The sequence below is a fragment of the Apostichopus japonicus genome, chromosome 4 (genome assembly GCF_037975245.1).
Source record: "Apostichopus japonicus isolate 1M-3 chromosome 4, ASM3797524v1, whole genome shotgun sequence".
NCBI classification, from domain to species: domain Eukaryota; kingdom Metazoa; phylum Echinodermata; class Holothuroidea; order Aspidochirotida; family Stichopodidae; genus Apostichopus; species Apostichopus japonicus.
The window spans coordinates 14,635,984-14,869,320 of NC_092564.1; the positions used below are offsets into that span (position 1 = coordinate 14,635,984).

The 233,337-nt window shown below is 37.1% G+C and overlaps 4 protein-coding genes across 37 annotated transcripts; all 4 read right to left on the reverse strand.

The window, feature by feature from the left end:
- Positions 1–15,550: 15,550 nt before the first annotated feature.
- Positions 15,551–35,606, reverse strand: LOC139966537 (protein disulfide-isomerase A5-like). 2 transcript variants are annotated; one of them, XM_071969658.1, is made up of 9 exons: positions 35,387–35,606; positions 34,151–34,333; positions 32,870–33,008; positions 31,921–31,983; positions 29,616–29,711; positions 27,615–27,740; positions 26,467–26,503; positions 24,598–24,639; positions 15,551–18,394 (listed from the first exon to the last, which is right to left on the reverse strand). In XM_071969658.1, the coding sequence occupies exons 1-9, from the start codon at positions 35,547–35,549 to the stop codon at positions 18,227–18,229; spliced, it is 1,017 nt and encodes a 338-aa protein (XP_071825759.1). In that variant the 5' UTR covers positions 35,550–35,606; the 3' UTR covers positions 15,551–18,226. The 2 variants fall into 2 exon arrangements, 1 of the variants encoding a protein (XP_071825759.1); XR_011792689.1 differs by lacking the exon at positions 24,598–24,639 and adding an exon at positions 24,200–24,477 and having other exon boundaries at positions 18,257–18,394; positions 35,387–35,605.
- A 2,433-nt stretch (positions 35,607–38,039) lies between these two features.
- LOC139966536 (uncharacterized) lies at positions 38,040–54,341 on the reverse strand. Its single transcript, XM_071969657.1, has 11 exons — positions 54,171–54,341; positions 51,585–51,660; positions 49,051–49,165; positions 48,485–48,645; positions 47,879–48,039; positions 46,479–46,653; positions 45,089–45,177; positions 44,034–44,160; positions 43,544–43,648; positions 42,795–42,922; positions 38,040–41,220 (listed from the first exon to the last, which is right to left on the reverse strand). The coding sequence occupies exons 1-11, from the start codon at positions 54,198–54,200 to the stop codon at positions 40,492–40,494; spliced, it is 1,896 nt and encodes a 631-aa protein (XP_071825758.1). The 5' UTR covers positions 54,201–54,341; the 3' UTR covers positions 38,040–40,491.
- Positions 54,342–72,271: 17,930 nt separating this feature from the next.
- On the reverse strand, positions 72,272–93,177 carry LOC139966543 (pyruvate dehydrogenase (acetyl-transferring) kinase isozyme 2, mitochondrial-like). Its single transcript, XM_071969692.1, has 11 exons — positions 92,476–93,177; positions 87,015–87,156; positions 85,919–85,990; positions 85,282–85,345; positions 84,211–84,331; positions 83,753–83,839; positions 81,584–81,738; positions 77,484–77,585; positions 76,323–76,436; positions 75,696–75,809; positions 72,272–73,950 (listed from the first exon to the last, which is right to left on the reverse strand). The coding sequence occupies exons 1-11, from the start codon at positions 92,597–92,599 to the stop codon at positions 73,804–73,806; spliced, it is 1,242 nt and encodes a 413-aa protein (XP_071825793.1). The 5' UTR covers positions 92,600–93,177; the 3' UTR covers positions 72,272–73,803.
- Positions 93,178–97,945: 4,768 nt separating this feature from the next.
- Positions 97,946–215,727, reverse strand: LOC139966539 (neogenin-like). Of its 33 annotated transcripts, none has more exons than XM_071969670.1 (36): positions 215,394–215,727; positions 172,726–173,016; positions 156,529–156,631; positions 149,994–150,187; positions 148,574–148,721; positions 146,488–146,630; positions 139,965–140,240; positions 136,304–136,463; positions 135,452–135,600; positions 134,634–134,927; positions 133,914–134,108; positions 132,957–133,070; positions 131,834–132,118; positions 129,603–129,771; positions 127,637–127,782; positions 125,478–125,582; positions 124,609–124,803; positions 123,866–123,892; positions 121,399–121,675; positions 120,881–120,964; positions 119,923–120,020; positions 118,887–118,928; positions 118,288–118,356; positions 117,565–117,612; positions 116,928–116,978; positions 116,123–116,200; positions 114,464–114,550; positions 112,834–112,893; positions 111,379–111,846; positions 110,019–110,948; positions 108,630–108,941; positions 107,844–108,083; positions 104,146–104,247; positions 102,289–102,441; positions 100,788–100,936; positions 97,946–100,386 (listed from the first exon to the last, which is right to left on the reverse strand). In XM_071969670.1, exons 1-36 carry the CDS (start codon positions 215,473–215,475, stop codon positions 100,276–100,278), a joined length of 6,435 nt encoding a protein of 2,144 aa, XP_071825771.1. In that variant the 5' UTR covers positions 215,476–215,727; the 3' UTR covers positions 97,946–100,275. The 33 variants fall into 33 exon arrangements, 30 of the variants coding, with proteins under 30 accessions (XP_071825771.1, XP_071825778.1, XP_071825777.1 ...); XM_071969677.1 differs by having other exon boundaries at positions 102,289–102,438; positions 108,030–108,083; positions 136,304–136,577; XM_071969676.1 differs by having other exon boundaries at positions 108,030–108,083; positions 136,304–136,577.
- Positions 215,728–233,337: the final 17,610 nt, after the last annotated feature.

Sequence of the window (233,337 nt, forward strand, 5' to 3'; positions counted from 1 at the left end):
TTTTCTTGAAAATGTTAATCAGTCAAAAGAAGTGACGAGAAATTGCTTTAATATAAACTAATCAATAGTGTCCAAGGCTTAAATCAAACTGGGGTAGGTATAGGGTTGATGCAGCGAATTGAAACTATACAAGAATTATGTATAACGTTTCAACCCTATATGATGTAAAAAGGCTGTGCTAACAACTAGTGAGTCGACTTGAAAAGTAACGGACGAATTTAGAGATCGTTTAACGGCAGGTTTGTGTCACATGAAACGGTAAAAAAAAGGGGGGGGGGGTTGTCTAGTTATTCTTAGTATATGCAACATAAATATGACGTCACGTAATATCCGCCTTATCAGAGGAGTACGGTAAAATCAGTCATCTACGCCCTGTACTTACAAACTAACAAAAGTGTAACTTTCTTATTTAACCGCGCACACCCCAGCTTAATAACTTTTCTCCTAGATTAAAAATTCATTTTGAGAGTTGTAGACCTAAGCGATATGCTATTGCTCAATTTACGGAGAAGACGATTTAACCCTTTGAAAAGTAACGGACGAATTTAGAGATCGACTAACGGCAGGTTTGTGTCACATGAAACGGTAAAAAGGAGGATGGGGGGGGGGGGGTTGTCTACACTGTCATCAACACTTGTTCTTTCCACTTACCCACTTTCATCAACACTTGTTCTTTCCACTTACCCACTTTCATCAACACTTGTTCTTTCTACTTACCCACTTTCATCAACACTTGTTCTTTCCACTTACCCACTTTCATCAATACTTGTTCTTTCTTCTTACCCACTTCCATCAACACTTGTTCTTTCCACCTACCCACTTTCATCAACAATTGTTATTTGTACTTACCCACTTTCATCAACAAGTGTTCTTTCTACTTACCCACTTTCATCAACACTTGTTCTTTCCACTTACCCACTTTCATCAACACTTGTTCTTTCTACTTACCCACTCTCATCAACACTTGTTCCTTCTACTTACCCACTTTCATCAACACTTGTTCTTTCCACTTACCCACTTTCATCAATACTTGTTCTTTCTTCTTACCCACTTCCATCAACACTTGTTCTTTCCACCTACCCACTTTCATCAACAATTGTTATTTGTACTTACCCACTTTCATCAACAAGTGTTCTTTCTACTTACCCACTTTCATCAACACTTGTTCTTTCCACTTACCCACTTTCATCAACACTTGTTCTTTCTTCTTACCCACTTTCATCAACACTTGTTCTTTCCACCTACCCACTTTCATCAACACTTGTTATTTGTACTTACCCACTTTCATCAACATTTGTTCTTTCCACTTACCCACTTCCATCAACACTTGTTCTTTCTTCTTACCCAATTCCATCAACACTTGTTCTTTCCACTTACCCACTTTCATCAACAATTGTTATTTGCACTTACCCACTTTCATCAACAATTGTTATTTGTACTTACCCACTTTCATCAAGCCTCCTCAAATCAAGTCATTGGTATGATTAGAATACGTAATATATCAAAAGAAATACCCTTCAACTATCCATTTTACGATAATTAAACTGTGAAATATGTCAATGTTACAGCGATGGAAGCAACAAACAGACACCAATGTGTCTACCAATGTATCAAGTTCTCATACAAATGTCCAATACCTGCTTCAGTATTCTGATTGATCAGAAAGAATAAGGTTAATGTTCATATAAAATATATCTTAAGGCAAAGGACTAAGAATGCATGACCTAATTTGAACATATCAAAAACAGAAAGTTCACAAAAATTCGGAAAATAAGCAGACAGTTGCAATACATTATTTTTTGCAAAACATCTTACAAGGTATCACGCAGTCAATAGGCCTACATATTGAAACATGCTGAACTCGATCTAAATGACAACAAATCACTTAGGCCTATATAAATAAGACTTGTTCAAGCAATTATGATTTAAATGTAGTTTTTCCAGCGCGAAGAACAAAGTAAATATTATTTACTAAAATGTTGAGTCGACTATAGACTGCCAGGTTTAAATGAAACATTTCCTCTCAATTTGAATTCAAGCTGACTGATTTCTTCAGCTCTAGGCCTGACTATACCTAATGCTTACTTTTAGCTTTAAACCAATTATAATTAAACTATGTCAAGAGGAAGGCACATGCATGGCTAGATATTTAAGGACTAAGGTGTCATTTGTTACACCCTGATTCACAGAATTCCCATCACGTTATACAACAAATAAATTAGGACGGGCTGGCGGGCGGGTTGTTGTTCACATTGTCGTGAAGCTAAGACGTTCATTATAGGTAAACAATGTTGTTGAAGCAGACGACTATCACAGACAAATGTTCCACAATTCACTTTTGCATAACAAGTCAGTTACAAGATTGGAAAGGTTAGGCCTATAGGCGTAAAGGCAACTTTTATTGGAAGAGTCACAGGTTGCAGCCATGAACAAACATGATTTTATATATATATATATATATATATATATATATATATATATATATATATATATATATATATATATATATATATATATATATATATATATATATATATATATATATATATATATATATATATATATATATATATATATATATGACAAATGATATCACAAATGATTTTCGAGTTGGTTAGCATCATGTTTGATCTCTAGAGTAAGGCAAAGTATGTCACCAAAAACAGAACTAGTATTGTTCGATACAGGTGACAAACGCCTACAGTGGAATTACGATCTTCCTTTCCGGTTTCGAACCTCTGGACATACAATCAGCGTCCATAGCCTAGTGGTTAGGGTGTCCGCGTACAGAGCGGGAGGCCCGTGGTTCGAATCCCGGTGGAGGCTGAAAGTTTTTTCACTGTTCTTGATTTTCCAACTCATTACGATTTTCATTTATATATATATATATATATATATATATATATATATATATATAAACTTATTGACCCATTTTTAGTAAGCAGTTTATATGTATAATATGGCAATAAATAATCAACCAGTGCATAGAAGGATTGCGAGGATATTTCTTTGCAATCAAAACTGACGATATATATATTTCATTCAAACATCACGGGCATGGCTAGATTTAATTTCTAGGGCGGGGGGGGGGCAAAGCATTTCCAGCGGGCAGCCAGAATCCATTTCTAAGAAACGAAGCATTATTTTTTTGGGAGGGGCACGCAGACATATATTATCGTGTGGGTGGCTTGTGTCGCCCCCCCCCCATCCCCCACCCGTGGATACGCCCTGAATCACAAACCAACATGGATTCCCTAAACATCTAGCTCTGTGTCAACTAACACTACAAAGAAACAGTTCAATAGTCAGAAGTTGCAAAGGGGACTGATTCCTCCGTTCACCTATATTCTCAATTAGACTAATAATAGACTAGTTACAGGCTTTGTCTCTCTTGTGGTTTATCTTTTTCTTGGAGCATATAGACGATTAGTTAGATTAAATTTTTACCTCATGGTTCCTTCTCAGGACTCAAGTTTCTTTTATCTGCCGACATTTCTCAGAGTTGGACGGTGGGTTCGTATATATTATCTGGGAGGGGGCGTTTTTCTTTAATGAATGTATACGGATTTCGCCCACTCCGGATGTACAATGCCCGACGAAATCACCTCTTATAGATTGCTTCTCTCTCAAGTGGTATTGTTTTCCAGTTATTTCATTCATTTTCTTTTTGATATAACTCCGTCTTAATATTGGTAGAAAAATTGTCACTCAGTCAATTCAGCGGTCCAACTTCTTAAGTTGCTGTGTCTACTTAACAGCTATAGTCGGTGCATAAAAGGACATTCTTGTAACATCATTTGGTTGGATGTATCGTTCATTTTTTGCGATTTCTCCACAGTTTTGTTCACTAAGCATGCTCTCGGTTGCAATATCTGACGCAAAGATTTATTAGAACGGAGATAACTATTCTAAGAACAACTACGGAGTTAATAGTCCAGCGATGCGCAAGCATTTGTCAACCACGATCCTGTTTGGATTCTCTATCGATACTTAATGCATCTCTATGCATTTTCCACCTTGACTTTATTCAAGATATCGCTGGAAGCAGTTTCACCTCTTTGAAATCAAATAAACTGCAGAGTTAGTTTTTCTTGTCTTAAACATTATTTCGCGCCAATAGTTTTCAGTAGATTTAAAAGCAGAAGGAAGAGCTGAGTTTTGTCGAACGGCAAGGTTATTACGACTAGATCCAGATGGTTGAGAAATTAATAACATGACGGACGATATCAGATAATTCCTTATGAAAGATCGAGCTAAATATGGTCAAATATAAATTCAATCGATAACATTTGGCGTGCTATAGAAACATTTACTTTAAGAGAGGAAACTGTATACAGCATTTGTAAAGTCATGTTGTGTTATTGTTTTACCCACCATTCTATAAGGTTAAAGGTTCGCCTTATTACACAAAAAGCAGAATCATTGAAGCAAAATCAAACCCAAACAATTATTATTGAATACCACTGTACTTTTGACTGAAACCTTCAAATTTAAAAGGTTGAAAATAAGATATTAACATTCGTATGATGTGTGACATGTTAAGGGAATATAGTTTAGTCTAGTATTAAAAATGCCACCATAAGCTGATTGGAAACCCGATGTATGTTATTTGTCGTACATATGAAATGCAGACGTAATAGGTTAACGAAGATGTTTGAAAAAAAAGAAACACTGAAAACCACATAAGCAAACCCCATTAGCAAACCAGAAATACCTTATTCACGGAGTTTCCGCACAACAACACTGAAAAGCAGAAGTTTTGAATAGGTAAAGAGAATTTGGTTCCTGCTCTTGGACCAGGGAACCAGAGATTGTGGTATATTTTAACCGCTACATCACAACTTCTGCACCATTAAGTTATACTCCCCCCTTCCCCCAATAATGACAGTTGTACCACATTTTCACTGAAATTACTATGTTTAGACAGGAGAGGTAGGGGTGGGGTGGGATGGGGTAGGGGTGACCATAAAATGAGATTGCAATTATCCAAATTAAAATATTCTTAAAGATATTTTGTTACCAAGTGAATGTTACCAAGAGAATGCTACCAAGTGAATGCTAACAAGTGAATGCAACCAAGTAAATGCTACCAAGAGAATGCTACCAACTGAATGCTACCAAGTGAGTGCTACCAAGTGAGTGTTACCAAGTGAATGCTACCAAATGAATTATACCAAATGAATGATATACCAAATGAGTGCAACCAAGTGAATGCTGCAAAGTGACGTGAATGCTATCAAGTTAAAGCTATCAAGGGAATGCTACAAAGTGAATGATATGCTATCAAGTGAATACTAACAAGTGAATGCTGCCAAGTGAATGCTGCCAAGTGAATACTACCAAGTGAATACTACCAAGTGAATACTACCAAGTGAATACTATACCAAGTGAATGCTACCAAGTGAATGAGACCAAGTGAATGCTGCAAAGTGAATGCTACCAAGTGAGCAAGTAATGAATTTGATTCAATCCTCAACATTTCGTCGAACGGACACTTTTCAAAGCAATATAAAAGTCATGTAAACAGGTTTGGACTTTGCTTCACTACTTGAAGTGGAACTTGACTAAATAAACAAATGGGGTATACTTTGTTATGGGATATTAATATGGACTATAACATTGAAATATTTAGCAATTTCAACTCAAAACCTGCTCGTAGCAAACTATAATGAGAAAGTGCCTTTCTGTTGAAACACAAAAAAATTATTAAACGGTGTCGTGTAGTTGAAAACAGATATTCCAATACTGGAATTTGTGAAAACAGAATACACAAGCAATTCTACTTTTCTGGTAATTCTGAAGAAGCGATTTTGTGGTTCGCATCCTCAAATTAAAGTAGTATGTCCAACTGCCATTCGTAATTTGTGGTAGCCTATACCTCCCCCCCCCCTACCCCACCCTTCCCAGTCCATCCGATTGCACCCTCTTCTGAATAAGGTTGAACGAAGTCTATGAAGGGGCAGATCTATCGTACTTTTTTTTTTATAATACTTTATAGTTTCTCAAGCATTTTATATCAGTGCAACATATCTTACCGTGAGAGATATTATGCTGTCACATTAAACTGCTACAAATAGTTGTCAGGTGAACAAATAAGCATTATATGTCTCATAAATATACCGTATAAATTACACGACAATCAGAGGAGTCGAGGCTCAGGTCGGGTCCAGAGGAAAGTTTGTCACCGGAACCCCATTTTAAAGCCTTCGTATATCCCATGTTTTTTCGGGCCGTCACCCTCAGTAATTTTCCAGGACCCACAAATTGACTCCGGGTTGTACTTACTTGATCTTCCTCCACCTCCACCTCCATCTCCACCCCCCCCCAACCGCCCCCCCATCCCCAAACACCACCTCTCGGCAAGCCTGGTTACACTTTAATATTACATCGTCTAAAACCACGTACCTGGTTATCTCCCAAAAAATAGAAACATTTACAAACGAAATTCCAACAAGATGTCGCTTTTGGAGACTACTTAGTGGAGAGAGCTTTATTCTGATTAAAAAGCAATGGTCATCAAATTTTGCTCTTTGCTCTAAACCATTGTTATTTATCAATGAAAAATGAATTTCAGTGTCTGAAAATGTGAATAAATTCCCTGTTTGAGAAGAGTTTGACCATTTTCGTCTTTCTCAGATTGCGAATTCTGGCTGTTTTGGAGATGTTTTTTGATCCTAGGCTACAGCTAGCCGTCTCCATGACTTGTCTATTAAGTCTTCGAGATACTACAGAAAAAAAGCAACAGTGTTTATTTTATTTTATTTATTTTTATCACAAGAGACTCACATCTTTAGGGTTTTAAACTAAATCTCAATTCTGTCATCCATCATGAATAAGTTTGATGCCTACATTAAAATATATAATAATACTAATGTTTGTTACCTATATAAGCTCGATTCATTTTCACCGGGCTACATAAAATATCACACGTTTTTATTCTTAGTGACTTGCGTTGCTTATATGCTTTACCATTATGATAAATACTAAAACCTAAATATTAAAGAACCCATAAAAATGTCAACACATCTCTCGGTTCAAGCCCCCCCCCCCCACCTTCCCACCCCACCTCCACTTCATTCGCAATGCATAGATCACATAGTCGTCACCCTTAATTGCAGTGTTTTTAATTCTTTGTGTTTTTTTTTTGGCAATATGCGCTTTATAATAACGCAATATTAACTTCGTGACAAGAAATTATATTTCAATTGAAACAGCAAACATGAATTAAATTTCATAAGCCGATTACTTCTATATAAATTCAGGTTATTGCGTGCATGCATTATTCGCTTCGAAGTTGATGGGCCTGATGTTACTTTGAATTAAAGAATACTTAGTATAATACTTTGCAGCACTTTTTAATAAGGAGGAAGGGAGCTTGATTGACTCGGTCTTAGTTTTCCAAAGTACAATCTATAATGAATCAGACATTAATGTATTGTAATGTATCAGAATTATTGAGTAGGAGACCATTAGCCAGACTTTCAGTAACTGATAAACGTGACCATCACATCCACAAGAATGTTGAACGACATCCACAAGTCTGTCACATTAAATTTGTTTGTATCTGTATACGTGTTTGTATTTCGCTATTGGCTAATACTTAACAGTTATTGGTGAAGCTATAGGTGCAAATGTTGTCCTGTATTGATCGTAATGGTGAAGCTATAGGTGCAAATGTTGCCCTTTATTGATCGTAATGGTGAAGCTATAGGTGCAAATGTTGTCCTGTATTGTTCGTAATGGTGAAGCTATAGGTGCAAATGTTGTCCTGTATTGTTCGTAATGGTGAAGCTATAGGTGCAAATGTTGTCCTGTATTGTTCGTAATGGTGAAGCTATAGGTGCAAATGTTGTCCTGTATTGTTCGTAATGGTGAAGCTATAGGTGCAAATGTTGTCCTGTATTGAATGTAATGTTGAAGCTATAGGTGCAAATGTTGTCCTGTATTGATCGTAATGATGAAGCTATAGGTGCAAATGTTGTCATGTATTGATTGTAATGTTGAAGCTATAGGTGCAAATGTTTTCATGTATTGATCGTAATGATGAAGCTATAGGTGCAAATGTTGTCCTGTATTGATCGTAATGGTGAAGCTATAGGTGCAAATGTTGTCCTGTATTGTTCGTAATGGTGAAGCTATAGGTGCAAATGTTGTCATGTATTGATTGTATTGTGGGAAATGATGAGAAACGAATAAAAGACCAACAACAGAAAGGGAAAAAATAGTGGTAGCGAATGTATCTTCCATCTTTCTTTTCCAAATCAATTTCATGTCTCTTTGTGTAAACAACGCGCTCGGATTTTGTTTCGACTTTAGATCGACTTATTAGTAATACAAGGACTACTGCCCATACTTTCGTTTTCCTGTGTGACTAAGAAATTAATTAAAAGATGTTACAGTCAAATAACTATGGAATGTGAGCAAAGCGTGAGCATATTGTTATAGCTTCGTCCATAGCAAATACCAACGAAAAAGCATTTTCCATCTTTCTTATCAGAACGTTACGCTAACGTTATTATGAAGTCAGTCGTTCTAACTTGAACATGTGCATCCCAAGGGGAGGGCAAGGGAGAGCGGATGCAATCCCACCCCCCCCCCCCCGGAGAATCAAGGAAGTAAATGCTAAGCTTCTTCCTTTAAGAATATTCCAAACCCTTAAATATTTACTGATCGAAGCATGTAATTCATGCAATAATGGCCAGTTATTTTGACGGTATCGATCCTATAGTATCGTAAACCAATTAATCGGTTTATACTTTGGACCTTTGACTGATAATGGCATACACGAAGATTAATTCCCACACTTCTCAATCATTCTGCATGTTTTTCTAAGGACGCCCATGAACTTGTATAATCATAGTGAATAGTGCAAACAGAAATTTGTCAGTAACAGTGGATTACTTTTCAATATGCCAAAATTTCGAATTTTTCACCAATAAATACATAGATAACGTGTCGGGTATAGCCGCTATAGATCAACAAGAAAACCTTTTAAAACTACGTCAGCAGAAATTACTGATTGTTGACGAAACAAACTGCACTGTGGAAATATCAATTGGAATTAACCTTTTTTGGTATGTTTGTGAACCCATTATCTGCATATGAAGAAGAATAACTAAGAACCGTCTGTGACAAGAAGAAAAGATTTTTTTATTTCCAATAACAGAATAATAAAACAAGGATTATAGAATCTCAGTGTTATTAATTGGTATTTTTAATAGATATATAATAGTGCGCGCTTTCATTATAAAAGTGCAATAGTACTATATCTATATATTCCTCCACCTATGAGAAAATCTCTTCATATATAACAAAGTGAAGGAGCTGATTTTTCTTTAACTGCCACACTCCTTCACTATCAAAGGCAGAAAATGCTGTGCATTGATGGATATTACGCAAATGATAAAATTGACGAGATTTAAGATGAAATGAGACGATTTGATAGTTCAACGCAAGATGATTGATGACAAGGTATCGGTATTAGCGACAGTACTCCCATCTTCGGGTGTCTCGACTGTCAATATTACTCGCTGAAATTTGTAAAAAGACTCAAAGCTATTTTAAATGAGGCACAACGTCCCAACTTGCACAGGACGGAGATGATAGTCGGTGGCGGCGACGGCGATAAGGGTAAAGTCTAAATCAAATCAACGAAAATGGAAGCGAATGAAGGGAAAAAGAAAGTCTGTCAAATTCACTCGGAAATGAATTTACAATGAAGACCAATCAGAAGCACACTCGTTGGTGAAGATAAAGGGTCAATAGTGCTACGTCAAAAGTAAGGAGTATCAAGCTAAGGATACTCATGTACAATCATGAAGAAGTAATTAATCCTCTTAACGTATCAGATGGACGTTATATAGTACTTTGCTTGGAGCGTCTATACAGAAGTTGTATAAAACAATAAAAGAGGATTTTGTTTTTTTCCTTTAAAAGGGCAGAGAGGATGGTCGGCCTTGATGAGAATTCATTTTACGATACACTGTTATTACTTTAGTTCAAAGAAACGTGTAGGCTAAAATATACTTGCGAACAACTGCGTGTACTAATTAACGTTGATAGTTATACGGCTTTCGCGATAGTAGGAATAAAAGCCGGCACGATGGGATGATTATAAGTTGTTGCTTGAATGTAACACAGGTAAAAACCATGATTAAAAACCGCGGAAAGGCAACAATTATGTCTGTTGCTTGCACTGTACTGTTCGATTCTTGTTTATGCCTTCTCAGTGGTCAACGTGCAACAACTATATATCTATTGCTTATACTTTACTGTTCGGTTCTATACGATACTGCAATCAGAGATCAACGTGCAACAATTATATGTCTGTTGCTTATACTTTACTGTTCGATTCTTGTTTAAGCCTTCTACGCTACTGCAATCAGTGATCAACGTGCAACAATTATATGTCTGTTGCTTATATTTACTTTAATGTTCGATTCTTGTTTATGCTTTCTACGATACTGGTATATCAGTTATATACAGGCGCGTATCCAGGATTTTCTAACCCGGGGGGCGCGAATTACTATCTAAGCGGAGCGCCACCATCGGTTGGCGCGGAGCGTATAAGAAAAGTTCTGGTTTTGATACCCCCCAGATCACCGGAAATGGCACTTCTCGGGCTTGAAAATGAGCAACCAGATGTACACTTTTGCCTGAGAACCAAGTATTTCCCAAAAGTTTTCTTTTTCCATCCATAACCTTTTTGAAGATTGTCACCAGTCACACATCATGTTCGACCTCATTGCATGTCCTATGGATCATTGCTTTTGTAGGTTATTCTACGTCACGGCCCACAATATCCGAAAGCCCCACTTTTCAAGGTTTTAAGCCCAGTACTTGTTGAGAATTTGAAAATTCACTTTTCTCGTGAATAAAATCACTTCAAAACATACCCATAATCAGTGGCGTAGGAAGTTACTTTTGAGTGGGGGGGGGGCTGAAGACTGATGGCCGGCCTGGGGGAGGGGTCTAAGGGGAGGGGGTGTCCCCCTCCCCTTTGGATTTTTTTGCATTTCCAGGTGGCCTCAGATGCAATTTGGTGCAATATAGCACACTTCAACACCCACTCCATTTTGTAAACTTAATTTTGTATTTTCACCTGGCCTTAGATGCAATTTGGTGCTCCAAATGAGATTTTTTTCTCATTTGGAAATGAAAAAGGGGTTTTTTGACTTGCGAAGTGGGGGGCGGAATGATACTTCCGCCCCTCCACATTTGTCACTGGGGGGGCTGGCGCCCCCCCCCCCAGCCCCCCCGGTTCCTACGCCCTTGCCCATAATGTTGCAGAAAATTCAATCTATAGACAACCAATATAGAAAAACCTCCTTGAACCCCTAACAGACAGGTCAAAATTGAACGAGTAGAGGAAAGTAGGATGACGAATGTTGGTGAGGAAATTTTCGAAAATCCCGACACAGTTAATTTATTGGTGTAGAAATATTGCAACCTCTTATAATGGCTTTTACAAAACTTGGTTGAAGGAACAGAAAAATAGGAGATATTTCCGATATCATGTATATCGAAACCGAACACTTCACTCATAGACGTAGGTCCCGTAGGAGGCGGGGGCTGCAGCCCCCCCCCCCAATTGTTTTCCCATTTTTTTCTGGCACCTACTGAAAGAAAAATAAATAGCAATGAATAGCTTAAAATGATCTCCTTGGTAATTGAAATAAAGTTGTAAGCTTGGCCGACATTACTACTGTAAAAGAGAGTTTTGACATAAATGGATCTGTATGGTTTTTCTCCATCTACATAAGACATTTGGTTGTTTACATTAGCATCCGGCGGTATACTGTGCAACTTTGACGGACCGTGCGGTAGACGATGCCATACAATGTAATGACCGATCTTGCCTATATGATATTGGTATCGACACGTTGAATGCGCGCTTTGCGCGCGAAAAATTTTGGCTTTTTTTTCGGGCAAGTCATTACAGCCCCCAAATCCAATCTGGCTCCTACGCCTTTGACTACACACATTGACAGTTTTTGAGGCTGTTCATCGTGGAACATGCATTTCAATGCTCATTGATATGATGTTATATCTGCTCTTTGCTTTACAAATTCGAACAGGCGTGTAGCGAGTAATTGCCAAGGGAGGGCGAAGCCTGTAGGCAAACTATCTAAGCGAAGCGCCACCATGAGTTGGCGCGAAGCGTACAAGAAAAATTTTGGCCGAAAATGCCTCCCAGATCGCTGGAAATGACACTTCCCAGGCCTTGTAAGTTGCATCTAAGCATTGTCTATCTTGAAATTACTAGCGATGTCATAAAGAAAATTTGCTCGGGGGGGGGGGGGCGGTCGCCACCTTCCCGAAATGCGTTATGTTCCCCGACGACTCGGTCGAGTTCAAGTACATTGGTGAGAGAGGAAAAACGGAAACGTCAAAAATGGAGTTGTCGAAGTAAGGGGTAGAGTGAGGCGCACACCCCCTCCGTAATCCTTGATCTGTCACTGGCTACCCTGTGTATATTATAGGGATCAGCGCTGTAATTATGACTGTTCCTCTTTCTCTTCCCGAGGTCTTGGCTATCTTCTACTCCCTCCTTTTCTCCTTTTTCTCTCTTTTTTTCTTTTTCTTTTCCCTTCCTTCCTCTCCTCCTTTTCTTTTTTCCCCTCCTTTTCCCTTTTTCTTCTCTTTTTTTTTCTCTCCTCTTTTCCTTACCCGGGGGGCGCGCGCCCCCAACGCCCCCCCTGGATACGCACCTGATATACAACATCATAATGTGCATTTCCAATCGCTTCTGGACTTTTGCGCGTTTTACTCCACAGCATATATACCTGTATCTTTCTCTGATAGGAGCTAGAATATTACATCCATTTCAAATATAAATAGGTCGCAGGGGGTATCGCGTAGAATCAACGGTATGATTACAAACAAGAAAGGTCAGTAACTACAAAAGAAAAACAAAGAATCAGCCCGGGCCGGGTAAAAGCTTAATCTTTCTATGATTTTGTCAAGAAGAAATATTTTCCTGTCTTAACAACAATAAAGATATACTCTCTGTAATACTAATATTAAAGTAATATAGAATGGTGCGTATTCAGCCCCCGTAACCAGAGAATTTCTTTTGTGGGAAGGAGGGGAGGGGGCACAACATTTGGCTGACCATCGTTCTGGGGAAGAATCTGAGGGGAGGGGAAATTGTGTACCGGTAAAGGGGGTTAGATACAAAAGGGTGCTATCGTTTTAGGAACATTTGTGTAGTTCAACTTTAAAGGTTGCCTGTGCTGCATACGACTTTGGGTGCGTGTATTATCAAATGTTAGCCATTTGAAACAAAGTTTGGAATGAATGTGAAAAGACTGAGAGGTTGGCGGATGCCCCACCTCCACTCTACAGCGGTCACGGTCTTTAATGTATTAACGCGGTCAAACATTTTCAAATGCATAGCAGAATATGTGTATAGTAACACTTTGACTAAAGTGTCACTCACTGCCCAAAAAATAATAATAGAAATAATCTTTTGCTTTTTTTATGGCCGTCCCCGTTTCGCCAACGAAAATTTCTGTGGGGACACTTGCCCCCCCCTCCCCCTCCCGATGGCTACGCCACTGTACATATACCGTCAGAAAATATACGTCGAGTATTATTGATTTCACCGGCTAAAGTTCCTCTGTTGTGGATGGGTGTTCCTCAAGAAATACTCCAATCGGTACTAATGTCATTTCACGTGTCTCTATAACATTTCGAGTTGAGTATACTTTGCTGTGCTCAGTAATCATCGCGGACCGCCGTTCATACAGAAACTAGGTCAGGTAATCATTAGATAACGTGTCATCCAGTTACTGAGTATTAATGCTATAAGTATAGATAGGCTGCTAGAAACTAGGGCTACTTTCGGGCTCATTTATTGCGATCAGTAGAAAGTTACCGTCTATACTAAATCATGCATTTTAGAACTGAAATTGATTGATCACACTCGTTAGATAAAATACAGAATTACACACTAAAGCGTTCAAAAGGCACCTGTCTTTTTACACGGTCGTAGTAGGTGCATATATGAAACCGAGTCTGTGTTTAAGCTCACCGAATATAAACATAGTGTACATAGTTCTCACGGTGTATGTGCAGTCGGCTGATATAGATGAGCGGACAGTGACCTAAAGAATGAAGATTAGGCTGTGATGATGCATTTGGAAAATCAATGTAAACCCCTTCTTTTCGCCCCATTTTCTTGTATCTTTTATTAAATTATATGTTTCCGACGTCGATTTCGTCGGCTTCAAACTTTGGCTACTGATACATCAATTAACCCGGCGCGAAGAAACGTGTAACGTTGTGAAAACTCATGCTATGACATTAAGTGGAAGTTGTCTCCATGTTACTTTCGACCTATGTCCTTTTGACCCAACAAGGGGCCCTGAAAGGGCAAAGAATAATGTGTTCCGTCACGATCGAATGTTTTTTGAACATCATATTTTCCTATCTAGTGGTTTTCATATACTAACCTTTAATTCTGTAAAAAAAAAATTAAAAAAAAAAAAAACTATGTTTGTCCTAAGCCGTCGGTAAATGGTCGCGTCAGGAAAATTGCACGGTATTCAGTTTTGGCCATAAATAACTGATCAATTGTACCTTGGTTTGTATAATCATATCAAGTATAGGCATAAATCATCAACATTCGGACCGTACTTGAAAACCTCCTGATCAAATCCACTGCCGCGGATAAAAACAACACCAAGGCCCGCCCCGCCATCTCAAAATGATAACGCAATATATTATGTATCACTAACACCGCAAACATGGAACCATCATAAAGTGCCTATATCATTACCATTCTCGCACAGCAGTGGCCGCTCTCAATTCGGCCCCCGTGGAGGGAAAAGTTTACAACCGGCCCGGGAAGCAAAAGACATCACTTGCACTGTGGATCCTTATACCGTGCACGGGCACTCCTGCACATTGTTAAGCCTATGCGTTATATGAGATTTTGGTTCTTTGCGGACCTCTGATCCATTCGTGAGAAGCGTACGTTATACAGTCACACAGTATACCATAATGCAAGACAGATCTTTTTCTCTTTTTAATGTCGACACCTGGAGCTAGCATTTTGGGGCCCACCATTTTCCAGCGGAAAGTTACTGGTTCTGTACACCGCCATACAGGTGAAGATTCTTCTGAAGAACTGGACATAATTTGGGTGCTGCAGGGTCATACTATAAGTGTCCCGCAAACATGTTTCTATCCCTTTTGAAAGGATAATCAATCATCCATCTTACCATGTTTTGTGTACTCCAGAGAAGTGCATTTATATTGCTAACTTTCGGTCTTTCAAATTTCTTTAGGGCAAACATTTCACTCTCTCCTTTTTTCCCTTTCGAATTAAATCTTATCTAGATCTGAAATGACGTAAAACCATCTGACGTAGACTGGGTAATCTCGAACAATCATTACGCCTTTTGGAACGGAACAAGAAAAGGAAAGGGGAGGGGGGGGGGATAATAAGCTTACTACTTGGAACAATGCCTTTATGGCAGAGTAAATGACGTCACGGGTACAAAACAGCAACATGGGATACGAAGAGAATAACTATACTCAAAAATAGATTTGAAAGAATTGAATTTATTTCCGTATATAGCTATAAATCATTGCGGTATCTTATATATCGGATGCAAATACATGAGTCAGAAAACGTAGTTTGAACATTCGTCGATTTTTAAAAGATGCAGGACATAGCAAGACAAATTTGATATGAAGTAGGTTAGATGGATACAACCCTACATAAATCGAACATTTTACCGGATATTGCACTAGGTTCGGATCAATAGATACGGTTCCTACGTCAGTAATGTTAATTACACTTAACCAAATCTGAGAGATGACCCACGTGACACTCATTGAATATCTGAGACTACATAGAATCGACCAATGAACAATGAGTATATATTTGCCCACCAGGCTAAATATTGAGTCGAACGGAAGAAAACAATTTGCTCGATAATGAAAGCTGCAAAGAGCTATTTTTTTATGAATATTCATTGTTGTTCTGATATGAACATTTTAGATAAAGTTTAATAAAAGGGCAAATATACGTTTCCCAACATAATGGAGACAATTTAAGCTTTACAAGAGCTGTTGGTTAATTAAACAGTATAAAGGTCATCTTAAAATCTCGATGAAATCTCCTCGCCGAATATCACATGTATGTTCACAAACATTCGGTTTGTCAGACTAAAACAGTTCGTTGTGTGTTTCACTGTAAACACTGCAAATTCTTACTTCCCTTACTAGCTTCACTACACTTATTGCAATTGTATGTAGGCTACGCATCGCCCCCAAAAGGTTGCAACCAAACTGTTAGTAAATATAGTTTGCTATATAATTTGGTGTAACTATTGTTATGCACCGATTTTTAGTCAAAATTAAACCATGTAAGCCAGTTGAAATAATTCACTATGAAATTTCTGTAGACGCAGCTTTACCCGTGCTGCATTTTTTTTTTCTTTTTCTTTTTTGAAATGGTACAAGCTATCATTTTTTCTCGAATTTTGACGCCTCATATGTGACATAAATGCAAACTTACAATTTATATGTGCATAAATGTAAATTGTTCTTCTTAACGGGAGGAAACTGCGTGACTTGAAATCAAATCATACAAAACCTATACTGCTGCAAACTTAACGTACTGTTCAATATGCCTACTATACGATAAGTTTACGTCCCGCATGTCCACATTTCCACGTGATTTTGAGTGTCCAATGATACAACTTTTAATGTTAACCCAAGATGAAGCCTTGCATGGGCAGGAAAACGTGACCAAGGGTGGTTATACAAGCAATACAATAGTACCTTATTTAGATACTTTAAAACCGACAATCGAAAACAATGGCAAAAAATATGATTGCATGCACATGAATATTGATGATAATAATTCAAAAAGAGCGAATTCATACAAAAACGCAATTTGGAAAAAAACACTATTCATTCTTTCAATGCGTTCGTAGTGGTAAACAAATATGGCAGTATATTCGCTCTTGCGTATCATTTGTTTTCGTCAAACATCACACACACGCTCACAAACATACACACATACTCACGGATACAGTAACACCAAGACAAGAGAGGGATAAAGTTTACACATAAATAATGACATGATTTTTAAAGTGATAAAAATGTCTCGCCAACACCTGTCATGACATCACGAGGTAAGCTCTTAGTATGCGTTTCATCCTGTTGTCATTCTACTGATTTTCCTCTTGGTCAGTATTAATTTACGGAACGATAAATCTAGGAAGGTCTCTGTCGCCCTCTACATTCTGAGTAGATAGTTGGAACGATAGGACAAAATATAAGAGAGTGAAACAAAATGCGACTACTACTACCGTCTGAATCAAGAAGAAATGATGGAAATGAGAAAACTAAATGTTGAAGGTCATCGTGACAGTAGTAATATATATACTGATTAAAGGTAAAATGATTTACAGAGTAACTAACTCACAAGCCTTTCTTTCGTGATACAGTAGAGAGTGTGTAGCAAGCAATGCGCGCCAACTTGGCATGCATACACTGGATTGTCTAAATCTGTATTGAGGGGCACGTTTAAGGCTGATGAAACAGCCCGTTTCATTCAATATCTCGTCACGTTAGTGTCGAAAAAACCTGACCACAAAAATAATGTGCATTGTGATCTGGTTGAACATTGTACAATCAACTTTAATTTATCTTCATCTAGTTCAAACGGGAGAACGTGGTTGACTGATAGCTGACATTTGACTTTAACAAACAGGTATATTATCACTATGGTGATTAATGTACACAACCGTTTCAAAAGGAAGAACAGTAGGAATGGGAAGCATGGTCTTAATGGCAAAGATGCCTCCACAGCATATTATGGACGAAGAACAGTACAACTCCCCCCTCCCCTCCCAGCTCCCCCTCCTTGTTTTTATAACTCATATTACGGTCCTGTTAGGATTACGTGCTGCTCATAAACGTGCCACTGTGTCGGGGGACAATACAACTGTACACACTGGACCCCATAGCGATTTGGCTATCGTGACGTCAGTTCTGTAATTATTACAACCATTGTTAACCTAACATTCCACCCTGTCAGGTCAGTGAGGTCACCAACCTTCCAGCAGAGAATAAAAAAAAAGTAAAACTTCTTGAAAGACAAAATTTTGAAAACATATTTTTTGTAAACAAATGGAAGTTAAAACAGAATAAATAAAGACGCGATAAGTTTTCTATAACGTTGAAGAAGGAAAAAAACAATCCTTTAAACTCCTTTCTTCATTTGCCGTCCTCCACTACTACGTCCAAAGAACAAAAAGAATAATAGCGCTAATACTACGCTCACACAGACTCCCGCAATTAGAAAGAATGGAGTCTGAGGTCCATCCTGTTCAACTTTAACTTCCAAATTTTCTTCTTTTTCTTCTCTTTCCTGTAAATGGATCGAAATGTGCAAAGTAAAAAAATCAATTGCAACTCCAGTGATGCGTTGTTTAAATTACACAAAAATGATAAATATAAAGTTGTAAAATATATATATATATATATATATATATATATATATATATACTTTCATGATTCATGTCAACATAATTGTGTAGCTCTATTCAAAATAATTACATCCAAATCTTAAATAATATCCATGCATTCCAGTTTTACCTCAATTATCGTCTTAACATTTTTTTTAAATATTCGACTCACTTGACTGAGAACCAGGGGCGCAACCGCCACTATTTGAACTGGAGGGGGGTGGGGCTAAGATATACGTCGTCCATGGGAGGGGCTAAGGAATTGGTGGCTCCTCCCAGTTTTAGAAATTTGGTAAAAGTAGAGACTGCTGTGATGCCAAATGGAGCTATATTTTGCAACTTTTGAAACAATTTTGAAGAATTTTCGACTGCTTAAGTCGTATACCGCACATACATGTTATATATTTATGAATTGTACGCCAGGATGTGTTTGTTGTTTGGGGGGGGGGGGGGCTAAGCCCTCTGATTCTATATCCCTCCCACGAAAGATACGCGGCTGCGTCACCTGTGGACAGCATCCTGATCGGATAAACAATGAAAATGGAACCCTTTCATACACAGTACATTACAAGTGTTAACACCCCAAACGAAAGAGAAAATTAAATCTAGACAGGAAATTAGCATACTACTTGAATGTTTTCAAGAGTCAAATTAGGCTGCACCCTTAATATTACATTTTGTGTGATAAGATGAAGTTAATTCAGTTTTAGGTACACGGTATTCAGTTGGAGGCGGACTATGGGGAGCATCCAGTTAGTATTCATGAGCCCATATTGTGAGCATGTATATACACATGGTAATTGGCCAAGGCTGGGCCAGTTAGAAAAGACGGGGGGGGGAGGGGGGAGCTCGAATAAAATACTTTTTTTCAAAAAGACCAATACTTTATAATAAATATCTGGATAAGTTGTGTTCAAGTCGAAGTGGCTCCTTTACATGTGCCCGTTTGTTTGTCACTAAAGACACTGCATTTTAGAGCAAGTTTCCTCGTTCTCTTATTTGATATCGTTAATCAGTTTTCTTGCTTTTTGACATCGCAGATTCTTTTGAAATGTTTTCATGTCACTTCTTTCAAAACATCAATCTGTAGGTATATATCCCATACAAGCCAAGTCAGTATACGTGTATAATTCGACTAATGGTAGACACTACGCCTGTTATTAACTGAACAATAACATGACGGAGGTGGGGGGGGGGGGTAGAAATTAAACTATAAGTTTAAAGAGAGTTCGCGTCGGAAATATTTAGTGACACTGTACCTTGTATATCAGATGTCAAGGTTAGACAGTGCAGATATACACATTGATTATTTAATTGATACAAAATCGAAAAAAACAAAAGCCCTTTTCTAATGAAAGAATTTGTCACAATTTGTGTTGCTTTCTTTTCTTTTAGCCAGGCCCAGGACATATCTTGAAGCAGTTAAAAATCCAAAGCAATTGTAACACTGTATAATGACAATCACTGTCGGGAAGCTGACATGAAATTCAACCCAGTTTATAAATTGACTGCATCTCCCTTCACGATGAGTTAAAAAAGAGAAACTTGCATCGGTAATATGCAAAAGAGGGTGATAGCTATCTGGAAAACCTACAACCCACTGTCTATGTCGAGTTATATAAATGGCCTACATTCAATGTGATTAGATCTATAGAAGTAAAAAAAAAGACAGACCAAACTTGATCAGAATTGGCTTTTAACACTTATTACATTGAGCCTCCGGTTTATTTGGTTAGTCTTTTTTTTTGGGCTTTCTTCCATGAAGGGCTCTTGATTTGCTATCTCAGCATGTCATCAACATTAAAGCTTTTGCAAAGTCAGACTGGTATGTGGGAGGCTTTCTACCTTGCTACAGGGACTTGGGGCAAAGAAAATATACTGAATCAGTAACAACCTACACCTAAACATGCCAGAATTTCCATAATAAACTGGACGAATGAAGTGAGAGAGAGGTGGAGTGAGAGAAGAAATTGAGGGACGTTTAAGGGTGTTGCTTCTATATTTGGGGGGGGTGGGGGGTAGGGGGACTTGATCTCTTTCTCTGATTTCTGGTATTGATAAGTAACAGGGGCAACCCCCAACATTATGCAACTCTCCTGTCAACTTCTTACTGACATAACATATAAGCACATAGCACGGCTTGTATTGCATCTATATATACGATCATCATACATGGAGTTATGAGAATTGCAGTTTCAGAAAGAAAAAAAAAGCCAACACCAAACCTGGTACTTGTGTACACACAGATTTCCATTGTCAAGAAACAAAACAAGAAGATTTACAAGTCATTTTACAACAGTTTCATCAGAAATAAGAAAGAACAGTTTGAGTTCATGTTTACTACACCACAAGACCAAGTGACTATTAAGAAACATTCTCCCAATAACTAGCCTATTAACCCCCCCCCCAAAAAAAAGGGGGTTTCTAGCAGGAAGGAAAAGAAAATTTTAGTAAAAATGCTATTAAGGGGGTGTGCACAGACAAAACAGCAAGTCGTACAAAAAGAGTTGGGTTGTATAATCGACTATGATTTAAGAGTGAGCATTAACAATGTGCACTATCTGAAATGTTTTGCAAACAAAATTTACTTTTAGAATGAGAGATATAATGTTAGTATGAATGAAAAATCATAGTAGCTGTGAGTTAAATCTCAATGAAGATAGCTGAGCCCCTAAAAATGTCATAAAAAAAGTCATCATGATAATAGCTAGGAATCCACAAAAGTGGGTAAAATGAGAAAAGATTGTTTGTAAAGATAAAGCAAAGATAAGTAAACAATAAACCATTTGACCCAACATCAGTCCAATTTATAATATCAAAAAAAACTTTCATTGATGGGACTTTTGAAAAATAGTTGCACCAAACCATAAAGAAAAATGGTTCTCTACTGTACTTTTTTAATATTTAGAAACCTGATTTTCTTTGTGTTTCTGTTGTTGGTAGTAAGCTATGCTAACCTTAAAAATCATCTTTTATATCCACATTGATCTAGTTTGAAAACGAAAGAGTTCAATATTAGGTAATTATCATAGTACAGTTTGGGTATATGAAATGAAGTTAAATAACAAAAGCAGTATTTGGTACATAAAACGCCATAGACCACTTTAACAATGCACAACCTGACGCCTAATCTCTAGCAACAATTACTTAGAAGAGTCTAAGGAGAACCCCTCTTACATTTAACATTATAGCACACAAAATAGGACATGTCATATTTGTAACTACGACAGAAGACAGGCTGAAATAAGATTGCTAGCACTCATCGGAAGGATGGAGTCTTTGTTGCGCATTTGAAGGTAAAGATATATATATTTAGAAAAGCCTAAAATACTTATAGGGCTAATTCTCTGAAAAACTGGTCACAGAAAAGGAAATCAAAACAAGATCTGTTTAAGATAGCATACAATGTCCTCCCCATTTGTCTCTATGCCCGGTGGATATTATTCTGTTGATGTCAGATGCAAGGCTTTCCTTCTCACATGAATGATGCACTTAAGAAGCTACAAATTATCTCATCATCATGATCGTCGTCATCATCATCATCGTCATCATCATCATCGTCATCACAAATGAGCTAGGATACCTGACAATCTATTGATTTACAGCTGATGTTACCTCTCATTTATCATATATGATACACTTGTTTCTTTGATTCAAGTATCTCATACCATCAGAGATACTGCGTTATTTGTCAGAGAAGATACCTCAAACACCGAAGGGAAATAGGACAATGACACAGTTCAATTTCCAAAAAAAAATTATGATGAAGAGCAAGCAATGCCAAAGAAATAAGAAAAAGAAAAAATAGAATAAGAAAAGAGCCATAAAGAGTGAGAATTGAAAACTGGAAATGAATGAGCGGCCCACTTACAAAGAGAGAAACGAACGAAACTCAATAATTATGACAACAGATCTGAGGCTTTCGCCTGTCTTTCAGTTCTGCAAGAATTATTCAAATGGGCTTCATAGTTTTGTGATGATTTATCCAATTATTGAGATATGAAATGGTAACATTTGTGGACAAAACAAAAACCAAATATGAAATCCTTCTCTGAAAGCCAGCAGCCCGGCTTTGAGGGCTCGTACGGTCCAACAAGTTATGAAACAAACACTTTCTCCCGACTTCATTTTGTATGACTTTGTACAGGATTTTAATGCTGAAGTCACTGGTTTTAATCCGGTCCTTGGCGTATATATATGTAATTCATACCTTTGCATTTGGGGGCGGGGAATGTGTCCCAATGTGTTTTAAAGTGAGACAAGTTGAGGAGGGCAGGCTGTTTACTGTAATTTCAAACCACCACCATGTGATGCTTCTGTTTACATCATTATGTACACCACCCCCACCCCCCTCCCCCACCCTGCAAGAGATTATACAAAACTGATTAAAGCTACAGATCTATGTACAGATTTTTATGTAGGGATCAAAACACTTTAATAGTTGATCCTTAACATTAACAACTTAGCAATTTCAAAAGTTTTGGAATAATAAATATATGAATATTTATATACATTTAATTTACAAAAGGAAAAATTTGAAGATTATCTCACTTTCTTTTGAGAGAAATAAAATACAAGAAAAAAACTCCCTTACATACTGATTAAAAATGATGATGGACATTTACAAAAATCATGGGCGGGGGGAATGGGTTTCACATGAAAAGTGACACAGAAGATATGGCAGACCAAATACAATACTGTAGGTCAACTTTCTGGGACCAAAAAAACTGATAATTGATACAATTATTAAGGTCAACCAACAACTATTCTTCATTTGCCAATAAAAACCAAAACTTGATGTCCTGTAATTATAACTTTTCCCTACACTTTCCACTACATCTCACTATTCATTGCAAGAAACCGCGCTTGCATATTAAAGTCATTAGTTAAGAAAACGGCTCAGATGAGGAATTTTTTCCTTTCCTTGTTTCCAAGACCACTCTTTAAACTTCCAAGAACTTTCAAGACCTGGAAAAGAGGTTTTTCTACTTCCCTTACTCTCTTCCACGAGTTATTCCAGTTTTTCCATGTTGATTGGTCGGTTCTTATGAAGAACAAAGTGACTCGCTGATAAGGAACGCGAATGCTCAGCGAAACTTTACTCCAAATTGTGCTGCCAAATAATACATTCATTCCTAACTGACACCAATCCTTCAATTGAGCCACACATATTCAATTCAGTAAAATGGAATATTTAGAACATTTCTATAAGCAGCTACATTATGTATGTGTAAGAAGCCAATTGGCAACTTACAATTCATATCAGGTGGCTACTCAGTTAACAGTCATAGCTCATTTTTACATGTACTGACTTTTGCAAGACCAATTTCAGATGAGTTAAACCGTGCATTTCTCTTCGATGACAAAACTCACCTTACTTTTATCCATCCAGGGCTCAAACACACAACAAAGCATCCATGTGCCTTTATTAACAATTGCCCCGCATTTTATCCCCTCGACCATAGCAATATGCGATAGGGCAAGTGCCCTGCACCTACACATGTACAACTGTCGCTCTTTCTTCTGACAAGAATTTATCTTTGAAACCAGCAATTTTCCAAATTAGATACTTCTTTAAGGAAACACAAAAATCTGCACTCAACAAAACGGATGTAACTAGACAGAGAGCTTTTTTTAAGAACGATACTCGTTAATATGTTTTTTTTTTCTTTCTTTCTAGATAGAATGGAAGTTTTAAAGTCACCCACCTTATGACTGACTCTTCAGCTTTGCCTTTTGGTCAGAGTTATGAAAGGAAGACAGATGAAAACAAGGCGAGAATGGGAATGTAGATAGAACGGTACGGTAGGTAGGTAGTCTTCTAAAAAAGTTGATGAAATAAAATGAATCAATTGGCTTTCTTTGATGATGATTTGCTGCCTCTTAGAAAGAACAGGAGGAGAAGAAGGACAACGATGAGGAAAAAAGCAGCCAAGCCGAGAATTGTCAGAGGCAGACCAGAGGAGGATGCTCGGTTAACGAACAGCTGACAGAAGAAAAGAGAGAGAAGGAAGAATGCGATAAATAAAATGATAAAATTATGAAAGTGTAAGAATACTTGGATGACAAATAAAAAAAAATTTAAAAAAAAATTAAAATGAGTTACCACTGGCTCATCCCTGGGAAGTTCCTGATTATTCTCAATAGGCTAAAACAATAGAAAAGAAACACCACATGACCACCGTTTTACTATAAGCTGTGATAAAGGGTTAAAATTAATTTTGCTACATATGAACAAAACAGGAAACTCAGGACAGGAGTTTAGAAGACAAGCTAAGAAACGGTAAAATAAACTCACAGACATGACATTTTGTTTTTCTGTTGAAATAAAAACTCTGTAAAGCTATTCCGTGTGTGTAATTAATGCAGTTTGAAATGGGAGCTTCTATTAAACTACAGGAATGAAATACAAAGTGATTGATCCTTGAATTTATTCAACACAATATTACAATATTACTATCTTTGTATCTCTTGTGAAAGTTTTCTTTTTGCATGCTGGCCTTCAAATTCAGCTCTATCTTTGAAAGTGGATTGCTTTACTAAATGTTCAACAAAAAAATCTTGTTGCACATATGTAAGAGATCAAAAAATAAAAATAAACAATTTGACATGGTAATTTGTGAGAATCAAAGAAGGTTTTTAAAAAAATATTTGGAATTGTACAAATGAATAAACTTCTTTATTTAGGGAAGCCAAAGGCTTTATCACCTGTCTGCAGGATAAAACAGTCAACTTCAGAGAAGAACATTTCTTCCATCTCTTTATGTATTGCCCTCCTTTTAATCAGCATGCACTTCTCTAAATCTCCTGAACGAATGCCATGCAAATAAAGCCGAGACTTCCCATAAATATATATTCCATCTGTTAAAACTGTGTTCAAGTGAGCTTGAATGTGTTAAAACTGTGTTCAATAAAGCTTGAATGTGTTTAAGAATGATGTTGGCAAAAGCATCAATAGCACATTGCCAGAGCATGATATGAAAATATTTACTATTCATTCCCTAGCTGTCTTTACACACTTCTTGAGTGTAAAGTAAAAAATCTGGAGGTTGACTAGAATTTGATAATCCCATCAACAAAAATTTGGTTCTAACGGATTCACTTTTTGTTTCCAAAACTGTCTATTTTAAGCACCATGAAGAGGGTTTATATGAAATGTGATGTACCTACAGGTGCAAACAAAGTAGCCTACAAAACACTATGTAAGAGAATTCAACCACATTCAAAAATATTTTTGGCCACTTTCATGATAATCAAATGACATTTCCTCTGAGCCTGTAAAAATATGCGCTTTGGTGTAATTTGACTTTGTATTTCTTACGGGAGCAAAAACTGGGTCAGTCCATGCAACAGTTCATCGAAGGAAAGAAACTTCCATTTAATACGATGTGGATGAATGCACAGCATGAGAGTAAATTTCATCACACAAACCTTTTCTCTAATGTAGTGACTCTAAAGTAGTGACTCAAAACAGAATTTCGTTCAATGCATTGCGAGCAATTTCCACGCAATGTGGTTGATCGAAGACGACATTAATTCAATGTGGTTCAAGCAAAAACAATGGTCTTTAAATGTTGGTCCAACAAACAAAACTAACAATGACCAACATGTAGACTGTAGGAGAGATGTGTAAGTGTGATGGTGAATAGAAAACTAACTACAGTGGAATCACACCAATTTATCCTTTTACCTAATTGGCCGTATTTAGTTACAATGCAATATAGATTTGATCTAAACCGCTAGTCGTCCGGCCAGACAACCTCCTGGTTATGGTTGTCCGACCACAGAAATTTGGTAAACTCGGAGGACCATTAAAAACTTGGCCCATGTGTGGCAACAGATACAGTAGATGTTTGATGTTAAAGTTTCAAAATAGATTCGTGGTGTTCCTCTGAGCCATGCTTTATCTCAGCGGAAAAATAATTTAACAAAAATTCAAACAAAGAAACAAAAGCAATAAATCTACGCAAGTTACCTTAATTTCTTCTGCAATCTGCTCTGTAACCTTGTCACTGCAACAGTAAAGGGATAGAGAGAGAAATATTGTATTTTCAGTTATTTTTGTTTTCAACATTTTTTTTTCGTACCTCTGATATATGTCAGGAGGCCACAAAACAAGGTATGGGGAGGTAAACTTATTCAGTACCACTTGTGAGAGATCAAAAATTGAAGCATCATTGTGAATGATAGTTATATGTTTGCAATATAATACACAGTAGCATGTTACACATTATATTTCAAGGAAACTATGTAACATTTTGCCAAGGAAAGTTGCAAAACTTGGTAATTTAGGTCAAGATAAAACCTCCCAGGAGATGGTAACGTATAATTTTGTGGGAGCGAATGACAGTTGTGAAGATGATGACAACAATGGGCATCCCAGAGGAATACTAATAGCACTCTTGGAATGGCAATTGGATATCCAAAACCTAAAAAGAGACTATGTGGAGGTGGGGGGGGGGGGGGGAATCATGAACTAGCCTAAATTCAACGGCATGTTACCCCTAATGATAATGGAATTTCCAGCTTTTCATCAAATAATTCGGTGGAGTGATATTTCGATGACATAAATCTGTCTTGCTGGCGGCAATGTACTCAGTTAGCTTGATCAAAGAGGAAGTGATGTTAAAAATGGTTAGGTGTGAAAGAAAGAAAAAAATTCTGTGTTTGGATGTGAGAACTTGCCAAAAGGCGATGCTATCATGACACGGATGCTGTATATGTGTGGCTACGCATGTATATTACACGTGTGTTACGTGTATGTTACGTATATATGTGTATTTATTAACATAATTATGTGTATATTACATATATATTACGTGCATATAGTCTGTGTATATAATTTCTTCTATGTTACATTATGTGTGGATATATGTGTAGATATTATGTATATATTACGTGTATATTGCGTGTATATATTATGTGTAGATATTACGTATATATTATGTGTATATTGCGTGTATATAGTACGTGTAGATATTACGTATATATTACATGTGTATATTACGTGTATATATTATGTGTATATTACATGTGTATATTACATGTTTATATTACATGTTTATATTATGTGCATATCACCTGTGTATATATTTCGTGTATATTACGGGTTAATTGACTTACAATGGCGTCTTGGGAGGCTCCACCGGATCTGCTCGCGAGTGTTGATAAGCGCCAGATGCAAAAGCCAACAAGTTTGAAAACTCGGTGTCAGGCAGGTGGTAATCGTACTTGTTTCCGTGCCTAAAGCTGATGGAAATGCAATTGGAAAATTGTGAAAACTTCAATCGTCTGCATCTGATAACAGTGCAGCTGTATAGAAGAGAATCGAAATTGGTTCCTCGGATCATGAAAGAACTCGTTACGACAGAATTGGTAATATAAAAAAAATAAAAATTCACTGCACCTGACAGTGCTATTTGTTTACATTATAAACTTAATTATCTGTAACATAAGGATATAAATACTGAGAATAAAGACACTTTTTTTTTTACTTTTTGAAAGAAAATTGTGCCAAAATCTTTCGCCTTGACTAATCATATTCTTTTACATAAAAGTCAAAAGAGTGGTACGAAAAAGTCTGATAGTGATTGTCAAGAATGTTTCAAATGACTCAGCCATCTCTTTATTCTAAGTTAACCACCCTGTAACATCCTGGGTCCATCACTTCAGAGAAGACAACAAACAGTAGAGAAAATGTTAGGATCCATCGCAAAAGCGCATACGCCAGCCCAGCCAGTAACAAAAGCACATATGCTAGCCCCACCAGAAACAAATTTAATGATACAGCAAATGAGACGAATAGTTTGAAGATTCAAATATAAATTACTAAGGGCGTTGAGGCAAAGTCAAAAGCAGACGAGGCTATTTTTAGGGATCAAACCTTTTCTTTGCATAGAAAAAGTTGGTCAATTTCCTCGACTTTATAACACGCTTGATCTGTTTTGATTCAGATTTCAAAAACAAGTCTAGCCTTCCTCTGGAGCCGACTTAGCTTTAGCTAATCAATTAGTATTTATAGTCATCATTAGTATGGTAATGGTCTGAAAAATGCATTGACAAAAAAAGTACTACTTCCTAACCCTTTTCACCAATGTTTACTGAAGCATACACACTCAATGAGGACACCTACAGTATAACAGCCCTGTATGACAGTGTATGCTGTAACCCCTATAGTTAAATTCTGGTGAGGGGAGGCAGGGGGTGAGGGGATGCCAAATGGCAATGCGACCCAAGATGGCATGCTGTAGCCATAAGTTTCCACCACAGTCTGATTTATATCGTAAAGTTTATCTCAAACTTCCTATGACACAGCTTCTTGGGTACTGAACTTCTTATCGCAGTGGACCCGGTACCTCTAGGCTTACCTGTAATATATCCCCACATATGGTCTGAATGCAAGGTGAAAAGACCGGAAATCTACTGTCAAGAAATTTCTAGACGTTTTGCTATAACTTCCTCAAAGGAAAGAACTCAATACTGGACAGCTTTACGCTTTGTATTGCAAATAATTGATCATTGATTCTTACCGATAAACAGATATTTAGTTGCTTTTTCCAACTAACAGTGTTGTAAACCTATTGTAAACTTAACTACCTCGACCAATTAACTGTGACACAGTTATGAGAACAAGACTAAAATGCTGCAAATTTTTATCTACTGTACTGTAGGTTGTTGCTACTCAGATCTTCTGATCACTAATGAGGGTGATGTTTCATAAAAGTTATTTCCCTCTGTATTTTTCGTTGGGTTTTCTACTTCAATCTATTTAAAGATCTCTAGCAATTGCAAACATCATACTGTATATTCTTGTTTTGCGACATGAAGGATCATTGTGCTACAAAACTTATGTAATTCATGTATGTGGCAAACTCTTGACAGAGAAATGTCATACTCTTGACAGAGATACGTCATACTCTTGACAGAGATACTGATACGTCATACTTTTGACAGAGATACGTCATACTCTTGACAGAGGTATGACTTTCCCTCCCCCCCTCACCCACACAAAAATAATATAAAAATACATATCCACATGAAGCAAGTCGCTGACAATATAAGCCTAATAACTGATGAACAATGAGCATACAGTAGCAGAATTGTATGGCTTTTAAAGGAACTTACTAAAGTATTTCTGTTGATTTCTTTAAGTGGAACCTTTCCTTTAGTTCAGGATTATGGTTTATATCAATCCATGCTGCATTGACCTTATTTAAAAGTCTGCAATGAAAAAAAAAGAAATGACAACATGATATGTATGTTTCAAAGTGTACAAATCTAGCTCACTTGCTGTCATGTTCCTGTCATTGTGATCATGCTCATCATCATGATAATCATCATGGTCATGATCATGATCATGATCATCATGATGATGATGATCATCATCATCGTCATCGTCATCATCATCATTATCATCATCATCATCATCATCATCATCATCATCATCATCATCATCATCATCATCATCATCATCATCATCATCATCATCATCATCATCATCATCATCATCATCATCATCATCATCATCATCATCATCATCATCATCATCATCATCATCATCATCATCATCATCATCATCATCATCATCATCATCATCATCATCATCATCATCATCATCATCATCATCATCATCATCATCATCATCATCATCATCATCATCATCATCATCATCATCATCATCGTTGTATTGCCCAATTGGTAAAGCAAAGTTGTATTCATGAAGTTACATGGTTTTGTTTCTTTTTTAAAAGATGTTTACATCCATGCTTGTAATCAGTTTTCTGTAAACTTTTGATTAATACATATCTGCAGAAAAAAAAAGTCTCTTGCTATCCCTGTGGTATGTGACTGGCTTTTAGTAGAAACATATGACAGCTGGACATTTTACACGATATAACACATAAGCTCACTATCCCAATCTCATTCTAGGCTTCTAGCCAATTTCTTTTCACTTGTTCAAAATCAGCATTTGTGTTAATCATCTCTTTAATTTTCAAATTACATTTTACAAGGAGTTAATATTTAGTTGCAACAATGGCTTTGTAGACAGTATGTTAAGACCTGCAACATTTGCTAAGGCTAATGAGGATGATATATATATATCTATATATTATGAAGTCATCTGTGTAACACATTTGAAGTTTTATGAACAATGCCTTACAAGCTCAATTGCGTGGCTTTTATAATTACACTTAATGGAGAACATTTCCTAAAGACAGAGAAAATTATTCACAGGCAGAATTGTGACTTAAAATATCTTCATAAAACTGAAATCAACAATAAGTAAAAATAATAGTCAGACGGTTTATAATCTAAGCTTGAGTTTATCTAGTAAATCAACCAAAATCAACTGCATTTTACTCCGAATGTTTGAAAGGCTCCAAAAATGTGGCAACGGTATTTCTGGATTTCAGAATGATAGTACCAAAAAGCAGGATAAATTTTCAAACAGTGTTATGACTTCATATTAGAGAGCAAACAATTTCTCATATTACATCTGTGATATTTGGCAGAAATGTAATTTACATCTGAATCAAACTTTGATATGTTTGTTGAATCATAAATCTATAAGATACACAAGTGTCCACCAATCCAAATACCCTCTGCCCCCCCGCCCACCCAAATCCTTTTCCATTAAATAATATTCATGTAGTATTACTTTGGCAGCAGGTTACCCCTGCAGTATACACAGATACATTTATCTTGGCTTATTTATTCATATCAATAAATGGCTTTTAATGTAAGCACTCAAACCAGTGAAACCACAAAACCTAACTTGTTGTGGGGAAGCTGGTTGCCTTTTAACCATATCTATATAACTATCTCCCACTTTGAACTTGAAGCACTTAACTTGCATAGCAATGTTGTCTATTAAAGATATATCTTTGGTTGCAAAAAAGTCACATGTAGGGTTTAATATGGATTGGAGGGCGCTGTCATGTAGGTTCTATCTAGTTCTGCAAAACTTGACAAGCTGCTGTCTCTTAAACCACTGAGAATTCCTTTGAGGAATCTCTGAAGGTAACTTTTTGGTGACATTTTTTAGCCCACCCTTCGTTTGGCAACATTACACGTCTGATCATGAACCAATTAGAAAGTTTCTTTGAGGTTTTTTTCTCAATCTCATACGCTAAATTGAGCTTAAGCTGTGAGCGTCAGTTAACATTGTATCAAAGTCTCAGAAATATATTGGACTTAAACCTGCGATTCCTAGTTGATCATTAGTGGTATATACAATTACATGAAATGTTGATGTTCAAATAATGTTGACAATTATCAGGCTTTTTCACAAAGACATTCAGCATTTGTAGAGACATTGATATATTAACATACTAGCAGTGTGTGTAATATTTGATGATGACAGTTAAATGCATCTAGCTTCTCTTAATCACCGAAAACACGCTTCCATATTTAAACAAATAGCACTTACTTCAGAGCAACATGCTCCAATGATGCTAACAGTATGGTGCAATCTGCATGGGCTTTGATACAGCTGAACAAGAAAAACAGAAAAAGAAACATCTTTAACGTGAACGACAGAAAATTATACAAACAATTTATATACAATGAATGACCAAAAAAAAATACTAGAAAATAAAATAAGTTGGATAGCCCTTAGTAGATTTAAAAAATGCTTCAAATATGATTTAAGGGCTGTATTCAGACCTTTATCAATATTAATAGTTAGGGTTGTAAGGATCTTTTCTGGTTGTCCCATGGACACCCAGAACTTATTTTTTATTTGTCCAAACAGCGAAATTTGGTTGTCCGAAAAATAACGAAAGAAGAATAACCAAGATGTACACTTTAAGGGAGATGCGTAGGCCCCCCAACTAGGTTTAGTAAATAGACCACCACCTGTGGCCATTTAAAACTTCCCTTACATTAGATCATAGTCCTACGACTATTTTTGTTTTATTTTCAGTATCTCCATAGTGACAGAGATTGATACCAAGTTATCATTAAATGATATATTTGGGGCGATCTATATTATAATGCAGTCTGAATTGGATGTAACCTAATATTTTTATTCGTCTCTTGGAGGACCACCAATGCTGCTTGGTTTAAATTTGGTCATCTCGGGCACAAGAGGCTACCGGTTAAAATTTGCCCTGTTAGTAAAAATCATTAATCAAAATCGAATCAACCAAAAGAGCAACTTTGACTCTAAACGATTCAGTACAGATTTCACATTTTAAATAACAGCAACAGAACTGTTCCATTGATTGCACGTTACTATTAATTTTTTTTTATTTAAGTGAGTGAGCTCAATTTCCATTTTTTTTTTTGCAGTTGCAGTTGCCATCCTTCTCTCAATGAATGATTGAGGAATGAACATGTATGCAGATGGCCAATTATGGTAACTAGGAAGTGCTTACAAGACCACCATCCAGTCTCCAGTTGTGGCTCCTGAAGATGCTTGAGTGTGATGTTCAAAGGTATCATCATGCAGTTCTGTTGTGAGCACTTCATGACTGTCCACAACCCATTCTATGATATCTTCTGCTACCGGGACCCCTAAAAATATTAAAGAAAGTGCCTTGTTGTTAACATGAAATACTTCACCTCTGAAAGAAAATCTGACTTTCATAAACTTCAGTTTATAATTAAACAAATTTAACTATCATAAACTTGCATTGGGCATTTAAATTTTAGAAGATTTTATACTTTGCCACAGTTTAAGTACTTTATTCAAAGGTTCAATAGGGAAGAAATTTCACAAGGTTTGCCACATATTGAGAACTGTCATTGTTCATAACAAACCATACGTAACAAACCATACATTTTTTCTTGACATGGTTATCATACCTCTGTACATGTACAGTACACTGTCGTGCAGTGTAGAATCAAGAAGCAGTTCTCATTGTTAAATCAAATATGACAACAAAACAAAACTTAATACCATGTACAGTAAATGCATGAAAGTTTAAACCATAACCTAATGTACACATCTCACTCTGGAGGTGAAATGTGGCGGCTACCACTTCTCTTCCCTTTCCGCCTGTCTTGGCTGCATTGATCACTGGCTTGAGATTGTGTGTCCCAAATTGTTTATAAAATAGTTGTTGTTGGTGCAAATGAATTATGTGGAGGTGCTATTTAAGTGCCGCATAAGGACTCCAATTGTTCTTGGTCATTACGTGGCGATAACTTTGTGTTCACATAATGATTTAGGTTAGCATAATAATGCATTTTTGTCGGTTTTGGCGTTCCATACCAAACAGTCATAGTCATTGATTACATAGCTTCAGGTTTAAGGGAAAATTAATCCCTAAAAATGCTGTCAGCTTTCAATTACCTAGATGTAGGAGATGCAGTTTTTCACCAGTCACTTGACAGCTGAATTGAGGCAGTACACTATACTATTTAATTTCCAAAGTCAAGTTAATTGACTCCAGCCATTGATAAAATTATCTCTTTTCAGGATTAACTCCATGTACTATAAATACAGTTTGTGTCACTGTACTGTTCACATGCAGTGACTGGAGTTATGCTTTGCTAAAACACTACTTGAGGAAGTGAAGCCATTGTATTTTATTGAAGATGATGATGCAGATGACTTCACAGAAATACTGTACCATGAAAGAGTAATATGTACACCGTGCATATGAACATCACGCACAACCTTAAAAACGCTGGCCCTACAGCCACCATCTCACCATCAAAAAAGGTTGGTATTCCATAGCGAAAATACAGCAAAGATGGAACTCTTTTGACCGACAGTCCTTGCATGACCATTTTGCTATTGCAGTCGAACATTTTTATCTCAGCATCCCGCAAGGTCTCCTCAACTCTATTGAAATCGGCCATGTACTCTTCACATCTCGCACAACCTTCACCGTCTGCAAGAGAAAGTAAAGAAAATCATTAAAAAATATATCATCGCAGAAGTTTCATTTTTCACTCACCTCGATTGATATGCATGATATATCAACAACAACAAAATAGACAATTCATTAATAATCTAGCTCCCTCTCAGTATCATGGATGACCCTACTTCTTTAGGATTTTGGAGAAGGGACTTTGTGAACACATTTCGATGATGCTCTCAGTAAATATCTGCGAGGTCAGTTATATTATGATGAGATGCAGTATTTTTTTAATGACAGCCCTATATTCCCTCCCCCCCCCCCCCTTACCTCACTCTGCCCACATGTTAACTACTTTAATCATGATATCCAAGTGTGAAGGATTGGGATGCCTTTATTTTCTTCTGAAGATTTATTGCCAAAAAAATTCTAAGAAATATTTCCAGTTTCCAAAAGAATTAAGAAGATTTCATTTTTGTATCTGATACACACTACTCAAACCTGTATCTGTGGAGATCGAATCTATATTAATAATTTACATTAACTGCATGAATAGAGAGTAATAGTTGTAACATTAAAAAATGTTGAAGTCCACTGAGCTTCTGTCCTGGTGTGGAGGTGAATTTAGGTCACTTTGATGACTGAGTATGGTTTGTTTTAAGCATACGACTGCACCTTGGGTTGCATATATTTCAATTTTTGTAACCTGAAGAGCCTGGGACTTTAAAGCAAATCTTTACACTGATTTGTAACTTAACATACATGTATTTCACATGGCAGCCTTGACAGACCATGTATTGTTACTATAGGAAATATTTTGACCTAGCTTACCAAGGTGTCTATTTAAACATATTCCCTAACTAAAGCATGACTTCAAACTGCACTGCATCTGCAGCAATTTCGAATTATTTCACTCAGATCAAGTGGCTGTAGCTAGTTTACAGCACATACATATGTACTTGTATTACGTTGGCCTAGCTTACGTGTCAATAATTTACTGAATACCAATAACGTCGTCTGCAACGTAAACCTATGCTAGCCTAAGCTTGCGATAGGTTCAACAATGAACGACCCCGATTGACTTACAGAAGTTCACTAGGAATCTGTCACCAGAGTCTCGATGAATAACAAAATTTTCGTTAGTGATATGTTCTCTGTGATGGTTATCTGCTGGTTTACTCTGGTCACATTGCACGAAATGAAAAAAATAAAAAAAGACACAGGTTAATGTCAACTTGGAGAAAGCCATGTTTGCGTGGTTTACGAGAACGGTTTGAAGCCAGCAGCCATTTAAGAGCAGTCACTAACAGCAGACAATAACAACAGCTATTAGTGTATACCTTAGCGTTGCGCACGGTTTTGGCCACTGTGGTTAGTTGACAAAAGACATGAACGGCCTTAATACAGATCCTTACTGGATTAGAGATCCCTAGCAGCCATTAGGAGCAGGAAAATTACCATAAACAATTTCAAATGCGAAAACATCCTAAATTCGAGGGCAAAGCCTCAAACATATGGATTTTTCAAAATTACATAATTCGAGTTATAGAGGGATAAACAAGTTTATTCTATATCAGACTTGGCATTAGAAGTTTTGTTATCGATAGTGGACTTAATACCACGTAAAAGAGGAGGGTTTTGTCTCGTGTCTGGTACTATTTAGGCCCTTAAATCCCCCATGACTCGAATTATTTCATTTGAAACATAGGTGAATATTTAAGAGGCTTATTGCACGACTTCAGGAATGTTTTCGAATTTGAAATAGCGGTAACTTTAATATTCATGATCAATTTTGGTCAAGAAATAAGTTTTGCTACCGACAGTGGACCTATAACACGTGAAATTTTGTATAGTATCTTGTCTATTACTATTCAATACCATCTTAGCTCGAATTATTTGAATAAAAGTTAATAATTAAAATCAACAGCTGTTTGCGTAATAAGTTGCACATTTGCCTGTGAGGCCGCTGGTGTGGTAACCCGTATGTGTGTCTGAATGTCCTTTTCGTTATTGTCTTTGTTAGTGGCTGCTGCTGTAGTCTGCTACTAATGGGCTGCTAGCTTCCGACAGGCGTCTACGAGGTACGTGAAGAGTGAATCCGAAGTGGCCAGAAATAGATGATTGGGATAGTCTAGAAAACGTTCCTCTGACGATATCGTTAAAAAGCATAACTATGGGGCACACAATTAATTGTGGTATATTGTAGACTGCTTAATTTAAAACCATTGCAATCAGTCCAGGATGTAATTTTATACTACTTTTCATTACAATGAATGACATTTTAATTAATCGTCAGATGTCCACCAATCAAATAGACTGGCGTCTATAGCACGTGACAGGTTAGATGCGACACTCGAAAGGAAAAGAGGCCGACCAAAACTATAACTAACATGCTTACAAATTTTCATCCAGCGACGGTTATATGTAAGGTATTATATTCCAACTGATCACTGTTGTTTCTCATGAAATCAAACATGTTTCGGGTGAGTTGCCATAACCTTTCTTGCTCCGTGATAATTGTCATGATATTTTTGTCACTAACTATGGTAATAAAGTATTAGAGTCATCACCGTGTGCAATGAACCAGATTATGAACTAAGAAATATTCATTTGAAGATTTCTCATTCTCATCATAATGCAGCAAATTCCGAAGTCAGTTGCCTAGAACTAGAATAGAGAGACCACCGATCGCTATTGTTTCAACACAAGAAGTCGCCTGTAATTTCATGTAGCTTTCTGCATGACCCACAAGGAAGAAGAAGATACCAACTCCCAACATAGTTTGATAAAGAAACAATTTTTAGCCCAATGTTTGAAGTTTACCTTGCTGTTTACCGTTAACCTTGTAGCACCAAAGATAACACTTAATGATTCATATTCAACGGTTTCCGAATGACACAAAAGTTCAGAAGTTTTCATTTTTATATTCTCATAAATAAATTGGATCCCATGCATGCACGAAACACACAATTCCCCAGCTTCAGAGTTCATCCAGATGATTCGTGCAACTGATCACCGATTCACACAGAGATTACAGTAACTACTGTAAAAATCTTAAAGTTTTGTACGACAGTAAAAACTGGATCTTCCTGACAAATCTGATGATCCGGTAGCATGTGCTATTAGGATAAGGATTACATTATAAGAACTGAGGATATGTGTAATCCCAACAAATGCATCAAACTGGAGGATTTGTTGGGGTTACATATCCTCAGTTCTTACTGTAATCATAATAGCACATGCTACCGCTTCATAGCACGATCCAGTTTTTACTTTGGTACAGTACTTTAAGATTTACAGTATAGTTACTGTGTTCAGGCTGTAGCCTGTGTGTATCTGTGTGCACTGATTGAACCGAAACGAAACAGACTATCCGTCCGTATCTTTGATTTTTAATTAGATTAAACATGAATTGTTAATGACCGAGTGGGTGGTTGGAACAAGTAATAGAGAAGTGATTGGAACAGAAGCGTGGGAGGTCTTCAGTTCTGGTGTATTAATTATACATGTTTGTGACAATTCGACATGCAGAGATAAGCAATTTTACTGAATGGCTCACCATGTCAAACCATCCTGGTACGATTTTCATTGAGAAGACGTGATATTGCAAAGGTCTTTGAACATTTATCACGTTTTGACAATAGCAGGGTATCATATTTTAAATGGTAATTTGCGCTGAAAATATATTCAAACAGAGGGAAAGACAGTTTCAGGGATGAATAACTTCATAGGTATACACTTTGAAAGATTTACGCGTACATTTCATTTATTCAAAATGTTGTTTGAAATGTTTGAAATTGTCCAGTAACTTTACATTAATCCATATGTAACCTTTCGAAATGTATCACAATTCATTCAAGTTCAGATAAACAAAAACATGATTAAGAAACAGCAAAGCTTTTTTTCTAACGTATACTTTACAATCTTATAGAACACCCATGGTGGTCTCGAATAATGTCCATTAAAGGTATTGTAGCGTTGCCACCAAATTGTAGAAACTTTAAACGGAAATCTTCCACCGTAATTTGTATAGACATTTTAACGGAACTGTTTAATGTTCAAAGAATAACATAGTAGCTCCAAAATAAGTCACGAAACTACAGCTATTAAAAGTGTGTTCTATTTATTAACGCAAAACGCTAAATTAAAAGGCTATATAACAACAAGCTAACTAAAACTGACTGAACAATAACTAATAGCTGACAACTTACAACTGACAAGTAACAACTGAACAACTAAAAAACTAGCATGCAACTAACAAGTATAACATGTATAGCAACTCACAAGTAACTCGGACTCACCGACTACATCCCTTTTTAAACACAAATCATGCCCAGGTACTGATCCACTAATCTTAAACTAATCCAGCTGTCTTCACACCCCTTTTACAAAGAACAAGATAAGCGTATGCATGCAGTAAAACTTTCCCAGGCTTTCAAATACATTGAAGACTCGCCCCAAACCGCGTGCCGCCCTGTGAAAAAGTTGCAAGTGAAGTTTTTCTCTTGTCGCTACAAAATGCAGACTGTAATGAAACGTGATACCTTGTTATCTTTAGCTGGACCTGGGATGTCCATCGCTGTATCGTTGGTACACTGTGCTGTGGGTATTGACCGCAGCTGTATGTACTGTCTGTACACTAGTGTCTAATTACCGACGGAAAGCAAGCTGTAGGTGTATTTTCTGCGATCGATGGTGGTGTCTATAGCACTTCTGTTACACCTCATACGAAACTAGGTCAGATTACCGGCATTAGACGTTTCTTTTTGCGCGAGTCTTTACACCATTTAAATCAAGATCAGCTACTCAAATGACACTTATACGTATGGCTCATTAGTTTTTCAATTCACACTAAAAGTTTCTCAGTAGTAGGCTATAATTACAAAGATTACATATGAGGCCCTCTAATTACTGTCATCTAATAATACAATGGGAGTAAACAAATTTGTGTGAGAAAAATCTACTTTCTCACCACCCCGAAAACACTACAGTATATTGACTTTCAAGGAAATTAGAATGATTATTGGTCGTGTTTCAGTGGATTAATATTACTCAGAAAGTAAATATACATGGTCCCTCTAGACTGAGGGGGAAGTCAGGTTCACGTTCTTCAAAGTGAGGATATTTGCATGTATGGATTCTTTTTTTTAAATTTGTTTTAACAAAGCATCTCCTTTTAATACGTTTCAATTCATTCCATATGAAATTTGCTTCTAGCATCAGCATATCACAACAAAACCATTCTTAATATACAATATATACATCTAAAAAAATTGTGACTACCAAAATTGAATCTTCCATGGTATCAGAGCGTCTATGCCATCCTGTCCCGAAATGAATGAAGTATTTAGAACGAAATAAATTATTATATACATATATATATATATATATATATATATATATATATATATATATATATATATATGTGTGTGTGTGTGTGTAGATATAAAGTAGTTATTTAATACCTTCATTCGACCGAACATGCACGTCCTTTCGAAAAGTAACGTTGAAACTATCGTTAAGACATACGTTCAACGTGGACGTATTTAAGGCATTAAGGCCTAAATCCCATGACGTTGCATACATGGTTAAATCTATAACGTAGAATGTTTGTTGCTACAAGTCTATATGCACAGCGCATTATTGAAAGAAATCAATTTTTAGTGCCACGCCCTGTCTTGTATAAGCAACTGAAAGATGTCTTCAAGATTATTGTGACGGTAACATGCTATTGATGTTTCTCACAAAACTGTTTGATTGCTGACTAATTCTTCAGTTACAGAATACTATAAATGTGTTTTTTTATAATTATGACAATAATCGTCATTTTAATCGATCGTAGAATATTACATTAGCATCCTTTCAGAACTTGGTGGCGAAATATTTTCAAACGAGCCCCCAAAATAGCTCAAACCTGCAGTACACAAGGGTTCGACTGCCATTTCAACGTTAACACTATTACAGATTAGTAGTTCAATTAATATACAAAGAAAAGAACAATGTCAGTGTCTTCTGATTTAAAGAAGAGTTAACCCAATTTGATGAAGTAAACATTATGTTCCTATGACTCTCCATGCATCAACTACCTACTAAAATACTAAAAGCAAATGGCTTAATTTTCTTTCAATTACCTCATAACTACCAGCAGAAAAAAATCTACCAGGATTTGATATCCATCGTTAATTAAGTTTTCAAGACTTTTCAAGACTTTCGTCGGGATTTCCATCCTGTACTATCAACTGAGTATTCTCATCGCAATGAAGGCAATTAACACCTGGGGATTTACCTTGGATAACGTTACTGTACATATGATGTCCATGATCACCACGAAGGGAGTCAACATGGCGCCCACCAATGACGTAACAGCCTACGTCAATACTGCTGGCATTGCATTTATCAGGCGTTTTACCGTGCATGATTTCAACACAGTTCTGGTATGATCTATCAGTATCATCGTGCTTGCTAATTTCTTCGTGAATGCAGTTTTGATATCCGTCGTCAACCGCATGAGAACCAACCCGATTTCCAACTTCATTTTCATACATTAATTCCGTCATATTGTCCTCACTTTGTCTGTCTACTTTGTCAGTCTTTCTTTCCATGACGTCAGTGGTTTGGGTGGTCTCACCTGACAGGTTGTAAGTGCTTACGCCACTGCCCAGGTACTCCGTCCCATCACAGTTACTCGAGACGCCAGAGTCTGTTGTCGAAAATATCTCTCCTGTCGAGTGACGGTCGTCCTTAGATGTCATTGCCTTTACCGTTTTGTCTTCGGTATCGACTTCTTTCGAAAACGTCTCTCCGTTTAACTTGTACCGTTTCCCGGGATCTGTAGTTTCTGGACGCAACTTCAAAACATCAAACACCTCTTTCTCTTTCTCTATTGTTGGAGGTCGTCTTCTTGTAAGATATTGGATCATCTGTTCAATGAAAATGCAGCAAAAGAAACAAGAAATGAGAGAAGAAAATGAAAAAATGAGTATCTTTTAGCCTTGAGATAATTGTTATTGTAGCCATTGCAGCCATGTAGCTTATTCCTCCCGGACGAAGCACTCGACCGTACGCCAGACATATACAAATTGGAGAAATAATACAGTTTGCCATTTGTATGAACTACCAGATCAAGTGGATAGTTTTTATTTAAGAATAAAAGAATAACATTGCAATGTGAGGAAAGATATCGGTGAAGATAATCAGATTCTCATACTTCAGTCTTAAAGAGTCTCAATATGTGTTCGCTGTTGAATTTCGGAAAACAAACTTCCAAAGTAGATGCAATGTTTCTTATTCTTAATGCACTCTGACCAGGTGGGTTTAATAGAGATAAGCTGTTCGCAATCGAAAGAAAGAAATTTATTTTCTGTTGCCCTTATGGCGGGAACGATTTACCGTAAAATCACTGCGACCGCCCATGTCAGCATGTTTATTACACAAATGTAAACAAAATAGTCTACACATGCGGCCGATCAAGATTGTAACGCAGTCCTATACTCGTATCATCCACTTTTTTACAATGCCACGGAGGAAACGTCTGAAAATCTGTTTATTCATTGCAATGGAAGGAAATGACACAATTTCGCAAGCTACCTCGGTAAGACCGAGAGAAAGATACAAGAGCAGGAACCATAAGACAGGCTTGTCACGAAAGTAAGCCTAGGCTTAAACAAAACAGTAAACAAAACAGAGAGATTTGATTGGCGTATGATCTGTTGGGCGGGGCTTGCAAATTTTGATTAAAGCTTGGTGAATCTACGGACTCGTTAAATAAATCTGACAAATTTTATTCAGTTCAAAATGTTTAACGACATATAACTCAATGAGGAAAAATGAATATTAATATCAACATTGCATTGAACGGTGTCGTTTTCACTGAACTTTTAGTGCAGTAAGCTGGAGAAGTCGAAGTTTATATTTGGCAAACAAGTACTGTGACTTTAACGTAAAGGTTTAGGAGTTGTGACTTAACCTCCGCCACGTACCACGATCTTGCGCAAGGTTTATTGCTTCCTCGAAATTGTTAATGTTCACGTCCTTAAATAACGATTTTATTTTTCCAAGCAAGGTAGTCACGGGCCTTCCTATTGGTTTAGCAGTGTGTATCAATGCTTCTCTTAAAGCAAACTTTGCTGGAGCGTCCTCCTGGAGTCTTGCTACATGACCGAAAAATCTCAATCTTCTATGTGCGACAATGGATGACTAAGGTGTTTGGTTGGTTTCATTGTAGAGCTCATCGTTTGATAACCAATTGTTATTGGTCAATCTAATGTTGAGAATATTACGAAGTAGTCTCCTTTGAAAAGTGTCAATATTGCGATCAAGATCCTTCGTTGTGCCCCACAGTTCGCAATTGTAAAAAAAAAAAAAATACTCTTTAATAAATCCTCGAAAATCCTAAGCTTAATTTTTCGGCTTATGTTTTTGCTTTTGAAAATCTTGACAGTGTGTTGAAAGCACCGTTCATTTTAATAACGGGTGACCATTCTTATATACTTACTCTAGCTTCTGGCATTATATAAGGCTCTGGAAGATGACGACTCAACATTTTCTTCCGTAAGACAAAAGCAATTCGACAAAGTAACAGTAAAGTCAGTGTTCCGAAAGAAGGAGCCAATACGTACAGAACTAGAAAACAAGCAGAGACAAGTATGAGGTGCCGTTTATGACAAAATTATAATCCAATATATAGGTTATGAAACCATATATATATATTTACGGCTCCTCATAGACAAGCACGATCATGTTAAACAAAAGAAAATATTAAACATGTTACAAAATAAGATCATGTACATTTCTAAGAGAATTTGTTGCTTTTTTTTACGGTATGCTAACGTACAAGAGCCAAACAACACACATGTCGTATTATTATATGGTATGCTGGTATATGTATTGAAGGCTAACAATTTCATTCGCTTTATTTTTTTGATAATTTACCACATGGCTTTCCATTCTTGATAACATTTATATACGTTTATATCATATAAGATATTTCTTCAATGTTTTTTAGTTTATTATTAATCTCTTCTATTTAGCTCCTTGACAATCGTTTCACTCCCCCCCCCCCTAAAGGGGGCTTGATCGCAAATTGGTTGGAACTAAGTATAAAAAAATTATGTCATGAATTTCATGTTATCTAAATTGGATCAGTAAAATGTGGAAGAAATCTGTGAGTTGGTTAAAAATAGAAGTCAAGAATTGATCATTCTTTGGATTGTGTTTGAAGATGAAATTACGATATAAAGTTACCTATATTCGGCGGTGGGAATCCCTTCAAAAATAACACAGCATGAATGGTTGACCACCCTGCACTCGTGGAAGCATAGAGAAGAACATCATAATCTATGTATGGATCTGAAGTGAAAGGGAACGTACCGTATTTGTTGAAAAATGATTTACATCATTATTTTATGATTATTACTTTAATATCGGAAGGAAATATTGGTCTACAGAATGACAATTATTATGCCATCTCAATGAACCCCCTCCCTCTAACGTGCACCTGACAAAGTGGAATAAAAAATGAAAAAGTGAAGAAAAAAAATGATGCGTCTGTATACTCTACAGTTTCTGCCATATGTAGTCAATTTCCAGTCAAACTTCATTCTTGTTGTTATTTATCTCAGTCAGTCCCTGGTGTACCTCTGCTTAATGAAGGTAACGAAATAACATGAAAGTATACCCTCTAGCTGGATTTGTTTTCTACATATTATAGTCATCAAAATGATGTGCCATTTACCTTCTAGTTCCACTGTCGTCTCTCTTCCACTGACGTTCTTTTCGCGTACTGTATGTCGAGACAAGTGTTCAACAATCAATAGTTTGTAGCCTGTGATGATACCATTCCTGTCGTCTTCTTGTGGGGGCTTTAAGATTGGACATAAACAAATGTATACTATGATATTATATATATATATATATATATATATATATATATCACATAATATACTTAACTAAACTATCATCATACTGCTACTCGGAGTTTCACGTGTGCGGCTCGCGCACCGATCATCAGGCAACTCTATATATATATATATATATATATATATATATATATATATATATATATATATATATATATATATTTATATCTTTAATGAAAGAATAACATAACTATATAAAGTATTATACAACCGAATCGAGTTTTATAGTTGACGTCGTCATCGAGTCAACCAGCGTTTGACAGAAATAATCATTGTTGGATATTTACCAATTACAAAGCTGATATTGTATATATATATATATATATATATATATATATATATATATATATATATATACTGGTACTACGCCGATATGGTTTGATCTTGTATATGTATTTTAGATCCTCCTGCAAGCAAGAACTCGCGAAGAAGCCTCATTGGCTTATCAAAGCCACAAGCTGACCGAAGTGACTCTTAGAGTCATATTTAACGCCCATGATTATGAATTGTTAATTGTCAACAACTCTGTAACTGGACGACATACATTAATCTGGGAGTGACTAGAACCGGGGACCTTATGATTGAAAGGCACCGGCGTTAACTACGTACGGAGCTAACACTCCAAGTCAATCTTGACAATTAGAGACAGCTATCAGAATGTGTACATCTGCAATCAAAGTTCCATTTGTTGGGCTATGACACATCAACAACCAAATCCCGTCTAATGTCTTCGCTTCGAACTAATTCGAATTACTTACAAACGAGCCTTGGTGATCCCACTATCATATGTATATATAAGGGCGGTATATGTGCAGGTGTAGGGAGTTTCATTTTTAACTAAGGAAAATAATATTTGTATATAGTTACTTACATCCCATGATAAAGTTACGGTCCTTTCTTTACGTCCATTTATTCTCGAATCCTCTGTTTTCGTTAGATTCAATGGAGAACCAGATGGAACTGTATATATAATAATAATAATAAATAAGTTCTTAATGTAGCGCCAAATACCAAAAGGCCTCTAGGTGCTTTACAAAACCTAAAACAAATAGAAACATAAAAAGACAGAGAAATCAAAGGAATAAGAAGTCTAGAAAACACATAAACGAAAATTAAACAGTATGTAAAATACGAACATAAAAATCTTAAAACACGAGAAGACTATAAAACAGACCAAAACCTATAAAAAAAAACAATATTTTTATATAAATTAGTACCGTGCATTGAAATTTAAAGATATAGATATAAGCCGTTATTTTCGTTACTGAATGCTGTCACAGAGACAGCAAACTGGGGTACCTTGGAGTTTTAAATTGAAGAACATTAATGACAGTTGCAATAATTATACACAAGTTTACAGGGGCGAGCAGCGATGTGATAAATCAGAACTACAATTGATATCACAACAGGAAATTCAGTAGATGCATGGTCATGCGAAACCTTCCCGAGACAAGTTACAGGTAAGAAATAGTATGGTGGATATTGTTTGTAACGTCATCATGGTATTTTATTTCATTGATGTCCTTGAAAAGGTATAATTAAATAAATAAATCGAGGATATAATTATGTACTCTTCAAAAGTGGAACAACGTACTAAATATAAGTTTAACCAATGTGTAGCATTGTAATTTGGGTGTATAAGAAGGTTTGTGGACTTTGAACTCACTAAAGGGGGGAAATGATACACAACTTATAATGTTCTATTTTCAGACTTTGATATCTCTTGACCACAAGTGACCTTTGACTTTCAATAATACATTTCGGAGATCGTATCTGCGAGCGCGCATTGTTCCTGTCTGTGACCTTTCTGTAGGATACAGGTCAGTCGGTAACCATGCAGTGAAATATATAATCCCACTCCGGAATATTTCTAACATCTTAAGTCAGCGAGGGCATCTATTTTACCTAAACTGTTTCTCTTTTTAAACAAAAGATGTTTGAAATATAAAACATGTATTTATACGATCTAACTTTTCCAGGTAACATATTTACTACTAACAACTGTGAATTTCGAATATATGTATGCTATCTATTGAGTGTGGTATGTAATGTGTACAAATATAAATAAAGTAATACACTTACATTACCGGAGATTGAGAAAGGATAAAAATTGCATTGATTTTCTTACAATGTTACAAAGCCGAATTCTTAAAATTGTTCCTCATATAGCTGAATTTTAAGGCATTTTAGGGCATTTTACGACTATTGAGGCGAGCTTCAGGATGTATAGCCAATCTAATAATATAAGTCAATCAGCTTACCTTTCGTTATTGTGAAGTTACACGATAACGAGGAAAAGTTGCCATAGACAGTGCCATACCTGGCGTATTTAAAACGGACTCGATAACACACTTCGGTGTGACCCGGTAATTCAAATATTTTCAGTTTTGGAGATGTGGTAACACTCCTTTCGTTCTCTGGTCCAAATAGCTCATCCTGAAGTAGAAAAACAAAACATACTTTGAAATCCCTCTGTTGAGTTGCAATTAATTTCTGGCACCAAATGAGGCAGTAATGAGTCTCTCCATCAAATCTGAAGCTTTTTTTTTTAAGTTTCTCAAAATATCCAACAAGAAACGTTTATAATTATAAAACGTATCTAAAAATACAGTTTGCTATTTTTCAACTTCTACTTTTCTCTTTGAAAATAAATCTTCAATTAGCAAGCTGACTATTAACCTATTTTGTTATAGGATTTATGTTAGTTCTAGTTTTTGCATTTTGAACTAATCGCATACTTCCATGGATGTCATGGGCATTGTGCTACCCATTGCATAGTATGATCAAAAAGATATCAAGAAACGTCAGCCGCCACTATATACTTGACTCAGCCGCAGTTAACCCTGCACGTGATTTTGGTAACATCAGACACTACAGGTGTTGGCAGCACCGTTGGGGGGGGGTGGATGGGGGGAGATCATGGCCTTTCGTTCCGCATTTCTCCTGCCAATATCGCTTCTTTACCATGATGTATTCTTCCAAGGAAGTTCTATTACATTCTTAATTTCCCTCCAACTCTCACTAATTGTGAATAATCCTATATGTATCATTAATATATTGGATTAAGTCGCTTAGACATTTTCATCACTTTGGATATGGATTTGGATAAACTTGGTCTAATTTGACATCTTGTTACGTAGTCAGTCTGCCAGTTGGACCGACTGCACAGTGTAGTACTCTGGCTCCACCTCTCTCGCTCTCGCTCTGATTCCAGCTAAATACTATATATATACACCTGGTGTCAGTTGTTAATGTGCACTCGATCATTTCATTACCTGTATCGTAATTCTATCGCGTTAGGTTCATTCTTTCACAAGTTAGTTGAGTACAGTTTTAGAAAATATATTAATGTTTATTTCATGTTTTTAGTTTTTTTTTGGTGGAAACTCTCAGAGGCTATTTCTGTAGGTATATGAATTCTTTCCCACGCCGTTACAATGGTCAATGGGATATATTTTTTCCCTACATGGATGTTCCGCGTCTGATATTTTACGCAAATCTTATTATCAATGAAAAAGATGAATGTAAATGAAGCTTCAAAAATAGCTTCAATTGAAGGTGAAGGATTCAGAAACCAACTTTCGGTACCTCATTTCTATATACGCATCGGTGATGTTATGCTTATCACATCTCAAGATAAAGAAAAAAAGAAGTAACATACTGTTTTGCTATCCTCATCTGCTCCGCTAGACGGAATGTGTCGCTCGATCTCATAAATGTTCGTGGATCGTACACCCCACGAATCTGGGAAGTCAAATGTAACGTTAAAGGACTCATTGCCTGTACGTATAACCCTCACATTCACAGGTGGGTCCGGTATTACTGTTGGAAAGAAAGAGTAAATATTTTAGTATGTTTATAAGGATGGAATCAGTAGGAAGCTACAGATATCAACCGAGGTGCACATAATACAGTAGACAGATATGGACGGGCATTTAAATTTTGTGCCTTCTGCAGGACACTGCATGGTGGAATATGGCGGTATTTCATTCATTATTATTCATTATTATTTAATAATACAGTGTGAAATAATTTCATCTATATTTAATACACACATAATATAATAATAAAAGGCTTATGGAGGAGTAACATTATAACTATTTCGCCTTCTTACAGGACACTGCATGGGAGGGGAAGGGGGGGGGGTATAGTGTTATGCCATTCATTGAAAATAACGTCTACCTATATTCTATTTAATAACTGAGTCCTTGTGAAACAACCGTCATCGATACCAACATAGCACTGCATGCATAAAACATAAAATTACCTTTTTGGTTCAAGTTCAGCTGGACGCTGTGTGTCTCAGATCCATTTTGTCGTGCTGTGATTTTATAAATATTCCCTCTTTGGTCTTCAAGCGAAATCTTTTTCTGAACCGTGCCCTTGGTACTGATGCATTTCTCTTGGCCTACCTGAGTCAGACCATGACTGTTTACAAGCAGGTGATATAATCCAACAACACAAAACAAGGAGAATGGAAGAAAGAAAGAAAGAAAAAATAACAGATCATGGAACTTAACGTTAGCTGTTATAGTGGTTACTGCCAGATATAGATGTGACCAGTCAACAACGGAAATGCCTAGACAAGAGTGCACTTCTTACCATGCAAATCGACTTGTTATCAACATAAATTTGACGTCCTATACCATTCATATCCTAACACTAGGCCTGATGAGAGGGACGTAAAGGCTATACAGCCTCTGAGCCCGGAATCACTTGGGGGGGGGGGGGTATATCATAAAAATAAGTGTATTTTAATTTTTCAAAATAGATTAATAAGGACAAAGGAAGATCGGAAGGACGGATAAGGTCTCTATACATTTATATACTTACAAAAAATTTTCCGCAATATTTAAGCAAACCTCGTCCGTCGAATTGTCCGCTTTCCTTGCGAAGCATGAGATGGTCGTATTTGGACTGTCGTCGCACCACAAAAGTTGTGAATTGTCTGAAGATGAGAAAGCAGAAATTGGAACATCCAAAGGATTGAGAGGTTGGTGTGGAAGCGTTTAGGTGTTCTAACAGCTCCAATAAATAAATTTGCTTTATTAGCAGATGATTTTCACTTTAAATAGATAAGGCAACAAAATTGGGTAAAATTTTATGGTGAAGAAAAAAGTAACATTTCTTTGCAAATTGTTCTATTGGTAACTTTTCTAAATCTCCCATGGACAATCAAGAGCGTTATGGACTTACGTGTGACAATGTCCACCAGTGACGGTACGAGAAACTGACAGATATCAATTGAATTCGACAAATGCCGATTTCTCGTTAGATTTGACAGTTTCTACCAATCATGGGCGTTATATTGCAACATGTGACATTATTCTCCAATGAGAGTACGGGAAACTGAAACAGGTCAATTTAAATCACCATATGCCGATTCATTCCAATCAGAACCCAAGAATATTCTGAATGAACCAACTTGATGAAACGAGAAATTAGCTATTTGTCAGGAAATCTTCAACCGTTGATACATCCTATCAAGGTAGAAATGACGATTTTGTCCAATGAGAGCACAAGAAACTGACATTTAATTCCACATATGTCGATTTACAGATTAATAACCGTGCGCACCATATATGTTATACACAGTAACAGCAAGGTCATGGTCAAACTTCACATTGTGCTTTTAGCTTATACAGTACAGTGTATATTGAAATATATGTCGTCGACTGACTATACCGAGTACCCCGCTACTCGAGTAACCGATTTATCGATCAGTAGTCGCCAATACAGATTGCGAAAAGAGTGGTCTGATTCAGTGGCATCATGCCCAGTATTTCAAAGGTGGGGTCAAAAGTCAAAAAATGGGTCAAGTATGGACCTATATCACAGAGCATACTGTGCCAGGTAGAATGACTTCATTCTTCCTTAAATAAATGCTAGAACTAACGATGCATGTGGGGAGCCACGCCCCCACCCCCACATCTCCCCCCCCCTTGCGCACTTCACAAGTCTGATCCATAATTTCAATACTATAGTTTGACTGTATCTCCTTCATATACTTTTCAGATCAACGAATTAATGCAGAGGGTATTTGGTACTTTGCGAAAGTGGGTATACTTATGAAAACTGATTTCGCTCGACACAACTAGAAATCAAACATTTACCGCCGTTTTGAAGTAAAAAAAACCGGGCTATTACAAAGGTACAGTTGGACTCATAAAATTTACTTACCAAATCGAGCCAGCATATAGATACATTGGCCTGGCTTTTCTATATGAGGACCTCATAATCTCGTAGCTAAACTGAGCATTTTTTTTCAATGAAATTGATTACTTTTACCTTAATTAGACTTAATGTGTAGTAACACAGTTGCTTTTTCTTCAGAAACACATGTAAAGTGTTGCTATACTCTCATCTGAACTGAACAGTTTGCATTTACAACGTGTGAAAGGCAAGATCACTCTGTTCTGCATGGTGCATGGTGAGTCTTTTTTTTTAAAGGGGGGGGGGTGGAGCTATACAAAATACTTGTAACATTAAAATTTTAGTCGGGTATCTACGTGAAATTGTTTGAAATATTGAACTGATTTGTCACGGCAGTGAATGTTTTCAAACAAGATACTATTTAAGTCATGCATCATTCTGAAGTATAGGGATTGTAAAAATTGTACACATTAGAAAACTGCATGGAAACCTTAAGGAAGTGCAAAACGTATACTCTCTGTGTATTTCATTTATATAAACTTCTACAATTCGTGCAGAATCACCGTTATCATCAAAGACATTCATGTTTCACTATAATATATCACAACAAATCAGGACGTACATTGAATGTTGAAACAACAACCATAATAAACAAGAGAGCAAAGTTTTCCATTTTGTATGTTGCCGTCTTCTTATTAACTTTATCCAATGAGTTAGATTGGCAAAAAAGGAATAATAATATGCTTTTACAAGAATTTTCTTGTATAAAAGAAACGTCATGGATTATTTTAAAGTTATAGGCTCTATAAGAGACAAGGACGACGTATAAGGAACTGGCCGAGACTATATGGTGGACCCAAATAATAAACAGATACTGATTCCCCCCCCCCCCCCACCCCCACCCCATCTCACTCCATGTTCAACTAACCACCGCAGCCCGAGCTACCGGTTTTTCATGTCAAAACTATTATGTATTGAAGACTAATTCCCTGCCTTTGTCTAATAATTAAGTCATGACGATATAACAAAACCCTGAGACGAATTTTCAATATTACAAAATAAAGGTTTCGCATTAGTATGTATACAATTCCATTTTTTTTTTATCATCTATCAACTTCAGAGAAGATTGCTCTATCATACATGCTTGCGTCTGCTATAGAATAATGGTTGGAGTCATTAAACAATGATTTGTGCAAACTTGATCGTTTTCTTACCCGTGACTGTCTGAGAAGATCCACACATGGTCGCCATGGCAACGGAGAGGAAGGTAAAACACAGTATTCTCGTCATCTGGTGAAGTAAAAGCAAATTGAGAATTAGTGCCAATTCTTAGATAAATGTCATATTTCTAGATAACGCCGATATAGATAGAAACCCTTTACCTAAAAGTAGTGAATTTCGGTGTCCAAATTGCATAATTTAGCAGTTGACAAATTCCGTTTTTAATTTGTGTATTTGTCACGAGTTTTTTCTTTCTTCTGCTGTTTCTGAGAAGGAACGTTTTTATGGTACTTGTTTTTAGCACGGATTGAACAAACATCAGTCCGAGAGCAGGCGCGTATCCAGGGGGGGTGTTGAGGGCGCGCCCCCCCCCCGGGTAAGAAAAAGGTGAGAGAAAAAAAGAAAAGAATAAAGGGAAATAAGAGGGGGGAAAGAGAGGAGGAAGGAGAGGAAGGAAGGGAAAAGAAAAAGAAGAAAGAGAGAAAAAGGAGAAAAGGGAGAAAAGGAGGGAGTAGACGAAAAACGCCAAGACACCGGGAAGTGAAGAGGAACAGTCATAATTACAGCGCTGATCACTATTACACAGGGTAGCCAGTGACAGATCGAGGATTTCGGAGGGAGCGCGCGCCTCACCCTACCCTAAAACTCCATTCGAACTCGACCGAGTCGTCTGGGAACATGACGCTTTTCAGTATTAGACCAGGATCTATATGCGAACTGCACTAGACCTACGTCCTTCAATGCAACACTGCCATCCAGAGATAAAATGTTATACACTCCGACCTGCTAATTGTTATCCCAAACCTAGTACCGTAACTCTTACAATGAATCTAAATATAAATTCCGAATGCAATTGGAGAATTGAGCACGTTTTCTGTGAATATCATGTAGTTGATCCAAGGGCGTATCATGGGCGTAGGGGGGGGGGCGGATGCACCCATCACTTCTTGAGATTGTTCCCATCTGCATGAAAACGCGCGCCCCACAACCCTACGCCCACCCGTCTAATCGCTTCACGATGAGTTACGAAACTTAATTAATGACCTTCGCCCGTAGTACCAAGACCTTGACAAACTCCGGCAACATACCACTTCTATGGCGGGCCATCAGTCTCAAATCATGGGGAATCGACTTCTACCGATTTAAATCGACATATACCAGTTTAATTCGACATATCATCGATTTAAATCGACATATACCAATTTAAATCGACATATACCAATTTAAATCGACATATACCAGTTTAAATCGATGATAAGTAAAATAAATCGGTATATGTCAATTTAAATCAACATCTATCAGTTTAAATCAATGATATGTCGAATTAAATCGGTAGAAGTCAATTTCCTTGGACTTATACCAGTTTCTAGCAACTAAACTTAAATTGACATATACCTATTTAAATCGACATATCATCGATTTAGCTCATTAACATATTTCAAATCCCGATTTCGGTGATGATTGACATGTTGAGTTTGGTTATTTTGGAACTATTTAATTATTCCCCCGCTTTGTCAGGTGACTGCACGTGATGTATCTTCCGCCATACACTTCCGTCATACATTCGCCATACATCGATAACAAGTGATCGGGTTGTGTATTAGTGACGTCTAAAGGTCGTGCACTGATTTACATGGAGTGTGACCACTCCCGACTTTGGAATTTCCCAAGATCAGGCCCGGAAAAAATCCCAAGGGCACTGTACTGTATGGTTATCTAGCAATATCTAGCGATATCTAGGGATGAAAATCCCATGATCTTCCCTAAACTGAAGGCAAATAGAAAATCGAAGCCTTCAATGTGTAATGAACTTCAAACTGTGCGTCTTTCGAAATGAAAAGAATGTGGGGCAAAGTAGCGTAACTCCTATGGGCTCGGACCGTGCTGAGCCGGTGGCCCCGACCAAAAGGGGGCCCCTCTGTACTGATGCACAGAAAAAGGGTACCTCTTTGGATAGGGCCCGTTTTACTGGGAAAGGAACACTCATGCAAGACTGAACAAGACAATATACATATTTTCACGTGAAACGGAATACGGATATCATGATCATGGGCTCATTGGGTATTAATGTCTGTATCGAGCTAGTTGTGTTAATTATTATTATAATGAAGCAAAGTATATAATTAAAAATCCAATTCCAGCCAATGTTGTACTGAGTACAACATTGGAACATATGGTTTTTTCAACAATTCTAAAACAATAACCCAACATCCAGGGCGATTGACAATATAGCTCCCGGCTGCGCTTCTGTAGTTTGGTCGAACGAACAGCAAATTTAAAAGCGCTTTAGAAAATGCAAAGTTAAGGTGCTTAAACAACTTGTGTGAATTGAACACATGTTTTCAAAATATCTCTTCCACAATACTTATGCAAATTGCATTCACTATTAGTGATCAGATTTCAATAAATATATAGATCGATAACGAAATCATTTCCTAACACATTTATTTTTAATCTAGCACCTTATATTGTTGACCTTGTAAAAATAGGCCACTGTTACCTTGTTACAGTACTACACAGAGCTTTAAGAACTCTGAATATTTGTATATCTTAGGCTAAAATAATACGGAATAACTTACCATAAGTGCCACAAACCTGTCCAGCTTCATTTAGATGATTCGCCTAGACTGGGAGTACAGTAGCCAAACACAGAAGTCGTTCAACCAACCAGCCGTAAATTTTGGAAAATGATTTGAAGTCGTTCAATGTCTGCCTTTATATGAACCTTTTGAATTGTAGTTCAGCAAGTGGGTGGTCGGCACGAACAAAGATCCCGTGCTTTCACATGCATGGAAACATAGGTCACCGAACCAAGATACGAGATGCGTTGGAAATGTCCTTACACAGATGGAAAGATCATTGGAGGGTGGGGGCTCCGGTGGGAGGAGGCAATATACATGAAAAATTAAATAAGCATACAGTTTCGTTGAAACTTTCTTCTCACTGTTCATTAATATATATATATATATATATATATATATATATATATATATGTGTGTGTGTGTATACATACACACACACACACACATATATATATATATATATATGTATGTATATGTATATATTTACATAAATATATATATGTACATGTATATATATACATATATATATACACATGTGACGTTGCGAATTAAATCCGTCTAATTGATTTGTTACTTTCTCATGTAATCTTCGTACAGTGAAATCTGCAATCTATATTGGAGAGTTGCATAAATTTGCTCAGTTCCAAGTTTGATTTCGAGACGGACTCGATAGGTTGTTGATTTTACAAACGAAGAGTTAGGTTTACATGCAGTTTAAAGTAGCATGATATATTTATGTTTAGTCTCTCAATGTCTGCCACCGGGATGTCCCTTTAACGTAACGTTATTAGACAGTGGCGTAGGAAGGTACTTTTGAGTGGGGGGCTGAAGACTGATGGCCGGCCTGGGGGAGGGGTCTAAGGGGAGGGGTTGTCCCCCTCCCCTTTGGAATTTTTTTGCATTTCCAGGTGGCCTCAGATGCAATTTGGTGCAATATAGCACACTTCAACACCCACTCCATTTTGTAAAGAATTTTGCATTTTCACCTGGCCTTAGATGCAATTTGGTGCTTCAAATGAGATTTTTTTCTCATTTGGAAATGAAAAAGGGGTTTTCTGACTTGCGGAGCGGGGGGGGGCGGAACGGTACTTCCGCCCCCCCCCCCATATTTTTCACTGGGGGGGGGGCTGGCGCCCCCAGCCCCCCGGTTCCTACGCCCTTGTTATTAGAACAATGATATATAGCCACAATGGATGTTTTCCTCTTAAATGCATATATACCGTGTAACCATCACCAATAGCTACCAAGTATTTCCTCTCGTGGTTTAACCCACAATGCTGTTTTCTCTTTTTCTTTTTTTTGATAAGTATGAATTCTACTAATATATCAAATAACCATTTGATATTAGGTTTGGATAGCCGCTTCCTTTTTTGCATATATTAATCGATAGGCCGTGGAAAACAACAGACGAAATGCGGGGAGTTAACAAGCGGTTAACGTAAACTGGATGAAAGTACGGTTACAGATTTCATTTATAAGATATATTGAAGAGGATGTTTGTCACAAGCCTGCAACTCGGGAAGGATGCGTCAAACATCTAGGTAGCAAAACTATTACTTTGGCACGGTTCTTCCATCAAACATATTGTCTATTACTTCATGTCGCCCGCATTCAACATATATGCGGTGACCCACTGCCCAATAATCATTCCATTATAGGCTTTAACCACGAGCGACCAGTCTATAGACCTCCATACACTATGGTTTGCGGACTGTCCGCGTTGTACGTAACATATTCTCGTACGAAAAAATATTTCTGAAAAAAAAAGGAATTATACGTATTATTTGTGCAGGGAAAGTTAAGGTGCCATCAAAATGCTAAGTTATGAAGAAAATTTTCAAGAAAACGGTTAATTGTTCAGATAATTTGTCAACAATTTGCAAAAAAAATGATGAATTCCTTGAATTACAAGATATATACGTGAATTCAGCAGTTTTGCTACAGAGTGACAAGATCATCATCAATGTACCGATTTTTCAGTAAAAAAAAATCGATTGCTTAATATATTTCAACATATGAAACAAATGATGAATTGCACCCAGAAAGTCATCATTTCAACAATTTGTAGCAAAGTGATAAATTGATCACTTAAATATCTCTTCAGTTCAACATTTCGCCCCCCCCCCCCCAAAAAAATCATCATTTTAACTACATTTGTGTAGTACCAACTGAAATGTTGCCTGTGTCTACCACTTTGCGTGCGAAAGTTCAAAGAAAATTGTATAAGCCGATTGGAAGGGATGGAGGAAGGGGTGGAGGGCCTCGACATGCCACCATTCAACTACTGTATGTCCCTCGATTTATAACCCCTATTCATATCTCTGAATGTGAATTAATTAACGCTCTGTCTTGATGACGTCATTTTTTACGAATCATTCCACCGTCTGACCTATACCGTCAATATCTATGTTTGCATATTCTGTTCCTGTTTGTCCTTATATTTCGTGAACCTTCGTAGTATATACAGATTTTAAGTGACATTGCGTTCCACGACTTCCAACATGATACACGATGACAATAGCAGATACCATGTACGTTGCGCAATGGTGACGTCAAATGTAAATTGACTATTCACTTGAGTGCATGGATGCTTGCCTGCACCTGCCTGAGTTATTGCAAAGTTACACACTAATACTAGGCTAAAGTAAACAACAATCATAAATGACACAGCGTATATATCTACAGATCAATTCAAAGTCATGACCACGTGTCCCACTCGGCAATTGGATTGCCGGGATTACCGTCGCTCAAATTAGAAATCAGAGCAGTAGATATAGAGATAATAAATACGGCTCTGGTATAGAAATGACTATAACCCCGCCTCCATACTTCCAATCGCGAAATGCACGTGACTTTCCTACACACGCTAATCTTACTATTTAGGTTGTTCGTGGAAATTATGACTCTCACTGACTGCTCACAATCACATTTACCAAGGAAATGACTCTGTATCGATATAATGATTTACTGGATGTACATACATAGATTAAAATCAGTGTCATGCGCAAAGGGTATGCCCGCTCACTCACTCCCTCCCCCCCCCCCCCCCCTCCCTCCACCTCCTTCGTCAGTCGAGGAAAACGTTCGGTCAGAGGTAAAACGTTTCCTAGGAGTTTCATTTGTTTTCAAAATTCAAAAATATGTATAATTATATATCTAGTTTATAGTCTAACTATGCTTTAGAGTGCATCATTTGACGTTTAAAGTTGATTTGTAGTTGTCAGGTTCAAGTGGCTTAATCCACCAAGTTTGCGGAAAATTCCGGCCAAGTCGAATAGCAATCGACCATTAGCCCCAGACGGTGGTGTAACTAGGCCAACTTTGCAGCTGTTACGTTCGCCAGGGCCCGGTGACAAGTCCTGAAATAGTTTTGTTTAAGAAAAGGCCATCGACCGAAGCTGGCCCACTGAAAAGCTGCTTAAAAAAGTTTTTCCAGATAACCAGCAAACCAGGGATTCAAAAGTAATACAATTCCTCGTCAGGAAAAGCAGAGGAGTGCACCATATCCGAATATTTATAGAGGTGCCAAATATAACATTTAAAACAAAAAGACTCAGCCAAGCCCAAGTTTATGGTTGTGATACTTGAGTAACTATGACACACTCTGTCAGTGCACATTAATATTGCGCTGCCACTTGTCCAACCTCAGAAAACAGAATGTGTATATAACTAAAATACCAACTAACAAACAGTCACCCAATGTGAGCGTATCGATCGGGTATAGCATAAGGTTTACAAATGAACCGAGGACAGCGTGTTACAACCCTATATAACCCATCAAAAATGACAGATCTAAAGTGTATTAAATGTCTTGTTGAGAGAACGATGCTGCTCAGTTCATATATGTCTAGGTTTAATATCCAGTCGCCGTGTTATGAATTACAGAGAAAAACCTTTCAAAAAATGTCAGACAAACACCACAGACATTATACAACACACAGCAATCCCCACATCCCCTCCCACCTTTTCACCCATCGACCAGCGCACACAGACACCCTCCACGTATCAGTTTTTTTTTTCTTTTCTTTTTTCTTTCAAATGTATCGATATACATGAAGAAGTCCTCAAAGGTTAATATTAAATTTCTATTTTAATATTGTTGTTATAGCAGCGTAAACTTATTTGAAGCATTTGACTCATTACCGGAAAAAGGAAGTCTTGTCGAACACGTATACCTTTCCAATAATGTGCCATTTCATCCATGCAACTGTTGACAAATAAGGTATAATTATTCAGTCAGAAGTATAAATATACTTCCCTCAGATTCTTAGAAAGGTCATAAAGAGTGAAAAGATCATTAGAGCAAAGATCCTTCTATCATTATATTGAATTTATGGGTTAATACGGGGATATTTAAAAGTTGGCATATGTAACATTTAATATACTTGGGAAGATTACTGAGAAAGACCTTATCAATTTAAAAATAGGGGAAAAGATCTACAATGCGATGTGTTGCTCTATTCCAAATCATTGCAATGAGTTCTCGTTGGTTTTCATTCAACTTAATGCAAATTACTACTGCAAATCACTTTAACATTTCATTACAAATCACCAGCAGCTGTCTCTCTATGTATATAAGATCACCCGGCAGTTTCAATGTTTGCGGAACCAATTCAGGGGGTAGGGGGGAGGGGGAAGGGTGGGGAGCGGCATTTTGATGGAAGAGCCGCTTTCTGTAAATGTTGTGCTTAACTAAACACAGCATATACATCCTATACTTTTTTGCAGATTGATCATCTTGTACGCATTTTAGTACCTTTTGTACGTAATTTAGCGGGACTATGAAGTATAATCCTCGATCAGAGTGTAGTGTGGTACGGGGAGGGGCTAAAAACTGTTATGAAAACTAGGAATTAAATCATTTCTCCATACCACCCTTACCCTTATCCACACGTCCGCAAGGCCTCAGCTCTTTGCGTTTAGTCCTTGACAAAGTCGGTAGTATATTGATAACATGAGATGCAGCAAACAAGTTTAAAGACTATAATGAAGACGGCTAAATGTTTTATACTGTTTCCCTATTAAACGTTGCGTTGTTTGTGCGCGGTTGGCATCATGTTTTGTGCGCTAAATTTGGTTATCCAGCCACTGTAGCCTCCGCTGTTTGTTTTTTTTTTAAATTGTTATAAATCATTTTTTAAAATTATTATTATAATTTCTTTTAAGCCATCTTTTCTGAACTGAAATATCGCACTGTAAACATGGACAGGACAGGAGAAGTTGTTAATCAAATATGATACAATGATCACAAACAAACAGACTGGAGCTACTAACTTTTCAAGGGTTTAAACACATCCAATATACAGCTTTCTTTCGCTCCGCAATTTCTTGGCCGCAAAATCGTTATGAATCTTGACTTCCTGTTTTGTTGTTTGTACGCTTGACGTTCACTGTCGTTGGGCACCATGACTTCCAACCACCACCCCCCCCCCCACCACCCCTCCCTCATTGAATCCACACACTCTTTAAATACTTAAATGCTTTCATTATTTACGTCCACCTTAATCGTCGGAGCCAAAAAGGCAATACAAAAACAGATAAAAGACTCGTACGTGCCTAAGTGGAGATAAATTACTTCTGGCTCAAACATGTTAAACAAGAACTGGAACAGCGAGAACATGAAACAAACACTAAATAATTGATAAATGTACTCTTCTGAGAAAGCAATGATAGTACCACGTGTGCACATGAAATATGCATGCATATATGGCTGTTCTATACCGTACTTGGTGAACGTGCAAAATTGTATTGACATCATATATAAATAAATGATAAAGAGTCCACTGGTTCCAACTTGATATAAAGGTCAGCCTACATATAATTATATATATAATTATATATATAATTATATATATACATATATATATATATATATATCATATTTATATATATATACATATAAATACACACACACACACACACACATATATATATATATATATATATATATATATATATATATATATATATATATATATATATATATATATATATATATATATATATATGTTGATACTAGATGAGACTAGTGGAACACTAGTAGTTGTAACTCGGAGTTTCACGCTTTATTGCGATCTTCAGACAACTCCACTAGTCTCATCTAGTATCAACATATATTCCGCTCGGTCCAATGGACATAGAGCACTCTGCGCCAAGATAGACGCCAACCTACTCTATATATATATATATATATATATATATATATATATATATATATATATATATATATATATATATATATATATATATATATATATAAATGTATATGTATATATATATTTATATTTATATAGGAATAACGGAAAAACTGTTAAACATGCTGCCTCTCAGATATGCTCAACAGCTATACAACGATCACACTTATTCAAACATTTCACTGCATTCGTAAAGCATTTTGATCTCTTCGTGGAGGTGTCTTTAATTCTAACGACGCATTTAAAAATGTTTTCCTAAATGGGTTGAAAATTCAATAAAGGCCTAGTTCGCTTTTGATTTTCTTTTCTCTTTTGTTTCTTCTTGCCTTTGAGCAGCTGATGTATACCATCTGTACTGAGAAGAGGATTGTGGGCGGTAATAATGGCTTATTATGAAACTACTTAAACGGCTTATCATACTGAATATTCTCTCTATCATAATGAACAAGTAGTTTTGTGCGTGTATTTTCTGGGGTCGTTATAGGTGTGATCGTACTGTCTGGCACGAGTAGGTGTGTATCGCGACCATGTGACGATTGCCAATATATGGTCATTCACGATCGCACCTGGCACTGTTTTGTATCCACGGAACAGTCACCATCATAAGCACCTTCTGCAGGGGAGGTACTATAATTGTTTAGCCAAGTTGCTGAAACATTTCTACATATTGAGGTCCAATCAGGTACCGTTATACCAGGAAAGCATTTTCGTATCGCGAAGATACGACTCGCAAGTTCTTTTTGGGTTTTCCGAAAAGGGAAAACTATTGAGTAACTCTTACCGACCTTGCAAAATTGTGAGCGGAAAATTGGATTGCAAAGTCGGCAATCACTATAACGCATATCGCAAAGTCGGTAATTACTATTACGGTTAGATTCACCCAACACTGCAACATACAAAAATGCTGTACTAAAAGCCCAATAATTCGTTGCTATACAAGTCCTTTGGGCAGAAATCATTTCTCAAAAAAGGTTGTTATCACTAAAATCGTAGGGTCTGCACAGTGGCGGAGCTAGGGGTATTGGTCAAGGGGGCGAGAAAGGTCTGTAGGGGCGCTTTCGACACTATCTAAGCGGAGCGCCACCAAAGGTTGGCCCGGAGCGTACGGAAATTTTTGAGTAAAGATACTTCCTAGATCGCCGGAAATGACCCTTTCCTGGCCTTGCTAATTTGCAGATAAACGAAGAATAAATAGGTGTCATCGCCAACAAAATGTGACAAATGTCAACAGGTAGATGAGCTGTAAAAGCTGAAAAGGGCGCCAGCAGTCCATTTGAGTCCGTCAGGGGGGGGGGGGCATTCGCCTCCCTGACTATATGGACGCTCCGCCACTGGGTTTGCACTGTTTACCAATGTTACAAACCACATTCAACAGGTAGACTAAAATTATCAAAAGAAACATTAAATTTGCAATTGGTAGGATGGTGACTTCGAAGTTCGGCCACTTAAGACTTAAAACACCCCAAAACTAAATCTTCTGGTCTAAATCACCAGAAAATATACTTCATATGGTGGGAGAATTGTGTTTTAGTACGATACACGGCCAAACTTTCTTTCCTGCAAACTGTTTTCACGTTGTTTTCCAAGAAAATTCTCCGTGATTGTGGAACTGGTATTTCTTGCTAGAGTATTGCGAAGTTCGGACACGCAACCTACAGTGTGGCGCTGGTAATAATTGGTGGCGCTGTTGCTCTTTCAGTAATTATAACAGACTTCATAGATCTTCGTCATTTTATTGATAAATATGTAAGTAATTTCTTGCACACGGGTCATTTTGGAGAGAAAGTAACTGAAGCTTCGTACTTTTTGGTGAAATTTGGCTCTTCCTGTAGGTTTTCATGGTGAAAATCGTGTATTTCTTAGGGTGCCCGAACTTCGCAGTATGGCGAACTTCGCAATACTGACTATACTATTGAATTGGTAAATGTTCATAATATTATGTAGTTAACAAGTCTTAAAAATGTTAAAATATTATTGGTATATGCGTTAGATACCGAATTTTGGTAACCAACCATATCATAGTCCATGTGCCGAGGCCTTGGTAAGTACCATTATGTTGATAAGGGCAACGTAAAAACAAAAGTGGAAATATATCTATAACGAGAATAACTGCTTGAAGACGTATAAGGAACATTTTTTATGTATTCTGAAATAAAGTTTTCATTCGACTACTCAAAAATGTATATTACATGTCAACTTTACGAATTTGCGAGTAGAATCCCTGTGACAACTTAATCTTACATGGTACACGGTATAGGACTGCGAATTCATCATGGTCACACATCCGGAGTCTTTCCATGCAAAGTTTTTCAATACCGCCCTTGATGTTTCCTTTCGGGGAAACAATTTATAATGTAGTTTTGATCATCCCGCTCTGTTCCATCGTTTCCCTTGTAATCTTACCTACCGTATTTATAAACCTCGTCGACGTGACATCATCACTTTGCACGGTTCGAACAGGTCTTTCACTCTGACCATGCATGTATCACAGTCCATTTGTATACGAGCTTAGGCTGAGAATATTGTCAATATCGCAAACTGCTTGTAACGTTTCACCGTCCTGACATAGTGCTTTGCTTTCCTGTTTTTAACTATTTTTGCATAAAAAAATACTTAGAGATCATGTTCTGATTCATAAGCATTACAATGCAATATCGCCAGTTTCGAAGTAGGATTACAACACTGTGTTGTCGTGTCAATATGTACAGTGTCGCACGTCTGCCATCACGCTCAGCTATGAACTGGGGTTTACATAGCGGCCGCGGAAGGGGAGGGGGGGGGGTGTCACATCAGAAATAAAATAAAAACATCAAAGTCGATCAAGTTAATCTAAAGTAATTAGAGAGTTCAAAATCTATAAACATGGAAATGGGTTGGTGATATTTTTAAGAGCGGGTTGGGGTGGGCTAGGGTGGGGAGGATCTTTCGAACCCAATGAATCCACCCGCCCCGGTTTGGACGGGCATGGACCTGTTGAAATTACGTCATTGCCACTTCTCTTCGTTATTGCAAATTGCACGGTTGAGTTTTTATCCTTTTTCTATAGAGTTTTATGAACACACACCACATAGATGAATGCTATTCCATAGCCTTCTAGGATCAATGATTTAAGAGATCTTAACTTCATTATTATTAAAACAGTAATAACGGTACATTGTTGCACAATACACCACCACACCTCCCGTCCTACCCCTTCCCCGTCACCCATGAAATTACCGACCAGAAGTTAATTCCAAATGTTTCCCAAATGTACCTGGTCGAACAGAGTCGACAAAACTAACACAATGCATGGGCAAAATACCAAACATAACACCAACCTTCAACTCCCTAACTTCCCGTCTAAAGGCCCTGGTCCAAGCTCTGCATTTATCTCTCTGGGTCATGAAATATTTCTAATATGTGTTATATCTGACAGGATTGTAGCCTGCCCGAGAACTCAGTTTCCGACTTTTTATAACTCAGTTTTAATCTCGATATAAATTTGCTGTGCCCTATACAAAGTCATCGTGTTTCCTGTGTCTTCATATTTCTTTCCTTCCTATTTACCTTGATCGTTATTTCAACTAAAATCTACTTTTTTGAGTGTACAGTTGTTGTTGTACTCCTCCCTACCCCCACCCCCCACCCCGACCCTCACCTTCCCATATCTACAAGTCTTCGTTATACTTTCTTCGAAATCTCATCATACTTTTCTGAATGCATGATTTAAAAATTGATTATGTATTGTCATAATGTTTTTGACTTTTGGCTGTTATCTTCGTTTTGTGTAAATAATGTACTTCTGGAATAGATTGCAATGACGGGTTCACATCCGTTAATGATACCGTATGTCAAGATTAAGATCTCTTGGCCATTATAAGCAGAAGAGAGCCGGCTAGAAAATGAATGATTTATTGGTTTTGCTCTGAAAACCTTCACTGATAACCTACAGTTCAGTGTAGCTTAACATGAACCATAATCACTCATAAAACGGTATATATAAGTAACAATTGAGCACACATGAATCAAGCTCTGCTAAACATCACACCACACACACATACAAATATATATATATATATATATATGTATATATATATATGTATATATATATATATACGTATATATACGTATATATATATATATATATATATATATACATACATATATATATATATATATATATATATATATATATATATATATGTATATATATAAATAATGTTTAGTCCGTGCAGGTTACCGAGTAATAATTTTCATTTTTAATTACCTTACAAATTATTGATTACTTTGCCAATATATCATGTCCCAAATCACGTGATTTACTTAAAATAATTCTAACCAATTAACCAGTTGCTCATTTCTCATCCGAAAACAATATATCAATTCAGTACTATTTATTACAATTAGAAAGACGAAAAAAAAACATTATTGTTATAACCATTTCCGTTGGGCGTAGACAGCTACGATCGTACTCTTAATTTCCCAAATTGTTCACACGTCTGTGACCCAAATGGCGTGACAATTTATCATTGAGTTTTGGTTCCCTCCTTTCCCCCCCCCCCACCCCACCCGACCCTCTTCCATTTCCCCTCCTCCGGTGTGGACCAACGGTATCACTTGCAGTAACCTTTCGCCACCATTCTGTTATTACAATGTTGAAACCCTTGTGTGATGCACGATCTTTTAACACATGTCTCGCTGCACCCACAATTAGTTGTTCCATTGTTTTACACACTAAACTTGTCACTTTCAAGACCTGCCAAAGCATAGATAGAAGTTTTCAACTGGTAAATCCTACCCACCACACGATAGCTGAGATCTTGGCCTATCATGGCACTTGCAAATTTCCATATCATGACCGTTAAGATTTTGAGCTAGAAGAGGAGCAAGTTCACCACCATCTGCTCGCCCGGAGAAATTTCAACATTAAACCAAAGGTATTCTAAAATGGTTTATATCACCTTCGATCCTCCCTATTTTCACATCTGTACCATAAATTGTACTCTTTCACATAAAGGCAGAACAAACAATGATGGTCACTGATAAGATGCTTAAACAAGCATTACATTAGGTACTTTTACCTCTTTCCTCTGACAATGGTTAACCTTTCGAGCGGATGTACATTAATCTAATTGTGGTGCAATACCCACAGGTGAGCGATATCTTATCCAATGGAAGATACCGTAGTGTAAATGTCAAAGTAGAGGGTGCTATTCTGTTAATTTGTGGCGTGAAGATGCCGCGAGGGAGTGAACATTCTTACTTTCCCCGTTCCTATTTTCACGCAGGCGCGGCGGAACGGAAAAATTATTGGGGGGGGGGGGGGGGGGCTAATGTGTGGAGACTATCAGAGCCTTATATAGAGAGAGTTGCGACAACTGAAATTTGGGCGCCATTTTGGGGCCAAATGGGCAACATACAGTATGTGTGGGAATGGACGTTCAGGTGGATAGGGGAATTTTTCGATGGCATTGTAGAAGTGTGAGCGGGATTCTGGGTTTTATTTTTGGCCTGATAATGTTGTGGTGCTTTTGGGCGCCGAGGCTGTGTAAGTAGGGCGTCGAGTGTTGAACGGGAGGGGGGGGGGGGGAGGGATTGGCTGCGCTCAAGTTCAAGGGGATGAGGTTGGCACATTTGGAAGTCCAAATTCAACAGTTGATATTCTGGTACGGTAAAATTGTATTATGACTGGTTATATATCATATTGTAACACATATTGCACAGTTGCGGAATAATGTACATTCTTCCATTGTTGCCATGGTAACCAAACAAAGCCTGTGATTGGTCAAAATTGGGATTAACTGTAACTTGAGCTAGCAATGGCTGATGAAGTTGATATTTGGACATGTGACTGGAACTGACATGTTGCACAGAATCATGAAGCTAGGTCTTTGAAAATTGGTTGCTATGGTAACTAAATGGACCAATCACATCAGGTTTGGGGCGATTACATCTGAATGTAATCGATTACGATTACTTGAGAATGTATGATTACGATTACGATTACAGCCTAAAGTTGAAGTAATCGATTACGATTACATTGTAATGTAATCGTGATTACAATCATGATTACATTGTGGTTACTTGCACAATCCTCTGCATATCTGTTTAATATAACTCTCTGCCGGGAAATAGGGCAATGAAATAGGGCAAGGGAAGGGCATTTACAGTATATACGGACAAAATTGTGGAAGTATATCTAGAATTCCTACCAGGCATTACACATTTATGCCTTAACACGTTTAAGATGTGTAACCCATAAGTCCAGTAAAAAATACAATTTAAACAGACAAAGAGTAAACAGACAAATACTAAAGTAAAACAAATGAAGATTTTCATGCAACACTTTATTTCAAATGTATGAAATACGAATAATAAATTGCAGCTGACAGGACTTTACCACCATAATATGATCCAAACTGGGTGCTGTAAGGAATTTACACTAATCTGGAACTCACATCGCAAATATATGGTATATGTGAGTAGGATATTTCAGCGTTATGAGAACTAAGCTGCTGCTGGAATTTGAAAAGATCTACTTCAGAATATTTTTGTATGAGAGTCAGGCTTTTATCTACGAATTTTATGTCTAATAACTTGAAAAAGCTGCATCTATATACTATAGGATCCAAAAAGTCAGAAATTCTTCAAAATACCAATTGAGCCTCTATTACTAGGCATGGGCTTCTATTATTAATGGATAAGGTAATCGTGACCAGACAACACCCCCCGGACAACCCCTCCCCCAACAGAAGCATAAATATGTTGTCAGAAGTCGAAAATTAGAGAAGTTTTCTTTTGGGGGGGATTGCTGGGGGGGGGGGGGTGAGTTGCCCGCCAACCATGGTAAAATGCTAGGCCTAGGCTCAGTCAAATTGAATTTCCTGGGTTATGTCCTCTTTTGCTTGGAACTGCCCGGTTGTAAGAATGTGAATTAGGATCTGTATACCGTACCTATGTATGACATGGACAAACATGATTCCTGAGCCTAATTTGGCCTATGGTTTTCAGTTGACTCTGTTAGTTTTACCTGCTACCCTCTAACAGGACACAATGTTCTAGGAAATATTTTTACCTAGCCTACAGTGATATTTTAGTAACCTAATTTTTCAATATTATTTCATAAAAGATAGTGGAGTTCTGGACCAGTTCAATTCAAATCATCAAGTGCAAAGCAGAATGATTAATCATTTCAATGGTCTGCCAGATCGCCACCCAAATTTTCATAAATAGTAATCCGAACAAGCTCATGACTCAATGGAGCCAAGCAGTTTTTCATTAGGGGGCTAGGCTAGCCCTTGGTGATTTGTATTGCACACTGTGCTTCGTAGATCCCCGATTTGTCTTGCCACGCTGGAGCCTTCAATTTAAGGAATATACCCACTAAACTTTGCAGAGATATTTTTATGCACCTTATAACAGATCTCATCCCAACATCGCAACTTTCTTGATCAGAACTTGTTAAAAATAGACCATTTTCATGCCTGAAATTTATGCTGTTTTCTGTGATGTTAACTATGCGTGTATGTACACTGCACAGTGCACCATACATAGCTGTAAGGACTGTGTGGTGTAACCCACAGTCCTGGTTATCAGGGATGTACGTGCAGCCAAAAAAAACCCGGAAAACTATTCGGAGAAACCGGGGAAATGTCGTCCTAACGCATCCTACTCCTAGCTCTGAATACTTACGCACTATCGTCATGTTAGGCTAGCTCAAAAGTATATTAGCGCTCTAACACATCATACCCCTAGTTCTGACTACTTACACACTATCGTTATGTTAGGCTAGCTCCAAGTAACGAATACGTCGCAGCGAAATCCGGAATAAAAAACAGTCTCACATTTGAAAGCGATCACGAATATCGACTCTCATATGCGTATCCCGTAGATTTACCCGCTCACAAATATCACAAGCGTTATTTCCGAAACTTATGTCGAGCACCAGCAGTTACGAATCAACGTGAATTAGGCAAGGTTTTTCAACGACAGAAATGAGCTATGGCGATTTGAAGTTCGCACGTACGCAACGATGTTCACATGGCACACACAATGTTGTACAGTGCAATGCGATGTGTAACAGGAAATGGTATTTTAGTTTAGTTTAGTTTAGTTGAAAAAAGGATCAGGAGGGACACTTAAGTCCCCATCAAGGACCCTATAAAGAGAGGGAAAAAAAACTGAAGACACAAACACTCAGACCCGATTACAATGCTTAAAGTGCTTGTCCAAAGCATTCTTAAACCCATTGACACTACTTGCAAGTACAACTTTCTCAGGCAAACTATTCCACTCATTCACAACCCTATTAGAAAAAAAGTTATGCCGAATATTAATCCTACTATGCGACTTTTGAAGTTTAAGACAATGACCTCTAGTACAACTACTGTTTGCAAACATGAAAAAGTCGGTAAAGGATAAATTGTCGAAACCATACACAATCTTGAAAACCTGGATCAAGTCCCCACGTAACCTCCTAAGCTCCAGTGTGGTGAGATTCAACAGTTGTAACCGCCTATAATAAGGAACCCTCTTTAAGGAACTAATCATCCTAGTAGCCCTCCTCTGGACCTTTTCAAGTACTTCCTTATCCTTAGCAAAATAAGGGTTCCAAGCCTGCACAGCATACTCCAGATGAGGCCTAACCAACTGCTTATAAAGCCTAACTACGATGTCCTCTTTCAGAAAACTGAAGTTCCTCTTGATCATACCTAAAACCCTATTACCTCTTTTAGCAGCTTCAAGACAATGTTTGGAAGGTTGCAGAGACGAGTCAATGTAGATACCTAGGTCTCTTTCAACAGAGACCTCCTGTAACTCCACACCATTTAGATTGTATGTAAACTTTTGGTTACTACTACCAATGTGCATTACCTTACATTTATCAATATTAAAAAGCATTTGCCACCCCTGAGACCAGGAAAAAATCTTATCTAAATCCGCTTGAAATTTTATCTAAATCCTTATCTAAAAATCTTATCTAAATCCGCTTGAAATTTTGGTTGATCGATGAGTGAAAATTGAAGTTAGCTTGCTGCAACGGGCCAGGCATTTTTGCCGCGTTGTGTATTTGATATTTGTACAATTTTGTGGAACTTTATTGGAATTAAAAAAAAAAACGGATTTCCGTAAAAATACGGAAGACTTACATCCCTGTGGTTATGGACTAGGCTAGGCCTAGTGTTACGAATCTTAGTTCATTGTACTAGGCCTAGGTGAAGTACTCACATCACAAAGTTTGTGATTGGAGTTCGCCTTCCAGTGAAGCCTGTTTACTTTTGCCTCCCATGTTTTCCTCCTATCTAGGTTTGTTGGGAATCTGAAAAGTTTTGAACCGTTTTCGGGACGATTTGAACAGCCCCACGCTGAGCAGCCAGGCATTTTGTGATGGCAGCGCATATGCTGACTGCTCGAACGTACGTTGTTGCAGAATTAGTTGGCCCCAAAATGGTGCCATGAGGTCACGTGATCGAAAATTCCGGGACCCGAGTTGTCGCAACTCTCTCTATATAAGGCTCTGGAGACTATCTAAGCGGAGCGCCACCATCGGTTGGCGCGGAGCGTACAAGAAAATTTTGGGTTTTTTCAAACTTCCCGAGTGTTTTATGCTGCGAATACCTAGCCCTAAAATATGGGTCTCAAGCCTGCAATTTCTTAGATTGAACGAGAAAGTCTGTAAAAACATTGTAATTTGTATATTCGATGGTGTTTTAAGAGAGTAGCTATTACTCGTAGTGTACTCGCAAAGACGTTTTGAGTGTAGTAAGGGCAGTGGTGGAGCTAGGGGTATTGGTCGGGGGGGGGGCAAGAATGGTCTGTAGGGCGCTTTCGACACTATCTAAGCGGAGCGCCACCACAGGTTGGCGCGGAGCGTACAGAAATTTTTTGAGTAAAGATACTCTTTAGATTGCAGGAAATTACCCTTTCCGGGCATTGCTAATTTGCAGATAAACGGAGAATAAACAGGTGTCGTCGCCATTTTGTCGGAAAATTACACCAACAGAATATGACAAATGTCAATAGGTAGATGAGAGCGCAATAAAATAGTCAATAATCGCGAATAAGTAAAAAGTAGTGAAAAGCTGAAAAGGGCGCCAGCAGTCCATTTGAGTCCGTCAGGGGGGGGGGGTGGCATCTGCCCCTGACTGTATGGACGCTCCGCCACTGAGTAAGGGGATGTTGGAGAACTGGCTGAAACGAGGCAAGTCATTGTCCTAAGACGAAGTTGTATTGCGCTTACCGGTACTCACACTCACTGCTTCCACTTTTCACGGGGCGTGAAGACGCGGTTGGGGTGACAATGTGGTCTATAGCCAGGGGACGGGCCGAGGGTCCCCCCAGCATTTACTAAAATTATTACACCTATATAGTATACGTGTACATCGGACAGATCGACAAGTATGCATTGAAAAATGGGCAGATGCACGTTTCGGAGCCTTGGTAAATATTGGGGGGGCATATCATGCATTTGCCCCCTCAACTTTTTCATTGGGGGGCTGAGCCCCCCAAGCCCCCCTCCCCCGGTTCCGCCGCCACTGTTTTCACGGTGAATGCAAGTATCCTTGCAACACAGGAAACAATGCTGGTGTTCCGTATTATTCAATATAAGACTTTTAAATAAATTGATCACGTTCAGGTACAGCTTAATTGGAAGTATCCCCTCCATCAAAGAAAGGTACCGAATAAAGAACGACCTTGGCGATTCTGTGATGTCATTTTGGGTGAATTTTTCAGTTTAGTACAAGGGTTCTCAAATATCTGTTCTTGACGGCCTCTTTTTAAAGGTCTTGACTTCCCAATCTAGAGCAGCTATATGTTCAAACTTATTAGAAATCATTAACTACTGTCATGCAAGGTATTGCAAATAACCATTTTATTTTGTCAACACTTAAAGGGTGTGAAGACTCGCGCAAAAAGAAACGTCTAATGCCGGTAATCTGACCTAGTTTCGAATGAGGTGTAACAGAAGTGTTAGACACCACCATCGATCCCAGAAAATACACACACACACAGCTTGCTACCATCGGTAAGTAGGCACTATTGCACAGTAGTACATACAGCTGCGGTCAATACCCACAGCACAGTGGACAAACGATAAAGCGATGGACATCTCAGGTCCAGCTAAAGATAACAAGGTATCACGTTTCATTACTGTACTGTCTGCATTTTGTAGCGACACGAACAAAACGTCACTTGCAAGCAACGCAAAGTTAACTTTTTCAGATGGCCGCACGTGGTTTGGGGTGAGTCTTCAATGCCTTTAAGGCTATTTTTGTGACAAGTTGTTACAGTGACAACCCTGCAAATCCTATTTCATGGTCAGCCTAATGAGAGGGGATGTCAGGAGGGGCAGGGTAAAAGGGGATGCATATTCTCACTTTCATAATATAATTTATTTAATTTACCCATGCAAACTTGAATGCCATTTTTGTCCCGGGCCATTGCCCGACCTGACTTTTGATGCCACTGTCACTTGATCATGTCGATCAGGGGTGGGCAACCTTTTTGAATGAATGGGCCAGATATAAGGGGTGAAAACTTGACTGGGCCGCACCTAACCAACGACCTGCTGTTGTCTTCAAACCTTTGATTCCGAGGACTTTCAAGCAATAGGTGTGTGTACTTTATCCGTATTCACAAAAACAATTGATAATTAATGGTGATAATAGGCCTACCGGACAGCATCGTTAGTGCCGATAAATTCTAAGCAGGTAGCTCGTGTTTTGTGATGATGTAAAATAGATTGATTTTCTTTCTTTCTCTTGAGACATCTCATGGGCCGCAAAAAAATCACCAGCTGGCCGCATGTGGCCAGCAGGCCGTAGGTTGCCCACCCTTGATGTAGATCAAATGCACAAACAGGAATGATTATTGCAAATGTCAGGGCGAAGGAAAATACAGACACAGAGAGGAGTGACCAAATAGTTTTGTGAACGTTACATTTAATGGTAATTATTCCTTCACCGACAAATAATTTCCGTATTTTGTCGATTAAACGTAAAGGAAGTATTGATGATGATAAAGAAGAACATTGGAATTTTAAAACAATCTGCTGGAAACATGTAACACATTGTCCTTTAAAAACCTTTTTGCAAATTGAACTTTACTGTGACTTCCTTCTCTCTTGAATGAAAACAATGGAAATGTCATTAGCATTTTAATTTTTCAGCAACAATGGTCACACTATTCACAAACCATTACTTAATATAGACCCTATCAAACTGTACAACACTATAAGGATAAAGTGCACTAATGTCTCAATTTCCATATGCTTCGTTTTGTAAACAATATCAGAAGCAAAAGTTAGGCACTTGAAAAGAAAAAAAAAACTACAAGGATATGATCCTTGAGAGATCATTCAAGAAACTATAAACTTTGTCTGTCGCCAAGAAGAAAAAAAAATCAAATATACACTTCTTTTCACAAATTTTCTCACGCAGCTGTAGTATGTAAATAAGGTCCTTAGAGAGCCTGGACTACTTGACAAATCTTTTCAGAAGGAGTCTTAAAACATAAAGGAATAATCACCAGAAAACAAATTAAAAACAACATCAACTAATAAAAACATTCAGAACAGAAGAAAAAAACCTGCAGGTTTTTCTTTTTCTTTTCTTCTTAATCAATTAAAAGTTTTGAATACTTTCACACACTTTAAAATGGCTACTCTGGGCCAGGTCATATTTCACTCGTGTTTTCTGACGGCAAATGAACTAATAAATAATCAATCGAGCTATAAAAAAAAATCTAATAAATTAATCAATTGAGCTTTACACAAGGAACCAAATCCTTGTATTCCAAGGAAATGTGAAAAATATGACAACTTAATCAGCACTTTTTCTTCTTCATTATGTTGAAATGAAAATATGATTCATACTAAGTTGTTAAATGTTTGAAACTGAACAGCACCAATGAATGATTCCTAAGGTTCCCTGGAAATGGAAGAAAAAAAACAGATATAGCAACAAGTATCCATAGGAAAAAGGAACCTTTTTTTTTAAATAACCAAACTACAAACAGGCAACAATATCGATGAAAAACCTGTAAAAACCATGTACTTGGGAATCACATTTGCCTTCTTTCGATATACACCCGTAGGACCTGGAAACTCGGGGTTTTTATATAATTTCAAGAGACAAATAGTAGAACCAAAACTATATCTTTGTCATGCTTTCTTCATTTTTTTTTTCCTTTTATTGGTAATATCTTACACACATTATACAGTAAAATGGACAATGAAATTTTGAAATTCGATATCAAACTGCTGACTTTGGTGGTTACGACAGAAGGCCAAATTGACAGACGGCAGAAGCGTAAAAACCAACCAGACGATGTCATTCTCGCTGCTGTATTAATAAACAACCAAATTTATGATGCTGAGATGAAATATAGTGCTCGACAACGCATGTGGAAACGTTAACTTTCAATCCTCTTGCACTGCATAAGGTTCATGGAATGGTTTAAAAGTGTCGGCTGCTGTTCAGAGACAGCGATCTGAAGCCGCCCATGGGAGAGCTCCAGTCGCTGACCGTGAGGTTGGCTCGGTAATGTCTGTTTACGGCGTGGTTGTAAATTGGCAGCAGCTCATTGGCTTCGCTCGAGAGGACCTGAAATGTGGACGAGAAAACGTAGAATATATCATTAACGGACGACAAAAATCTGCCGTGGGGGTTGTCTGGCGGACGGCTAGTTGTTTACATAATGATAATTCAAATCCCGGTATAAACTAAATAGGGCCGAACCCCTAAAATAGGAACAATGGATAAAAATGCTATCACCCCCACTCCCCCCCCCCCCTCTAAAGCTGGTGTTCTGTTCACCTCTCCCATTACTAGTGTACATACATCCTACAGTTGATATACTGGTCATTTTCATTTAGCTAGATTTTGTTTCCCAGGATGACCAAAAACACGACGCCCGGTTGTCCGAAGGACGATCTTGCAAATTTGACGTGTAGATGCAGCAGGCATGCACTCCAGGTTGGTATAATTATCTTAACTACATACACCAAGATTTGTTTTCCTCTGATGAAGAGTCAATCAAACAAGCATTGCTAATGGGGAAACGTGTGTCTGTGGGGACTGAACTGATATGCCTGCGATAAACAGCGTACCCTGCATGTACTATCACCGTCCATGACTTTTTATGAACAATGAATGCACTTTCTATAAAGAAGGTGGGGGGGGAAGTTGATGTTGGTGGAAAGATTGAGAAAATATTATCAACTGACACCGTAGAAATATTTTCCTCTTCATCAAAAGTGTCACATTATCTGTCACAGGGAGATACATACGAAATAAACGATTCTAAGGTAAAGTTGCCTTTGCTATTCTGGCTGGTCAAATTCAGTTTTGATGTTTTTTTTTCTGGAGTTTTCTTGTTTTTATTAATTTGTCTTTGTTTTTGTATTTAACCATCAGCTATAACATCTCATCTAACCATTTATCCCTACACCTTTTTGTGAAAACATTTCAACGATGGTGACAGTCATAATACTAACACAACCAGCCACACTTCAAGCTGCATTGTCATGACAAACCAATCAGATCTAGGATTCAAGTTACATTGTCATGACAAACCAATCAGATCTAGGATTCAAGTTACATTGTCATGACAAACAAATCATATCTAGGATTCAAGTTGCATTGTCATGACAAACCAATCAGATCTAGGATTCAAGTTGCATTGTCTTGACAAACAAATCATATCTAGGATTCAAGTTACATTGTCATGACAAACAAATCATATCTAGGATTCAAGTTGCATTGTCATGACAAACCAATCAGATCTAGGATTCAAGTTGCATTGTCTTGACAAACAAATCATATCTAGGATTCAAGTTGCATTGTCACGATAAACCAATCAGATCTAGGATTCAAGTTGCATTGTCATGATAAACCAATTAGATCTAGGATACAAGTTGCATTGTCTTGACAAACCAATCAGATCTAGGATTCAAGTTACATTGTCATGACAAACAAATCATATCTAGGATTCAAGTTGCATTGTCACGATAAACCAATCAGATCTAGGATTCAAGTTGCATTGTCATGATAAACCAATTAGATCTAGGATACAAGTTGCATTGTCATGATAAACCAATCAGATCTAGGATTCAAGTTGCATTGTCATGATAAACCAATCAGATCTAGGATTCAAGTTGCATTGTCACGACAAACCAATCAGATCTAGGATTAAATCGTTATTTGCATCTTCCTGGTGATAATGCCAGACAGTCTCCGTGGTGACTATTTGCATACAAGTAAATGTCGAATTTCTATCTTTTTGTTTTCATCATCTTCAGGTTCTTTTTATATTTTTAACCTCATGCAAGATGGAACTCAAACCTTACCTTTAAATAAATCAGAGCATCAGTACCATAGCCTTCCATCGAGGTCAATGTCAGGTCACCATGAAAGTACTTTGCATATAACCTGGAGATAGGGAGTCCATAACCATAGCCAGCCTGAAATGACAGAGGAGAACAAGTGGAGAATAACTTATCCGGGTGTCGGCGTAGCTAAAATGTAAGAGCAGAAATTGGCGAATGGCTAAACAGATGCAAAGAGGTATAGCAGCTTTCATGCACACCAACCCACAGTACTTCCTGAAAAAAAAAACTTTGAATCATAAGCTTCCAAATTGATACACAAAATGTGAACACTACATGATCCACTCAAAATACAATATCATTGTGTTTGGCTCTATCCATTTTATAAATTCAAAATTAAAACTTATAATTATATCCAACGGACTGCTTACAGGGCAAAACCAGCGGCAATGGTCGAGCATGTGAGTTGGACGATGTTGAGCAATCACGGACAGAAATGAAATTCAGCTTATGGCAGACTTGAGGTTTAAGATCTGGCCGGCCCAAGTTTGGCTTGCTAATCTTATTTGAGTAGGCATTAACATTAGCCTAAAAGCATATTTAAAAAACAAAACAAAAAAACAATTGTATTAGATCACATACACCTACCAGAGGTGGAATGGTAGAGACACCAGGTTTAGGTGGGGTTGGTGCTGTGGTGTACATGTAGTTGAACAGTTGATCAATCTGTGTCCGTGGGATTCCGCCACCTTCATCAGACATCTGTGGAAGACATTAACAATGCAAGACAAAAAATAAAACACGATGTCACCTCATGTCTTGAATTAATGTATGGAGGATGACACGGTCAGAAAGTTGAAATCAAAGATAAAGGACAGTTCCGATCCCCAGAATGTGCGATTTAGATTGTCAGTCTCTAATGGTTACTAACCTTCCCTTTAGTTCAAATAGATGTTACAAACGGAAAAGAAGAGCAGGATGTCAGATATCGGCCCTGTACATCTCACATAACGACTTCTGACAGAGAGAAAAGTTTACTAATCATATACACTGGTCATCAGTGGTTATACCTATAATCCCATACCAATTCCATACGTGCAAGCATCATTAAGATTGGCTATTATGCTTAGGTACATTGTGTTGCTATATACATCAATCACCGGGTAATGTTCTAGGGTCTGGGATTCTCCATTAGTTCACAAGACTACAGGCCTTCATCCGTCTTGCAAAATGTGATAACACAAAACATATGGTCACTGTGACATGTATACAATTGACGCACACCTTAAAGGCAGGAGTAATAAATATCAAAGGCGACACACCCCTAATATAGAGATCCTGTTGATTGAACTTAATTCTCACAATTTATTAGCTATCTCTCCTACATTCACAATTCCACTAACCTTCTCTTATTAAAACCAACATGAAATTTCACACATATATCCTGTTTTGGCAAACATTGCACTTTTTCCCCCAGACATCTAATGTCAGGCAGGTCGGAGCATTAAATCTTACATCTCTGCCCAGCTGTAAACCTCATTCGCAGTGTTCGACAAGACGCACAGTCATTAATATTTCCTTCGGAACTCAGACCGACTTAATAAAACTTAATGTGAAGCGTTGGGACAAATCCAGGGTGACTGAGTTTGAACTGGAAGAGGCAGACAATAGTCAACTTAAAGCAACTGGAGTCCAATCTCAGCATCAAGATTCCTCCTCTATTGGACTCCAGCCGGTTTCACCACCGTGTATTACAATAGAGTCACATTCGTGTCGTTATCCCGCTGGTATTAGGAACAGTCAACTCACCCTAATTGTCAGATCTTGTTGCCCCTTTGTGATCAACACTTTAATTTTAGGGAAGTCTGTCGCAGAAGGTCCCTTATGCTCCATGACCGCTCGCATAGAATTCTGGAAAGACAAGTTTCAATAAGGTTGCTAGTTATCATGTAACACCTGCCTACAATCTGCCCTTCAAAAACGACCTTTTCTTTTTGGTAGCAAAATCGTCAGGTGTTAACTACTTCAAAGAAGTATAGTCCAGAGGTTTTCTTCATAAATTGATCATAGATAACCCCCAAACTACAAAACAATACTTCACCATAGAAAAGTTGATCAGATTTACAGGTTGAGAGGAAATACAAGTTTTACTCAATTTCAACGAATTTGGAATGGCAAGGTCTTATTTCAATACATACATAGGCATAGCTGCACAGTGTCCATATGTGGGGTACGTGGTCCACCTACAGTATAGGGTAGGATATATGGGTGTTGCAAAGTAAATCTGTGACATCACAACCATGTTCATAATAATTTAAAATTTGGGGGTTGAGATAATAATTTGCATAAATATATCATTTCCTCCTAACCTGTAACTTTATATAAATTCATATGAAGTGTAGTTTTCTACTTCTTCTTTCTTTTTTTCTGGGTTATTTTTGTCTTAAATATGAAAAAACCTCTGGAAGATACTTTTGTAAAAGAAAGTCAAAGTTTCTATATATTACTCTGTCAGATTAACACACGTCTTCAAAATGCTTATCACCATGAATCAACTGAGGAGAAAACACCATTTTCACAACAAAAAAACAGGATGTGTCCAGGCCCTTCACCAAGGATACCTCACAACACCACAATGACAATGCCACCACATGATTCAGTCAGTGGTTGATATGCTAATCACCAGCTGTTCAAATACCATATATGGTTAGAGGAAATGGTTCATTCAATTTCTGCCAAACTGAACAATCCATGTAAATGTTCGATTGACAAAACCGGTGGAATCTGACAGGATGTAGAATAGGTTGTCATTGTCGTCCTTATGGGAGTGACCTCCTGGTTTAAAGTGACTGGCAATACTTGGACTTAGTCTATGGAGTACTACACAGTAATGACAGTATTAATGTTTCGTGTTGACGGAATATGTAAGGGCTTTATTAAAGTCACCTTCAAACAAAATTGTTTCTTCAGATGATAACTTTCCCTACAGAATGGAACACAAAGCTCCCAACTCTTCCTGTTACATATTACGGCCAGCCGGGTTACGACCTTCACCATTGTATGCTAAATTTGACCTCTGTTTTTTGTTCTTAATCTTTTGTCTTGTTAAAATTTGATCACGACAACATGTGGTCAAGCTGAGAGGGAGGTCAACTATAAATGACCAGAGGTCTAAATCCAAGTGAACTTATTGCAAAATTAAAGGAGCAGCTAGAGTTTTTAATTCTCCATGAAAACTTATGGTTATGACGCGTGCCCCTAATTAAAAAACCGCCATTTTACAGACTGCACGTATAGGATAACGCAAGTTTTGGAGAAATTCCTGGACTAGGGCAGTGAAAGTGATATCCTTTACTTACAAGAGTTGTCAACATATTAATGACTTTGAAAAATGTAACTTAATTATACATGAGCTGGTATAAGCAACAATGCCAAAAGAAAAGATTGTCATGAATGCATCATTTCCAGCTTGGAGTTAATTTAATGGGAGCTCCTTGAAACTTGACTTTCAACATTATCAAAGTTAAGTATCAATTTGTGGCTTCCCTGATGGCTTGACTGACCTAAACTAAACACAACCTGTGTGGTTTGACCAAACAGATACACACGATAATATTTACAATTTGTCTTTTGAAATGTCAAGGCATCTTTTTAAGAAGATTCCATAATCTCACCTGCACATGTGATATGATTGTGAGAGGTGGAAAAAAAAATTATAATTTGAGGTCAGTTGTTTCATGTCAAAATCCCCCCCCCCCACCCCCACCCCTAATTACCGTTGAAATTTCACTTCAAACCTAATCAATTTGCTCTGTGTTCGAAATTTCATTTCCTATTATAGATTGCATGTGATTAATGATATAAACAATGAAGCTAGGCAACACATTTGTTAGAATCCAATGGAAACATTGATACCCTATATAATTAATCTTTAAATGAAAAAGCTACCAGAAGCATATAGGGTAAAATAAAATTGTAAACAATATTGAATCACTATCTGGTTACTTTTTATCAATTTGAAGCAAACTAGCAACCAAAAGACTTCTTTAAGGGAAAGATTCCTTGATCCTTCATGTTGTCATCACTCATCTCTAGAATAGACAATGTCTCCTAAAATAGAGCATTCAAAAATCCTACCTACCACTAAACAAACCCCAGCTGAGAGATCAACATCTTCTATATTTATAGACTACAATAGGTGGCAACGAACAATAGACAAACCTTTAAAACCAAACCCTGGCAAGAATTGACTTTATTGTAATTGCTATGGTGTCATGCTATCCAATGAAAGATATTTACTTGTAACTCAAGATTCAAGAGCACACTTCCATTGAACAAAGTTGACATTTATTGTTACTAGCTTAAAACATTACATTAACAAATTCCACTCCATTAACTGGCACTACCACATTCCTTATCACTACCATCTGTTTTATTATCTTATCTCTCTTGAGACAAACACTAATCTCTTGCTACTAATCTACCCTTTTGCCAATAATCTAATCCTATCTTGCTGCTTATCTGAAATCTTGATGCTAAAACAAAGCAATCTGCCCATATGGATAGCTTTTTCCCTTGAGTCTCCTGAGAAACGACATTTGGTTCATTCTCTATCGGCAGATTATACAATAATACATAATTTGCGGTATGGTTGATGTGCTATCACAACGCTACAGACCACGCTACACCGAAGCTGTGCGTTGCTATCCAAGTTTGGAAGCAGCTCACTCACGTCTGGCAACTTTATACTGTTTGCACCGTTGCCATAAAATCTATCTCACAAAAAAAAAATATATGTATAAAAACAAGACATTGTTTGCCTGGGGGTGTACTTCAATCTTCTCTGTGCAACTTAACTGATAAAACTGTATCATTGTTCAAATGATGCACATGGTCTTATCTCTGCACTTTGAACGTATATATGCATTTCGATGTGTTTTGGAGTTCTAACAATGCTACCCTGTGATGAATAGGCGGAGGGCAAAGGTGGTAATTCAGCATCCAAAGGACACGTCAAATAATAGGATTTTATTTTTTGATGCGATTCAGCGATCATACTATTCAGCACCGACAACCTTGCACCTAATCTTCAAAACAATGCTATGGATGAGTTGTTTTATGAACTAGGTGGTTTACAAACAGGGTGATTTACAAATAAACAACTGATAGGAATGATTGCAGGATGACAGGCAAACAGTTAACCAGGATTCTACCTATGTTTGTATACAGCATATATACTCTATCAACCAGCTGAAAGGAAATAAATGGGTACGTGCAATTGCACAATTTTTACTCCTGTCTCCAGAGATACATATACTTGATCTGATAACAAGTCGACTTTGATAACCCAACAATAAAGCTGATTATCCCCCAAGGCTGATATTTAGTTATTTTCATGGAAAACCATGTAGTAAACATCGACTCCCCAGTTCAATTGGCTTGAGACCCTCTCCTGCTCAAAGATGCGTTCACGTCTATTATTGATGTGTCATTTATCAGTTCGATTGTGAATGCCTGCTTACGTCAATGTATTGTTTATCAGTTCGATTGTGAATGCCTGGTTACCGCAAGAGATATTTACATCCATCACACGCAAGCTCCATATTTATATTCTACGTGGATTATGCAAACAAGTGGCTGTGCAATTTTCATTGTTCTGATTGTACAGTGTCACAGGCTGAGGACTTGGCAAAAAAAAAAACTAAACCCTCCCTAATTACTCACTGAGAAATGTCAAACTGAAAAGACAAAGTTTCCTGAAGCTTTTTCGTTGGTAGATTTGAGGGCATTTGAACCAGGTCGGTCAGTCAGCCATGCAATGAGAATATATATGTCAGGGTTCAATTGAGAGGAATGGGTACAGGTCATTCTAGACAGCCAATGTAATCAGTAGTACAGATGACACTCACCTTGAACAGTTCAAAGAGAATATGGTAGAGATGTGAGGGTACATAGACGATGTGGATGTTGTTACTGTCATCTTTGGAGTTGATAGTTTTGATTTCTACATCTGGCGATGCGAGATAGTACTGGTCACAGAGAAACTTGGCGCTGTCGTAGGCATCTGAAGAGTAACGTTTAAGATTTCGCCTCAGTTAAATGACATTTAGTTTCATAAGTTTTTACATATGGAGCTGGGGAAAAGAACATCTTGTACTCATTTCGAGACCGAATGATAAATCTGCAACAAAATACAGATCACATCAAAGACACAATTGTAGAAGAAATGCTATCAGTTTAGGTTAGGATTCTTCTACATTACTAAGCATCTGTCTAATTACAATCAAGGTGGACGTCATTACTAAAGTCATTACTAACCACGTACTAGTATTTATACTGGAATTTCAATCAACTTGATGAACTACCACAGAACTTCAATACTAGCTATGTCCCATGGTGTCCATAAACAGCTTAGGCTATTAGTTATACAGTTGTCACCCTCACTGTATACACACCAATTATGTACTGCTTGCCAGAGTCAAAGATGAGCCACTATAGGATATAAGAATGACTGGTATTTTATAGTTCAGGAAATGAAAGAGTGTGGTGCCTGGACAGTTGTAGCACAACAGATGGTAGACACACACTGTATTTTAATGAGTATGTAACATATCCAGGGAGGGGCTCTGCTTATTTCTAAATACCATACAGTCATTGGTTGTACAAAAGCAGACCAGAACCAGGTGTGTAGAAGGCTCTCCTAGACAGATTACTGTTTGTAATGCTACACAGAATTCAACATCTTTGCAGTGCTTAAGATTACCTCAGATCTCTTAGCAGTACTTTACATTTGGCCACGGATACTCACAGTGAACTACTTAAAAGCACAGTTCACCAAACTTTGTTAACCAAAAAGAAGGACAGAAATATTGATGTTGTCACAAATGTCAAATAACCTTTGACGGAAACAGAAGTAGGAGAGTCACTGATGCTGAACTTACTGGCTTAGCCAGTTTTCATGCTTTTCAGATTTGACTATTGCTAATCTCAAAATGACCTTTGACCTCCATCAAATGATACATGAAAACAACTCATATATGGGGCATCGACACATTGTTACAGGTGAGACTCACCACAGCTGAACTTACTGAGTTATAAATCCTGTTTCCAAAAATAAAATTCAGGTTGTGACTACTGCTGACCTTCAATGACCTTTGACTTCCACCAAAAGAATATGCCAAGAATTCATTAAGTGGCATCTACATACAGAGTATGATGCTTCAACAAAACAAAACTGAGATACCTTGTTTACAAAGTTTTTGAGATCTGGACTGTTGATGACATCAAATAACCATTGATCTACACTATCACTAGAAGAATGCTAACTGTACACATTTAAGGGGCACCTACCCCTCGATTATGAGGTTTAAACAATGTTGTATTTGCTGAGTAAGCTTCCAAACAAGGTTTTCATACTCTGACCATTGGTGCCTTCAATTGACCTTTGACCTTCATCAATAACGCAGACAAGCAACAACTCACATTGATGGGCCATCTACATACCAAGTGTGAAGTTCATATCAAGCTGGAAATGGTGAGTTAAAATGTTTACCAGCCAAGTAGCCATGAACCCACACAAATGCCATCAGCACGACATAGTTTCTCGCTGCCTTCAGCAAAGAACTAGGAGGTACAAGTGCCCAAATACTCCAGCTTCTCTTAGCTTGTTGTTTTCATATTTAATATAAGGAGAGTGCAGCTCATGCTACTCAACAGTACAGGCCAGACCAGCATTAAAATACTGAGTCATAGGGAAGCAATATTAAACTGCAGACTCCTTGACAACTTGCTGGTATGACTAGGATCCAAACCAGACAACATTTACTTAATTCCACAACAACTGTTTACAGTGTTTAGGTTTATCATTAAATTCAAACATATGATAGTTTATATTGTACATAACATAGCAGGCAAGGTTACATCGACTTATAATACAGTCTATAGAAATTACCACAGGCTAGACAGTATACAAATGACTACGAATCACAAACTTATCATACGACGATAGCGTTTCACTTTCCCTTTGTTATGAATGGCTTGAGGTCACACCTCACTGGCCCCAATGAGGCAAAACTCACCTGCAACCACAGATACGACATCAGTGTTAGGGTCTATGCTGCCGATGTGCCGAGGATGCGTCTTTGGGGCGCTTCCAAACAAGAGAGCTGCAAAAACCGAAAAGAAAACATCAAATATTAAACATAAACAATGAGGCCCGCAGAAAGGTACAACTCCGAACACCTGTCGATATATATATGGAAACAAGGGGTGGGGTACAAAAGTAGCAATCACACCACAACTTAAGAGAGCAGCTTCCCTGAAATAAAACTAGATGAACACTTAAGCCTAAGGCTAGCAGGATATTAGAGAACAAGGCTACTTGAAGCAAAGATAAGAGGAACGATCACATAATAACAATGACAACCACGCAAGAGATAAATAAGGAATTGCCTTGACTCCATTCCCGCAGGGCAGAGGTGAATTGAAAGGTTTGTGAAATAATTCCTACAGGATTGTCAGTTGTTGTTTAACTTACTGTGTTGGTTGATCAGCATTCTTATACTGATCCTAGAGATGTAAAACCGATTGAGGAAATACTGGATGTTGTTCTCCTCATGTTGATCATACTCGTAACTCTCCCTCATCTCGAGGACGGCCTACGAAAAAATATTGACAAATTGGGGGAAAGAAAAGAAGTTTTAATGCTGGCCAAATTATACCAAGAAGGAAGTATATCTTACAGCATTTAATTTATAACCGGAAAAGAAAAAAAACATGTTGGAGAGGTCATTCCATATGTAAATCGATGATAAGTATCTCCAAAACACGATCAAGAGTTGTAACAGGAAAGAAGATAAGAAGTCTCAAGGTGAGGACCACCATCGTGGTATCCATGGCAACTACAGACACAGTTCTCTGTTGCTGTACAAGGTCCCCGCCAAGGAAGTTTTGGATTTTTGGATGACCGGCATCGTCAAACCCATGAAAATCCAGAAGGAGGGAGGGTGGTCCATCAACTATGGGCCGATGACTAAAGGAGGCGAGCGCTACAGAGTTACCACATAGTGCCTCAAAGGCTTAAAAAGTAAGCGTGTGTTAGGTTGAGAATTAAACATGGTACATTGTAAGTCAACTGACAGTTATGTTAGCCCACAAAGAATTCCAAGAAACAATTACATCATCAAATCAAGTTTCTAAAATGTTTATATTATCTCATCATGTTTACCAAACATACAGAAGTAATAACATCTAATCATTATATCATTTACCATATTATCATTCAAACGTTATATCATTTTTATCATTAATATCAGTTCCTTGAAACACATTAATTTTTATCATGTTTTATCATTATATCAGTTCTTCAAACATACCTTTTAATCCTATTTATCCTTACATCAGTTCCTTGAAACACATTAATTTTATCATGTTTATCATTATATCAGTTCTTAAAACATATATTTAAATCATTATAACAATTCTAAGAAAAAATTTATTTTATCATGTTTATCATTATGTCAGTTCCTAATGTTGTCTTTTGTTCTGTTCAGCAGTTAATCACAGTTTTGTTTACAAACAGAATCACACCTCTGTTCTGATGCCTTACCTGCGCCATTGTCTCTACAACATTAGAATGTCTGTTCCTGATGGTGATCAGTTGTTCTGTAAACCTATAGGGACAAAAGGTAAAGTGACAGTCAGATATTCATCTCAAAATAATAATAAAATATATACTGTACGGTTTCATATGCTCATTAACAAGTTAACAATTAACAATAACAATACTGACACACCCACCTATTGTTTCTTTCTCTTGTTTTCCCTCTTTCTTTACAATATGATTGCTAATGAAGTCTGTTTCTGTTTCTCTTTTAATCACTTTAATCACCTACCATCGAGGATCACTGTAAGAACTGGAATCATGTTTTGTTTCTGTCGATCCTGCAACTCAACGGAATGAGGAGATACTCTCAGCAATTCTTCACCTCCCTCCACCAAACCCCCCCCGCATGCATCCTTCCCCACCTCCCCCCTCCTATTTCTATGTCCCAACAAAAATAAATGTGACCTGAAAGTATATGGCAACCAGACTTCTTCATAGTAGAAAACAATAGGTTGTGGGCAAAAGGTTGCTATTAATATCATGATATGAATATAATTTCAATTTGTGCAGTATCAGGAAGCAACCATTTCAGAGAAGGGTGTAGTTTCATTGTTGCCTTGTTTCCTTTCAGTAAACTTACTTTGTGTTTAGATTTATACACTTGTCATCTGAATCTTCAAATTCCAATAGGTCTTCTAGAGTTTGCTGATACCTGGAGGGGGAGATAAAAACAATTATCATCCTTGTTATCTAAAAGATTACAAAAGTATTTTGAACTTCAATGTGAAGACTGAAACTACTGTAAATACTGTGAATGAGATGTATAGAGCATAAACCGACCGGCCATCCTTGTGATAGGATGAATTTAATCAGTGACTAAAGGCAACAGAAGTTGGTTAGCTATAAGTCATCAAAACTTTAAAACTTGTGCACATAGATCGGTTATGTGTTAATATACTTCATATAGCATGGGTGGCCAAACTTAATAGGTAACGTACCAGCTAGTTCCACCATAAACTTCAAATGTTTGAGAGCCGCAAGACATGAACGCTGCCAAGTTACCTTTCATAAAATACTCATGAAAATTGAAGTCATGATGATGTGAAAAGGAGCTCTGCCAACTATCTTTGAACCGCACATTACATGCATAAGCCGCATGTGGCTCACACGGAGCCTGCTCTGTGATGAGAATTTTAGATCTCTGTTTTTCTTTTCTTTTTTAATTAGATCTGAAATATTGAATTGAATTAAAGAGAAGCTGAAGAGAGTGCTGCAGTAACGAAACCATCAAATATGACAGAGCTAACGAGTTGAAACCAAACAACACAAGTTATTACAGTACCCCTACAATATGTCACTAATCACATATATGACCAATTATAGGCTGAATAACATCTTTAGTATGCATGCCAAGCATAACTGTGTATCTATGTTGAAAACTGTCATGGTTTCCATCGCAAACAACACCACACAGAATTGCCGTAATCTCAGAAAAACTTCCTGAAGGTCAAACAAGCACAAACAAACCAATGAGTTCAGTTCCAGCAGAGACTGAAGAAAGAATATATGACACTACTGTAAGCCGCTTTGAGGAAAACCAAGTACTGTTTTAAACATTCGAAACATGAGAGAGGAACACTTTATATAGTGTAGACGAGGAAGTCAATGAATTTCCAAAAGTTTGATGACCAAGTTTCCTATTTCATTTTTTTTCAACTTTGTGAAGCCATTCTTACCATCCTTTCACTGTTCTAGCAGAGGGCATCTGTAGTAGTTTCTCTGGCAAGAGGTTTATCTCTTTCATGATGTTACAAATCCTCACGGGCAACTCGTGCTTTAGAAATGAAAAAGACTGAGGACCGTTTCCATCTTCCATGCCTGAAGAAAAAAAAAAAGAGAGAAAGAGAAATAATTAAACTTGTCAATAAACCTGAGGTCACAGGGTCAAGAGTTAATTATGCATATAAAGTTCCATACATCCATAGTAACTTGTGTTATTGACAGTGTGAACAAGGTCACCAATTACAACTGTAGGCAAAGCAGATCAGAAATTTTGCAACAAACTACGTAGTCCTATTTGTACCATTTTATTTTTTTCATGATACTTACAATCCCAATTTTTCTTTAGTACCTACAGTACTTGATCAGCCGTCATTTATACATGGCTCAACTGTAGAGCGATTTCATGAACTGACTGAACACTGTAACTGCCCAACCAGCAGGCAGCATTGCTATTAGTAAACACAAATGAGCAAGCTAGATTACAGATTTAATGTTTACTTTTAGGAAGGTGGCATGGTAGGTGGAGATGGAATGTAGTGGGAGCGGGGTAGGAGGGGTGGCAAGGAAACAGAGAGCGTCAGGTGATCTTAACCTAGTTATTGAACTACAGTACCACTACCAATTAACACTTTTAAGGTTCACTAAGGCTACCTTCCCCCATATCCCAACTTTCCCATATCCCAACTTCCCCATATCCCAACTTTCCCCATACCCCACCTTCCTCCGTATCCCACCTTCCCTGTATCCCATGGTTGTCCATATCTCACCTTCCCTGTATCCCACCTTCCCCCACCTTCCCCGTATCACATCTTCGTCCATATCTCACCTTCCCCATATCCCACCTTCCCCCGTACCCCACCTTCGTCCATATCTCACCTTCCCCTATACCCCACCCTCTTCTTCCCAGTTTGCCAATAAACTGTAACTGGCTCTACATCCTTGCATGTGGAGACTTTTAAATGAAAACTAAATCACATCTGCGCGGTATTTAACCCTGAACGAATGATAACCTAAGAACTAGTCAAATTTCTATAGTTTTATCATCTCAAAGTTTTACAAAACTCCAATCCAAACTCAGGCCAAGTTCTTGTGACTATAGCCATATATAGACATCCCTTGTTATGTAAGCACTAAACAGGTACCTACAAGGCCTAGCAACCGAACAGCAATATCAAGCAACAATGGGGAACAACAAATGGGGTGATAAGGACACATGACTTGTTATCAGCTGATGTTTCCTTACGATTTAACCTTCAAACTGACAAACACTGACCTTTGCACATATCCCAAACCCAAAAAAAGGTCTACAGTAAATCACGCCACACATTTTTCTGTCACAGCTTCAATCCAACAATACTCCCCAAACAATGCCAATAACAGCTGATACTGGAGTTTTGCAAACAATGGTACCTATCCAGGTCTGTGATTGGCTGTTGATGCTTTGGAAACAACCAGGCAAGTCAGTCATTCCCATTGGTTCAATTTGAAGGTGTGTCAGTAGGCTTGGCTGATATACAAACAAGCTATATGAAGGTCACTTTCTTAAGTGCTGCAATAGACAGATGGGATTTCATCATCTTTATGTACCGGTAACTGTGTACAGTGGGCTGTATATATAGTGTATGTATGTCCTACATAGTTTATGTTGGATGTATTACATCTTAGCACCATAACTGGATAGATAATTGTGTGTGTAAAGGGAGTTATGGGGGAGTTGTTCCAACTCCCCGGTGTATGTGTGTAGACATCTAGTGCAGTATGCAGCAGTGATTTCTGGATGTAAACATTCTTATTTGAAGCTCCAGATAAATTCACTTCGACAAGCTCCTGTCATAGAAAGTGTAACTAAACATCAATGATCAACATGGAGTCTGAAATTGTTACCTTCACTTTACTTTTTATAGGTTTGATTGCTATCTCATAAACTAACAAATTTCCGTGTTCGGTTAGAGAACATGTAGACATGGGTACATGAAGAAAATGTCTCCAAAATACAAGAAGAAATTTCATAAATTTACATTAATTTTAAGTCACTACTAAACCACACTTCAAAATCATTAATTTGTGTCCTACATGTTCTTAACTAATTCCTTTTGTAAAACATGAGCAATGATTTTTAACTGTAGACTTCCTTATTACAGTACATATCTCTTAATTTTTTTTTTAATAGTTTTTGTGATCATTAAAATGTACCATGTTCTAAATAGAAATGGCACTGTTCATAGTAATATCAAAAGTTTGTTAAGAACAGGACAACGGATGCTTCTTACATTTATTTTGGTTAATAATACTCCTAGATTACTCAGGTCTCAACCAAACAAAGAAGAAACAGTGCAAGATGCTTTATTAGTTTCTTACTGAATTGGATAAAATAGTGATTCAAAAATTTGTGAGCAATGAAATGCTGAGAATGGAAAAGAATCACATATTAATGACTGACTTTAAACAAAAATTATGCCCTTTTGCTTCAATGACAAAGATTTTTGGGGGGCGGGGCAAGGAAATCTAGAAGGGCATCTTGTTATTCATGTAATGAATTTTGGAGGGAGTCCTATTAATACGCATCTAGCCTTATTTCGAGTAAATGTTACTGGCGACCTTCAGTAGGGCTACTCGATTAAAGTAACATTAATGTTCATCATTTGGAGAAGAAATCTAGAAGGGTGGTGACTTACTATTCATCAACTGATCTTATATAAATGACACTGACTAGCAAATATCAAACCTGTAGAGCACATGTATGGAGAAAGCTCCTTTTAATATGCTGCCATTACTGAAACTTAAAAGATCCAGTAGATGCCATGATGGCTATCCAATCTGGAGGTTTCAAATTTTCTTTACAATTCTGTACATAGCTGTAGTCAAACCTCGTTTCAAAATTCAACTTTTTCAAATTTCATTGATTTAAACCCACACAAATGTGTCCCATATATAGACTAATATTGAAGATGCCTGCCCCTCTACAAATCTGAGTACTTTGTAAGGGTGCCAGTTCAACTTTCTGTGATACTCTTGAGTGACTCTTTCAGATTTCGCAGACCAAACTTCCTGTGCGAGATAAATGACATGGTACATACAGTATCTGCCTGATGACAGCATTGGCGCACAACCAGGGAGCACATTCACCAAGCTCCCTGGTACAACTGACAGCATTTGCTATCTTCAAAGTGAGCAACATATTACAGAGACAATATTTTTTCTTTTTATTTGGTTCCAAAGCCTGCTACAGAATATTTTACAATATCAATATTCAATCATTTAATTACAGTCATCCAGGACTGAAGATGGTATATATACTGTACTGTACATTTAAAAAGTACAATACTGCAGGCTCTTTAACAATAACTTCTAACTGTCTGGGACTGATGCTCAATTCTAACAATCAATTCATTCACTGCCGATACTGTAGATGGTCATCCACATTCACTGGGATTCTGGTTATGACCTAAGTTCTAGTCAGCCAACCAAAACTACACATGAAGTAGTCATAGGACCACACTGGTCAGCAAAAAACCCATCTCGAAACCAACTCTCATTAATAATTCATCGTTCTGTGTCAGGGATGCTGACATTTTTACAGACCCACTTGTTTTTGTTTTTTAGGGTTAGTGCATGCATGGGTCACTCCATAAATAAATGCTTCATCCTCTATGATCAATTTACTGACACTAGTACTGTACTTCACTTACTGCAAGTGCTTTGCGGCATCTCATGTCCCTATAAACGTAGATTAAATTCCGAAACTAATACCTGGTTCAGATATTTACGAACGATGATTCAACAAACTTACTTGTCTCCGTACTACAAATGCACACTGGCTATACCGTCTCTAGAGCCCCTGGTAACCTTTTCACACAGTGCCCTCTCCAGCTACCAGCCCATTCCAGTCTACCACCCTCCTCCTCCTCACGAAACCTCCCAAAGAAATCAAAATCAAGCAAATTCGCAGAAATATATGCAAGACAAACAGGTAAACCTGAGGCAAACTGTGGTTCCCGAAAAAATGCCCAAAATAATAATGATACCCATGCAATCTTGAGGTATTCTTTTGGTAAATAAGATGATGCAATACCTTTGTCTAGTATGGTGGTTTATCGTAACTTTGCGTGCCTCCTAAATTCCCGTACTGTAATACACATATGTAGCGGCACTAATAGACGAGCTGTAGTTGCTACAGTATGTTCTTTAGTCAAATTGAAACCACTTTTTCAATCACACTTTTAATGTACAAAGCCTTCCCCAAAATGGCCAAAATTGCCACGTAGTGAAACTAAGAAAATTCACGGTTGTATGAGACATTTCCGTGGATTATTTCACCAGTTTAGCTGATTTTACAGCAAACTTCATTGCATGCACAAAGTGAGGGAAAATTTGTCCCCGCTTTCAACACTTTGACTCACAACCTTTATACAACTATTATTCTTCCTATTTATGATGGATTTGGGTCAAACCATCAATGAAAGCACATAGCTGAAGGATAGAACTAAACCACTGAGCAAACTCAGCGAGATTGTCATTATCGCTATTCTTTCAAAGAACATTATTGCTTTTACTAATGCGAATTTACTGTTAACCGTCATACACTAGTATTTGCTGCAAGTAAGTACAGTACCTAACAAGTATTCCCATATACTGTATGTCATGAAATGTAACTGGTAGTAGCCTACCTGTAAAAGGTACTGTTTTATTCCATACTTACTGTGCAATATATGCAACATGGCCTTTTTTATGCATTCTTGGATGCTTTACAATTGGTACGATTTCCATCGATGACGCTGATCATCATTTGATACATACATTTACCATTTACACACTTTGCAGCAAATGCTGACAAAAGCTACATGGACTGACGATACAAACCAAAAAAATACTCTGGAAAATAACATCGACATACAGTAGAAATTTCCCCCTCCCGGACCATTTGCTAGTGGTCAAATACTGAGGCATACTCTTGTTCGTCAGATGGGATGGTTAATTGTCTGTCTCAGGAGCTTGAACAGGATGCGAAAATTACAAGCCCGATTCATTATGCTTAACACTTTTCAAAAAGAGAAGGCTCAGTATGACCTGGTTTGCTACATGATCATCACATGGACAGTGTTTGAAATGAGCATCTGCAGTGTTGGCTACCTAATGTTTCGGAATTACTATAACTAAAAAGTGTCCTACTTACTTAATCCTCACACATCGGGAACATGCCAATTACTAAGACTCTGGGCCTAAGATAATAGTTCTAGGCCTATCTGAAAATGTATGAGACAAACAGTTGTACTGAGAGGGGAAGGGAAGGGGATGCAGGGGAATGGAGTGGGGTCAGCATGAACAATTAATGGCATGCAACTTGGGGTGGGTTGCTTCAACTTGTGAAAACGCTCAGAGACAAAGGCCAATGATTTATGATTTTTAAATACTTACCAAAATCCAAGAACTGTTTGATTGATAATGGTGATGGCGAAAACTTTGAGTAGTGCTCCATCTGTGCTTGCACATGAGCCTTTCTCAGCACGTTGGTTAGCAGCCTTACAGATAATCGCACCATCTTGACAAGCTGTTTGTCTCGAGTTGAATACTGGAAATAAGCCTACTGTGGAAATATAACAACCCTGATATCAGTGTTTCCACTTCAGAGGCTGGAAACTACTGTAGTTGGAGGTAGGATGATTGCACACCTCTTTTCTGTGTGCTTTGATCTGAGTACGTAGAAGTCGGATTGATGTCTGTCCAATTAAACACGAATTAACTGACAGTGGTAGTGCTGTGGTCCTCTTGGTATGACCCAATGGTTAACGGTATGGCGTTGGAATCTTCGTCACTGTGATGAAAGTGAAAATTGTATTGCTAAAAACATCACCAACTAAACAACAAAGTTAACGTTAATTGCAACCTGAGCCAATTGGTTGCCAAATGTCTTGGCGATGATATTTGCACTCCATCGGGTTCTAGCTTCATCCGGTTTTTTGTTCTAAAAGCACAGCCTTCAACAACTGGGACTACCGCCGTTTATACAAAAGTTCGTCTAAGGATTGTTGTCTGGTCAAATTTAAACTATAGAGTAATGTCGCGATGGCAGTTACGTACTAAACGAAGTCTGAGCCACGGTGTGTTTACGCTCTCGTTTCAACACAATGTATGAGTCGCTCGCGTGTACTGCGCTTAGGCGCGGTACAAACTTGCATGCCTAGTTCAATTTCTATTCATGCCACCTATTTGGAAATTTCCAGTTCATTGATCTACGGTAGCTTACAACCATCAATTGCTTCAAAATTAAAACTACTAATATCCGAACGGTTGAACTTTAGTATTGTCAAGGCAGTTCAAATAGTTATTTTGAGTGCTTTATTTTATGATGAATGTCTAGGTATAATACAATTCAAATGAGATGGTTATATTACGGTTTTAAACTAGTATGTTTGTAACGTTCTACATGTACTACCGTAGACCCTTTCTCTTGTAGATTTCCATCAGCAGAATGTGATCCCTGTTTGATTTTGGTTCATGTTGATTCTTTGTGGAACGCCAACTGACGCATTATAATGATGTTTTGAAAGATATGTCCGTGTTCTAAATTGTATTTCATGCTCATGAGAACTCTTAACACACAGAACGCAAAAAGGCTGACAGAAAATACTATCTATCCGAACGATATGTCCATTCTGTTATCTGAAATGTAAAATATGTACCGGGCCATCGTGTAAATATGACGTTGTAAAGCAGCAACATACATTGGTGTTTACGTTCACGTGACATCCTCAGTTTACATAGTGGACATACCTTACCTTTCGGGACTGTGTAAAATGTTGGCAGAACATCATCTTATCTGTTTAGCTCTTCCATACACTAAGGGACTCCACCTATAATTGATAAATTGACAGTACTTCACAATCGGCCGTGAGGCATTATACGCCAGTTGACAGAATAGTTAAGAATATAAATTGACAATAGATATACAGAAACATGAAAGGGAACGGAGCTTCAACATTTACACATTTACGAAATATGATTGTTGTATTATGGTTGTTATATTATGGTTTTAATTAAAGCCGTACGTTCTTTTGTACTTCCAGCATTGTACACTAGTTACATTCGACTTTTATGCTTCAAGAAAAGTATTTGCTACTAAGTTAATTGGGAACATGCATTCAATGGTAATTACATTTCGGTGGATGCTTTAGAAAGGGATTCTATCTTTCAGTATACCGTAGTACCATAGCGGTATTTTACAATAGACTTGTGGCATTACTTCTATGAACCATACTCATTACTAGCTATAAGTCTTATTGAAAGGATCGATGGGGCCACCGGTCTGTGCGCTTCTACGTTGTACTGTGTAGCGAAATGACTGCCGGGTAGAACGAGGCTATACGCATGACCATTTCAATGAGAGGCGTTGAACCCATGCAATTGCAATTAGTTCATAGTTTTGGTAGTGAATCGACATATCATGGAGGTACATTTTGTAAAAAATGAACTTGTTGATTTGTTCCACAGAGAAGACCTTCTAAAGACGGGCCTGTAAACCATTTTGTCTATTAGGTTACCGAGGACCAGGCCCAATCGAGTGATGTGCTCCCATCACCCAAATCTATTGAATACAATATACGAGGTAATAAGAGCTGGTTGAAATATTTACCTAGTCTCTATATCGTTACGCACAACGGCGTGTTTGATACAAGTAACCAATTACTATCACTACTACATTTTCTTTTAATCTGTTGGAACTAATTAACCTATCACTTCCTCAATCTTATAATTAAAGAAAGGTTAATTTGCCTGCACCGCCCTTAAGTTGTAGGCCTGTGTTTGTTTTGAACAAACTTCTTGATTATCGTTGATATCGGAATCATGCTATCCATGACGCGGTCATCCTCTGACAAAAAGATACAAACCAACTACAAATGTATGCTTTAAATTCTACTTCGTTATAGCAATCCCGTTTCAAATACATTTGTCAATATCATTTTCGTAACTTACTGGATTTTAAGGTCTACTACGTATAGTCGGTTGCTTGAATCTTTATTATCTAGGTCATCTATAGCTTTTCGCAAATTTGAAATTTGCGCGTACACTGTGGTAACTAATATAATACTATATAGGCTACCATAATTAATTACCCACCTCCGCATACAGCTGCAAAACTGAACCTTTTGTGATTCTGTCACGGGATGACCTGGCATTATTACGTCATCTTGGAAATGCCTCACATATCCAACTGCTGTACGGCTACAGACGTACCATGCATACCTTCAATGCACATCATACAGTTTTCATAAATCAACTAAGAAACATTTTGTTTAACTACCGGTATATATAGTCACTTTCCTTTCTCCCATTCATTTTTTGTTGTTAAACTATATAATACAGTCAAACGTACATATTTCAACTATTTTTAAATAAGCAATATCATTCTGACGAATACAGGAGACTAAGAGAATGATACTAGTGTTCCGAGAATTTACCACATCGCAACTATACATTTGAATTATATGAATGACGTCAAAGCGTATTGTACTAAATATAGTTTAATATACCTGCAGTATAATGCATATATCATCGTGACGTCAGACTTAACATGTCAATAAAAGATTGAATGGAGGAAGTTCCGTTCGGCTTTCTGGAATTGTGGTGATTCGACATTTATGTTGGCAGGGAAAGGCCTACAACTTACGTCACGTGTTAAACTTCTGTTTTGTATCGTGTAGGTAGAATGCCATTCACGTTGGAACCAGCTATAAATATACAGACCAAACTTTCCCTTTAACACAATCATGATAAAAAGCAGACAAACCTGGCCGAACCCAATGTCTTTCACAAAAATTCAATTTTGACCTGAAACGATCTTTGACCTACTATCCTTGCCTATACTCACCAAGCGACCAATATACTTATTATTTTTCATCCAGATCAGGTCAAAACCTCAGGTGATGCCTTTTTGAAGGATTTCATGGTTAGGACTTGCTATGCTCTTAAACACCCTTCGACCTAAGTTTTGTGTAAACATTAATGAAGCCCCTAATATGGGTGCAACCACTTGGACAGCTTGGGTCAGGACCAAACAAATGGTATGCACACCTTTTTGTTGACAGATAGATATATACTTTGCTATTATCTCCATTAGATATCTTGCAAATTAAGCTACAAATTGTTGCTTTTCTTGATAAATTCTTCATTTTTGTGATAGTTTAGCTGGCCTTTTGAATTCACAAGAGTTATAGTGAGTTAATTGAAAATAAATATTTGACAAGACTAACAAAACTCTGATTTCTCACAGGGAACACACACCAAAACTATGGGTTTGAGGGTACTTGGAATGGGCCCAACTGTTAACAAGAGACTTATTTACAGTATGAGTTTAGGTTGCACTACTTCAACAAGAAATATTTGCTGGGTAGAGAATATTACGATATAAAAAGAGGGATGGGGCAAAAGCTCTTACAGAAAGTCAGTTGCAAGCTAAATACTAGGGATTCAACACAAATAAGAAACAAAACAAAAAAACATGTATTTTTTTGTAGTTTGAAACATTTTTGTAATGTTATTAAGAAACAGCATTAAATACAATTCAACTAATAACCATCCCGATTTTTTTTTTTACATTTTACAAAAACGAAAGAAAGAAGAAGCATTTTACATGAAACAGAAAGCTCATAATTTTACAGAAACCATTAACATGAATAAAACTGTCTGCAAAAATGAAAAGAAAGGAGGGGGGGGGGACAGGAATATTCCTGCTGCCTTATCATTTCATATTTCCAAATTTTTAAAATATTTTAAAATGTTAAAAGCATATATCCATTCTATGGGAAAATATGTGCAAAAGCCATGATGAATTAATTAATTTTCCTTCATTAGTTTATATTGATGATATTAATGATACCTGCAGCTTTGTAAAAATATTTCAAAATTATCAATGACCCCTTCTAATATTGTGCTCTTTTATAATCTGTTGAAAAAATAGGGCATTGTTCTCTTTAATATAAAGATAGACCATTGTCATTGAATGCTTTCCTAGAACTTTGATGTTGAATGAGAAGAATTGAAATCCCACCACCCACCCCCCCCCACCCACCCCACCCCCCACAATCCACTTTTTTATCTCTCTGTTTTCTAAGTACAAAAAACAATGTGAGAGTCACTTGTTTCATCAAATAAGTCTTACTGTTTCTTTTTTCCAATGATTAATTTCTCACTAATTCTCTTGCAATATATTAGAGAGATAATGTGAATGACAAGATTAGATTTTATCATTTTAGTGGTTAGTCTATTATAGTCTATATCGGGAGATCTCATTTAATGTTCTACCAGGGCCAGAGATAAAACCATAGGATGGAGCAGAGAGTCCAACAGACAAAACTATATAGCTAGATTGAGCAATCTGCAGGGTAGACCTGGTAAGTGCAAAAAACTGTGACAGGTTTGTATCTATCAAGGAGAGTTTTAAGATCTTTCATAGACTGTCTGTGGCTCCCAGGTTACCTATTGAAAGCCACTGGTCTTGCTTGACCGGTCAAGACTGGTCTGTATAGTCTTGCTTGATATGATGAATGCAGTGTTTACCTATAGCTGTGATACTTGAATCTAGGTCAAACCAGGAATGTCGCTTTTAACTTCACACACTTATTTACGTTGCAGGATCCCATGGAGTTGTTTATTAACTTTGAATAAAAAATGAGAACATGAAATTCACTTCATACCACTGGACCAAATGAATTAGAGGTTTCAATGAGACAAAAAGAGGGGGAAAAAAAGAACAGGTTGGGACAGGTAAATGTAACAACAAAACTTTTACACCAACCTCTAAAAAGATGTTCCACTTTACTATTACAGTGTTGTATTACAAAAATTGCAATAAAATATATCCCATATCCACTTTGCTTTGAAATTCTAAAGTCTTGGGACTACAAAAATTAAAACATATCAACTGAAAGACTATGTCATTACAATCACAAAAATATTTTCTTCGAAAAATTAAAATTGAAAGGAATAAAATTGAAAGAAAAGCTAATCAAATGTACAAACAATCTAACCAATTTTTTCACCTTCTTTTCTTTGCCTTTTTGCATTTTTTGCGATAATTTCCGACAGACAAACATATTGTAACAAAATGCATTGACAAAAAACATCACAAATTTCTTTCAAAACAACAATTTGGGAAAAAAGATGAATAAGATTATGCGCGAGATTAATTAAAACAGAAACACAAGGACTTCGTTGGTTAACAACCGTAAGGAAAACATGAGCATGGAAAATTTGATTAATTGATTATTCATACAAAAGCTAAATATCGCTCTACTTGCCTACAATACAGAAGAAAGCTTAGGGTAGAAAATGAAGCAAATACGTTTTTTTAAATTTTCAAATTTCTAAATAGACCATATAGCTAGCCTTTCAGACATTTCCAATATAAAATGCTTCAACCCACTTCTGTTAGAAACCTTTGGTTATAGACGAATTTAAATTTCATGGTTGAAATGCAAGAATTTCCTGCGCAACAATATGTTACAATGTTAGTTTATCCCACTAAAATTATAAAATAAAATATGGAAAATAAAAATAAAGATAATAGTTATAATAGTAATAAATGCATCTACAAAATTTACTTTCGTTGATTCTTCCCTGATCCTTGAATTTTGTTCCTTCCAATCCTACTGACAAAAATTGGTTCAAATTTTATCGCATTCAGATGATGAACTCGACATTCTCGATGTGGGTATGCAAAAGATATAGTAATGGAAGTCTACAGAGCTGCTGGCAGAAATAGTCATAAAAAATAAAAAATAAATCAAATCAAATAAACCAAATCTTGGAACCAAAAACTGATTATTTAGGCCTTATTCTGAATGCATCTGTATTCATCTGGTGTTTATTTCAAAGATCTCCCCCCCCCCTCCCCCTATGAATGACAATAACCAGTAACTCCAGAGAAAATTTCTGAAAGAAAAAAAGCCAACTTGGTCAATAGAGCTATTGTTTTGCTTTTACTTAAGTAGAATAAATCTATGGTAAATATGAAGTAATTGTCCTTCCAATGGTTTTTTTTTTCAAATAAGGTTTTCAAAAGCAGGTTTGAAAACTCTTTGAAAGTGGCAACAATGAATATTAACATATAGATGTAGTATTAACATTTTATCCACAAAATGAAAAGTTTAGCCCTTGAAGTCTTTTGGTCTCATTTGTAAGGTAACTTAAGTCTCTACATCAGGTCACACAAGTCAACATCTATGTGACTTAAGTGAGGCTAGAATCCACGTCACTGACCTGAGTTTGCAACTTTTCCAAATGAATGCAAACTATCACTGGAGAAATGTTATAAATATTAGAACAAAGTTGCAAACCAAATTATTACAAAGCTTTATATCAAAACTAGAGTTTTTTTACACCACCGATTCCTGGAACTTTGCTTTTTCTTCTGTAATCAGTGATCAAATTTTATCTTTCTCTATCAGGGGGAAAAAACAACCAATGGAAATGTCAAAGATAGTTGAGTCTTTGTGAATCTTGTCACAACCCTGTGAGGTAAAACTTGCAGAGTCACAAGAGCCTTACAATGTTAATATGAAGTGTCTTTATTATGAGATCAAAGCTTTCTCTCTGACTTATGGAGTTATATTATAGAAGTGCTCCCTCTATTTTTAGTTTGCGCTCGCTGTCTATATAAAGCATCTTTGCTAGAAAAGATGTAAAAGAGGTTAATCTTTCTCTTCAAATCCCGATAAATCCGAATTAATGACTTGAGAAGACCAGCAAGATTCAGTAGTAAGAGCTTCAGGAACTACTTGAACTTTGACCTCAATTCCTATGCCTCGGCTCCGAGCTATTGAGCACGGATCCATCCATGAATTTGCTTGGCCTCTGCTTGCAGGTTTGTCCATGAACAAATCCATACACCAGACTGGATATCCCTATTTAAATGCTTCAGAAATTGTTTATCTGTGGCCGATTCCATACACCAGACTGGATATCTCTATTGTTAAGCTTTAGAACTGGTTTATCCTTGGCCGATTCCATACACCAGACTGGATATCCCTATTCAAATGCTTCAGAACTGGATTTATCCGTGACCGATTCCATACACCAGACTGGATATCTCTATTTAAATGCTTCAGAATTGGTCTGTCTGTGACAGATTCCATACACCAGACTGGATATCCCTATTTATATGCTTCAGAACTGGTTTTATTCAGGACTGATTCCTTACACCAAGTTGGATATTTGTTTTTAGTTGCTTTCTAGTTCTGAGGCAGTGATGGCATTCAGATCCTTCATCAAGCCCTCTAAATGCTGCATCTCAGCATTCAAGTCTTCAGTACTGAAAGTTCTCGTTGTAGACTGAGGAGAATTAAAAAAAAATAACTTTTTTATGTGAACAACAAAAATGAGAGAATTGACAATTCTGATATATGTGTTATTATCGATCATTATGTAATATTTCTTATCATACAAAGTTTCAACGAGTCCAAAATTAGCACCACCATTTAATATGCAATGCCAACTTTATCTTAGTATTTTAATCCTATTTAAAGTAGGTGAACACTAAAAACTGATGATGTTTACAAAGCTAACAGACTTTCACATGGGTTTAAAAGTTTCTTTTTTATATTGGGTGCATTCAAAATGTATTGTAAGACTTGGAAATCCAACCAGCCACTGTCCGTACCCGGTGAAACCAAACCTGACAAAAACTAAAATCAAAATAAAACAGTGGACTGAAGTTGAGAGGTTTTCCGTACCTCTGGGCTTTGGGAGACTTCGTTAGCCCTGTAGGTAACATCAGGGGCTTTAGGTGTGACCACTGGAAGAGGCTGGGCCCTGACCTTGACAGTACTTCCTGGTTGGTTGGTTCTCTTCAGTGGACTGTAGGTTGGGGCACTGATTCGTACTGGACATAAAAATGAAAAAGAGTAGCATGAGTATACAGCAATATCCTGTTTATGGAAAACACCACAGCAGTGACTGATGAGTTACGATCAGGACATATAAAAGTGAATCACTATGGTGCAAGAGAGAGAGAAGTTTCTTTTGGCCTGATATCTGATTCAGAATATCATCCACCCGGGATTGCTACAACCACTGAAGAAGACAAGTACTTCACATTGCACCCTCTAATGTAAATATACCCATTAAAAAATTTCTACTTTGTGTACAACAGTCTCCTAGCAACCAAAATCTCAAAAACTTAATAGGTCCCTAGCTGCTTTTATACAAATTGGAAATCCAGTACCTCCCTCCTCCCCCCCCCCCCTTCCAAAAGGAAAGAAAAGAACAGAAAGTATGATGATTCAGAGAGTTTTACATCTGTACATGCACTTGACCCCTTTGACAATTGGCAGAATATTTTCATCATAATTGCGATTGATTTTTCTCACATTCTTCTGGCAGTGTACCAACAATAACAAAATGACAACAAAACATCTGGGTATGATGAAAAAAACCCCCAAAAAACCCCCCCAGTAAGCCTTACATTTAATCTGCAAAGAATGGACAAATGTCATGTTCCCTATTCCAGTTTGCCCTTTCCCACCCCTGAATACCTTTAGGAATCTAACTACCACCCCCCCCCTTATCCCCACCCACCCAACTGGCTTATTTTGGCAACATTCCAGCAATACAAATACTAGAGTTAAATCCATTAAGCATTAAAGGTTGTCTACAATGGTATAAAGTTTGTTTTTTTTTAAACATAAAAAGAGTTTTCTACACTTATCTTGAACTTTTGAACATGCAGGATCGTGAGGCAAACAACTCAATTGAGTTTGGTTCTATTATCTTTATTATTGTCATTATTGGATGGTTAGTGGGGTGGAGTGGGGACGGGGGGGGGTGGGGAGATCGGATCTTTGCCTAATTCTGCAAGAGCATAGTAACAAGGGTTCTGCAATCAGAGAATGCATTGTGCATAAGAACACAAACCAATTGTCACAGTCCAACCTACTCTGCTCACAGCAAATATGGGCTTGATTAATGAACACAACTATAACAAGAAAGGCATTTATTTATTTTTTATTTCAAGAGGTACATTTTCATACTGAATTAGCTGAATTGGTTCAGCTAATGTTTCGGCAAACTGCTGCAGCTTAATGCTTTTGTATAAAGGGACATGTCACTGTCTCGCCCAGGAATGAATTGGGGTTTACTATCCCCTAACTATTCCCTGACTAAATCTGGACATGCAAGTAAAATATGATTTTTTAATTTTTTTTTATAGTTCAAAAACTATAGTCCAAAACTTACCTCTAGAAGGTCCTGTTTGGTAATGTGGCGGTGGAGGCCCAGGCACCGTAAAACTGGATAAATTGGGGTTGCCAGGGCGATTAGGTCCATTGGAGTGTACACTGGCATCATCTTGACCTCCACTGGACAGGGTTGTATCACTGTGATATCCTGCTTAGGAAGAGATAGGTCAAAGGTCATTCTAAAACATCAATCACATTAAGATCACCAAGAAACAAAAGTGTGTGATTCATTAAAATGTGTATTACTCAATTAATTGTTTTAAGGGTTCTTTTGTTATCATAGTATGTGAGAAGATTAATCACCCAAATCACCAGAACTGACAAGATTCAGACAGAAATGAAAACTTACCAGACAATCCTTCTAATGAGAAGTTTGAGTTAATCAACATGTACCAATAACACACAAATAACCAAACTTTATGAACAAAATTTATATCAATATCATATTGTATGGTCATTGACAGGTGGGATTCTTTGGAAACATTTCTGGTAGGTCTAGAGGTCAATTGTCTGTTTTGAGGTTTTGTTCCCCTTCTTCAGACCCCTCCCATAAAACTTAGGGTGAGTTCAACTCCCTCCTCACACCTCTGGGTGAGTGCATCCCCCCCACCCCCTCTACACCTTTTGCCACAGACAATCTCTCTTTCACACTTTAAGAACATTTCACCTCCTACCCACAACTATGGTGAGAACATTACCTTATCCTTGCCTCCTTAAGAATACTTAGGTGTGGATATTTTGCCCTCACCCCCCACCCCCCCCCCAAGCCAAATTTGTTGGAGATATTCCTTACACAAACATTTAAGATAGAGTCAGGAAAGAAACATGTCATGACAGACCATTAAACCAATCTACCAAAGTACACATAACATCAACACTACTACCCATCCATTACGATGTACATTTTAATATAATATTATGATAAACTTGTTGCCAAGATATTTTGATTATGGTTTCTTGGCCCAGCTTTAGTGATTTAGGAGAGACAATGGCACTCAGGGTCATTCAAGGTCAAAAAGAGCATATTGTATTCACCTCAATCAGGAATAAGTTTCTTTTGAGAGGCTGTGAGGAAGGGTTTCTTTTTTGTTTTTTTTTGCCATTTACAGGCGCTGCAAAATAACTACTGTTGTGTCTATGTAACACTGGAAGCAAATATATACACTGAATTCCTGGCATATCATTCAACTGAACTATTATTGTTAATGTTAACCTTATCACTGTATGTCATAAGTCATGAAATAACAGAAATATTTGCAATCTCTTACCATACTATTCACAGGTAACTAGTTAAAAATTGGAAATTTTGAAGGATGGGTGAGGAGCATTAGTTAATCTCTCTGACCTAACTCTCTCTCCATTATCCCCCCTCCCTGGTCCACTCTCATAAGTGGCATCACATTGGCACATAGGAGATGGGATTAGAAAAACCATCCCTGCCCTAAAATAACTCCCCCTCACCCTATTAGAAGCTACAAATGTCCATATGCTCACTTAAGACAGTGGCTTCCTTTCCACTCTCCCTTTGAAAGGTTGAAAGCCAGTAACAGTCAATAACGAATAATGACTATGTCTCTCTCCTTACATCCCTCCCCTCCCCCCCCCATCCCCTTCCCCTAAATTGTTCATGTTTGCATCACACTCCATAATTCATGCATATTGTCCCATCTGATGATCTAGATAAGGGTCATCTATCAACACCTGTATTAATTTTGACACATTTGGGGACCTGCCCTAGGATGTGTGTCACCTTGAACACAACATAACAAGACCACTTAGTCATGACAGTTCATGGGCGGGTGGAGTTACTACCAAGCTGTTTCCTTGCTATCAGGAACATCGAGTGGAGTGGTACCTGAGCTATAGATATAACGCTGGTGATCAGGGCCCAGCGTTCGACTTGAAGAGCCCGAGGAGTGGTACTGGTACCCTGGAGGACTGGTTGCAGGGTGGTGATCTGAGGTACAAAGAATGATTTGGTTTAGTAAACCATCACCAGAAACATACAAGAGAAGATGAAGGAAGAAGGTACCAGAGGAAAACTATACATATCTCATGAGAAAGGAATTAGAAGAAACTTAAATAAATAATAGATTATTATTTGTTCATTGGTACTGCAAGGATCCAATGTTGAGCGCAATTACAAAATCCTACCTAAAAGAAGAATATATATCTCCTGTGTTTGTCTTGAGGGGGAACAAATTTAGGACTTGCAAAAGTGGGGGAGCTGTTTCACTTTATAAGTTGCTATTTTTTTTTTGGCTTATCTGTCAGGCCTTGCTGTGTGGCACAGAACTACAGTCACAGTTATAGAGAGGATATTAATTTTTAATAAACATATGCTTTCTCTTCTTAATTAGAAGTAGAAGAAACTGCTGGTATTAGGATGTATTAATAGTAAATATCTCAAGAAGAAATCTCTCAGACTAAGATTTTCCATTCCTAGAAATAAGGAGATTGTTTCAAGATCATTGCAGAAAGCTTCAGATTTCGCAGCAAAATCAAGTACCAGAATGTTTTGCACCTTTGTACGCCTTCAGAGAGGCTTATTGGACAGATCACTTTAAAGTCTGCTATGAAGTAAAAGACTCACATAGGATATATTGATCATTAGGGTTACCATTTATAAAGTCTGCTGGCAGACTCACAATGTGTGTATTTTATCATAATTACTAACATGAAATATATAATATGTGTCTGATAAGAGACTATAAACTGATCAACATGGGGAGATGCATGTAGTCTGTTTGCAGACTCACAATGTATGTGTATTATTCCAACTACTCACACAAAATATATAACATGTGTTGTTAGGTCTGATAACAGACTCACATTTGATGTATTTTATCATAATGAAGTATATAAAATGAGTTATTAAGTCAGATAACAGACTAAATGATCAACATGGGAATAGCATTAAGTATGTCGACAAGACTGAATTTCAGTCTTCCTGAGAGAACATCGTTCATATCAAGTGATATTGAAAGTTGCAAATGGTAACATGAAAATATGCAATTTACCAAAAAAATTAATAAACGTAAATGACTGATGTTTGTAGGAAGAAAAAATTTCAAATAGACAATGAAATTGTTGTCTGTCTAATAGATGAATGTCATATGAGAAAGATTATATTAAAGATATATTGGGGAAAAAAAGAGAGATATTTGTTAGTGGTGAGAATATGTATAACAGACGAATATAGAATGAACACCATGCAATCAAACAGTAAGCACAAAAATCACAAAGCATGAATAAAACAGATGTACATATAACTTTTCAATCAGGTATGTTAAAATGCATTCAACGATATTGTTAGTCTATGGCAGGCTTCGAGAGCAAACCAGAGACGACGTAGAATTCTGTGAAGACTAAAATGTCATCCGTCTAGGACAACACAGTCTTCAAACAGTATTAAATATATCATACTTTTAATGAGAAAAAAAAATGGTATTGTTTATAATACAGCAAAATGAACAAGAAATTGAAAAACAAAAAAATTGTTGTTATTGATAGAATAATTGCAAAAATTAGAAAGGGAGTTTGTATGATAAATGATAGGTCTGAGGATGAACGCAATGAAAACAATATCGTCATTCAAGAATTTTCCAAATTTCAAAAGAAATCATAAAATTTAGATAAATTTTTTTTGGCAACCTTTGACATTTTGTGGAAAAAACCTCTCCCACGAGAGTTTGCAAGATCTTTTCCAAGATCACAGGAATCCTGTTATGTGTGGTGTAATCAGGAAAAATGAATTCATTTGATAAAAGAACATAATTCCAACATTTTGGACATAACAAACATAGAAAGAAGTTAGAAAACATGAGAGAAGCTTAAGATTTAAGAAAAGTCGATTATAAAAGTAGCTTAAAATGTAGATTAATTCAGAAAAGATGAAAAAGAAATTTATTAGCAGAGAATTAAGAATGTAAGCAACGCCCAACTTTACACTTTTGATTAAGTTTGCAGCAGTATGCCTGTGAATGAATAAAAACATATATTAGATGTGAAGAGCGGTATTAATTAAAGATGTTTATATGACTAACACAACTAATTTTTTAAAGTTCACCACCTCCCTTCTAAACTGGCGTAAAAAGCGAAGTTCTATCACAAATGTTTGTATAATCTAGTGAATATGGGTGGAAAGTGGGGAAGCAGGCACTTTCTATTACCATCACTTGACAAACCAAAGAGGAGCGTTAACTAATACCTGAATTCTCTGGTTAGACTTGAAGTTAGACAAATCTGGAAATTTTGAAATATATTCTATATATGTTCTATACCGAAACATATCAGTTTCCTATGGTCCTCCAGGAATTTGGGAACAATACTATTTTCCTTCAACCCTCCATTTCTCCCCTGTAATGGTTTCATTAGAGTTGAGAGAAGAATCCACCCAGGATAGAAGTAAGGTAAAGTATACAAGTCCATCACCACCACAGGATATACAGTAACCAAGGAAACGGATATAGTAAGGTATGTAGATATCAAAGTAAGAAATGTCTGCATGCTGCAGCAGTTCCCTGAGATCGTAGAATGTTTTGTCATATTACCCAGATACAAATTACCTTATCATAATTTTAGACTATTGTCCCACCTTGAGACAAAAATTTGGGTTTCAATTTACACCCACAATGCGGTACCGTACCGCAATTATTGACTACTTGTTGGTGCTGTGACGAAGTATAAAGACGATCGATTTACCAATGTCAGATTTTCATACAAAGTAAATTCTTTAAATCTTTTGTTCTCTTGCCTTCATTGTAACCAAGATATGAATTGTGAAACTTTTGAAAGGATTTCTTATGGTTGTGCCTCAGGCAACTACGTCTTACTGATTGGTTGTCCAAATAGGTTTTCCGAAAATGTAGTAAAAAAACAAACTGCTGCCAATTATACTCCATAGTTGAGATTTGTTGGTTTGGTGAACACCAGTTCTGTGTCAAAAGACTCCCATTCCACTATTTTGTTTTATTTCAGTATCTCCAAACTGGCAGAGGTGAATACCAATTTTATCAATTTACCTATCCAGGGACATTTTGTTACCATGCAATCTGAATTTGATGTAAAGAACTAATTGTCTCTGGGTAGCCTGCAAATCTGAGTTTGGTTTTCGGAGCAGAAACTTGGTCGTCTTGTACGAATCGAACGGATGTTAAAAATTTTACCCGGCGAATATTAGACCAATTCAGTATTAATGACATGAATAAATGTGCAAATACATCTGTAGAAAAGAGGTCACCTTATATTCGTTTTCGTATAAAACGTCTCGGGCAAAAGGGAAGCAGAATATTGAAAATATACAGAGGCAGTGTCTAGTTTCTCCCAACACCAGTACAAAGAGCAAGATATATATATAGATAGAATACTTGGAGACAGATTTCCTTCAGAGAAAGCAACCCCTAGTGTATAGAGCTACACCGCCTGATCACCTTGTGATGCAGTAGAACAAAGCAACGAAGAGGAAACATGGGTGTCTGTTTTGCAAAGAAAGAGAAAACGCCCATTTTCTTGTCTACGGAGGTACCACCACCGAAACTTTTGGACAAGTACCTTTACGTGTGTTTAGCTTATCCAAGGAATAGGACCGCATTAAACTCCTGTGGGTATCTCCATACTGATGGGGGGAAGGTCCTTTACTAGAGGACTTGCCTCGCCCTTCTGAAGAAAAGTCTCTCCCAATATGGTTAGCAATTGACTGTGAACGTGCTAGTGAGTTTGCGGTTGAGGGAGTCTTACGATATAGGTCACCGTTAGTGGTGAGATATCGATGAGCATTTGGACTTGGGGAAACTGCAAAAAGATAAAGAAAATTGGATACAACATTCATTCCCACAGAGGATCAAAGTTAACCAAAACATTTGCAACCTGAATTCTCCCATTCTTCTGTCCTTAAGTTTCTTTGAGGTGTGGATCTTTAAAATATTTCTACAGGTTGCTACTAAGTACTGTGCAATTTTTTTTGTGGGGAGGGGGGGGGTTGATGAGCTTATTTGGAGGAGCGTATTTTGCACTCATGAAAAATCACAATTACAAGATGTAGATGTGCTTTAGTCCTTCAATTCTAATACTCTGAAAACTCTTCTAAAGACCAACCATAATACTCATACCGATGAAAGTTTTTATTTTGCCAACACATTTATTAGAAAGTATATAGCCTTGTCTTGCTTTCAGCACAGATAGCTGAAGTTTGCTCTTTTTGATTTTTTGTTGCTTTTTAACTTCAAAATGTGTTTTTTTTCTTCTTTTCATCATGGCAGGTTGGTTTAACTGATTGCTCTACTTATGTGGTGTATGTGTGGTGTTTGTAGGGTGGGGCCAATGTGCTAGGATATTTACCCTTAACTAGTCCATCTCTGCTTTGAGAATACGGAAGCCGTTTGGGCAACTCTTTAATTTTCCTACTATCCGTCGAGCTAGTATCATCGTGCTCAGAGCTACTGGGCTCGCCGTTGAGCTCTGCCAAGTTTGATCGGGAGTTGTTGTTGTTATTGAAAGAGTACTGACCGTGTCCTCCGTTCAGCAGGTTACCCGTGCTCTGGTAGCCGCTGCTACCGGACTGAGCGTGGTACATGCGCTTTTCGTGATTGGATTCGTAACCGTCGCTGTGGCCACTACCGTCCAGGTGTTCGGAAGAATAAGCGTTCAGACCTGGTCAGAGGAAGAGAAGATGGTTGCAGAGACAGAGGTTTAATCAGACCAGGTAACATCTACCTCTATAATACCTCTATAATAGTCAGACCAGATAGCATCTACCTCTATAATAGTCTATAATACACCTACCTCTATAATACCTCTATAATAGTCAGACCAGATAACATCTACCTCTAAATAGTCTAAGCTTTAAACAACTGCAAAGAAAATTAAGGGGTTTCTGAAGGCTTTAGAGGAAAAGCGGAAATACAGAGACGTATCGAATGCAAGACGAAGAGATCAAGACGATGGATACCAAGATTGAAAATGCAGTTGAAGGTCAAATCCCTCCTCTAAGGTGCAAAGAGAAATTTCAGCAAATAACAATGTAGAAAGAGAGATTAAGAGGACAAACCCAACAAACCCTTCCATAATGGAAAACTGGTAAGTTAAAGTGTAACAGAGACTGTGAGGAAGATACCTCTACAAAAGAAACAGTGCCTTTAGTTATCTGTTTAGAATAACATTTCAAAAGTGGGATGGGGAGCAAACAAGTCAACTTTTATGACCAATATTTGGTATCTTAAAAAGTTTAAAGTTCACCAAGATCTCAGAATATCTCAAGATATATATACAATATTGCATAGTCTCTACAAATATAATTAAGAGTTCACTTCCAGAATTTTCTGACGAAAGGCAGAACTTAGCAGTCATTGACAAGTTTCCTACAAATGATGAATAACCATGAAAATGAAACACTGTAACTTGTTTTTCATCACGGACAGACTATATGGGTATACATGGTAAACTTCGACTGCTTCCACAATTGACAACTTTATTAATCAAAATGAAAGACTTCTGAGAATGTAAGCTGCTATTTTACATATCAATGATTAACTACCTGAGCCGTTTTACATATCAATGATTAAGTAACTAAGCCATTTTACATATCGATGATTAAGTATCTGAACCGTTTCACATATCAATGATTAAGTACCTGATGGCTGCTTTATATATCAATGATTAAGTACCTGAGCCGTTTCACATATCAATAATTAAGGTCCTGAGCTGTTTTACATATCAATGATTAAGTACCTGAGCCATTTTGGGAAGCAAGTCTCGTTGAAGATGCTGACAGTACTTTGTTTGTCAGTCTTCGTAAATTTTCCAGTCTATCCACCCCTTCTGAGCGGTCGATGGTATGGTAGTCCATGTGTCCTCTTGATGGGGCCAGGTTACCCAATGAGGCACCGTTGCGTCGATCTAAGCTGGCGTTACCACTGTAGCGATACCCTGTGCCGGTATTCTGGAAGTCCACACCGCTCTTGCCTGTGCCGATCGACCTAGAATCTTGAAAGTCTACGGCAGAGCTCCTGCCACCAGTCCCGTAGGCGCCAGAACTTTGGAAGTCCAAGCTGCTCTTTCCGGTGCCATACTGGCTGTCTGCCATCTGAGAGCGGTGGCTATCCATCGTTCTCATACCATCTACGTGGTACTCCTGGTTCTCCGCACTCCGCCTGGTCGATTGGTACTGCTGGGAGCTGGATACCTGGCGATCCCTGCCACTGAGAGAATCCAGCTGGGACATGGTCAGGGCGTTGTCCCCGATCTCCGAGAGGTATGGGAAGGATTCCTTGGATTCCTCTGACCTTATCACCTGTCCATCAGCTGCTGCCATGTGGCTAGTAGCTATGTCTACCCTACCAGGCATGGTACCTGACCCATAATTCTTGACTTTAGACTCGGAGTGCTCCTCGAAGGATGTGTGGAAGTCTGATCCCGGTCGGGGAAGGGTGGTAGGAAGCTCCACGAGGTAAGATGGCAACGATGTACCGTAATCTCCTGTCTCTCGGTAGCCGGTGTCGATTGTCTGGAGGTTGCTGGTAGTCTTGGAAGACTGAAGATTGGTGTCAACTGATGATGACATGTTGGCCTGGTTGTTATGAGAACTGGATGAGTAGCTATCCAGGGATGAGTTGTTACCTCTGCCTAGGGTATTGGTGGAATAGACAGGAGCAGTCAAAGCTGGAGAAGAATGAGAGAAGATCACTATTAATTCTATTGTTTCACAAATTAGTTCAAGAAGGGAACACAAGTTTGTGGTTAAGAAAAACAAATCAGTTTTTAAATAACACTACTATAACACTATATATTCATCATATATGGTATACAGAATCCCTATAATTTCATGGTTATTAGATTTAATCTGGCTTGTAAAAGTCCATGGTATTGAAAAAATAACCTCATAAAATATTCCACCTTTAGTAAAACTCACACATGTTCAAGAAGCGACAGCAACATCTCACAAATATCCCACAGCATTTTAATTCTAGGTCATTCCATTAAACCCACTCGATCAAAAATGGAAACCTTTCACAGAATAACTTTTTTATGTTATCGTTCATAAAAACCATTTCTCAGGAACAGGAGGAGAAGAAAAAAACCCCTGACTTACCATGGAGGGGTTCCATTCTGGTAGAGGGTATATCTATTGCGAGAGGCCCTGTCTCTAAACCGTTCTGCAGCATCAGCTGTAAGTTATTGTCCTTGCTGGCATCAGAAGTACTGTAAGACTTAGAATGAGTTTCATGGTTAGAGACGGTCTTGTAGTTTGTACCATCTAATAAAGGTACTGATTTCTCGATAGAGTGGGAAGTGGTGGTCTCCTCGAAAGTGATGGTGAAGGGATCGGCGCCGTTCTCCACACTGCCAGGGTAGGTCACCATCTGGGTACTGATGGAGGTGACAGGTGTCATGGCGCCATGGTTCCTCTGAGAACGGACCTCAGAGTGGACCGATCTGTCATCGTAGACGCCCCCGTTGATGGCCTCGCCTCTATGATTGCCCTCTCCTGCTACGTGGACATTTGTGGTGTTGTAGGTTATACTCTGACCCTGTGCATCCAGACCCGACCCTGCGTGATCTGAAGGGAAGACGACATGCACGCATGCAAACATCATGCTCATATGACAACATGCAAACGATCACTATAAACATAACACCAACCACTAATACATCTACAACAAAGAATACAAGTTAATGGATTTTGATAACTGGTGTTTATGTATTCTAAGACTTAAAACGAAACAAGAGCTCACATTATCCACCATCTGAATAGAATTAGGACTCAAAGTATAAAGATATTCGACAACTAGACAGAAAGCCCTGCAACCCCCCCCCCAGTCCCCCACAGATAAAAACAAAACAATCAAATCATGTATATGAGTATTACCGTAATATCTAGTTTCAAAATGGTCAAAATTGTAGAAAGCTTGCTAAAAAATGTTTGGGATCAGTCTATATTTGGAGGACACAAAATTATAGCATCTATCATATCCACATAGGTTTAATTTGTTAAAGTTCAGTGGAAATTTATGAAAGCATCCGGTACTTGAAGACTTGTGGTAACAGGGGGGGGATAATTTGGTTAAATTCAACTTTTGCAAGAAATGAGTTAGCTTGTTGCCCAACATCCTTCTCACACAAGTTCCAATTACTCTACCCAGCTGCTGCAACCAGGATATTGTCAGACACCGGTGTATGTTTTGTCTCTTCTTACTGAGCCTTGCAATTATAGATATTACACGAGTACAGTAAATGTTAAATTCAAGTCAATCCCACGTGATAGTAGATGAAGCATTCTACCAAGAAATGAGAGTGCACACTGAATGTTCAATGAAGACAGCTATAGAAAGCCAAATTTATCAATTCCTGGAATCTACGATTATCTTCCTTTTTAAATTTCAAGACTTCGCTTAACCAGTATTACAATTAATTGAGGCTATTTATGATAGGGCTCTATCCAGTCATGCTCAAAATGAGAAAACTGTTTTTGTTTTTTGTTTTTGTTTGTCCTTTTTGGGGTGGGGGCATTTTAATTGACTTTCATTTGAAAATATGACCCCCTTACGTTCTCTAATGAATCCACGATCACCCTCAAAGTAGCCAGTAGACTTCTTAATCTGTGGTTCTAGAAGAAATGAATGATGAAACACATAAAGACATGCAGATACTGAATGCAAGATGACTAAAACCAAAAGAATTAACTACAAAAAACAAGTAATGCATGCACAACTAACATATAACAGTGGAAAGAATAATTTTAGCAAAAGGTTAAGTGTACACCAAATAGCAGAAAATGACACTACAGATATTTGATGACATTGTGAGGTACAAAAAATATATAGTGAAATTCAATTTGCAGACACTGAAACGGCGATGACAGATTCTGATGGATAAAAAGGCAAGCATTTAGAGGAGCAAAATATGAAAACTTCTATGTAAGGGAATACAAACACAGTCAGAAATAGAATAAGTACAAATTTGTCTAATTATTTAACCTTAACATCTACATTATTGCTTTTCACACTGGAGAAGGAAAGAAGGTGGCCAAAAACAAAATTATTAGTGAACAATTTGATTGTTATTATTATTTTTATTTCTTTTTGGTGGAGGGGAAGGGGGCGCTTGTGGTTAGCAGTATATTAGAAGCAGATTTTTTTATGCCAGTTACTGCCATTATTTAGCCACATATTGCTTTAACAGTGGAAAAAGAAAAGCTCGAACTTTAAGGGTGAATGATGAAATCTGCTCTGTGGGTATGAATCTGGAAGGCAAGTTTTCATGACACATCATGAGAAGGGAACTGGGTTGGAATTTTTATATTTTCACAGGAATGGAACTGCAACATTCCTGATAATATTTCTTGATTTTGAAAAATGATTGAACCAGGTGTTCAATTATCAGTAAGATGCCACCGTACTTATGGAGTATGTTTTACATGTTCTATTTTACAATACTTAATTTTAAAGTTAGCATGCATGGTAAAATGAAATTGATGTCAATAATCCTAAAACTACTAAAAGTCAATAATCACAATTTCCATTGCTAGTTAATGAAGGCAAAGGAAACAAAGAATGAATGTCTTGTGATGTTATAGTTGAGAAATGTGCAACCAGTGATATTTAAGAGGGATATGAAGGATGAGCTACTGTAGTCTAGCCTACATACAATGTGTTGATGAATACTGTTAGGGTAGCACCACAAAGTGACCAATGTATAACACTTTGACTAAATTTTTTAGGGATTTGATGAAAAATTTGCATTCATTTTGGGATTAAAAGCCAGTGCCATATTTAAAGCCTAATTATGTGGATTCCACTTAGCTGTGCCTTCAAACTTCTGTTATATGGTGGTATAGGTCTATTCAGAAATGAATTAATAACTCTTTCTGAAATTATTATGCAAATCTCAACAAAATTATAACTTCTTTTGCTGAAATATTATAATAAAAACAATGTCGAGCAAAGCAAAAGAGCTGACCTTTTTCTATGATAAAAGCATCTTGAAAGAGTGAATTGAAAGCTGCTAGAAATGCAAAAGGTGTTAATTACTTCTAATTATAGATCTAAAAGAGTCACATGACCAGCCACACCACTTTTGTGTCCTGGGGGAAGTGGGCGAGGTGAGGGACAGAAGGGAGGGAGGGAGGGGGGACAGTGATACATTAGCCACTTCATAGTGCTTCCCAGTTTGGTTACCTTTCCTATGAGAAGGGACCTCTGCATAGTCATGACCAGTAGATTTCAAGGTTCCATTGTCAATAGAATGATCATATGAAGAGGTACCTAGTGTGAGACAAGCATTTAACAGCTACAACTTACAGGTCAAACACTAGTAGTAGTATGAGAGTGCAAAGTACTGTATGTGAACTGGTATTAACATAAATGCCGGTAGGTCAGTAACGGTACTATAGGCGAGTGGCAGCAGGCTGGTAATACGGTAATACCGTAGCCTGGTGCCATTAGCTACAACTTTTATTCATAGTACCATGAAAAAAAGATAAAATCCTATCGTAGGCAAGATGTATATGGTTGATGAGGTCCATGGTTGCTACTCTGTTGAAAGTTGTTTAATATATGTTGGTGAATAAGATGGACAAAAAATATATTTTTTAGTTAAAGGGTTGTTCAAGTGTCAGTAAACCTTTTAGTTTTTACAAAGGTATAGATTTATATAGCTAGTCCAGCCCTGCTACATCACCAGTCAGTGCTTGTGTAATACTTGTGCATATAACAGCACTATAGAACACGGTAAAGAACACACCGTACAGCATGTGTTGCTCACTGTTGATGGGTAAAATCTGGATATGTTTGTGATTAAAATGGTTCAGTGGCTGGAGCCTGAGGGGAGGAGAGGAAAGGGAGGGAGGGAGGGATGGACAGGGGATACTTTGTAAGTGTGCATGGCATTAGCAGCATTGCCTATAAAAGGCACCCATACCCATCATGGGCATCAGCAGGTTTCAGAAAGTGGGGGGGGACACTATACTATCTAAGCGGAGCGCCACCATTGGTTGGCGCGTAGCGTACCAGAAAATTTTGGGTACATAAGACCCCCTAGATCGCAGGAGACGGCCTTCCTGAGTCGTTTTTAGTTACATCAGAACCAGATCTGTGAGGAGAAATTTTGTCTCACAAAACTAAATTCCGACAGAAAGTACTGGTAGAAAGATGCCGTTCTGACACCAAGGGAAACGAATTACACAGCGTCCATCTCAAACGAAATATTTTCGGTAGTTTGGTATCATATAATACCCTGCATACAGGCAGAATACTGTCTGTAGGGCCTAAAATATATGATATTACTTCCTGGTGGGGTCTTCGACTTGTTTTCAAGTTGAAATGCGTCGTTTTCTCTGATTCACAGTGTAGGGCAAGGGGAATTCCATTTCTGGCGAGAAGGGGTGCTTCCACAAAACACTCTAAAACATCGTTCAAACATCGCACAAACTTTTATCAGAGGTCTCGGACGAAGCGGGGAGGGTGAATATCGGAGGAAGGGGGATAAAGGGCCAAGCACTGTTCTAATTTCCAGTGCAATTTATTGATAATGATTCTTAAGTTAGATTCTACTTGAATCAGCTCAGCAATTGTGATAGAAAATCGCGCATATGCATGTGATTTTTTTAATAACTGCTCTGAAAAGTGGGGGGGACAAATGATATGATATCCCCTCCACTTTTGAAAGTGGGGGGGACATGTCCCCCCCGTCCCCCACCTGTTGACGCCCATGATACCCATACATAATATTACTCTTTGTTAGTGATAATCTGTGCTGATGTTTGCATAGGTAGCAGTATTAAAGCTGTGGTCAGTTTGATTATGAAGCAACAAAGGAAACGTTTGCAAACCCAATACCTGCATAGTGCAAGTAATCTTGAAGATGGTCACCGACCCAGCGGTTAGATGGCGTATCATCCCAGTGCATACTATCACCTAAAGGTTAGAGGTCAGAAACTTTTCTTAAAGAATCACGTTAAAGACTCAAGTTAGCAGCAATTAATACAAGAACAAGGTTGGGGAGGAGGAGGGGGAAGGGAAGGGTAGATATCTGCAACCAACTGAAGAAAAGCTTTGGAAGAATCGAAAGAAAACGGAGCGATGTTTCAAAGAAAGAATTAAAGTGACATGTAACGTCCTGGAGCAGACATAGACAATGAAAACTCTGCACCGTAAAGTTTGGACAAAGATTAACGAGGAAAAAAAAATATTGGGGAAGATTTGTAAGAAGCTTCTACGGACGAACCGAAATAGAGAGAAAACAAAAACAAAGGAAATATCGCAGTTGCAACAATACTTTAGGACTGAATTCTCTTGTGCACACATACTTATTGCATACTTCTATCCCTAGTAGGCACGTACTGTAAGAGCAAGCGAACAGACTTCAGGGAGCTCTGTTAAGCTAAAGAACTGCAGAGGGATAAGTTAATAACAGTACGCGGCGAGTAATTCATTTGCAAAAGAACACAGCGAAATGTGATAGCAGCTTTCCCTATGGCATAAAACAATAAAGGTTAATTTAAGCCGGCCAATCTGTACACTACTTTTAATATTAAATCTCAGAAAAAAAATCTGATATTTGATAGCTGGTATAATTGATGATAATAAATGCAAATTCTACCTAATTTCTGTATTTGTAAATATATTTAATGTGACGACGTACCACTGGCATAGCTTCGTGTTTGCATATGAGAAGTGTCCGTTATGTCAAAGTCTAATATTGAAGATAAAATGAATAGAGTAAGTTTATGGATTCAAACTAAGAATTTTTTTTTTTTAATTTTATCTTTCACACCATTTTTTTTAGTTAATGATAGTAAGAAGAATTTCTTTGGTGTCAGTGTTCTTGATTAATTGGCAGTGAAAACAATTTCAAAATCTAGAAATTTTTTGACCATGGACAGTTTTGTCTTCCAAATAATCTTACCACTGCTTTTGGGATATATAAATTACTATCAGAGCATCCGTCTACAAATATTCAAGGGTAAAATAGGTCAAAGAGTAGCCTTTAACATTCTGTAATAACACTTTCAATAAAGCATACATAATAATTTGACAATTACTATGAAAGTGAAGAATTATGCAGCATGCTCCGTTATCCCTCAATGTGTTTTGCAGCGTTTGACTTTTAATATTGCGTTGTTGAATGAAATAGAAAAAGTGCAAAGAATCCAAAACTCTGGAGGAGGTGAACTGCAGAGACACTGCGATCACTCGGGGGGTGTGTACCGCCTATACCGGTGCAGAATCTAATGAATATTCATGTTATACTTATTAAAGAGTGTAGTTGTATTCATTACCTGTCTCATACATAGAGATCTGTCTAGGAATCGTGAAACCACCATTTGCTGTGAGAAGAGTAAGTATAACATGTTCAAAAGTAAAGACTGCCCTCATTTTACATGTATACCAACAAAATGCATGCAAGTCCTTGTATTTCTCTCAAAGATTACAACAACAAAAAAACAACAAAAAGGACACCGACAAATACAGACCGAAAACATGCAGAAATTAAAGCAAGGCAAGTTAAAGAAAACAAGGTTTTTAAATGTTGCATAAAGCGTGATGAATACATGGACATCAAAACAGATTTGACAAAGACCAAATCCCTCATGCAGAATTACACATTCCCCAAATTAGTTGCATCTCAGCAATATAGCACTCTTCAATGCCAATCAGAAGCGTGGATCCGGAGGAGAGCTAGCCTTGCACAGAGCATAACATGGTTGTATGTTAAAGCTATGCAAAATATCACAGCTGGCATACATACAATGTTTACAAAGGAGAATAAAAGTAGGATATTACACCACTGCCAGATTAAATTAAATATCATGAAGGATTTTTTTTTTTCCATTCCCAAATCCTAATATGTTAATCACGACAACTGCACAACATTTTCCTACTGGAGGAACCTGTGAAATCAAGATGTGTGGTTCTTTTTATATATATATTTTTCTTTAATCTACTCGGTGCATTTTGTGTACTACATTGGGTGGGTAGGTCATGCAGCACGAGCCCCATACCTGTAAAGATGTACGGTATTCGGCTAGGGTGGGAGAAACGTGCACTGGCACGTGGCGAGGGCTGCATCGCTATACAAAATTGAGATGGAATTTAACATGAACATCTGACAACGATAAATGATTAAGTACATAGAGCCAATTTAAAGCCAACCCTACTTAACTCATAGTCAATGATGCAAGTAGTGAAGTAGGCAATATATATACATATATATATATACACACATATATATATATACACACATATATGTATAGAGGCTTTTAACAAAAATTTAACAACATAAAATATAGAAACAAAATATACAGCAACAATTAGAAATGCACAAAACACTTATTCCGGATGAAACCGATATAAAACGAAAGTCAATGAATGAACACTGATTGAGGCATATAACAGGGATGACTCAATGAATAAGTTAAGCTCTTACCTATGATCCTGCATTCAGTGAGAAAGATATTATTCAACAACAAAAACAAATCCTCAAAATAAGAAAAAACAAAAATTTTGAACAAAGTTATTGAAACAATTTGAAAATGTAAAAAAATAAAATAAACAGATTGGTGGTTAGAGATACTTTGCTTTAAGGTTGTTTGTGACTTACCATCAATTTTTCTTGACCCTCCAAAGTCAGTTTCTATGTCACCTGCAGAGAGACAGATTAAAAGGCTGATTGCAAAGTAATTCATTCGAATGTTAAGAAATGAAAACAACAATAATTTGGCTGTATAATTAGAAAGGCAAGTAAGACAATATATATCAATGGCTGAGGATATGACCACTTGCAGAGAAGACAACAGTATTTACATTGCTATTTGAAAACTAAAGCTTTGTATCTTGTTCCTCACTTTTAGTTTCACATTTTTAAATTCCATGTTAGATCCCCCCTCCCCCACGAATCTTGAACCTGCGTTTGCGAAACCATGAAGAATACTGTAGAATTTCTAACCATTCTACATGAGCTATGACCCATCTGACCATGAACCCCCCCTCCCGAACCCCCACACCCCTCGAAATTGATACTTGGAATGCATGAAATCTACCCTTTGTCTATGGGGACTTGATGTAAAAACAATACCTTAATTGATTACTGTTGGCAACTTTCCAAAGCTGGGAAAAAATCCTCAAAACCACCGAAAATTTCTGTGTCCCCCCCCAAGTTTTTAGCTGCCCCTATACTGGGCATCTTAGTTATATTCACAAGGGCGTAGGAACCGGGGGGGCTGGGGGGGCACCAGCCCCCCCAGTGAAAAATGTGGAGGGGCGGAAGTATCATTCCGCCCCCCCGCTTCCTAAGTCAGAAAACCCCTTTTTCATTTCCAAATGAGAAAAAAATCTCATTTGGAGCACCAAATTGCATCTAAGGCCTGGTGAAAATACAAAATTAAGTTTACAAAATGGAGTGGGTGTTGAAGTGTGCTATATTGCACCAAATTGCATCTGAGGCTACCTGGAAACGGAAAAAATTCCAAAGGGGAGGGGGACACCCCCTCCCCTTAGACCCCTCCCCCAGGCCGGCCATCAGTCTTCAGCCCCCCCCCCCCACTCAAAAGTACCTTCCTACGCCACTGTATATTCATGTTAAGTCCATACATATTCATATTCATATCCATACATATTCATGTTAAGTCCAAACATACCTTCCGACTTAATGAGATTGTCCGTCTCTGTCTCTGTGGTAGAGCTCATTAACACATCCGGACCATTCGATTTATACGAACCAGCCGAGATTGCAGTCCTGTGGAAATGAAAATAAATATCTCAACATTAATCGTTACTTTTCAGATGACTCCTAATTAACATAAACAAAGCTGAAAATGTACTGTTCGCTTTGGCTTTCTTGTAATTGCATCATGATAATATTCGATATAGGACAGTCCATGATAAACCAACCTACAATCCTTTTTTTGGCTTTGAATAATGCAAATTACAACACAAATGAATGGATCAATTCATTGTCACTAAGAACAAGTTTTACAGGGTGTAATCTATTCCATACTGACGAATACAACATGAAGAATCCTTCTGCAATTATTCGGCAATTTTTTTTTACAGATCTAACCTACAGTGTATGAATTATTTAGTTGAAGCAATATTGCAAATGCCTGAACCCAGTCAGCTAGCTGTCAGGTCAGGTCAAGTTCCTTTCACCATTTCAAATCTAATAGTATGAACAACTGAATCATTTACATGAAAGATAAAATGTTCAATCATCTTTCATGGTATGAAATGAAATGAGCCTAGGCAAGATTCAAGATTATGAATTCCACTGTGAGGGCATTAACGTATAACATCCACTATTCGTCGAGCTAGGCTCGACTCCTCGAATTATCACGATAATGGACTATGATAACGTTGTCATATTCATGACTTTAATGGAGATGATGAGCACATTTAAAGAGTATATAATCCACTTGATAACATCACTGAAATAAATATTACTACTTTCAATGATTGAATGTTGGGATTAACAGGGCAGAACTACACTTCATGTCCAGGAATTTAATAAATTGATTTAATTTTGAGCCATTGAAAGCTCATCAATTGTTAGTCACAAGTTATTAAATAATCTGAAATAATAACTAGACTATAACTTACGCTGCTCCATTTTTATTACTGGACGAGGCTACCGCACCAGCAGCACAGCAGGCACTTGCACCACAACAAAGTTTCGAGCAAAAACTAGAATAATATTTAAAGAAAAAAACAGCTTCAATTAACACAGCCACAGAAATTCTACTTAGTAATAATCCACAGCTGTGCCCTATGGTACTGTTCTGTACCCAAACACTGGTTCAACTTTCAGTAAGCCCCAAAAAAACAAAAAAAAAACACAGAACAAGAAAGAACCAGAAAGTAAATAAGGAAAATATTACTGTCATATTTATTTCAAATTTTAATCAATCAATCTGTCAATTACCTTTCCTTGAACATATTATTCTGATTAACAGCAGGGAGGACCACACACATATTTGCAGAACTGTATGTTTTTACGTAATCGATGGTAATGTTCTTGCATAAGGGGTGGTAAAAAAAAACACACACTTAGTCAAAAAAACATTTTTTTTAAATGAATGTATTTAAAAACACTTGGAATTAAAATATCAATAACTTACCCTGCACATTCTTCTTCATCTGCACAGCAGCAGGGACAGCAAGAAACCCAACACCTAGCAAGTCCCTGACAACACTGGCCGAAGCAACCCCCACCCCCACACACATCCCCGCAGCAGGGACACATTGAGGCACAACACTTGAAGCAGCCGCAAAGGGCGCAGAGGAGGAGCAGTAAGGCCAGTAAGAGGATGAGGGCTACCAGTGCTAACGCTATCAACCAAAGCCACCAGGGAAACCCAGCCATGCCGGTACCTGGTAGGGCAGCTGATGTGCCACCTGTAAAACAGAGAAGGGAAAAACAATAAATAACAGGGTACGATTTCTTTACAAAAGCTTGTGGAGTTGATACTGGTACAATTTTTAGGAGAGGTTTTAGGAGAGGAAAATAAAGTCCCATAGCAAAGTCAGTGGCTTGACTCACAGAATTAGGACAAATACGATTGTGCGACGAAAATTGTTAGAAATGAAAGGTTTTTTGATGAACTACTATCTAGTTAACATTCAAACAGGGAATTAATCTAGGAGAGATCTTTGTTTGATTAATCGCAACCCTAACTTTCAAGAAACACTCGGCAGTTCCTGAATTAACGATTTGCAGAATATGAAACATTCAAATTGAAACAACTTACCATTTGTATTTTAAAGGGCCAGACAGTATTATCATTTAACTACATCTCACAGCCACATTTTTTGGTTTAAATAAAATTAATTAATTAAATGACTGCCATACTTTTAAGATTCATAACAATATATTCAGTCCACCATTAATGGCATGAAGAATGTATTGATGACAGTTACCAAGGAAATGATGATGATGATGGTGATGATGATAATCTTGATGAATCAGATAAAACATGAAAACATGTTCACACATACTAAATGATAACATGGGATGAGTTAGTGTGAGAAACAAGTTAAAATACAACATGAATTACGAGAGTAATATCCACGCAATGTAAGACCACTTTCACCGTGTAAATTACATCTGAATATGTAAATATATTACCTCAAATATCCATCCTATAGAGGGTTACAGTTTCCATCATAAAAATCATACTTAATACCTAGCTGCTTTAATGCTGTTATCAAGTTTTTTACGGCGCACAGCAGTCAGGAAAACACAAATTTTAGCACTGCTTCTTAATTTTATATTTTAAAACATTGCCTTCATCAATTGATATTGCGTCTCTGTGTTTTCGTGGACGACTCATATAAACAAATATTATGTGTGGTCAAACCTTGCAGATTGTCAACGGAATCGTAAACTCTTCACTGCAAAGCTATTACACCAGCATTTGTAGTTTTGTACTGTAAGAATGCTTTTCTCCATCCACACCCCTTCCTCCTCCCTCCATCCTCCCTCACCCCTCCCTCCCCCCTTCCCCCTCCCAAACCTTTCAACTGGTACCATTATCCTTTTTGTATGTCAGTTCATGTCCCAGTCCATAAAACAGGTCATAAATACTCAAGTGTATATAAAACAGAGATGAATGACCCTCCCGGGCAGAACTTGTGAGTCTTACGGGGGACTGCATGGCTACCTATAAACCCACCCACTGACCTACCCTACCTTACCCCACTTACTACAAGACTATGCACTGTAAACAATACAGTGCGTGTATATATCAAAAACCTTGACAGATATAGGTAGCAAACAGATGATGACAGCTGGAGGATGTTCAGGAAACTGTATAAATCATTCAAGATATGAATCCCGATTATCCAGGGAATGAAATTATCTGCTGGTTCGTGCGATTCGCAGCTGTTTCCGTGATGGTTATGCCATATTAATTACAAACATTAGTTATTTGATCATCCACGTTCATTTCGTAAGATGAGCCGCCTGTCTCGTTTGGCAGGGCAATCTTAGCCAGATTATGTGGATCTCATTCGGAAAGTACTCGAATCGATAAACGTGAAGAACTTTAGACGTAATTATCTCGCAAGCGCAACGTTTGCGATGTGTCGATAACCTTTTAATGGGGAAATTTATCCCTGGTTCCTGATTTGACGAGGAGAACAATACACTTGAGCGGTTACGTGCACAGTTGCACTAAATTCGCACTGGAATACAAATTCCAATTAAAGCTTTATGAAGAGATGCACAGACATCCAAATTAGCATATTAACCAGAAACATGAAGTATTATGGGAAGTGGTGCCCCCCAACCCCTCCCCTCCCCTCCACCCCACCATCCCTCAGGCTAATTAACTCCTGGATATTCCAATGGATCCCGTAATCTGAAAAAAGAATGCTCCAAAGATTAACTGGTATGAAAATGGACTTCAGATATGAAACGTGGGGCCCAGTATTTCCAAAAAGTTAGATAAAAAAGAAAATTCCCAAAGAATGAAGTAGTATTTTGTAAGTAATGACTTTTGAATAAATACAACTTTGAGTTTATAAATCCCTCACCAGCGAGATGATGCGCAGAAATATAGCAAATTGTTCAAACTTAAGTCATACCTATATTTGGAGCTTGCGGTATGAACACTGGTGGACGGAATGGGAGAATAATTGATTAAAGTATAAAATAACGAGCAAATTTGGCATCTGGCTGATTCTGCCCCTATCAATGTCGTTGTTTATTGACAAACACGGGCAATAACATACAAGAACAGGCACTACAAAGTGAATTCCCTACATATATAAATATATAACCTTCTTTCCCAATGGGAATCCTTTCAAAAAACAACCTGTAGTTGTAAAACTTGATGTTATAGTACAGTATCTGTTTAATTTAAAGAGGTGAGGTTCAGACAAAGCTTTAGACATTTCTTTTGAACTTTTCTTTGCTTTTCTGCCATGCAGGTTTTAGCTAATATAATAAACGAAATCAGTCGTGCTGAAGACTCTTGTTAATTCTACTTATTTATAAATTAGGAATTTGAATGATTTCATCACATTCAAGTTTTTAGAAATTTGCAAAGTTACTATAAAAGATTTTAAATCCTTGGATAAACTACCAATTAACGTGTAGCTACTGATGCATAGCTCTTGTTCTCTACATTTGACTGCACCTGTAATAAATAATGGGCCCTCATTTCTACCTCTTCAAAAAAAAAATCCCTCTTACAAGTAATCAAAGAAATTCTGGAAAGCAAATGAAAGGAATGACCTAACAATTTAAGTTGTCATTTAGGAAACAGTATACAAGCGAGTTAAACAAACTTGGCCTGGTCTTTTTTCTATGCGCTTGAGATATTTACCTAGTCCAGTTTCACCGGGAATGAAGGCAGATATAGGGCCAAGACCAGCTCCGTTCCTTCCTTGTACCCTGATGTAATAGAAAGTTCCTCCTTCCAGGCCCTCCAGTGTAGCTGTCGTCAGGTTGTTGTTGATTTCCACCCTCTCCCAGTCTGTGATCACTGCATTCTGATCATCGGTGTAATATATTATGTAACCTGCAATGTTAGCCAAACCACAACAACAACGATTTGATCGATTAAATAATCAATCGATAGATAGCAAATTGAAACTGCCTGAGATGGAAGACAAAATGTCTGCTCTCAAGTTTAATTTCTGATAAAAAACATCAATACAGCTGACGTTCAGAATGCAACAGAGACGCTCAGATCATTTCTTGAAAACATTTCTGTCAATTCGGAAAAAAAATGTGAAGACGACGGACCCAAAAAGAAATGGACAAGACATTAAATGATGGCGGCTGCATGTAGGTTCAAATTAAATTTTCTTTGAAAATAATCTTTTGCTGTCATGCAATCAGGTTTAAAGGAAAGACTGTGACGCTAACCCTATGACATCACATCACATGGGATGAAGCAACCCCTCTGACACAATATGATCTAACTTGCTTTAAACCATTTACTTATTCCAAATGGTAAGGGTTGTGTCTTGACCCTGGCATTCAGATCTTACTACAAAAATGATCTGTTTGAAAATATGTCTTTCACAGGTGGCATTGAACTTTGAAAACACACGATAGAAATTGACCATAGCATCGAGAGTTTTACTGGGTTGGACCGAACCTGTGATTGCAAGAATCGATGTATTATTAGTCCAATAGTCTCAGTCGACATTTATACACATTTTTCAAAAAGAAAATAGCATGCGTTACCTTTCATGACACCGTTCGCCATATCGGGAGCGTTCCACAAGAGAAGTAAAGATGTGGAATTCTCAAAGCTATGAACAGTCAGGCCAGTGGGAGCAGAGGCAGGCACTAAGAAACAAAACCAGTGGGAGGAAAATTATGTTATCATTGCAGAACAAGATAAAGATCTTCTCTTGTTTGTCTGTTAATCAGTCAAATCCAATACAGAGAGGTAAAGCACACTGGTTTCCAAACTGACAAGTGATTTGAAAGGAAGAGATTTTCAACATGAAATAGATTGTTTTTTGTAAGTTTCTTTACAAAAATCACGCACACCCACACACCACCTACACACAAAATTTACAAAATGTATGTTAATCTTGCATGGGAGCATTTAAATGTTTTTAAGTCTGATAAATACCACTTTTTGTGGCTAAAACTACTGTCAATAGACAAGATATGTTGACATATGTTAGTAACTGATGGGGGGGGGGGGGCACGAGGAGTTTACCACAAAGACTTACTGCTTTAACAACTGACATGTACAAATAAGGAGTAATTTGTGATATTTTGTCACTTGGTAATCTTATGTTTCAAAGTCGGCATGTAAAAACCGATGACATTCACATCTCCCCCTTTAACACCATGTGTTGTCATAGCTGTCAATAGCTAATGTGATACCATAGCTACAAAATTGGACACATTACTCTACAAATAATGGAACTTTGTTAATAATGGAACTTTGTTGACACAATGATATCCAAGTACATACAGCCAAGAATTCAATAAATTGAACTTATATTGTGTGGCTAATTAATTCTGTATAACATGCTGAAAGCATGATTATTATGTTACACCAGCTAAACATACATACAGACAGACAGGCAGACAGACAGACAAACAGACATATTGGCTTGCTACCATGCCTGTCATTTAAGGTAAGAAAATGTCACATTCACTTAAATCAGGGTGTTGGAATCAGGGTGTTGACTCATACTTAATAGCGTACACATCTATAAGGGATTTAAGAGCATATCAACGGAGATGACGATTTTGAAAGTTCAGTTTGCCAATGGAAAAAATGTTTGTAAGAAATGCACAAAATATTGAAGCAAAAGTTCCAACCAGAGAATTCGGTGTGTTTCAGTATATATACTGTTATTATTTGCTGAAATACTGCAAAACTCAAACAGTTGGTTTATTTCTTAATTTTTCTCCCCGACAGCAAAAAAAAACATAGGTTCTATGCGTTACTACTAAAGGCAACCCCCAAATTGGTGAATTAAGTTAACATACGTTAGATCCCACAAACATTTCAGAAAACCTGTCGTGCCACTGGGAATTGAGAACTCTATACCTCTGGATTTTTGCTTTAAACAATTTTTGGACGAGATTATGTAAATTATTCAAACAGAGGAACAAAATCAGTCAAGCACCATCAATCTTGATTTTCACTCAATTGAATTAGCTTGAGATGGCTCCTGTAAGCAGACAGTTACATTTTGTGAAAAAAACAGTTGGAGCGTTTGACACGTTTATAGTACAGACTAAATTCACAAATTGTTTTCAACTACCATCAATCTCAGTTTTGTAGCGTTAGAACTGAACCACCACACTGGCAAGTATAGTAAACAAGGCCTCCTCTAAGACTATACTCTACACTGCTCTAATAGTTCTTTGCATTATTTCTATAAACCTATAATCCAAGAATATAATCCAAATAGCTAAAAATATGTTAGCAAAGTATTGAGGTATAGCTATTTTTCCCTAAGTTTAGTCTATAAATCACCAATTTACTCATCTCAAACATCATCATATTGACTGATAATTTCATCACAGGGGCAAGACAAATCATTGGGCATTTTGTTACACCATCTTTAGCAATGCAGAAATTTGTTTTTTTTTCTTCTTCTATTGGTTTTGTTCCCTCCTTTCTCTCGATCTCTCTTTGTAGCCTGAGGTAGTCTTTCATCTCAGTTAAATTAATTCCTTTGTTCTGCAGACACATCTTTTCAACATCTTTTCATCTTACAGTTTAACTATAATCTACTTCCTAGACTTGGTTTTAGGAAATGATTAAACTTCATCGCCGCATACTCTATCTATCGTGTTTCCAATCCCAAACAGAGGGACTGGAATTCGATCAGACCTGGTTTCAATATTTAATGAAGAACACCACCCACCTGCTTCGAACGTCGTGTTCCGTGCTTCCATACTGAAATCACTGTGCTGGGAGCCTCGAGATATTTTCACGACAAACACGTAAGCAGAATACGGATTCAGATTTCGGAACAGGTAGTATTCGTTTGTTGTATTCTGGCTATTCCACCTGTATGATTAAGTTTTGGGCATGAAAGACAAAATGTAAAGCTCCCCAATGTACGAGAAAATCATCTTAAAAAGACAAATTAGAATTTGAATATTATTTTAGCTTGCAGAATCGTGCTACCAGGCAGACACAATACAGACAAAGCCCAACAAAAACATTCAAATCAGAGAAATCCTACAAAAAAAAATAGAAAACAGAAAACAGAAAAAAATACATTCAATAAGAATTGGTTTGAGTATGACTTGTCTATACCACCACATCACCACTGGCAGATCCAGGTGTTCTCGGGTGGGATGAGGGAGGGGGGAGGGGGAGGGGGAAAACCAGTATCAATGGATACTGAAATAATTATCAAAGAGCGGTTACACGTTAAAGAAACATTGTCAGAATGTAAGGAATGCACAGATTCAAAATATGCTAAAAGTATGTCTGTAATTTTTATGATCAATTTAAGGTCTAGTTAGTTATTTAATTTGCTGCCAAAAATAGTCAAAATGGAGTGGGGAGGGGGGGGGGGATAATCCCATTCACCCATCCCATAAATAGAATATGAAAATCATTGAGTGCAGCTGGAGGTTCTCTTTGTATCCTAACATTCACTATTCAACAGTGTTTAAATACTACTGTATGTGTTGATTTTATTCCCAAGTTTTGATACCTAGATGAAAGATCTTGTAGATGAAAAGTAGGACACCTTGCAATGTTGATATGTTTATGACAAATGTACTAAGACAGCTGCATAGATTACCAACATGCCATGTCTCTTGAAAGATGGTAACTTAAATCACCAATTTAAAGATGAAATAATATCGAATTAATAATATCTGAGCGATTCGTACTAAAGCAAACAGGATAACAACTTGAATCCTTATTGGTGTTTTATCTTCAGCTGTGTTCAGTCAAGACACCCCCAAGTACTGTGATTACAAGTACTACCACTCCAAACAGGATAACAACTTGAATCTTTATATCCTTATGTGGGTGTTTATTATCAGCTTTTGTTAAAACATCGCTGCAGGTTGAGTTTGTTTTGCAAGATATACGTGGGAGTCAAATTGCAGTGCCAGATATTTATCTTTTCTCCGTCATTAACTAAACCCTCCTCGGGTGAATATAAACCACAAGGGGACCCAGACTGCATATTATATTAAGTGACTATTTGACTTGTTGACATGTTGTCCACAAAGAGACAGCAGGTCTGTTCAAAACTGTTACAACATTGTATTGCTTACAGATGAGTTATGTACAGTATGTATGTATTTTAGATCCTCCTGCAAGCAGGAACAGTAGCCTCATTGGCTTATCAAAGCCGCAAGCTGACCGAAGTCAGTCTCTTAGAGTCATACTTAACGTCCATGATTATGAATTGTCAATTGTCAACAACTCTGTAACTGGACGACATACATTAATCTTGGAGGTGACTCGAACTGAGGACCTTATGATTGGAAGGCACGGCACTGGCCTTGACCACTGAGCTAACACCCCTCAACATACATAGTGTTATCCTGGTATCATATCTGCAATTTTGACATATTTATTACAATTTTTTGGAAGCCTTCTCGGTGTTTGAGAGAATGAGGCAAAAGCTACATGTTGTAAGACTAACGAAACAAAAGACAATAAAATTCATGTACCGTCATTATATCTAAAGATTAAGAGTGTGCAACATTCTGATTGAAAATGATAACAATTCCTTTCTATTCTTCCAGGCTAGACCTTGCATTTTGTTTTTACATTCTGTTTTTGTTTATGTTTGTCACAGTTTCCACTACGCTCGTAAGCATAGATTATTTTTTTCGTTACTGCAGCTGTTGACTCACTCGTAATCTATGTCTGGATGGTCCTGCTTGTACAGTATCGTATAGACGGAGTTCTGTCCCGGGATTCTACCGTTCGGGTCGGCCCAGACCAGTCTTATGGCCGTCGAAGACTCCGTTTCAGCGTGGACGGGGAAAACAATCTGGAGTGGATCTACGGGTGCCTCAGTCTCTGTTATGAAAGTGAAAGTAAAGAAAATGGGAATTTGGGACGAACAAGGGAAAGTAAAGAAAATGGAAATTTGGGACGAACATCACCGTCAGGGAGAAGTCACATGATACACAGCAAAAGCCATGGATATCCTGACATTTTTTTATGAAAGGAACCGGGGAAAAAAATTTAAATAAATTTGAAGTTCATCATACTGGACTGCAGTGAAGATATGTGTGTAATTACTTTTGTACAAGATTAAAAGGTTGATTTATATAAGGAATAGGATAATAGAGATTTTTTTAAATCCTAGATTCATTAATATGTGACTTGGTTGCATTTCCGGATAAAATTGACATCTAACGATAACAGTGCATCATCGCTTAGAAAGATGAATGAAAAAACAACAAGTTGCGGCACGTCCGAATGTCCGTCCGTTTAAGGGTTGTATTCATCGAAGGTTTCATTCTAATTGTGTTCCATCCATTTAGGCAAATGTTCAGGAAAATGCGATCATTAAAAGATTTCAAATATTACACACAAAATTGAGAAATACAAGAAGGTTTTTACTCTTCTAGTGGTCCTTTAGACAATGTCACAAATATTCTCTATTTAATAGAATTTTCCAAAGGCCACTGGTGGTTGTCTTCTGTGCCTTTCTGCAACCTCAAAGGGGAAGTTTATTAATCCCCCCACAAAACAAAATTTTATACTAGCCTCATAAACACCGAAAACTACTAACATCAATGTTGTTGTGCTACCAGATTCATGCAACCAATTAGACTGGCTTTAATATAAATGAGCAAATTTCCAGTAAAACCAGAATGGACAATTACCGATTACAGATCATAATCACGAAAATGTATGCAAACACTAAATCATGCAAACAAACAGAACAAACGTCAGCGTAAAACCGAATTAAAAAACTGAATCATTCTACTAAAATGGATCTTACTGTTAGAATGTACATCTATCAGACTAAGTGTCCACATGCATTAGTAACATAATTACAAAAACCTTGGCAAAAAAAACCCCTCAAAATTAAAGGCAGGCAAAGCTTTCTAAGATGGCAACTAAATACACAAATAGATGGAAGTGTTGTTCCTAGATTGTCAGAGGTATCATTTTAACCCCAACCAGAACCGAACTCAGTCTTCATAAATTTCCAGAATTGTTAAAATAAAAACCACCCAGATACATCAAGTCAATATGTGGTAGTCATGGTAACTCAATGTTTTTTTACTAAATGCCCATGCAGATAAATGTTGATACATTATGCAACAAAATATAGAATATATATTATAAACTTGCTGAATTTCTGACTCACAACACCATTCATGTGGGTTAGAAAGTTTGAGAGGGCCTTCCCCACAACGACTGTTGATGACAGTGTTTCATAATAAAGTGAATGACTTGACCCCGAGCATTAAACATGTGACAGCTGTACCCCCAACTGTTTCCACTAATTTGGATATAGGGTAACATTATGCTTCAAAACTCACAGTTGAGCCAAAATCTGCACAGCTACTTACAAAACTAGCTTTAACTGTCCGAATAATTCACCCGGATGCAACCTCTACATTGGCGACCACATTTTTAATTTTAAATACTCAATGCAAACTTGACTGGGAAACTAAAAACAAAGTCAAAGCTGAGGACATAATTTAGAGGTCACTTGGTTTGATACCCTATTCTTACCGAACATATTTCTTTCTTTTGCTCTTTTCAAATGGTTTAATGTTTTTGTTTGTGTTATTTTCTCTTTTAACATGATACTAGTCTAGAGTGTAAAATATAATACAAAACATACAAGAGAACATACAAGAACCTCTACAACATTCAATGTGAAACACTGTTCTGAAACATTCAAACTGGCAGCGGGAAACCATCTGGATGAATTGTAGAAGCCTCTCCGTGCGAGATTAAAGCCCACTGGTTACAATATGCTCGGCACTTCCGAAAAATGCTGGACTGACATGCAATGATCTATCCTGGTACGAGATGACAAGCATGCACGGACTAAACGGACTAAGCAAATACAGAATAACATGCAGACCGTCCATGCAGACAACTCATTTATTACCTGACTTTGTTTCCACTAAATCGAGAATGACAGGCCCCTCGCCTTTATGGTTATATGCCTTCAGACTTATGATGTACATTGAGTCGGGTACTACATCTCTTATGATGTACCTGTACGTGCTGGGGCTGATATCCAAAAATTCAACGCCAGGGATACCTTTGCCGCAGTTCAACAGATAACCACGAACGATTATATCTGGGTCCGCTGGAGCAGTCCAGCGGACTTCAATGCGATCAGGGTGACCCTGGGCAAAGATGGCGCTGGGTGCGCCGGGGGCTCTTGCTTCTATTATGCGTTTTGTTTTGTTTTTGGAGGGGAGGGGAGGGAGGGGGCCACGTTACGACAGGAATGATGATAAGAATGGAAAAGGAGAGAAGACAAAAATTAGTACAAGCAGGTCAATAAAGAAATGTCACAAAGCAGGGTTTTTTTTTCCTTCTTTCTACACAACAAATTTGCCCGACAAAATGTATCATTTTTGCATACCATAATTAGTATACTTACTATAGCAACACTATATTTATATGTACATAAATGAAGCTAGGACACTAATTTGGATATTTGATTCCACTATTTTCTATTTTTGTTTAATTGATTCAACTTTTTATGTAAATTGCTGCTAAAACTCTGTCTATAAATGGTACAAACCAAACATTGATGATTAGCTATGCGTGATACTTGTTGTAAATAAACCTACATGACTTTACGAATATATATATGAAGGAGCATCGCCCTCCCTTTCATCCTTTCACCTCTCCATCTCCCCCTCCCATCTCCTCAACTCTCCATCTCTCGCCTCCCACCTCCTCACCACTCCATCTCCCCCTCCCACATCTTTACCTCTCCATCTCCCCTTCCCCTTCCCACCCCCTCACCTCTCCATCTGCCCCCTACCATCTCCTCACCGATCCATCCCCTGCCCCAACCCCATCACCACACTGTCTCTCCCTCCCATCACCGCCCCCCCTACTCACCTCTCCCTAAGGAATATTGATTTGTTCCCCTGTGATATGCTAACGTTTGACAAAGTTCACATAAAATGTGTTTTTACACGGCTCATAGCGGTTAAAGGGGATTTCCAAGGAAGAGAGTATTTTTTTTTTATAAAGCATTAATGACTTACCACTTTGGTCTCTATCAGTGGTATATTCTTGTAACCAATCCTCTGTGAAAGGTCCTGTTCCATTGCTTGTGAGGGCCGCAATTTTGAATTCGTAGACGTTGTTACGTTCGAGCTCTGCGAATGAGAAATTAGCATTACTGTTCTTCATGTTTCAATATTTACGAGCACTTTGACAGTCCTTGTCTGGGTTAGAATCTAGCAATGTTTTGTACCATGCTCACCTGTTAGAGTTTCTTTCATAGCATATCATATCTGGTTTGAATACCTTCTATTCACACACACACTTTACAGTTTCTTTCAACCCCGAATGAAACTTGAAGAACAAGGAAATTTATGATTACAAATCATTACTGTCTTTTGTTTTTTTTGGCAACTTTTCAGATATATTAATTCATAATTAATATTTATCTCAAAGGAGCCCATAGAACTTTGCCATTAAATTTGTTTTCTTGGGGTCTCTGGCATTTGCATAGACTATATATAACACCACTATGCACATTCTTACAAAGATTGAAAAATATGCATTCTGTTAAAGAGACAACAACGACATGTTGTCTTTATTCAAGTCATCCATCTCTTTGAAACCACTCACATTATAGCTTAAAGGGAAGCTTTGAAGAAATATATATACCATGAAAATTAAAAAACAAAACCTTTTATATTAAATCTGAAATTTCTTAACACCCCCCCCTGCACCCAAGAAAAAAGGAATATATCTCTACACTTGAATCCATTCCAATAACAACTCCCTTCTCCCCCCCCCCCTACCCCAATTATACCCTTCCCTCATAAAGTTGCTTCTATGCTTGCAGTGAATAGATAAATGTCTACTGTCCGTGCTACATCCATTGCCTATTTTAGAAAGAAAACTAGAACAACAACTTTTGCTTCCTCCAGTCCCTCAATTGAAGACTAACTTAATATCACTGACTTTAAAAGTAAGAATATTTCCCTTACCTGAAACAATGTAAGATCTAAGTGACCCAGCAGCTTTGATATCTGCCTTGGAGTCCTTACTGCCGACCATTCGATAACGGATACGATACTCCGTGATGACTCCATTTTGTTGTGTGCCGGGAGGATGCCAGCGTAGCGTAATAGAAGAAGTGGAGGTTGGTTCTGCAGTGAAATTTGCTGGAGGAGCACCCGGTTCTAACAAGACGATAAGATGGAGATGAAAGCGTTTAAGAGACTCCGTACAATCAGTCACATAAAATACATGTTGAAAATATGCATATACTTCTATAATGCATATAACTATATACTTGTACTTCCCCAACAGCAATCATTGCAAAAGAGGGAGCAATGTCAGTAAAGTGATGGGATTCTATCTATTCTATTTGTGACAGGGAACACAAATGAGTGGTTAGGTTCTGGTCATTCTGAGCATGCTCATCACATCCATACCTTAATTGTCATTCAATTATAGAGAATGCGATGGTATGAGTTCACCGCAGGATATTATTTGCCATATCAGTGTAGTACATCGTCGCCTAACGAGCAGTTGTTCACCTTGCTGGCTAGGTTTTGAGTCACACAATTTGAGAGATATAACACCAATTAAACCTGCGTTAAAGAACATGCTCACATGTGTGTATATGTTACTTCCCTGCCTATGTAGAAAGCGACTGGCATGGTGCTTTTTATGCAGAAGAGTTATAACTAACAAAAACTCACTAGCAGAGAAGGTCTGAGCCTGAGTAGCCTCTGTGGATTCCCCGGGACCATTTTCGTTTACTGCAATCACCCTAAAGCCATAGTTGGTGAAAGGGTCTAACCCTTCGACCACAGTGGATGTTCCTCTGACCAGAAGTTCCTCCTCTCGACTAGCTAGACCGTTTTGCTTAGCATAGTAGAGCCTGTAGCCTTCAAGATCGCCAAACGTGTCGATAGGAGGTTGCCAGGTGACTAAAACTGATGTAGATGACTGCGTCATTGCCTCTAAGTTCTGGGGTTGCTCAGGCACTTGAACTGTTGAGAGAAAGGGCAGAAGAACTCTTCAATATCCTAACACCAATTCATCACCTCTGGTCCTCAATGTTAACGTCACCAGATGTACAATGATCAAAGGCTGTCGATTCATAAACAGTTTGTGTAAAGAGTATGGGATGTGTCTACTGGGAGACATACGATCATTTTTGTCTCATATCAACGACTGTTCTCATATGTACAGAACCTGCTATACAACTTTGTATTTGTATAGTGATTTGCTAATTTTACATCACATGCTTTGTAATGCGGTATCTGATACATTATTCTCCGTCATGTAACTAGGAAAACAAAACTTTGCCTTCTCAGTCCATTCATCATTCTCATCGTGATATATCTACTTATGTTTTATTCCAAATTCAGTGTAAAACAAATCAAGCTTTAGACAAAAAAGGACTTTTAGAAAAGTATTTTTGAATATTTTTTTTTTCTGAAATGCACTCTGACCATTTTATGAAATGAAAAGCAGATACATATAAATGGACAAAATGAGAAGAAATCCATACCTGCTTCTTCCGTTGTGAAGACGATTGGATTAGAATTTTCTCCAGGACCATTGTCATTTATAGCCAGGACCTTAAGTCGATACTGGGTATCCGGCCTCAAGTCACGGATGAGCTTTGAGGTCTCTTGGGAAACGGATATGATCCTTGTCCTGAAACAGATGTCACAATTACCAAAGAATCTTCATACATGTACTGAAAGAGGCATGGATGCGCCTAACCTAGATATATTAGCTGCAAAAATTTTCCTAAAAACATTCCTTTCTTTTTCAAGCCAGTTTTTGGTCTGTTCATGTTTCCATAAACCCAACTATATATTCAAGCAATAACCTTCTCACATACTTCTTTGTAGCTCTCCAGGCATCCTATACCAAATAAAAGGGGCAAGTCAAAGGGGTCAGTACTTCTTTCTCTGCAGGTTCTGTCATCCTCAGATTATTATGGCATTATAAGGTCAAGTTGGGCTAACCTTTGACCTGATGTTGTGTAAATTTTAATAACTAAACCAAACTATTAATGTCCCCTTACCTTTTTCATAAATGGAAGGGAATTCTCAAATCCTACAAAATTGTATCAGATACTGCAAAAAAATTTTTTTTTTAAGTCTAATTTTTTATTTGTGTCACATGTTAGGCGTTTTTCTATAAATATATTCCACCGCCCAACCCCCCCCACCCCCCTCCCAAATCCTACCCATTGGTACACAAAGTCATTTTTTGTTGATGTTTGTTCCACCACCTCCCAATCAAAATTCCTACCTTCTTCAGGTTACTAGGGAGCAGTAGTAGAATTGAGCCTTGAGATATTTATATATATATTATAGTCTGCAGAGAAAAGATATAATTCACTGGATACCTTATACTTGGGTCGTTGACAGCTTCAAGGGATACCCTGTACCGAACGAACTCTCCGTTGGTTGTCTGGGGCGGGTCCCAGCTGGCAAAGGCAGTTCTGGAACTGATCCTGGATACAGTGGCCCTGAGTGGCATGGTAGGCACCGGACCAGAGGGTGGATCTATAGGAAAGGAAATTGGAGCTGGACTGGTGGTGGTCTGCAAAGTCGTACTAGGAGTCCGAGTCGTAGGGGTGCTAGCGGGTGGAAGAGTGGGTAACACAGGAAGAGGCTCCCCTGATCAGCATGCAAAGTAGTAAAGGCAACAACAAAAAGACATGCAAAACAAAAAGAGAGAACCAACACAAAATGACATGCAAAAAATAATATATATGAGAAATTAAAAACAATTGAAAATGACGTGCAAATTAAAATATAAGTATGAGAAATTAAAAACAACTGAAAATGACATGCAAAACTATACCACAATAAATTAAATGAAAAGACATGCAGATAATAAGAAGATTGTGAAAAGAGACAAACTACATTATTAATAATACATAGAAACTGGTAGAAGAAGGATATGGTCAACTATGAGTGATGCCATAATTCATAGACATTTAATCTGCCAAACAATTAAGCTAAAAATACAAACAAAGAAACTTCCACTCTCTTTAAACCAATTTCCTTCCTGTTTTAACGGGATGAATGATTTTACTGCACAATTACTTCAACCGACAAAGCACCATTCATAGAACATCAAGCAATCCCAAGCAATCCCCTTTCCAAGCGAATTCATTTCACGTAATTACCACTTACGATTTATACCGTTACATAAGAAATGCACCAGTGGATGCGGAACTCACTGCAGGCTAACATTATTTAAAGAAGCTTTCAGTTAGATTGGTTTCTTTTCCTTTCCTTTTTTCTTTATTTGGATTTTGGATTTTTGTCTAGAACAATATGAAACCTCCGTCTCTTGCCAAACAGAAACGAAATACAAGCTAAATTCCGAAGACGTAATTTTATCGCATATCTCCAGTATTGTTTCCAGTTTCTTTGCATTTCAATGTGAAGGGGAAGATTCATTATGAGCTTTGCCGATATCAGTCGAAGAAATCGAGTGATATACTAGAGATAGCTCACGCTGTCTCTCTCTTTAGTCTTCTGGAAAAGATTCGCTTAAATCTTTTGAGATATTAGTTTAGGTTATTATCCAAATTAACTCTTGCAACATTGAACAACATGAAGCTAGTGGGATGTGACTTCTATAAATAGATTTGTGTTAATACCTATATATAGCCATATATATTAATGACTGATCACACACACATATATTGCAACTTCTAGGACTCAAGTAATAGTTAGATACACAGCTATTCACTGGTGTCGTTGGGTTGAACAAGAAAAAAACAATTTTTGCAATAAAGTTCAATTCTTTGAGATATTGATTTTGGTCTATCACTTATATCAGGACAAAGAATAAGAATTTCCGTTGAAAACTCAGTTTTGGTAACTTGGAATGTATGCATGACCTCTGTGTTGCATGTTTATATCATATAGTTTGTACCATAGTTTGTGCTATGGCCAATAGTGCATTCTCACCAACGGCTATTACTACCATAGCTTGTGCTATGGTCAATAGTGCATTCTCACCAACAAAAGTACATTCCTCATAATGTGAAGCCAGTAATGCGTACTATAATGATATCGGCATCACTGCGCATTGCCTGATGTTACTCTCCAAGATATTTCTACATGTCGTTCAATCATGCTAACTATTCATGCATGGCATACATAACATAATAAGGTACAATTTACTGTGGCTACTTGTATATTTCTACACAAGAATCTACACATTATAAGCCAGAACCGTCATTTTTGAAGTTTTCTAAAGATAATAAGCCATCAAAGTTACAAATAACCAAGATATTAAGAACTAGAAATTTACCCCAGTGTTTCCATAAATATTTCCAACCAGCCAACCTAATACAAATATTCAGAATGGCTTTTGCTTGGTTAACATATTCACTAAAATCTACATCCATTTTGGGTTCATCCAACTAATAAACATCCAAATATTTATCTAAAAGAGTTAAGTTAGAATTATTTGACTAGCACTACAGAAACATAACTCAAGAAATAACAGGGTCCCATGAAGAGCGGACTAAGATTTGAGCCTGTAGTGGACTACACGACTGATCAAAGCCCGACTGTTGCTACGAGGAAGTTCCTGCAGACATGAAGTCTGCGGGATGGGGGGGGGGGGTTGGGGGTGGGGGTTCAGAACTAAAACTGTGCAGTTTTCACAAATATAACCAATCACAGGGTTAACAAATTCGCCTGTGACCTAAACGAGCTTGGTTGGTTAACAGCAAATAGTGGTGTGCACTGATCAGTCGGTCAGTGAAAATTAAGTAAAGTCTACTAGCTAACACAGAATTGAGAAACTAAAGAAACAATCCAGTCGGTCAGTCTTCACGATGAAAGATTTTCCACCCAACTGTTGTTGAGTTGATTCGGTTTGCTATCAGTCGTATAGTGAGAAGCGGGCTTTACATTTATGGCAGAGTCAAATTTCTGTGGTGTTAGATACTATAACCAACTAACCCCCTTCAAAGAATACCCCTTACTCAAAACTAAGGAATGAATCTGCCCACCCCTATACCAGATACCCCATTTTTCTTGTTAATACTTAAGGGTGAATACTTATACTTGTATTAAACAACTTTTTCTAAGAATGAAGTTTCTGCAGTACCACCACCCCAGTTTATGAAAATTGACAAAGTTTTAAAAATTAATGATAAACTTTTTATTTTAATATATATAAAATATATATATATATATAAAATATATATAAAATATTATATATAAACTTTTTATTTTATATATAGTATGCAAAGAAAAGTGGGTAACACAATGTCACAGAGGACTGAAACAGGTGATCAATCAAAAATTAAACTCTCCTTATCCAGGAGAGAAGACAGAAATGACTTAAAATACAAAGTGAATAAGACAAGTGTTGCTCTCCAATGAAATCAGATGAAACATGCAGAACTTCAAAAGAAACGAAGATGAAAATATGGAACAAAATAGTATAAGGATGCAAAATATTGAACCAAAGAACACCAAAAGCTGATCGATAACGAAAGGGGAAGATGGAACCACTCCAAGGACAACTGAAAGGTCTGGAACAAACGGGTATTATTCATCTATTAGCCTATTGTTTATGTTTCTAGGGTGACTAACTATTGACCAGAAATCAAACTGACATACACATACATGTGTCACACGCACAACATACACTGAGTGTCTCCTGGTACATGTAGGGCACATGACAATGGTACTGTTTGGTTGCTTCCTTACTACTAACAAACAACTCAGCTAACAGTTTCATAGCATAGTTCTTGACCATAATTTCAGATTCCACAATTTTGGAACAGATCTATGTAAACAGAATATTCGATGGATTTGCTTTCGGCTATACATATTTGTCTCCAACTCTTCCTTCAAGCCACATTCACAAGAATAAACACAGTCTAAATTTCCACACTCAGCTTAGTTTAGGGGACCACATTGGCTTATTGGAAAACCCTTATTGGCAAGACTTCTCTGCCTTCTTTTTTATTAAGGGGGGAGGTGGGGTTGGAGGTGGGGGAGGGGTTTGACCAATTTTGTTCTCACCTGGACCAACTACAATCAACTGCATGGATCTTTGAACATTGCCTAATGTGTTGGTTGCTATGCACTGATAGAAGCCCGAGTCACTGATCAAGGAACTGCTGATACTCAAACTCTGTCCTTGGACAATCTGAAAGTCGTTCCCGATGTTGATGGGATCACCATCCTTGTGCCAGACCACCTCTGGATTAGGGATACCGTAGGTCTTACACGGTAAGATGGCGATGTCTCCCTCCCTGACCGCTACGTTTTCGGGCAGTACAGTAAAGGATGGAGGAACTACAAAGCAAAATAGAATTAATCAAAGTTAATAAATGATCAAAAATGCATATTTACCATTTACTCATGTATATTTCATTACAATCTTCATCTGGAGATCTTGAAAAAACTATTTTCTGTTCAGCAAATTTGAACATTTGGATTCTGTCAATGACAAACCACACTGGAACATATGATAAATATATGTTTATTTTCTTCTGTTGATCCATTTCTTCTTGTAGGGAGGGGGTAGGGGGGTAGGGGAACAGATTCGGGAGCAGTGCACCGATGCATCTGAGGTACTTGGAGGCACCGCCAGGTTGTGTAGCTGATTTCTTTTCTGATCGCGGCTTGATGCTACTTTCATCCGAGGCACCGTATGCAACGCTTGTTTCAAGGCATCAGGATTGATGGCTGGATCATTGATAAAGTGGTAAATTAGGCTCCATTCCAACCCTGGGGGAGGGAGGAGGCACACCCATGGGGGATGGGGGAGGGAGGAATGTGGATATAACAGAGAAGAGATTGCCATGCAGCAGTCCAAAAGTTAAAGGCATGTGAGTCATGCAAAGAGGTCACACTGATAAGTGTATGGCCAGTGTTTTATTTATCATAAGATGGTGGGAACATGTCTTGTGTTTTAGGGCGTTCTTTATTCATTAATTTTTTGTTTTCCTTCAAATGGCAGTTTCATTTTTGATATAAGATTTTTCAATTTTTTTAAATTATTTAACATTATTTAACATGATTTGTTTGCCCACATTTTTTAACAACTTATTCGAGGAATGCAAGTATTGGCCTTAACTTAGAAAGAAAAGTATCGAAGGAATGAAAAAAAAAGTTTTGTATGATCCCAATTTTATTGATGTTCAACCTTCTATGTCTGCAATTTGTGCCTGTCTTAATATCTACAATCTACTGTTAGATAATGCCCAGCGATGAACTGAGTGCAGAAACTGAGTGGAAAGCTTCTGCCTTTAATGAGAAAGAATTACAAGCACTAGCAGGATGATGACACGCTGACTAGACGAGAGAAATTTCCATCACGCCGTTTAAATCTCTTATCATCAAGTCGACTACAATAGTAGCCATATCTCTTTTTTACATATTTTCTGTATTTCGTCTGACCTACCGGATATCCATTCTCCCCCCAAAAAACGGAGAAAATTATGATTAATAAGCCACGAATGAAATGATAAATAAGTGATAAATTAAGTTAGACGAGTGTAATGCGTTCAACAACCTGTTTCTCCCTCTGAAGTCGCCAGTCAAACGAGAGAGTAGCCAGTTTTAACACCCTACTGGTTCATTAGTCCGCACAACTGTCTGCGGAATGCCACAACTGGAGACGCAAAGTATCAAACAATCCAACACAGGCCTTCTTTTTTCACGCACAGAAACTGACAATTGGGTGAAAATGGTGTCGCTACGAGAATTACGTCGGAGAATATAATAATACGGAGGAAAAATAAAGAGACAAACGCCGAAGCAAAGTACCGATATGCAACTGTTTTTTCTTTTCGTGATGTATGTAGATGAGAAGTATCAAATTCAGAGAGAGAGAGAGAGAGGACTCTTCTATTAAACTTTTTCAACAACTGTTTCTTTTTTTTGGGGGGGGGGGGGAGGAGGAGAGTTTAGAGCAACTGATGTTTGGTATGAAGGACTCAGGAAAATTCAAGATCATATTATGAAACGTTTTATGGAGGAAGCCTAAGATACTAGAATATCTATGAAAGATGACAAATACTGGTTATTTTAAAAACCAATACTGGTTATTAAAATAAACAAAATATTTCTTGAATCTAGACAAAAGCAAATACAATGAGTTAGTTCCAATAACAAGTAATAGTAGGGGGTATGGGAGGGGGGAAGGGTGAGGGGAGGGGGAAGGGGATGGGTAAGGGGAGGGGGAAGGGGAGGGCAAGGGAGGGTAAGGTGGAGGGGAAGTGGATCAATAGGGTGTGAAATTAATTTATCCACAGAAGAAAAATTGGCATTGTGCTGACTACTTAAAAATCAAGTTACACAATTATTAAGCAAACATTTTTATTTTGTATCACATTTCAAGGACAAACAACAAGATTATCATAGAATAGGAAAGATTTTGAAGGAATGTCAGATTGGTGACATATCACAGGTGACAAACTGTAACCCACCTTCTGGAGTAAGAGGTGGGATGAGGGTGGGGATGGGGGTGGGGATGGGGGAGAGGAAGGTGGTTCACCTAGCACAAATATGTCACCATCAAATATCCATATCTGGGATTAGCAATGAGATATTGATATGGTATTTTCACATCTAGTCATGTAGAATTTTATTATTAAACTCTCTGTGATTGTCACATAGTCTGCCTTTGGAATTTTCCATTTAAGGTTACAACGTTCCTCTAAAAAACAGTATCCAAATTCAAAACGAAAAAGACAAAAAAAAAGGAGAAATCTAGATGCTTGATAAAAAAGATCGTGGGCCCCCATAAACAGTCTCGATTCAGCCCAAAGGCCAGCCATTACGGCTTAATTGTTTCAAGCTTTGGTGAAACCAAGCCTCCCATTATCAGTTAAGGATGGATCCAAGGATAGCTACACGCGTGTCAAGAAAATAAATACCTCAAAGCTGGGAGAGAACAAATTTTAATTTGACAAGTTTTGACAAGTAAGGATACGCTTGCATGTCTATGCATGCATAGTTTCGCCGAAAATTAGAAATGTTATAGAAACACAACCTTGGAACGAGAGGAATGGTTTTCAAGGCTCTACATAGTATCAAACTAAATTTTGTACCTCAGACTAAATTTAAACTTTCATACCAAATTAAAACCCTCCCTCAACCCCAACCCCCCCCCCCTCTCCTATACATCCCTATAAACCCCTCTCCTCCTTGAACCGTAATCATTTCTGTGTGGTTGATTGTCCATCTCAAGCTGTCTTCAACATAAACTGAATTATTCCTCATCCCCACTGTACCCCCCCCCCCTCAGTGCAGCTAACTGCTATTTATTGTATCGAACATAGATTCCATCACAACACTCACTTTCAACTAGTACCACTCGACCGTCGATAGAAAAGATTCCAAGCCAAAACATGCTCATTTAAAACTGTGAGCATGTAAAGTATACAGTGCCTCAAATTATACCGACTTTCTCAGACCGAGCGACACTTGAGGACAACTTGGCGGTGATAATGCTCGGAGGGAAAACATATTCTTCCTTCTGCTACGATACATCTCGCAGCTAATTGCCGGCTCTCCCCCTCAGCTGCTGGAGACTGAGAATCTTAGCAGATGTCCCTGGATTCGAGATGACCTACTCTCAGGCCGAGCAGCTCTCAGAGCAATTTGCATCATCATGGACTGAATTTTTAACAAGTACCTACTTAGACATGTAAGTTACTGATAGCTATCCATTTACATGCATACTGACATACATGACCTCCACTCCTTGACTCTTGGCTCCTGGACTTGACGACGAAGAACAAAGAAAGCCAAAAAAAAAAGGGGAAAAAAAAAATCACAAAGTGTTTGGGAATCAGTCCATCCCCGCGGTTGGTTGAAATCTTGCAATGATCCGCTATGATCTATCTAAATTCAGTGTCTCGGAAAAACTGACATCAAAACGGTCAAATCAAAAAGAAAAGAAAAAAAGAACAGAACTTTTGACTTTAGACTGGGTGTGAGATACATCCCATGTAGACCGATCAATATGCTATAGAACGAGGAAGGGCATATCACTGGTTTTGTGAGCAACTATGAAATCGTGATTCGTAGGAGAGATGCATCACGTTTTGAGAAATATAAAACTTCCCCAAAAGAAAGCCACTATGTTATTTTTGATCAGGATTGGATGAATGTACCATACAGTCACACTACAGATTACAAGAAAAAACAGGGAAAAAAATGCAAGCACCACAACATGTCTGACAAGTGCAGTGTTGTTAACCAATTTTATGATTGTATCAGAGAAATATTCCAATTGAAGATCCAGTTCTTTAATTTATGGGATGGGTATGCTCGATACCTCTTAACACCCATCTCGTGTGTCAGCTGGTTTTCCTAGGTAGTGGAAGGTTCAAATTGAAAACAGCTATGATCATCATTTTGAGGCATATCGAAGAGTCGGTATAAGATGAGCGCTTTCGAGATTCCAAGAAATACCTCGACAGTGGGAACGAGGATGGATAATATATCTGCAAATATTTAGTTTGACAATATGAACTAATTTTTTTTCTTATTATTATTAATATAATTTATAAAACATGTGCAATGTTGTGTCTAAAATTGGTATGCATTTTTTTTATGACACTTTCGAGTCTATGTTGCAAAGATGCCCTGAAGGGAGGGATACAAGTAGAGGAGGATCTCTATATTTTTCGTTTTTTTTTCTTTCTTAAGAAAAGAAAAAACAATGCAAAATTTACCTCGCCTACATGTTACACACCCAGACACCATGAAACAAAGCAAAATTGTGCCATCCACAAAGTCATAAAAAGCTCGGTTGAAGAAGGCAACTTTCAGGAGTGGATATGCCTTATCACAGTCCCAACCTTGTCCCCTGCAGACATTTTTGGAAACATTGTTACTTTCAGAATAAACTACAGCATTTATGACCTGTTCAAGTTTTGCCACATTTAAATTTAGCGAACGACCAACTTCTGTACAGGTTGCCTGTCATCTCAGTTTCGTATCTGATATTTCAGTCACTCTTGATTTACGCTGTCCTGCAAATTCACTTCGTGAGATCCGAAGAATTTTAGTACCCAGCTTTCCCGATATGACAGATTACTTCTCGTAACTCTCCCCCACTTGAATCTAAACACCAGTCACTCGTGATTGTACAAAATACGTGTCTCACTCTGTGCGGGCAGAGTCCATCGTTTGAACAATGTCCTTTTCTTTTCTTCTGTTTTCATTCCACATACTGTTGAGATGCCGTATCATGTACATATATATTCCAGAATTGCCGATAGTTTTTATTTATTTTCCAGCTTTCATAGAATGACAAAGTTGAAGCATGAAATTAGTTCGATAGACACATACAAAATCAATTCCTTCCATCTCTGCTTACTTGCTATAATGCAAAGAGGCAAAGGATATCTCCCCTCTTTGCAGTGGTTGAGTATGTTTGCCCTTTTCATAACAGCTTTCTTTCTTGCTGTTACAAGAAGAGAGACGATTTGTTAAGTGGAGGGTAACTAAATTAGAGAAGGAATAATCAAATCTCCTTGGCGAGTGTTTACTCAAGGGAGATGCAAGGACATAGAGAACATCAATTTAATACGGGTAGGATCAGATGTATCCAAGAGAAGAAGAGAAAACACACCACACCGTGTAAGGAGGCCTGCGGACTCGCAAAACAACAATTAATACTACAGTGATTCTCAAGAACACAAAACAGTCTCATCGAAGAAAGATACAAAAACAGCAGGGAAAAAAAGGAGAGAAAGTGGACAAGCAAGTTATTCATACAATTAAAAGCGTTACAGGTTTCTCTGAAAATGTATGCTTAAATTCCATCCTTCTCTGGAAATGTAAGAATCTCAATTTCAGTCTGGGGTTCTGTATACCCACAGCAGACACATAGGAATATATATGCTATTCATTTTGTGTCTGTTGATGTGAGAGAGGTGTTCACATATCCAAAAATAATGTGTAGCTGCCATCCTTTGTATGCTGTTGTGGATGTCAGTCCAGTGCTCATTCAACCAAGGCTCACATCTATAGAGCTACCCAGTGTACATGGTTGTATATTTCTGTTCACTTACCCAAGGCTAACGCCCAGGTACTATCCATTTTACATGCATGGTTGTTAAATTCAGTGAAGCGTTCACATACCCAACGCTAACACATAGGCGTACTAACCAATGTACAGTTTTTTAATACAGTGAGGTGTTCACTTCCTCTTGCTCTAGACTCACACATGGGTGCACTACCCAATTTGACATGGTTGATGATTTCAATGAGGTGTTCCTTTACCAAATGCTATGAGGTCTCCTGCTACACACATCTCATGCTTGTTGACATCCAGTGAGTTTCTCACTTACCCATGGCTAGCAGACAGGTTGTTAATTTTCAGCAAGGTGCACATTTAACTAAGGCAAACATCTGGTGCTGACCAATGGTTGTTGATTCCAGGTAAGTGTTCACTTACCCAAGGCTCACCCAATGTACATGGTTGTATACTTCTCCCCGAAGTGTTCACATACCTAAAGTTCACATTCAGGTCGGTTATCAAGGTACTTTGTTTAGTGATTTCAGTGAAGTGCACACTTACCTAATGCTAACACAGAAGTTCTTGATTCAATCAAGGTCCCATCCATAGATTCTGCGACTACTTTGTAAATGGCAGTATGTATTTCTTGAAGTTCCTCAATGAACAAACTGCCCTGTCCAACAAGGGTATAATGATCACCAGGGCTGAAAAATTAAAAGTCACATGATCATTGAAACTTTTGTGAAGTTTACATCTCCAAAATGTATGTACAATGAGTAAAGCCACTTCTGTGTTTCAGACATTAATTAACAGCATTAAAGAAGAATCTTGAGTTCATAAATTAGAATAGCCCTAATAAAAAGAATTTAGGAATTGTTTAAAGTGATTGGACATTCATGAAGAAGATGAATGATAATCAATTGCTTGGTTACACTATTTAGCAACTGTAGATCAAAATCTCTTTAGAAATTTTTCAGAAAAATATGTCCTCTTCTAAAAAAATGCTAAAAATAAATCGTACTGAATGTTGTTTTTTTTTTACTCATTTGCATTTCATCACCTGGAAGTAACTTGATACGAACCACATGACATAGCTTCTTCTTTTTTCCTTTTTTTTTTTTTTTTTACCTCTCCTCTTTTTATATGTTTAGTGATCATCCAATTGAACAGAATTTGTTTATTTAAATGTGCCACTTTAAGATGCAGCAGCCGATGGAGTTACTTCTTCTCAGTATGATTGACTTTAAGTTGTTAGGTTTAAGATAATCTGCGAGCACTCGAAACCCGTAAATAACGTGCTTCTAATATATGGAGAACCTGACAAGCAAGCATGAAAACTGACAAATGGCTGCATTTAAAAAAACTGGTGCAGTTAAATCCAAGGCTGCCGCAGTCAAATGGACTGCTAATGCCACATCCCCCCGTCAATAAAAATTTAAGGGCAGTTAAGTAGCGCGAGGCAATAAAAAAAAAAATCAAAAGACGGTTCCGTGAATTTCGACGTTCCAATGCGTATGTACGATAAATGACAACTCACGAACACTTTACAAATTCATCGCAGGTGTTCGAAAGGTGTGTCTTATCGAGCGACTCGGCGCACCGAATATATACACGCCGACTATGTTAGAGAGAGACATCTAGTCGGTGACTGTCAGAACCGTAGAGCTTGAAACATAGCTTCAAAGCTAGAGGAAGACATGGTAAAAGTATCCAATGATTTGGCCTGAATGGCACTTTCTTCTTCATGAATATCACGCTCAAAATTTACTCTACTTTCTTTCTTTTTTTGGGGGGGCGGAGGTGGGGGTAGGGGTTGGAGAGGGTGATGAGACATTTGTGAGGGGGTGATGAACATCAAAAATGAAAATACAAATTTTATGTCTACAAAGTGGTAAGTAAAAAGGTTTTCTGTAGTATTTACATTTTATGACTCAGTCTGCAAATGTTTATATTATCAAGTGGTGCTTTGAATTCGTATGAAAAAAACATTCCATTCCTTATCTAACAATTCCTTATCTAACAGTGCTGATCGTGGATTACTGCTGTTCTGGAGATGAGGGATTTTGTTTACTTTTCACTGTTTTAGATCCATGACTCAGCTGCTAGAACTTGGCACAAATGAACCACATACGTCATATGAGAGCCTTTTTTTCCATTTTTTTTTTTTTAAGAAACATAGATATATATATGTAAATATATATCTATATATATATCTATATATATGTATCTGCATATAAAGCGGGAGGCCCGGGTTCGAATCCTTGCTGGAGGCTGGAAGTTTTTTCACTGTTCTTGATTTTCCAACTCATTACGATTTCAATTATATATATACTGTATGTAACTATATGTAACCACTTGAGTTGGTTAGCATCATGTCTGATCTCTAAATAAGGCAAATAGGTCACCAAAGACAGAACTAGTATTGTTGGATACAGGTGACAAACGCCTACAGTGGAATTACGACCTTCCTTACCGGTTTCGAACCTCTGGACATACAATCAGCGTCCATAGCCTAGTGGTTAGGGTGTCAGCATATAAAGCGGGAGGCCCGAATTCGAATCCCTGTGGAGGCTGAAAGTTTTTTCACTGTTCTGGATTCTCCAACTCACTACAATTTCAATTATTTATATCTATATAGCATACTTACAAAGACAGTTCAGCATCATCTTTAAACCATCTAAATTTTGCAGGTTGTGTTGTGGATACCTCTAGGATGACAGGAGAGCCAATCTTCAGCAGAATATTGGACTGTGGTTCTGTGGCAAATTCAAAGACCCTTGAACTACTTGCTGAGCCTTTGAAATGATAAAAAAAAAAAGAAACCAAAAATTAAGGGAATTTTATAATACTCACTATAACTGAGTGAGAAAATTCTAACATTTAAATTTAATCTGACAGTATCAATACATATAAGTTCTGAAGAAGAACATAAAAAAAAAACTAAGACAAAAAAAAATTATATGCATGAAAATGATGACTGATCACTGCAAAAATTACTTTGGAAAAGCCTGCTGTGTTTTTTTAAACATTTTTATCCTGCCAGGCATTGATTACAAAATGTGTCATTAGGCTATTTTGAGAATTAGTATCATAACAGATCACTGTTTAATCCTAAATAAGTTAATAGAGATCTCTGGCAAAGAGATTCATCATTTTTAAAGTGAGCATCTCCAAATGGGCTTACGACGGCAAGGCAGGAAGAGGGAGAAAATGTCATAGAAAGTATTATCAACCTGGCTAGTCTTTCTGTTGCAGAGTATACCTGGGTATTTAACTTTTACTTACTATCAGAATATGTGAGAGCAGTCACCTGCTGCTTATACTGCATGTTCGAATGGTTGAGAATAATGGAGAACCAAATGGTCGGCTGCAGGATTAATGGGTCATTTGAAATCCTATCTGTATCGCAATCATGGAAGGATTTCTATCAAGCCCTCTCTACTGTATTGTAGTGAACTACAAGGAAACTGGTATTTGCCATGCAATTACTTTCGCCCTGCTTATACCATCTCCATTTACCTAACTCTCCAACAATGCTTCTCCTCATCCCCTACCCCACCTGCCCCTGCCCCTGCCCTCCCCTATCCCACATTATGAGGGATACATAAAGGTAAACATTATGGGTTCTAAAAGTGTGCTATAGGGTCAAATAATGTTCACCCATATACAAAACTTCCACACCGACAACCACACCCACACCAAAAGCCACACCCATTTTACGGTCACATTCTCAGCAGCCTCCATCACTTGTGGCATTCCCTTGTGTCGATCATTGAACACTCCCTTCATATCTAGGAAAACCTTGGAAGCTCCAAAATTCATGGCAGGTACTTTGGAAAACTTTCTGAACAGTCGACCATATTAACTGTCCCTAAAACCATCATCTTGCTTTGTTGTGGAAAACTTTAATTCTGCACTTTGACATCAAGTTGCGGTACTTTGAACACCATCGTTCTCTCTAAGGAGAAACACCAGGAGGGCAACTACATCGACATAAAACAAATAATTCCTGAAAGAAAATACTTTGATTTTTGTTTGTTTTTTGCTTCCAATACAAAATGGTGTACCTCTTCGAAGAACCAGTTCTGCCTCTCTACTCAGTTCTTGCATGCCACCGTAAGGGGATATCACTCTGCAACGGTAGGAACCTTCATCTTCAAATCGTATGTCTTGGATTTCTAGCGTTCCACTCGGTAGCAGACTGTATCGGGAGGCTACCCTCTCTTCCGTAAGATCAATATTTGCTCTATCTCTCTGCCATCTTCAATATAGAAAAATGAAACGCAAGTCGTGAGTTAACCAATCACTCATACAAAAGAACGTCAAATTTTATTCTGTATAAGAAAGACTTCATGACGAAAGAAGAATGGAGAAGGAAAAAATGGCCTGAACTGACCAATACCACCAAATATAGCCTCGCAAGTGAAAAATTGATATTATCTATGTGACAAACCACAAAACTTGATTGATAGTAAAAATGTGACATATCTATTAAAAAGAAATGACGGTAAAACACATTCCAACCATCTTTAATAGCTTAATATTTGATTTACATTTGAAATGAGCAATTCCCCTTCAATATCAAAGGAAAAATTACTGTAGCTTTGTGTTAAAGATCTTTTTACTTTCCTGTTCTTTCATGTGATAATTTTCACCATAAAATTTAAAAAGTGAAACCAAAGCCCCTCTTAGGGAAATGTTAACAACTTAAACATTTAAATTCAGCGTAAATTACAAAACCTATTTCTATTATCATCAAACTAAACGTTGTTTAAACTGAACTAATGAAAAGCACCAAAAAAAAGGGAAAGCATATGGGACTCAATGATATCATATTTAGACTTGCTCAAGTCATTTAAGCTTTGTTTGTTAACACTCTGATATACTTTGATGGATCAGATTCTACCCAGCTGTATTGGGAACTTTGTTATTCAGATAAATCTTTATCACAAAGGATAAAGAGAGGTTGGCTTTGCTTGCTCGTTTAAAAAAAACAATGAAATATCACTTGAAAGAAAAACCTGTTAACTATTCCTTCATGCAGATTTATATTAAAAAGGGCATATTTTGGTGGATGATTAGGTAAGGTTTACATCCTCATTAATGAAAGTGGCTGAAGTACCAAGTTTAGCACATCACAGACCGATCCAGTCAGTCCACATACTGTTGGGGTCATTTCTTAATTCAAACGAGACTCTTTAATCAAGACATTAGAAAACACTTCCCACACACCCAGGACCTAAAACTATATTTAAAATACATTATAAATTCTTCCAAGGACAACTAGAACCTACATTAAGTCAATTTGCTTTTTAAGTGCTCTATGTTGTGACTACGAAACGAACGTACATTATTACTCCACCTAGAAACGATTGTAATTTATACAGCGATGGGTTAAAAAAACCTTATAAAAATTGCATTTTGCATTGAATCTTGCAGCTCCATCCTCCTCCATTAGAGGAAGAATATTAAGATAACAGATATATCTATTTCTTCAGTCAAGCATGTAAACTGGCACCAGGAGTGACGAAATTACCCAAAAACCTTCAAAAGTTTGCGACTTCATGAAAAGATCCATTGTCTGACAGAAAATTGTCTGATAAAATTTACATGGAAACTTGACAGTCAGGAGAAGCAGCTATTAACAGTAATAAAGATATGGCTAAATTTAAGATTGCTTTTAAAATATAATTGGTCAGTTGCTCAGTGAATAAGATAAATTACACATTGTAGTGGCTAGTTTTAAAGTCCCTAAATGTCCTTGTAACAATATACGCCACAAATAGTATAGTCAAGATGTTGGTCCAGGTTGCTAAAACATCAAATTGGGGTTTTTCTGTAATCCTGGCTGTAAAAATGCAACCATACCAAACTGTAATTATGAAAAGTTGAAACTATTACAACCACTGTTTTAACCTTGAGAAGGCAAACTCCCTGTTTATTTTTTGCATGGATTAGGGTACTTCACCCCCCCCCCCCACCCACCTAAACAAAACCTACACTATGGTAGAATACATGGGGTCCTGTTAGAACCAGCTTTCACCAAATGCAGAAAATATTACATCAGAAACAAGCATATATGTAGACAATGCCATTATGATTAACAAGGTTAACGACAAAATAGGCTTCGTAGTACCTAAACTTTGCCATCTTTAAATAGGTACTTAAACTACTAGTGGTTAATTGACAAATAGTGATGTACGTATATTAGTAATCACAGTTTATTCCTGGTGTCTACAATTTGTGGAGATTTATATAGGGTGCGTTAAGAAAAAGAACCTACCACTCAACTAGAGATTGCAATTGGTACACGAACGTAAGACATACCTATAGTATGAAAACATTTGGCTGGCTGAATTTGAATAATTAATCAGTAAACAAATTCCATACCCATGCACTCTTTCAAATTTTTATATACTATACACCCCACGTAGAGATTAGCAAAACTAGTATCTTTTACTCTGTTCTTTGAGATGAGATGAATGTTTAAATTACTTCTCCCGATAATTTGGGATGTTAAACTACTGTATAGTATTGAAAAATTTACTTGAATCAAAATGAAATCCAACAAGGCTAAATCAAGTCAACATTAAAATACGACACATCAATAAATCTATGCTTGAAAATATTTGATGTGATATAAATTGAGATGTAATTAATTTGAAATGATCTGATTAAATTGATGGACACAATAAGGTATCATTATTGACTGCAATTAGCAAAGTATTCTGCACTAATTAAGACAGTTGTCCTGTTCCTATTCAAGTCAACAAGTTGATATTTCACACCAGAGTAAAGCATATTGCCATTTTTCACTTTTCACTTTTAATATCCCAACTGTTTTTTTTTTTTTTGTCTTTTCTTGCCACATGCATCCATGGATAGAAATTGTCACTTCTGATATTTAACAGCTATTGTTGACATTTCAATATTTAAATCAGTGCTTAAATTTTCTGAATCCCTGCCGTCTGTAGGCTTAAGTTCTCTTTCCGTGTGGGCTGTAAGAAGTCAATTCCATTCACTGAAAATTTGCAGCTTTCTACAAACACTATGCAGTGTCTTTTAACGTCAGCCTCAGCTGTCAGCTGTTTAAGTTAATACCTATATTTATTCTTCAGAGTCGTCCTCTCTCTGAGCTTCATGCAGCTTTCTCCTGAATTTCTTCATTGCCTTTAGGGGTAAGTTACCATAGCGATGTAAGACCCTAAATGCCAGGACTGTCACAAGTCTGGATTTATCATGATATATAATTACGATTGGAAACTAAAGCGCTATACCCAACAAAAAAAGAAAAAAAAGAACCAAAATTTTCGGATGCTCGGTGCCAGCAGGAGATAAAAAAGAAAAACGTCAAATTAAAAAGCTATTCTCACCCCATGTTTAAAAGGCGAAACGAAAAAAAAAAAATGGCTATCGACAGTAAATCTTTGAATTATGTATCTTATTGAATCGGGCAATTCATATTCTTGAAAACAGATTTGGTGAAACAAAAGTCATTTTTTCAAAGTGAAATATAAATTTGAGGCAATCGTCCTGCCAGGGCCTGATGTTATCATCACTATAATCACAGACTATTTCCTACTAGGAGATGTTTGTTGAGATCTCCTTAAAGCAACATATAAGATTTTCGAAATTGAAAATAGCATGTTTTACGTCAACAATTTTCTTTAACCTGCATAGACCTTTATTAAATACAGTTACAAGCATCTTATATGATTTTCCCCAAAAAAACATCCTGCAATTTTTTTTGTCTGATAAATGTTTCATTTTTAGTTTTTTTTTCCATTTTTTCTTGATGAGTCAAGCTTATTCATTACATTGATGGGCTTATAAAACTAACAAAATCCATTGCACTAAAAGAATTCTTTCCATTTAGTTATCCCGTCTACTCAAGGACTTCAAATTGAGCCATAACCCGTCTTAAATGCAGATCATCAAAATTCAAGGTATAATGGAGTCGATATTTCACTTTTGAAGAGGCCCCACCATTTACAGCCTTATAACTTTAAAGAGGCTGCATGCATGAGGAAAATGTAGCTAGATGCTGTCCTCATCATCTGCATGGGTGTACCCGACCGACAAAACATGTAGCCTACATCATAAACTGCCGACAGACGGGAGAATATATTTACAAGGCTAGGGGACTGAAGGGAGAATATTTTTGGTCCATGTCTCTTCATGTAGGCCAACAGAAACGTATAATGAGTTAATGACGGACTTAAATTCATGAAGTTGTAAAACCAACACAAAGGATATAGCCATATCTTGAAGCATATCATAACTAATTACCTTGTTAACGTCCGAAATTGTTGTGTATTCTTTATACTCTGTGTACACATATTACTTCTTAGTGTGATTATACAGCCTGGTTCTTGAGCCTGAATAAAGGTTGTAACATTCTTTAATGTCGGCGGAAAAAAAACGGAGATTGGCTGACCGTATGTGACTGAGCATGTGCGTTCTATCAAATTAAATCTTTTTGTTTTCCGGTTGGCTCACATTTCAATTCCCCCTCCCACTGTAATATTACTGATTTCTTTCCACCACAGGGGGGCCTTGTCATCCAGGGGTAATGATATTGACCATGCAGACTCATGACTGAAAAAAGGCTGATTTTCAATTTAGGCACTTTATCCCCTCGTGGCATAAACTCAAAATTTGATCTGTTAAAAAGTGTTTCTCTGCAGCTTTTCTTCTTTGTTCGTATCTCTTGCTGTGTTGGGTTGTATTAGCCATACTTTGTTATTAGGGGCCTATTCCATCTGTTTTAAGCTCTTTAATCCTGTTCTGTTTTGGTCCTGTTTTCTGTGTATAGTCACTGAAGCATATTTCTTTTCTAAGTACATTTCTCGCTTGTTGTTGGTTGTATTAGCCTCAGTTATAAATTAAATTTTTTAAAGGTCTTTAACCAGCATGTCTTGATTTTTTTGTTTTTTTAGCATTGCCTAAACTCTATATTGTATTTTTATTCATTTTCCAGTGCTATGCAGAACATTGCTATATGTATATATATATATCTATATATCTACTGTATATGACCTCCATCAAATGTATGTCAAAAGCCTGTAAAGGTCTGCTGAAATTCTAACAAACATTTCCATACTGAAGTATGTACATAATCAGCCATTGCAGGTAAGACATACCGAGTGAAATGTCAGCACTATTAGAGCTGGGATATTAAGATACATAATGCAAAGCTTCAAGGTCAGAGGTAGACCTAGTTAAATTAAACCACTGATTTTACAAAAAGAAAAAAACCTGCAGCTTTTATATCGTTAATTGCAAAAACAGTCACACCTACGGCAAAACAAGGATTTGAATATTCTAAGAATGCGTTTCCACTCTTCTCTTGACGCAAATGGAGAGTAATTTTTGTCAGTTTTAAGTTCACGGTTGTTCTTTCATATAAAAAAAGGAAATGTGCCTCACAATTCCACTGCATTCTTTATAGCAGAACACTTGATCGTCTTAAAAATGGAGAAAAGGCTTTAAGAGCCTATCATGCAGCATGATTTTCCCTTAAATTTCACCATTGCAAGAAATGTCTTTAAGATCCCAATGGGAGTTTGATTTGAAGCCATCGGAAAGGCATTCGTTGCAGGCAGACATTGAGAAGGGTCAAACCATTGACAATTAACAGTTTTAGTATAAATTTAACATAACAAAAGGCTTCAAAAAGGCAATCCATGTTTGTTCAATCTGCCAGACATTGAGGGCCACAAATAGCAATTAACTTTAATGGGAAAAGTTTGAAAGCGAACAATGAAGATCAAAGATTTTCTAGCAACTAGATGAAGACTATATCGTCTTAGTATGCTGTCCAAACACTAGATGAGTGTACCGTTTATAGTTGCTTTTAAAAAAAGTAATATTTCAGTGGCCACTGAGGCAAAGCTGACCATTTCACACAAGCAAACAAATCCACAGGTATCATGATAAAACCACAAATTTAAAGGTTAATGAACATATCTGGCAATTATCAATTTACTCCTTGAAAAGTACTTTGTCTGACACAAACGAGTCACCTTCAAATAACTGACATATGTAGATTTGGCCAGTGGCGGAGTGTCCATACAGTCGGGGGGGGGGGGCGGATGCCCCCCCCCTGACGGACTCAAATGGACTGCTGGTGCCCTTTTCAGCTTTTTACCACTTTTTACTTATTCGCGATTATTGACTTTTTTATTGCGCTCTCATCTAACCATTGACATTTGTCACATTATCTACAAATTAGCAAGGCCCAGAAAGGGTTATTTCTGGCGAAAAAAAATTCTGTACGCCCCGTGCCAACCTGTGGTGGAGCTCCGCTTAGTGTCGAAAGTGCCCATACAGACCATTCTCGGGCCCCCCTGACCAAAACCCTTAGCTCCGCCACTGGATTTGACAATTCTCTTCACCCCCTTCCCCCTGTAAATGGTCACATTATTTGCCACAGGAGTATTTTTATGAAGGGATTGTCTCATGAAACAAAAGCAGTATCAACTAAAGGTAAGGTATTTTCATTTATTAAATTTGTGAAGATTACAAAGATTGTCACACATTGACTATGCCACGCATATTACAAAGAAATTTTAAACCTGACAAAGACTGATTTTTCCTTACACATATTCTAGCGGTCCTTGTCCCTGTGCAAGACATTCAAACCTGGCTGTGTCTCCTGCATATAGGTCTGTGACATCGACAGGGTGAGAAATGAGTTCCAAGGCTGAAATAAAACAAAAATATGATTGTAATGATGTGGCCATGTTTAATATTAGTTAATTATTTGCATCATGTAATATACTGACTTTTCATGCAAAGGTTTGGGGGGCAGTCTAAACCTATGGACAACTGATACGTACTCCATAAATTTTTAATATTTTGTATGGAGTAAAGTTCATAATTTAGCGTTCAAATTTTGTGTAGCATTTTCGAAGGTCTCTCGATTTATTCCGCATGCGTTGAATACTATAGTTCCTGTGTTGAAAAACATCCTAACAATTTTATTTGAATCGATCAATCAATCAGTTGATTGATCGATCAATTAATGGATCGATCGATCCATCAATCAATCAGCCCTTTTTGCATAGCGCTTTGTGAAGCAATACCGGAAAACTTATACACAGTACCTAGAACAATAAGTTCACATAGCAATTAATTGTGGTTAATAATTCAAATTAAATCATTCTGTTTAAATTCATCGTGTTTTATAACAAGCTTTTCTGTCACATATATACTGTACTTCTCAAAGACAGAGTGTCTTCATAACTTATGCACAGTAAAAATATATATACCTCTAGTATACATCAGAACAACCGATTCCTTTACCACTTAAACATTTGACAAATTAATAAATGATCATGACAAGAATTACAGTATCTAAGAGCTGATGATCTTTGACCTACCTACAGCAGTTTCACCCTGCTGAAGGTATAAGCCCACACATACCGAATTCTCACCAGATGCGATATCCAGATAATTGAGCAACCTGAAAATATTATTGCATAGATTCCTATCCTTTTTTCAGCTTGGAATAAACTGGTCATTCTCCACCTACGAGCAACGAACAGCCGAAAACTTTACAGGTAACGACCATTATTGATAACCTCGACATTGACTGTGGGTGATTTAATTGACATTGATGGTGACAAAATTGAAGAGTAATTTCAGTGACTATATAACACAACCAAACAACTCTTCCAAAGAAGACGGTGAAGAATGGATGGAGGACGACAACCATGAGGTTATGTGTAGGCCTGAGATTCTTCAATATACCATGTTGTAGCTAAATTCACCATGCAATGGAGTTCTCCATGGTTCACTTCATTTTGAGAATGTTCACACAAGAGGTCTGCCACTGCTTGACAATAGGCACACCTTACTGGCATACAGTACAAGTTCTTATTTTTTTATTTGATCTGAACAACACTTTCAAAAGTGACAAAAGTTTAAACTATATCACTGTGAGATCACTGAGATGTAAGCGCTCTACAGAATGAAATGAACTAGTCCCAACTCCACCCTCCCTCCTCCTCCCCCTCCTTTCCACCTTTCAATGCACAAAGAAATTAGGAGAACTATTTCATACATGTGTGCTCCATGTTGGAATGTGTAGAAGAGGCAAGGTGAAGGGTACCCATGGGAATTTGGGAAACTGAACCCTTCTGTCTTTCTAAGATCTATCAATTGATCTATAATTTTTTCAAGTATGAAACCAAACTACGGAGGATGAAAACAAAAATTGTCTGTCTGTCTCAGGCACCTCACTTCTTTACACTATATCTTTTTACAACGAAAACCTATTTTTAATGTAAAAGGGAGGAAAAACCCATTGCAAGTTGCCCTGTTCTTACTCCTTCTATAACCACAAAATTTCTAACCTCAAATTTCTCTCGGCTACAAGAGATCACATTACATGCAGAGTGCAAGATGCAAGTTCATCATCTATATATATATATTACTTGTCTTTATAATTAAGACACAAACAGCCAATTATTTTTACACAAATGATCTCCTGGTCCCCACTATATTGAATGAACCACTTCTTTTTCAAATGCTCTTTTCTGGGAAGCAATAGCTTCAGAAACTCGCTGTCAACAATACGGAGTTATACCCATCTGGGATGACAGCTTCAATTATTTGGCAGACTAGAAAACTATTAATGACAGTACTCCACAGAGATACCTTACAACTTGAGATGAAACTTCATCCCAACTTTACTGTAAATGACATAGTATCCAAACGGCCAAAGTGTATCACTGACACCATGATCCGAGATCCAGCATAGCGAAATATATAGTTAATACATCGAACGGTTAAGGTCGCCCTTTTTTTCGAACTTTTTTCTTCTCTATTTTGTCCGTATATCTCGAGATCACTTATGTAGGGCAGGAGCGAACTGCACATGACAAACTTGTAAGAGTAGGAGGGAGTCAATCTCTAATTAGTTTCTACGCCTTGCAAAAGTTATATATAATGGGAAATCTACAGCATATTGTATATGTTAATCACAATTAAACACTGCAAGTCTGTGTGTGTGTATTGTATTGTGACACCAAATGCACAGCTGAATGGATTTGAATGTCATCAAGTTTTAGGGAAATTTGCCCTACTGTGACGTTATTTGGATTGAGGCCGTTGAATCAGGAAATAACGACAAACAAAAACTAACACTTGATCAGCTCAGTGACTGTGGTCTCCTTCCAATTCACATATATATATTATGAAACTTATGTCTTCAACACAATTACTTCTCTTCACAGCATGTCATGAAATATTCTTCTGTGGACTAACAGCAAAAAAATTTGCCCTTCACTTTTACTACAAAGCCCTCCCCCCCATCCCCTTCTCTACCAACCTCCCTGGCAACCCCCCAGCAAAATCAAGCCAAGCCTTAAATTACTCCCTTCCATTAGTAGGAGAAAATTATCAAGGTTTCCCAAATACTATCTTAATTGACAGATATATCTACAGTTGCCTTTTCTCACTAATTCCTACCATGTATAGATAGACACAGACTAATCGTTATGCAACATTTACTCAGATTCTTCCCACATCGTTAATTTGCTCGAACAATTCCACTTTAACCAAACCAACAAAAGAAAAACCTTTTACCTAAGGTATATAAACGATACGAACGGAAATTAAATGAATCCACTCTCGCAATTCTTTAATTTTGAGACGACAGAACTTTTGTAGTTAGTTTTTCAAATTTGAGAATTTAACAAATTTATTAAGCAAGAAAATGACAGCCGTCTTCTCACTTTAAAAACCCAAAAGTAATCGTGACAACTTGCTGCATGCCAGCAGATAATATCTAGATGAAAGATGTTTAGCTTGCAGTTCTGCAAGCTAAAGTATAATCAATCTATTTCATCAAACCCTCGGACTTTAAAACACCGACGACAAACTAGAGCCATCCTACGATTCTGAGCACTTGAGGTTATTGACCTAACTGTTACATACAGATATACAATACGTTACTAGTCTGTTTGTTATTTGTAGTACTTCTATATATATTTACCCTAGCTTGATGTGCGGTTGTGTTTTGCTACTATGTTAAAACAGCTCTTTTATTAACAAAATACAGATCAGTTATATTATCAGCTCAATTTCAATAAACATTTATGTTATCTTTGTGTAATACATATTTTCTGTTTCTTAAAGCAGCTATGTATGTAAATTAATACCAAAATTTATAGGTTTTGTATGAAACATCTCAAATTATTTGAACTTAAATTTTTCTTTCTATTTTTCTTTGGAGTGTAGTATTGAAGTATTTGCAATTTTAGTTTTATATTGTACTTAATCTATAAATAATGAATTGATCAATAATTATCAAATTTAGCATTAATTTTTTGTATGTGAATATGTTATCTATAGATACAAAAATTCAAATTCACTCATCTTTACAGTAAAATAATAAAAACAATTTATACAAACATTAAAAACTGAATTGTAGAATTTACATGTGAATATGGTGTAGGCAATGGAGGTACAGTATATCTTGCAGTACCTGCACATATCAATTAAACGCAAAGGGGCAGACATGGTGGTTAGCAGAATTTCTTTTCTTAACATTTTTTTAGCTTATATTATCTCTTTTGGTGTGTACGTGTGTGTGTGAGTGTGTTTCTGTCTTGTTTGAGATTTTTAAAGCTCTGTTTGATAAAACCATAGCTCTGTTAGTTGAACCGATTTATTGTAAATAAGTGGCTTTAAATTAGGAACGTTTAATTTTATACTTTAAAGTTTTTTATTATATTTTGTTTGTTATTTTTTTAAATATTTTTTGACCTTTACATATATACAAATTTGTTGTATCTGGCTGAGAGTTGGAGCCAAGACAATTTCCCTGGCCTTGCAACACAAACCTAATCCTCTATTTTTCGCCAAATGGCTTGTCTTTTGTAAATTACATAAATAATGAATTGCCATATGATAAGGAAGATCTGAAGGGTGAGGGGAGAGAGGGGGAGGGGAGGGGGTGAAAATGAAAGGTGAGGGAGGGGAGAGAGAAAAAGAAGAATACCATCTTGGTGACCATTTCCACCCTTGGTTGACACATGTTAAATAAATATGTTATATAAACCAACAGCTACTTGTCACTTAATAACAATAGTAAAGAACGATACTTCTGTCAATGGTATCACAGACAAATAGTTATTTATCTTTCCATTTCATGAGTAAACCTTTAAACATTTTTTACTTTCCACTCTGAATCAGGACTTCTCTCACTCCCACTACATACAAATCATCTTTTAATTTTTCAGACTCGTGTAGTATACTGTACATGCACATGTGCATTAGATAGCTCCGGTCCACCAACAATCTACTTTCCTTCATTTTTACTGGCAAAAATAGTCAAACTTTAAAGCAATTACTTTAAAGAGTCCTTTTCGAATAAACACAGGATTCACAAAGAGGAAATTCTGCATGACACTTAAAAGTTTCAATTCAAAGAAAACCTGTTGCAAGTCTGTAACTAGATATACAGGGACCCAGATAAGGATTATCTCTCCTCCTGTACGTAAAAAGAAATTCTTCCCTCTTTCACTTTATTTGATCTGTTCTACACTTCAAAACCAAGATCGCATCGGGTAACATCAAAATATTTTCCTAAATTATGAATGTCCTTTTCTTTTGATGATTTTTTTTTTTTTTGTAATACTGTAGCCCCCCAGGACAGAGAACTTTCTTCTTCAACTAAGCCATTCTCAATCATGTTAGTCTGGCTGTCACCAAAGATAGACAAATTCAAACCTTGGAATGTTCCAATGCACCCCAAAAATATTTTAGTTTTAAATAGATTATTTCCATAGCAAAAACACCTGCAAGATCATCATACCCTATGAAATTTTAAACCTCAGGTTAGAATTATCTTTCATTAGCTTGGCATTGTTATCTGTAACATGAATGTAACTGAATATGTATTCTACACAAGGTAAGGTATAGTTTCTTACACCGTACATGTATGCATTCATGCTATTGTGTTACAGAATAAGGATTTTTCCAATGTTGTTACTTATGATCTTGTTGTAGAATAGATCATAGTTTGTAAACTTTGTACTAAAACTAAATACTACACAAGTATGTACTATTATGCAGTGTTCAGACTTAAATTTCAATATCAAAATTTGGAATCACTGACCATCACAATTAAGCTAGCATATATAAATATACATATGTGTATATGGCAGCAAGGATCAAATGACAAATCTTTAATCCGGTGCAATCACTAATTGCACTGTTGCATTCAGTACACTTTACACCATCTTTGTAGATTATCTGCCCCTTAAAATCAAATGTCAGATACATTATAATCTGTAGCTATTTGTTTTAATCCAAATAATGCTCATCAAAATGTACATATCAATCCATTGCCCCAAAGTTAATTCTCCAAATGACAAGACCAAATGTACATCGATCAACTCTAATCTCAGTTCAAGTATAAACTAATAGCCAACTTTCATTATCAGTAAAACATGTCATTTCCATACTACATAAGAAAAGCAAATTGTATATATCAAGGAGTGTAAAGCTTACAAAGAACAGAATTTTTGTTGTTGGAATGACAAGGACATTGTACAGTATCTGCTATTGCTAAACGTTACTTAATTTAGATAATGTAAATGCCGAAGTGATCTTTTTTCATATCGCCATGACAACAACATATCAGACCTCCCAGCAGCTCTTCAACAAAATAAAGGTTTTTTATAATGGTTGTAAATGAAGAAATAAAGGTGTTTACAGGCGTCAAACATTAAAATAAAGGTTTGTAAAGGTCCAAAATGTATTTAATTTGGAACATACTCATCATCTATGCACATTTTTACATCATCTGTGGCCTTTATTTTAAAATATCTGAATTACATTAACTGTTGTTTGTGAGTCTGTTTTGTATCACTCCATGAATCATGCCTGGCTATCCACATCTTAAAAAAAAATTGAACCAAAAATAAAAATAAAGGTTTTTAAAGAGTATTTTTGAAAAGTAAGGAGCCGTTTTTTAAATCAAGGTTTTTAAAGGTATTAAAGGTTTTGCTGGGAGGTCTGATAAATCTGATAAATGGTAGCTAATGTAACTGACACATGTATCAGACTTAATGTTTCATTTGACCAATTTAAGACAGTTCAGTCTGTAAATATACTTTACAAAATCATGTATGGTCATATATTGATCAGTGCATAACTTTATCAAATCTGACAACTGGAAAGTCAGTTGTAAGCAAGTTCGGATGAAAGAACGTATTGGATCCTATTAACAAATTTGGCTTACATGATAAGAGATTTTAAGTTGCTCACCGTCACAATGCACATAACATAGGTATGGACACTATACAAGATGATTTAACTTGACAGGATGATTCAAGATAGAGAGATATATTTTGCTTTGTACCTTTGAAAAGTTCTGCATTATTCTGACCGACCCATACATAATATTCAAACATAATTGGATCTACCCCTCATACTAACTCAGAGACCCATGTAGATATATATAGTCACCACAAGTTTGTTTGCTCCATATATCTCTAGTTACGAGTTTAATATTAATTAAATCCATTGAAATAGTCCTATGCAGAATACTTTGTGTCCCACAAAGTTTGTTGTTAATTAAGTAAGTTTATAGTTTTCCATTCCTGAACCATTGCAATTCATGCCTATTAATTCTTTCCTTCCATGTTGCTAATTTTGGACAACTTTTGTTACAGTTTCTGTTCTCATACATTTTGTACCCTAATCTTCCTTCCACGATGGAATATGCATAGATCTGGAGGCAACACCAGATCATGACCATTCAAGTTTTTTTATTTCAAAATGCAGCTTTAACTTACCCTAATTTTGAAATCAGTGAGTTTGTTTCCTTTGACATGCTTAATATGAAGTACGTGCCAGGGCACTTTACCAATTCAGTACGGTCGGTCGGACGCTCTGAAAGAATTCCAGTCCTCGGAGGCAAATTTCAGCTGTGCAAGACATCGTCAACAAGAACACCGTTTGTTGCACATGCAGAGAATTGATTTTTGTTTTACCTGCTCAGTTAATCTGATGGCTGAAATAATATAATTATTCCACCTGTGGATGATGATCTATGCCAAAAGGCCAGAGCTTTATTAGAAAACACTTACCCTGTAACATTTCATCGTTAATACTCAGTTTAGAAATGTTTCATTGGTATGTCTCACCTCCAAAAGCATATAAACTTACACTTAGAACCTTAAGGTCCTATTCTCAAGCCTAAGCTGTCAACATAATGAACCGCAGAGAGGCAATTAAAGGAAGTTATGTCAGCTTGTTTCAGGAAATGAACAGAATATATGAAGATACATGCAGATTCACCCATCCTTGTTCTTTGAAAAATACTTACAATTTTCGGCTCCGAATAATCTGAACTGTGTCTGCATGGATTCAGACTTCATTATTTTGCAATTGGTTCAACATAAATTGGCAACATTTTTATGACCCTTTTACTTGTGCCTTTCATACACTGCTTTGATAGTACACTTGCAAGTGATGCTCTAGTTTGATTGTAGTTTATTATTTTTCTTCTTGCTATTACCAAAATGTTGTTCAAACAAACTTAAATTACAGATTATGTTGCCCCACAGACAATTAACATGGATAAAAGGTAGAAGGCAGCCCAACTGACTCTACTGGGAGGAAATTTACTGACCATATCAATGCCATTTGAAGTAGGACATACGGTTGACTACTACAGTACTAGCTGATTCAACGTTTTTATTGCATTTGTATACGGTATCTCTTGCTTTTTTCAGTGAGAAGTCAATTTTGGTTGTATGGTAATTCTCGGCTAGAGCTGTCATACAAGACAGCCTAAAGCATATAGCACTAGCACTGACCCCCTTTCTCAGCTTATTTCACAAATTTGACAACTTTTATGAAATGGAATTTGAAACCGATCCTGAGGGCAGCAGCAACAGAGCTAATTGCTTTATGACAAGTCCTTTGCTTAGATATGACAGTATAGGAGCGGTCAACTGCATAAATAAAGAAGATAATACAAGTGTGCCACAAGAGCAAATGTTTTTATGGTGTTGTTGTGTATATTGTACGACAGTTTTATATTAAAATTTGAATGCCCGGGCATGCAGTATATGCACGCACTGACTCTGTGTTCTACGATAACAATTTGAATTTTTGGCTCCAGCGAACGGACCTGGCTGTATTCATTTCCAGCTGACATACACAAAATATTGACTACCTGTTTTTACTACTCTGTCGTATTTAAACTGTCCAAGGAATTGTGCTTTAAATGAAATTTAGGCATTGACCTCCACTAAACACATTAGCTGTGGTAAGTCACAAAGCTCAACATGTGTGAGCTAAGCTGGTGTTGGTGAATTATAAGTTCATTTTTGTAGGGTAATTATGTAACTTTGCTACCATAAGGTCATAAGCAGCTGTAGTACATTTGATCTTAAGTGTCTCTGGCATAAACGAATATAAAAAGGACTTAGGGTTCAATATTTGGTTGACTTAGGTTCATAGGGTGATGCGTTGAATTTTCAACATGCTCTGTGGGATGTGCCTTAAGGTTCAATGTGTAACTATAGTGTGAAGGTGGTGGTTACACATTAGGTCTTGTTAGATCTCTTTACAGGTAATGATTGAAATGTACACCTACACATATTGGGTTAATTGTGAATAACAGGAAGTGTACTTTGTATTCATATCAAGTGATAGCAAATAGCTTATAGTTTCTACTATTATAACAGAGAGCATTTTACCATTATCTTCACCTTCCCCTTACCCTAGTTAGGCTCAACTTTATTATTTCTTAGCTAGGAGCATCTAGACAGGAAGTCCTCCTACATCACACTTCCCAGAAAGATTACAACTAATTGTTAAGTTGGGAAGTGTACTAAAGAAGCAGTTAGTTTTTCAAGGTAACAAGAGAAGACATTAGCCAAATTACTGTATACTTGAAATCAGGTTTCTGGGTTTAGTTTTGACAAAGTCCCAAAACAAGGTTTACTCCAAATAACAGGAACTGGTATAAAAGTCACTTAAATCTGTTGAGAATTTCAGAGTTGCTCTGTACATGTCATGGTATGTAACACATCCAGCCAACTAAACGTTGAGGATCGAATCAAAATTCATCAATTACTCGGCGAATAACTTTCATTTGGTGGGAAAAAACTAAATCACAAAATCTCATGATCTTTCTTGTTGTGACCGAAACCTGACTAAATGCTGATACTTATGACTTTGAGGTCATCAGAAATAATTGCTAGAATTGGTGAAATTAGAATGCATCACTCAGCTTTCATGCATTAGTAGGTGCATTTATTACCACCATGCACCCTCGAAGTATTTCTCATCAGTGAAACATTTCAATTGTCTAATTTAACATTCATGGGGTATGGTTCCTCGATGTCTGGAAGTACTGTAACTTGAAGATTCAAAACCGCACATCGGGAAAGTTGTTCTTGATGATTTCAATGGCAAGTTTAGCACGCTATTACTGATGATCTTGAATACTTGCCAACTTTTCTCTTAAACTGCAAGGTATTTTCTCCATACACATAATATTCATAGACACAATAAAAATGTTTAGCATGATTCTTCTTAATAGCAATCACACTGCTTTTCATATTGTGCCCCGTATATAAATTTTACAGCTGACAAAGAAATCCTGCACCGATGTGACCGAATCGACCATTTCAACTGACTTCTTCATGAGTGTATCTGACACCCCTCGGAGCCCCAACTCAATTTTTGCATGAGTTCCCATCTCTTTGTTTCTGCCATCCTCCATTTTGAGGGTAATGAACTCACGCCAACAACAGCCACACGACGACGACTAAGAGGATGAGGATGAGGACGTTAAGAGCAATGAATCACATCTCAGAAATGCAACAATCTGATATTCTTTCTACAGCAGAGGGCCCTGCTCTAATAAGCACAACCATTAAAATTAAAACATACCCTGCAGGTTCATGGCCTATCATATTGATCAAAACTCCCGATCTTCCACTCCCCTGCCAACGGCATATGAAACCGGACCCCACAGTAGGAAAACAAGAGCGATAGCTAGGAAAATCACGGAATTGTTTAAACGTCACCATGGAGTTCAGAAAGAGGATGGATGGATGGAGAGGATGGATGAAGAAAGAGGTATGAGTGGCCGGCAGGTTGGCACTGCAAGATTGGAATTCAAGTAAGGACAAGCTACCAACTAATGTTTTGGTTTCTGCATTTTTATCAAATCCCACAGAACAGTCTGCATCAAATTAGGTGACAAATTAGACAAACATATTCACATGCATAGATCTGTGTGATATATATATATATCTCAGGCACATAATATGACTTCTGTAGAGCTAGTTATACAAAACTCTGAGTCATTATTAAATTAACGATGGGACTTACATAGTTTGACTAACCTAGGAAATTTACTGCTACAGTACATCGGTCAGGTCCAGGTTTAAGTTTATATTAGCAATATGAAAATAATTTGTAACATACTAGCCACTGCATGTATTGATGTGATGACCAACGTATTAACTGCACTAATTACATAAATCGGACTGCAAAGAAGTATTTATGGAAGAATTGCTCAAACAGATATACCATGTGACGTTAAGTATTGTACATATATATATCTTTACAGTAAAACACTTTCAATTATATCGCTGTATGTACAGATCTATGGGGCAGTACATTACAGATAATATATTAAATAACAGAAATACATATCTATATAGTCCACATTTGTCACAGCTACCTATGTTCAACTATGAAAGCTATACAACTTGCATTGAAACGTCCAAACTGAACCTTTATTTACAGGATATACTTGAATAGATCCCATTAGGTGTTTACAGTTCTCTTTGGATGTTTCATCATAATTTATGCCAAAAGCTTTGCAAACATACAAACACAAACCTCTTGGGTCTGCGCACAAATTTTACTTTTTTCCATACAGGCCTATAATGTCCCTAGTGGACAATCGTAGGGTCTATATTCCTCCTGATCAACACTGGCTATTCCCTCTCCTACTGTATGGACATATTGATGATGTATTTAAAGTTCAATACTCATCTTTTATTAATGTTATCGGTGTTTGTTTTTTTTTGCGGTGTTTTTTTTAACTTTATATTGTCAGTATACAATATGAAGCACATTACTATGCATAGTGAATGCTTAACTTAAATCCTTGTCTTTTACATTGTGCCATATATGTCTGCTGGCATACAAGTCAACAAAGACATCTTTTAAGACAGTTCAAAGAACCAATGACAACACTTGTAACATACTATATAGTAAATAGAATAATTCATAGAGCGACAGTATCAGCAAATATTTACAAAATTGCAATCAGGCAGTACTACTTGACAAAACCTTCTCTTACAGAGGAACTACAAGGAGCTATGTCTTAATCTTTACTTAGTTCTTTTAATGCGAGGTTAAGCAGTCTCATTTAGCAATATCAAACAATAGTTCAACATCACTGACATTTTCAGTCAGACTTTGATCCTTCGCAAATACTTGCAAACAGAATACATGTGCAGTGTGTGCATGCTGGTATATTTACGGATGTTCCACAAGTTACATAACTTATGAACTTTTACAGGAGTTTAAGACATACAGTAAATACAATAAGAATGTGATTCACAGGAATATGCTCACCCAGAAAGAAAGGAACTTTTGTAACTGTGTATAACCATTATAATTATTGACAAATGTTTGCTTATTTTACACTGGGATTTTGGGAACGTAAAATGCTATATGCTGTAAAGTTAGAACTAGGAGTTTATGTGCACTATTTAAACACAGAAGAAACAGAAAGATGTACGTTCGTTCTACCACATAACATGTCACTGACCCTCCTTGGGTTTTTACTGTACGTGTTTAAATTTTGAATATCCTACCTAACACAAAGTTATAGCCTTTGTCTTACTAGGTCTACTACAACAAAAGTACCCCGTGCTCTGAATGTACTTTTGTCACCAGATTTTCCGGTGAATCTTATCAAAATTTCAATATTTCTCACAAAAGCAACAACAAGAGGTAATTGACACTTTACATTTCGGTGTGAACCGAACATAGAAATTATATGAAGATCATTTTGATAAACCTACACGTATTTTTCCCTCCCTCAGCCTTCCACTCATACTGTTGTGTCCATATACTGTTCCCGAACCTTTCGAAGGACTTGCACCCTGGACGTGAATCTTCGTGAAACATAAGTATCTGCATGGAGGCGCTCGTGTGGGCAACGGCAAAAGTTTTTAAAACAAATTTTGATGAATATCTTATACTTTGGGTGATCATCCACCTGCCTGCTGCTGGTGTTGCTTAAAACACTTAAAAATGTTTCATCTCCTTAATCATTGAATACATCATAACACTTTAGCTTTATACACATTGGTTCGGATATCTTTCTCCCGAGATTTAACAATATAGATGCAATTGATTTTTTTTTTTTTTTTGGGGGGGGGGACTTTATAAAGGAACAGTAATAGCTGTTAGCTTTAACAAACAAGTTGTAAAGCATTATCTAGCAGTGGCCTCCATAATTAGTTTCATAACACCAGAGTCTTGTAGCAAAACTCAACAATGGAGTGAAAGGGGATGCTTTAATACACTGCTGCAGCAAGACAGCGACAGAGAGCTAGCGAGAGATAGAGACAGAGAGAGACGAAGATGAGTGCTTCGATTCATCTCGTTAGGGTTCTTTACTCTGCTTTGACTTAGTGACCTACTTCATTGATGAAATCTAATCATTCAGGAGCCGTGCACACTTCAACGACAACAACAAAAAAAAGGCTGTTGTAGACACACACAAAAAACATGGCATAGTTGATCATATGACAATTTGTCGCAATATAATTACCTGACATTATAAGTATGACTTACTGCTAGGCAAAAATTTAGTGTACATAATATGTACATTTTATAGTCTCTACAAATGTGTGTAGATATATTCCAATTATGTTGTAAACCTTCAATTAATTTATAAATCATGATGATATATCTTTGTCAGAAATGTTTTTTAAATTTGATCAATCTCATGCATGCACCAAGGAGCACCTAACAAGGAAGTTGAAAACGATGTGTTCCCCCCCCCCCCCCCCCAACCTGCCAGTTACTTGTGACAAAATTGTTATAAAATTGGTGGCCATGATGTTTTGTTTCTTTACTGATTTCTGTGTTTTTTGCTGAAGAACTGAACTATTTTTATTTTTAAAGTGATTTGGATATGTAACATACTGTGCCTGTAGGTTCTGCTAGAGTATCCCTTTAATTGCAGCATCATCAAATTAATTTTTTGCATAATATCAAGAGTTTCTCATAGTAGCAACAAATGAGGGAATTTGATCAAAAGTCAGGATGTGAGGGCTGGAGGGAGGGGAGGGGAAGGGAGGGAGGGGTGGGAAGTGGTGGTTTAAATTTTGGCAAACTAGACCTGTGGGAAATTGTACAGAAGTTGCTTAATGCTACCAAGTACTGCTTTTGGTCATGAATCTGCAATCATAATATTTACAATATCTTCATGTCAATGACAGGGGCTTAACTGTGGTTCACGCACCTCCAGTAACATTAAGTATAAAAGTTATTAATTCCAGTATGAAAGCTACTGTACAATTGCGATTGAGTATATGATGATGTTGATGAATCAAATCCCTTCCAATTGCAGGAATTTCGCTTTAAAATTGTTCTTTAAGAATTGCAGCTAATTATGACAATTAAGTGATTGCAGAGGTGGGATGGAACCAAAGGAAATGTAACCATCTCCGTTGATAACTTAGGCACAGCTGCATCCTTTGTTAATTATATATAGCCTATCTATATAGTGTGAAAGATGGATCTTTTCCCAAGTTTTTTATAAGAACTTTCACCAGTTGAAGGGACCTAATTTTTCATCAAAATTGAGTTACATCAATAAACCTAGATGTGCTTGACTAACAAAACCATTGACTATGATGACAACTGACAGAAATGTATGTAGTTTAGATCCTCCTGCAAGCAGCACTCTCTAAGAAGCCATCATTGGCTAATATCAGAGCCGCAAGCTGACCGAAGTAAGTCTCTTAGAGTCATATTTAACGCCCATGATTATGAATTGTCAATTGTCAACAACTCTGTAACTGGACGACATACATTAATCTTGGAGTGACTCGAAGCCGAAATATAACCAAAACCAATTTGGTTTCTACTGTATAGAAAGCAAAAACAATTTCCCTGGTCAACGAAATATGCAATCACATTTCAATCAGCATTTGAGTCAATGAACTGGACAAGAAACTTGTATTGAACCTACAAATCTGATGTCTGATCATCATTTATTTAATTTATGCAAATTTGAAGAATAAACATGGAAAATGTTACGAAAACTGGGCATTTTTCACACAGTATAGCTCTTCAGCACAGCAGTGGTATGACATAATATATATAGATGGAACTGCCTCCACTGTGGACTCTGATTTATACAGGCCTCTATGTATGGCACGTGATTTCAAAACTCTATATTTGTACAGGTTTTTTATGTCCAATCTTTACATCTAATGCATGTGTCAGATTCATCCTTCTTTTTCTCCCTGTTTTCTTCTTATTCCTCCTCCCCCCCCCTTCCATACAACAGCCTTCTGGCGACACCAAGGCAAGCTTACAGACAAGTTTCAATCCCAGATCAACAATGCACACAAGGCCACCGGCATCCCTGATTAGTTACAATGCATCTAAAACCTCCCGCGGGAGTGCCCATCTATACTTAAACATATATTACTGCTTGCAGTTCTTTAACAACTAATAAAACATATCAGCTTCCATTAGATTGCAACTGATATTTTACTGACATCAACAACTACATTAAGAAATCATTCTCAATTGACTGAGGTCTGAGTCATGAGACCTTTTCATAAAAGCACTGATAATTATTGCAAAGGGTTTTCCCTTGTTTTTCAACGTTTTATCTGGTACGTCAGAAACGATCAATTACATCTACTGTAGACATGACTACCCGCCGAAACATTAATCAAAGTGCACAATTCTTTTTTTACTAGTTGGGATGTCTACAGTAGGTTATAATTACTGCCGACCTAGCTCCTCCTCCTCTCCCTCCTTCCTTCTCAGGGAATTGGAAGATGCATTAAAGGAGTGCTCACATTCCTCTCATTATGGTATATCAAAAGAATACTAACAAAATTGAAAATTCAACTCATTTGCAGCTATACTAAGCAGAGCTATACATACATTATAAGGACATTTTCGTCTTAGATGTATCATCGTGAAAACAGCTGGCAAGTTATCATGCCCTCAATCATGCTAACCATGGGTAACCATGAGAAACCATTAGTCATAATTGAACCAGATATTTCTTAAATTGATCCACATTTTCAGCTTCATAATGTTCCATTTAGCCTTTCCGTGAATTAATTGATGTTTGAGGAAATTGATGCCGTAAATCAGAATAACGATAGGATCTCTCCTGTGGTACCATATTCGAGTGTACAATCAGTTAACTAAATTGCTTGGCATTCCTCGTTCCATAATTTGGCCCCCTTTCTCATAGATATCTGAGAATATTTGCAATATCAATGTATATAATGAATATCAATGTGTATATAAGGAAGAAATGTAAACAATTGACCACGCGTGTGGTCTTCTTCAAACTAGTTGTATACACTACATATATATGAGCTAATGTAGAGATTTTTAACATCATCAATGACAGCTTGTTAATTGATACGAAATATAAAAAATAATCTCACTGTCACACCTGCAGGAGTGTAAGGGATTTATTTACAGCATGATGATTAAAACATTTTTTTTAAATAAAACCATAGAACTCACTCGCTATGGAAACCACTGCCTCTCTGCTGACGAGTAACAAGTTGGACGCGCGATCCTCTACTGAACAGCTATAGCTTCCAGCGATGTTATTGGAGGGTCCGACTCTCAGTGAACCATCAGAGAGTTCGGAAAAACGTACACCCGTGTTCGATATCCGAACACCGTCCTTGTACCACTCGATCGTTGGATTGGAAGTGGATGTAACAGAACATTCTAAAGTGACGGTATCCCCACTGGCCACTACGGTATCGCTCGGTTCTCTATCAAAACTGAAATCCAAGAAACTGGTCGCTGTGGAAGGCAGAAAATAAAAACAGAAGGTCAGGAGACATAAATAGTAAATGTTTTTATTATTATAATTTACTCACACTATCCTTGAACTCGAGATTTAATTCTACCAAAAGTTAAATACTTCAGCGGAAAAAAAAATTTGGGGTAGGGGGCGGGGGAACCGGGGGCAGGGGCATTGTCATACCAACATTTCACACCTGATGAAAGACTTACTACATAACTTAACATTATTTTTGATACATAATAAGTGATATCATATGATGACCATCCTTCGCAACCTAATTAGATCAACATATCTTCAATGCAGTACTGTACATGTGCGAGTTCATGTTGCCATTCGTTTTTGTTCATCTTCTTTTGTTAAATATCATTTAAAAGGAACATAAAACTGCAGTATGCTATGCGAGCTACCTTTTTCTTTGTCTTGGGCTTCACCATCATATCTTGTTGGCCATGCATCATCTTATTCTCAAGTGAATCAAAGAGTAAGACACCTCCCCCCCCCCATCCGCCCTCCTCCCTCATCTGTTGCAATAATTTTAAATGACTTTTGGGAACGCAACCCCATAGGTCTCCCTGTGTTCCATGGTTCACCCTGCTGAACACTACACCTTCCCATCAATGCACCTGCAACTTGTGTATTAACGGAGACACATATCCGACCAGCATTATTGATATACTGTTTATGATAGAGATAAACTGTCATGAACATTCCACAAACAGCTGAGAAAAGTCTTTGTTTTTCCATTTGGGAGATTTCACAGATTTTAGTTGCTTCTTTACACACTAGGCTGAATACTTATTAAATCCAGTTTAAATATGTGACATCCCTGGAGCCACACGTGCTTCAATAAATTATCTTTATATTTGTTTATTAATATGTTTATATTCTGTAATGGAGGAAGAGTGTTGCAAATGCTGAATTTAAAATATTGAATCTCTTAAATAATGATCTATTAATGACATTGGTTTCAGGTACAACACTGTTAAATTTCTACCTTGACAATATGAAACTAAAGACAAAGAGAAAGTGAAAAAGGTTTCAACTACTAGTGGTACTGTGACATCACAGATAAATTTGCAAAATGACAGCTTAACCAGACAGGACTCTTAAACTAGATACCTCCCAAATGTGGGGGGGGGGGGGCTGATGGGGAGAAATTCTGCTTAAGTTGTACAAACTATGTCATGTCATATCATGGAGCTCCTTGGTAGGAAATAGCTCCATGGTCATATAAACCCAATAATGATGGTTGGGTTCGTGGGGGTTCCTCGAAACAGTGAGTACACCTACAAACGATCAGCAGCCTGCTATAATACTAATTCTATGTTACAACAGATCAGTAAACAAGGTGTCCTTGAAAGTCTATTTTAATCCCTGGTTTTCTCAGTAGTATTTTTTGTTCCATTCCATAGTTTAGGGTGAAATTACAGCAGATCTATGGAGTGTTGGAATGTGAGAGTCTCTCATCTGGAAAGAGGTGCAGCAAATGACTAGATTATATATCTGACAATAGGATGGAATGTCTATGACACACTGTTGCTCAATTAAGCCACTATAGCTGCCCACTCAAATACACATGTTTGACAACTAACAGAACCCCTATACTATAGTCAAGGCGTATATGTTAGCTTCATGTATGCTCCTTACACAAAGCAATAGAACCATTTAACATGTATACAGGGAATAATTGATCCAGTATCACATCGCAAAATGCTACTTCAAATGGGCAATTTGCTATACAGGTGTAAAGATGTATATATATAGCAGTTTTTGTACACAGGTACCACACAGCACTGTTAGGGAATGTACAGAGCCTTCAAAATGTCTATACAAAACTCACACACTAAAATCATTCCCTGTGTAATATGTATGTTACTGTCATGACAGAACTGCATAATATAACGATGGAAATCTCATACCACAGAAGCAGCATTATAGACATAAAAGAGATATTCATGAAGAGAAAGTGGGGCTAGGGCATGCAATACCACAAATTAACTAGAACTGCATTTTCCTGCATATACGCAGTATTGTAGTGCGCATTGAGTGCTTGAAGTAGTAGGAAGAACTTTTCGGATGTTCATGGTGTTTTTTTTTGATCGGACAACACACCAGGGAGTAAAGTCATGTAGGTACAGGTCTACTAAGTGAGGGTGCTTGTGAGCATCGTGACAGGCTGAGAATATGTTGCCTATGCAGCTAGCCTCTGACACTGCAAATGTACAGAGACTATATGAAACTTTAAGTTTCAACGTCCAGTCATGTAGCTATCGTAGGTATCAGTAAATGCCAATATTGTAGCGAGCACACGCACTACAATAATGATGACCAATGGAAATGGCCACTCTGAGTGTCTTCAGTCCCAGGCCATAATAACATCACCTTTATTCATTGACGGGGATTAATTTACTCTGAAACAATATAGTGTGCTGGCATATAATTGACCATCTAATTAGCTAATTAACTTTCCAATACAGAAATTAAAATCTAAAAATTCTTGACTGTGATGTTGCTTGAAAATGATATCATATATACCACTGCGATCAGCTTACTGAAGTTTACATTTTCAAGATAAACCATATATTTATATTTAAAATTAATTAAGAGTACTCACTTAGATCAGTTGTCATCTAATCTTGAAATGTTCAGGTTTTGGTTAACTATATATTTATAGCATAATATATTAATTCATACAATACATTACAAAGATCATGATCATGCAAAGATCACACACAGTTCTAGAAGGACCCATTGCCACATAAGTATCCCTAAATATGTTCTAATTAACATAATGTAGGTCAGACTACATAATTATCACATATGAGATGTAGATTTAAGATAATTTACAAAAATAAAAGTAAAAATATGCGCAGATTAAATTGGTCATGATTGTTTTGACTACATAACATAAGGCTTTAAAATTAGCATTCTCATCTTCCATAGCGTAATACCGCCAACTTGAATCCCCCAATTACCACTTTACTGCAGCTACAAAAACCAACATAAGCTACAAAAAACAACATAAACTTTGAAAAGCCCCCCAGAACAGGGATGCAGTCCTCATAGCAAAAGACCTGCCTGTATACTTCCCTATGGTCCATTCAATAAAATCACCCTAGATATGGCCCCTCCCCTTCCCCTGTCTCCCCCCTCCTTCCATGTAATCCTCTACTATATGTAGCATGTATTATCAAAGTATGAGGCCTTTTGGAAATAACCAACTTCAGTCGATAAATTCATACAGCCCAATTAGACTAAAGTTACAAGCTATATTTAAAAACAGTTTGAATTTAATACCCTTTTGAACATTATAAATAATACATGTATTAAACACTCCTTTAATGGTAATGGCATATCTTGACATGTTTACTTTTCTTTGCTCTGCAAATTCTGCATAATTTTGAGAGAGTCTGCCTCTTTGATATGTGTATGCAGCAACTTTATTCATAACTCTTTAAGAAACAAAAAAAACAACACTGCCTTTGGATCTTTGACACTATATCGCATCGCTACCGAGAGAAAAGTCCCCCTAAGCCTAGTAACAAAATCTGCCTCAGAGGGCAGTTTGCACTTTGAGCTGACTGTCCTACTTTGAAGAAACTTACAAATAAATTCAAAACAAAATATACACAAACAGAGAATTTTTTTAAATTTTTTTTAATTTTCTTTGCTTTTGCTTAAATTTGGTTTTAGTAGCATATTTTAAGCAAACCAAAAAAAAAAATAGACTGGGGTTAAAATTTGATGGTGGTATATGCATACAAAAATTCAAATTAGCTCTTTATTATTGCAAACTTATAAAGTGAGCATATAATTTAGATTAACAAATTTGTTAGATATGATCTTTAAACAACTTCAGACCATATCAACTTTTAATGGCAACACAACTTGGTGGTGCTTGAATTTTAATGATCTGAAAAGAACAAACAAATCATAAAGTCAAAACACAAATATGTATTTAAGTAGTTGTTTGCTTTTGGCACCATGAAGTTATATACATGTTACATGTAGATTTTGTTTTTTTAACATTTTAATGTATGGTAAGTTAACATAATTAAAAGAAATAAGAATTTCACATAATAGCAGGAGAACCAAAAACAAGTGACTGGAGGAAACAAGTAGGAATCAACTAATTACTGTTAATATGAAGTTGTTATAGCTGGTTTAAACAAACAAGCCAAAGTTACATACTTTTTATAAATATATACTCAAACATCTGGTTTATATTAAAAATGAACCCCCCCCCCCTTCGGTGACTGATTAAATTTCAGAATCTTCACGACATGGTGAGAGAGTGTGATATGCGTTTGCAGGGTTTTGGTAAATACCAATTGCCTGGTCAAAAAATTCACTCTTAGTGATTTGAAACACGTTGAGTCTACTATACCGGGGTGACTATATCCACAGCATGATATTTAGCTAGATATAATTAGGTAAATCAATGTACTCATTAAAAAGCACTCTATGGATGTTTGACTTTCACACAAGGTCGATTGATTTGACGTCCACACTGTTTATCACGCCACTCTGTACTAAGTGTCACGCTAACGGTGCAAAGTACCACACAAAAATTGGCTGGTTAAAAAGATATGAACACAAGCTGGATTGCAGTATACAGGGATTGAACTTTTTAAGCAGTGTCCAATTGCCTTAAAGGGACTCAGTATGGTTTCCATCTGCATAAAAATATATCCTCTGAGGTTGATTTGACCCAAGAGAAGTCAGTAAATATTTCACTGTCTAGACCAGCTTCTAAGGTGTTCTGTTGCACAGAGCCCATTATAGCAAATTTGTAGATGGATGTTAGCTATGAAAGGAAAGGGTTTTTTTCTTTTTTTTTCTTTTTTGGAATAATAGATGTGTGATCAAAGAGTCTGCATCTCACAGATTATTGTATTCATTTGTTTAGCACTTGATCATCCCAATAAATGGAATAAATTTCTCTATTTTAAAGTCTCATTGGCAAAGCAATCTTATAGAGCTGTTAAACTGTGTGTATGAGCAATGTACATCATCACAGCCTATATTGTACACTGTATTCATCGTTTTACTTTAACAAGTTGAAAAACATTCTCTATTTGATCTCCCCAATATGATGAAACACACAATATGAATGACACTGAGGAGAAGCTGAATCAATGTGTTTCATTTCTCAAACTCTGTATTACATTTTTTTCCCTAATGTTTCATAGACATTTGCACTTATCCTTAAAACAATTTTATCAATTTAAAACACGATGATTGAGTGCAAATGATTGGCTGCAATAGTTAGCTGTCTTGCATGAAAATATTAAAGGGGAGAATAGACTAATTTATATTATTTTATATGATTTTGTTATAATTTTACATTAAAAAGTAAAATTCAACCAGCAATTATTCACTTATTTCGTTTTCTGCATTATGAAAAAGTTTATTCCAAAGTTATCCTTAACAAAACATGGCATAACTTCTCAGCAGTTTGGAATGCCAGACATTTTCAGTAATGAGTTTCTGTCTGTTCCTCTTAAAAGATCTTCAGCAGCTAAACTTATTTCATATTTCATTTCTCAAGATTTTAGCTTTTTGTTTGAAATGATTGTGACATGACAAATTGAATTCTTTCTCCTCCTTATATTGTTTTTCCTTGTTTATGAGACTTCTTTGTTGTTGCAGAAGGTCAGTATAACCTTATTGTGTTTCTAAGGTCCACCATCTTCTATTGTCTAATTAATTTTTTATTACTTTTCATGTTTTATAAATTATGCCATATGAGATATAAATTTGAATTGAGCATTGAATTGAATTTATTCATTAGTTGAAGTCACATGGGTTTTTGGGTGGTCTACTTCACTTTCACTAAGAAAAGATATGAAGAAAAAGTCATTAATATGATTAAAATTGATCGTTGCTATATACACCTGGGAGATATATAAAATAATCATGCTGAATTATTTTATTTGGGCCAGTGGAATGGAGATGATTGGTGAAAGCTTATCTTCGATACCGAATCACATATTTCAAAATAGGCAAGTAGTCCATGCATCCACTAGCCTGTAAGCTGTCTTATCACTGTTGATTTGTTTGTTACTTTCCTTTAGCTTTGTTGTTGTTGTTTTTTCCCTATTAGCCAAGAAAGTCAGTTTCCTTACCCAATCTCCTAAGAAATTTGGCACATAGCAAAAAAAACAGAAGAAAAAAAGAAAGAGAAAGAGAGAGAAAAAGTAATAACGAATTCTGTTGACTTACAAGTCGTTCATATGTAAAGTCTGTGCTTGTTTGTACAATCCAAAGAATTTCCGGTTTTTTGTGTGTGTGTGTGTGCAACTGTAACGCAATTAGTTTAGAAACCAAAGACTAACTTGTTAATCAGCAAAGAGTTCTGGCTGACATTTTATGAGAGAGATAGTTATCAATGCCAGCAGGAGGAAGAGAAAAAAAAAGAAAGAAGATGGGGAGAGAAAAAGCCACATGTCCTTAAAATACAGGTCATTGCACCACAGGCCATTCCAAATGTCTTCAATTACATCGACACTGCTTTATTTACTGACAGTCTTGTTTGCCAGCCACTGGAGGGAAGGAGGCTTAGCAAGTTTGATATTGTACCACTCTCTTGGGTGCCTCTTCAAGTAAAACCTGCTAGAAATGTTACTATTTATTCAAAATATAAACAGCTTAGCTGGGGCTACATGTATAACAGAAAAGAAGGAACGATATAGAGATAGCTAGAGAGAGCGAGCGAGCAGCGAAAGAGAGGGAGAGCAGCTCTGGGACAAGATCGTAACTTTACGAGACCTAGATACATGACACAATAAAGGAGAATTTAGACTATGTTTACTGAATATATTTTAACAAATCCTTCATATAGTGTTTTGAGCCAAGGATGTTTATAAGCCAAGTTATGCCAAAGGCTAGCTAGCAGAGTAGGTGAAGGCTCCTCTTCCTATAGAGAAAGAAGTCAAGCTTAAAGGTAAAGTTGTTTATAGGCTACTCTACAAGAAAATAAGTTTGAAGGTTATCTGCAAGGTTATGACAATTGAAGTTGGGTCTTCTGGCAGGACTGTAAATGAACAATTAGTTGTGGATGTAAAATATTTCTACACAATAGAAACTGTTTAATTGATAGATTAAGAGCTTAAGGATGGCATTCACTTTTGAGATCCACAAATCTCTATCTTGATGCTGAGGCAATGTATTCGATAACACAATGTTAGGTCTCTAAGTGACAGATACAAAATGCTCTCACCAAGATACTAAGTCATAAAATGGGGATCCATATATTGATTGGAAAAAAAAAAAAATCAAAATTCAAACAAGAATAATTTGTTGTATTTAAGTTTTTGCCTTAGAGGCATGTACTGGGTAGTTAGTTATATTGCTTATTAGAAAGAAGAAGGCAGGCAGATAATCCTGACTTGTCTAGGTGCAAAAAAATGGTAAAAAATGCAAGCAGTGATCTTGGATAAGTGTCTATTAATCCATAGCTGGTAATGCCCTTATTGATTTGATTGTATCTATTGTTATATAGTTAATTGTGTTGTTTTTTTCGAATCTTTTCCATATTCATTGCCATTATTATCTTTATGCCCACATGAAAGAAACTTGGCATGTTCAGTGGGTGGTAAAGTCACTAGACTTTGTTAATTCTTCACAGCTACCTGAGGGATTGTCAGAGCTGATTTCAATAATACATTCCTGCATACCTAAAGGTCTGAGTCATGTGAATTAAAGGCCATTTAAATACTTTGTTATTGGTTGTTTTCAAATACAAGGTTTCCATCCAGCATTGTCCACAAATATGCGAGAAAAGTTTAACAATGCTCAACTATTTAATACTCCTTTCCTCCCACTCCCCCACCCCACCCCCAAAATAAGGGTTCTCCCTGCATCACCAATATATTAATCATCTCATTTAACACTTCTGTTGTGTCTACTATCTAAAGAAATTATTTTGACAGTAAAAAGTCCTGGAAAAGTACTTCTGGATACTATGCATGTTAAAAATTTTGAATAGCAATGGCAACCCACGTGTTACTTCCACAAAGTTCAAAGCATTTCTTAAACAAGTTCCCTACACCCTTGAAAGGCTGAAGTAAACAGTCAGTTTTCTTGGTCAAAGTTTAAAGACATCCTTGCTCTTTAATAGACCTAAAACGCCTCTCAATCACAACAGAGAAATGTACATGTACTTCTATAGAACAAATTTAATAATTCACCTAATTTGCATAAATAGGAGCATTAGGTTTAAGAAGCAATATTATTCTCACTAAGTGATTTATTAAGATAATTATATATTCTTTTTCTGTAAAGATAAAGCTTTCCACCACAATTAAACCCAAGAAAAAAGATGTCAAAAAGAGTAATTGAGGGCTTATAAAGTGAATGGTTGTAAAATAATAGTGCTTTAAAGTATAGGTTACTTTAAAAGCAATGACACTAATAATGGTAAGTTGTGATGGGTATCTAACATCACTACAGCCTGATTTACTGTACAGTACTTAGTATGTATGTCTGCTAGATCTAAATCTATGTCTTATGTCTGGCAAAGGAATCTTAAATGCAGAAATGTCTGATCAGAACGGGCATATCTGAAACCTCTAAGTAGCGTCTTCCTCGTTGCTTGATTAAACCTCTGCTACAGCTACTTGAAAAGAGTAAGGTACTTATTGCACACTGAAGGATACCTTCAACCACCTCACCGATTTGGGGGGGGGGGGTTGAATCCAATATATTACAATGAGATTACAGATGCACGGCCCCCTAAGATGCTGAGATCTGTTCAATCTATGCACAATTTTGTCCTAATTACAGGCAAATATGGAGCAGAGTACCTATCAGAATCAATTTGTAGACCTAGTTTAAAAAGGCAAATAGCAACCAGACATGACCGCGACTACACATCTAGAGGTTTGTTCCTTGTTTCGAGAGGGATGGATACTTGAAGAGAAGGATACAGCTAGATACAGCAGCGATGAGCGGTGGTCTAATTAAAGCGACACATGTGAACCAATTTTAGAAAATAACTTTTTTCAAACCACTGGCATATTATCATTTAAGGCTGCACATGATATAATAAATTATATCAAACTGAATCAATTTCATCATTAAAGTTTCAGTATTACAAGTGTAGCCCTTGGTTCACGAATGTCGATCTAAAAAACTTTCAGAAGTCAGTACAGCAAATTCATAAACAATAAAATCACATCCCTCAGGCACTGGATGATCCTATTTTCTTGCTATCGACTCTGCTATCTAACATTTTCACTGGTTGATTACAAACTGTTATTATGAACTATGAATATGTCATTAGCACAGGGCAACCATTGTGATACTGACATATCCTTCAACAGTTCAACTTTGGTTGCTTTAAGTTTGCAATGAAGAAAAACAAAATGGGCACACTTAGCTTAAAAATAGCACCACAATTTGAACAGGGATTTCACATCTTCTGATCTGTTCCAATCACGGTCAGTTATTTATCCCATCTCTCAACCATTACTGTAACAAGTTACTTCGGTTAAATGAACTCTTAGCTCATTTCCCTGCCCCTTCCCCTCCCCTTACCATGGCTTCTGCACTCACAGATCTCTGCAATCTTCCTCCCACTTTTCAAGCATTCTAACCACCAACTCCATCACACCAAAACTTTCTGATTCTTCAATCATAACTTGATATAAATAACATTTTGAGAACATTGCTGTTTCAATAGAGACAACCAGAGGTTATCTTAAATACGCAACCCAAAGCAACCGTCAAATTTCTTGTAAAATTAGCATTCTTTAGAGCTTGTTTAATATTTACACTCAAAAGATAATAAATTGTAACAAAGTACTTATTAAGCATAACTATTTACTTTTCACAAAGTGCGAGCTTTCTGTGGTACTCATTACAATCTCTTCTTCTCTCATCCCCCGATTAAATATAAACGGGAATCTGACAGAGATGTCTCAAGGAAGGTTACGAGTGGAAGTTTTCTTTTTTTGCCCCATTCAAAATCCAAGTAATGTGGAATGAAAAGTGACATATCTGGTTATCTGTTGTAATGTTTGCATCCTTCAAGGAACAAATCAAATTACGGGTGACGAAGTTTCAGAGTATCTCTGGGGGTTCACGTACGCCTTCAAAGTTGAGCCTTAAGTTGCAACATGAGATTACGAGACGCTGTAGAATGCAAGAGCACAGCGCATACTTAAGACGTCTGTGTGTATATTATTTTACTGCTCCTTGCTTTTTTTTTTGTTATCCTCCTCATTAATTTTCCTTTACTGATCTGAAAATTAAACATTCAGATGACAAATTGATGACGCAGTAGTTCATTTAGCTTGATTATTCAATAGTTTGCATTTTCAGGCGTTGAAGAGAAGTTGTCGCTTTCTAATAATTTTTATCCATAGTTATATTTGAATCTAACGCAAACACTTATTTTTTAATAAATTTCATTTGGTCGAACAAAACTCCAAGAGATGTTCTCAGTTTGAATCTAATAATGGAAGTGAGTTGTATTGAATTCCTATATATTCATTTTGCATAAATACAAATGCAAATGGGAACTTTAACATGGAAAGTAAGAATATTGCATAAAACAGCAAGCAAATGCCAGCCAAGCCTAAATTTGTTTACAATAGGGAAGCTACAGAGATGCTACAATCACTCCCTCCATCTCCCCTCCATCCCCTGGCATAGGCCCCCCAAACAAGGCAACAAAATAATGCTCAGACAGTTTGGTGATATTATCATTTAACAGTTACAAAACTCCTAAAGCTACTTAAAAGAGTAAAGAGGGTACGTTATATAGTTTGGCTGTGATACTGATTAATTGTTGCATTCTTTTCATCAAATATCTAAACCTGGTTGTACCTCTAGATATGGAATTTGAAGTGTGGGAAATCTGGCCTGGTGTAGAGATATGGCAGGAACAAACAAGCAAAATGCAACAAAGAAACAAAAGCTTGAACAATCGATCCAGTGTAAAAACAAAAGCAAATTGTCTTTGAATAATTAACTTCTGTTTTATCTACATTAGCAATGATATTGCCAGCTATTTGCATCATTGACTGAAACGCATTTTTTCATTTATGTTCTATAATTCTGAAATTCATCAAACCAAAGGGAAAGGAAATTTTTCTAATCCACCATTTTCAGTAAACAAATCACTGTCCATTAAAAATTTAGTATCTGCTCCTCCACTCTCATGCAGCCTCCCCATCGTCCTCCTCCAATGAGTAAAAAAAAACACCTGGTGTCTGCAACTCACACTGACCTTTTTCACATCGCCAACTTTACATAATTGTCCACGTCTAAATTTTCCCTGTTTCTTTTCTGCTTCCCTTCACTTCCCTCCTTCAATTTTCTTATCTTTTCTCTCTGTTCCCCCCCCCCCCTCTTTTTTAATTTTCTAAACACTCCAGCATTCATGTATGTGACAAAAACACACACTAGAAAAAAAAAACATTCAGCCTTACATGTCTTTATAGTCTCAAGGTGAACCAAAATCCAGAACTAGAAAAAGAAATTTTTAAAACTAAAATCCTTCTTAAAATACTTTAATCCAACATCAAGATTTTACCTCCAAAAATATTTTCATGGAATCATGTGAGGATTATACACCTCCTTGAACATTTTGATAAAGTCTTCCATTCTTAAATGCCGTGAATTTCAATGTAAACAAAGTGCGCTCTTCTTCTTCCGTACCTTTGACGGCAAAAGCCTTTTAGATTTGTTGCTTTCTTTTTCCTCTTTATTTCCCTTTGAACAATTTACTTTTCATCTAAAGCCTAAGTTGTCATGCTCAGATGGAGTACAACATTACTTGATCCCACTGATGTAATCTTGATTATTCTTTCCTTTTAAGTAACCACGGCAACTCACTCATTTGAGAATAAAGAGTAAAAAACTTACACCAACAAGTCTTGTGGAAAAGGCCTCTACATACCCTCAGGCAGGGGTATACTGGCTTTATATTTATTCTGTGAATGCAGCTATGTTTAATATAGGGACACACAATAGCACAAAATGCACTTGGAAGGACACAATAGGCTTATCAAGGATAAAGAATGATGGGGAAATTTGCTGAAAGGAGAGTGATGGGTGGAGAGAGAGAGAGTGAGAAGGGGGTGGGTGGTGGTGATGGTGGTGGGGGAGGTTGCACCATTTATGACAAATGTAATATTTTGAAACTGATTTAAAGAAATTGACTACATAACTTCTCTGGAGTGGGTGTTTGCAGAGTATATTTCAACGAACCTGTGACCACAGGGTAGGACGTTGATAACTGCCAGTAGTAACAATCATAATAATTAAACTTCAAACTTCGACAGCTTAATAAAAGAAAGGAAACATTATCATTCTTCCCCCACACTAGGGTGCTGATATAAGGGCTAACACTTTTACAGGTCACCAGTTTTTGCCACCAATTCTATTGTGTTAAAAATGCTAAACCTTCTTACAATTAAAGTGTTTACCCTGAAAGAACTAAGTGACACTCTCATAATTGAATATTGTTGAGACTTCAAAATTAAAATGATTGTCGAAGCTCGTTTAAGGCCTGATTAACGAATGCCAATTATCATATCTAGTGACATCTTCAGAAGTGTTATTGCAAAACATCTAATCATACATGTCACTAACGATCAATTGAATTATCAATGTTCTGTAAATAACATTCCTTTCAATCGCTATGAATCAAAGGAATTTAACTGTTGCTCAATTTACATCAAACAAAAGAAAGGTGTGTTTCACAAATTAGGACAATATGAAGCAAAAATGGCTTGTTTAAATATCTGCAGATAGGAAAGGTCACAAAATCTGAACAATTATAAAGACATGATTAAGAAAACATTTGAAAACTTACTATGACTATTAGGTCACCTAACAATTAAACCCTTCATTATGTAGTGGGTATTAAAGTAGTTAATGTTTGTCTTCAAACAAATTGATACGATACAGTATCGCATCCAACATTGACACTCATACAATGCTTAAAGGCATTGAAGACTCCCCCCAAACCGCGTGCCGCGCTCTGAAAAAGTCAACTTTCCATTGCTTCTCCTACAAAATGCAGACAGTACTGAAACGTGATACCTTGTTATCTTTAGCTGGACCTGAGATGTCCATCGCTATATTGTTTGTACACTGTGCTGTATGCAGCTGTATGTACTGACTGTACACTAGTGTCTAATTACCGAAGGTAGCAAGCTGTGTGCGTATTTTCTGGGATCGATGGTGGTGTCTAACACTTATGTTACACCTCATTCGAAACTAGGTTAGATTACCGGCATTAGACCTTTCTTTTTGCATGAGACTTCACTCCCATTAAACTAAGTGACTTTTCCCCCACTGTCTATGATACAATTGACACATGTACACTAGCTTGATCAATAATAACTCTGGATGCAACTATTTGGACCAGCTTACCATGATGGCATACAGCAGGGAATCATTTATCCTATATCGCATCCCAAAAATGCAAAACGTTCAAGTTACTTTACAATTGCAAAGATGTATAGCAGTTTTCTACACAGAAACTATAGTATTCAATGAGAGAACAGATTCTGAGCCTTCAAAAATGCTATGCAAAATTTGAACACTAAAATATTCCCTGTACAGTACTGCTTACACACCAGTGTATCTTTATTCAAATTAGCAAAGTAGACACAAAATCGCCCCCAAGGGAAAACAACAACAACAAACAATTGCGTCTCATTTTCTTGCCATGCACAGAGTATCTAAGAAATCTAAGCAGGGGAATTTTGACACAGACCAGAATGTATCAACATTATTATAGATCAATTTGACTTCTCCCTCCAAAAAATATCTCCTCAAAAGAGAGAGAAAGGACTCTCTGCAAATATAAATGACTGATGATGTCGCTCCTAAAAATCTGTCCCTCCTAGCAGAATCTGTCTCTCATCCGTCACCGGCCAACGTCATCTGTTCGGGTTCGGCTAACTCATGAATTTGTTAGATAAATTGAAGGAGACCGCTACAGGGCTCTCCGTCCCCGACGACTGACGCTCCAGTCTGATGTTTCAGCTGCTTCCTTCCAACATTTAAATTGCGTAAGGGAAATATAAAAAGGAAAAAAGTCGGCAACCTTTGGTAGCCTCAACTTTACAAAACTAACAGACTTTTAAAATAGAATACCACCCGGCAGCAGGTCGGTATCACGGCAAGCAAATAGCTAGCTGGGCATAAAAATAGACATTATATTCCCACATGATACAAATAAGGGATAAACAAGTCTCGGTTTTTAAAACTAAGAAGACAAAAAATTACTTAGTTAGTTTTCTATCCTGTGATGTAAACACGTGACGGTCTTTTAGTAACAGATTTGTTCACTTTATATGAGTTGGCTTAATTTAAGCCATTTCACATTTATGATTTGTACTGTAATGTTTGTTGTTACAAAGTACCACAATAACCACATACTCAAAAGTAACTATTCAATTCCGGACAATTTCCAACAAATTTTCAGTTGGCCAAGTCAGGAAAGAGGTCGTTGCTATTGAGTAAGCCAGCAGATGGGACCCCTTCAGAGAGCTGCTTGTTGACTAATACAAAAGTTCCAAAGGTCATTGCCTTGTAAAAACTGAGGATCTCATAAATAGTCATTAGTGGGCCTATCTTCCTCAATTGCATCAATTTCTGCAAGTATAATTACGGTCAAAGCAGATAATGTGAGCTTAAGTCACCCGTAGTTTATATTGAACAGTCACCCAATGTTTATCAGCAAATTTCCTGAAACATTTTATAAATGTCATCTGCAATTGGCCCCCAAATTATAGAGCAATAAAAGCTAAAATTGCAAAAAGCTGTCAAAGAGTACTTTTTCCTAGAATTTCTGGCCCTCAGCAATCCTTCACAGCCCATGTTTAAAGAGCATTATACTTTCAGAACATTTAAATTTCTCAGTCTGAGGAAAATATTCTAATGTGATGGAGGTATTAAATGCTTTATATTAAAGTATCAGCGTAGGTGACCATTATTTAACTTTCTAGCAAATTTTGACTTGTAATGGTAAAATGAAATTGATTGGAAAGATACCAGGCTCGAGTTATATCACAAAAGAAAAACATCTTATGAAGTCATCCAGACAGCACAAAAACATGGTTTCTTTAACACCTGACCACTGCTACATGTAATTAACATATTCAATAAATAGGTAAATGACTGACTTATGCTTGTGAATTTCATTGCATACATATAAACATGCAGCTTGAAAAATGTGTAAAGACTGAATTCTGCTAGTTACAAAAGAATCCGGTTTGTGACTTCCGCACAAACAGACCAATGATAATCGCAAGTATGTTGGAAGCATCTCAAAGTCCAGTTCATATTGATCAATCATTGACTTTGTACTTCAAATACTATTTAATATTCACTTATATGTCACAATGTGCACAATGCCTGTGGTTATTGAGCATTTATAAGATGTCATTGCATATATTGAAGAAGGGAATAAATTATACTTCTAACCGTAACAAGCGTAAGAACAGTCAGAGAAATTAACAGGCACAGGCAGAGGAAGCAAAATTAAGTAAAGACTAACACATATTCAGCTGGTAAAGTCTCATAAGAGCAGCTTTAATAGAGGCCTTACAGTAGGCTTCGTCGCAATCGACTCTTCAACCTTTCAGAAGACATTTTAGCTTGTTAACCCTCACATTTCAGTCTGGTTACCTGGTTACAGTTCAGTCTGGTTACCAGTCAGGTTACCTAGGCATGCACACCATAGAACAATGTGCAGTATCGAATGTGTTGGTCTATTTAGATGTTCAAACCAACAGACATGTCATTTACTTTTTTAACTACACAAAAATTGAGGAATGATTGCTCATTTGTCTGTTGACCTTCTTGAACACATATTTTCTCCATCCCATCCTTTTCCCGTACCTACAGCTTCCCTCCCTGTTTCCCGTCCTCCCTCCTCTTCCTCCTTCCTCATATCTCCTCCCTCCCCCATCCTCCCCCCCCCCATTCTCCAAACAAGAAGGAAACACATACTCTTCCTCGTGGTTTCTTAAATTCATTTCCTCTGCAGAGAATGTAACATGATTGCTTATTAACCCAAAGAAAAACAACGGCCACTAATGATCACTTGCATGCTGTTAATACTTTATCACCACACGCATCACCCTCAGCGGCTACTAATGATCACTTACATACTGTCTGTGTCCACTATATCACCACACAAATCACCCTGTGATCCTAATGATTCACAACTGTAGGTTGACTTTGGGTAGAGTGTTAAACTACATGGATACATACAGTATTAGAGATACTGACCACAGGTAATATGATCCTAACTTGTACAAGGCAGATATATATATGAAGTGTGCTCCCTTAAAACACAGGAATAAAGGATGACACCTTGGCTTAATTACACTGCAAACACAAGTTCAAGTATTGGAGATTAAACCACATGTGCCTGAGCTGTTCATAATAATTATTATGAGGGAGAAGAAACACAAAGCTATCCATGGTACAATTGTGTCATCATTCTAGTTACTTGACTGGGAGGATGTACAGCATTTAAAGGGGCATGTCCACAATTGATCGGATTTGCACAGTGCTCATGCACCTACAGTAGGCCGCGAATTCGCCAAGCTTACACGCAGTTGTCCTAACTCTAAATACAGTGATTCGCATTCCAATCAATTAATTGAACATTGTCAATACAAATGCTTTAAATTATGAATGTTTAATTAACATCTACATTATAATTTTGCAATTGCAATTAAAATGATAAACCTTTTAGATCTCTCCATCGCAGTAAACCCCCCACCCCCACCCCCCCACAGCTCTGAACGTATCTATATTCTGTGTAAAAGTTCTGCTGCAACATTTACGATATTCACAGAAATCAGATCTGGAAATACATGTATATCTGAATCTTTGACTCATTGCATCAATATTTGTCCTTATCATAAAGCTCTGTCTCCTCATGAACTAACACATGAAGCAATTAAGTTCCTGTACTATCAATACTACAAGGTATTAATATACAATAACATGACACTTATTAGAGTAGCCTCCTTGCTATAGCAATACTTGAGGAGTGTGAAACCTCATTAATCGATCTTTGGCCGATCTCGACTTCAATCAATCAAGTACCATGTAGATTGGATACTAAAAATGACTTTCATGGGTGGTGAGGGATTGAAACGTAACTGCAAGCAGATTGCCCAACATAATCTATGACAATATATTTTATTTATGCCAATTAAAGAGTGTAATTGACTGTAAAAACATTCTAATGCTGATCACAATCGATACCAACCAACCACAAAAGGGTAGCATATTAGTTTCGCCAGGAAGGGATTAAAAGTGCAAGATTAGTGGGTAAGTACAGAGAGTTGATGCTAGTGTGAATGCTCAGGACATGAAGGTCTACCATATTTAATTAATACAATATCACAATACAGTATCACAATGCGTCCTGCATGCAGCAATTCACTTCAAAACTTGTGCATATATACTTAATTTTTATCTTTGGCGCATACCATGTCTAGCCATTAGAAAATTAAGAGTCGCTCCCACTGTAGATTTTGGAATCGGAGCCTTCTTGTGACTATTGGAGGCAACCCAACATTTGATTTGCCGTTGTTTAACATCTGGTCTGTGGTTACAGCTAGTAGACATTTCCACTAGATAATTAGATATTAGGGTATGCATGTTTTTAACCAATTTCCACTATCTGTGGACTGAACATGTTGTCAGTAGCCTAACACACTATGCCCATTGCTACAGATAACAGCATCTAGGTCCATATGAAGGTATACATATAGAGGCATTGATCATCCTTTGTGAACACTATGCCCATTGCTACAGATAACAGCATCTAGGTCCATATGAAGGTAAACATATAGAGGCATTGATCATCCTTTGTGAACACTATGCCCATTGTTACAAATAAAGAGTATCTAGGTCCTTATGAAGGTAAACATCTAGAGGCATTGAACATCCTTTTGAACACTATGCCCATTGTTACAAATAAAGAGTATCTGGGTCCTTATGAAGGTACACATCTAGAGGCATTGAACATCCTTTTGAACACTATGCCCATTGTTACAAATAAGAGTATCTGGGTCCTTATGAACATATCCATCTAGAGGCATCGGACATCCTCTGTGAAATCATTACAACAAGTCTTTACCGAGTGAAAGGTATTACAGACTTACGATAACCACAACAAGCTCCTGGATCCAATATCCCCAGTATTTTTATATGAAGAGGTTCAGTGACAACAGAGAATATATGTGACATAGATTTATCGATCGTATTCGGCATGCAAGCATAGCGCCTCCATAATTTTCACTGCACTTCACATATACAATACCTTCATCGCTGCTTTGCAAAAGTTGGATAAAAGTTGGATATAAGTAACAAGCCAAATATCAAAGTGCCAAAAGCTAAACTCAGTTTAAGATTTGCTCCCCACCATCCAGGGATCAACCTCAACATATATATTAGGGTGACCTTCCATGTACCCCAACAAAACCCTGCAGGGGATTCTGGGTCTCCAAGAATCTGAGGTACCGGCATCCGGAGCGGAGCACCAGTTAAACCTAAAGAGATCGATATATATATATATATTTGTTTATTTACAGGATCTCAATTTTCTTTTTGTTGTATTTTTCCATGGTGCCTCTTTCACCCACTCTGTAATATATGCATTGCTAATAGCATGACAATATTCAAATTGTAAACAACAAGCACATTAACAATATTTTCTGAAGTTAAACGGAGAAAGCACTCCGAAATAAGGGCCTCGCAAGGGGACATGGAGCCATAGCAACTGAAAATTAACCATAATGCACTGGCAACATACTCCAGTTTTTTAATCGAAATTTTTCCTGCAACAACCCAGGCAACTATGAAATAATTTTAAATAATATTGGTAAAGGTGGAGAAGAGGTGCACGGGGAAGTACGATGACAATTCATGAATAAAATATTAAACTACCTTGCCTAAACTGTTGTGTACCATGAATACTGTAGTATGAGTGCCGCTATATAGCTTCCACATATAACATTCAATGTAATATTGCCATGACTGCACTATGTAAATTGGTCATTCTCTAGATTTCATTGAAATCAGGCAGGCTTACTAACTAGATCTTGAGTACAATCAACTAGCTAGAATGCCTCCCATAGCAATCACTGTGACTATGCTGAGTGTATGCACACTATACAGATTCTATAATCTTTCTTTACCTTTCCTACCAATATCGTCCGGTTTGTACCCTTCTACCCATGTAGCAGTTTTTGAAGGAATATTCTGTTAAATCATTGCACTTTTAGGCTAGAATTCAGCGAGAGCACAGAGAGCTATTTATGTATGCTTTTGCAGTTATACATAGTTTAAGTTCCAACCTGGCTTCTCTTGAGCAGAAAAGCAGATGTGATGATATGGTCAATGATGCCAACCCATCCATGGTTGCAGTAGGGAGTTGTATAGTTCAGTATATATCAACACTCCCATAAACTACATATTATCCATCACTTGATACTAAGATGATAGACATGTATATATGCACATATCACTTTGGGACATATTGAAGCAAGCTGCTGAAAGTCATATGTGAGGTTATCAGAAACACAGCACTTTGACCTGACTACAAAGCAGTGGGACTCAGTTGGTGATAATTATGCTTTAAAACAAAACAAACTGTTTTGAATTGTTTGAGCATTTCATTCCGGTACGGGCAGGTGACCAGATGTTAAAAAGAAGGCAAGGGCAATAGTTACCTTGTTCGACACGAGAAAAAAAAAATTCCCATATTGAACTAGGGCTTTACATAAGTAAAGTTGCTTGTTTTTAAATGCACGTTCATTTTACATGAAGCTCTGCTTTACTTCAAAAATGAATTAATATCCCAATTCAATGCCAATCTTTACTTCTTGTGATATTGCATATGTAGTCAAGCATGTCCTTGAAATGGAACGCAGGAAATCTTGACCAACAAATATTAAAGATGCCATATACCACTGAATGAATAACTTAAGGGGTTGAATATACAGTAGCATGAACATACAGTAACCATACAGTAAACCACCCTGGCTCCCCCACGCCCCCCCTCACACTTCTCCCTCCCTCCCTTCTATGGTTCCACAATATGACCTTAACATTACATCCATTAAACTTACTTCAATGTCAGAAGATCAATTTTCTGTAATGCAGACTGAATGGATTTGTTTCCTATCGAAGTACTTCATGAGAATCTTGGAACTGGTACAGTATATACTGTTAACTGTTCAGAGGTTCCATCTTATCTCCTCCTCACCTCCCCTTTCTCATCCAACAAGTCCAACTTTTTCCAAACTTTACCTCTCATGAATAATGTATCCAAAACATGGACCTATCACTATTGCTGTACACAATGAATGCTTAACACAAATTACATCAATTGGCTTCAGTTCCGATGAAGGGCTGTAACAAACAAAAACAACTTAATTACACCCACAGGCTTTTCATCAAAATTCAAGTCAGGTTCCCCCTGAGACTCATCTGAACTGCATGTACTTATCTGAAAAACTATGAAGAGAATGTTAATAGCTTTAATGAATACAGATAAATGGCACTCCAGAGGCGCTGCAAACAAGAGGAGGACCTTCCCAGACTCATAAGAAGGAGTGGGTGAAGAAGTAAGTTTGCCCCAAGGAATGAACTACCCAAATGTTTGGCACCAAAACACGCACGTCTATATACTACAAAGCACCGTACGTAGAACGAGTTAAATAAAAATAACTTTAAATTTAAGTTTAAGGCACAAATCACTTGTAATGTGCTTCAAACCATTAAATGTCAATTTGGAAAATGATGTAAACTTTCCAAAAAGGAAGTAGGCCAGCAATACAAAAATATACGAGTTTGAGGGAATTTGCACTTTCATGCTAGCTCTCCGACAATCTTCAGTGCGATGATCAGAAATGGTTGTGAAACATTTTGTCTATTAAGTTTTTGACCCCCTTGATTTGAGTTTTTTTATTGGTATAGTGTAAGTGAAAGATCATTTATCGTTAATTGTTAGATTCCTGCGTCTTCATAATCCTACCCACCTGTATACATATTAGACCTGATTGAAACCTTGGCCTTTTCAACATTCAGTTTTCACACACCGCAACTCAAGATCACAAATCTGTACACTCCTTTGCATGCGGTCGACTCAGCGTGCATCACAAGGAGGGGGTCCTTAATCAAAACCCTCAATGAGCTTCTGTTGTAAATTTGTGCAAAGTATAACAATGTGTTTTAAAATGTATCAAAATCTGCCCACATTTTGTAAGAGGGAAGAAAAAAAATTGTCCAGCTATTTGGGTCTCTTAATTGTCATTATTAGGTCAATTTTGATGGAAGACTTTATATACAAATACTCGATACTCTAGTATTGGACACTTTCATTAGGAGACTGTGCATTAGAAGATAGGTTGAACGTAACGGGCAACACGTATACACTGATATAATGGTGAGAACCTGTTCCATGTACACTAGGCTCCACAGACGACAGAGCAAGAGCAGGTTGAAACAAAATCCGGACCACAGGATTAATTTATGCCTCACAGGTTTACCGCTTATAAGACGGCTACGTACGAAATCCAATTTTCCCCTTGCGTGGATTTCATCATATGAGAAAGCAGTAGTAGAAACTAGATGACAAGATTACACCAGTTAAGCCAAGGGAATGGTCTAATTATCAGACAATCAATTTAAAGCCTGTTTTATTCTTTCTCTTAAACAACCTGAGTGGATCAATAAATTTAAACGCATCTAGCAAGTGGTTACAGCAGGGGAGCACACAACAGCTGTGCGTATGTGCGGGAGACTATAGCCAGCTCAATCTGTATGTTAACAGGATAAACAAACAGAAAGGGACGGGGGGGGGGGGAGTCTTGGAATTTTACAAGTGGTCAATGGTGACTTCTTGAACAGGATGCTAAAACACACTTATAATGTAAATTAAAGTAGCATGTCGGAAATATTCTGGTCTCATTTTTCTTGTCACAAACTGGTGAAGGAGACAAGGGAATCACTACATTGTTTGAGTGGTTTGGTGTACGTAAAACATTTTTTTCACAGATCTTTTGGGAAGCAACATTTTATGATATGAGAGTGATCATGGCAAGCATACAGTTTTATGTGATTTTTCTGCTATTAAAATTTCTCTTATCGCAACTCGATAATTAAGCTTTATTTGCACAGGCTTTGATATCAAGCGACAGTATCCCCATTCCTCATCCCATCCCACCCCATCACATCCCACCCCACCCCATCCCACCCACCCCATCCCATCCTCCACCTTCTTTGCAGCATGAAACTTAAAATGGCAACATGTTCATCATTGACTCAACAACACATTGTTATTAAAAATTAAAAATTCTACCAAATATTGAAACGAATAATTCTAACAAATATTGCCCTTCATTCCCCCTCCCACCCCCCATTCCTGTTATACATCTCTTACCCCCTCAATTTTAAACCACACCTGAAGCATTCTACCATTCATCTTTCAGTTTCTTTTGTTAATTTTGTGGGTAATTAAGTTCATATAGTATATTAACTACATTTCTCTTCAAAATCCATAGCTTAGTACTTTATACATGACAGGAATTTTCTTTATTTCCTGTACATATAAGCATTGCACTTACTGTTGTTCTCTAGTTAAAATCTTTTCATGGAAATAACTTTGAATTTGAACTTGAACTTTTACACTCACATCTGAAGCAAACACCTGACCCCCCCAAAAAATAACAAATCATGGAGAGAAGAAATTTGAAGAATATGCTTGCTATAACTTTTAAGATGCAATAGAAAAAAAACATTGGTGAGCAAATTCAATGTTCCCAGGGGAATTAATGTTCCTTGGGCAATACACTGCAAATTATTTACGGTTTATTACCCCTGTTACACATTTTCAGGAGCTGAGTCAATCCTGCTCCTATGACCCCGCCCGCCCCCCATCAGATGGATCATTTTCCCATGTTCTGCTAGAACTTATTACTAGATACATCCTGAATACACTGCATTGAAAGCAGTGCCAATCTCCTCCGATAACCTTTTCACCTTTGTTCAGATGTCTGCAGTTCCCAGACAACAAACTTCACTACAAATTCCCAGCCCAAACAGGCATCCAATTCTTTGTTCAAGACACAGAGAGATCTTAGATCTTTTCGCTTTCAGTTCAAAGTGTTCTGTGGCTGCTCCCACAAAAAATTCTACTTACAAGTAAGTATGGGATAAGTTGGGTAGATAAAGCAAGACAATAAGACCAAGAGATCAGATCGTACAATTGTTCTGGATAGTATGGGCACATATGAAACTCGATCAAGCACACTAACTGTATGTAGTACACTGTATTATGCCCGGGAGGGTAGATTTTCCATGTCAGTTGTCATTATTAATGCCTCAAATTTTAGTGCTGACTAAAAAATTGATAACATTACTAATGGCAAAAGTATTTCCTGTATATATTGACCTAACAAATTATTCCTAACTTGACATTAAAGAAGGGGTTATAACTTGGCTAGTGTGAGAATTGACTCAAAAATGCTATATGAGATTGGCCATAGTTGTAGATCAATTAAAGCGTGACTTTTTTTTGGGGGGGGGGGGGAGATGGGTTTGCAGAAGGACTCCAGACAGAATGGCCAGTAGGGACTATGATTCCAAAAACCTTGAAAAATATGCCATCTTCTCAAGAGAGTATTCTTAGTATCCCAAATGCCTATTTTTTTCACCGCCCATTTAACTTCCCATCATGTTAATAGGAGCCCACGATAACTTATTTCCAACATTGCACTTTCTAATGGAGGAAGACACATCCGCACAGATACCGAATGTGTCAGAGGCCTGAAAATATTGTCCGTCAGTGATTTAAACATCAAATATTCCTTGATATCTATCTTTTACATGTATGCAATATCCTGTGTTTCGGTCATTTCCTCGTATTGTGCCTCAGCAGCAACGCTAGTGATGCTGCATCTCTGTCAAATCTTATTCACTCAATAGAGCCATTTCGGTTTGATATTCAAAAGCCTCTCCAGTACTTGTCAGTCAAATTGCCTTAACTTTTATTTGGAGCCTTACGGATGGTCAACTCCCTAGCTAATTTGAGTGTCTTCCAGTGATGAATCTACCAGATTTCCATCTCCTAAAATTTGCATGAACACAAGTCAGCAGCTGATATGCAAATTAAACGAGGTAGCAAGAGGCAGCTATAGTTGTCTCTAGTATAATCACTCTTTTAAATACGTCTGGTGGCTGACCGGAAACTGATAAATTACATTTCAATGCAACAGCCAGCTAATCTAATGCATACTTAATAAGTTAGTCGATGGGAAAACAGAAGAAGGCCGGAAATTGCCAGAGTCCGTACTTCAGAAATACTGTAATCATGTCCAAGAGGTTTACTGTACATACAAAGATAACATAAAGTGGGGGGGGGGTCTTTGTGACTTTTAAAAAGAGCATTTCTGATTAATTAGTTTGAAGTGAAAGTAATCTGGTCACCAATGGCGATGGGTATTAACACACACAAAAATCTGAATAAAGAAAGTTGCATGATTGATCTGGTATTTATACAGAAGACTGTAACAATTATCATGAAAACTTCTTAATTAGGTTAATGACCACACAGGGAACATACTGTATATAGATGGCCTTAGTACAGTACAGTACAGTGATAAAATAGCGAGAGTAATCTAAGATTCAAGTTTATATTTGATTCATCAATTTACAAGGGGACTCTAAACTTTGAAGTGAAATATAAAAGATTAAAATACCATGTCATAGTGGTACATGAAAGACTACCTAGTTAATAGAAGCAACATGGAGAACTTCTGGGTGCTAAGACTCATGTTACTTTATGACAAAATCACCATGCATATCTGCTCAAAGTGGTTTGTACTCTATTTAAAGCGTTGTAACCAATGTAGAACATAATTCTTCCATAACCACTACAATATTGTTCAAATTTGTTTGTTATATTTGAAGTAAATTACAACCATTTTAGAATATCAAGCAATTTGAGTTATTGCAAAGCCCCTTTAAAACAGCCTGTTGACATACATATATTTGCAAATACACTGGAAAACAAAGAATAAATGATGTTATCTTGTTGTATTAATGTTTCTAATAATCCACCTCACCATTTTGGTATTCAATCATTAACAATATATTATAATATTGTCACAGCGTTCCATCACAAATTTGTCACAGCAGCCAGTGAGCCAAGATGGACACAAGACAGATAGATGCGAAGATAAACTTTAAAGGCTTTGAAGACTCGCCTCAAACCGCATGCGGCCATCTGAAAAAGTTAACTTTTCATTGCTTGCAAGTGACGTTTTGTTCGTGTCGCTACAAAATGCAGACAGTAATGAAACGTGATACCTTGTTATCTTTTATCTAGACCTGAGATGTCCATCGCTGCTATTTACACTGTGTTGTGGGTATTGACTGTAGCTGCATGTACTGACTGTGCACTAGTGTATAATTACCGACGGCATTACCCGTAGCATTTTTGAAGGCTCAGAATCTCATTGAATAATATAGCTTCTGCTATAAACATCTTTGCACTTGTAAAGCAACTTGAACATTTTGCATTTTGGGATGCGATACCGAATAAACCCTGCAGTGGCGGAGCTAGGGGTTTTGGTCAGTGGGGCGAGAAAGGTCTGTAGGGGCGCTTTGGACACTATCTAAGTGGAGAGCCACCACAGGTTGGCATGTAGCGTACAGAAATTTTTGGAGTAAAGATACTACCTAGATCGCCGGAAATGACCCTTTCCGGGCCTGGCTAATTTGCAGATAAACGAAGAATAAATAGTTGTCATCGCCAAATTACACCAACAAAATGTGACAAATGTCAATAGGTAGATGAGAGCGCAATAAAAAAAGTCAATAATCGCGAATAAGTAAAAGGTGGTAAAGAGCTGAAAAGGGCGCCAGCAGTCCATTTGAGTCTGTCAGGGGCTGTATGGACGCTCCGCCACTGCCATCGATCCCAGAAAATACACACACAGCTTGCTACCGTCAGTAATTAGATACTAGTGTACAGTCAATACATACAGCGTAACGGTCAATACCCACAACACAGTGTACATAGCAGCGATGGAATTCTCAGGTCTAGATAAAAGATAACAAGGTATAACGTTTCATTACTGTCTGCATTTTGTAGCAACAAGAAGAAAAATTCACTTGCAAGCAACGGAAAGTTAACTTTTTCAGATGGCGGCACACGGTTTGGGGCGAGTCTTCAATGCCTTTAAGGAATATCCTCCACTACCTACTTTTTATAAATTGACTATAATTACTGTACATACAATAAATACAGTTAAATGTGCAGATACAACGGATCTCCTACATATATAATCATATATAATCAATTGACTATAATTACTGTACATACAATAAATACAGTTAAATGTGCAGATACAACGGATCTCCAACATATAATCATTTGAACAAAAACTAATATCCTTCTCACACAACAACATTATAATAAGTTAAAAGACTAAATTGTCTTGTAATATGAGATAGCACCTGAAGCATCTTGAATGTGATTTAGACATTTAGCACACTGTTTTACATAAAGGCCTTGATGCACCACGTCTTACTATTAAAGTGAAGATAAGGAAAATGACAATAATAGCTACAACAAGAACTAATTTATTTCTCATAGCTGCACAGGGAATAATATAGTGTTCAAATATTCTGTGGCAGTTTCAAGACTCTGAATTTTGTCTCAGATTATAAAAATACTATGTATGGTTACTGTGTTAAAAAAAAACGCTACATATACGGTACATCTATTGGTACATCGCACCGGTTTGGACTTGCATAGCAATAAGACCATTTTGCATGGCATAATGTGATGCAATGCTGGATAACATATTTCCTGTAGGATCACTGTACATACAGTACAACAGCTACACTTTGCAACAGTACAACAGCTACACTAACAGCTACACAGCTACACAAGGAGTGTTAGCTCAGTGGTAAACGCTGGTGCCTTCCGATCATAAGGTCCCCAGTTCGAGTCACTCCAAGATTAATGTATGTCGTCCAGTTACAGAGTTGTTGACAATTGACAATTCATAATCATGGACGTTAAATGTGAATCTAAGAGACTGACTTCGGTCAGCTTGCGGCTTTGATAAGCCAATGAGGCTTCTTTGCGAGTTCCTGCTTGCAGGAGGATCTAAAATACATACATACTTAATATTCTTTCCAAGCCACAATTAAAGTCTGAGTGGCACATAAATCGGCTTCCATAATTTACAGTCAAGAGCTATTCTTTACAGAATACTCAAATTAATAGAACAACAACCTAATTTGATGGAGCTAAAGACGGTCCATAAACATACGTTCTTTGCCAGAATTGTTTTCTGTTTTTTTTTAAATTCCAAACTGGTCTCAACAAATCTTGCATGTGGTTTCTATCACTTGCTGTGTCAAAGTTTGATGAAATATGTACGCCAAACCTTCTAAATTTACTAAGTCAACAATAAGCCTGAATGCAAGAATAAACTAGGTTATACTTGGCATGGCCAAATCTCCTTCATTTGAAAGTCAAGTTTATGTGCTGCCTCTGCAATAACTTGCCACCTAAGGAACCGAGGGAGTTAATTGTGGAGTATCGATATCATCACAGCTTGAAACAAGATAACTCAAAGGGACCCTGCAGAAGAGTTAACTGCTTTGTTTGAAATTCACAATGTCAGCTGGGAAATCAAGCCAATTGATTTGACAGTGGGAGCAAACACCTTACTCCTGGATTTTCAGAGACAAAGAAACTGTCAAAAGCCTGCTGCAGCATCTAGGTAGTAGTAGTAGTAGTACAACAAAAGGTAAACAGAGAACCATGTAAATAGTATTTATGAGACTTTTGTGGAAAACGATGACTTCGCTGGTCGAAGAAAATGTCATTATCCAACTAAATCGTCGACGTTCAAAACAGTTGCATACCTGAGCGAGGAGTAGCAAACCCAGCAATCGTGTTTTAAATTATGTGGTAGAGATCTTGTGAAGAACTACCGGGGAAGACTTATTTTGAATCCATTTGGAAGATTTAACGAGTTCCTTCACATGCTTCACTAGGTGTTAGCTCTAAGAAAGTATAAAAGTGACATCACTATATGCCACAAGTGCTTGAATATTTAATGTTTATTTGTATGTTGTACTTTGTTTATTTTCTCTAGAAGATGTGATCTTTACATAATGTTGTTGCTGAAGTGATAAATTTTCTATATCTTATCTAAATATTGGCAACGATGACAGTTACGATACAGCTCAGATTCTCCATGAAGACGTGATGAGGGAACACGGAAATTATTTTAACTGCTGGCGTGGCACAACATGCCATTACACATTGTCAAAATGGCGGCCCCCTGATATGACTTTCGATCCATGATGTACCTCCCACATTGAACCAGATTTTTTTACTCTGTTTGTGGGAGTGACCAGTTCATGATATAAAAGGCATGCTAACATGCCAAAATTGCTGGAAGATACATGTATCATATTCAAACCGTTAAGTCTCATGATGCACATTATAAACACAAACTTAACTGATAAATTTCCTGACTCTTTAAACTCATCTGACATGTCTAATAAGCACTCGGTAATTACATTTATGAGCTGTTCATTTTCCCAAAACTTATTGATCCCATGCACAACAAAGATTAAATTGTAATGTCCCACAAATTTAGTGCAATCCTTCATTTCTTAATATAACTGGCAAATATTTGCCCTTTTTCATGTAATTTCACTGCTCCTGGTATAAATGCAGTAAACTGAAAGTTACAGTTTATGTTGTCTGGTACTTATATTCCTTTTTAACTTCCCCACCCCCATCCCATCTTCCCCATCCCATCTTCCCCATCCCCTCCCCATCTTCACTGGTGGTCTTTTTCAACACCTCTGATTTGAAACTAACGTAACCGACCAACTTTGTAATGAAGCTCCACCCCTCCCCCTCCACCCACCCATCCCCCCTAGTTCAAAGCAGATTCTGATATATACTCACGAAGTCCCTCAATTTAAAACATTAGTTCCTTCCACTGGTGATTTGAAGGGAATGCAACAATAATTGGCCATTTACCAGAAACCTGCCAACAACAATAAACTTAGTAAATGCAAAATGGTAAAACTGACCAAACAAGAGGTTTACTTAATCATCTGGAAATCTTATCACCATGACAACCAAGTGGATATCTTTTGTGATCAGATTTATGCAGTCAAAATTTTTCCTCAAGACTTCTTGTATCACATCATTCTTTCACTCAGAAAAGGTAGAGACCATCAGATCTCACAGAGTCTTTCAGGAATAGGATGGACACACTGCCTGAGGCAAATTACTTGGCAACTTCTACAAGCTTATAGTAAATATACATCTTGTCATATCCAGTCCACATCTCGACTTCATTACTCATTCAAAATTGCTCTAAATTGGCAATAAGGTATAGACCAACCAATAGATTGCAGGGTTCTGAATAAATATAGTGGTAAGTACTGCTCAAGAAAGAAGTAAAATACAATATATGAATATTATTCACATCATATATATATATATATATATATATATACCGGGAATACCTACACAATGGTGTGGAGGATATTACTATAATGCACAAGGTACTAAAAGCTAATATACAAGTGGTTTGTGAAAGATTATCAACAAATAATGTCTCAAAGATTTGGCAAGCAGCAATGTTCAGTACATATACACAGTGGTCCCTGAAGTACAGCATATATGTTTAGGTGTATGTTTTCACATAATGTTGGTTTAAACTAAGAAAGTAATGGAATGAGTTGTTTGAACATTATGGTTTAAATTTTTGGAGTATTGATAATTTCATTGATGTAATTTCTTCCTTTTCTTTCTTCTCCTTTTTTTAATAATTTTTTTTATAATTATGAATATATCCTCAAGATTGTGAATATTCATAATTCCATTCATTTGCATATATTCATTTCATGAATCAAAAATATATCAAACAATGTGCCCAAGTTACATACTTCGCCATTTTTTGTATGTTTCGCACAGAGATGTCATATGAATGTATTTCGGAACACATTCAAAAATCCTTTTAAATGCTTTTCTTAAATTTGTTTGAAATGAATTTGGAATTTTGTTTACTGACATTACTGTTTGGACGTTGGTAGATATATCCTTCTATACACGCACAGAACAGCATAACGCTGAAAACATACGCACCCACAAAGTGCAGACCACAGTGTTGTGTAATTAATGTAAAACTTCAAATCCCACACGTTTACTGTAACACTGGCAGGTGTGAATTTCAAAATTACTGAAAATCTTTCAGCCAGTGCATAAGTAAACATAACCCTGAGCCTTGTTCATGATTTGCAACGGAGTTTTTATCTTAAGGACAAATTTGGAAACTATTTCTGCTTCGTTGAACAACCATTCGAACAAAATGACTTAGAAGCTACAATATTGGATGTGAGATTAAATGCTGAGGCGTGTTTTAAGTGGGAAGGATGTTGACTTTGCCCTACAGGTTTAGTCTTAATGAGATGAACTTTGGCTTCCAATCCAATCCATAGTTCTTTTAACTTTCTTCAATATCACATCATACATATATCTCAATATATATACTGCAGGGCCTGCAGGTATGTATTGGCGATTATCTGATCATCACAAAAATCTTGAGAAATACCTCACTGAACCCCCTCTCCCCCTGCTCCCCTCCGCCCCCTCCCCCCTCCCCCTTAAGAAAAGTTTTGAGAATTGATCTTAAAGGTCATCAGTATACTGGTCCATAAGTTTATCATGAGCTAGAAATTCCTAAAAGTTTTGAAAAGTACTTCCCAGGTGATGGTTCTGTGAATGTCCAAATTCATTCCAGCCATGGAGAAGAGCAAAGTTTTAAAATATCCAACTACTGTAAATGTCTTATTGCGAGAACTTGAAAGAAACACCACTTTAGAGATATGGAAGTAAAATGCTTGTAGAAGTGGGAGAGTGAAGGACCATTATTAGACTTTTCAGCATATTTAGGGCCACAATACTAATGACCTTAAAAGTTAGATCTCCTTGAAGCGAAAGCTAGAAATATATAAGTCAGCATGGACCAAAGCTTTTACGGCCATCGACAAGTAGTGACTGCATACTGCTGACTCAAGTGTATAAAGTTGTCTACAGTAGGGCATGCGGTCTTAACAAAACCTGCGCCCCGTTGTATGCAATAAATTCTCCCTTTCCTCATTAGTTGCGTCATTTTCTCTTCCGTAAACCTTGGTGGATAGATACCATTTAACATTTTAATCATGTTTATTCATGATCTACAACAGAAAGCCTTGAATTTTCATCCAACAAACCTGACAACTTATTCTGTTAAACTTCAAATTATATCTGTCTAATTATTCCAAAGTATATACCTTTGAAATCTCATCCCTCCTAACGTAAGAAAGAAGAAAAAAGAAAAAAGAATAGTGACATTGACATGCAACAGAACAATTTGCTTTGTCAGTTAAATCATTACCAAAATAGACATTTTCTGCAAAAATACAAGTAACTCTCAAGTTGACAACCACAGTAAAGAAATCAGAAAGCTGATACAACTCTCAAAGCCCACGAGAACTTTTTGCTCCTTTCAAAGGCCCTAATTTTTACTAGTGTTGTCACAATCAATTCCTCGCCACACATCAACGATCAATCAAATTTAAATCTCGAGAGCAGCGGAGCGATATATGTATTTTTTCTTTCCTTTTCTCTCCATCTCCGATAAAAGAACTGCTCCCCAAGTTCATACCAAACAGCAGAAGATCTGCAACAGGAAGCATTATTGAGGTCGAGGCATCGGTTGGTGGTACAATCAATCAATTAAAAGTAATGTGAATAATTTAGATTTTTTTTTTCTCCTCTGGTTTTTTTCAGTGGAACTCTTTCCTTAATCTTCCTTACTCTGACTCACTCTTCCGCTTCAGATCACAATGAAGTTTGCTCATCGGGTTTTGCAAGGTCTTAGGCATATAGTGCAAAACTTACGCTGTTTCTGTCGTTAAGGCTAATCAAATGCCGCTTGGAGAATAACACGTTTCATCCGCTGGCTTTACAATACGACATATTGTACGGTACTCTTGGTATCAATTGTTATATGAGGCAGCAACATGTCTAACTTAATGAATTAGAAATTTTCAAAACAGTAGTAATCTTTGTTCATGGATGACTCATATTCATCTCATCACATTGTTTTCTTTTATTACAAATTACAACAAGTCCCATGACAACTTCATATATATTTTACTTCTTGAAAGCAATAATCTGGGCAATTTAAGTAGCACATAATCGGGGCAATTTAAGTAGCACATGTTCCGTAAAAAGTATGACAGAACTGTGATTCACTTTTCTTGCAACAGTTTTTATTTATTCGCTACGTACATTGTTTGTGTAGCCACACTGCTACAGTTAGGGTGCAAATTGGTAATGACAAGAAAACAAGGTCCACTATTTTGCCTTTTTGGGGGTATATGGTAGAGAAAACTTAAGAAAATCTTCTTTAATGAAATAGAGCAATCTGAACGCATACATTCATATATTTTGATTATAAAATGCATTTCAATTGAGCTTGGTACAAATTTGTTGCATTGACTGACTGAATACGTACTGCCTTGTATTGTAATAGAGTGAAATATACTACCTACATGTTTATTCACAATTGATTTCCTTGGAATGCATATAGGCTTATTCGAAACTTAAATTTCTCAGACTATCAGATTTAACTATATATAGGTCTACCATTAAATGTCTCAAAGAATGAAACTACTTAAAAATTGGGTGGCCATAAGATGCTTGAGAAGTGAGGAGTGGATATTATCCAGAGATTAGCATATTATATTTTAATGAGGAATAATTCTTGCACAACTAAAAGATCCATAGACACGTTACTAGCACTCTATTATATTTATTCTTTTCTTGGTGACTGTAACATATCAAGGCTACAATTTCTGCCTTAAGTCATCCTACTTTAAAAAAATGGAAATCCAGTTCCTGTTTGAAAAGGCTAGTTAAAGGGTGTCAAGACTCACGCAAAAGGAAACGTCTAATGCCGGTAATCTGACCTATTTTCGAATGAGGTGTAACAGAAGTGTTAGACACCACCATCCATCCCAAAAAATACACACACAGCTTGCTACCGTCGGTAATTAGACACTAGTGTACAGTCAGTACATGCAGCTGCGGTCAATACCCACAGCACAGTGTACAAACGATACAGTGATGGACATCTCTGAGGTCCAGCTAAAGATAACAAGGTAACACTTTCCATTACTGTCTGCATTTTGTAGCAACAAGAGAAAAACTTCACTTGCAAGCAACGGAAAGTTAACTTTTTAAAGATGGCGGCATGCTGTTTGGGGCAAGTCTTCAATGCCTTTAAAATGACATCATCTCAGATACCACCATTTTTGAGCTTCGCTGTCTTTTTCTTTCCATTCTTTTTTTCCTCTTTGTTTTGTCTCCCTTTTATTCTTTTACCTGTGTTTTTCCTTTCATTAAATTTGCATAAATGCCTTTGTAACTTATGTCATCCTCTTAAAGCATCAATGCTTCTTTAGTATTCACATTTATGTTTCCTATCAGTAGGTAATGAAAGCTATCATTTTAGTAATTTAGTTTCCATTTAAATTGAAAATATACAGCCATCCTTGTCATCCATGTAGGTTGTTGATGTGAACATTAATCTAGTCCAGACCATAAACAACAGAGGATGAATTTACTTTGCAATCTGCCAAATCTCAAACTACAGCTGCAAAATAGTAGATGAAAGTGTTTTGGATTCAATATGCTACAGTGTACAGTATCCTAATACATCATTAAACATATGAAAAAGCCCTAAATCTTGTCAAAATTCCTTTAGTAGGCCAATTAATGTCCATGCTGACAGTATTAATGTTACTTTATCCTAACTCATAATGCATGTATATGGTGATAATTCTTTTATCAGATGCCGAATAATTTATAACAGACATTTCTCGTTTGAGGTAAATATGTTACAAGATATTAATGATGGATTGTTTGGAGATATGACTTGTTGAACATGTTATAAACGTGATTCCTGAGTGGGTTATGTGTGGTAACAAACAAAACTGAAACAGATTTGATTAAAAGAAGGAAACTTTGGAGTAATCTTATAAATGATGCAAAATAGTACTTTTTGACACATATTTAATAACACAGTAGTTTAAAGGGAGAAAAGTGTTGAAACTAGTTTTGCATGATGACAGAAATAAGAATATCATAACAAATTCTCATTTTAATCATTTTTATATGAAACTTAAATTATTTTTCCACGTTTTTAGGAATTCCTTGTCAACCGATATCCATGCACCATGTACCCAAAAGAGTCTTTAATGAATGGAATTCGCAACAACAGAATTCCCAGGTGTGACAGAGAGTCGTCAGATGATCCAATCAGCCACTCTATCGCTACATACTCCACTCTCCCTCCAATCCAAAGAAAAGGGAAGGTTAACATACAGCACATACTCTCACTACACACTCGGGCACCATCAAAAACGGACCACTGCACTATATCAAAGCCATCTCTGTTGCTCTGTTTATTGTTCGGCTCAAGGAAAGAAAACAAAAACAAAATGGCAATTTCCTTACTGGAAAATATCCCTTGACATACATATATATTCCCAAAGGGTATCATTCCAATTTTTCTTTTTTACACCCAGTCACTATTTCCTAACCATCATTTATAGACCTAACCATCACTAGGGTAATAAATATAACCGGTGATTGATGGTGTCAAGTGGTACGAATAATTAAGATCCCGTATTAACACCAAACCCTTCCCCACTGTGTATAAATTGCAACCACTACTAACTTTAAAAAAATTTAAATAAACCATAGGGGGGGGGTGGTGGGGAGCAGATATTGAAAGGGCAATTGGCTCCAAACAGTTCTCTAGATGAAAATATGTTCCTTGTAACTTTAAATTGGAAAGGAATCACTCCGATAGTATTCATACCACAAGTTAAATGCAGCAATCTAGCGTTAATTAAAGAAAATAAAAGAAAGACAAAATTCGCTGAACTTTCAATTACTAATTTATGCTCATTTTTATCTTATTTCAATTGCCAAGGATTATCACCAAACAATAAGTAAAGTGTAAAAATCAACACAAAAAAGACAGTACTTTGCACTTTAAACAAGATCTATGGTGAATTTTTTTAAGAAACGATCTGAATTTTTTGGCATTGAATATATACAGTATCTAAGTGCGAATTCAGGAGGGGTGAATTCTATCGGGTAATCAAGTTTAATGAAAGGCGGCTCTGCCATCAAACAAAACCAATCATGTAATTTGAAATTCTACGCGAGGTCAGCCAAACTAATTTGCATCCACCAGAAGCGAGAACTTTAAATAATAAATATTCTGCGGTATATAGGAAACCAAAAAATACATTTGAATTTGCTGGCAACTGCTATACAGATATTGATCAGCAGAGCGATTCTTGCATTGAAAAGTTGCAAGATATTAAATTGAAGCAATACAAGAACACACACACAGAGAAAGCATGATTTCACGACTTTGTCAAGATGAATTTTATCTGTACAGCTGCTATTTTGCAAAGAACTGAGAGAAAGTTTTGGGAGTTGTTCTAATAGAATTTCTTAGAGCTCTGTTAACGAATGTTAAACTGAGGAGAATGTATTTCAAATAGGGGTGAAATTAAATTTTCCAGGACCAGAAACCTACTGAACTTTTCTGCCAAATGTGCTGTAGCTCAAAGTTCACTGGATTTCCTTAATGGAAAAAGGGGCCACTTGAGTGTCAACAGGGACCATCGGGCATTTTCAAATGTAATTATTTATACTAATTTTGATTTATAAAATATTAAATTTGTGGTTTTCATGTTCCTCAACAAACATTGATAACTGTACATGCTTCATCACTCCCGTTTTTTGGTATTTACTTTTGCTTCAAATGAAAAAAAAAATGTCAAAAAGTGGTTGATTGCATGGCTGGGGGCTGATAAGCGGTAGAATGCTCTACTGGTACTCTTTGTCAGGCATATCAAAGGAGGTTGGTTTTACATGTTTAGGGGGCTACTCGGACCCTGATCCGGTTGTTACCAATCCGAATAACTTCAAACCCAAGCTACCATACTGTAAGGTATGAAGATGGCTGGCACAAGTGCATTTTTTTCAATGCTGTTGGTCTACGATATATCAACACTAAGAAATCCATCAAACTGCTGCTTTATTTATTATCCACCATATTTTGACTTGGTGAGTGACTGCACTTGCTCTGACAACATATTCCACTGGGTTCTGCCAACTGTTTATACTGAGTTAAAACTACACTCACTGTTATATAAAATTGAAATACCAAAGTCCCAACTTCACCATTCAGTATTAGGTTTACCAGTGTTATATCACTGCAGCGTGTGCTGCACATGGTTGAAGCCTTTTCTGGGTTAACATGTACATTTAAATGGAGCAGTGAAAGGAAAACAAATTGCAGTATAGAATATCATTATGACATACACTAAGGTTCAAGAGCAATGCTAATACAGATATGAATGTAATGTTTGTTTACACTCAAGTAAGTGCAGCCTACTGTACAGAGTGGAGAGATACAAATTATTTAAGGGCTTGAATTTTGTACAACAATTTGAAATTCATGGCATGTAATTTTTACAATGGTTCTGTGTGTACATAGAACAGGCTACGTTGGGTTGCCAAAATTTTGTACAACCATTTCACCGTGTTAGACGTCATTAAATGTAATACTATGTACGCCGGAATATTCGCAGGGAATTTTTTCAAATTCCTACGTAGGGTACGATTAATCTATTAAGGTACCCTCTGCTTTCTTTAGCAAAAAAAAAAAAGTCACTGCTTCTTCTTTCTTTCTGTCTTGCTAAAAGTGAACTAGAATTTACAGATTCTTAAGAACCTGCAAACAGAAATGGTGAATCATTGCAAAGGCATTTTCCTCCAAGCACTGTAAGATAGCACTGTTATCAATTCCATTTTGAGTGTATAATATTGACCCATAAACTGTAGTAGGCAACTGAGAAATATTTCTTACATGTGGTGTAGCTTTTTTGCATTGTGATTTTCTTCCTTGGCAAGGTCTGTCAACAACTTGCAGTACTAGAACCTACATACATATTACCAGTTAACAACAAGCCAATCTGTTTTTACAGGTTGACTGGTTGATCTCAACGCTCCCTGTCCATTGAAAGTCACTGGTGCTTGACGGACCTCAGCATCCTGTGAATACACTCACCCTTTTGAGTTAAAGAACAGTTCACAGGTATGGTATTTGAAGGGAGGGACACAGGGAGTGCTACCTATTGACATGCAGAAGGTGTGGACAAAAAAAAAGATACCGTATAGTCAATATGTACAGTGTACCCTAACTTTTCATACAAGTGTGCACTGAAAAGAATTTCAAGTTGGGCAAAATTATCATAATAACAAGGCTAAAATTGATCAAAATTTTTCCTCTGTTTCATTTTAAAGACTTTGATATGCGAGTCCATATATTGTTGTGAATAACCAATGTTAAATGTATCCCTCCCATTTTAAAATAACAGTTACAACAATTTTCCAATATCAAACTAAGATGAAGAGAAAAATTCATGTACATTATTTATCTCATCTGATGTCAGTTGACTATATATATTGTAATCAATCAAAGAGGTCTATATATAACCAAAATTGGGGGGTAACTTGAGGCATTTTGTCCTTTTGAATATTAGCTCATTACTGTTCTCAAAACACCACTAACACAGAATTTAAGCCATTGACTGTTATTTCTCAGTAGCAGTTTAACTGACATACAATGATTTCATTTTTGGCATTCTTACCTCCTCAGATTTTGAACAGCCCACTGTCATATTACAACTTGGATTTTTGACAAAGTTTAAACCAGAAACATGTGTAAATTTGCTACCCCACCTCATGAACCCCAAACGTTAATACAATCTTACCACACTCTCATTAGGGTTTGGCTAAATCATTGCACCCATCTCCAAGCACCCCTAACAACTACCCCTATACCTCACCCTTTCCCTTCCCCCTCCAACCCCCCCCCCAATCCTCGTCCACCGTTTCACCATTCCGTCTAAATCCTTCTGTCCAGCTGTTCATTTTCACCTTTATGAGAACCAAAAGGGCAATAAAAAGCCTCTCTAACACTTTCCAACAGTCCTATTAAAGATGTACTGGATATAAATACTGACTGCAGTGGGCAATTAATAAGTCGGACAACCCTTAACTCAGCAATCACATACAACATCTGTACTCCACAAAAGTCAAAATAAAACTTGCTGAGATATTAAAGTTTTCTCTGTAACTTCTTCAGTAATCGTTCTCCTTCAGTGTGAGATTAAGAACCTGTGGTAAAAGGAGGAGGAATGACAAGCTGACAACATAAATCATTCCCACATCCTTCTATCTGAGGCAGGACAACCCCATTAGCCACCTAAGTAATGCAGATACTGATATTACCAACTTGACAAGAAAAAAACACTTCCAGGTAACATCTAGAACAATCCTACCGTTTGTGGTTTATTGTCATTTCCCCTTTCACATTCGTATTTTTGTAACAGCGTTGGTACATTTCAAGAATAATTGAAACTGTGGTTGTATGCACTATAGATGCATATTGCAGCAGCTAAGATTTTTTAAAGAACAGAGTGTCAATGCTTTTTGACTTAATCAAAAGTGATCCAAAAGAAATGTTATCCTCAATGTATAAAGAACATACTACAATACTGTACCTCGTTGAGCTATATTATAACTTATATTATAACTATTCAAGGAACACACTGCAACATCAACAAGTCTTTCCAATGATATAAAATGATGTTTCTGTGCTTCTAGATAATAGATTGTATATCAATTATCAACGATGTATATCAACGATCATTCATCTTAATTACTGAGTGAGATACAAATATGTGGGAGGGAGATATCACAGGGCAGGAGGAGGGGAGGATGAAAGACAATACTGTTTAAATATTGTCATGAGATGTTGTACAGATTGGTCAGAAATTCAATCAACCTGGATCCACCTCTGCAGATTTCTTCATTGTTTAAGTCTCTCGAAACAAATTTATAATTAGACCCAGTTTATGGAGAATGTTCCACTATCTACTTTATCTAGCAAAACTTTTAAATCACCTCTAGAAGAAAATGGTGCAATCCTTCCCCTCTTTACATTCATTATTAATATTTTCTTCTTTAAAACAATTCCATGCATCAATTCTCTCTCTCTCTCTAGCTCTAGCTCTTTTATCAAACTCCTGATGTTCATCAAAGTAGTCATCTAATTTGCTGTTGACCATTCATCTTGTCTGCTGTGTGATTTAACAGAACAAGCCCGAACGATTTGTCCCTAGTGGTTCTTCCGCTCAACTTTCATCAACTTCGATCAATCCCAAGTTCATCGTAAAGTAAGCAATGGATTCATAAAGTACAATATCTCGAGAAACCCCTATGGCAACATCTAACTTATTAGACTTCAAGCCCTGTAAGTCTAGCCTGATCATATTGGATGGTGGTGGTGACATTAAACGGAATACTTAATTAAACTTATGTTGCATCGAGAAGTGGGTAGATTATTTTGCATAATTTATTTCAATAGTGGATGTATAAAATAGACAAAAATTATTTCAATAGTGGATGTAAAAAATAGCCAAAAATTTGTTCATATGAAATGACTTCATATAAATGAATCAGTTTTGCATCACTGTAGCCTCGACTCTGACAGTAGGTGACACAACCTTGCAGGTAACTGGCTCAGTCTAGCTATGATATTGGAAAGTTATGAAGAAAGCTATCAACTTTCTTGTTATATATGTCTGAACAGAGTGCTGTGGGGTGTCAGGTTCAGACATACTGTACTGACTATTCATCAACAAAATTATAGCCAAAAATATGCTAGACAGTCAAACAATGGTCATCCACAATCCCATATATATTCTAGAATTTGACGGCCAATCAGATCCTCTTGAAGACAATTTGCCTTAAATTGAGACATTGCATCTACCCAGGACGCTCAATAGCTCGGAACAGATACAGATGACTACCTAGAATTCTTTATGCACGATTACACATAAGTACTGTCTTTGTACTGTTTCCTTTATAACTCCTCCCCCCCCCCTTCCCATCCCTTGCAATTGTGTCAAATTGTGAACGGCTGGCATCTAACGACCTGAACTTAAGCAGACCATGGAGTTATAGCTCCATGAGCAGACATAACTTAATTTGTTATTTAAAGCAAGTGATATTGCCAGTTGTAAGAATTCATGATTACACCTTCGTTTCATACACGATATCCAACCAATCAGAGTGCATATTTACCACCAGCTGTTTCCATGCAACCCCAACCTGATGATGGTGTTATCATCATACCCACCACATCAACATACATTACAGCACCTTTACAGACAACACAATATTCCTTGTATCACAACTTTCCTGGAACAAGTTGACACTCAAACTTTGCAGCCACATTGTAAGCCTCCATAGCAGTGGCACCCCAGTGAATGCTGACCTTTCTCACCTGGCAGGTACTGTTAAGTTCCTACTATGACCCCCCCTGAGCAATGACTCAATGGGTTATGATTTGGATTCTGCATTGTCTATTTTGATAGATACATACAAAACATGTTCAAGCATCTAAAGGCAGGAAGTTGCACTAATAGGCTACTATAGTCTCTCAAGTGGTAAAACCACTGCATAGCAACTGAGTACAGAGAGAAAACATTTTGTGGGAAGAGACAAAATTGGTACCAAAGAGTGGCCCTGCTGAATAAATGAAATGTACAATACCACATACTATATGTAGAGTTTGTCAAATTGCATGTGATTTCACAGATGAAATTTTCACCAGCAATACAGTAGACACATTGATATGTGATGGGTATCATAGATGTCATTCCCATGAGCTGTATAATCTTGAATATCTGTTGAATTTGGAACTTGATGCAAGCCTCACCTTCAAATTGATAGCCAGTTTTAGCAGATTCATTCCATGGTACAACACACAAGTGATATGTATGACTAAGAGTAATCAGGCTTAACAACTATACTGTTACAATACTCAAAAGATCTATCAACATAACTCTGTTAAGATAAAGACTGTTTAAGACACCATTCATCCCTATGTACGAAAAAAGTATATGAATGATGATTATAGAAAAATGGTTTGGTGTCCGCCTGATTATAGTACATGATTTAAATATATCACTTTAAGTTTGTGCACTTTTACTTCAATCTAGTAGAATGTTTCTTGCTCCCACTGTTTCTACTTCATGCGCCATTTGCTCAGAGCCATGGTGCGTGCATTGTGGTAAACATTTGATGACTCTATTAGGCTTAAATTTACCATTTGGTAATCAGTCCATGTTTACAGCATGAAGGAAGTTCCATAGTTAGCACAGGTGACAACCTTTCTACCAGATAAAACTGCAAATTTACTTGCTGATATTACATTTAATTAAAACTGTTGATTAATGTTAAGCTAGGACCTAGAGTTAAGTTCTCTACACAAACAAGCATTGTACCTTTACAAAAATGTGCAAATGCTATTTCCATTACATTGCCACGCAACATGATACCAGGATCAACCAATATGTAGGATATTATTACAGTATGTGCGCTAGCCAAACCACATTCATGCATATAGGCCTAATAACTTTATGGCACAAGATGGTGGTTTATCATCCTAGCTATATGATGTGCCATTGCCATGCAAGGCTGTAACAACTAAAACCACTGCTTCAACTTGAGTAATACGAATAGCCTAGCAAACATATGATTATTATACAGTGTTGTTCTATAGGTACTAGTATACCAACCATTCTGTAGGTTTTCTTTCTCTAATTACAGCATTTGATCACAACCTGCTTATATGTTCCATGACACCATATATGATATAGGCTAGGCATATTTTGAGTGCATGTGTGTGTGTGCACTGAGCAAGTGTATTAACCTAACCACAGAGACTCATATTAACCATGATTATGGCCACAGTAAATTATAGTAGGCCTATTATTTAAGCTGCATTCCTAGCAGTTTTGCCTACTTGACAACATAACCACCATCTTTTTTAATGGCCTAGCTTAGGTCTACCTTACATAGACATTACATGATTAGGCCTATGGCCCACGTACTTTGCCCAGGCAGTATGACAGCCATTGCAAGTCTGGAGTACCACTTGTCCTAGACCAAGGCTAGGTAAACTTGTCATGAAGATTTGAGTCCACATAGCCATACGTAAGCATTATAACGTAGCGTTAGCCAAAAAAAAACCTACATCCCTAAATTGAGAAGCCTCTTTACCATCAGTATAGGCCTAGGCGAAGGCCTACTTCACCATCTACTGTTATGGGTACTTACACTGTGTTAACGTCGAGTATGGTAGCAGCACTAGAAAACCGAAAATAATAATGTTGATCCGTAAAGTTCTTTTTGCTTCCATATTTATAAAATTTTAATGATCCACCTGTTAACGAAAGAAAAAATCATTACAAACACGTCAATGAATGTATTCCATGTTGGGTAAGATTATCCACAAAAGTTCGCAAAAGTTACTCAAATCATTCCTCTGCGTGAATCACATTACGAGCTTCACAATCTGTCTTTCCTACTGAAATGATCGTCTGCGAATCCTATGCATTGCTGTCGTACGGTTATTCCTACGTCTTACTACTAAAGCTATGCCATTCATTCATTGCAGTTGGTAGGTGCGGAGATTTATTACTTTCGTGCCCAAGTTTAACAACTTTACCCCCACCGAGATAGTGGTATCATCTAATCAGTAGCAATACGAAAGCTTGGACCAATCATCTGTTTGGGAAATCTACACCTTACTTGGATTAGTTCACTCATTAATAGGGTTACTGATCTCAAGTGAACTAGAAAAGTGTTGGCGCACTGACTATTTCACACAGCAGAGCGGAATGCCTTTCTGATTATAATATAATATATAAGGCATTTATATAGCGCCATAACTAAAACGATATTCTATGGCGCTTTACAAGGTAAAAAATAAAACATACAAATGAACAAGAACAGCGACAAGACAGAAAAAAGAAACAAGAGGATATCGATATAATGACAGAAGAGGAACGGAAGCATATTAGTAAATTTAAGTAAAGTAACATTATTGTCTACATTCCGGAACCTGCTGTATTTGAAAAATTATTGCTTTGTCCCTTTCGATTATTTTATCTGAGGACCAGTAATCTTCACGCACTTTGACATTTTCAAAAAGAAAGTTCTAATACAGTGGTAACACACCATGGTAGGAACAAATAGCAAATAGTTACATGATGTAAAATTACAATGGTATTGGTCGCTACGACTTCACCTACCTTTCAAGTTGACAATATTGATCTGCTTACTTGTTACAGTCATAACAATTTATAGAAATGCTAATTCTTTAATGATCCTGTGGATTAAAGGAGCAGAAACCCAACCATTACTTTTGCTCAGTGCGATAAATATACATGTCATGAACAACTTATGCCCTCCACACCTCCCCCATTCCCCATCCCACATCACCCAACGTTCCAAAGCCAGGCAGGAACATCAAACCTAACCATCACTATCGCTCGATGTGACAGAGACTATAGACAACTTATCCAAACAGCTAAAATAGTCTGATTCCATTCGAGGGATACCATAATTCTCATGTTTCTTCACTCACAAGACGGAATACGTAAAAATAAACAAGGTTAATTATGACATCTCTGAGTCACATATGCTTGAATTTTAATTGTTTTCATTATTTATTACAATGTTTCATTCCTATAAACGAAAGATGCAAATTGTGAATCTAACATATTGGAAGTCTTAACATGACATAATATTGGCAGTGACTTCAGAATCAAGTTTAAAACTATTTAAATTCACCTTAAAAAAATTGTAAGGAAAGAGTCATGGAAAGTAAAATGTTTCACCATCTTTGCAATGGTGGCACTTTGACATCACACAATGGTAAGACTATGACTTCCCAAATCGGCGGAGCAAAATGTTCCGTAGAAATTTCGGGCATGTTTTCATCACAAATATCTCTATCGTAACTTTAAACCACTTGGTCTCTTTACGGGCATAGCACAACGAACAAGCTGTACCTACAAGTTTGTTCGTCAGATAGGCCAACCACACGTTCGTCCACAACGCAAGGGACATTCGAGATGTAGCGATACTGTGTATTACCAGAGAGTTGCTACTCTAACGTTAGAGTAGCATCTCCCTGGTATACCATTAACACACATAAACGCAGACAGAACCAAGCTGTATAGGCAGCTCCCTGGTTTTAGTCTACTCGCTAATTTGCGTAATTCATAACTCTTGGGAGAAACAAGAAACATGCCAAATAAATATGTCCCATTGGTGCGTGTAATTTAACATGGCGGCGTGAAAAATATGATATCGAGTTGTCAATTAATACCAACATGAAATCTTGGAAAAGAAAAATGTGGAGAGCTGGAGATGTTGTATAACACTTAGCTAGACGACACATCAATAAAAGAAGTTTCTTGAGTTGTCAAGTTAGACAAACGTGACATCTTGTCAAAACTCTCAAATCGTCGAGACAGTGCATGTTACCCTAACGGTGGCGTCACATTAAAGACATGACATTAAGTGTCGCGTTGTCAACGGTGATATAGCTTGACAGATAATATCGAATTGTAGTGCTATATGGTTGAATTGACAAAAGTTCGAAGACCTGGAATTTGTTGTTGTGATCAGTGTTACAAATGCACAGTAATCCGACATCTTGTATATTTCCTTTAGAACAACGTAGATATCTCGGAAAGTACAAATATACAGATAAGTATCTTGTCTTTCTTTCAAATCCAATCAAAAGTACACGTGTACTTGTTTTCAATAAAGACTTTATCCAACCCAAGTCAAGAATCTACACATCGTAAGGATCATTCCAGCGTGCATAAAGGGGCACGATCTGGGGAGGGGGGCATGCCCTACCATCATCAGTCGGGGGAAATTGTTTAGTTGGGGGATTTTGGGCATATAGTAGGAGAATATTTAGATCATTACTACGGGTGAACAAAGCCACTCCCCCTGTGTTAACCTCACACAGAGTATTTATTAGTACAACCTTGCGTTTCAAAATACCTTTATCGTTTAACCATGCCTCAAAATCCCCCCCCCCCCCCCTCAATACGTTATAAGCAAAAACATCCTTCATTCACCTCTGGCCCTGCCCATAAAGGTTCCCTCTCCTACCTATCAGGGGAATTTTCAGTTCGACCCCCATCTTTGTAATCTTGGGCACGCAAACCAGATCATTAGATTCAGTAAGGACATGTTTTTACTGTGTCTATAAAGGAATATGTTCAGTGGTGGTTGTACGTATCATCTCCGTATATATGTATATTTACATATATATTGTAGACCAGTGGTCCCAAACTTTTTAGGCCCACAACCAAGGATCTTCCATGTCGACTGATCCAGTGTTACTACCCATGAAAGCCACATTCGCTCAGGATTGCATGAGAGCAATAGCCGAAAATGGCTTTCGGTGTTAAATATATAACTTAATCCAGTGGCGTAGGAAGGTACTTTTGAGTGGGGGGGCTGAAGACTGATGGCCGGTCTTGGGGAGGGATCTAAGCATAGGCGTATGGGACCATTTCAGTTTGGGGGGGCAGAAATTTTTGTGCCCGAAAGTTCCCGTGACACTTTCTAAGCGGAGCGCCACCATCGGTTGGCGCGTAGCGTACAAGAAATTTTTTGGCAAGAAATGCCTCTCAGATTGCCGGAAACGGCACTTCTGAGGCCTTGCAAGTTGCATCTAAACATTTTTTATTTATAATCTCATGTTTTAGAAATTTACACTTCCCCAAAAATTTGGTAAATTAGAAGAAGAAAATTGGTAACATCACTTTGAAGGGGAAAAATAGGACAGTATATTTTTTAAGCTCCTATTTATTTACCGTATTTATTATTTTAACACAGTACTCAGCAACCTCTAGAAAAACATACATTGTTCAACGACACGTAGGCGAGATAATGTCGCTATGTCAGGTGAGACTGCAATTTGTCTCACAAAAAAAGTATAAAATATAACAAAGAATATGATAAACCTGTACTTCTAGGCTTGTAGGCACCACCCCCCCCCCCCTTACCATCAAAATGTTTCTTATATACACTTATGTCGGAAATGTCCAGGTGAACAGTTGACTAGTTAGAAAAAAAATTGATCGTGCAAAAAGCGTGGTAGCCCAGATGAGCTGCGCTTACGGTGGTGTTACACGGAAGTATTCGGGCATGCTAAATAAAGTAAACATGGAATTGTCGGGCAAAAATTTGAAAAAGATCCGGGCAAGCTACTGCATATTTATATATATATATATATATATATATATATATATATATATATATATAAATTCTCCTCTTAGGCTGCCCGAAATTTTCAGGACTTTTGCCCGAATTTCTTGTCCTCTGGAAATTCAGGGGCAGTTTGCCCCCGCCTCGTACGCCTATGGGTCTAAGGGGAGGGGTGTCCCTCTCCCCTTTGGAATTTTTTCCATTTCCAGGTGGCCTCAGATGCAATTTGGTACAATATAGCACACTTCAACACCCACTCCATTTTGTAAACTTAATTTTGTATTTTCACCTGGCCTTAGATGCAATTTGGTGCTCCAAATGAGATTTTTTTCTCATATGGAAATGAAAAAGGGGTTTTCTGACCAGCGAAGTGGGGGGCGGAATGATACTTCCGCCCCTCCACATTTTTCACTGGGGGGGCTGGCGCCCCCCCCCCAGCCCCCCGGTTCCTACGCCCTTGACTTAATCCACCGCCACCAGGAAGCTCTGAAAACTGCTGATAAACTTTCCGACGCCCATACAGACATATTATGAACCACCAAACCTTTCTTATAGTGGACGGACCGTGGAATGAGTATATTCAAACACATAAGTTACATGAAGAATTTTATTCATGCTCACCGAAATTATAAAACCTGATGATTTTATAAAGTTTATATGAAAATATGCAGCTGGTTTATTGATTCATATTTACTTTATTTATTTATAATTTATTTTATCATTTTCTTTGTCTTCGTGAGTTTGTCACAAATTGATTGTTTCTCACAATTACACAACTGCGACATTTTGCAACCACTTGATAATTTTGTCGGTTCACCCTGCAAGATGAGTAGTAAGCTGGCATGTTTCTGAAAACTGCTATAAATATATGATTTAAGATATATTTTAGTTTGTAAATTTTCCTTGGATGTCAGTGTACTATTGTTTGATGTGAGTGATTCATAAAGGTGATATAATTGTACAATGTTTTTTATCTAAATTCGTCCTGAATTTAGTGAGTAATTTGTCATTGAAGTTTCGCAGAAATTGACATGCAAAGTTATAGTAGATGTGTTGTACGTAAAGTGAGGTTATTTCTCTAGTCTTTATTTTTATATATTATTTTTTATATTACTTGCATGTATGGTTGCAATATTTTATAATATATCAATCAGACACAATCAGCCCTAAAATGTCTCCATATTTATTTGTTTTGTTTTTCTCAGATGAAGTTTTCTCCTGGTGACAAAAAAAGTGAAGTAAGTATCCTTATAACTTATTTCATTTACCACGCTAGGTTTTATATATTTCGTTGTAAATATGAAACAAACAGTGCCTGATATCCATGATTTTATACTTTTAATATTTTTAAATTTAGATTTCAAAAACCGAAAGGAGTAACAGGTATTTTATGATACAATAAGTTACGCACTAAATATTTCTTGATCTTTATTGTTTCAGTTTTTCAAAAAAGGAAAGAAAAAAATTTAGCATACATTTTCTATTCTGTATAAATAAGCAAAACAGACTGTATCTTAATACATTGTATTATATGATATTTGAAAATGATGATAAATAAAGATCGGGTGGGAAGCAACAAGATGATATTATTTTATCATCCATTCAATTTCATGGAGTGGGTGCCCTAATTAGTTTGATCAATTATTACTATCTTATATATTGTAAGTAATATATACTCGGTGGATTCAATCAAACTTGTTGAACAAACCCACCAAAGTAAAACTGATTTAATTATTAACTATAGCTAATCAAGAAAACTCTAAATTGTTCACAGTAACTAAATTAGTATACCTTCCATACTCATAACCCAAACCAGGTACCACATACCCCACACACTTTACCCCTATGATCGTGTATACCCTCCATTCATCCTTCCTTTCTAAATATATTGAGGGAAAATAAATCGCATTTCTTGCCATAGCATATTTCATCTCGTATATACTGGCGTGAAGGAAGACGAGTTATCTACTACAAATCTAGTTTTCCAATAACGTAATATACCAGTACACATAAATACATGTACTGTGAGTCAGTTTCATTATCTCTATAGTTATGCTAAAGTAAGTGTTTCTTCTTATCCGTGTTTCTTCCGTTATCTGTGTTGCAACATTAATTTATTTGCTCTATTTACGTAATTACACACGCGAATCTTTCTTATAATGTGCGACTCTCATATAACTTTTACACACACATACAGTGATGTACATACATGTACTGTTAATTTCATTGCATCAGTTTTTTTGTATATACATGCACATATATAAATATTGTATACGCTATGCCCTATTAACGATAATGCCTTTTGCCGATTTCTTCCATTTGGGAAGATTTTAATATTGAACTTTGTCTCTTTGAGTTGAGTCATATAATATAGTCGTGCATAAGTAGACAATCAAAGATTTCATATACAGTAGAAGTACATCATATAACAGATGAGAAGTTTACTTTTATTCTTTCCTCTATTTTTTTTCTGAATTATTAACGGGAATGCACTTTAGTCTCTCTTTGTTTTTGATGATGCACCATACGTCATAAGAGATTTCATCATAATACAGGTATAGAATCAATATCTAACAGTATTCGCACGCAACAGTTTGGTGTAATATCAAGAAACATGAATCACTCTCTGATCTTGCAAAACGATAACAAGAGTTCAAAATAAAAAAAAAAGATGTGAAAGGTGCGTTATTCTCATAATCATATGCCTTGTTTCCATAGTTACAGTGATTACCAATCGCATGTCCAGGAGGGGTAAGGTTGTTGTTTAATGTAGTGTCAGTTGTAGAAGCTATAGTTATTTAAGCCAACATGTGAAATTTGAAGCCCATGCAGGTTACAATTATTGCAACTGAAATCAAATTAGAAAACCGCGGCTGTGGCTGAAGATAATATCATATAAATCATATATATAAATATATATATATATATATATATATATATATATATATATATATATATATATATATATATATATATATATATATATATGCCATAAGATATCATAATGAATGCTGTGCCTGCAGTCATCTTTTAACTGAGGGCTAACTTCCTACCAGTCAACTTATGGTCTGGACAAGAATAATTTAAGATAATTTTAATATATACGTCAATATTTATTATCTTAAAATATAAATTTAAAAAAGTGATTGTCCCCCTCCCCCTGCAGTCTTTTGTGACTCTCCAAGGTAAAACGGGTACCCACACACCTCTTAGGAATGAAACGAGTGTTCAAGTTCATATTAAGATATTAATGTTACATTTAATAATAACTCATGCGTGTGGCTATAGAGATTATATATATATATACCCAACATATATATACAGTGCGGTGCGAGAAACGACTGCAAGTTCCTTTTATGCAAGTATAAGGAGTACGGCGATATGTAAGGCTGGTTTAGAAGATTTAAGATTGGTGACGTGTGAACGATACAAATCGCGACCTACTTTTTCGTGACTCTCGTGTCATAACATATTTCCATATAGGACGATTCCATTTCCCGCTGAGGGATACTGTATACATTTTAAACAACTGAAGAAGTGTCAGGAAACCTTCCGTGTAGAAAATGTCACTTGAGCTGTGCCTTACATGATGTATCAAAATTCACACAATGTTTGATAGCTTGTAATGTAACTATAAAATATAAATGAAACATTCCTTGTACATGAAACACTTTATAAGCACACAAAATATGAATAATTCAATAATACAATGCCTTCGTGAGTAGAACAATGGCAGATCGAGCCATCATCAAGTCAAGTGCGTGAGAAGAGTGGTGGAGGATTTTATTTGGGATGGGGGGGGGGGGTGGTGGGGTATGGGTTGATTTTATCAGTAGGCCTATTGGTTAAATTTCGAATAGTTTTAGTTTCATGGAATCATATTTCGTTTAGTCTTTAATATCATAGTCACCATTGTACCACTCTATGGTAAAGCTTAGTACCGCCTGCGGAAAGTTGTTAATTCAATTTTGTTTTCATTCATAATTGGCTAATTAGTGCCGCTGATTGCTGACCAGAGTAACATGGTGATAATTGTCAAAAAGTTTGAACTATTATTGTTATCAATTAAAAAACCCCAAGTATACTTGATATGATAACAGTCAATGCGTTTATTGCAAGAGTACGAAAGAAGGTTTAGACACTGTTTACATATAATAACTTCGCCATTGTTATGTTGAACTAAATAGCAATACTTTGTTGTAACAACGTGATAACTACGAAGAAAACAGTGGTCCTTTTTTATTCCATTTTTTTCTAAACTAGAAAATTCATTTGAACGTATAGCGTACAATGTGTTTAGTATTAACCCAGTACACTAGTTTCCTTTGCAGTGAAGTCTTGCTTCTGTTAGAACGTTAACCGTCATAATAGTTGTCTGAAATCGTTTTTCTCCCCTCCATCTCTCTCTTGCTGCCTTTCTTGGTGGTGGTTGATCGTCAATAATACTGACTGAAGGCTCACATATTGCTATACAAACAGCAAAATCCCGTTAAATGATCGTCACTCTACCTGAAAATTGGCTTATTGGAACTGTTAATTAAATCAATAGTCTGAAAATGAGAAATTTTCACCTAAACTTTTTCCTTGCGCACCTTGAGATTTGTTCCGGTGAGATAATTTACACGGTGTAGTTGCTATGAGTCATGGACTACCACTGCTATGACACATGGAGGGAGATTCTTTGTTTGATGGCAGACGACACACAACACACACAAAAACAAAAAACTGATTCCCGCCATTTAGGTGAGTCTATACGGCTTCGTATAACCACTTGAGTTTGATAATTGTAGGGATATCATGTCCATCTTCCTTAGATGAGCGCTTTGACAGCTGACAGAAGACTAAACATTTGCTGAAAGCTTTCTGCTAAGGTTTAAGTTGAGAAACACATTAATGTGAGCCTCAGGTATAACACGTCAATAGTGTACTAGGTGAAAATATCTTCTGTTTATTACTTTTATTTCTTAAAAATGAATGGAATCATCTAAAGACAAAGCTGATTTATGAGGCACATTTTTGTTTTTTGCTCTCGGTGTTGTTTGTAATATTAAACAAATAAAAGCATCATGGTTATTGTAAAACTTTACACCCCGTGGCAATCAATAAGTTAGAATATCGTTTACTCTTTCAACAAACCATCATCTTTGGAAAAGTCACGAATGAGTCACTGGCAGAAGAGAGTGCGAAGAATAATTTCTTTAAACACCATGAGCAAGAGCATTGCGTTCGATCAGTGTAAACATGAACCTATCTGGTGACGTGTATACTAGTTTACTACACAACTTTAAATAAGATCATCATTGTTCACGGTTGTTCTGTGCGGTGGCGTTTTGGTCTGTTAATGTTTTCCGCTTTTCGAGAATGTTATACAATAGGTTTACTTTCTTTGTATGATATTTAAATTTTGTGTTCCATTTGCCGACATGTATTTTATTCTTCTTATGTGTGTGTTTTCTGTAAGATTGTTTGTATGTGTGCTCTTCCTTGTATATGGTATTATATTATTATTACGTGTGTGTGTTTTCTTTATCATTGTTTGTATGTGTGCTCTTCCTTGTATATTGTATTACGTTATTCTTACGTGTGTGTGTTTACTTTCTCATTGTTTGTATGTGTGCTCTTCCTTGTATTGGTATTATGTTATTATTACGTGTGTGTGTTTACTTTCTCATTGTTTGTATGTGTGCTCTTCCTTGTATATTGTATTACGTTATTCTTACGTGTGTGTGTTCTTTCTTTATCATTGTTTGTATGTGTGCTCTTCCTTGTATTGGTATTATGTTATTATTACTTGTGTGTGTTTACTTTCTCATTGTTTGTATGTGTGCTCTTCCTTGTATATTGTATTACGTTATTCTTACGTGTGTGTGTTCTTTCTTTATCATTGTTTGTATGTGTGCTCTTCCTTGTATTGGTATTATGTTATTATTACGTGTGTGTGTTTACTTTCTCATTGTTTGTATGTGTGCTCTTCCTTGTATTGGTATTATGTTATTATTACGTGTGTGTGTTTACTTTCTCATTGTTTGTATGTGTGCTCTTCCTTGTATTGGTATTATGTTATTATTACGTGTGTGTGTTTACTTTCTCATTGTTTGTATGTGTGCTCTTCCTTGTATATTGTATTACGTTATTCTTACGTGTGTGTGTTCTTTCTTTATCATTGTTTGCATGTGTGCTCTTCCTTGTATATCGTATTATGTTATTCTTACGTGTGTATGTGTGTTTCCTTTCTCATTGTTTGTATGTCTGCTCTTCCTTGTATATGTATTTTAGATCCTCCTGCAAGCAGGAACTCGCGAAGAAGCCATCATTGGCTTTCAAAGCCGCAAGCTGACAGAAGTCAGTCTCTTAGATTCATATCTAACGTACATAATTATGAATTGTCAATTGTCAACAACTCTGTAACTAGACGACATATTAATCTTGGAGTTACTCGAACTCGGGACCTTATGATTGAAAGGCACCGGCGTTAACCACTGAGCTAACACTCCTAAGTATATGGTATTATGTTATTCTTACGTGTGTGTGTGTTTTCTTTCTCATTGTTTGTATGTACGTGTGCTCTTCCTTGTATATGGTATTATGTTCTTCTTTAAGTGTTCCACTTCTTCGTGTTCTGTGTTTTGTATTGTTTTCTTACTATTCCGTGTTGTTTGCGTTTTCTTTCATGCGTTCTTTCTGTTGTGTACTCTTGCTACTCTAGCTGTTCATTTTTCACTGATGCATGTGTTTATTTTATAATATTTTATACAGTGTCTGTCCTCGTGTCCTTTTTCTTAGTTGTGCTTTGTTTTACTTGAGTATTTCGGCTTTCGTTTTGTACCTTTAACATCAACATGAACTGCGTGGTCGGGTTCACGCAGTGGGCTGATTCACTTTCTTGATTGAAATAACAGAGTCATTTTGGCGTCAGCTTTCGACGGAGAGCTACACACAAGGTGTGAATGTTTGACATTTTCTAGCTGCAAAGAAAAAGCACAAGAAAAGAGGGTTGCATAAGTCAACATTTACGGGTTAATAATTTTTCAACATTTTAAGACTTTCCCCTCCAGATTTAGGATAAGTAGGCTACATGCTTCACGAAGCAGAGGAAAGTACGGTCGAGTGTTAGTCACTCACTACTATCGAGGAGGGGATAACGTCAGGAAAACGGTTGCAGTTTTAACGGGTGGGGAGGATGGGAGGGGGGGGGTTGGGGAGGGGGAGGTAGAATTCAGTACACGTGGAACTAGACGGAACACTGCATTCACTTAGGGAATATGATACATTGGGATGATAGGACATTTTTTTTACTGCATATATTGCATCTATCCCAAGTTTGTCATGGAATTTAAGGCAGAATTAATGGCAAACGAAATGTTACAATACAATACTGTCACTTTCAGCTACCCCTCCCCCTCCCCTACTCCCACCGTGTCCTACCCACCGGCCCTTCGTCTCGTGGCCGTACGATAAAGGCTAAAACAAATGTTGGATTATTTAAGGGAAGAAGTTGAAGACACTGTCGTCGGTTTCCATAAAACAAAGAAGTTAATAGCATTAAAACCATTATTTTAATATTAATCAAAGTTCTCCGACGCCAAATAAGTAGCCTATATACAATATTTGTACATTCACTTCGCGTATACCAAATCGGAACCCCTAAAGACCTATACATCTCTTTCATCCTGATGACAGCGACAAATTCATATAAACTTATATAACATACAGGCAAACATGTTTCATCAAGTAACGTTATGTACATTGAGCGGTTGCCTTTGTTACTGGCGAGAGTCAGTCGGGTGTAAGAATATAAACTATATACTTCGAATTCATACAGACGAATGAGCCTCGTTATGAGTTTCAGGATCTATATAACCCATCCGTCGTAATTTTGTTAGTATAATAAGTCTTTCATTCAACTCGGTCTCGCGGTGACTGATCAACCAACCTTTTTTCAAAATAATTATATTTCCTTGGTAGACTAGTATCGATTTTCTATTGGTTCCGGACTACTGCTTTAAAATCAGGTTATGTACGAATTATGAAGTGGTAAATATATAAACAGAGAAAGAGAGGGAACAAGTTGAAGAAGAACAAGAACTACAAGAAGAAGAGGGGGGGGGGGGGGGTGAGATAGTGAAGGAATTTAATCAAATTGGTCGATATGGCAGCTGGTAGCTGTTAAAGATTCAGGAATGGTCTGATGGTTTTCCTATTGTACAATATCTAAAATAAGTTAATATTCAGATATGTAAATATAAAGAACTTAATTTCTTATTATCTGAATATCTTAGTTTTCAGATGTTCACATCAAGATTCCTTGTACCAGTTAAGATCCAATTTCCTAATATCAAAATATATATACAAAGGATAATACAATTCCCCACACTCAATATCTAGTTTCAGAAAAAGGAAAAATTTGAAATATTTATGTCAATATATCTTATACCATCTCAGTGATGTCACCTTAAAAGCTCCGTACGTTTGAAAGATGTCTAATGGAACATTGCGTCTTTTCTGTGTTCTACTACGGTATCTATATATAGTGTTAATATATATAGTAAACATGGAGACGCTCTCATTCACATCATACATGTTGATAATCATATCATTCACCCTAATGTAAAACATCCTATTATTTTACCATAATTATAAAGAATTACCATAACTGGCGCTGTGTATACATCCTAAAGGTATCCGCAGATCTAATTGAAAGTTTATACAAACCAGTGCTAAACAGATCAATCAATCTCGTTATCAGGTTTGTAACTGTCTATCCCTTCCAGTTAATAAATTTTTTTTATTCGTTTATTATTAAATATGATTCAATATTCACATAGTTAAGCATCATTTAAGATCGTTCCATATTTTATAACAGGACTTACTTTCGTTTCATCTTACCGCCATTTTAGGCGATTGTCTTTCATAAGCCTGACTATAGAAGGTGCCGACAAATGCTGTAATAGCATTTGACATATAACGGGGTATATTTGAATGAATATGTATAGGCTGGTCAGTGGCTCGTAAACGAAAAAGGACTATAATTACATCACAACTTTGGAAGGTGTTAAATGGTGAAGCGGAATATATTTGGCAGTTCATTCATTGAAAACGTAATGTAGATACAGAATATATCAGTGGGATGTAAAGCGTACCTTCGGAGGGGTAAAGAAGACGAGGAATTTCCGATCGGCTTCAATACCCTTTTTTTCTTCTTATACCTTCTTTCGTTGTAACAAAAGTGTGCTTTAGGACAAATACTAAACGTGAAGTTATTCAAAGTGTACTGTATGAAAGGACAATTGACAAAATAGAAGATCTTTACTCTTCACATGTTAACTGCGCCACGATGCGCCACACCACGCCGACAATACGATACGCCACACCACGCCGACAACGCCATAACACGCTACGCCGAGCCATTTTCTGTCCTGGCATATCAGGTTAGTCTCTTGAATGCAACGCACACAATGTATATGACGGCACTGTAGTGCACCGCGCGCACCGAAACGTGCAGTGCCAGAAAAGAAAAAGAGAAACCATCGTTCGTGTTGCACAACAGAATTATATGGGTTACGAAGATCATTTCTTCTCGGTGACATTTCTTTAAACCCGACATATAGAACGAGATATACAGGATATATACAGGTTGTTAATTCTCGTCCTATGACCTAAATAATAAAATATCCACACATCAGAGAGACTCTACATCTTCCAAAATCAAACAATTGCCTCATTTTTACAATGCATGAATTGGTTAATCTGTGTTTGGTAGACAGACAAATTACCTCGACGTGAAATTCTCCGCTTAGTGAACTTTCCGGCTACAAATGAACTCTGCTATAGTCAAGTTGTAAATGCCACCATATATCTGTGGTTGCCTGTTTATAACTTAATGTTTCCATTACATATCTCAAATCAGTGTATATATGAACTACAAGTATATTAAATGCAGGGGTCCTTCTAATTGCGACCTTTAATTTGACTCGAAGGCGCCATAGTAATTATGTACATATATCTTACAATCATTTTTTATACACCACTCTACATTACGTCATCAATTCACCCCGGATGTAGGACTCGTGCGTTTTTAAATATCTCTGTAATAAACGCTGATTTATTGGGTCAAGTCGCATCAGATGATGGTACCGGACGCGTTTACTTTAAAGCTATATAGTTTGCGTCGTTTAATGGGATTTTATTCTGACCGAGTCACACAATACATTATATATAATATAACTTATGTGGTTACAACCACGCATTTATGCATATGACTCTCCTCTTAAATTAAATATACTTACTTTCCGTTTAAACGTTTGGATCCAACAGACTATATTTGTAAGCTCCGAAAATGTCAGGTTTTCCAGCCATAATTTTATCATCTCTAAAGCGATTTTATGAACATCAAGTAACGTATACAATTTGTCAAGTATCTTTTCTTTTCCCTTCAACGATCGACGATGGTACGAATATGGTTGAATTTGGAAAATTAAACGCGAAATACAGCTTTTAATATTTCAACATTAAATATTTCATGACGCTTCTAGTTATTGACTTGATTTTAAACACTGAACAACCACTGTATTCTGAAAATAGCCAGGCAGCACTTGAATAGATTTGATATAGATTACACATGGTATATTGAATGAACATGTTATTATAAGGTGTATGATCACACCAACGGAGAGAGCTAGAGGGGGGGGGGGGTGGAAGGGGGATTGTCGATTGAGACTGTCGGGGAAGGTACCTATAACGTGGTCAATATTTTATAAAATATATTAGCTAGATTAGAAAATCATTGCTATTATTGCTATTATGTAATATCGAATCTGTATTATTTTGTCAACAAAGGTCCAACTGGTTAACAGCAGACAGCTGTTGAATAGTTTTTGTTGAATAACTACCGTAATATATGTATTTTGTTATTCATTTCATCACGCCAAACAGTAGTAGTGAGTACATATGGTATGAACCCGCACTCGGCCTCTATTGAGAATATACCCCTGGAGTCCAGGATTTGTAAAAGGTCGTTTAATTTATTCAGATAATCTTCATAGTTTCAAATTCATAGTCCATCAGGGTTGTAAAGTTACCCACATTTCAACATTAAACGCTCATAACATTGTTGTGATAAGCACAGTCAGTAAAAGGTTGTATGATACCGTGGCGCTAGAGTGGGCGGTATACCACGAATTGTGTCAATGCTTATGGGTCATACTCTACTGACAAAGGAACTGACGCATACATTGGGCTTGCTTATGCATATTATGCATGGATTACTTACTGAGACCGATTTATGATAGTGCATGGGTTTTAAGTATAGAAGGAAACATCCGCGCCGGATAGGTTAGTGTTCCGGACGCGGCGGTGAGGTGTGCGGGGTTATATATTCGTTCGTTCGTTCGTTCGTTCGTTCGTTCGTTCGTTCGTTCGTTCGTTCGTTCGTTCGTTCGTTCGTTCGTTCGTTCGTTCGTTCGTTCGTTCGTTCGTTCGTTCGTTCGTTCGTTCGTTCGTTCGTTCGTTCGTTCGTTCGTTCGTTCGTTCGTTCGTTCGTTCGTTCGTTCGTTCGTTCGTTCGTTCGTTCGTTCGTTCGTTCGTTCGTTCGTTCGTTCGTTCGTTCGTTCGTTCGTTCGTTCGTTCGCTCGCTCGCTCATTCATTCATTCATTTATTTCTTTTGAGTTTTCGCATATCATCGTATCAGCCAAAGGTACAATTAATCGATATTTAGCCATATCACGTGACACTCCACAACAGTATCTTTCATTTGGCATAAAATAAAGTTTGGTAGATTTACAATCTTCTATGAATTATTGTACGCCCAACGATATGTATGTTGAGATTATGGAGATTACACACTATAACGTCGCACAAATTACTCTCACATTGTTGTGATCGATCAGGGGAGGTGTAACCAGTTGGGATGGGGGGGGGGGGGTGCAGTGGACAGGGGTACGACAGGTCTTTGTAAAAGCTAACAAAATGCCTCTTTTCGAAGAAAAGAAGTGCCAGTTTGTGGTAACAAGATTCCATATTTCTCTTTGAAACCTCTTCTATCGCCCCTGACTCTTACAACAAAACCTACAGGATATGCGGCCTTATGTTGAAGACTATGTCGTGGTAGGAAATGGAATTCCTTAAACGCAGTCAGCTACTGTTAAGTGTAGAGACCTACATCTGTGTGGTCATACAGATAATCTCTGGTCACGTGGTGGTCGAACGTTATCTCCAACTCACTGATGCATTTCGATGACAGATTTCATAGAATATATACATACATATATAACGGAGATTCATAATTAAGACATTAAGCTTAAGATATATATTTATCAATCAACGATTCTCTCTCGATGCTTTAATTTAAGGCGTCAAAACTATGATATGTTGATCATTAGTAACTTGTCACAAAACTTTAAATTAAAAAATTATCTTAGCTAGCTGATAGATATCAATCAAGGCTTCTTCATCATTTGTAATCCGATACCCTGCCTGCAAGCATGGATCAAAGATTCATTCAGCCCCGGTATTCGCATGCTTAGAAATCATATGCTCAACGGTGGCAGCATTAAACACAGTAATTAGTGATAGTTGTTACCCTATTACTTGTACAAAAGAAGATTTTCAGGAACTTTGTTTCTATAACTTGAGCTGTATTTGGTCCATGATGTATATGAACCATTGGCTGACGACTCAACAAGTCTAAAATGTGATATAACCGAGCCACATATTGCTTCATCTTTTTCATCTATTTTTCTTTATATATTATCATTTCCTGTAAAAAAAAATTAGTCTTGCAAATGCTGAATCTCAAAACATTGAAACTCGATACAGGACCTAAAGATAGCTTTGGTTTTCATTTCAACACTGTTAACATTCTACCTTGAAAATACGCCAAGAAAAATATAGAAGAAAGTCAAAATTTCAGATCATAGTGGCATGCATGCACGATGACATCAGAGATATACTAAATATCAGCTCTCAGTTACTACTTTGATACTAGGATATATCCCAAACAGAGACAGATTTTTCTTATCCGTTTGATGAGAGTTATTCTTCACAGGTTTGTGCATGCCTCTTTAATTATCGACTATGAGCGAGATCACAGGATTTGAAACCTGAAATAGTATATTAGGTCTAACTTATCTGTAAATTTTGAGTTGATCGAATAAATAGGTCACTGTATCAAAAACGTCACCATAGTTTTTATAACGTCATACTGCTTCCAAATACCAACATATTATAGATTTTTCGCATATACATTGCCTTGAAGGAAACCACCTTAAATCGATATTTTTTAAACGTTGTTAACGATACATTCTAGAATATAGCTGAATTTTAATGGATTCTGCCGGAGATAAAAATTGGCCGTCTCCATAGTGTTACAGACCGATTTTAGGTCAAATCACTATCGGTTTAATATAGTATCACATACATTAAAGTGTATGTATACTCAACATAGACTGCAAACTGGTAACATTATATAATTTCTGAAATAAATCTGATTACGCCGTAGTTAGTAAACGATGTCCTACACTATCCAGAAAACAGCTTTTATAGGGGGGAGGGGGTTAGTTTAGGGGGTAGGTTAGTTTAGGGGGAGGGTAAAGGAAGCGGGTGGGATGACCTAATTATATATATATATATATATATATATATATATATATATATCCAGCCCTTAGCTTGATAGTACAGTTGGTAGAGAGCAGGGTGTTCAGGTAGTCATCGGTTTGAATTTCGTTGTAGTCATAAACGTCTTTGCTCTTTTCAATTGTCATAATTTCTCAGTCAGTTTTCGGTTGTTCATTTGCTTACTTTAGTACTCACCGTTGGACAAAACCGGCTTTACCATCGATTGCAAAGTTATTAACCTTTTCGTTGGGTGCAACTTCAACGAAATGTACAGAAAGACCTTTAGTACACGGAGTGGTTTTTATTACAAGACATACAGGCCATAAATGCCTATTTCGCCTCCCATATCATACACGTATGCATAGAAAC

What these genes read in the sequence shown, in the direction of transcription:
- LOC139966537 (XM_071969658.1), bottom strand. Translation starts at nt 35,549, where the DNA reads ATGGCTTTCTCCAAGTTGACATTAACCTGTGTCTTTTTTTATTTTTTT. An exon ending in AAATCAACAGAAATACTTTA is followed by an intron (nt 27,741 to 29,615) that starts GTAAGTTCCTTT and finishes CATTTCCATCAG; the next exon opens with CTTTAGGCACGGAAACAAGT. An exon ending in TTCCCAGGGATGAGCCAGTG is followed by an intron (nt 18,395 to 24,597) that starts GTAACTCATTTT and finishes ATCCATTTACAG; the next exon opens with GAAAGAGAAGAAAAAGAAGA.
- LOC139966536 (XM_071969657.1), bottom strand. Translation starts at nt 54,200, where the DNA reads ATGAAGCTGGACAGGTTTGTGGCACTTATG. An exon ending in CAGATGAGGATAGCAAAACA is followed by an intron (nt 46,654 to 47,878) that starts GTATGTTACTTC and finishes TTTCTACTTCAG; the next exon opens with GATGAGCTATTTGGACCAGA. An exon ending in TAACTTCACAATAACGAAAG is followed by an intron (nt 45,178 to 46,478) that starts GTAAGCTGATTG and finishes TTATATATACAG; the next exon opens with TTCCATCTGGTTCTCCATTG.
- LOC139966543 (XM_071969692.1), bottom strand. Translation starts at nt 92,599, where the DNA reads ATGGTGCGATTATCTGTAAGGCTGCTAACCAACGTGCTGAGAAAGGCT. An exon ending in TCTCTACCATTCCACCTCTG is followed by an intron (nt 75,810 to 76,322) that starts GTAGGTGTATGT and finishes CTGTCATTTCAG; the next exon opens with GCTGGCTATGGTTATGGACT. An exon ending in ATGCTCTGATTTATTTAAAG is followed by an intron (nt 73,951 to 75,695) that starts GTAAGGTTTGAG and finishes TCCACATTTCAG; the next exon opens with GTCCTCTCGAGCGAAGCCAA.
- LOC139966539 (XM_071969659.1), bottom strand. Translation starts at nt 215,475, where the DNA reads ATGGAAGCAAAAAGAACTTTACGGATCAACATTATTATTTTCGGTTTT. An exon ending in GATGATGCTGAACTGTCTTT is followed by an intron (nt 146,631 to 148,573) that starts GTAAGTATGCTA and finishes TTAATTTTTCAG; the next exon opens with CCCTGGTGATCATTATACCC. An exon ending in AGATTACTTGCACTATGCAG is followed by an intron (nt 114,551 to 116,122) that starts GTATTGGGTTTG and finishes GTCTCACACTAG; the next exon opens with GTACCTCTTCATATGATCAT.